The sequence below is a fragment of the Lutjanus erythropterus genome, chromosome 10, assembly GCF_056507025.1.
Source record: "Lutjanus erythropterus isolate fLutEry1 chromosome 10, fLutEry1.hap2, whole genome shotgun sequence".
NCBI classification, from domain to species: Eukaryota; Metazoa; Chordata; class Actinopteri; order Lutjaniformes; family Lutjanidae; genus Lutjanus; species Lutjanus erythropterus.
Genome location: NC_139326.1, coordinates 26,571,485 through 26,796,255, shown reverse-complemented (window position 1 = coordinate 26,796,255; position 224,771 = coordinate 26,571,485). Strand labels below are relative to the sequence as shown.

The 224,771-nt window shown below is 38.3% G+C and overlaps 10 protein-coding genes across 18 annotated transcripts; 6 read left to right on the top strand and 4 right to left on the bottom strand.

The window, feature by feature from the left end:
* The first annotated feature begins 7,387 nt into the window (after positions 1-7,387).
* Positions 7,388-12,871, top strand: LOC146320530 (beta-1,3-galactosyl-O-glycosyl-glycoprotein beta-1,6-N-acetylglucosaminyltransferase-like). Its single transcript, XM_084728821.1, has 4 exons — positions 7,388-8,058; positions 8,373-8,466; positions 8,648-9,052; positions 12,211-12,871. The coding sequence occupies exons 1-4, from the start codon at positions 7,613-7,615 to the stop codon at positions 12,694-12,696; spliced, it is 1,431 nt and encodes a 476-aa protein (XP_084584947.1). The 5' UTR covers positions 7,388-7,612; the 3' UTR covers positions 12,697-12,871.
* A 7,130-nt stretch (positions 12,872-20,001) lies between these two features.
* On the top strand, positions 20,002-25,610 carry LOC146320529 (beta-1,3-galactosyl-O-glycosyl-glycoprotein beta-1,6-N-acetylglucosaminyltransferase-like). The gene is made up of 5 exons (XM_084728817.1): positions 20,002-20,093; positions 23,033-23,729; positions 23,857-23,950; positions 24,141-24,545; positions 24,689-25,610. Exons 2-5 carry the CDS (start codon positions 23,422-23,424, stop codon positions 25,172-25,174), a joined length of 1,293 nt encoding a protein of 430 aa, XP_084584943.1. The 5' UTR covers positions 20,002-20,093; positions 23,033-23,421; the 3' UTR covers positions 25,175-25,610.
* Positions 25,611-31,488: 5,878 nt separating this feature from the next.
* Positions 31,489-82,154, bottom strand: LOC146320528 (uncharacterized). Of its 7 annotated transcripts, XM_084728816.1 has the most exons (20): positions 81,096-82,154; positions 72,348-72,449; positions 69,949-70,151; positions 69,294-69,460; positions 66,333-66,467; positions 64,803-64,891; positions 52,928-53,077; positions 51,269-51,600; positions 47,577-51,122; positions 43,638-44,168; positions 40,800-40,888; positions 39,664-39,867; positions 39,378-39,557; positions 38,810-38,909; positions 38,360-38,491; positions 36,531-36,617; positions 36,101-36,199; positions 35,461-35,502; positions 33,731-33,763; positions 31,489-31,900 (listed from the first exon to the last, which is right to left on the bottom strand). In XM_084728816.1, exons 1-20 carry the CDS (start codon positions 81,132-81,134, stop codon positions 31,870-31,872), a joined length of 6,291 nt encoding a protein of 2,096 aa, XP_084584942.1. In that variant the 5' UTR covers positions 81,135-82,154; the 3' UTR covers positions 31,489-31,869. The 7 variants fall into 7 exon arrangements, with proteins under 7 accessions (XP_084584942.1, XP_084584935.1, XP_084584936.1 ...); XM_084728809.1 differs by lacking the exon at positions 35,461-35,502; XM_084728810.1 differs by lacking the exon at positions 35,461-35,502 and having other exon boundaries at positions 39,664-39,840.
* A 7,850-nt stretch (positions 82,155-90,004) lies between these two features.
* Positions 90,005-91,917, top strand: foxb2 (forkhead box B2). Its single transcript, XM_084729575.1, has one exon. The coding sequence runs from the start codon at positions 90,417-90,419 to the stop codon at positions 91,383-91,385; it is 969 nt and encodes a 322-aa protein (XP_084585701.1). The 5' UTR covers positions 90,005-90,416; the 3' UTR covers positions 91,386-91,917.
* A 14,993-nt stretch (positions 91,918-106,910) lies between these two features.
* LOC146320526 (C2 calcium-dependent domain-containing protein 4C) lies at positions 106,911-108,442 on the top strand. Its single transcript, XM_084729574.1, has one exon. The coding sequence runs from the start codon at positions 106,932-106,934 to the stop codon at positions 108,156-108,158; it is 1,227 nt and encodes a 408-aa protein (XP_084585700.1). The 5' UTR covers positions 106,911-106,931; the 3' UTR covers positions 108,159-108,442.
* Positions 108,443-110,470: 2,028 nt separating this feature from the next.
* vps13a (vacuolar protein sorting 13 homolog A) lies at positions 110,471-152,342 on the top strand. Its single transcript, XM_084728807.1, has 76 exons — positions 110,471-110,639; positions 111,747-111,790; positions 111,877-111,919; positions 112,704-112,799; positions 113,244-113,345; positions 115,027-115,136; positions 115,266-115,325; positions 115,434-115,493; positions 115,982-116,062; positions 116,495-116,552; positions 116,974-117,101; positions 117,328-117,434; positions 117,565-117,736; positions 118,569-118,631; positions 119,423-119,555; positions 119,724-119,818; positions 119,970-120,112; positions 120,551-120,752; positions 120,852-120,966; positions 121,741-121,877; positions 122,104-122,236; positions 122,421-122,538; positions 123,188-123,332; positions 123,664-123,775; positions 123,901-124,076; positions 124,242-124,398; positions 124,577-124,656; positions 124,777-124,836; positions 125,086-125,284; positions 125,403-125,519; positions 125,819-125,922; positions 126,396-126,563; positions 126,827-127,134; positions 127,301-127,448; positions 127,637-127,808; positions 127,950-128,074; positions 128,162-128,331; positions 128,937-129,193; positions 129,386-129,564; positions 129,675-129,818; positions 130,272-130,481; positions 130,627-130,770; positions 130,944-131,045; positions 131,126-131,275; positions 131,362-131,620; positions 132,619-132,779; positions 133,173-133,276; positions 133,385-133,697; positions 134,341-134,477; positions 134,711-135,005; positions 135,344-135,448; positions 135,644-135,790; positions 136,198-136,329; positions 136,504-136,637; positions 137,421-137,489; positions 139,507-139,639; positions 140,870-140,927; positions 141,252-141,423; positions 141,621-141,774; positions 141,909-142,055; positions 142,219-142,300; positions 142,392-142,461; positions 142,705-142,819; positions 143,615-143,728; positions 143,909-144,054; positions 144,168-144,249; positions 144,414-144,527; positions 145,038-145,113; positions 145,782-145,945; positions 146,161-146,206; positions 146,438-146,561; positions 147,216-147,330; positions 150,141-150,226; positions 150,769-150,892; positions 151,024-151,098; positions 151,346-152,342. Exons 1-76 carry the CDS (start codon positions 110,540-110,542, stop codon positions 151,394-151,396), a joined length of 9,831 nt encoding a protein of 3,276 aa, XP_084584933.1. The 5' UTR covers positions 110,471-110,539; the 3' UTR covers positions 151,397-152,342.
* Positions 152,343-152,437: 95 nt separating this feature from the next.
* On the bottom strand, positions 152,438-165,580 carry LOC146320524 (guanine nucleotide-binding protein subunit alpha-14-like). The gene is made up of 7 exons (XM_084728806.1): positions 165,117-165,580; positions 158,540-158,724; positions 157,729-157,883; positions 156,319-156,447; positions 156,078-156,207; positions 155,816-155,969; positions 152,438-154,702 (listed from the first exon to the last, which is right to left on the bottom strand). The coding sequence occupies exons 1-7, from the start codon at positions 165,235-165,237 to the stop codon at positions 154,512-154,514; spliced, it is 1,065 nt and encodes a 354-aa protein (XP_084584932.1). The 5' UTR covers positions 165,238-165,580; the 3' UTR covers positions 152,438-154,511.
* A 4,910-nt stretch (positions 165,581-170,490) lies between these two features.
* LOC146320523 (guanine nucleotide-binding protein G(q) subunit alpha) lies at positions 170,491-198,282 on the bottom strand. Of its 2 annotated transcripts, none has more exons than XM_084728801.1 (7): positions 197,275-198,282; positions 180,916-181,100; positions 178,048-178,202; positions 177,727-177,855; positions 176,124-176,253; positions 174,562-174,715; positions 170,491-173,637 (listed from the first exon to the last, which is right to left on the bottom strand). In XM_084728801.1, exons 1-7 carry the CDS (start codon positions 197,408-197,410, stop codon positions 173,447-173,449), a joined length of 1,080 nt encoding a protein of 359 aa, XP_084584927.1. In that variant the 5' UTR covers positions 197,411-198,282; the 3' UTR covers positions 170,491-173,446. The 2 variants fall into 2 exon arrangements, with proteins under 2 accessions (XP_084584927.1, XP_084584928.1); XM_084728802.1 differs by lacking the exon at positions 197,275-198,282 and adding an exon at positions 183,808-183,948.
* Positions 197,983-213,732, top strand: wdr31 (WD repeat domain 31). Of its 2 annotated transcripts, none has more exons than XM_084728805.1 (10): positions 197,983-198,410; positions 204,340-204,399; positions 205,175-205,307; positions 205,638-205,712; positions 205,824-205,968; positions 209,053-209,153; positions 209,355-209,422; positions 210,511-210,652; positions 212,088-212,250; positions 212,327-213,732. In XM_084728805.1, the coding sequence occupies exons 1-10, from the start codon at positions 197,983-197,985 to the stop codon at positions 212,527-212,529; spliced, it is 1,518 nt and encodes a 505-aa protein (XP_084584931.1). In that variant the 3' UTR covers positions 212,530-213,732. The 2 variants fall into 2 exon arrangements, with proteins under 2 accessions (XP_084584931.1, XP_084584929.1); XM_084728803.1 differs by lacking the exon at positions 197,983-198,410 and adding an exon at positions 202,672-202,972 and having other exon boundaries at positions 204,329-204,399.
* A 5,004-nt stretch (positions 213,733-218,736) lies between these two features.
* Positions 218,737-222,590, bottom strand: bri3bp (bri3 binding protein). The gene is made up of 3 exons (XM_084728800.1): positions 222,268-222,590; positions 220,367-220,469; positions 218,737-220,195 (listed from the first exon to the last, which is right to left on the bottom strand). The coding sequence occupies exons 1-3, from the start codon at positions 222,442-222,444 to the stop codon at positions 219,774-219,776; spliced, it is 702 nt and encodes a 233-aa protein (XP_084584926.1). The 5' UTR covers positions 222,445-222,590; the 3' UTR covers positions 218,737-219,773.
* Between the last annotated feature and the right edge of the window lie 2,181 nt (positions 222,591-224,771).

The window sequence follows — 224,771 nt, the reverse complement described above, 5'->3', positions numbered from 1 at the left end:
TACATTAATTGTATATGTTTGCATTAATATTTTTCTTGTGCTATTTTCCATATCCTATCTTATGTCAATAAATTCACATAATTTAAGTACATTTTGCTGATAATACTTACATGCTCTTACACCTGTATATTTTTGAATGTACTGTCGTGGAGTATTTTCACAGTGTGGCATTAGTACTTTTACTTCAGAAGATGATCAAAATACAGAGGAGGAGTCTAACCAATCACTGCTGGAGAGCACTGGGAGTGTTAAAGATGACACGCTTAGGATGAATACATTTTAGTACATTTAAGGATATATAGATTCAATACACACCAAATATTTTTAGGAAGTTGAGATAACAGAAGTGAGAGTTTGGGTCCATATATATTTTTGATTATTTGCATGTTTTATTTTGGCTCTGTAATTAAGTACATTCAATCTAAAACTGAATAATGATTTCAAGTGCAACCTCTCAGCTTAAATTTGTGGGTATGTTCAGATGTATAATTAAAGTCATTCTTCAAGGTCTAATGGTGAGTTGAGCACATTGTTTTTTTTTTTAAATTTTGTTTATGAAGTTATTTAGTGTGACTTGATAAGCCCAACTAGGTGTCTTATAATTATTTTTGACTTATTGACTATTATAATTAATTCTAGCACATTGATTACATTTTAAAAAATGATAAAAACATGTCAATGTGTGTCTATCAGCTAGATTTGATCCAAATTAGCTTAATGTTACTGTCTTAAGTATAAATGCTTGTTTAATACTTATTGTTTTACCATTTTTAAAAGTTTTCAACTGTGCCTACTGCCTGTTTTCCCCACAATACATGTTTGGGTGGAATAAGCTGTAAAACTAGAAGTTGTTATTGACATTTTGGTGAAATAACCTTTTAAATCTTTAAAACTAACTACTAAGCATTTTAGACTACTGCCATTAGACAGTATTTTGGTGGAATAAACCTTTAGAAGTAAAAGAGAGTATCTGGTCATTTCATTCAAATCACTAGGTGGCGCTGTGGTTAAAAAAAAAAAAAAAGGTCCTAGAAATGCAGTCCTACACCTGCGGTCCTGAAACTGCAGTCTCCTCTACTGCAGGAACATATTACTGGGGTCATGACCCACAGGTGTGTCACAGGAGATTTTATTTGACTCACCAAATAAATAAAAGACAATGGAAGAAAATCTGAAAATGTAAGATTTACCTCTGCAGTACACCTTTTATAAAGCATTTAAAATATGTATATTGTGTTACTCATGAGTGGAATAAAACTAAACTAATTCTGGCTAATTACACTTATTTAGTTTCATTTATATATTTAGGCTAAAATGTCTTATTTTGTTTCCCTGATGAGGTGATATAAAAACAATAAAACTACCAGTTAACTTAAATAAATGCATTTAACATGTGTATGTATTCAAAAAAACACATCAAGATAATATAAAGGTAATTCAAAACTGATAGTATAATGTCCAGGAATGTTACTTTATGCACAAATGATGCCTTCACAAGATTTATTGATAAAGCCTTATATGAAATGGGCCACAATGGTCTGCCATTTTTTAAAAGTAGGTCCCCAGAAAAAAAAGACACTGATCTAGTGCAAACTCAAAAAACTGAAGTGTTGGTGAAGGGGGCGTGGGTGGGACCATGGGTGGAGGAATTCACTATTTGATGCAAGACTGGTCTGATACCTGCTATAAGAAATGTGCAAAAGGCCATTTTTTACAGTCTAAATGTAATTTTAATGATAAAATTCTTGAATGGAAAAACATGGTCTTTACATTAATGAATCACTTAAAATTAAGATTGTGAGGGTATTCTGATTGTGGGCTACCCCTGTAGCTCAGTTGGTAGAGCATGTGTCTCATGTACTGAGGCTCTCAGTCCTCTGCGCTGGCTGCCAGTTCGACTCCTGCGCTTCATTCGCTGCGTGTCACCCCTTCTCTATCTACCCCCTTTCCTGTCATACTTCAGCTGCCACTGTCAAATAACAGCAAAATGCCCCCAAAATTATTTTAAAAAGATTGCAAATTATCACTAGATGTCAAGTAAATAACCATATTCCATTCTGTACTGTGGTGTTAGTGTATTGTTTTAAAATTGGCAGACAGAGGCCTGCAAGCCTGCAGTCTAGTCCTGCAGAGGCAGGCTGCTTGTAATATTGTGGCATGTCACTCGTGTTTGTGTATTATGTGTCTTGCTAGCCTCTTGGTTAGCAAAGACACTTGTCAGGCACCTTATGTGCTTTGTAAGCTTTTCCAGCTTACAAAGTCACTCGTTGCCTGTGTCTATGCGTTCTTGTTAGCCACTCTGGCTAGCAAGGACACTTGTTGTCTTTTGTGTGTGTTTAATTTGGTGGGACTTGTGTTTGGTTTCATAGGTTAACCATTTTATTATATTTGCTTTACTTATTTTGTTTTAACCCAAAACAAACAAACTTTTTTCTTTGACAACATTCACCATTACGATCCTCAGAGACTCTTACTTATATGCAGCTGTTTCTCAGTACAGCAAATTAAAATGAATAATATTATATTAGATCCGCAGTAAATTCATGACGGAGGGCAGGGTCTTCATATATCACATTTAGATGAACGGGATAAGACATGAGGTGAGACTGAACTTCACCTTTGAACACCAAAATTTAATCAGTTCATTCTTGGATCTAACTGTTCATTTATGTCAAGTTTGAAGAAATTACCTCATTGTATTCTTAAGATATGCGCACAAGAATGGGATGACCCTAAAACATAATCATGACAAAACATAAATGAAACATAACAGTTAATACATACACACAATTTGTTAATAAAAAGAACCTTTGTTTGCACTTTTGTTTTCCCTTCTTCCTTTTTCACCTGGTTACATTTATTTATTGTTATATCCCTCATCCCCTATAGCCCAGACCGGGTCATAACACCATGCTTGCCTGGTTTGGGGGTAGGAATGAACCATTTCATGCAAATAAGTGTGTTGGATCTTTTATTTATTTATTTACTTATTTATTTATTTACAAAAAACCCCAAAACAAACAAACTATCAGATAAAAAGAAACCATTAGAATACTTTCCTTTTGTTCCATGGTCCAGCTTACCCAACAAGTGGTTTGACTGGTTTGTCCATGACACTCTTGTATAGGGAAGAAATGACAGTCAAGAGAGGGAAAAAATGCGTTTTTATCTTTGTCATGCACTGATGCAAGACACTGAGCTGAAAGGCATGTCAGTTTTCATCCCTGTACAAGATCAGCCAGACAAACCACGAAATCACTCACTGGGTAAGCTGTTTTATGAGTTTCATGTTTTTCCTGCAAAACAGCACCTTGTCCTCCTGAAAGTTTAAACCACACACACTGACAAAACCAGCTTTTTCTTCTGTTTAAATAGAATACTCTATTTATGATGATAGGTTAATAAAAAATATATAGTAAAAAATACCTAATGTTCTAGTAATTATTAGGGCCCTTAGAACTGTTGAATGATTTGGCCCAAATTCAATGAATAACAGATATTTTAACTAAGCATAGTATAATATTGACACATAGTATGTACTTGTGCTGGAGGTATTGTTTAAGGATTTTAGAAGAAATTGTTTGCTATTGCTCACAGATCAATTTAATTTTAAGACTAAGATTAAGATTCACTTCATCCACACAGATTTCCACTCTGACATACAGCAGAACAAGTTTCAAACAGGTTTGGTGCAGGTGACTTATCATTGACACGCACAGAGAACAGTAAGTTCTCATCCTCTGCTCTCTAAGTCACAGGTAAGACGCTTTTACATGTTCTGTTGTTTAGCCTAACAAAGGTTGTAAATTGTTATTTTTTCATTAGTTTTTGCCTAAATATCGTTATTTTCATTAAATGACCAGATTTGAATCACTCACTTTAAATGTTTTAGTTTTTAAATTATTTTATTAGTATTCAACTGTCTGTTCTCTTATACTGTATGTTAGTAGTGTAAATTGAACTTTTATAGTGGGAGAAAAATAGTGTTATAGCTGTGAAATAGTGATAGAAGTGCCACCCTGAACGCTGTGGTTCTGACATGGAGCAAAGGTGACTGATGGACAGACAGACAGACAGACAGACAGACAGACAGACAGACAGACAGACAGTGTGTGTGTGTGTGAGAGAGAGAAGTCCTCCTTTGTAAAACAAAATATTGAAAGCTGTGAAAGCATCTTGACACGCGTCCTTGTGGGGTTGGCTCATCATGGACTTTTGTTTTCCCTTCTTCCTTTTTCACCTGGTTACATTTATTTATTGTTATATCCCTCATCCCCTATAGCCCAGACCGGGTCATAACACCATGCTTGCCTGGTTTGGGGGTAGGAATGAACCATTTCATGCAAATAAGTGTGTTGGATATATAGTAAAAAAATATATAGTAAAAAATACCTAATGTTCTAGTAATTATTAGGGCCCTTAGAACTGTTGAATGATTTGGCCCAAAATTCAATGAATAACAGATATTTTAACTAAGCATAGTATAATATTGACACATAGTATGTACTTGTGCTGGAGGTATTGTTCATGGATTTTTAGAAGAAATTGTTTGCTATTGCTCACAGATCAATTTAATTTTAAGACTAAGATTAAGATTCATTTCCACACTGAAATACAATACAGTTTATTATTTTAAATCTATGTTCAACAAACTCTGCCAGTCTTTGCATGACAAATGTGGACATAATGTTTTCTATTTATCCATGCCCACTTTTACATACATACAGCAGAACAAGTTTCAAACAGGTTTGGTGCCGGTGACTTATCATAGGCACGCACAGAGAAGACAATTAAATGTCATCCTCTGCTCTCTAAGTCACAGGTAAGACACTTTTACATGTTCTGTTGTTTAGCCTAACAAAGGTTGTAAATTGTTATTTTTTTCATTAGTTTTTGCCTAAATATCGTTATTTTCATTAAATTACCAGATTTGAATCACTCACTTTAAATGTTTTAGTTTTTTTATTATTTTATTAGTATTCAACTGTCTGTTCTCTTAAACTGTATGTTAGTAGTGTAAATTGAACTTTTATAGTGGGAGAAAAATAATGTTATAGTTGTGAAATGGTGATAGAAGTGCCACCCTGAACGCTGTGGTTCTGACATGGAGCAAAGGTGATTGATGGACAGACAGACAGACAGACAGACAGACAGACAGTGTGTGTGTGTGTGAGAGAGAGAAGTCCTTCTTTGTAAAACAAAATATTGAAAGCTGTGAAAGCATCTTGACACGCGTCCTTGTGGGGTTGGCTCATCATGGACTTTTGTTTTCCCTTCTTCCTTTTTCACCTGGTTACATTTATTTATTGTTATATCCCTCATCCCCTATAGCCCAGACCGGGTCATAACACCATGCTTGCCTGGTTTGGGGGTAGGAATGAACCATTTCATGCAAATAAGTGTGTTGGATATATAGTAAAAAAATATATAGTAAAAAATACCTAATGTTCTAGTAATTATTAGGGCCCTTAGAACTGTTGAATGATTTGGCCCAAAATTCAATGAATAACAGATATTTTATCTGAGCATAGTATAATATTGACACATAGTATGTACTTGTGCTGGAGGTATTGTTCATGGATTTTTAGAAGAAATTGTTTGCTATTGCTCACAGATCAATTTAATTTTAAGACTAAGATTAAGATTCATTTCCACACTGAAATACAATACAGTTTATTATTTTAAATCTATGTTCAACAAACTCTGCCAGTCTTTGCATGACAAATGTGGACATAATGTTTTCTATTTATCCATGCCCACTTTTACATACATACAGCAGAACAAGTTTCAAACAGGTTTGGTGCCGGTGACTTATCATAGGCACGCACAGAGAAGACAATTAAATGTCATCCTCTGCTCTCTAAGTCACAGGTAAGACACTTTTACATGTTCTGTTGTTTAGCCTAACAAAGGTTGTAAATTGTTATTTTTTTCATTAGTTTTTGCCTAAATATCGTTATTTTCATTAAATTACCAGATTTGAATCACTCACTTTAAATGTTTTAGTTTTTAAATTATTTTATTAGTATTCAACTGTCTGTTCTCTTATACTGTATGTTAGTAGTGTAAATTGAACTTTTATAGTGGGAGAAAAATAGTGTTATAGCTGTGAAATAGTGATAGAAGTGCCACCCTGAACGCTGTGGTTCTGACATGGAGCAAAGGTGACTGATGGACAGACAGACAGACAGACAGACAGACAGACAGACAGACAGACAGTGTGTGTGTGAGAGAGAGAAGTCCTCCTTTGTAAAACAAAATATTGAAAGCTGTGAAAGCATCTTGACACGCGTCCTTGTGGGGTTGGCTGGGTGTCATGAATCATAACATTACCATACACTTCAGTTGTGCGTGATTTTGTTACTTCAAGTCCGATTTGTGTACTTTTAAATACTTAATTACTTGACAATAAATTAATCCTCCTCCTCTTCTTCCCGCGCCCCCTCTTCGCTGTGTCATCCTCTTTTGCATATTAATACTAAAGAAATTAATAGATGCATATAAATAGCGATATATATATAAATAGCAACATGGGGGGCGCCCATGTTCAGCGTGATTGTGCCTGATGTTCTACTGCCAAGTAAAGTGTTTTCCTTTGTGCTTCTTTTTCATTGTGCTTTTATACACCAATTTCATCCAACAACAACTGATTAAATACATAAAACCTTGAACTTGTACTTAAAAAGGTATGAAAGTAAGCCTTCTGACCACTTTGAATTTTGTTTTTTACATTTACTTTTTATTTGCTCCCAAGTCTCTTTTATGCTGCGCTCTGACCAACTGGTGCATTATCCTAAATGAGTCCATATGAGGAAGAGAGGGTCACACTCATGTACGTCATTTAATACATTTGATCATCTGTCTGCTGACCAGATACAGACAGATGATCAGTAAATGTATTAAATTATATATTTCTCTCAGTCAGTCTGTAGTCAGTTTAACAGCAGGTGCAGCTCAAAGAATAAGACAAACTGTCTCACACAACATTAAACAATATCTGTCAATCATTTGTATGCATGAAATCCACTTCTCCTTTCATGGTTTGTTCTGCTAGTGTGATCAGAGCTGGTGAAACAGAACTTCACAAAGACATATTTTTGCAACTACTACCACAGACATACAGTTACTGCTTTAGCATGTTTTCACTGGGCAATGCAATCAGTCTTTGGTACTTTTTGGTACACTTCATTCATGATAATCATTCGTTCATGACTAAAAATGAACTGAGGATGCAAAAATTACTTTAAGACACTTTGTCTCAGAGAAAATGAATGTGAACTGACCAATACATTGGCCACATATAATATTGTGGATGATTTCACACAGGAAAAGACATGAGAGAAAGCATTGCATAAATTAGTGATTACTTTAGGCTTATAAAATCTTGATATATGTGACACCACAGCTTGCTGTCATTTGTTTTTAGGCTTTATTTTTGTTAATATTAGAGGTATCTTAGTTATCCCTTGTTTGCAGTTGAGAGCAGTGTATTTTGTTAATGTGTTGTTGGCTTTATTGAGTGCTGTAAATTCTGTGTTGTTGAGATGCAGGTGAATTTTTAGTTGTGCTATTGTTTATATGTCCTTTCACTCCTGTTGAAATTCAGGCATGTATGAGTGCTGTTAATCCTGGTTACATTTTTACCCATAGGTCCACACCCCTCCAAGCTTCTGGGTCCTTTCCTATCCAAGAAAGTCTGCCTGCAAGTCTTCTCTGGTGGACACCTCTGGTGTACATCCTACTCTCAATAATGAGGCTACTGAGACGAGGCTGTGTACAGCACTTGTTGATGCTCACTTTTATACTGGGAACACTATGGATGGTTAGTACTATTGGTCGCCCCAAATCAGGCTGGGATCCTACCTACATTCTCCGGTACAGCTGGTTGGAGTATACAGATGGTGATGGCAGCCCAGAGGAAGTATGTGACTGTTCAGAAATCCTGCTGGGAGACAGGGATGCACTGGAGCAAGCCAAAATACTTGCCATCACGAAAGACTTCCAAAACAGTGTTCGGATCCCAGACGAGTATTATGTTAATGCAACTCAAGACTGCAGGTGTGTTGCTTTAAACTACAAGTTTAAAAGGTTTACTGTATATATGTTATTTTCCAAGCCTTTCTAGAAATGTCTACCCATGAGACCTGACTTCTGCATTATGACACTGCTACATATTAACCCTGTAGTTTGAGGGGAGGGTAAGGACAGGCATCAGTGCTATGACCTATGTCACTGATTTTTGCTAATGGCTGAATAGGAGTTTCTATTTAACCATCCTTGGAAAATGCAACACAAATCAAGATGCTCTTTAACAGAAATTTGAAGTCAGCACACATTCCCTGTTATATTTTTTCAATGTTATTTATTTACAGTCAGTTCAAGATAAGCAGAAAATACTTAACATTCCCGTTAAGCCAGGAAGAAGAGGACTTCCCTTTGGCTTACTCTATGGTTGTGCATCATAAGGTATGGAAATGATGTATGTACATAAGATAAGATAAGATAAGATAAGATAAGATAAGATAAGATAAGATAAGATAAGATAGACTTTCCAAAGGAAATTTGTCTTGGATACACACACACACACACACGCACAAATACACACACATATTGGATTGAATTCCTTTTTTTCTTTTACATATCCTAGGTGCAGAACTTTGAGCGACTGCTGAGAGCCATCTATGCACCTCAAAATATTTACTGTGTCCATGTGGACAGGAAAGCAGAGGCCTCAGTCTTGTCCGCCATCAGGGGCATTACTTCCTGTTTCCCAAATGTCTTCATGGTCAGTCAGGCTGTGAACGTGGTCTATGCTGGCTGGCCACGTGTCCAGGCAGACCTTAACTGCATGGCTGACCTCTACAATGCCAGCACAAAATGGAAATACTTCATCAATCTTTGCGGCCAGGATTTCCCTTTGAAAACCAACTTGGAGATTGTAAGGAAGCTGCGTTCACTGAAGGGCCGTAACAGCATGGAGTCAGAAAGAATGCCTGAAGAAAAGAAGTGGAGGGTGTCAAATGCTCACCAGATAGTTGATGGGCAAATCAAGGTACTTCTTTTGGAAATTTTTTGTAATGTGTGAAGTGGCTGTATTTAATATTTGCATAGAAGTTTTGCCATTGTAAAAACCTTCTGCTCAGATTGACCATGATTGTCATCATTTAACTATCTAAAGCAAGGAATTTCTATCTGTCTGTCTGTCTGTCTGTCTGTCTGTCTGTCTGTCTGTATGCTTGTCTGTCTGAAATTCATCTATTCTGAGAACCGTTCATTTCGTCCACTTAAAACTTGGCAGGTCTGTTGCTCAGTACAATGTTGAATTTGGTGTGATATGAAAACAGGACATGTTTGATATCAATACATTTTAATTTAACAGAAACACAGTGTTGTATGCAGCAGCAGGGGCAGGGATTCATTAACATAGTGATGTCACTGATTACAGCCATGACACTCTTAAAGATGGCTGTGCCTGGTCAAAGTATTGCATGCTATCTCCAGAGAACAAGCTGCAGCTAGAAAATCTCACCCATGATCATCTAAAGCAGGGGTCCCTAACGCGTCAGGACCCACACGCCGTCCTATACGGACCCAGACCTATACCCAATAAATTATTAAGAGATTTTAAATTTTGACTGGACGCTTCTATTTTAACTGGCACAACTTTTCTAGTCTTTCCGGCGCTGGTTTAGCTGATCAGGAAACGCACAGACCATTCACAGAGAAGCTGCGTGTGGAGGAGACTTAATGACGTATTACATCAGTCGAAACTAACGTGATGGTTAATGACATCGATACCAACCAGATGCACTTATAAAATTAACCAACTGTATAAGGAGGCCTATACGTAAAACAGGAGAGTCTGTGTTTATCTGTGAGAAACTTTCAGACCTTCTCACAGCAGAGTGAACAGGTGAGGGAGGAGAGGAGGGCAGACTGATCTCTAATCAATCACTGATACCGTCGTCCTCTCGGACTGATTAAAAAAAAAAAAAAAAAGCCAAAACAGGTCACAAACCAAACCTGGGTGTCCACACAAATAAAGTCTTTGTGTGAAACACTGCAGAGTGTAACATTGTGCTGTTTACAGACAGTCTGCTGTCATTAGTTTGCCAGAGACAGAGGGTCGTGTCTAGAAGGTGAAGCTAGAGTTTGATTATTATTATTATTATTATTATTATTATTTGTTTTTCGCGAGAGTTGTGCAAATAAAGAGTTACCTTCTAGACACGACCAAAAAAGGTGCGCAGCTCCAAAAATAGAAAATCATGTCATGGTGCTGATGTTTTTAATTTGTTTTTTTAAAAAAAAATCAAACGCTATTCACTGATCCACAGAGAGTCACTGAAACACTGATCACTGACCTGCTGTGATGGAAAAAATACTCAGATTCTTTACTTAGGTATTTTTACATTGTGGTATTAATGTTTTTACTGAATTACAATTTAAAAATTGTGCATGTTATTGTTTCCTTTTTTGAAAAATCAACATTTTTACTGCTTTTGTTGTACGTTAATGGTATTCTTATCGCTATTTTTTGAAACTCATAAGAGGAGAAAAAGGTGGCATGTTGGTAAACCAGTCCCCTGTCCCCTGGGGGTCTGGGAGCGTCTGTCCTGCTCCAGAAGACAAATGTTGTGATTTTTACATGTCAACAAAGCATTCTGGTGACTGTTTCAGTGAAAAGAGTTAGTTCCATCTTCTGTTTGTGGTTTCTGCAGACATTACTACCTTTACTTTTACCTTTGTACTTGAAAAAAAGTAAAAAGCAAAGTAAAAACAGTAAAAGTAAATCTACATTAAAAGTAAAGTTACTTTACTGAGTATTTTTACTTTAGCAATTTTTAGTTGTTCATTTAATAGACCTGTCTTATCTTTCCTTTTGTATATTACCATTGTTCATAAATAAAGCAAAAGTAATGTAACAGAAAAAAATGCAGAACACGCAATATTTCTTATCTGATTTCTCGATTCGGCAGAATAATTGATAGATTATGCTTTAATTTTACTGGTCTGGCCCACTTGAGATCAAATTGTGGCCCCTGAACCAAAATGAGTTTGACACCCCTGATAGACGTTGATACTACTTCAGTATATATCACTTTCATAACACAAGTTAGACATTATGATGTTCCGGACCTTTGCTTTAGGAAATTTTCTCTATCTGGACCGCTTTTAATTTTAGTTGAATACCCCTGATCTAAAGTATAGAGTATTTCAGACAGAGACAGTGTGGTACTGTGTGTGATACCCCATGATATATTAGGATTATCAACACATGGGATGTGTTTCTTTGAGTAGTAGTCACTAAATATTGATTTTCTAAACTTTTCTTGATTGACATCATGTTAAAAGTAATTTCTGCACTTTACACTGTGCATCTTCTAACATTTATTTGACTATATTATATTTTCTGTTTACTTTAACGGCCATGTATGAGTGAAGAAATAGTTTAAGATAACATTACAGACTGTTGTTGCAGTATGTTACTGTTCTACAGTCTAAAACATTTATTTTTCCACACACCACACATGCAAAAATGCATTTACCAGTGCATCCAACGGCATGACTTTAGTGATGAAATTTATCCACGTCAAAATCATTTCACATTTTAATTCAAACACTTCAGTAAAAATTCAGATTCTTCAGTTCAGGTAAAGGGTTGCTGACATACAGTGATTAAATTTGTCTTTGTCATCCTCTCTCTCTTCCCTTTCCTGTCAAAATTCTGCTGTTTTATCCAAGAAAGACACAAAAGCCCCTAAAGTGTGTTACAGCAACTCTTTTGAATTTTAGGTCCATTATTTACACAAAAGAGAAGAGAAATGGAGATAAACAAGAGGCAACCTATACCTTTCAGCTTTCTATAGATGAAATCATGTGTTTTTCTTTCTGAAACTGTATTAGTAGTCTAATAGTCGAGAAGTAGTTGGACTTTTACTGATTATAATCACATGTTTTGGTTTTTTGCTCATTGTTGCAATTTCATGTGATTTTTTTGTGACATTCCTTTTATTTGGGGTGACACTGGGAGGCATCTAGAAACTAGATAAGAGAAGTAATAAGAACACATTTGTTGTTTTGCTGCTTCCTGTTGAGCTGTAAAAGTGGCCATAAATTGGTTAGGGTTAACCATTTCTTGCTATAGTGTTGTTTATACTTAACAAAGCATCAACTAGTCATATTAATTAATTATTTTATCTGTCTCAGGGGACAGGGAAGCAAAAGGATCCACCTCCATTCAACCTGCCTATTCTGTCAGGAAATGCCTACATTGTGGTTAACCGGGGCTACATCCGCAGTGTGCTGGAGGACAAACGAATACTGGCGCTGATAGAGTGGGCAAAGGATACCTACAGTCCTGATGAGTTCCTATGGGCAACCATTCAACGAGTACCTGGTGTTCCTGGATCAGCATGGCCAAACTCCAAATATGACATGACAGACATGAATGCAATTGCACGGCTGGTGAAGTGGCAGTGGCATGAAGGGTCACAGGGTTCACTGGATGCAGTGTACCCAGAGTGTCAAGGCAACCATGTTAGAGCAATATGTGTGTATGGTGCTGGAGACCTGCAGTGGATGGTTAAGCAGCATCACCTCTTTGCTAATAAGTTTGACACAGACACAGATCCCATTGCCATGTACTGCTTGGAGAAGTATCTGAGACAAAAGGCACTGGATGAGTTATATTAGATGTGTTGGAGCTTTTTCTGAGACAGATAATTAAAATAAAACTACTGTCTTAGTAAAAGTGCCGAGCTAACAATACTGGCTGAGGTTCTTTCAGAAATATAATTAATGTTGTCAGATAAACACAGAACTATTCGTAGGGATGGGTACTGAAATCTGGTATTAAATGGGCCCCTGGGCCCGTCCTCTGTCATATACTGAATACTATAAATATTTTCGTCTAACTGTAGATGTTCATCTTACCTTTGAAGAAGAAATAAAAACCTTATCAGACTCTGCAGGCAGGGCACTGGGGGCTGTCCTTAATAAGGTTAAGTTATGCAGGGATCTTTGCTATAAAATCTATACTCAGTTGTATAATTCTTGTGTTTGTCCTATTCTAGATCATGGCGCAGGTGTCTGGGGTTATTGTAAACAAACAAAATGTGATGCAGTCTAGAACAGAGCTATGCACTGTTTTCTTGGCGTGCATAAAATAGCCCCAAAACTTGCTGTATGTGGTGACATGGGATGGGAGCCATGTGAGGTGCGGCATAAGGGTGACATGTTGCGACTATGGAGTAGATTAATTCATATGTCCAATAACAAACTCACAAAACAAGTTTTCTGTTGGGACAAGAGAGATTGAAAAAATATTTAATAAAGTAGGTCTTCAACATATCTTCAGAAATAAATTAGCTTGTAATGTCAGTCAAATTAAAACAATTATATTTGAAAATTATAAACAGAAATGGTCAGAAGAAATTCTGTGTAAACCAAAATTGAGAACGTATAGTATGATTAAATGTATTTATCGCCCTGAGCACTACGTGACCCTTAAAGGAGAAGTGTGTGATTTCCAGTGCCATCTAGCGTTCAAACCTTAGATTGCAACTAAGAGGATTTACCCCGACACCGCCCCTCTCTCACCAAGAGTACGGTGGCCGTCAGCGGACAAAATGGTGAGCGAACGCTATCTCACAACAAACTACAATTATGTGTGTAGGATGAATTACCTGTCCAGCAGAAAACAGGCAACCTCGGCATCACTGTGAAAACGTTTGTCCTCCATCAGCGATTTCCATCGTGTAAACGCTATGCCGATGTTGATTCGTTTTTTTGCCGTTTCCTGTCATGCTTGCGTTTACTTTCTTCGCGTCTCCACTTCTTGGATGACGGGGATTCACTGTCCGCTGCTTTTTGTTCTGGTACAGTGTATGTATGATCCTCCATTTTTCAAAACTGTGCCAGTCAAGGTTCACAACGCTAAATGGTCTGCCAGGAATCACCCGCGTCAATCCTCCCCGTCTACTTCTGTGTTTACACTGCGGCGTCTACGTAAGGTTGCCATGGGCTTCCCAAGACTCACTGTTAGTGCAGTTTGTCCACTCTGCGCTGCCGTAGACGGCGCAGGATGATGATCTCCGTAAGTCGACCCGACAGTATGTAACTATAAATGGCTATTTCTAAAGTAATGGGAACATATAGATTATGAGTTTACGTTGAATGATAATAATAAATAACATACTTATATATAATATATCTCATTTATGTACATAAATTCCTGTAATTATTACACACTGGTCCTTTAACCTGACTCGAGCACAGAGGTCTATTTGTGCCCAGCTGAGATGTGGTATCTTGCCTTTGGCAGTGGAAACTGGTCGATTCCATTCAGTTCCAGAAGAAAATAGAAAGTGTATTTTGTGTGATTTGGGAGAGGTTGAAAATGAAATGCATTTTTTGTTCTATTGTCCGTTATATTTTTCTTAAAATGTCTGATGATTGTTTGGATTTGTTTTCCATGTCTGATGAATATAGACTCAAATTCCTGTTTACAGACAAAGTGTTTCTCTTAGCTCAATTTGTGTTAAATGCCTATCAACAGCGCACAAAGTCACTTTTTATTTGATGTGGTAAAAGGCACAGTGATGTGCCTGATACGCTCAAGGTATGTGAAACAATTCTAACAAGCAGGTCTGAGACCTCAGTATTTGATTTGAAAATGTCATGTAGGTCCTTGTTTGTTTTGCTCTCTTCGTATCTCGGTGTTTGCTCCTGACTTGTCTTGTTTTGTTGTTTGTAGTGTCCTTATAAGCCTATAAAGGCTGGGCACCTTTTTGTTGCATGACACTTTGAAAAATAAATTACCTTACCTATAAGATGTTTTAATATGTTAGGTATGATTAGTAGTTAATCTCAGGTAATATCCAGTATATTTTTAAAGTATAAATTTAATTCACACTAACACTTGTAAGAAGTGGATTAAAAGTGTTCAGTATATTATTCTTATTTGTACATAATTCTGATATTTATCTCCTCAACCCTTTAAGTTATTCTCTTAAAACTTATTATCCTTTTCCCCCACTGCACTATGTACATTTGGTGAATAAAGTGATTCTGATTGTGATTGTGAGCACGGAGACCATAAGCAGCTGAATGTCAAAAAGAGGATAACATGTCACAAAAATGAGAGAAAAAAGAGAGATGTTTGCTTCTCAGGTTCAGAGCAAACCCTGCTGATTAAACTATATGAAGAATATAAAGGAGTCTTGCCATAATTAAGACAAAGGAAAGTCAAAGGAAATATAATCCTAATACATGTTACCTTGTTGCAATGGCTCACTAAGTAGAGCATCTGTCCCACATACTGAGGCCTCAGCAGCAGCATGGGTTTGATTCTCACCTGTGCCAACCTGCATGTTGTCTTCTCCCTCTCATTCTTTGTTTTCCTGTCTTTCTCCAACTGTAAAAATTACTTTGTAAAATATATACAAGCCTACTTAATGTTTTATTTGTATTTGTTGATAAATGTCTGCAAATTTTATACAACCTGCAGGACATGGGTCAGAAACTATTCATATTGATATTACCACTACATTATCAATTGCTCTTTAAAATGTTCTCTCTTTCACATGATGTTCATTTGATATATAAGCATCAACTGCTCATTGGCACTGAAAGTTAGAAACTGGATATGGAGCAGAGAAATCTAAAAAATTAGAAATTGAAGTTTGAGATAAAGGAGCTCCAAGTATAAATGTAAATACAGCAGAAGGTTATGGCTTGGGTTGGTTGTCTTCAGTTTGAACAAAACGAGTGAATGAATAAACAACTTTAAAACAACTTTTGCACACTTTTTTTTTCTTAAACTGTAAGTGTTAACCTTTTTAAATAAAATTGGTGCTGTTGACTTCTGAAGACAGCAAAAGCTGTGAGATATGATTTTCTTCTTGCTTGGTCACATAGAAAAGGGTCTAAACTTAGTGACTTAGAGCATAAAAGACACTTCAGGGAATTGTCTTTTGGGGTTGTGTTATCACATTGATGGAATACCCCTCTGGAGACTTACTTTCAGATTCTAGCACTCTCTTGCACCACTTGCTGCTAGCTGGTAGCTTCTTAAAATTCTTCTGAGGGGAAGCTGAAGAGAGAGTGGATGGCAGGATTTAAAGGGCTACTTTCAAAGTAAGTATTCCTGTACAGTTACTAATTACAGTCCAATCCAACTATCACAATGTTAAAGGAATGTAACTTGAGCTTTACAAACAAAATATTCTGTTCTCATATACTGTATGTTGTATGTATGTATAGTGAGAGAAAAATAGCTTTATAGTTGTGAAATAGTGGGTTACCACAGACATAATATAGAATATGTACAAAATAAGGAATAAGTCAGATATTTTGGTGTTTTCTGTTCACTGAGGAGTGGAATGCACCGTAGGTAAAAAAACCTAATCCATCCTCATGCTACTGTGCTCCAAGATGACACACATTTTTAGTATTTATTTTTCAACTTTCTGTGCCATTGTAAAGAACAGCAAAGCTCAGCTCCCTGCACTAAAACTCTTCAATCAGCATTGCATCTTTAATTTAATTAACTGAAGGACAATTCATCCTTTCTGACTGTTGTACAGGGACATGCACAGACATTTTGGGAGGTGGGTGCTCAAGCAAAATAAAAAAACACACCACTTGTACCACATCTTTTACTTATTTACGTATTTGCATGTATTTATTTCAATATACACTCATGCAGATATTTAACACTCATCACATTTCTACAAAATTATCAATTTACATTCACACAGAGCAGGCTACAACAAAGAAGAAAAGGAAAAGCCAAACTGTGCATGCTTTAGTGGACTATGAAATACATACGCATTCAAAATCAACACTTTTGCACAACACTGAACAGGGCCATTCTCTGAATAAATAAATTAATAAACCAACCAATCTAGCTTCCTTTTTTCTTTCTTTTTTTTTTCCTTTTCTTTTTTTCTAGACCACACAATGTGGTATGGAGAACAAACTAGTGCTGTCAATTGATTAAAACATTTAATCGTGATTAATCGCATGACTGTCTGTAGTTAATTGCGAGTAATCACAAATTAATCACACGTTTTTTTATTTGTTCAAAATGTACCTTAAAGGGATATTTTTCAACTGTTTAAAATGTAACTTTATTAAATAAAAAATATTAACCAAAAACAATGACAAATATTAAGAACATTGCATCTTTTCACAGTTGATATTATGTATTTCAAATAGAACAGTGTTATAAAGGAGCCATCTTGCTCCTGAAAGAAAAGATATTTTCTGCTAAAGCAAAATCAATGAAACAACATGCGGAATGAGCAGACTTAGTTTAGAGTCACCTTAAAAAGTGGGAACTCCTGTAGCTAAAGCATCAAGTTTAGCTGAAAAGTAAGCTACAGGCCTCTGTCTCTGTCTGCCTCTGTCGTCCTGGAGTAACACTGAACACTCTTTATCTACAGTCTGAGTAAAATATCGGTTTGGATCTGGTGACCCAAGGGTTGGAGTCGTCAGAGTCGTCAGAAGGACAAGTTTTAAGCCTGCATCAGCAGTCCATGTCACTTTATTGTGTGCTTCTAGGCCTCGCTCAGGAGCGCTCAGGGGTGCCTCGAGGACAGCATAATTGGGAATGAAGGGCCTTGAATAGGAACACAGAAGACATGACTTGTTTCTTTATGATTGGATTTGAAAATGTTTTGAAATGCTTTTACTCTTTTTTGGGAGAGGGATTTGCCCTCAGATATGATCACATGACCCAAAAATGTCACAAACTGCAGTTTTGACGAGCTACCTTTGTGACCTTCTTCATCCAAATGTTTCAAATGAGCTTGAGTTAAAGCACAAATCATTTAATCATCAACATACTGTAATCGTGCACTTCCTGGTGACAGATTTAATGAACTCAAACTTTCTTTTGAATTTTTACCTGATTTTTGTTTTGTTTTGTTTAACTGGGAAAATTGGTGTGCGCACAGGAGAATTTTCACCGGGAATGATTACACCTTCCCTTAATCAAGTGTTAAAGACTGGCGTAATACCGTTGATGGCCTCTCTTTTTTTTTTGTTAGGAGTAATACCCAGAAGTTGTTGGACCAACATTCACACAACTCACACACCCACGTCGTCTACACTAATATAACAGCAATGATGTGGAAATTAGATGATTGAGGCAAGTGTTTACTTATTTGGAGTAATTTGTTATATGCATTACTTGAGTAATCATAATATAATCTTTAGAATAATCGATAAATTAGGCAAGAGATTAATTGTCCTAGTGGAGGTCTGTGCTTCCCTTCCAGAAGCTTTCAGAGCTACAGTTTCTGACCAATGGGATGATGAGTATGAGACTTTCCTTCCCTCGCTGTCTCTCCTGCTGTGGGACATTGACAGGATGAGGACACACAGAGACGCTATCATCTGTTACCTGTAACCTGTTTTATTGTGGATTGATCCAAACAGGTTTTTTTTTTTAGCGCTCCACAATTTTCCCAGTCTTGCCCCTGTTCCAACTTTTTTTGGAATGTTTCTCAAGCATCAAATTCAGAATGAGTGTATATTTACAAAAAAACAACAAAGTTTATCAGTTTGAACATTAAATATCTTGTCTTTGCACTGTATTCAATACAACTCTCTCTAAAAGATTTTTAAGTCACTGCATTCTGTTGTCATCACGTTTTATACAACATCCCAGCTTTTTTGGTATTAGGGCTGTACCTAGACACCACAGTGACTGCTTTGGCTTGTTGCTGCGTTCCATCAACATTGCCACCATATCGTGTAGGGAAAAACTGACAACATGTAAACTCACCAAGGCTTTTGCTACTGACATATGTGGATCACCTCTGCAATTTGTGAAACTTCTTAATTTTCAATGTCTCTTGGACAGAGTGCGCAAAACCCAGAATAAGCTCCTGTCAGTAACCCTGTCTCCTTACCTGTTTGATTGTTCTTGTTTGACCAGACAGTGAACCTGAAGTTGAACATCCTGGAACTGAGTATCATATGTACATGTGATTTGCATATCATTTCCAAACTCACATTCACTGGGCAGCACTAAGACATTAAGAGAGAATATTGTCTACATGGTTTCTCTGTCTCTAAAACAATTACAGATAAAGGTGTAGTGAACCTTTGGGTGTGTTTGACCCTGACCCAGCTTATAGTAAATTCAAACATGTTTTTATATGTTCTTCAAGTCACAGAATGTGTTTCTCTCGTTTTTTTTCTTCACAACTTCCTGGTTTTGACACGTAGTGCTGCCATAAATTATAAAGAAAGGCAATAAAATCTGACAGGAAGCAGCATTTATTATCAGTACAGTACTATACTATGAACTGACTGTTTTTTCTTTTTAGGAGTATCTTCATCCTGGTGTTTGAAGATGTTTTTTCCCACAGAGGCTGCAGTAAAGTGGTTGTTTATTAAAAGTTAAGCTGCTGTGATGTTGTACATTTAAATTTTTTTTTTGATGACATAATATATCATCATTTAACAAATCTAATTGTAAATACTTTTTTCCGTTAATGTCATAGAAATAAAGTAAAAGTGAGAATTTGATTGATTATGGTCTCAAGAAAACCCTTCATGATGTACCAAGAAAGCATGAACACATCTGATAAGGCAACTTGGCTTTCAGAATAAAAGCCCAAATTGTAAGAATCTTAAAAAACACTAGTATTAAGAACTATTGTATGAAATCCATTAAATAACTGGTCTTGTAAGGGTAGTATAATCTTTCCAAGTGTAGTGTGTGGTGTACTTGTGCTGGAGATATTGTTCATGTAGTTTTACAGTAAATATTGCACATTATTGTCAATCACATGTAACACATGCAAGACCATAATGATTAAATTTATGCATACTAATTTGTGTGGTAAAATACACCTTATTTGTTTCCTTCATTTGATCAACAAACTCTTTGTTTAGGTTTATGATGAATGGTTTTATTTTGAAAAATGCTGACAGGAAGTCTGACTCACACAGTGCTGTACATTTACATTTATAGCAGATCAAGTGCACCCAGCAACCTTAGATATATCAGACAGTTAAGAGAAGCACATGAAGAGAGAAAATTCAAATCTGAGCTCCTGTTTGTAAAGTCACAGGTAAGTGGCTTTTATATGTTCTGTTGTTTAAGTTAAAAAGAGTTGTTAAATAGCTTTTGTTTTTGTTGATGGTTTTACTTATTACATTAAATCATTAAATTAAATAATAATAGGTTCTTCAACTATACATTTTACTCCCTTATTACATACTGTATGGTATATACTGGCACTGTAATTTGAACTTTTATATTTAGAGAGAAAATAACATTATAATTGTGAAATAGTGATAGAAGTGAATAGATAATGGCAATGGCGCCAAATAAATACCAAATACCCCAAAAGTTATCGCCGATAGAGATGTCTGCTTTCTCATGAATAATGGAACTTGTTTTGTGGTGCTCATGGCACCAAAAACAAACAAACAAAAAAACAAAAAACAAAACAACAACAACAACAAAAAAAGAACAACAGTCTCTTTAAAGGAATCATGATGGGGTTATGGGGTTACTCAAGACCTTGTTATGAACAATTTCATGTGGGACTACTTTCTTTTTATGGTAAAATAAAGTTCCCGTGTTATCTTATCTTGAGGAACTGTTCTCTTTTGCACTTTTATTTGCACTTCTACAATTAGTAGATTATGTCATTTCACCTTAAGACTGTATTGTGCTTGTCTTAAGTTAATGTAAATAGCTTGACTTTTGATTTTTTTTCACTTTAGCTACCCTTGTGTGTTTTTATCGTGTATTATTATTCTTAACCACCATTCATTTTGTAATTGGTTATAATTGTCTGTGTGTATGTGCTGTTGCAGCCCCTAAATTTGCCCTTGGACTAGTCGGGGTTAATAAAAGGGTTATCTTAAAATACAGTAACTTATCTCTGTGTTCTTATCAATGGTGATATTTAAAAGCCAAACACACAAACTCACAATACAATATGTTGCCCCTTCTCCAGTAAACACCATGCAGTATTGGTAGAGTTGTCTGGGTATTTTTTGCATTTTCATATAAGATGCACTTTTAGCCTCTCTAAAGGATTTCAGGTCAACTACTTCCTCTGTTTGCTCACACTGGTGTTCCAGTGAGTGTTCACTGGCTAAATATTAATGAAGTTTATCATCCGGTCAATTACAGCATTCTGTCTGTTATTTCTGACAAGAAAACTCAAAGTTTTTTGCTAGTTTCCTTGATTTCTTAATAACAAATCATTGCTACAGACAGTCGTGTGCAACTAGAGGAACAATAAATTTTTTAAAATAATACAAATATTTTTTACATTAACATTTTAATTTAAATTAACATTTTATGTCAAATTTGATTTGATTTGATATGATTTGCAATTGGGTCACTATTGCAAAATAAACCCCTTCAGGTTGATTCAAGTCCTGCACCATCCTATCAGGGCTTCTTTCACAGTAATGGCGCTCTCATTGTACATTATCACCTACTCAAACATCATTCAGTGACACTGCTTGGATTCATCCAACTTGCACTGCATGTTATGCACATGACGTTTTTGTGAAGGGACAGAAAAGTTGTGACATGCTTTTTTGGACTGAATATATCCCATGTGCAGCATCCACACAGACACTCTTTAAATGATCACTTACTATTATGCCCCCTTTACTTTACTTTGTTTCCTCTGGGTATGCTTGGCCATGTTTCTTCTATCACAGCTAAGTTTGAAGTGAGGACATTCCACAATATTCAGGATTAATCTTGGACTTTTAGTCTCCTGAACGGGGACAACAGAAGAACATATGGCAGTTGAACTTGAAACCATTGGAGAGGAAGATACACTTTTTGTGGAATCAAGTTTAAAATGGACAACTGTCGCATTTTTATCTGCTGAGGAGTGGATGGCAGATGTTTGAATTCACTGTGCAGAGGGAACAGCCAGTGTTGGTGCATATTATTGAGGAGGAGCAGTCAATTCAAGAAAGGGAGGGGGGAGGCTTGTTGGTAGAACCAGGGCAGAAGGCATAGCAGTTGATGCTGGTTGCAGTTAGGAACAGTGTTGGGGGTAACATGATCCAAAGTAATGTGTCAGAGTATTTACATCACTTTTGTGTTGTACTGAGCAATGCAACATGTTGGCTTTTGCAATTCAAAACCTCATCACTTAGTTACATTTTCAAATAGGCAGTCTGTTTCTGTTATAATTAGAATAGAGAAATGAAACACTAGCTCTAGTGCCTTTCACAGTTTTTGTGAGTTTTGCAGCCACTGTAGGTTTTCCTACACACACAGAAGGGAAATGTGAAGGGTTATTCATTTGGTTGCAAACCTGACTGCTAAATAGCACTTCATTCTACACGCCGTCAATGTGGTGTAGAGGATGTAAAAAAAATCTGTTCATTATTTTTAAAGTCCTGACAGTGGACCTGACTTAAGAACAGTTCTAATGATAGAAATTATATGATAGAAATAAAAATATACACACTGATTTGGTGGATTTTTACTCTTGCAAGCATGAGTCTCTCTCCAAATAAGAATTCTTCTGAATGTTTGTTACACAGACTACTGCTTTTATACGTCGGGTCAAACAAAGTTCATAAGCATATATTCCAGGAAAAAGTAATTTACAGGTCCACCTTATGTGAAGTGTTGCCACCTGTCTTATGTATTTTGCATGGATGTGGTTATTGCGTTGGGCCTATCTAATCTAGTCCATGATAATCATTAAAACCTGAAACAGGAGGTCTATTTTTGTGTTTTATGGCCACTTTTACATTTTCCAGAGGAAGGGGCAAAAGAACAAATGTGTTCTTATTACTTCTCTTATCTAGTTTCTAGGTGCCTCCCAGTTCATCTATAGAAGGCTGAAGGGTATAGGTTGCCTCTTGTTTATCTCCATTTCTTTCCTCTATTTTGTGCTCCTGTTTTCAATAATGCATTTTTGATTGCTTGTCTTTTGGTCACCTTTGAATTTTACATGTGGCAATGTTTGATGAAAGAATGGATGTATCCACATCACCTCTCTTATCTTGTTTCCAGGGGCAATAAAATATGGTGTGACTAAACTGCCTGGACCTTTAAGAGGAGCTTATCTACACAGCATTATGCAAATTACAGCTATACTATGTGGCTGATGTGCAGTAGATTGCAGCATGTGGAAATTAATCACCTATACTGTGCCAGACAACACATTTTAGATGAGATTTTAAATTTAAATAAATTTAAACTACTTATAAAACAGGTCAGCAGTGCATATACAAGGTTAATTGTAACTATTCAGACAGGAATAGGTCACATGTAATGTTTAATTGACATAAAAAAAAAAAAATCAGTGACTCTATGGAAGGAATATAAAGGCTACATGCAGCTAGACTACATACAGAACTCAGACTGTAAAGGCATCTTGGTTGAGGTCCCCTTCTCAAATAATGAGGCTACTGAGACAATGCCATCTGCAGCTGTTGCTGATGCCCATTGTTGTACTGGGATCACTATGGATGCTTGTTATACTCAGTCGTTCCAAAACAGGCCAGGATCCTACCTACATTCTCAGTTACAGCTGGTATGAGTATAAAGATGCTGATGGCATCGCAGAGAACTTGTGCAACTGTTCAGCAATCCTGCAGGGAGACAAGGAGGTACTGGAGCAGGCCAAAATACTGACGATCACTAAGGACTTCCAAAAGAGTGTTCAGATTTCCAATGAGTATTATATTAAAGCAACTAAAGACTGCGGGTACGTTCCTTTAAACTTCAGATCTCACTGATTATATAATGCCATTATTGAAATATACTGAATTTAGCCAAAATTCTTAGGCAGCATATATGCCCTGTGGTATTTGTTCAATATCATTTACTTACAGGCAATTCAAGAGAAGCAGAAAATACTTAACATTCCCGTTAAGCCAGGAAGAAGAGGACTTCCCTTTGGCTTACTCTTTGGTTGTGCATCATAAGGTATGAAAGTTCTAAAGCCTTACCATTATTTAAATCTGTCTCTTGTGAATCCCCCAACTTTATGGAAGAGCAACACTAAATTCCTAGAGTGCCTTTTCAGTTTGTTCCAAAAATAAAGCAAATGCATGTATCAATGAATGTATGAAACAGAGACGAAAAAGGACTGATTTTTTTCCCCCATATATTTCAGGTGCAGAACTTTGAGCGACTGCTGAGAGCCATCTATGCACCTCAAAATATTTACTGTGTCCATGTGGACAGGAAAGCAATGGCCTCAGTCTTGTCTGCCGTCAGGGGCATTACTTCCTGTTTCCCAAATGTCTTCATGGTCAGTCAGGCTGTGAACGTGGTCTATTCTGGCTGGCCACGTGTTCAGGCAGACCTTAACTGCATGGCTGACCTCTACAATGCCAGCACAAAATGGAAATACTTCATCAATCTTTGTGGCCAGGATTTCCCTTTGAAAACCAACTTGGAGATTGTAAGGATGCTGCGTTCACTGAAGGGCCGCAACAGCTTGGAGTCAGAAAGAATGCCTGAAGCAAAGAAGTGGAGGGTGTCAAAAGCTCACCAGATAGTTGATGGGCAAATCAAGGTACTTCTTGGATTTTTTTTTTTATGTGTGAAATAGCTGTATTTATTATTTACATATTAACTTTGCCATTGCAAAAACTTTCTGTTTAAATTGACCTATATGACTGTCACCATCATCTTAATTCACTATTTTAACTGCCTCAGAACACAGGAAAAGAAAAGGATCCACCTCCATTCAACCTGCCTATTCTGTCAGGAAATGCCTACATTGTGGTTAACCGGGGCTACATCCGCAGTGTGCTGGAGGACAAACGAATACTGGCGCTGATAGAGTGGGCAAAGGATACCTACAGTCCTGATAAGTTCCTATGGGCAACCATTCAACGAGTACCTGGTGTTCCTGGATCAACATGGCCCAACTCCAAATATGATATGACAGACATGAATGCAATTGCACGGCTGGTGAAATGGCAAGGGCATGAGGGACCACAGGGTTCATTGGATGCAGTGTACCCAGAGTGTCAAGGCACACATGTTAGAGCAATATGTGTGTATGGTGCTGGAGACCTGCAGTGGATGCTTGGGTATCATCACCTCTTTGCTAATAAGTTTGACATAGACACAGATCCCATTGCCCTGCACTGCTTGGAGAAGTATCTGAGACAAAAGGCAGTGGCTGAGTTATATTAGAAGTGTTGGAGATCTTTACGAGACAGAATGCAAGGTTTGAGTCCCAACCTGGTAGACTAGGGTTTGAGTCTAGTGTGAAACTAGATGTTAGTGTTAGGTTCAGGAAACATTCAGCTAAAAACTTGGAAGTTGTTTTTCAATCAGCACATAAAGAACCCTGTCCAATCCTGTTCTCTACAAATCAGAAATATTGCTAAAATTAAACCAATGCACCCCTTTTATATCTTGTTTTCCTTTCTCCATTCTTATTGCATTCTCTGCATATGATGTGCACTTAAATTGTTGTAATTAGTGCTGTCAATCGATTAAAATATTTAATTGTGATTATGATTGCATGAGTGTCTGCAGTTAATCATGATTAATCACAAATTAATTGCACATATTTTATTTGTTCAAATTGTGCCATATTAGCAAAAAAAAAAAAAAAAAAAAAAAATATATATATATATATATATATATATATATATATATATAGTCCAGAAACCCTCAAAGGCACTGCATTTGGCATAAAGAAATATGCTCATATCATAATATTACAAAATCCAGTCCATCTAGCACAGATGAGCATACTGACCTGTTCAATTTAACATTAAGGCCAAAATGCACTAAAAACTTCAATATAAAAGTCAATTGTAGCTTCTGTGGCGCACTGCAGGCTTCCATTTTAAAATTCAAACACCACAGAACCAACAGGATTTTAGGAAAAGGTTACTATTTATATGCATTTATGTATTTATTTAGTATTATTATTGTTAATAATATTTTATGTCTTGAATAAAATGTTGTTCTCACCTTTATTCAGCTCAGTCTATATAATGATGAAACGGTGCACAATATTCATGTTTTTGTATTGATGCAGCAGGATCATGTACATCAGTGTCTCTCTGACAGTTTACATCAGTGAGGATGTTTTAGACCACAGCAGACAGCAAACTGCACACCGACATACACAGAGGAGATGAAGAGGAGAGACAGAGTCTGGACTCTTCATCATGACTTACAATAATGCAGCGCAGTGACAAACATTTTGTGGAGGAGACGAGCGTCTGTCAGTTTGGACTTTACAGAGACAGATATTTTAATCTGCAGTGTTCAAACCACAGATCTGTACAGCAACATCAGAATTCACCATCAATAAACCATCATCAATAAAGTTTACAATAAAGTCACTCCCCCTTGTGCCTGGAAAACCTTACTAAGGAGGCGACCAGTTAGCTTCCGTACAAGATGCCAGAGCCATTTCCCCGGTATAAAGTTGTGTAATACTCAAAAAAACAACAGTTTGGAACACCCCACAGGTAAACAGGTGAATTGGTAACAGATTGGGTGTGAAATATACTTTACTTGAGTTGTCATCAACCTCCGTGGAACGTTACTCTCACTACACCCAGTTCACTGCCTGCACCATAGCCCCACATACGCAGAGGAGAGGACAGAGAAGCTAACGTCTCCATACTTTTTATTTTTTTGTTTTTGTTTTTATAATTATGCATGTTTCACATGGGTCACAAAATTTGGAATTCTGGATAGATAAAAAAAAGTCACATCCCTGATTGCGTATTTCTTACCTACATGCTGCCTTTGTACTGTCACGTTGAGGTGGCTGTTATGTTTTGTTGCATGTTAAGTCACAGCACAACATTCACTATAATAATGACGGGTTCACATATGTGGATTGAATTGAGTTCATCTGCCACAGACAACAGTGTTACAGTTGACCTGTCATCCAATGTTAAAGATACTGTAAAGCAACAATAAATGTGTGTTCTGAGAAACATGTTATGTACCACTTAGTCAAATTTGAATGATTAAAAAAAAAGCCTCTGTCTATGTGAAATTAGGTCTCAAAATCACAACTTTCAGTCTCTATGGCACCTGACAGACCTTGAGCAGCTGTTTAAGGTAGAACAGGCTGCAAGGCTTAAAGCAGTTGATACAACTCTCCATCGGTCAGTTGGTTAGTCATTTGGTCTGCAAAAATTCCTTCAGCAGCCACAGTTTTTACCATTGGAGGCTGAAATTTGGCTTGGAAGTCAGTGGGAGTGGCCTATAACAAAAGGGCACATAACTGCCAAACGGATTCCCATAACATGATCAAACTAATGAACCTTTTTGACATAGACACTTGGGAGGTTTGTTTGCACTAGCAGAATTCCTCTTTGATGAGTGAACTATGTCCCGCCCTTGACACTTTAGTCACGCTCCTTCCATTATTCATGAACTGTTTCTTGTAGACTCTTGTGGGAGGCATCATTGGACTGCTTGTTTTAGGCACATACAGGTACTTTGCCAAAACTTCATGGACACATTCCCTTTTGGGGGATAGAAAACAGAGGACAATTCATATCGTGTAACACATTTGTTACATGTCATGTAATTATTTTGGGACCTTGCCTGAACCTGGGTGTTTGTGATACCTGTATGAGTTAAGGTTGATCAGTCAGCTGTGAGTCCAGCTTCCACGCAAAGTGTGAAAACCCCCCTTTCATAACTCATAAACAGTCAGACACATGTGGAAGGCATCACTGGACCCAGCAGAGATATTTTACAATCGGTGAAGGCTAGCTACTTTAGTCATGCTCCTATTCATAAGCCATGAACAGTTTATCATAAAGCCTTGTGGCAGGCATCGTTGTTCCTTTTTCTAGCGGTGTGACTTAGTCCCACTCCTTATACTTAAGCCACAGAGGTCAAGTGGTTATGTACATGTGTGAACACTTGCACATGTGAATATATTTTCATATGAATGCCACAATAACTGGTTACAGCTATTGTGCTTGTTTTTTTTACTGAGCAGTGTAAATAAAAGATGCATTAATATACTGTTATAGAAAAACAAAGGTCAGTGTGGCCAGGGAACTTTTATTTTTAATGCAGTGTGCAACATGTGCATTGTGGCATATCTTTTGAAAAGAGGAGGGACACATATTTGACATATTTTAACAAAGAAATTCTTTGCAAGCCACAAACAAATGTGTACAAATATAAGAAAAAGCTGATAAAAGTACACACACACACACACACACACACACACACACACACACACACACACACACACACACACACACACACACACACATGCACACACACACACACACACACACACACACACAACCCAAGTGCTGCTTTTGGGAGAGTAAGCAGATTAGAACAATCTCAGACTGTTACAACTGAAAGCATGCAACACATTACTGCAGCTACTGGGAACTGCTATTCTGCTACCTTTATAATATGATGTAAGTATTTTCACAGTGATATACAGTGTTAATAGAACAGCCTACTGACAGCCTTTCAAAAACAGTATGAGATGTTGAGTTAGATGGTGACATAATGTGAAAACCCTCTGTGACAGGGGCTGCATACACCATTGTAAAATACTGAATAAAACAGCAGGACATTCTGTTACATGCCATTACAAACTGAACAGATTTGTACGGTACAATGATTCTTTTGTGTGTGGATCATATTTTTGTAAACCTTGACTACCTAGAATTACAGTCTAATGAAGTATCTCTTAACATGACATTCTACTGACAGAGATACCATACAGTAACACCCTAACTGTCCAGGAAACTCACATATTTATTTGTGTAATACAATTTGCATGTATTTGGTTATTAACTGAAAGAGTCACAAGCTTTGCTATGGCTTCAGAGAATCCACATTTAGCATCACCATAGATTACCCAGGATACAGATGGCAACTTACAGGGTAGATAAATACATAAATGTATGAGGTCAGTTAGGAATTCCTCAATGTGAATTATGTAAGAATCAGATAATTATTCAACTTAAAGATGAAGTCGGAGAAAACAAAAGCTACTGAATGGGGAACACAATCAAGTGTTGTGTAACATACAGTACGGAATAAAGCATCTTCCCTTCAGCGCAGCGTCAGTGACTGCACTGTAAGTATGTTCAGCACACTCAAGTGCCTTTATTTCCTCAATAAAAACAGGCAACAACATGAATGCAATTGCACGGCTGGTGAAATGGCATACTTTTTATTTATTTTTTTTGTTTTTATAATTATGCATGTTTCACATGGGTCACAAAATTTGGAATTCTGGATGGATAAAAAAAAGTCACATCCCTGATTGCATATTTCTTACCTACCTGCTGCCTTTGTACTGTCACGTTGAGGTGGCTGTTATGTTTTGTTGCATGTTAAGTCACAGCACAACATTCACTATAATAATGACGGGTTCACATATGTGGATCGAATTGAGTTCATCTGCCACAGACAACAGTGTTACAGTTGACCTGTCATCCAATGTTAAAGATACTGTAAAGCAACAATAAATGTGTGTTCTGAGAAACATGTTATGTACCACTTAGTCAAATTTGAATGATTAAAAAAAAAGCCTCTGTCTATGTAAAATTAGGTCTCAAAATCACAACTTTCAGTCTCTATGGCACCTGACAGACCTTGAGCAGCTGTTTAAGGTAGAACAGGCTGCAAGGCTTAAAGCAGTTGATACAACTCTCCATCGGTCAGTTGGTTAGTCATTTGGTCTGCAAAAATTCCTTCAGCAGCCACAGTTTTTACCATTGGAGGCTGAAATTTGGCTTGGAAGTCAGTGGGAGTGGCCTATAACAAAAGGGCACATAACTGCCAAACGGATTCCCATAACATGATCAAACTAATGAACCTTTTTGACATAGACACTTGGGAGGTTTGTTTGCACTAGCAGAATTCCTCTTTGATGAGTGAACTATGTCCCGCGCTTGACACTTTAGTCACGCTCCTTCCATTATTCATGAACTGTTTCTTGTAGACTCTTGTGGGAGGCATCATTGGACTGCTTGTTTTAGGCACATACAGGTACTTTGCCAAAACTTCATGGACACATTCCCTTTTGGGGGATAGAAAACAGAGGACAATTCATATCGTGTAACACATTTGTTACATGTCATGTAATTATTTTGGGACCTTGCCTGAACCTGGGTGTTTGTGATACCTGTATGAGTTAAGGTTGATCAGTCAGCTGTGAGTCCAGCTTCCATGCAAAGTGTGAAAACCCCCCTTTCATAACTCATAAACAGTCAGACACATGTGGAAGGCATCACTGGACCCAGCAGAGATATTTTACAATCGGTGAAGGCTAGCTACTTTAGTCATGCTCCTATTCATAAGCCATGAACAGTTTATCATAAAGCCTTGTGGCAGGCATCGTTGTTCCTTTTTCTAGCGGTGTGACTTAGTCCCACTCCTTATACTTAAGCCACAGAGGTCAAGTGGTTATGTACATGTGTGAACACTTGCACATGTGAGTATATTTTCATATGAATGCCACAATAACTGGTTACAGCTATTGTGCTTGTTTTTTTTACTGAGCAGTGTAAATAAAAGATGCATTAATATACTGTTATAGAAAAACAAAGGTCAGTGTGGCCAGGGAACTTTTATTTTTAATGCAGTGTGCAACATGTGCATTGTGGCATATCTTTTGAAAAGAGGAGGGACACATATTTGACATATTTTAACAAAGAAATTCTTTGCAAGCCACAAACAAATGTGTACAAATATAAGAAAAAGCTGATAAAAGTACACACACAAACACACACACACACACACACACACACACACACACACACACACACATGCACACACACACACACACACACACACACACACACACACACACACACAACCCAAGTGCTGCTTTTGGGAGAGTAAGCAGATTAGAACAATCTCAGACTGTTACAACTGAAAGCATGCAACACATTACTGCAGCTACTGGGAACTGCTATTCTGCTACCTTTATAATATGATGTAAGTATTTTCACAGTGATATACAGTGTTAATAGAACAGCCTACTGACAGCCTTTCAAAAACAGTATGAGATGTTGAGTTAGATGGTGACATAATGTGAAAACCCTCTGTGACAGGGGCTGCATATACCATTGTAAAATACTGAATAAAACAGCAGGACATTCTGTTACATGCCATTACAAACTGAACAGATTTGTACGGTACAATGATTCTTTTGTGTGTGGATCATATTTTTGTAAACCTTGACTACCTAGAATTACAGTCTAATGAAGTATCTCTTAACATGACATTCTACTGACAGAGATACCATACAGTAACACCCTAACTGTCCAGGAAACTCACATATTTATTTGTGTAATACAATTTGCATGTATTTGGTTTTAACTGAAAGAGTCACAAGCTTTGCTATGGCTTCAGAGAATCCACACTTAGCATCACCATAGATTACCCAGGATACAGATGGCAACTTACAGGGTAGATAAATACATAAATGTATGAGGTCAGTTAGGAATTCCTCAATGTGAATTATGTAAGAATCAGATAATTATTCAACTTAAAGATGAAGTCGGAGAAAACAAAAGCTACTGAATGGGGAACACAATCAAGTGTTGTGTAACATACAGTACGGAATAAAGCATCTTCCCTTCAGCGCAGCGTCAGTGACTGCACTGTAAGTATGTTCAGCACACTCAAGTGCCTTTATTTCCTCAATAAACAGGCAACTGCCTGATGTTTTGTACAACAGCATCTTCCTTTCTAACCCACTACTAGTTGTCAGTGTGACAACTATACCGTACACATTATGCTGCAGGCTGGCTTATATTAAGATATGCTGCAGATATGCAGATAAAAGATGCTGTACTATACAGTACAGCATAATGCAGGGAGAAGATAGGTAGCAGTCAGGTGTCTTGTAACTGTCAAACAACAGAGTTCCCCTTCTTGTCGGCTCTGAGTGGGAGAGAAGATGAGAGAGAAAAATGTTGTCAGATCATAAAGTAAGTGGCATTTACATGTGCAAAATCTCAAAATGGCCAGATGCAGAAGATTTTATAACTGTAACTGAAATGGGACATGAAATATGCCTATTGCCTTTCTAACTTTTTATTTATTTTCATTCAATAAGATCTCATTTACAATGTAGCCAAGTAAACTCAAACACACAAAGAAACACCAATAAGAAACTCACAAAATGTGGCAATAAAAAGTATCATAAAAGTCACATAAAGTAAAAACAATAAAAAGCCACAAGAAAACCTTAATAATAAAAAACCCCTTAAAATTCAAAGGAAATAAATCAAATAAAACTTAAACATGTGGAAATAAACTGCGATTTAAGTTGCCCTAAGTATGAAAATGAGGAAAGCTTAAAATTGTTCTGCATGTTATTGTATGTTGCAGGTGCACAATGCTCAGTAAAAACAGCCTGCACCTGCAGTGTAATTCAATCAGTTGAACAAGTTTGATAAAAGCCCACATTAAAAAACAGCACTGAAGTGACTGAAGTAGGTAAAAGACAGATAAGGGCCTCTGCAGCGACTGCCGGTTCAATTCCCACCTGCGGCACATTTGCTGTGTGTCATTGCCCCTCTCTTTCCCACTTTCAGCTTTTCAGCTGTCCTATCTAATTAAAGGCAAAAAGCCCAAAAAATAATCTTAAAAAAAAAAAAATGTAATATGGCCAAGTGCAATATCCAAATTGCAGGAGCTATAATGAAGTACTGTAGAGCAGCAGAGATGTCCTGGCCTACAAATCTTGTTCTCCAAATGTAAGAAAACATGTTTGCTTGTTTGGTACAGACCCAACAAATCACACACACACACACACACACACACACACACACACACACACACACACACACACACACACACACACACACACACACACACACACACACATGCACACACACACTGGAACTGGGCAATGTATTTATATTTTATTGATATTGTGATATCTGATATTTTGGATATCATTATATATAACATAAGTGTTGTCTTTTCCTGGTTTTAAAGGTTTTCTCATAGTGATAAAATTTTCTGAACTTACCAGGCTGTTCTAGCTGTTATATTTTTTGCCCTTCACCACTGTCATTATATTTACATTACCAATGATAATTTATCAAAAAATCACAAAAATTATATTTTGTGAACAAATATTCATCCATACAATTTTTTTAATTAATTGAGCTATTTGGTAAAAATATCATATTTGCTTTTGTCCATATCACATAGTCTAAAAATACTGGAATATCATTAATAAGCCATATTGCCTGGTCCTACGTGCAGCCTCATACAATTAAGTTTTTTGTTAACTGCAACACCAAAATCAGTATTTCTTATGCTGCCACCAGCCCTGCTCTTAAATTTCCAAGGTGGATTTTTCTCATGCAAATTATGAGTTTTCTGTGAAGCAGATTGGTTATCTCTACCATCTTTATAAATGATCTTTTATTCCTCATTCAGAAGAACAGATTCCCTCACTACAGCAGGCAAGTTTTTAAACATTGGCCACTCAGAAAAATCAGCCATCTACTTCCCATCTGATGAATCTACCTCCCAACACAGTCACAGCTAGTTATGGAAAGCATTGCCACTGCCTTTACATTTGGCACAGCGGTTAGGTTTAAACACTCCCTTTATCTCTGTGGTGTCTGCATGCTGTTTTATCGGGGTGGTAACTGTTTTTATGTGGTCAAACTTGTCCTGCTGGGAAATATTCAGCAATCATTTTCTTCTCTGTGGAGTTCACTCACTGACAGAGAACAATGGCCTACTACTTACTTCGCTGCTGTGTCTTGCAATTCTGTATCCAGTCTGGTTTAGCATTGGGTTGGAAGGCAGAGAGCAAAGGTTAGTGAAGAAGGCAAACAACAGACGGGGGACAGCCATATTGTCAGTACACATGCAAATAGCCGGGGATTAGTAACCTGTAAGCACATTGCCATAGGAGGGTATATGGAAGGAAAGGCAAACAAGCATCAGCGCTTGAAAGTGGAAGTGTTCAAAGTCAAAGGAGTAAAGCGCAAATGCACTGCAACGCATTGGGTGCAAGTCATTATTTTACCACACACACGCTTCTTGTTCATTTGTTTTGTATGGTTCTTTTTACAAGCACTGGATTGAGGTCAGTTTGTTCTTTTCAGACTTGACACATGCTTACTTGCACAAAGCATAAAGACACAAAGGTACAAGACATGCCCCATTAGATAATGAAAAAGGTTAAAGTTTGAATTAGATAGCTTGAATGTTTCCGCTTAAGAGACTTATATCTACTTTATGCATTAGCAAGTGTGTACTTGTGGGGAGACACTTTTCCCTTTTTACACCGTGTATCTGCATAGAAATGGCTACATATGAAAAATCATACACAAAATCTAATACATCACATTTTATATAATTTTGTATTACACACACACACACAGCTACTCAAATCTGATTGGTCAACAGAGAGGCAAGCCCCTTCCAGTGTGCCCCACGGGACCTACTTCAGAAAGAATATGTCACGAGTGACAAATGGTTTTTTGACCTGTTTGAACTGTGCCACAAATTACTGATATATCAGTTTGCCATAGGTTTGGCTTTATGTGAAACCGCTCAGTCAACTGCAGGATGTCTCGCGCATTATACATCATCAACACAAATATTGTTGTTCATTGTAATGCTGGATGTCCTAACGTGCTCCGTGTATCAGCAGACAGGCTGAGCGACACGTTGCTTGGTTTTTTAACAGTCATCAGCAGATAAATTCTTCCTCAGCAGTGGTGAGCTCCGTGGTCAGTGGGAGCAGCCCTGTTGGGTAATGATGTTGTTCCAATTATTCACAGGATATTTTGATTATGTACCCTCTGGCAGTTCGTTTTCTGCAACGCACAACACATTTAGTCTAAAGGCCTCTGTGCTGGCTCTCGCACAAGCATAAACAAGGTTTAACAGCGGAGTCATGAAGATGCCAGCTGAAAGTATGCGGGGGGGATTGGACTATCATGTGGCATTACTAGACAGTACAGGCCAAGGCTGGCTGGTTAGCCTGCTAACTTCAGTAGATGCAAAACAATTCACAGACGCATTTGGCATGATGTAACCTAACTGTTTCTTTTACACGTTCCGTGATGTTAGTTAATTTTTTAACATCTTAAATTTAAATTTTGGCCATATCTTACACATTGCACTTTTAAAGTACTGCACTTCATAGTCTGTCACACCGTAGGAATATTTTGCTGCCCAGCCTGTGCTGCTGATCTGTATAGTCCCCAGGCTACCGCAGGGTGTATTTATTCATTAGGTTCCCACTAAAATGTCACAGATGAAATGTGAAATGAACCAATTCACAGGGAAAGCCATATCAAAGACTGAGAGAAGTAAGAAAATCAACATCTGGCTCATTTTATGTCCAATAAAGAGACAGCCATAGGTCAGTCAAAGGTTAGTCCCAGCATAAGAAAATTCAAAGGATTTTTCAGGGAAGATTCTACAAAACCAGTTGACAAGTACAGGCAGGTAAGATGAGTTACCTCATGCATGCAAATTTGTGTATACCCCTCTCCTCGTCATACCTTGGGGCAGAGTGAGAAATGTATAAGCAGGCCTAAATTAGGCATTAAAAGTTTGCACTGTGTTGTGTTTGTGTACCTTTTCCAAGGAGAAATTCAGTGTGTATTTCTGCTTTAAAAAGGTATTTGGCTCTGTGATGTGATTACAACAAAAATCACAGTTTTTGCCGTTGACAATAGCCTTTAACACAGAGGAAAGGCTAGACAAAACTCACAAAAAAAAAAAGAAGATATTTGCTGATCCAGACATAACATCAATCGTGACTCATGCCTCCCGCTATATGACATAATGTACATACTGTATTGGTCTATGTATTTTTTGTATTTTCTGTGATTTGACAAAACTGTGGAGGAAGAGAGACAAAGTTTGATAACATGGGTCACATGCCACTCTATGGGGACTATGATAGCAGGCTGGCACCCAAAATAAATAAAAGGGCAAGGTTTCCTGATATGTATTTGGCTTTTTGGAAAGCTTACAATACAAAACAATGGCAAACAAACTGGTTTCACATATAATATGTTTCAGATTGTCTTATTTACACTTTGTGTTGCTACCAGTGCAGATTAATTTAATACATATTTATACAAGCGTACTCACTTGACAATGCTGGGTGGAATGTGAACATACTCCATTGGGATGATCTCTCCAAGCTCCTGCAGGCTATTCACATACTTGATTTTACTGCTGAACTTGGAGCTGCAGAAAACACAAATCATATAGGTGTGTCTCAGTAATGTGCTGATTGAAGTAGTGTGATGGCATAAACTAGTTCCTGGTTATTCACTGTAACGCTGTAATTGCAGTGTTTTTTTTTTGTTTTTTTTTAAATAATTAGGAACATAAAGGATAGATAAACTGGATCTATAATAGTTAGTTATTTCCAATATGTACTGGTAGCATGGATGTAATTAGAGGTAGAGTACAATGTGTACATTTTCTGAAATTAATAAGACCTGTGCCATCCTGTCCTGTATAATGTCTGTTCTGCAGTTTAGTGCCATCTAAATGTAAAGTACAATAATGAGACCTTATGAAGGGTCTGGTGATTCCCAGCAAAGTCCGTATGAACCAGGAAGGATGGACAATGATGAACATCTTAAGGTTTTTCTTCAGTCTGTGGGAAAAGAGGAGAGGCATATGTGGTGTAAAAAATAATTCACTTACTATTAAAGGTTAAGTAGGTAACTTTTATATATATAAAAAAACCCCATCACATTTGCTGAAGCTGTCACTATACTCTGACAGTAGGACATGAATTGTAGGAGTCTCTAGCCCCTTTTACACAGCCTGTTCAAATGCTTGCCATCTGTATGAAACTTGCAGAGACGGAATGGGAACAAGGCGCCGTTGAGTTACATGTTCACAGTTATTAGTGATTGTGTGATTGTGTTTTTTAATTACATACTTATTCCATAAACAGACAGATCATCACATAAGTCAACCTGTTTAACGTAACTGTTGCAGAAGTGATGCCCTGTTTATTCAGGATCCGCCAAAAAGATATGTTATGAGATTATGAGGTTATAAACTCTATGTGTGATTACGTAAGCGCAGACGAACAGGACAGTGTTGTTGTGTTCCTCCTTGCCTCTTTTTCTTCCTCAAAGCTAGCATGCTGTTATGGGACAGCTTTATAGCAGTGTCCTTTGGTTTAGTGCAAAATAAACAAAGACAGCATAGAGGCAAGCCTTCATTGTGGTGATACTGTGTGATCCCTGTTTAAAAAGGCTTTCTAACTGTGGTGGCTCGGACTGAGCTTCAAACCGAAAATATCAGTACCCGATGACCTCAGAATGAGACTCAAGAATTAACTGCTGTTCTTCAGATTAGCCTACCTTAAGTTTAAGTATTAATTATTAACAACGACTGCTTTAAATGTTAATTATTAACTATTTCTACTGGCAGGTATAAAGCACACGTTAGAACAGGAAGAGAATGACAGTGATAGGCAGAGCGTGTAGTTTTTCACAATTAAGTTTTTGGGCTTTAGAAGATAAAAACAGCATGAGTAGTCTGATGAACACAAAATAAAAATCAGATGATAACCAGATTTGAAAGGGGGATGGCAGCACAGTGAGCTCTGATCCCACAATGCATTGCGTTACATTTCATAGACTCAAAGACGATCTAGAAGAGTCAGGAAGCTCATCTTACTGCTCACTATGGAATAAACTAATGCATGTTTATCATAGGGAGTAGTTAATGATTGAATGTGGAAGTGAGCAGTAAATTATAGTTAATTATAAGTTGCAGTCGTTCAGTACAACTTAACCTGTTTGACCACTTGCTGAGCAAAAAAGGCTTTTGTTTATCACAGTGAGTTAGTTAGTAAGCACTTATGACAGTATGGCTCCTACTGGCCTATCTATGAAACTGTTGATGAGTAATGATGGAACTAACGTCCAAAGAGAAAGATTACTTTTTTATTCACATTCCCTATTTTCCCTCAGTATTTGTTTATTTTTTTTTCTTCCAAAAAAAATGTATTTGAAATTCTTCTTTTAAGTCGTCTTCTTTAGAGCTTTTAAATAATAAAATGGTGTTGCATGTAATTGAAACTTAATTTCTACAGTGTGATTCTCTTGGCACATCACAATTTGATTCAATTCCAATTCCGATTTGATTCAGAAGGCTATTGATGCAATTTTAAAACGATTATTAAGTGATAATAGATTGATGCGATAATAATATTGAGAACCGTTTTTTAAATTTCTGATTATTGACTTAACTATCGATTCATAATCTTTCAAATGAGAATCACGATGTATTTCATTTATGTGGTGTGGAAACATGAATGCTTGTGTGTATGAAACATTACAGTTCTATTATGTATCACAGTTTATGTGCACACATTACCTTCTGTCTATCATTTGGTAGCACTTTTTCATCCAGGTAAAGCCAGGCATTCTCCGGCGAGGTGTGGCACCATTGAGGTAAACAATCATGTAGTCTTCTGCCACCATTAATTCCAAGGTACTTATTACATACCTACATACACAGAGTGACATTAGAAAATACAGCAAGACAAGAATGTGTTAACACATAACTAACAAAAGGAACACAAGAGTCAAGCCTTATTCCCCAAGATCAGTGGCAGAATCATTGGTGGTCTTGTAGCCACAAGAATGTGTGCAAGTCTCACTAGTCTGGATCTAAAATCTTGATTAAAGCCTTGCCAGAAGAGTGAAGACTGTTATAGCACCCATGTTTCTAGCATGAGATGTTCAGCTAATAATATTATGCCTGTAATAATAAGCTTTCCACGTGACTTGTTTGCATGTGCAAATATTATTTATATTTACTTACAGAAAAAGGTTTTCCATTACATAATTATAATTGTCACAATTGCTGTCTGGTAGGAAGCATGCTGCAAACACGATGATGGCATTCTGTTCAGCATAATATCCTGAAAAAATATAAACAAAGAAAAGACACTCACAGTGGGTCTCACTTACAGCACATTTGTACATGCTTTAATCCTGTATGAAACTGTTTTCTCAAAAGCATTTGAATTTGCCAACAGTTCTTTTGTCTTTTTTTCAATCTTATTAATAATTGGAATTGTTGACCAGTAAGTCAACATTCTGTTAATTATATAATTTGCAGCTGGTTGACATTAACATTTATAGAGTACTTAACAGCAATGTTAAGTATTGCTTGGAATGCTCAATTAATAGAGTGTTGTATTTACAATAGGGTTCAAAGCATAAAATCATTAAGTAAATGTATGACTCTACAAAATAAGGGAAAAATAACTGAAATACAACTGAGAGCATCTAGAGTGCAAGCATCAGCTTTGATTAAATGATCAAATGCTGTAAAACATAGAGGAGAAATGGGTGGGCACAGAGTTTAAGCATTTGTGTTTGCATACCTCCGTGAGAAATGACTCTTTTGTAAGGCTCTATGCACTTCATATCAATGCGATGCTCCTGCTCTCCAATCACCACACTCCTCCACAGCCTGCTATCCCTGCTCTCCTCAGCTGCTCTGTGTCCGGCGATGGCATCACTTGACGCTGCTCCTGCATCCAGATTGGACTCATCCGAGTCCCCTGTTTGTATATGAACATTAAGTTTTACATTGCAAGTGTCCCTGTGTGTCTGTCCTGAGTGAACATTTAGGCAGGTTTGTGGTGTGTCTTCAGGTGTGTGTCTAACCATTGTCAGCCTCATCAGGTGTGTCCAGCTCATCTATGTTGACATCCAGGTCATCACCAGTGTCCAAGGCCTCGTCCTCTGTGTCCAGGGCGTCTTCTGAGAGAAGGGACCCCTCACTGTGGTCCAGTGACACATTCATTGGTGGTGCTGCCAACTTTCTCCTTTGATTGGACCCGCCTGACAGATCCACAGAGGAGGGTGGATCTGGTCAAAGACAGAAGTTGTAATTTTTCTCTTGGTTTTTTTGTTTGTTTGTTTGTTTTTTTGTTTTTTTTTTGTTTTGTTTTTTAGAGGGGTTGTAGATCTATTGTTCCCCCTCATGTGAATATGATTTAAGAGGTCTTGTTCTTGTTTTTGTTCTTACTTCTATAGATTAAGATAGTGATTCCCAACCTTTTTCCCTGAGGCACCCCTTTTTATCATTGAGTAAACTGATAACCTTGACTAAGTGACATGTTTTATGTATGATATTTCATATTATATTCACAGCATAACAACTGATGACTTATATAATTAACCCAAAACCTGTAAGAAGTTTGTGCAAAACAAGCAAATTGGATGAATGAAGTTTACATCTTAAATAATATTCTAAATGGTAAAGCTGAGACATAGGCCTACTTTATATTTTTAAATATAGGTTTAATATAGGTTCTTCCACTTCTTAAAATCAAGAAGGCCTTGCGACCCTGTGAAGCTTTGGCTGGGACCCCCAGGTTTGGAACCACTGGAATAAGATCCATTTAGGTCTTGTCCTTAAAAGAATTTATGGAACTCCCCTGACTAATCCGGTAACAAGGCCAAGTCAACATTATATAACATTTCTAAGCACATGATTTTTTTTTGCAACAGATGACAGGACTCCAAGCTGTTGAGTTTCTATATGAAAAAGACATTTGTCATTAAATATAAGTAAGCCTCCAAAATTATTCTTTTAAACTGTTAAAAAATTCCTTAAACCTCCAGAAAACATAAAACATTTGTATACTGTATTGATCTTATAATTTACTTTTAAGCCTTATACGTCTAATCTTTTTACATATAAGGTGCAACAAAAATCATCAGCACACAAATAAGTAAATACTATTTCTTAAATAACATGAGCAATATACATTTAGTTTAGCTTGCTGTTTATTTACCTTCTCTGTTATCCATCTCCTCAGCAGCTTCCTCACTGGAGGCCATTCTCATCATCATCCCTGCTGCACCTTCTCCCTGTTGGGAGTGTCTGCTCATAGGCACAGAAATACAATAATGAGCCACAACGTAAATTATCATTGCTATCATCACTGCCACCATAGGCACAGCTACGCATAGTATTGGGGCAAACAAGCCAAAGAAAATCATCTACAAAGAAAAACAATCTAACTTTTCCCATGACATTGAATGAGGAAGAGTTTAAAATCTGTTCAGTTGACTCCGGACGTAAAAGATTACAGAAGCAGACAGAGAAAAGCGACTCACTGCTTCATTCCCAGGCTGCACGTGTGGGCTGAGGAAACAATACTGAGCAGTGTTGCTACCTCCCCCCAACCCAAGCCCCTCTAGCAGACTCTGATTAACATAAGGCCTAACAATAGAGAGAAGCAGTACAGAGAAACCAGCAAACATGAACACACACGCACACACACACACACACAAAGACACACACGTACCCATCTCTGTCAGGACACCTACCTTTCCCTCACTCTGCCTTCTCCAGAACCACTCTTTCCACAATCAAGTCACATGACCACTTGATTATGGAAAGATCTGCTGTGTACGTACACAAATGCACACACACACACAGTAAAAGACAAGGGAGGGTATCCCAAAGAGGGGGCGGGTCATCTGAATTACAAAGTGGGGCAAAACAAGTACCATGATGCAACTGCTAATGAGGAACAATTAAACTGCAGTGTACACACACACCCAATCGCGTAGAGGGGTGTTTACATCTACAGTTGTATCCTGGTTTTGAGCATTATCCTAGTTTTAATCTTATTCAGGATAGTATGCTTATAAGGAGGATGTGAAATCCAGTTATTCATATATCTGTATTCTTGATTCTATCCGTATCTGAGCATGAATGTGCAGTTGTATCTTGATCTCTCACCATCTCAACCAACAACAAAAACATTTATCATCAAAGGATGTCCAGAAACCAGGATAAGGTATTTACTCGGCTTAGTATGCTTTCTACTGGAGTCCTCCTGGTAGCATGTCCAGGTTTCTCAATACCAGGATAAGACCTTTTCCAGGTTTCTGAAACCAGCATATGACATTTACGTGCATAAAACATAACCAGGATACTCACTGCATGTACACACATATACATGCACAGCACTGAAAATTGATTCCAGAACATGATTTCTGATTTGGACTTTTCTTTGAGAAAAAAATAATATCTTGGGTGACACATAATGTGAAAAATGACAGCTTTGGTACAAAGAAAAAAGCACTGTAAGTTATCTTGAGGCTTGATTACAGTTTTACATTGATCTGTGCTGCCTCTTTGTGGTAAAAGACAGTAGTGCAGCTCTTAAGCTTCGAAAAACCTTATGCACATCCACTGATCAGCTTTTAAGAAAGACCGATGAAAGAAAACATTAATCTAGCATACAGTGACTATGTTTGCATGCATATAATATTAGAATTTTGCCCTTATTCTGAAAAAGACAATTCCTACCTAGCTGTTTATATGGATAATGAAAATAAATATTCCACTAATTTTCCCATTTATATGCAGTCAAGCATATTCTGATTATGGAAAACTGGTATGGCTGCATAGTCTTGAGCCAGGTTCATTCTTTGTGCCAAATAGTACTTTGTCAAAGTTTCCCAATGGTGGCAGACTTTTTTGACCATGGGAACACAGCCCCTATCTGTTATTTACTCAACCATATTCAACCAAAAAAGTTTAATATCAGTGATATTTGTGCAATTTCAAAACTGTCAGTATCCAAGTTTTTCATAATACATAAAAGCTGGTGTGTTTTAATTTCGACCAAAAATGTGGGAATTGCTTCTCCACTGGCATCTCTACCCCTGCCTTGTAAACTGCAGTAAAAACCCCAATTGAGATACACAGGTCCAAAGAATGCTCCTAAAACATGAATAATACAGGCATATCCCACATGTCTTAATTATAAAATATTAAATTCAGAATATGGCCTAATTCAGAATATACAAACAGAATAGGCTGTTTACATGACCTGTATCAAATTCAGAATACTGTCATATTCTGAATAATAGTGGAAAATTAGTATTTATATTTATTATGTAACATAACATAGCCTTGTTTTCTTGAGGCTAGCTTGCAATGGGGATGAGTCTACCAGTACTACATATTATTAGAAACCACTAGAATTTAATCCACTAAATCCAGACATGATTTAGAGTATGTAAAAAATACTCTGTACTCTCTGTCATCTGTTATGATGAATATTTTGTTTAATGTGGTTTTCCCACATGAGAACTAAAAAAAAGAAAAGAAAAGAAAAAAAAAATCAGAATCTGCCTTTGTGTACCGCTGCTTGTGTCAGGTTGCTCAGTGAAAGACCAGTGCTTAGCAAGATGGAAAACATCAGTGTAAAGTGAAACAGAAGATTCAGTCATATATATCTGAGCCTCAGTCCTGACTCAACTGAGAGTCTGTTGTACACCAAAATTACCAGACAAATCAGAATGGAAAGTGTGTTGTTAGCTTGTTAGCTTGTAACTTACAGTGGCTGACACTGCTAACTCTCTCTGTACTGACAAGTTTGCTCAGTGCTGGAGGTTTCAGATTTCTTTGCCCTCGTAAAGCATGTCAGACAGTGAATGGCTTTCAAATTTGTTATCAAGCTTGCATGGATCTGTTTGAATCTCAGATTTTAGTGAATGCAAAGCCGTCTCCCCCTTCAGTAGAGGGATGTGATCTAGTGATAAACTTCACAGATCTTTAAGTTTTACAAAGTGCTGAACCTGGTGAATCAAAAGCAAAATTGAGAGCTCACCTTTCCAGGAGAAAGTGAATATATTCCTCTGGGACGTACCGAGCATGATCTTCCCTCTCAGGGTGGACATCTGATTGGTAGAATTGTTGTCCATCAAACTGGTAATGAGCATCATCAGACTCATACTGACTCTGGCCATCAGCTTGATACTGAGAGCACTGGAGTTCAGAATTGTCCTCTCCATACTGGCTTTCAGCTCTATATTGAAACTTGGAATCTGGATCACCCAAGCTGTACTCAGCATCAACTCCAGGCTCATAGTAACTCTCAGCCTGCTCAGATCCGTACTGTGCAGCTGTGGCATCAGTTGTAAACTCAGCATAGACATCTGTGGTGTTTTGCTGGATGTTAGGTTTGGTATCTACGCAGGCTGGGTGGATGCTCTGGTTTTCGGTTCTTTGGTCAATGTGGTGGTAGTTGTAGCCATATTGGGTTTGACCCTGAATTACATTCTGACTTCCTGTCCACTGATATGCAGCATTCTCGTTGGTTGGCTGGGAGGAAAATTGTGATGTCATATCTTGGTGTCTTCTTTTTTGGGGAATAGGGGATGGGGGATTGGTGCAGAGGAGAGAAATTCAGAGAGGACTGTAAATATAAATGTATACAGTGAACCTGGTCTAGATAGACCCTTTTCTATTTTGCACAAGTTTTGTTGCCACCATAGGTTCTCCTACACAATGGCAAAGGAATGACTTGCCATAATCTGCCTGTGATTAGTTTACTCTGACATTCTCACCCTAATCCTACCAGTCTCATTCCTCATGTCTAAATCTACCTCATAACCAAGCCAACCAATGACGGCAATGAATCAGAGGCAGAGTAGGTAGCTCATTTGTTCACTATCCTTGGTGAAAAAAAGTGAAAGGGAGAGTGAAACAAGGTGTTTGCAATTTGCAAGGTCACCAGTAGATAAATCCTACACACTGGTCCTTTTAATATCTGAGGCACACATTAAAGGGATAGTTCAAAGTAAAACCTACACTGAAACAACAGAAAAAAAACTATATGCTTCCATACAGCTCATCTGGTGTAATCCAAGTCTCCTAAAGCCCCGACATGCCATTCACTTGCACACGCACACTGTCACACCACACACACCCAGTGCAGACAGTGTGCGTGAAGATTTAGGCTAAAAACATGGCGTAAATTATGTTTTTCAAGTCATCTTGGCATGTTGGGGCATTAGGAGACTTGGATTACATCAGACAAACAGTATGGAAGAATTCTTTTTTTTTTTTTTTTTCAGTTGTTTTTTACATTTGAAAACTAGTCACAGTTCACTTAAATTGTTTGGGAGATTCTGCAAAGCTATTTTCCTGTAAAACTCCAGCAGTGTTTTGTGGACTAAAGAACTAAACCCGGCCTTCAGTCGGCATGAGGGTGAGTAGATAATGACTGAATTTACATTTTTGGGTGAACTATCCTTTAAATGTATCCTGTGAGGGTTTTGATCACCAGTGACACAGTAGAGCGATGTGTAGGTCCATGTTTCATTTCTGTCCATGCTATAATATACATTCCTGCCCTTATCCTCCTGATCAACAGGTGGTGCTAATATGCCAGAAAACACACTGCCCCAGCAGAAAAGGGCTGCTAACATGGAAAACATTGACCTAAACAATGCAGGTTTCAAATGTTTAAAAACAAATCTGTTTTGCAAATGTTTTGTGGAGAAAATTAAACATGTTTGTTAAGCCTCAAGGACTCACACACTGTGTTCTGATGAGTAACACTGAATGTTAACAGTTTGTTTACAAGGAAACTCCACCGGGTACAATGTTTTAATCCACAAAGTCATTCATAAAACCATACCTTGTAATACATGTCTGCAATAATAAAAGGTGAATAGTAAACAGCCTGCTTCATAAAAATATGCAAAAACAAACAAGCCACATAAACAGAAACATCTTATGTATTCTTCATAACATAAAGTTAAGGCTGCATGGACAAACTTTTATTGTTTGATTCACTGGGTATTACCTATGCACACACACTCACACACAGGCTTGCATGCACTCACACCCACACCTTGTAAGAGCGCTAGGGGAGCTGTTTCCATTAGCTGTGGTGGGGCTCCAGCTGTAATGAGGCAGGTAATGCATATTTAATGAGGCGTAAACAGATTTATAAACACACACACTGAGCTGCAGATCAAAGCTGGCTGCCGAGTATGTGAAATACACCCACACCCACATACACATGCACATTTAGTTTGTTTTTAAACTCATACACACATGCATATACATATAATCTGTTTCTGTCACTGTGCTAATATTCATTCTCACATCCTCTCTGTCAGTCCCAGTCTGTCAGTCACCCATATAACACACACACTCACACACCCCACACACACACACACACAGATCATCAGACTCAATTCCTCAGGAGGGCCTTCTAGCTCAATTTTGACAGTCTGCTCAGTGATGCTAATATTCCTCTGACGTACAGACTCCCAGCAGATAACTAAGGGAGAGTGAGGGGAGGGGTGGTCGGCACGTGTGTGAGTGTGTGCAGTATATGCACATGTGTGCACAGGCATATTCATTCACCGGCTGTTAGCAGCTTGAGAATAGAAAGTCTGCTGTGAAAAATAATGAATTAAATATATTACATCTCTCCCTGATAGCTTATCAGCACAAAGGAAATTCTCTTCACTTCCACTGTATTGGGGTGAAGGCAGGAATCTCAGAGACATCAAAACGTTAATAATGAATAATAATAATAATAATAACACTAATAATATCTGCATGTCTAGATATATGCAAGATATTCATAGGAAAATAGGAAAAGCTGGGAAATGTCAAACATTTAAACTGGATACAATGATTTGCAAATCCTTTTCAACTTGTGTTCAAATTAATGCAGTACAAAGACAAGATGTTTGATGTTCAAACTGATGTCCCAGAAATATGGGACAGGGGCAACAAAAGATTGGGAAAGTTGTGTAATTAATACTGTAAGAGGCAAGGCTGAAAACCAACACTGAATGCCCAAGACCTTTGACCTCACAGGCAGCAGTGTATTAAAAACCCACATAACTGTATAAAGTATACTACTACATGAGATCAGGGACTCTTCTGAAAACTGTTGTTGGTAAAACACTCTGCATATATGTCTTTGGAAGTCATGAACATTGTGTCCCCTGAACTAGAAAAGGACTATCCAGACTGTAATCAGTTCAAAGTTCAAAAGCCAGCCTCTGTGATGATATGGGGTTGGCACGGCATAAGCAACATCACATCTGTGAATTGCTGAAGGGCACATACATGTTTTAGAGCAACATATGCTGCCATCCAGACAGCGTCTTTTTTTACGGACACCCCTGCTTACTTTAGCAGCACAATACCAAGCTACATCCTGCATGTGTTACAACAGTGTCAGCTATAAGATTTGGCTTCATAGTAAAAGAGTTTTGAGTACTAGACTGGCCTGCCTGCAGTCCAAACTCCCATAACTCTCGTTGGAAATGTGGGGTGCACTATAAAGTGCAAAATACAACAACAGAGACCCTGGACTATTGAGCATCTGAAGTCGTAAATCAAGCAAAAACGGGAAAGAATTTGCTTTCAAAGCTTAGACAACTAGTGTCCTCAGTTCCCAAATGCTTACTGAGTCTTGTTGAAAGAAAAGGTGATGTAAATAAAATTCAGAATGAGTGCATATGTACAAAAAAAGCAATTAAGTTTATCATTTTGAACGATAAATATATTGTCTTTTACTGTATTCAATCGAATATAGGTCAAAAACGTATTTGGAAATCATTGCATTGTGCTTTTACACACATTTTACACACCATCCCAGCTTTTTTGGAATAAGGGTTTGTATGTTTAAATAACGGATTTGCTTGTTGCATGGCTTTTGAATAACTACATGTGAGAGATGTAGAACAGAACAGAGCTCAAGACACAAACTTAAAATGTGAGGTGCACTGCTTACCTTAAAATGGGTGAATAGCTATCCTGAGAAGTTTCATGGTCTCCAATTTGATGTTCAGTTGACCATTTATCATGATCATCAGTCTGTATAGGTTGTTCATCATAGTAATCCACTGTATTTTGTAGGAATCTGTCCCTCTTGGGCTCAAATGTTTGTAAATCTGTTTGTTGATATGAAGAACCTCCTCTCTGCTCCTCAGTGAAATTTAGTAAATCAGAAGCGCCTAACTGTTTTGTCTGTCTTTCTTCCCTCTCACTTTGTACGTCTGAAGTCCATTTTGGCAGGGTATGGTGTTCCATATCAGATTCCTCTTCATGTTCATCCTCACCATTCTCCTCTTCCATTAAATCTCCAGAAAATGGTAATCCAAGTCCTCTGTCAGTAGAAACACCTGATTCACTTAATGGAGTACCAAGCAGGGAGCTGGTATGGGAGACTGAACTATTTGTACATACGGGGGATTGTGGTTCAGATGTGTCCTGTCTTGCTAACTGACCCCTCCAGACTTGAAAGTCATCCAAAGAAGTAGGACATGGTGGTGGTGCAGATGGTGACTGCCCACCCTCATCTGAATCTTCCATTGAGATCTGTGAGTGTACATAAACTTCCTCTCTGGTTTTCAGGAAGTGATCTGATGGGTACCTTAATGATGGAGACACACTTCTGGCCACCATGCTTGAACTATCATCATAGTTTCCTTCTTCTACCCGTGTTTGAGTGCAGCCTGTTGGACTTGAATCTGACTGATGAAAAGATTCAGAGTTATTTTTTGATTGTCTGGGAGTGATCATTTCTGGCACCATGTGATGCCCAGTGTCATTATCAAGACTTTCTTGGTAATGAGTAGATAAAACAGCTTGATTTTGTGTGATGTCAGTTCTTCCAGTCATTTGATTTTGTCTACTTTCTTCTGTGTTCTCCTGATGTTCTCTACGTGCAGCTTGGACCTGGGTTTGCAGCACTGTGGCAGCATAGGAAAGCATGCTAAATGTTTCCATCGACTTTCTTGCTCCTTTCGATTGCCTGTCACTCTGCTTAGGCCTATCACGCCACTCTCTCTCAGCTTCTTTAACTGTGCCAGACACAATGATGTATTCCATTTCTAGACCCGATGATGAATCTCCATCAGAATTGGACCTGAGTTCATCTTGACTACCTGGGTGAAGACTGTCAGGACTGTACTTCAGTGTTTCTTTTTCTCCTCCGGAGCTGGAGCTCAGAGACATGGTTTCTGTTGTTTTACCCTCCATATTTCCAGCGCTTTTGGGATCACCTTGGCTTTCAGTGGCAGCCACATGTTTTTTGGAATCAAGGTTGTCCCAATTAAGAAGGCTTGGGGATAATGTTTGTTCAGTCTGCGCTCGAGTATCTTCAGTAGAGTAGTCCACCAGAACAAACGGGGAATGATCACTGGGTTGCTCTACCCAATCAGCTTCCTCTGATCCTTCTCCACTTTTGTTGTCGTACTTACTCTCAATGGAACTTCCCCCACTCATGTGACCTAACTCACCAGGTTCCTCAAATAGGAACACCTGGTTGGCTGGCTGTTCTTTGTCTGAAATTGCTGCTTTGTATTCAGTCTTTCCCAGAGGATCAGCATCCTGGTATTGATCATGCTTCTCATCTATTTGAGTAGGTTTTGTCACAGCTACAAAAGGGCTAGACTGCCCCTCTAGCTGTACCATGTCTACTATTGGGTTAGCATAGGTATCAGGGGAGGATGTGAGGCTCCAAGTACCAGCTCCCACATTGTCATATTCTGAAGTGGAGGTGACCATGCCTGGGACAGGTAGGTCCCACATGTCAGTACCATGATAGGAGGACATCCCATCCTCTGAATGATCAGGTGGCAAGTTCTGCAAGACAGACTGTTGGCTCTGAGCACTCTGTATGTCATAGTCTTCTGTTTCTTCACCCTGTGTTCCACCTTCAGCGGCCTCTATGACTATTTTCACATTAGGTTCGTTACCTCTCCACTCTGTAACTTTGTCTTCTTCTACCTGTTTGCTTCCTCGTGTCTCAGGAGAATCACTGGCATCCAATGATCCCATGTGACTGAAGTCCCTCCCATTTTCAGGTCCTTCAGGGCTTGTTACTGTGGAAGAGCTGTCCTCCTGTATCGTGGTGTTCCACATCGCCATACCACCATCAGAGAATCCTAGTGGACTTTCCACTGATGCATTAGCCGCAGCATTTTGGTTCACTCCGCAGAAAGAACCTGAGGTTTCAGACAAGTTGTCAGGAGTTGTGAGAGGTGATAGACTGTCATCTCTAATTGTCATATTCCACATATCTAGTGATTCTGGGTAAGATGTGGTGGTTCCACTATCTGATTTGAGAAATCCCTTCTGAGCGGAATACGTCCAGAAGTCTAAGAGCTCAATCTGTCTGTCTCCTTTTTTTCCGTGAGCCCCTTCGTCCTCTTCTTTAGATGTGTCTGGTGTTAAAGTGTTTAAGATTGCTTTCTTTTTTGACATGGAGGATGTTTTTTCTTTCATTACAATTATACCAGCCCCACATTTTCCAGTTATTTCCTCCTCTGGTGGCGTCAATTGCAGACAAGCCAGAGTAACAGGGTTCCACTGATCTTTAAGCATGGAATCTGGGTTCCAGTTGTCATATGATTCAGTCTGCTCAGTGATCAGACTAAGCTGTGGTTCAAGGGTCTTTCCTTTTGGGTTTGCACTCTCTGACTGTAAGATTTCCTCTCTGTTTTCTTGTCCTGTCATATCATCAACTGACTGTTTCCCCCTAACATTGTCTACAATATTCTGTGGACTCTCACGTTCCTTGATCCTATTCCAGACATTATTATCACTTGAGGACAATGCTCCTTGTGTGTCAAAGCCAAGTTCATCCCAGGTCTCCGACAGTGACGATGACACACTGTCCTTGTGCTGCAGGCCGTTGATCCTTTCAACAATGTCTTCTGGAAAGAACCTGACCCCACAACTGCTGGGAGGGCGACTACCTACCACACTGTTGACTGGGGTTGGAGGAACCACAGTGTCAATCATGTCATTCCCATGAATTTGACCATGGTGGTCAATTGAAGAATTTCTACTTTCAAGCCCACTGAATGAATTGGGAGCAGAGAAATCCAGCAAGCTCAGCTCGTCAAGTTCAGAAAAGCTGGAGCTCTCTGCTCTTTTTTCTCCTTCACCTCCTCTTACTCCAGAATTTGCCAAGCCCCCTCCTGTTGGCATAGAGTTGTCACTGCTATGTAGTGGGTCAAAACTAAACAGGTCAAGGTTTTCACTCTTATTTCTGCTAGAGCGGTTCTTCCTCCTCTCAGGTGGGACAGGAGGGGAGAGGGATAATAACCCCAGAGGAGAGGGATTTCTCAGGAAGAGTCCTCCTGGTCCTGCTGCTGAAGCTCCTCCTGCCATAATGTCACCAACTGGGCTGTCATCACTGAGGAACACTGAACTCTCCTTGGAGGAGCGGCTGCTGCGGATGGTGGTCATACCGCTGTCAGGGCTCACAAGCTCCCCACCAGCGCCAACTCCCACGCCACCTGTGTCCTCTTCACCATCTGCCATCACCCTATGTACAATGATAAAACAGCACTGTCATTGAATTGTGTCAGTGTTTGCCTCAAGGCCATCAATAAATAATGTTCTAAGATTTCATGTTTTCATGACTTTCACTGAATCTGGATGAAATAAATTCCAAGTAATGCATCTGATTACCTTGCTATTGCCACCACATCTCCACTGCCTCCCTCAGTTCTCTCTATGTCTGAACCATCCATGTCATTGATACCAGATGATCCCTGCGAGAATTCCACGCTTCCTGCCACTCCCTCTGTAGAGGAGGTCCTACTGCTGGGGTGGCAGGCTAATACAGAGCTCCGCCTGTCAACAAAGTTCTTGAGGAGACCCTGTATTTCTTCTACCAGCAGAGGTGGAGTACCAGAAGATAAGGAGGTGTTTATAGGGATGTGGTATACCTGGAAACTCTCCCTGATCTCCAGTTCACCAGAAAGAGACCAGCTGGAGGACTCTTCCAGCTCACAGCAGATCTGCAATGAAAGCCACTGTGTTGTAACATTTTAAGTTTTTCTTATCTTTTTAAAACAGTAGTTGATACTTTAGACTCATTGCTATCTTGTAGGCGTGTGAGATGAGAAAGCTGATAACACTCCTAGGAGATGTGTCCACCAAAGCACTTTTTGCAGAGGATAGAGTACATTTTTACTTGTTTGCGATGGGACCACGGCATATTTACACATTGCTACAAATGCCAGCAGTGTGATGAGGCGCTGAGCACTGCACATTTGAGTTTTTTTCCTGGTTGCTGAAAGTTTTAAAAATGTTCAACTTTGGGTAAAACACTGCGCCTAACACTGTCAATTTTTACCCAGCTCTCCAATCACAGTGGGGGAATGGTGGAACAAATACCATAAACTGTCATACAGTACTCCTTGAACCAAACTCCTTTAAATTTCAGCTCTTAAACTAAACAAAGGCACTCGTCGAGATGTTCCATGAACCCACATAAACTGGTGAGTCAGTCCTCTCTCCCCACATGCTTCAGCCTTTTCGTCATCCAGAGCAAGAGCTCAAGTAAGTACTTTTTCTTGTGCCAACACTTTTACATTAAACATCTGCTGACAACACAAAGCATCTACAAAATTGGGTACTTGCAAAACATAAATTGCCATCATTTCCATAAATATTCAATATCATAGCAACCAAAGCATCTCAGCGCCTCCACAGCACTCTGAAGTGCTCTGAGTTGGGTGTATTCAGAAGAGTGCCTGGTGTTTTCAGATGGGAAAAAATGCTTTGGTGGACACAAGCCCCGGTGTCTGTCCAGTACATGAGGCTATAGCCAGCAGGTGGTTAGCTTAGCATAGCACAAACAGCAGGAAACAGCTAGCATGTACACATATCAAATTCTTCATACCAGTACCTCTAAAACTTGACACTCAACACAACACAACGTATCTTTTTTGTTTAAGTTGAACACAAATTAAAGAGTAAAAAGATGTGATTTTATGGGAGGTTATGTAGCTTACCAGACTATTATTATAATATAATTATTCCTTTTCAATTATTATATTGATTTGGGAAGGCTGACTGACTAAGGTTACCATCCTGTAGGAAACTTTACCCAAAACTAGAAGCCCACACCTCCCAACACACCTCATGTCAAATTCCTGTTGCAATCCTTCATATTTTAGCAAAGAAAAAATCATATCTAGCGATTCAGAAAAAACAGTCATTAAAATGCCATTTTTCTAGTCACAAGAAATATTCATAGCCTGGTGTTTATCAAAGAAGCACCAATGTTTCCATCTTAACATACTGCACATGGCTGTATTGGTGGTCTTACATTTTATTTACCTGGTTTAGGATATCTGTGTTGTTTGAGTAGACAGCCATCTGCTGGCGAGGAGGATGAAGGGTATCACTGATCGACAAGAGAACTACAAGACCATCATAGCCATGGCGATCACTGAATGATTTCAGCCCGTCCACATAACCATGCCAATCCTGGAAGAGAGATTTTAAAAAATGAAGAACAAAAAATATATAAAACAAACAAAAAGGGGGATGGAATCAACATCAGAAATGTATAAGGCAAGCCTCTTGACAGATGCTCACAGTTCCAACTTTTATGAAATTATATTGTTACATGAAAAATCAATTATTACATTTTAACATAATAGTCTCATAATGATTAATAAACATTTCTTAACATTTTGGTTACAGCTGTATAGGAAACTTTGTTAGACCCCTGCCTTTTATTGCACATATGATTTGATTTTTTTTTTGTAAAACTAAAGTGGTTTCAAGTAAGCCTTCATCTGTAGCAATGAGAGACGAAGCTGTCAAAGCGCACAGAGGGGTAGAGAGACACTTTGTGATTTATTGTTTGGAAATTAACTGTTTGCTCTTAAAACAGCCACCATGCACAGATTATGGTAATTCAGTGACAGGCACAATGATTGATGGATGGAAAGTTGCATTAATTAATTGTTTTGTTTGTCAAGGGAACTTGTTTTTTCTTTCTTTCTGAAATGATTAACAACAATGTTATGGAAACCATAATTTGCAACGCAGGGTTACACATAAAGTGTGCAAAGTGATACTTTTGAAAACATATTTGCTTGATTAATCTAGATTTGTTGTATAACTGTTTGTTTTGTGAAGTTCTGAAAATTGTTGTGCTTATTTAAGTGGAACTTTTAAACAAAAGAGATACTGTAGTTTTAGTAAAGCTAACACAGAAAAAGTTTGACATTTATGTGTGTGTGTATTTCATATTTCTGATCATGTTGCCTGACTTGTCCAGATGTTTCCAGCTGACTTTTAAAGTGTTAGTATTTTGTGTCTGTGTGCTGTGTCTTACAGTGTGTGTGGTCTTTATCTCTGCTTGAGCCTGTGTGTGTATGTGTGTGCGTGTGTGTGCATTTGTATGGGTCCACTGAAATTGATTGATGAGCGCTGCAGGCGCTGTATCTGCCCAGGCTGTGTCAATATTAACCTGCGAGGATGAGGGGGCTACAATACTCCTCCCCCTGATCCTCCCTCCACCCCATCTTTCTCTCTCTCCACAATATGGCTGCTGTCAGACTCAGGACCATCAATCGTCACACACACACACAACTGTCACTTCACTGACACCGCCATTTCTCAACACTGATATCCTGATGAGTGCAATGAAGCCTCCCAAGATTCGTTAAAACACACATATTCACTCACATAAGTACAAACACACAAGTAAAGTCACATGAAACAATAACACATGCAGACACACACACATAAATTCGCTGGTAGTCATCTACTGTAATCTCAGTGTATGAACAAACATGTACCAGTATGTACACATATGAGCTCTGTAAAGCAATAAAGCCTTCATGATTTACAGTACAATGTACAAAGAAATGCTCAAATGATGCTTATACTCTAAAACTACTACCCAACTGTGTGCATGTGCACTCAAAACTGCACACACACACACACACTCACACACACAGGCAGGGAAATATAGTCAAAAAACGAGCAGAGTGCAAATCTCCGAGATAACACGCAGGGCGACAGTCTGTCTGCCATTTGGCTCTTAACAGAGTAAATTACTACTCATATTGCCAGCCCCTCCTCTTCCTCTCTCTTTCTGCCACCCCCAGATACACAGATTGCCTTTTCTTATAAATTACCAACATATTAGCTATAAAAATCCACTTGCTAACAGTCTCCAAGAACCTTAGCATCCGGTCACAGAGACCTGTTTCTCATTTGTTGAGCTTTTGGTAAGCTGAGACAGACAGACAGACAGACAGAGAGCAGACAGTCACTGGGCGCAATATTCTGGCACAGTAGATATTTTGAATATTAATTGTTTAAATCCTTTAAACTTCAGACGAAAGCATGATGTTAATAACATGGCAGTTTTGTCGTGAAACTATATATTAGCTGCAACCAATCCCCAGGTGAGGACTGTTATCACTCAGTATTGGTCAGTATACTTGTTCTCAGTTGTGAAATGGTATAGAAATGATGAGTAGTCATCAAGAGCAAGGTATGGATGGACTGATATTTGAGGGTGGTGATGTTTCACGAACATAAATGTTTGTTTTACCTGTATTTACTTCATTTAAAGATCCACTACATAAGAATTTCAGGGATTTATGGGCAGAAAATGGCAGACCTAGAATTAAATATTCATAAAAGTGTTTTTATTAGTGTATAATTACCTGAAAATAAAAATCATTGTGTTGTTGTCATTGCAGAACTAGCCATTTATATTTACAGAGAGGAGAAACCAAGTGCTGCCAAGGGAACTTTGTTGATCCTGAGGCATGGTGATATGATGTCCAGGCCACTAGCAGAACTACTATGGAAAGAAAAGCCTCTCTCTCCTCTCTCCATTTCATTAATTTAGATCAGCACCTTATATCTTCTCACAAGTCTTGTTCAAAACACAGGAATAAATAACTTCCAACGTCACAAAAACAAACAATTGCGGATTTAGCAGCTTACAAATTAATTTGCCTCAAACTCCCTTCTCAACCATTTCACTCCGCCTCTCCCTGTCTGAACCCAGTGTGTCTCCATCATTCCTTGGAGTCAGAGTCTTGTACCCCACCTCAGTAACATTATTGTACTCCTTCTTCCTGGTCTCCATCAGTATCAGAGGCTGTGCCCCAGTCTAATAGGACAACTAACTGAGCTAACTAGAAAATGCCAGCTACAACACAGATAGCGGCAGTACACTGGTGACTACAGTGTTACAAGATACAAGAGTCAGTGTAGCAAAAATGCCCCATGACCAATGGCAGTTTGAGGTGGGTTCTTTTTTTTTTCTGCGACTAAAAAGTCCATGAAAACTTGGTGGACTCTTCTGACAGACACCGACACACCAACCTCCTCTACAGTCTCAACACCAATCCTTTAGTGGACTATTAGGTGTCAGACCTAGTGCCAACAAATCCAACACTAGCTATAGATAACACCTTCACTGTCTTTTGTGGCCACCACTGGTTTATCTACATGTTTAGAAGGAGAGTGAGGTGAGTTGGTTGCAAACTGCAGGCTCACCACTAGATATCACAAAATCCTTCACACTGGTCCTGTAACTTTACGCTGATGGAAATTCCATTGTAGGACGACTTTTCGCTTAATGACAGAAAAATCTGTCAAAACTTTGTGGAATTACAGTCGCTGCCACAGAACTTTGAATACCAAATGGCCGATGGTGTGATAGGTCAACCTGCAGGTCAAACATGTCTTGAAGAGAACTTGTGTATCAAAGGGGGATGTACTCTAAAAAACTTTTTTTTTCTGATGGCATCCTTCCTTTTATGTTTCTTTTACCCAAATCTTCTTCATTTACCTAATTTTTTCTCTCTGTCACCTGTATCTGTTTTCCTGTCACACTTTGTCTTTTCATCTCATGCTCTCACACACTTTGCAGCTTCATCTTTCTCCCACACAAGGCCCCAATCCACACACAGAGATGCAGAGACACACACGCACACACAGACGCACACCCTCCCTCTCTCTTTGGTTGTCTTTGCTCCACAGGTAGCAAGTCTTTAGCGGCTGCTTGCAGTTCTCCCAACCTGCCATCATTATGCACAATAGCCTTAGGTACAAAACTCAGGCCTCATAACTCACGCCCCGCGCGCGTAAATTCCCGTGCAAACACAGTCAAAGCAAAAACACATTTCCTGCTGTCGCCAACATCTCCGGCAAAGAATTAATCAAGCGTTCATCCATTTAGGCTCTTTGCATACCCTTTCCGTCAGAACACAGAACGCTAAGAGAGTTGCGAGTTCTTCTCAGGCGATCGTTTCGCCACCCTGATGAATCCATCAAGCGAGGTTTGATTTATACATCTGTCTGTGATCACAGCGGTACAGCTACAGCAAATGGGGTGGCAAGGAGCGAGCTGACACCACCCTGCTCAAACACACACATGCAAATGCACGCACACATGTGCCACATATACCACTCACCACACACACATGTATGTGCTCACAAACCAACAGTAATGCACTCTTTTTCACACACACACACACACACACACACACACACACACACACACACACACACACACACACACACACACACACACACAGAGTCACGTACACAAGAGTATTATTGCTTATGAAGTTTTTGGAGAGACAGAGGGAAAAAGGGAGGGGGGTAAAAGTTTGCAGAGAAAGAAGCCCAAATGTCTTTCTGTCTGTCTTTCTCATATGGGCCTTCTCCGCATGCTTCATTCACTCAGCTCTAAGTGCAGGGATTTGGGGGCCAAGATGCAAGCACTGAGTCTATAAATGTTTTGTTTTGTTTATTTGTTTGCCCTCAAAGCCCAAGGAAGCCACAGGGGGAGAATGAAAATGGGGAAAGAGGAAGAATGAGTGTTTCAGAGGAGATGATGATGAGGAAGAAACATCAGTGTAAGTTGCTTAAGATACAGTATGATGACTGTCTTATGCGTCAGTTTTCTAAACTAAATAAATGCTATATTTTTGTATAGGAAGCAATTCATATAAATGTTTGTTATAGCCAAACACATTTCTGGAAAAATATTTTCACAGAGCAGATAAAAGTGATGCATCTTTGTATAAACCTTATGAGTGTCTGAGTGTATTCGTAGTTATAACAAAGACAACGCTAAACAGAATAAAGAAATGTGTATATGTACTTTAATGTTGTGATGGCATCAGGATTTGGTAACACTTCATTTTACACGTCCCAAATGTCATGGGACATTCATTATTACATATTTGTAACTTCCTTGAAATTACCCCCAAAGTACACCAATACTTATATCTTCACAGCATTTAAAGATCATTTGCAGATATTTTGCTATGAGCAGGTAATTAATAGCTGGTAACTTCTTTGATATATTTCAAGGAAAATTAACTGATAGCCATACAAATTAGTCCCACATCTGCTAATCCCTGATATAAACAGATGATAACTTATTTTAAATATTTTGGAAATAACAACCAAATTGTTCTTTTCTATTCCCCAATAAGTACTTGAAAGCAGTCAGTGTTCAACATTAATAGGTTTTTTTTGTTTGTTTGTTTTCTCTTGCCTGGTCGGGCAAGTGTACATTTGTACAACCCTGTACAAACTGTTTTATTAGTAGTTATTAAATAACAATATAACCTTAAGTTATTTGTCATGTTTAATCTAGGGTTGCAATACCTATAAAATGTCAGAAAACAGTGAAAATGTCTGTTCAAGTTTCTCAAAGTCCAAGATGACATCTTTAAATGTCTGATTTTGTCAGTCTAAAACACAAAGACATTCAGTTTAACATAAAAAAAATAAATAAGAAAAGCAGGAAATCTCCATATTTCCATATCTCAGCATTTTCTGCCCTTGTGCATAAAAAAAACCCTTTAACAATTCATCCATTATCAAAATAGTTTAATTCCTTTTTACCAGTTGCCAGATTTACTTGTTTGACATGGCATTTTATTTGTCCCAGGCAAGCAGGCAATCTTTGTAGTTGAGTCCTAACACTGTGTATGATGTTTATCGATCAGCAGAGGTGACACACAGTCTTTCTGAGAGGGGAGGAGCTTGACATTGTAAATGAATTTAAGTATCCTGATGGACTTTAACATTTAAAAGTTGTGTGAAAAAAGTGTTAACTTTCAACATTTCATCAAATCAGGCTATTTCTGACAATGAATTCTGCCAGAACGTTTTATTTATGACTGTAGATCTAGAACAGAAAGATTTCAATCTCCCAAAATCTGAAGTGGCTCCAGCAGTATGAGCTTTATAAACACCAGGGAGAACCAGGAAGTCAGAGAGGAATAAAAAGACAGGGGGATGGAGGGGCGGGGCACCCTGACTTCCTGGTCTTCAATCTTAGTCCCTGGGAGGCCCACCCTGCACCTGCTGTCTCCTAGTGCCTCTCATCAGAAAGGCATTTACCGAGTGCCGTGGCTGCGGGCCCCTTCATTAGCGAGCATAATTATTTGTGCAAGTGGCGTAGGGCAAAACTGGCCCCGCATAAACAAACAGAAGGGCCGGAGGACTGTGAACAAACAACACATTAGAGACAATCAACGTCGCCAAAATGAAACCTAAAGCGTACCTCAGATGGAGAGACGGCCACATACACACATGCACAGAAATAATAGAACAAACAAATCAACAACGTAAAAATGACAGCAATGAAAACAGAAAAACAGCAACGAACCTCCAAAATCATGTTAAGTCATATGCAATGCATTATCCTACAAGCAGATATCCAGACAAACACATCCATAAACACAAACACACACGCACACAAAACAAAAGATGATTGATTTTGTTTGGCTCGCAGAGAAAACAAACAGCATTAAAATTATTCGGATTTCTTTGAGGAATGCTGGATTAGCCTGTTTTCATATACGAGACAAACTTTTATTACTTTTCCACCTTTCCCTCCTCTACAGTCTCAAGAGTGGAATATATTTAGCTTGCAAAAGACAGAAAACAAAGAACTTTAAAACATATTGTTATACTTGGAAGTCCATATTAACGCAGGCAAAAAACACATTATTCTGCTGTGGGCTCCTGTCCTTCCCACAGTTCATCAACTCCACAGCATGACAACTCTTTATCCGACCAATGCTTCATCTGCCAGCGCTAATTACTGAGCCATGAAAACCTCTGATACACAAATACACACTCAGTCACTTGCCTGAACATGTGAATAATGTGTTTTTAGTGCGTTTGTTAATATGGGCTCTATGTATGTGTTATAGAAAAACTTTCATACAAGAAAAGCCTTCCAACATCTCAGTTACCTTAAACTAACTCAGCTACCAGCTGCCATGTCTTAATATCTACAGGTGATGCTGCACAGTGACTGTGTGCCCTTGAGCAAGGCACTTGACCCCTTTTGGTTCCTGTGGTGCCTCCTCTGCTAGCTGGCACAGTCTGCTACAAGTCCATTAGGCAATGCACTGCTCCTGTGCGCTCTGTACCTTGGGACAAATTGATGACTTTTCAAAAGAAATGTAGTCCCAGTTGGCTTGAAGTAAATACCACACTTTGTGCGGTGAATATTTTAAAATCCAGAGTCCTCTTTGTCTAAGATTGAGATGAGGCAGATCAAAAATGTGCGTCGTTTCCAAGACTAAATTAAGACCTTCGAACAGTGGACTCGAGTGTGGAACATTCTTAATTTTGTCAAATTAATTTAAATAGTGATGATAATAACATGCTGTAATAGTGATAAATGATGAATTTAAATAAATAAATAAAGATAATTAATTCAAATGAAATGATTATGTGGAACAATCATAATTATTGAGTTACTTACTGCAAAGCATGTCTATCTTTAACCACTCACTTCACTCAGAAAATAGGCCATAAAAAAGACCTTGAAGCATGCCCCAACAACAAAATGTTAGAATGCATAAGTCATAGACTGACTTATATACATATATGCTTTTTGTGTGTGTGTCATTTTATTGTTATACTTGTTACATTGATTGTATGTCTGCACCTTTTTGGTTTAAATGCCAAATAAAAAAAAAATTAGAAGAATGGAAACTATACAAAATAACTACAAATTAACAAAATTATTTACTAAATTATTATAAATGTTACTGATGATTTCTAATACAGAATTTTGCAGAGTCTTTTTATTTATTGTATTTTAGTTGCATAGAAATAAAAAATCAAGCCCTAAAAATCAAACCATATATCTAACAGGTCAGGGAGTTTGTACAATACACTGTTAACAGTGTATCTATATGAATTATATGAATGATTTAAAATGAGTATGTTTTTACCTTTAGTCTTCCCCAGAGTTCCAATTTCTACAGAACACACAAGCATAAGGACTTATAGTAGACTATGGTTCATGTTATTTATTTACTCAGTTACTAAATGTCAGCTTGAGATTGTAGGACCGTGACAAAAAGTAAAATTATTTGTGAGGCCACAATTTCAGGTCTGACCATCAACTATCAAACAACAATAAATAGATAGCCTGGGAAAATACTAATTACACAGAACCTTCAGGAAGCAGTTCTTATGTAGTGCAGTGATAAGGGAACAAGATCAGTAATGTTGTACTTCTAGCAGGAGCAAAATAAAAATAAAAAACTGAAAAATACCAAAAAACTTGAAGTATGTGCAGTTTGAGCAAACGATCTCTAGACCTGACTGACAGAAAAGTTCCATTCTTGTGACGGAAAACTGACAAACTGTATGCAACAATATTTAGAATGTGCATTAAAATAAAGCATCAAGTTGCATGGTAAATATGTATTTTATTCACAGATTCATCTCCATTGTGCCAGTGTCAGAATGTGACACCTTCAGTACAGGTGTTTGTACTGGATATGCTGAATTAAAAAAATCAAACCAAAAAACAAAAATCACATAGCTTCAAAGACAAGTTAATTTAATTGTCGCTAATTGTTCAGCATCATGGAAAACTTTTTACATGATAATTCCTGGGCTCTATTTTGTGCCATTGTAACTGAACATGGAAATAGTATGTAAGAGTAACTGATTAAACCTGATTTCAGCTTCCCAAACGTAAGTATTTTCTTTCTGTGGTATTCTTTGACATCAAACTGATTATCTTTGAGTTGTGGACAGAAAAGAGGACGTCCTCACCATTTCCAGACAAGTTATAGACCAGATAACTAATCGATTAGATGAGAATATAATAAACGATAATAATATTTGCAGCCCTGGCACTGGTTGAAAGTACTTGCTTTTACGTTAAAAATGTAGCACGCATTGATGAGCAGATACAAATGACACACAGAAACATCCACACAGACACTGAAACTCCGTTCACATCCACGTTTCTCTTCCGTAATAGAGGAGCACAGAGACTGACTAATGTGTGTTTGTACAGTATACAACAATACATTAGTCAGTCTATACGATGTGTCCATATCGTTACACCAAACACACTGAAGCTTTTTCTTCTGCTAACTAGGCAATCACAGACAGATTTTTTTTCTTACCCTAAAATCTAAGTCTGTCCTCTTTAACTGCTATCACACATACACACACACACAGACAAAAAACACACTTTGACAAACACATAACACATAAACCATTAAAGACTAATTGAATCTAATTTATTTAGTTTTCTGGAAAGAATCATTTAAGGCAGAACTTCCCTAAGCCCTCCTCAATAAATGACACTCTCATACCGTTTTACTCTCTTTTCAAACACAATTAAAAAATAATATATAAATATATACACACTGCAAATGACATGCATATAAGGAGTTCATTTTGGAGCCCGATCTCAGGTCATTAGTAACCCACCATGACGCTGTGGAGTTGGAGGGTCCGCTGGCGACACAGAGGCCCCTGGCCATTTATTCTATATTAAGTCTCTAATGGGCCCTCTCTCTCTCTCTCTGTCGCTCCTGACACACAGCGTGCAGGCACAGCGCTGGTAAAATATGCACAGAAAGTCCGGCGCACACACACAGACAAAGCCATTCAAATGAATGGTTATTTATTCGCTAAACGAGGATCTGGGTGTTTAATGTTCCTTGGACGTTAGGTAGTTTTCTGGGGGAGGCAGAGCCATACCCCTACGGCTACAGACATCATTTATTTTACACATAGCCTAATACCGCACGCTAGGCAGCCGCTGAGAAAAATGGGCTTTGGAAGTGAGAAGGAGATATAAAAGAAATAATGAATGATTTTTTTTGTGGGGGGGTGGCGGTGGTGGTGGGAGGGGGGTGAACACATTAGAAGTTGCAGCAGGGAGAAAAGCAAGGGGTAGGCTTAGAGGCTTAAAGCATCCTTTGTGTGTGTGTTTGTGTGTGTGTGGCAAGCAAGAACAAGACATCGACAGAGGTAGAAAGACAGAAAAGTCAACACAAACATTCCACAAATGTGTGTGAAAACGTACGTATGTTTCTGCGTGTGTGTTGTGTTTTAAGCTATCAGTGGGGAGGGAGGTGATACCTGGTTGTGTGTGGGGCTTTCAAGCCTCCATCTGCATCTCATCCAAATGCAGAACATCACAACATCAGAGGGGCTCCTTTACTGCATAACAACCCCCCCCCCCCCCCCCCCCAAAATGATATAGCCCAGGTGTGATGTATCTAAAACATTAAAAGTTACTTTAAAAAAAAAAAAAAGAAGTATCATTGTATTACTCTGTTTTGTTTGCAAATCATCTGTGTTCTTTTACTTCTGTCTTTTAAGACACTATACAAGTTATCATAAGCATCTTTGAAAACAGTTAACAAACGGGAGTGAACTGTACAATATCCCATTGTAATCAGCATGATATATTAAAAAGAACTATTCAGGCTAATGAGGCCATTAATTGAAGTAATAAGTGTATTAATTAGCCAATATTTCTATGTCAGAACATTTATCCTCTGATATCATGTGTAGAATTAATAGAAATATCTAATAAAAATACATACATGGAGTTTCTATTTAATTATGACGTATAATGGACACATTTAAAATGTACTTGATGAAGCTGTACATTGTGTTGTGTTATTATTGACATTAAATGGGTCTTTAAACCTGAAACTCCCTCCCAGTGCTCCATCAGCTAACCTGCAGAATAATTAACTTAAAGGGATAGTTTGGATTTTTGGAAGTGCGCAACTTATCCATAATCAGTGATCTTTTTGAATGTTTAATGTTTAGGGTAACCTGAACCCTGCTGTGCAAGTCAGAAAACCCAATGCATTTTTTGAAGCGGGACTGTATTAAGTACTTATCAATAGTTACCTACAGTAGATGGCGGTCGGCACACACTGAGTTTTGAGAAGCAGACTGTGGAAAGCTAAGCAATGTACTGCTCTGGACAGGGTCAGCAGCAGTAAAACACACACACACACACACACACACACACACACACACACACACACACACACACACACACAAAATCAATTATAGTGTAGGCTATATTTAGAATATTTTCACCACTTTATTTTGTTGTCAGACAGTCTTTTCAGATGGAAAACCGCCGTTATATAAACCAAATATCACTCTCTTCAAAGTCACCAGACTCCATTGGTGAAAACAGTCATTTTACCTTGCAGAACATGGGAGTTGCTCATTTACTGCTGCTTCAATCAGTTAGTTTGCTGTTTGTATTATTGTGTGACTTTGTTTAATCAAAACTAACCCTTTAAAACACCAAAGTAACACAATAACACAAACAAAGCAAACAAACTGAAGAAGCGGTATATGAGCAATTCCCATGTTCTGTGAGGTAAAATGATTTCTCTGATCTCTTTTGGCTTTGATGAGAGCAATACAGCAGCTTATATACTGGCAGTTGCCTGTTAGAAAGGACTTTCTGACAGAAAGGTACAGCACTGAAAATATTCCAAAATTAGCATACACTTAAATTGATATTGTTTTTTTTTTTCAGGTGGACCTTTTATTAGGTGGCTGATATACTTTGCTGATGACCCTGTACACAGCAGTACATTACTTAGCTTTTGTACCAGTGCTCCTCTCTACTGTATGTAATATGCTCACCTCATACAACCACACTTCAAAAAAATCTGAATTATTCTTTAATCTTCATTGGGTTTTCTGCCTTCCACAGCTGGGTTGTATTTACCCTAAATTAAACAAGGTCAGCATTGAACTCTCTCAAACATTCAGAAAGCTCTCTCATATTTCAAAAGGAAATTTCATTGGTATATTGGGTCATATTTATCTTTGATAAATTGATTCAACACAAAGCCCTATTCAGGCATTTATGATTTTCATGATGAAGATTTACCTCTATATCCGTGGTCACTGAAGTGAGTGCTATGGTCATCTCTCCATCAGAGAAGTCCTTCAGGTCCATAGTCAACAGCTGCTCCAAGTCTGCATCCAGTCAGCACACACAAACAGACTAACAGTTATATAAAACACACACATAAAGAATACAGAACAATTTCACAACAGAAACACAAAAACACAAGCATGAATGCCCTCTCCAGAGGTGAGAGGTAACTGCAAAAATGTTGCAATACTTGAAAATGTGCCAGTCAACAGCTGAACACAAAGGGAGCCTCCAGCTCCTGGTAAAGGAGTCTGTTTTTTGTTTAAAGCCTCTGCAGCATCTCACATATAGCCCATTCAGACTGTAGAGAACAAAGATGTAATATGACTGACATATCTGACCTGATCTTGATCCAAATGCTGTTAATAATGATGTAAACAGGAAAAAAATAAAACACCTTTCCAGAAATAACACACCTAAAATGACAAAAGACTATGCCAAGGTTAGGCCAAACAACATTGGTTAAGTAAGCGTAATCAGACATGTCCAGCTCATTCTGAACTGCATGTATACTACTAACTCTGGGGCATTTGTGGGCATTTGGCCTCCTAAATCTGTCATTTTTGGCAGTTATGTTACAGTCACTGAGCCTTGCTGCCAATTTACACCAGTCATGGTACTGCAATGAAAAAATCCACTGTGGCCCAAAGAGCATTTTGCATATAGACCACTATTATAAAAGACACATCTGTAAAAAAAAAAAAAAATTGGCAGGATACCTTGAGTGCAGTTAGAGTCAATTATCACAAATCACAATTTGCCTCAGAGGGCTATACAATCTGTACAGTGTATGGCACCCTCTGTCCTTAAGTCCTTGATTTGGATAAGAAAAAACTTCTCAAAAAGGCAAATTTTAACAGAGGAAAAAATGCAAGAAACCTCAGGAAGAGGCCCAGGGGAGAGATCATCCCTCTCCCAGGATGGATACAATAGATGCAATGTGTACAGCACTTATTTTGGCACTAATCAAAAAAACCAATGGAAAAATCCCACTGGCTTTTTGTGGAGAGAACCAGAGCATTGCTAACTTTGGGGTAAGCCTACAAAAATACATCATCCCTGCAATACTCCACTCAGGGCCCTGTAATTGTGCATGCTGGATCACTGGGACACTTAAAGGGAATGAAGCCATCATTAATTTTATTAGCTGTGTGCTTTTCCTGCGATGACAACTCATACTACAACAACAGTCTGTAAACATCTATTATAGTTGATGCTTCACCTGTTGCTGTAGTGTCTGTTATTTGCTTTATATCATAATTTTGTGCCCCCTGTATGATATTATAATATGATGGATTATTCACAATTATTGTCTTCATTATTAACTCAGATAAAGGAGCATACAGGTTATATATTAAGAAACAAACCACATAATCCAAGAGAGAGAGGTTGCATGGCTCTCATTTCTCTCTCTCCCGCTGTACATATAAACTCCACTGTGGTCAATTTTAGTCCAAATGTTCTGTATGTTCAAATATGCACCTTGTAGTTTTGCCTCATCATGTTGACCCACAGTGACGTCACTCCGTTGCTCCAAGGATTTCAAAAGCTCTTCCACTTGTGCTGACCGACAGCCATGTTTGCTCCACAAAGCTTCACTTTGCATCCGCAAGGCCTCTGTAGACACAAAAACACACAAACACATATGGGTGCATCCAGCATGTGCACTATTGTTCAGAAGTTAAGTTCAGTGGGGGGTTTAATGACACAACAAGACAGTGTATTTGATTGGATCATTGATGGGGATGAAACAATATAAAAATGTTCACAAAGTACTGAAACACACACTGAAATCATCAAGTTTCATACTGAAAACCTCAGTGACTTGAAATGGCATCATATCTTTTGCAATATCAGTGTTTTCAGTGATGCAAAACTAAAGCCATGTTGGTGTGTCTGTGTCTGGGACTGTTACTAACTTTGGTTGATACCAGATAGTATTTAATGTGGGGTTTTCAAAGTCCAGTAATCAAGCACAGTTAGCACAATAATTAACATTTGAAATGGTAACACTAACTGTTGGGAATTTTATTATCCTTTATCATGAAGCTGATTGTTGTTTTATCTCTAGTCCTTGATGAATTTCTGCAGAAAAAAAATCTAGAAGCCTGAATTTCTTACGTAAGATAAGTAAGTAGCACTATAAAACAGTCTGGTCTTCAGCCAAGAAGAGCCACACATTGAGTATCAAAATATATTATCTCTTCATTGGATATTCATAGATTTATACTAGATTTTTTTGGTGAAATGGTACCTATACTGGTATCTATATTTATGTACATTTCAGCCCACTGCTATCTGTTCCAGAGACCAATTTCAGTAATGAAGATCCCTGATTGCCAATACTAATCAATAAAAGCCATTAATTACTGAGTGCCCTTTTAACCTTTTGTAATTAGCTCAATAAATAATGTCCTTTTTTGACACACTTTTAATTAAGTTATTGAAGACCAAATTGCTGCCAAGAGCCAGGAAAGACATGGACCTCTGACCAAAACTTGTTACTTACACTGTGTGGAGGAATTCAGCTAAAGTTGGACTTTATACTGTTTGTACACAGTGCCATCACTGTCATACCACAGCAGTTAGTAAATCATTCACATTTAATTAAAGGCAACATCTGGAACTGATCTACTGGGGACAACTTCTGGTTCAAATTTTTAAGACTGTATGCTATTCATGCTCCAAAAAATATTTCCCATTGGTCTCATTTTATTCAAGACACATAAAAATGTGAGGTTTGTTGAAAATGCACAGCAAATGTTAACGCTATATATATAAATAACCGATATTTTGTTAAACCAACTATCAAAAGCTGATGGCCAGTTCAGTATATAGACCCATGACATTTCTATATGTCCTCTTATGAGGATCAGGAATGAGTCGAGCTCCTGGCCTCTTAGGGAATCAGTGAACCTGAAAAGGCACCATCCAAAGAACTCTCACAAAGAAATACGAGCACTGGCCCTCACACAGTCCATCACTGCCCTGCTTGTTCTGTCTGTGTTTCTGGATTTTACATTGCTCTTCTCCTCTCACTCCATCCAACTTAATTCACTTTCCCTCTATCAGACCATTCTCTGTCTGTCTGTGCGTGTAAATCACAGTGAGAGACTCCCCAGCCCAACCTCTACACAGCTGCTTCATATTGACAAATGGGTTCCTGTTCGGCAGACTTTTTTAAGTGACTTAACAACAAGTGCGCGCGCGCACACACACACACACACACACACACACACACTGCAAATTTACTACCTTATCTCTGTGACCCCGTTTACACCTGGTATTGAAATCTGACCCGTATCTGGACGTGTTATTCACATAAGGAAAAACGCACAATAATGCAGTGGTTCTCAAACTGTGGGACGGGCCCCACTAATGAGAGAAAGAGCCACTGCAGGTGGGGTGTGAATTCTAGGCATATATACACAGACACAGCATTGGCTTTTGGACTGTACATCAATGTCGCCGCCATACTGGACAGGGCAAGACTGATCTGAGCTCAAGACTGAGCTGCGTTTTTTCTGGATAAAAACGTTTAGTTCACAACAGATTTCAATAAGTAGTGCTACATTCAAGGGTTTATGAGCTACATGGAGTATGAAAAAAAAAAGTTTTTTTTCTAACTCAGTCCACAGGTCAGTCTTAACTTAATGTGATAAATTCGCCAAATTTACAAATAATGAGGAAAATGTCATGCAAGAAGATTTGCAACATTTATAAAATTTGTCCTAACTCAACAACTCACAAACTCCTGATGAGAACACGTTAAAAATACCAGGTGAAAAAGCAAAGGCAAGATGGGATCGTTTATCATCCAGATAATGTATCCAGATACAGATTCCACTTTAATACCATGACTAAATGGGGTGTTAGGCACCAGATCACAAGTATTCGAAAGTCATCCTTGGTAGATTTAAGTGATGTGATTTGAATTATTACAATGCAGAAAACCATTTAACATAAAATGTATGTTATTACTTAATATTATTTTACTCAGGCCAACAGATACACACATTCTGAGTGACACTAGGGAGTTTTCCAACTCATGCATACAGTACACACAGACACACAGACACAGCTTTGTTCTCCGCCCCACTCTACTTTTTAATGTTTCCTCTATTATTGGCTTTTATCCTTTCAAATATTTACTGATTTCTCTTTAGTTTTTTGAAACAACTTATCTTACTTTAGTACAGAAATATGACTACCTGAGAAAACAGAAACAACTTAAAGAGACTAAACTAACTTAAATAAAAAAAGAGTCACATTACAGGACTTCTTGTGTCTTTTTGCACTCTTCCTTACTCACACTCACCACCCCTCATCTCTCTCTTTCTCCATCTCCTGGTGGGTGTTAAGCGAGTCATGTCAGGGGATTTGTGTGTGTCCTCCTTCATCGCCCCATTACTCCCCCTGGGGGGGCGCCTGCGCCTCCCTCACCTCCGAGAGTCTCCCCCAGTGCTGCTCCGATGTGCTCTGCTGCCTCTTGAAGAATCTCCCTGGCGACTGTTGTCACCGCGGACGATGCCCCATCATCCCCTGCGTCCTGCTGCCCGTCATGATGGACCACTCGCAGGATGCTGGACTCCAGAGTGAGGTACTCAGAGCTAGGAAAGGGAGGAGATGGGGGTGAAGGAGATATGGATGGCCGCAGGGGAAGGAGCGATGATTGTGAGGCATTTGCATAAACATAACTCCCCTTTGGGTCATGAGTGATGAACACACGCAGGCCTGAAATACACACCCAAACACACTCTAAATCTCATTTTTGCATCAACAAATAGAGTCTTCTCAGCCAGAACCCACTGTGTCCGCATATGTTTGTGGTCTGCATGTGTGTGTGGGTGTGTGGGTGTGTGCCTCAGTATCACCTGTAAACACTTTAATCAGTGTTGATCCAAACATAAAACATCCTAAATTCACTCTTTCAGGTAAGGTTTTAATAACTTCCCAGGAGCCTCATCTGTAAAGCAGTTAAAGATTAGCTGAAGTTATCTACAAACTGACTTGCTCTGTGTGTGTGTGTGTGTGTGTGTGTGTGTGTGTGTGTGTGTGTGTGTGTGTTGGCAGGATTTGCATGTGTGAGTGTGTTTACCTATCTAACAGTCCGTCTCTCAGCAGTGTGAGCGAGAGTTTTCCAGTGTGATGAAGCTTCACAAGGTCTACATCGTCCCTCCACAACAGCAAGCTCTCACAAATGTTCACCCTCTGCAGATACCTCACTGTCTCCCCAGGCAACACAGTGTCACATCGCTGCCCGGACAGCACCGGAACACACACATCGCCCGGCGGCTCCTTCTGGGACATAGACACAGTAAATTAAACCTTATTTAAAAATGGAATGAAATTACCACACTTGAAATGAGATGATCCAACAATGTTAAGCAATTAGCATGTTTTATATGATTAGATTAAAGGAACAATATGTAAGACCCTAGTGTTCAAAGTGAGTACTGCAGTCCAAATAGAGTTGTAGCCATAGACTTTATATTAAGTATGTTGAGTCCCTGTCTAATATACGATCTATGGCTGAAGTGAGTTGTATCTCCCTGCTCCTTCCTCCCCAGACTCAAACCTCAGGGACATTGAACCTACACAACAACAACAACAACAATGGTGCAACACTGAAATTTGACAATAACAGGTGATAACAAATGCTGCACTGTACGGTGAGCAGGCGATCATAGCTGTCAGTGTCAATGCAAAGTTTAACCTATCATCCTGACAACAAAAGCCCACTGCTCTACAAATACACACTCTAGAGTTGGAGTTCAGTGGCCACCTGTCTTACTGCCTGACAAACGGCATTATGTTATGCTCCGGTCATCAGGGGAAGAACAGGCCAATGATATTATGATTACATATAGCTCAATTTAACAGTTATACACTAAATCTAATCCTTCTAAAAGATTATTAATGATTTCTTAGGGCTCATTAACAGACACTAACTCATTCAGCAAAGATTCTGTATTAATTTTAGCTCTGTTAATGTGAAACAGGCAATCAAAAATAGAATTTCCACACCAGAAGGGAAATTTTAAAAGAGAACATGTTGGGTGTAGCGGGGTGGTCAAAGAAGCTGGTATGTTAACTTAGCATGTTTCATTAATCTCTGACGACATATCATGGTCAATTTATGATTTATTACAGTGATTAGTATGTAATCACTGTTTTACCACTATAGTGAAAGTATCTTTACACAGTGTCACAAAAGAGAAGTGAATCAAACTTAGTGACATCTCAGTGTAAAAGACGCATCTCTGCAGTTAAAATTAAGACATTTTGGAGCATGTTTAACGTTCTTGGTCTGTTCGACTGTCTGTGAGTGATGCATGAAGATTTTACTCCCTACTGCCATGCCACTGTTTAGCATATGATATATTGGCCAAGATAGCACTTTAGCTTGTACTGACTGCCAGCTGCTTTTAAATAGTTGTTCACTGGGCAAAGAGCCAGATAAAGCCATAACAATATGCCCGGCTTTCGAATGATTGGCATTCTGAAAGATGAAGTTTTGGGAACAAGATAAGGCGATTTGCACAATAGATACCACTGTACCTGAAGTATTAACACAAATTAAACAACAATGTTTATGTATGGATTTATTTGCTAACTTGACAGCCATAAAAGTATACTCTAATCACATATTTGTACAAAAATATTTGATTTTTAATGTGTCATAAATGAACACCATTCTCTCATATTGTAATGAACAGAGGATATTGAGGAGATGCTCACAGCTGGAAAAAAATGTTGATGGTGGTTAAACAGCTCTAGAGAGATCAGAGAAAACAAAGAATTAAGAATATATTTTTAGGAAAATATTTCAGTGTTTATTTGCAAAGTGTAATTGGATATAACATTCCACAGTCACAGCTTGATTGACGTCTAATGTCACATACATTGTATTATTTCCTGTTAACATAAAAAATTCTAGAGTTAGATGAGTGGACAAACATATCTGCTATCAGCAATCATTTAAGTCCATCACCAATTGTTTCTTTTTTGATGGTGATCTTTTTTGGGTGAGTTTTGTTCTTTCATTTTGCTGATTTAAGCAGCTAGTCAGGGACAAAGACTTATTCAGCTGCACTATAAACCTAATGAACCAGAGAACAAGTGGGAGAAAAACCAGCCTGTAGAAACAGAATATTTTCACATCAAACAAGGTGAATGAAGTATTAATTTTGACTAAACCAGAGTTGGTGATTATTGGAACCGTGGAAAGATTAACTAAAACAGTTTTGGTGAGTTTTCTTTTGTTTGAATGAAATGTGATTGACAATAAATTAACAAGGCAATTAAGCTAGTCTTAGTTTGGCAAAAGTAGCTGTAGTAGGTGTAGTTGCAGTTCATGACTTTGTGTTGTTTATTTGTTGGAAAAAATACATAGTGAACTTCATGTAATGAACTCACTCAAAGTTTCTGAAAAAGTAGAACACAGAAAAAACACAGAAAGTTCATGCAGATACACAGACAGACAATTCATATTACCTGACTGAGGTGTAGTGCGAAGCACAGTGTTGCAGCCACAGTGTCAACATCTGGCTCTGGTCCACCTAAAACAGCATGGATGGGACCCTCTAATGCATCTGCCTGGAAACACACACACACACACACACACACACACACACACACACACACACACACACACACACACACACACACACACACACACACACACAAGCTTATTGTGCCTGTGGCTATGTGGCTTTTCATTTCTTAATATGCTTGGCAAGACATCATTCAGTGATACTTAATCTCTTTGTTTTCCAACATCCAACAGCGGAAATAGGCGACAGTACTGTTCATTATTGTTTGATTTGATAGCTGATAGAACTGTATCTTTCGAAACTTGAGCCAGCATGACTGTGTTAGATGACTGCAGCATTTTGTAACCAACACTATGCATTAATAATGAAATCACGGTGCTGCAAAATGTAGCTCATGCTTGAAAGAGAACATTATTCAACACGCACTACACTGGAGGCAAAATCAGTTGTAACAGTGAAGCTACAGTCTGAAATGATAAGAAACTTTTTCACTGTAAACTCAAAGTAACACACTTTGAGAGAAGTGATGAGTTTCATTAATTTCACTAAACAATGCAGACAAACACTCCTCATTTAGGTTAAGTGGACATTAATGGCAGCTCCATTACAGAGATTAAACATTCATCTCCGGGGGAAAAAGGCAGAAAATTAAGTCTATCTCTTTTTAATATGACAGATGTTTTGTGAAACATTCCTGATTTTCATAGCCTGATTGTAGCACTGGTATTTAAGTACAGGTATTTACATAGAGTTACATGGATGCACACATTTATTTTGTATTGTGGGAATGTGAAAAGAAACACTCCATCAAACGTTTTAAGGAATCAAAACATCAGAACAGAAATTAATCTTCAATGACATGCATGCATCATCATCACTGAAAGTAAAAGGAAACAGTACTATAATTTTTGGTAATTGGGAACAAAATCCCCTCAACCATCCGCAGCCTGCACTGGGTGTTCTGTGTCAATCTGTGATGTTTTATCTAAAGCAGATAAGCAGACTCCCTGCCCTGCAGCCTGCACCATTAATCAAGGAGCAAAATGTGGATACAATGAATATCACGTCTATCCTCAGCTCATCTTAATGGGCTTGAAGGATACTCTGATGGGAGAGAATGGAGCAGTGGAGGGAAATTAGCAAGTTTACATAGACATATACTTGTATGAGGCATTGACAACTCATGTTTCCTGCCTAGATTCTTGCAGGTAGCCCAAACTGGCAACCTTATGGTCACAAACTTACTTGTCTTTTAACACTATCTCTTTAACATTGGTATAATACTTTCCAAACTGCATGCTGTACTTAACACACTACTGTCCATTTCTCAAAGAAGGTGATATGTTTATTGATTGCATTCTTCCCATCACAGTGAACAATTATTCACTTTTGTGTTTTCATGAAAACACATTATTATTATGAGAAAATGCAGTTGCATTAAAGAGGTGGCAACATCTGGTATTTACACATTAACAGTAAACTCCTGCAGAAGAGTTCTGTTCATATCCAAGCAATGTTGCTGGAATATGAAACCTGGAAATCAGACTATGACATGTCATGGACCATATTTTGAGAGGAATCACAAGAACTCCAAAAATCACTGTCTGCAGGTGTTGGAGCTGTTAAAAACTGCAGCAGTGACTGAACAGCTTTCCCTTGTGGACAATCTGCAGCTGGCTAGACGTTACTGAATACCAATAGATTGTGAGTCAGTTACAAGCCAGTTCCATGAGAGGCTTTTCATCTAAAACAAAGGAGACTAGATGTTAACTGTGATGGATTGACTATTTTTAATCAGATTTCAAGTCTCTGCAGGATGATTTCATACTATACAGAAACGAACTGAAATCAATACCTGCCTTGAAAGTAGAAAATCCACCTACAAACTCAGTAATGTAAATATAAAGGTGTAGGTAATTGGTTTAAACACTCAATGGTCTTTTGATCACCACCGACTGCAATGACTTTTAAACTTTTATTTAATTTGGAAATCCTGCTTGCTCAAACATCAGTCTGGAAGCTTAGCTGACAATTAGAACATTTGTTATTGTATGTCAAACATATAATGGAGTCTGTTGATTTAAAGGAGCTTAATGCCAGCGATAGATGAATAAAGTACCAGTAATAATGCATACGGAATGAAGTTAATGTCCTATTTCTTTTCAGAGGGCCTCACCAATGAGGCCAGATGGATAAATGAAATGAGGGGAGTAGAATTGAGAGGCCAAAGCACGGTGGTGGGGGTGGGGGAGGGGGGGTGGAGGCTGTTGATTAGACTGAGAATGAGAAAAGGAAGGAGTGTGGTAAGATTGGACGAAGGAGGGTGATGAGTTCAAAGGGGCTTATGAAAAAGAGGCCTGAAATATAGGAAGGATGGACAGCAGGTTGATAAGTCAGACATGTAGAAGAGACGGCAGGAAGGAACAGGAAAAAATGGTGGATAGACAGGTGAAAAAATGTGATAGGGAGAAGACAGAGGAAGAAATAAGATGTGAGGCAAAGAAGTAGAACGGGACCAAGAGAACACTATGGAGAGGGAATCAAAGTGGAAGAGGAGAAGGTGTGTGTGAGAGAGAGAAAGAAGGAGAGGGGGAGGAGGTCTGCAGCCGGTTCCTTCATAGGAGGGAGAGCGAAGGAGAAAAAATCAATACTGGATAGAAAGGAAGTGATGCATTAGCAGGAGAAAAGGCCACTCAGTGTCTGTTATACTGCAGCCGGAGAACATTGGTGTGGGTGTGTTTGTGTGCACGAGCATGCATTGGCCATCTGATATCCTTCAATCTGAGTGCTCTCCCACTGAGCTCTATCCCCCTGTCTCACCACATTTAACCCCTCTGTTCTCCTATTCCCTCTTACGAATCTCATGTAGATGCCCAGCTGCATCTATGTATGTTTTCAGTCAGATATCACTCTTAAATGTGGAGATTTATTCGCTTACAGTAATCACTGCTTGTACAAAAGCTACAGAGATGTTAAATTCAACATTTAAATGTATTCTGGAACAGTAAATCTTTACATGTGTGGTGTTTGCAACCACTGGAGCTACTGGAGCCTGTCTAAAAACATTTGAGTGAGGTCAATCAAACACTTAAAACAAGTCACCCATCCATCACAAAAAGCCACTTCACTATCAGTGTCTATGGGAGTCTCTATTTCAAATGGACAGCACGTCTCTGGACTGTGAGACAAAATGAAGCACCAAGAGGAAACCATTTGCATTACATATAATGCCTACCATGCAGAAACATTTTCACCATTTGTATTACAAAAAACAGAGTGAAATTGAGTCTAGTCTTGGGGAAAAACAACGCTCCTGAATAAATCACAGATTTCTTTGGGTTTGGCTGTTGTTGGAAATATTTGGGATATATGAGTACACAACACAACAAAATATATAACATATTTCTAGAGGTTTCATACATTTTAATGCAGAAATGTTAAATATTACAGTTTTAACCGCTGAGTAACTTGGTAAATCAATGAGGCTTGAAACTCATTGTAACATATGACTTGTTTAAGACTTAAAACTCAAAGTCTACTACTAGGGACTTGACTTTGGTCTTATCAGTCTTGACTTGGGTGTGGAGTGCGAAGACTTTAGACTTACTTGTGACTTGCAAAACAATAAATTGGTCCCACCTCTGATTTGTGTGAAACACAGTATGTTCAGTGAAACAATTGTCATGTTTCTCAAGAAAAAAGAGGCTTCCATTAACTTATGAAAGATGGTATCAATATATTTGGTTCAATCATGGTAATAAATGCTTTTAAAAAGATTGCAGTTTCCATAGCCAACCTTCCTGTTCACATTGGGAGTGCATGGAAAGGCAGTGGAAGGCAATTTGGACCTCTTTTATCTAACAACTCATTTTATGTCTCAATCATTATGTGCTGTAGTAAACATTTATTGGGATGAAAAGTAACAAATGTTAGCACGCCCAAGACACACATAGGGTTTGAAAATTACCAATTTGTTTTAAGGCTGATCAAATTTTGGTACGAAGCACAAAACCACGGCCAGAATCAAAGTGGTCCTAAAACCCTTTTTAGGTGTGTGTGAAGGACAGACGCTGGAAGTCCACTCAGCACATTGCTTCAACTCTGTGCCAAACGATGGGAGAGTGCAGGAGGGAGAGCTGTGGAGCTCTACAGAGAAAAACTGAGCGAGAAAGAAAGATAGGTTCAGTAAGCACTCAGAGCCAGGCCAATTAGAGGTATGGATGTTCTGGACGGTGGCCATCCAGAGAGTGGAGAGAGAGTAGACAGGGAGAATGACAGAGAGTAGAGAGTGGTCAGCAAAACAGCGAATCATCAAAGTTTATATTGGAGAGCTTGGACAGACAGATAAAGTGTGCACAGGTGTGTGTGTGTGTGTGTGTGTGTATGTGTGTGTGTGTGAGAGAGAGCAATGGTTGATAATCATGACATGTGTTACACTTTATCTGAAACCTCCATGACACTCATCAGTTGCCCTCCTTATCAGCCAATTACCCTGCTGTGCTCTGATCTGCGGATTTGCTTCTTTGATCTTTTCTTCCTCTCAGCTTTCCCTATGTTTACGTGAAGAACATCCCAGATAAAAGCTCTTAAATTTCATTCCAGGCAGGCTGTTCGTAATATGCATGTTTAAACTGTGCTGACAGACACCTGTTTACATGAATAAACACAATATTCTGAATACTGTAGCCTGGCTGAAAATATAATTCATTAAGAGAATCAAGCAAATACAAACATGCACCCTGGGTAATATCAGCTACGTAGTAACAGTATACTTATGTAAATATTAACACATTTTCTCCAGTATTTCTTTAACCAAAATTTGTTTTCATGTTCATTACGTTCTACTTGTACACATGTACCTACCTACACTTGTTAATTTTTAAGAGGGGTTATGGACCAGGCTTGTTCATTTATCTGAAACTAGCTAAGTGACTCATGAACTACTTTTGTAGTTCTGTAGTCTTTAGTACCCCCATAATAATTAACAGTACATTATAGATCCAGGAACTAACAAGAGGGTGTGACTCAGAGAAATGTTGCAATTGAAAATGTCTGTGCTACTTCAGCACACATTCTAACTTGCCAAAACCTTAGTGAGAGTAAACTAACGTAATTCACTAAAAGAGTGTTCTGCCCCTTCTCTCTCTGCTAGTGTGGGATGGATTGGGGGTGGATGTCAGTTTCTCAAGGGGGATGCATTTTGGTCATTTTGTTAGCAAGGGGGACGGCACATCGCCTTCTGCCTATAATGTTTAATCACCTATGGGCAAGTGATGTACAGTACTTCCTGTGAAATATTTGTCTCAGGCCTGGGTGCTAAAACAATAGTGATATGTATTCCCAATAGACACTTAATCAATAGCAACGAGAAAATCATTCAATAGAATATTCAATAGTTTCACTTCAATGCATTGCAGGCAACAGCCAAGAAAGCACATAACAAATACACCCTGGCTCTTAAGCAGCCTATCATATCCTTTGATAATGGAGCATGCTAGCTAGAGCGACCCACACGCAGTTAATCATTTAACAGGTGTATTGTTTGGTTGCACAATCAACATGTGACACAACAACTGAAACAATGTAGAGTGAAAAAAACGAATGCAGACATGAGGAAATTGTTAAATATTTTATTGTGATATATATATAGCTATATCACTCAGCCCTAATTTGTCTGATGTTTGACATGCACACAAAATGTATGCACCTTATCTTGTGGGTGACTAACAGTATGAAGTACATACAGATTGCACATGCACTATCTCTACTACTAAATGGACTTTTGTCATCTGCCATTTGCAAGGTGCAAGAGTGAATGCTGAAGCTCAGTCATTAAAGTCATTAAAGTAATCAGACAACCTGGTCTTTTACACTTTAAAATACAGTAGTACGCAGCGCACATGACACAATCTAATTTTGTGAGTAGGTGATAGACCAGTCCATCCTATTAACCTCTGTGGAGAGCAACACCATAGTTAGATGGCCTTGGTTGTCATGGCAACAAACCAGTAAATCAGTGATTAATGTTATTAAACACTGGCAGTTTGGTTAAGTTTCAGCAACAAAACTACTACTATGACATTTAGGAAAAGTTCATAATTTGGATTCCAGTAAGTCCAATAAGTATATTACGGTATGGTACATAAGTCAAGTGAGGCAAATCAGGTGACACCAGTAACATTATGTCACTTAAATCCTTAAATAACATGATTTGTGGTTTCACATTGGACACAAACCCTGTTAAAGTCCTCCATACATGGACCTTTTCGCTCCTTCTATAATGTCTGAAATTTTATGCATAGTAATTTGATGCACCTGCTCTTCACAGACATTAATGGGAAAGACTGGCAAATCACGTGCATACAAAGTTGGACTTATATGCACTACACACTGCCTGAGAGAATAAAGTTGTGTTGTTTGCACACAGACTGGAGAGACTAGGCTTTGTGAAAAAAAGGCAATTTGAATATCTGATATTCTAGACCACTTGGCACACTCCATCTGCTGATGAAGATCATGTGAAATGATCAAAAGATTCAGAACTGCTGCTACATGGATCTTAAGGTGAGATTCTTTTGTCAACCACATGGACTATGTTTAGGATGGCATTTTCCCTGTTAACTTTGAAAAAAAGGGACAATATTGCCTGCAAAAAGTGGAGGTTGCTTGATGAGATAAACTGAAAGTAAGTAATAATTATATTACAAGAAACTGATATGAATGAAAAACATTAGTAAATCATGTGTGCATAATAATGAACATTGTCACTGACTATTACTGTTGATGAGAATGATGATCTGGTGTTGATGACGGTGGATGATGGTTGTACTGAGGATTGTGGTTATGTTTGTATCTATAACATTGATGCCATATAACCACTAACATATACTACTGCTGTGACCTAACATTGATGTTTACACTCTTTATTATGGTGCTGTGCTCCCCCCTTATTCTGTACTGCCTTGGCATGTATGACTTTTCCTATTGTCCTACCTGTTGTCTGTCTTATATGTAAGGAGGCCCTCAGTTTCCTCTTTTTTTTCTTCTTTGTATTGTATGCATCTAGATGTACACACCGCAATAATTAATCAATTAGTTGTCAACATTAATCAGCAGTTTTGAAAATTGATTAATCGTTTTGAGCCTTTTTTTTTTTTTTTAAAGAAATATACCAATACCAATATTATTGGATTCCATCTTATTAAATTTATGAATATTTCCTTGTTTCTGTACTCTCTATGAAAGTAAGACATTTGAGGACATCACCTTGGGCTCAGTGATCAACATTTTTCACCATTTTTTAAAATTTCACGGACCAAGCAACTACTCAATTAATCCAGAAACTGATCAACAGATTAATCGATGATGAAAATATCATTAGTTGCAGCCCTAGTTGGTATCTATGAGCATGCTGATGTTGGTTTTATATATAAGCACTTATATATAGGCCTAGTACTCCCATTGAAGTTTACACAATTTATTATGGTGCTGTGCTCTTCCTACATTCTGTATTGCCTTGAGATGTATGCCTTTTCCTGTTGTTCTACCTGATGTCAGTCCTGTATGTATGTATGGTGGCACCGCCTTGAGGGATTACATAATAAAATATTTTGTATGGTATATGTATGAATGTACAAACACACGTTGTGTTTTCCCACCTCTTTTTAATGTATAAAAAACAGGACCAAGTTCAATAGCTTAAACAGCAAAATGATATGTAGGAGCAAGTATGTGTTGGCTCTCCAGTGGCCATCAGGAGGAGGAGACGAAGTTATTTCTGAACAGTTCCTGACATTAACTGCCTGGGCATGTTCCCATCAGAGGAACTGAATGAAAAACACAAGCCAGTAAACTCAGCCAAAACATGAATGCAAAAATGCCTGAAGTGCAGCTGTGCCGATATCAACTGAGCACTGAGTCATCACAAATACTCTTTGGAGGTGAGAATGCATGTGTTCATCATTGCTCAGAACCTTTGAAAGAGTCATAGCCATGCACTGCAACTGATAACCTGGTCATGCCATTTAAACAAGCACATAGAAAGAGCAGTATGAGGAGCTCTATAGCCCATAGCCTCAGGGCATGTGCATCAATCCATGAAAGGCTCCCTGATGTGACCGTCTGTGCAAATGTTGCAGGGCTCTGTAAATGTATACAGGCCAGGACTGTATACAGAGAATACAACCACACATCTATAACCTGAAACAATATGCAAGTAGCTATGTGTGCCCCCACAGGCTCCACAGTCATTTAGTCTATATAAATTAGGTTGTTAAGTATTTGCATGAGTCTTTTTTTTTATGTGTGAGCAGATATCCAGTCCTGGATCAAATGCAAATTGTGAGTCAGTATCTGCAGAGGAAGGAAGGACAGCCTCTGGCTAAACTTGTTGATGTCACGCCTCCCCCTCATTAGAAACCAGCACCTCATTCAAATTCACACACTGACGCTGCTGGAAACACAACGAGCTTATTGTACGGGGCCAAACACGCCTTCCTTCCCCCTGTATAATGTCATATTGTCGATCTACAGGTGCTTGGGGGACCAAAAGGGACGTGAGAGGCTTTTTCCAGCAACAGGAACGCAGCCTGTAGCACGGCGGTATCACAGCCTTCTCGTCATGGTCTCATTCATTATTGCATTACACCCACAAGCTGCTTTTTAACGCCGCTGAAGGCTCTGAACTCACCCCGAGTCTGTTCTGGACCCTCCGCAGATACTCTTCCATGTCGGCCTGCGTCGCTACGGTGCCGCTGCAGATCTCTCCATACACCAAGTTACACCAATGAGGCTGCTGACGTGTGTGTGTGTGTGTGTGTTTTCTGTCCCCCGCTGCGCTCACACTGCAGCACTCTCTGCCGCTCGTCCTCCCCTTCTTCTCTACGGGGTGAACCCACAACACCGAGCAGAGCAGTGGGTGTGACTGACGGCAGGAAGAGGAGATCCGACCGACGGAGGCGCGCTCGGTGATTCAACCGCGCTCCCTGCGGTAGGGAGCCCCCCCGACCGCCCACGCACACACACACACACACACACACACACACCTATCCTATCCTATCCCGTACACCGTACACAGCCTCAGCGTCCACCAATGGAAACACGTAGTGAGTGTAGTGAATGATAAATAGCGGCGCACCAGCACCACGGACAGCAGCCTTTTCACACTGGCGCTGGGTTCAGTGTTGATTTCAGCGCCTGTACACACTGAAAACATATCGGCGTGCCGCAATTTGCCGCAATGTGATCAAAAACCGGAGCCAGAATCGAAGTGCACCGCAGTGCCTTGTGTGTGTGTGTGTGTGACAGGGAGCACTTTAATTAATCTGAAAGATGGCCTGTGAGTAACAACCAGACAAGACGGAGAAGACAGAAGACCCGAAGACAGAAACACATACACACACTGGAAAGCTGGCCAGCGCTGAAACTTTAATATTCAAAATGGACAAGTAATTTATCACTGGGTCATGGTGCCACGGGGGTTTATCTTTTTATATATTAGTCTCTTTATTTCTCTCTTCGAAAGCTTACTCTTTTTTTAGACTTTCAGTCAAATCAGCTTTACAGAAGTTTTGCTTTAATCTAATTTCATCTGTTTCTGGTTTGGTTTTGTAATCTGTGATTGTCTTTGTTGCAGCCTATTGTACAAAACCTAATTCCAAAAAAAGTTGGGATGTTGTGTAAAATGTAAAAAAAACATAATGCAGTGGTTTTCAAATGCTTCCCATCCCTATATTAAAATAATTGATCAAAAGGCAAGATATTTAATGTTCAAACTGTGTAACCTCATTGTTGTCATAAATATGCACTCATTCTGATTTTTTTTTAATTTTAAAGATTATTTTTTTGTGTTTTGCCTTTATTCATAGAACAGCTGAAAATATGTCAGGAAAGGGGATGACACGCAGCAAATAGGCCACAGGTGGGAATCGAACCAGTGACCGCTGCAGAGCCTCAGTACAGCCTCAGCACACAGGGCACACTCTCCACCAACTGAGCTTTAGGGTTGCCCCCATTCTGAATTTGATGCCTGCAACACATTCCAAAAGAGTTGGGACAGAGGCAGGTTTAACACTGGGTTACATCACCTTTTCTTTTAACAACGCTCAGTAGGTGTTTGGGAACTGAGGACACTAACTGTTGAAGTTTTGAAAGTGAAATTATTTCCTATTTTTGCCTGATTTATAACAGTTCTCAACAGTCCAAGGTCTCTGTTGTTGTATTTTGCACTTCATAATGCACAACACATTTTCAGTGGGAGACAGGTCTGAACTGCAAGCAGGCCAGTCTAGTACTTGAACTCTACACTAACACACCTCCATACCATCACAGATGCTGGCTTTTGAAGTTCATGCCGGTAACAGTCTGGATGGTCCTTTTCTTCTTTAACCCAGAGGACACGGTGTCCAATGAAATGTGGACTCGTCCACAGTACACTTTTCCATTTTGCAGTTTCAAGTTCGCAGCTTTTCTGGATGTTGCTGATAAATGCCCTTCACTTTGCATAGCGTCTTAACTTGCATTTTATAGATGCAGCAACAAACTGTGTTTACTGACAACAGTTTTCAGAAGTGTTCCTGGGCCCATGTAGTATCTTTTATACTGTGGGTTTTCAATGCAGTGCAGCCTGAGGGGTCAAAGGTCACAGGCATTCAGTGCTGGTTTTTGGCTCCATCTGTATATTTTTCTAGTATATCAGTATATTTACTACCAGTACTCCTGTCCTGGAGTACATGGCCCTCAATGTTGTCATGATACTGGAATTTCTAATTTCAATGTGATACTTTGAAACATATAGATATCGATGCCATTTTTGATACCCCTGGGAAAAACTGACTAAGCATTGAGGGCATAGCATTTTAAAATTTTATTTAAAGATAGATATAACAAGGCTATAATATGACAACAGCTATAGTAAATGAGACAAGAGATGAGAAGATGACAGCACATTGGGTGAGTGAGAGGACGCTGCAGTCATGTGTGTCAATTCACTGTCAAAAAGAAAAAAAATACTATTTAAAGCATTTCAAAGATTCAGTATTTTTGACATTACTGTCCCCAAGGTTTCTTTGGGTCACTGCAATAATTATATTGAACATAATTTAAAGGAAACTTTTAGTGTGGCAGTCCAGTCAGTGTTGATAGTAAATATAGTTAATTGACCCATTAAATTCATCAGTGCTATATTGACAGAGACTGACTGCTGCCATATCTGTTCTTAGCGTATTCAATGATGTCACTGTGATGTTGTTGGTGTTAAGGAAGAACTAGTCCACAGTACAAGACTGGTGTCAGGGACACAACATTTGATAGTAATGCAGGAACTGCCTTTTTGGTGAAACTGAAGCTTTTGGGGCACCTGCAGTTATGTGCTTTTCTGTGTTGGTAATCCAGCCTTGCATTGTATAAGTCTCAACCAGAGACTGCATGTGGAAAGGGACCACCTGAGAGCTCCCCAAAAGTGAAGCCAAAGCAACTTGGTCACAGTATAAGACATAAATCCTTTCTCCCCAGTTTCAATGGATAGACCATAGGCCAGTCTAAAAGACAGAAGTACACGTCAAATACATTTTTCCCAAAGATGGTGGGAGCTCCAACCCTTATCACTACTTTTCAGACTCTAGATACAAATTATGTCACTAGCAAAAGATGGCAGTGCTTGTATCTGGGATATTTTGGCTTCATTTTTGTCCAGTGGGAGGAAGTGGAGACACATTGTCCATCTTTTATTTATGTCAGTGGACTTGACTTCCAAAATGAAATTATGCAAGTTTTGGAATGACCACTAGTCTACACAGTGGCACTGAAAAGAGTAACTGAAATAAAATGATGGAGGGTTTTTTTTTTGTTTTTTTTGCTATTAACAACAACACACATCTCTATACTGAGTTAGCATTTTCAATACAGTATAGACAGTCCTCTTTACCAACATGCAGCTCAGCACAATAGTTACTGACATAACTGATCATAATTGTAAAATGCAACACAAACACATTTCAGAATCAACTCTTGTACAGACAATAACAGAAGTGCACAAAATGAAACTTAAGTAATTCCAGTAATGCAATACAAACCCATTCACTAAACATACTCGTATAGGACAGCTACAGGTAGAGAAATACAACCGTACTAATCAACCCTGTCTTTTGCATTTGGTCATAAGTTCTCATCCACATCACACTTTCTGTCCGCTCCTCTACTATAATTCACCTGGGAAAGAATCTTTTTGCATGCCTCTGCAGACATCCAGCATTCATTGCATGCAATAGGGACAACTGATCATGTGGGTGGTGGTCATAAACCTTTCCACCTCCATGAGGAGAAGAATTCCTCTATGTGGTTGAGGAAGGGAGTAAGAGAGAAGGAAAAATGCATCCTTGGATGGGCTAAACATCACTCTTTGACTAGAAGAGAACAGTGAAAAGCCACATCATCCCATCAAAGACATTCTGGATTCCACCTCACCTGTCCCCTTTTCTCACTTGACACAAGTCTTGAAAACAGGCTCATGATTTTGTATGTCTCAGTTAGGAGTTTATCTTTTTTTTTACAGATTCACAGAAGTAGCAGAATGTAGTAAATTCCAGTTTAATTTACAGTGATTTTGTTTTATGTCTGGCTTTGAATGTAAATGTAACCTTTTTTTCAAAAAAGTATGTAAAATAGGGTGTAAATACACATGTGGTGGTTGATTTTGACGAACAAACTAATTTGAAAGATGCGGTCACTGAATGCATTTTGTGTCAAAGCAATGAAAAGTGATGCACAGTTGGGTCCATATTGTTGTGCTGCTTGTATGATGAGTTTTGAATGTTACCAATTCTTAAAAAAAAATGGGAATTACAAGACTGGAATAGATGAAAACTGTTTTTATAGGAGGTCTCAGAAGGACAAAATGTGAAGTTGTAACACTGGAACACACCTGTAACAGTAACACTCAATCATGTGCATGTGTAACTGTATGTGTGCACCACATTTGTTGGAATCCACCCTAGCCTAACTCATTTTACCGCAGTAAGTAATCTCTAAAAGATGTCATGGTCTCCCACTTGTGGTGAAGGCACTGATACACTGGTCTTACAGTAATGGAGGCTGTGTTAGTGCACTATAAATGTAGGGAGCCAAAGGGTCTTTGCTCTCTCACACCACAGTCAGTTCAGACATAATCAATATGACTTCCGGTCACAATCTTCAAAATAAAGCCCTTATTGATTTTTTAAGTAATACAGAATGAGAATAAAGTGATACTACATTTATAAATATATACTGTGTATTAACAAAGGAATCATTAGTATGGTTTCTGAAACATGTCTCTGCATGTTGCACCAGAACAACTGATCCAAACTTTGGTGTACTCACTTTCCCTAAACATGGCTTTGTTACTTTTTCCTTCAACTTGTAATTTATTTCCCTAGATGTATTTCATAAAGCCCTTAAAAATGAGCTTGAACTTGCTAAATTAAAACTGTCAATATTAGGCCAAGCAGAGAAAACAATAATGACAATAAGACCTATTGTAGAATTGTAGAATTTCCATTTGAGATAAAGTGTGTCATGTTCCTGATGCAAAAAACCTGTGTGATATAATAAACATAAATTAATGAGACCCTCTGTCTCTTTCTTTTCCTGTGTGATTCTTCAGTGTTGATGTAACCTCCAATACAGGGATTCTCAAACATTTCATGTCAAAGATCCCCAAAACATATGCACATTTGTTTCTTTGTTAATACAACTTTACAAAAGTGTTAAAATATTATGTCCTTCTTTTTGACTACAATACAACAGCACCACAAACTATAGTCTATTAACATGTCTCTTGAATTAAAGCTAAAAGAAAAACAAAACTTATTTAGTCTATTGATTTGGATTCCATTATATTATCAGGTATTGCTTGTCCTCCCCTGTAACACTGTAATATGCTATGATGAGATATTACTCAGAATGATGGTGCAAATTCAAAGTATCTATTTGTATATAATGCAGACACAAGTGTGCAATGTGAAATACAGCCCAGTTGATGTGATATTATTGATCCATCACAGTTATATTGATCTGTGTTAGCAAATACAGTATGCTGTCTGCCTATATGAAACCTTTTTTTTTTAACAGAACATGATACAGATTATTTTTATGTGCTAACTTTATATATAGCATTCTGTGTACAGTTGTACTTGTTTTTTGTATGTGTATGTTTTAATTAGTCATTTACAATGATTAAAAATACCTGTTTCAGTGCCCTGATGTCATTTTGGACAATTAAGTGTATTATTAAACTGTACTATATATGTTACATTGGTATCAGCCCTAATGTGAAATTGTTCATTAAGTTTGGGCAAAAGAAATAAGCAAAAACAAAGCTCATGGATAATAACTATTGTTCTGGTGATACTTTTCTTAGTGTTGTGAAAGTTTAAGGTCAGAGAGTGTGGGAATAATAAAAGACTGAAAGCTTTAAGTTTGCCGCTGTGATGAATAATGATAGTTTTACCTGAGCTGACTGAGAAAACTCTTGCAGGCAACAGGCAGACACACTGCAGCTTTGATCCATTAATGCGCTTGCCTGCTCGCTCTTTTATGGGGAAACAGAAAGATCTGTCGTATTTCGCCTCTAAATAATTTCCCATTATACACAAGTAAGGCTTACAGCGTCTGCACAACAGTCCTGAACTGGTTTAATTTTCCATTGAAAACAATAGGCCTCGCTAATTGATTTTAATGGCTCTCTCCGCGACGATGCGCCCCTTATGACTTGGAGAGAGGTCTTTAAGATTATTATTATTAGTATAATTGCCATTACCCCCACACTTTCCCTTTGCGAATGGGAGACAGAGAAAGAATATCTTTGCCCTTAAGCTGAACAAATAATTATTAGAGACAGGAAACAAACAGACGACCGTCACTCACACACACACATACACACACACGCGCGCGCACACACACCTTAGACTAGACCCCCTCCTGGCGACCCTCATTCCCTCCGCCGCCCTCTTCGTGCAGCGTGCCGCTTGTAATTTATGCAAAATTAATTGATACATCTTTTATAATTGATGTGCTGTAAACTTAATGAGTAATTTATGTAATTAGTCAATTAAGGATAATTCCAGCATATGTTCCGTATGCCCAGAAGGTGTGCTTTACAACTAGTTATTTGTCCAGGAGTTGGGTGCAGGCGAACACTGCCGTAGACTACCTAATTAATTTTGTTATGCAGATCAGCCACGGTGTCTATTTAACGGCCCCCTTTGTGAAAACAGATTTAATATTGATCTTTCCCGGGCGTTTAAAGAGGATGCTTTTACCCGCGTTGGCCTCTGAGGGCCTCAGAGTTTCAAAACTCATTTTTCAGGCGCCAGGAAAACAATTATATGCAAAGAAAACAAAAAAACACAAGCACGACAACGACTGTCTTTATTTAGCAGCGAATATAAAATGTTCGCTCGTTTTCAAGCCAAGTGGCACTAAAAAGTGATTTCCTTGCAATTACATGATGTCTTTAAAATATGCTCTCCGTCGACACAGTTGACCTTTTGAGTGGGCTTGAAGGACTCAGACAGAACGGGAGAGATACAGCAGCTAATTAATTGACACAGTTTTGAATATTCATACCTAATACAGCGAGCTTGCCCTTAATTACATTGTTGGACTTCTCTCCTAGGAGGCTAAATCACGGAAGGCTTAATTATTGTAATGTATTCGGGGGCCCACCGGGGCACCGGGGAAGACAGGAGCCGTCAAGGACCCAGTCATGACACCTGGCTGGAGAAAAAAAATATATAAATTCATGGGAAGGGGAGCAGCTTTTGTTGTTCTCCGCTGAACAGAATTCAGAGCAGGGGATGAAGTTTGTTTACATCCTTGTAGGATTCACCGGAGAGTGTTTGAACAGACAGACAGCCGCCGGACTCCCCTCTCAGCAATTAATCAACAACAGGGCCTCTCTCTCTCTTTCTCTTTCTGTGTGTGTGTGTGTGTGTGTTTCTGTGTAATTGAGAGCAGAAGAGTAGCGCACTGATGATTGTGCGCAAAAAGAAGACATGATTTATTGTTTGCAAAGTCTGAAAGTGCAGTCGAGCACATTTAACAAAGAGGTTGTGTTCATATATATTCCATTCTTTAATAGGGGAGACCGGGGAGTGTTGTAACACCAGTTTGTTGTGACACTGTCAGTCTGACCAATTAGAAAAGTGCTCCAGTGGTGTCTTCAGTATTGTACACTCCCATGTCCTTTTTAAGATCACAGGAGAAGAAGTCTTTGTCATTATCTTTATCATATTTTGTTTGGCCTACACTGTAAAAAAAACTTTTGTTTTAACTTGTTAAACATAACCTGTAGATTGCTCACTTTTATTCAAAACTCTAATTCATTACTCTTGAATAAAGTTCTTAAATCAGCAAATTATCTCACATTAAGTCTCTCCCCAGCTGGTGTTAAGGCTCACACTAGGTTGTAACAACAGAAATCTTTGTATTTGACATAAACTTACATAATCTGTGATTGTGTAGTACATCCAGTTGAGTTTTATTTGTAGCAGGCAAAACAATGGGTATGGTGTATCGAAGTGTGAAACATCTAACACAAACAACAACTTAGAGTTACTTAGGCTCAAACAAAAACTGTTACTACCATCCCCATTCTCACTGTAAAATCATGCTATTTGTTTTCAGAAGAGGTTTAATGCATGCTGGGAAGTCTGCTGTGCTGATCATGTTTCTTTAGTTAATTTAAAGTTAATTTAATGAGTTGATTGAACTCTGTGCAGTACATTCATTCAATAATAATAATCATTTCCAAATCAAAGACTTAAAATTAGAAGAACTCATGTTTATAAGTTCTGAAATGTTCTGAAATACTAGAAATTTTACATTTTAAAGAAATACTAGACGTTTTAAGTTTAATGAACTTTGAAAAATAAAATGTGTATATTTAAATTAAGTTAATGGGAAAAGATTACTTGATTCCACTAACTTCCTGTATGATTTTTACAGTGTGCTTAGATAGCAGATCAAAACGACATTCTCTGTCCTGTGATCATTTAGTTTCAGCATCACTGAAAAACATTATTTTAAAAATATACTTTCAGAAATGTTTGTGACAGCAGACTTTATGGAGCCCTCCAACAACACAACATGTAGTGTATCCAAATGAATAGACTGGTTTTCTTGACCTAAGAGGTCAAAGGTCAGGGTCAGCTTGAGATCAACGGTCCTGGTGCTGTTTTTAGACATTAGACATTTAAGAATTGTCCCTTTAAACACATTTTAGTGGTTAAAAACAATCACTCCGTTCATTTCTGTCCTTGTGTACTTTACGCAGGACTGTTTGATTGGCAAACAGGAGATTAGAAGCAAACGCGTGTTAAACGCACCACCCACCCCTCATTTTTATTCATTTCTTTACTCCCATCTCTCGGTCTGTCTCGCTCTCTCTCTTTCACGCACACACACACACACACACACACACACACACACACACACACACACACACACAGCCCTCTGCTCTCCCCTGACGTGTCCCCTAAGTGTCTGGATAATAGATAATAGAGCCAGCGACCTGCGGGGGTCTTACAAAAACGGCGCTCTGCGAGTGGGAGCATCGCACAAGAGGAGAGGAGAGGAGCACACACACCACACACAGACACAGACAGACAGCGGAGAAAACTGGCCCCTCACATCCTTCACCTGCCGCGGAGACAAGAGGGAAACAACTGAGAGGACCTCTCAACTTTTACGCACAGAGACTGACTTTTACGCACAGCGCAAAGCGTAATTTGACTGAGAAAAGTCTTCAGAAGAAACTCTCTTGGGATGCAAGAACCTCTCACGGATCTTACCTGACAGCAGCAGGCCTTCAGGCTACAATAACCAGAATTTACCAGCTTCTACTCTGATGGCTCAGAACTTTGGAACCGATCCGTCAGATGGAGACTGAAGTCATCTCCTTAAAACATATAATTTAAAACTCCACAGGCTGTTTTATTTAACATTTCAAACTTCAGTAAAGCCGTAACCAGCCATGCCTCGACCTGGGAAGAACTCTTACAGCGACCAGAAGCCTCCATACTCCTACATATCACTGACAGCGATGGCTATCCAGAACTCCACCGAGAAGATGCTGCCTCTCAGTGACATTTACAAGTTCATCATGGACCGCTTTCCCTATTATCGAGAGAACACCCAGCGGTGGCAGAACTCCCTGCGACACAACCTCTCCTTCAACGATTGCTTCATCAAGATCCCTCGGCGGCCCGACCAGCCGGGGAAAGGCAGCTTCTGGGCTCTGCACCCGGACTGCGGGGACATGTTTGAGAACGGCAGCTTCCTGAGGAGACGGAAGCGCTTCAAGGTGTTGCGCGCCGAGCACATGGCCTGTAAGAGTTCCCCAATGATGCACTACTTTCACCATCACCATCACCACCACCCGGGCAGCAAGCTGGGCACGGCGTCCAGCCACCATGACCCCTCAGCGGGCCCGGCCAGCAGCGTGGGCCGGCTCCCACACTTTCAGGGTTACGGGGGCATCACTTGCGCACAGCCTGGCGGGTTTAAACACCCGTTCGCTATAGAGAACATCATAGGACGGGACTATAAGGGTGTGATGGCCAGCGGGCTCCCTCTCACCTCCGTCATGCACCACCTGGGTTACCCGGTGCCCCCGCAGCTCAGCAGCGTGGTCAACTCCATGTGGCCGCACGTCGGGATGCTGTCCGAGTCCATGGGTGGCGTGCCCGTGCCCGCATCGAGTACCGAGTACGCGCCCTTCAGCATGTCAGCAAAGGGCCTGTACCACAACGCCAACGGGCAGACCCTCCCTGCTGTACCCGTGCCGATCAAACCCACCCCATCCCTGGGACCCGTGCCCGGGTTGACGGGGCTACAGTCCGGCCCGACCCAACTCTGCTCCCCGGCCTCAGTGATGGAGAAAAGTGACCTGCTGGAGGGGAAAGGCAGCAACCCTCTACACCCCGCCCTGCTGCTGTCCTAACCGGGTAAATTTTTGAAAAGTAACGCAAACAAGAAGGACTTTATTATTGCATTAACAATAAGAGAGCAGGCCTGTCAGAAACATCATAGTTTAAGTTAAGTGCACATATAGGAGAGTTGTAAAAAGTAAGGTTAAGATTGTGCTGTGTAATGAATTTTTCATTAGACCCATGTTGATTGAAATCATTAATTTGCACAATTTGTGAGGGCATTTACCACATACTGTAATGTGGCACGGATAAATACAATCAGACATTTAGAGACGCTAAACCCAAAGAAAGCTTTGATTTAGGAGACAAACAATTCTTTCGAAATGCAAACCGACAACTTTGTTTCTATTTTTTGCTCTTATTCTATTTATTTTATTTGAATCTATGGCAGGCCTGTCGGCTAAAGACAAATGGGCCTTTATGTTGTTTAATTAGGCCTGTTGTTGCACTTTTTGTGTGTTACTTATAGCGGTGCATTGAAAACATTATGCTTGTATTATATCACTATTTATCTGAGGATATTTATAAAGAACTTAAAACCAATTCTTCTTTGTTGTTGTAGTCATTTAATCGTTCTAATTTCCACACGTTTTTCGGGGATCATGTTTGTACAACTGGATGAAAAAATAGGAAAATTCCTTTAGACGCCTGCTTTATTTTACATTAAATATCGTGAGAATAAGAAAACTGATGCAAAAAATTATAGCCTACTATTCAATTTGACTTTTACGGTTTAATTATACTGATTTCAGCGTGGGTAATAATTAAATCTCTACACACAATTATTAAATAGTCTAATAAGTGCTCGTATCAGCGTTTACAAGATGATAACAGTGCATTTTACTGTTGCCACCAGTTGCTCTATGAAAAGCACAATTTATACGAAGTTTATTTCTCTTATCAGACACAACAGATTCTCATTTGATTGAGAGAAAAATATATTTTAAACTTTTTAAAATTAAACTATATTTTGGCTGTAACTGTATGACACAGTAATAATAAGAGTGAAACGTGACAATACAGTAATTTTGATATTTTCACTGAGTGAAAAAACATGTCAACATGTCATTTTGAGCTTTTCAGGCTCTGATTGATCACAGGGTATGTCTATATTGATTATTAAACAGTTCAGCAAGAGAATGATGTTTATCTTTTTCATGTTCCTCATTTCAACATGGCATGCTCCTAAAAAATGAAGAGATACAAATAGAAGAAAAAATGATTCATAAAAAACTTTGAAAACCCACCTTTGCTTGAGTCAAACTTCACTCAGAGAGATGTCGATTGATCATCAGTCATTCTATCATCTCCCACAAATAATCGTTATGTGCACTAGGCATTGGTATCATATCAATATCATATTGATATTGGAATATTAAACTATATTTGGATATATTTTGGATATTGTTTTATCGTGATATGACATAAACGTTGTCTTTTCCTGGACTTAAAAGCTGTATCACAGTAAAGTGATGTCATTTTCTGATCTTAACAGACTGTTCTAGCTGTTCTATTATTAGACTTTACCCACTTAATCATATATCCACATTACTGATGGTTATTTATCAAAAATCTCATTGTGTTAACATTTAGAGAAAGCACCAATAGTCATCCTTAAAATATTGTTGCAATATCGATATTGCAGTATTTGGTCAAACATATTATGATATTTTATTTTGTCCATGTCGCCCAGCCCTATAGGGCCCACACTCAATGCAAATATGGGCATCATGGCCAGAATCACATCTGGAATGGGCACATGTGTTGATGCACGTTATGTCCAGGCGGAGATCTTCATACAGTAAGATGGATATGAGCAGACATGACACTCTGGGCTGCTGCAGCTTCACAACTTCAAAAGCAGGCAGGGTGATCAGATCAAGTTTTGCTCTTTTGTTTGCTCTCTTTAAACGTAGCTTTGAAGCTTCTCCTCTCCAGCAGCACAAAGCACCAGGTTCAGCCCACTGAAAATGACTTATATTCAACCTCCCGTGCCCTGTTTAGCATCCCAAAGGCTCCCACAGCCGACACTATTGTCACACCAGCCTCTGAACAAATAATTGAGATGCACCAGCGGAGGAGAGGCGTGGGAGTGAAGAATTAAAACCTATTTGGGTGTCATTGCTAACGAGCAGAATACATATAATAGTGATTGCCCTTACCTTCTTCTTCTTCATCATATCATCCTGTTTTCTATATCTCAATATATTTTCTTTTTTTTGAGACACAGTTTAGCTGCCTTTTTTAGTTTTTCCTCTTTTGCAAATAGATTTCCAAAGGTTATCTCTTTTTACTTTCTCTCGTCTACACGCACATTTTCACACACACTTTCACTGCAGGGTGTCTGTGATTCCTAGTTAAAGGCAACTGCAATTTCAATGGCATGATAAAAGTGTCTATGTGAGAAGTGTGTACCTCTCCCTTTAGGTGTGTGTGTATATGTGTCTGTGTGTGCGTGTCACTTTAATTCCCTGATCAGCAGGCCTCAATGTCTTTAATAGCACTCACTGCATTAGTGTATAATTAAATGTCACTAATTAAGACACAATAAGAGGAGTAATAATGCAGCCATTATTACCCTCCATGATCCTCTGTCCTCACAACACCGGAGTCAGATGCCTCTGGAATCATAATACCACATGAGGTCTCCTAATGTGCACATGTGTTTACGCACAGCCTAATAGGAGATGTATGTGTGCAGTTTATTTTTTCAAGTGGGCTGGTTGTGTCAAAGCATTTAACAGCATATGCTAAATGATTTTCAGCACAAGTCTCCGGAGTAGGTCGGAAAAAAAGAGACATTAGTCTTAGATGCTCTTATTTTTGTGAGCACGTTGGTATGTAGGTGTTAGATTTCACCCTCTATCCGGCTGTGAGTTTCTGTGGTGTTTCAATATAAACATTTTGTTGATCAGAAACATAACTTAATGTGTTTCTACAGTACACATTGAATTAAATGTATTTGTTAGGAGAAACGGCTCCATTTGGAAGTTATTTGCACCATCACCCAGATATTCACATGCTAGACAAATTTGTGAGTTTGTGTTTTAACAAAAATACCCAACGTCTTACTACTGATTGATTAATTACAACAAAAATATTTTTTCTTTACTTAGGAGAATTGCTATACAAGAATCTGGTGGAAAGCACCTTTTCTTCTAACATTTGTACGCACAATTTGAAATACTTCCCTCAGGAAGGCGTTTTAGACCGCCACCAAAAATGTCTAAAAGTAACCATTTGCCCTAAGTGCAGTTAAATTGTTAATTTATTAAATACATAGTCATTTGTACAGGACTACCCCCCTTAACTCAACCAATGCTGAATTTGTGTGTCTGCGAAATCTTAACATTTTGTACTTTTTGTCATATTGAACTACATTTAAATTATCTATGTTTGTACCAATTTACTGCTTTTTGATTGCTGTTTCATTAGTAATCCATGTTGACTATGGTGAAGTGAAAGACAATTTTCTACATGTGGACAATAAAGGTCTAACCTAACCTAACCTAACCTACCCTAAAAAACACAAACCACAAACTTCTCTCCAGACAAAGGCAACATCAGTAATGTGGATGGGCTGTGGCAGCCTTCAATTCTTCACAGATAAGAATTTGAATCAGGAGGAGGTTGTTTCAGTGTCATATCTCGCTCCAAAATAAAACCACAGAAAACAGCAAATCTTCTGTGTTAGATAACGAAATTGCAATGTTTTCTCTCTGTTATCCACAACCTCAGACGTGTCTTAAAATAATGATATGGTTTAATTTAAAATAATGTGGACTCATTAGAAAATATAGAAATATAGGCAACTCTTCTTCAAATATGTAAAACCTGTAAATACAATAGATGAAGCCAGGAGACTTTTTGAGACTTTTAATATTAACACAACAGCTTATACTGTATTTCAGCGTGCTCTTATAAGAACGCACAATACAGATATTTTCAGAGGAAACAATAACCGATATGACTAATTCTGATAAGATAACCAATAATCTTACATTTTTGAATTTCATCAAGTTCAAAGAGCTTTTAGTTTATTGTATCATAATCTGTAATTTTATGATTGAAATATTAAATAATGATATAAATATCCCTTTATCGCCCGTATATTAATTGTGCATCTGTATGTTCTAAGGCACCGCAAGGCTCCCAAAGCCAATTCAGAATTTGTTTATGTTTGGTTACTCAAGATTTTCCGATCATACCATACATAAAAATAATAAATGATTCTGATAAATGCTCAGAATTAAAATATTGATGACGCAGGACAAGGACAGTGTTCAGTAAAATTAGTTTTGGGTCTGTTTGTTAGTGGTTTTTCTGACAAGCTGACTTCTTCTCATGAATCTATTACAACAGTCCGAGGTTTGGGAGAGCTGACAGTGATATGATGATATTTCATTTCAACGACACAAATTTAATACCACACCACATGAAAAACTGTTGATGATGAGTGTGTACGGGACATTAGTACAAGAGAACTTTGTATTCATGGAAAAACAGTTCATCATGTGAAATGTGAGTTTAAAATGAATAATAGGAGTCTTATGAATGAATAAAACATTTAGGTCAGAGGTGTTTCACTGTCAGCCCTCAGAAACGAAATGTTACACTCCTGAATAGATAATGATACATTAGTGGTAATTACCCACACTTCATAGGGGCCAGGGTGACAATTTCTACATGCGTTTTTCTTAATGACCAGCAAGAGCAGGCCATCATAATGAGCAGCTTACAGTAATTCATTGATCTGATCTCAAGCACGCTGGCATACATACACATTCACACACACACACACACACACACACACACACACACACACACACACACACACACACACACACACACACACACACACACACACACACACGAACATGAACAACCTTAAATATTATTCTTTGTTCCAGATCGCAGTCTTTTATTCAATGCCGGCAACATCAGATAACAGAAATTTGTTCTAATTTCTTTAAATCTATAATTACCATAAAAGGATTCCTTGTTCAGTCACAGCTTGAGTTATAATTAAAAATATCAGTGGAACAATTTCAACAATAAATGGAGGCTTAGATCTACATTACAGGGACTATTAACTTTATTAAACAGTTTTACCAGAGAACAGAAATCTGCCCATCGTATGGTCTTCATAAAACCCTCATTATTAAAAGTTAAAATGCATCAAATTGTTTCATAATTTGTAGAATCAGAATATATTAGAAAAACTTCCACTGCTGGATACGGGATCAGGCTTCCTCAGTTGTTTCTAACAGAAACAACGAGAAATTAAAATGAAAAAAGAACTTTGTTTGTGTGGCCTGTCTTCAGTCTCAGTGTTTGAGAGGAGGTCATGTGACTCAGGACCTACCTATTGGACCCCCGTGGATCCATACTCTTCGCCTATGTTTTACAATCTATATATCCGTATTCTTGTCATCAGTTTGTATATATTGTGACTTTTTTCTTATCTATTCTGTATGCATGACATCTATTGTAAGTCTGCCGGTGAGAGATAGCCCTTCTGTTGTTCTTCCTGTTTCTTCCTTTTTTCTGCCTCTTAAAGTGTTTTCTCAGAACTGAGGGTCTACAGAAGGTGTCGTATGTTGTTAAATCCCTTGAGGCAAATTATGATTTGTGATTCTGAGCTATATAAATAAAATGGAACTGACTCGACGCATGAGGCAAGAAGAGAAAGAAAGAAAGAAAGAAAGAAAGAAAGAAAGAAAGGACACTGTGACAGCTATACAAGGTCATTAGGGTGTCATAGCCTCCTATAAAATTAATGAAAGTGTAATATTCTTAAGAGGTTTCTTCTAGCTCCAAATTTGTCACAGATTACGGGATGACTGCCGACCTCCAAATGCAATCTGATGACAGACACACCTGTAGACTGAGATTTAAGAGGCTGAACAACCCAGTTATACATAAATAAGTCATAACACAATAGTGTTGAACTGAAAGGAATTGAAAGAGACAGTGACAACAAGTACAACATGACATGATATTGAAATTCCTCTCACAGTTTTATGGAACGGCTGTCTAATTATGTTTTGATTTTGAAATTGCGACAACAAAAGCGCAGAACACGTTCTATTTATTTTCTTTTTTAATGCAGCAACTCAAATTGCATTAACACATTGTAGAGATTTTATGTAAAATATCAACAAGATGATCAGTGTTGTTTAAACACTACATTTATAATGAAGAGTGATCTATATGCACTGAAGAACTCTCATTTTAGGATATGACTTAAATTAAGTTGTGTTTTTGTTTTGTTTTGTTTTGTTTTGTTTTAATCAAATAATCCATATGTATGAAGCCAAAAAAAATCCCCCGATATTTCTCCTTCTTAGCACTGCAAACATTGCAGCAATTGTTTACAGAGGCTAAACTGTGCCAGTGCAATAATTATAGACTTTTCTACTGATTATATGTAATTGATTAGTTAATATGTAGAAATTCATAAAAATATAGTTAAGAGATGATGATAATTAGGAGATTAATCAAATTTACATTAAACTGATGCATTGAAGAAAAGGATTGGCAAAAGAGTTACATAAGGACAATTAAAGTGCTTATTATTAATAATAAAGAATAATTAATAATTCATTGTCTTTAAATTATAAATAAGTTACTAAAATTTAAAAAGTCTAAAAATATTTTTTTTTTGGACACACAAATATCAAATTCCTTGTCTCCTCTCTAATCTCAGTTAACTTCCATGTGTATTTACTGAAATCCATTCTTTAGGGCAATATGTAGGTCCAGTACTGCTATAATCAGTCAGGGGTCACAAATAAACCTAATTTCAAAGTGGGTGATTTTGCAGGTTTGTCTAAAAGAATGTATACATTTTCTTATATCCTGTATTTAATCCAAAATCCAAACCCCTGCTACTCTGTTAACAACAATTCAACCAATTAACTTAAAAGTTTATCATAAACAGGTTGCACACAAAACATTTGTGCACAGTAAATAACTTTTAAGTTTCCAACTTAATAATATAAGTTTACTGGACTTAGGCTGAATAATCACTTTAAAGTCTTATTTGAGTTTTGCAAAACCAATTGATTTAACTGAACTAGAAAAAAAAGTTGAATGAGCTGAAAATCGAGTCGAACCAACAAATTAACAAAACAAAAAGAAAAGAAACAAACAAATTAATTTGAAGAGCTACTTTGTCCCAGCACTGGCACAAAGACAATATGTAAAGCTGCTCCCAATGGATTTATTATGTTTTCATCAAACTATAAAGAAGGTGAGTCTCATGAGAGTTTTAACTCTCACACGATGGAAATCTGCTAATATGCTATGCCTGCATTTTTAAAATAAATGTTGCTCCAATTCATTTTTTTTTAATTGTGTGTACAAATAAATAATTAGTTGGCAAACATCACAGGAAATTGCTGTAGTTTTATCTTCAAAGGATAGTTCACCCAAAAAAGAAAATTCAGTCATTATGTACTCACCCTCATGCCGAGGTTGGGTTTATTTTGTTAGTCTGCAAAACATTGCTGGAGTTTCACCGGAAAACAACGTTGGAAAATCTCACAAACATTGTAAATGGACGGTGACCATTTTTCAAACATGAAAAACAACTGGGAAAAAACCCCCCATAAACTATGTATACAGCTTGTCTGGCATAATCCAAGTCTCCTACAGTCCCGACATGCTGTTTGCACACCATCACAACACACACCCCCAGTTCAGACAGTGTGCCTGTGCACAGGAACGTGGCTCCAAGCTCAGAATCTACAATGAAGATTCAGGCTAAAAACATGGTGTAAATAATGACTTATTTAATCTTCAGCAGTGTTTTTTGGACTAAAAACCTAATGTGACCTTCAATCAGCATGAGGGTGAGTAGATAATGACTCAGTTTTGGGTGAACTGTTCCTTTAAAAAAAGTAAAACATTTTTTGTGTTCGGCATAACACTGCAACTTCTTCTTAATCATCAACATCTTTTTGTTATGTTAAGTGAACACAAATTATGCCTTGTACTGATAAAGAAACTGACTACTACTTGAGCACATATTTTTACAAAAACACAAGTATGCATGGACATCCAATCCAAACTTGGAGCAGGTGCTGAGCCAAAGGTAAGTAAATAGTAAAACAAGGAGAGAAAAATGGTCCTGCAAACTGCAGGGCTCCAATTTTCATTTGCACCAAAGTAATGACGCTTTGAGCAACACTGCTCTTCATCACACACTGTCCATATTTTTTACAATCATTTTTTAGTTTAATTACAATAATATCTGTGTATAATTAACTGGTCTTAAATTAATTAGGCTATATCACCTTTATAAATTTGAGTAAAACAAAACAAAACAAAACAAACAAAACTTGTTGACTCAACGTAAAAAGCGTCTTGAACAAGTGTTTGTGTCAAGTGAACATACAGTTTCCAGCTGCATGTTTGTGTGGACTACACACTCCGTACTTAACTCTTTTGCTAATCATTCTCCAAAGTTACAAACATTCACCTGTAAGCTGCCCTGTACAACCACAGTCTGATCTTCTCACCACGGAGCAGCTGGGGGTTAACAGCCTTGCTTAAGGGCACCCCACACAACCCAACTATATTTACCCTGACAGTTTTGGGATTGGACTGAAAACCTTCCAGTCATAAGCCTGCTCCTCATATGAATGACCGTATTATACCCTATCACTTCCACTTACTGCAAGGCCTGTAGTCTGGTATGTGTAATGATAACTTACTGTAACAGTATATGTAATTCAGTGCTAGCAGGCAGCCGGCATCTGCTCTTAACTCGGTAATGGTCGCCTTGCCATATTCACGGCCACGGTCCTTAACAGTGGGACGAGGGGACAGTCATCTGGCATGTGTCGACGGGAGTCAGCATCAGCCAATGAAAAGGCCATCTGAGGGAAATTAGCATATTGGCATCAGGCCTGGAGACAGAAAGAAGCTGTCGGGGGAGAGAGTCCTAACGACAGGTCACTCTGGACCACTGCACATTACTATAACTCTTCTTCTCTGTCTTTCCTCCATAATGTAACCTATTCTCTTTCTCTGATTTGATCCTTGTCCCCTCTTTTCCCTCTCTTCATCTCATCCTCTGCTGTGTCTTAAATGCTGCTCACCTGATCCTCCCAGCCATAGAGGATGTTAATGTCATTCTCAATCTTTTCCACCACTTACTCCTGTTTCATTCTACTCTTCTCCACCTATTCTCCCAAACTGTTTCCCATCTCCCCTTCCCTTCCTTTACCCAGTCCCCCTCCCTCTCTCCCTCCCCCTGACTCTCTTTGTCCTTAATAATGATTCACTATCTGGGGTCAAATTTTATCTGCCCCCTCTGGCTGAAGTGCATTGTCTCTGCGTCGTCCTCGAAGTAAGGTCTTCTGATACAGCTCCTATCATCCTCAATCTGCCATCTATCTTTATTGGCCCAAATTATTACACCTTATTAGCCATTATTACATTTTATTATCAATTCAAAACAGGTCAACGGTTCATACATTCTGGCCTCCTTCCCACTGTTTCTCCTCTCCGACTTCTCCACTTTCTCACTTTCTCTTAGGAGTTCAGACCAAGAAGTTCTCTGGCCACAAAACTTCAGCAATTTTTTATAAGAGGTTAAGTGCTGTGTAGGAGAATAAGTGCCCATATAGGCTCATTTGACTCCTCAGTATCAGAGATTAAAGTGAAATGGAAATTAACAAAGTGTATCATCAGCTCTTCCCCCAGTTTGTACTTGGACTTTTACATCTCATCACACAATGTCAAAACATAATAACTGCCAGTGTTACAGAGGAAACCTCATAGCAAAGGTTTGATTTACTAAAACTGCCTTGGATGTGGTCCGGACCTGTTTGGTTACAGAATGAAAATGTGTGCGTAATGTAATGACACTTTTTCTCTTATAGCTCCTATTAAACTGCTCAGATCAGGAAAATAAACCACACATGAATAGAAAATAAATCAATAAACCTATGTGTAATCTAGTGATTTAAAACTTACTTTTTATTGTACCTAATTCATTTCCATTTCATCTGATACTTTCATCACCTCTATATTGTACAGTGTCAATCCTGTCTCCTAGACATTACCTTTTGTATGACTAAATATTTGAAGGGGAGTGCATGAGACTGACTGGATGAATCTTAGCTAAGCTAGGGTTAAGGTTCCCAAACAATGTCATCTTTGCATGACTAAATTAATTGAATGACAATTCAATCATAAACATTTAAGAGTCATTTATGTTCATGTAAGGTGTCATGTCATAGTTTTGACAGTGTTATTTCAGTCTGCTCCAATAATAGTTGAGCAAGCTTGGTAACCAACAGAACCTAAGACTTCTTAAGTTAACTAATGTTGGCAAAATGTTAGCTAACTTGGTAGCTAATGATTGATGTACATTAGCAAGCAAAATTGTTACCTAGCATCTTACTGACATTAGCTGACTTTAGATGTGACTATACTTGTCGCTTTTATGGGCCCCCAGCAATATCTTTTAACCATCCTCAAATCTTGTCTTTCTTTTCCACGTAGACAAATCTAGCATAAAGCATATCTAAGACCAGGAAACAGGATGAAAGAAAGTTGAGGTTCTGCTGGGTGCCAAGGTTGCTCAACTGTTAATGGAGCACACAGCAAAAAAAGGAGTGGGACTGAGGAAGGGTAATTTTTGTTAAAAAAGGGACGTTTTTTAATTTGAATTCTTTTAGTTTTGTTATATGCGCTTACTATTGTTTGTTTAGCAACTAACTCACAAAGGTTTATTGCACGGGGCGCCCCTATAGCTCAGTTGGTAGGGCGTGTGCCCCATGTACTGAGGCTGTTAGTCCTCTGCAGCAGCTGCTGGTTCAACTCCTGCCTGCGGCCCATTTGCTGCATGTTATCCCCTCTCTCTCTCTGCCCCCTTTCCTGTCATGTCTTCAGCTGTCACTATGATTAAAGGCAAAAAATAATCTTTAAAAAAAGAATTTATTCCACATATCTTTCTCTGTGCAGGCACAAGGAGCATTCCCATGATGCTACATGATAATTATTTTATTTTGCCGTTATTACTGTAGGTGGATATGGTTTCACAATGTGGGTTTAAGGGTTTGCCCATCAACCTGAAACTGATTTATCTTTTGAAACTGGAGCTGGAGATGCTTTAAAAAAAAAAACTAACTGCACAGAATCGACAAAGACTTGTTTGACTGATCTTTGATCATCTGGCACCAGAGATCCTTCCTCCTGTCCCCTTCACGACACTGAACTGAATCGCCACAGACAGTGACAGGTGATTGCTCTTACTGAGCAAGTCTGTAATGGTCATCTTCCATGAAAACAGAGTTGAAGTTTCCATTGTAGTTTCTTTGTGGTGAAGGAAGGTTAAAAGGTCACTTTTAGCTCTGGGCAGTTTGTTAGAGGGATAAAGTTACAGCCTTCTGTGGGAAGACAGATGCAATACATCAGTTATAATGTACCATAAATGCAGAAATGAAACGTGTTTTGTTTTGTTTTTTAAACAAAGTTGCTGTTTTCGTTTGGGTCCTTATTGGTTCAAATATTTTTGTCTTTTGATAGGAGCCCCTATTTCATTCCTGTAGTACCCAGTATTGGCGAGAAACAGACTTGGCCTCCTCATAGTTGCTCCAAATAAAGAGATTAAGCCTTATAAACTGCTATAGAATTAGACTGGGTTATGCAGCAGTCATTATTAAAATATGTTGAAACTTGAACACCTTAAATGGCTGGGGACTTTTAAACCAAATACTGTACTCTGAAACATATTAAAACTGTTTCTTTCCTGTGACATATAGCTGTATTTATTGTATCTTATCTATACACCCAATGTTTTGTCTGATCCAAAAACTTTCTTGGGACCATTGAGTTTCTAATGTCTAGTTTAGGTAAGTTTTTATCTTTTTTGGTTAGGGACTTGGGTTAGTCCTAAGTGTAGTTTGTAAATGATACAGTTTTGTTCAGGCACTTTTTAAAAAGCATATGAGTAAAATTTAATATTATTTGCTTTATGTTTGAACACCAGTATTTCAAGATCCAGAGAGCTTATCCGTTGTGTCCCATTTCACATGTTCTTAATATATTCTATATGATTGTATTTTAAATTGTTTTGTGAATAAACTGAAGCTGAACTTAACTTGAATAATGTTTTCAGCATCAGTGTACATGCAAGGTTTTTAAACTTATTTTGAGTAAGGCATTAACAAGTAGGAAATGGTTTGAGTTATGGTGAAATTGTTTGTTTGAAATTCACTGTAGCTCCATACGGCTCCATAAAGAAGTGTGAGGAAAAACCATGAGAAAAATAGTGTGATTATTTAGCCAATCATTTTTTCCATAATTACTGTGTGTATTATGTGTGACATTTTGCTTTAAAATAGGTAAATTTGCTTTAATTTCCTGACCATCCTATGACCTTATATTTCTTTTTTGTTTTTATTTTGTTTGTTTTTTGTTATTTATTTATTTGTTGTTTTGCTGACTCTCCTTGAGTGAGTACCTTACATAGATTCACTCTATTCTAGCTGATATTTGTCCAGTGTATAAGTGTTTTCAAAGGCTGGAAATGGAATTTTTCAATAAAAGGTAGAAGTTATTGTGAAGAAGAAATCCCTGTTTTTGTGTTTCTGAGTTTAACTCATACAAGAGTCTTCACAGTGCAAGTTAGGCTGAATAAAATACCAACGGTATATTTGACTTTCAAAGCATGTTGGGTGATTAGTTAACACAGTATTTTACACAATTACCAATATGGCACCCACAAAATAAAAAGTTATTAATTATTATTTTTTAAAATGAAGCTCTCCAGAACAAAACGGCTTTAACACTAATGCACTCAACAGTGGTGGAGCGTTTGGCAACAATGCACTGTACTCTCGTTAGCGCTAATTGCAGCAGTGACAGCGGTTAAAGGCAAGGTCCTCCTCTGACTCCCGATCATTTATCTCTCCATTACTGAGAGCACTCTGGGTTTTTATTGGTGTAATAAAGTACATCTTCACTACCACAAAAAGCCTCCTGACCCCTGGGTGCTCTGGGGGCCCCTGACTCCTCCCGAATGTATTCATCATCTTCATATTCATTCTCTGTCACACACACACACACACACACACACACACACACAGACACACACACCATATGCAAGCAGGCAGGGACACAGGCAGGGATGTTGTTTCTCACTTACTGTTTAATTAGAACAATGAGGATCATTTTAATGAAGCAACAGACAGGTGTTTTGAGTGCGAGTCTGTTTGTCTGTACAGACTTACAAAAAAAAAGACCCCTGGATTTCCATTTCTGTTGTAATCAGTTTTATAGATATTGTAATACTAGTATTGCTATATCAAATATTGCATTAATTGAATATTAACTATATACCACTGATCTGTCCACAGAGACTATCAGAGGGTTAAGGTTGCCCAACAGTAAACCATGTACGCCCTCTTGTGGCTGAAGAACTTACATTGTTCAAAGCACCTCACAGTTCTGCAACCTGGCCCCATCTGACTGCAAGATGTGCTTGATAACATGAAATAAATTTAGTTTTATCATTTCTTCACATGATGAGGTTTAGAAAAATCATACCGAAAAGTCTTAATGACAGGCACTCTTAGATATAAAATGACCCTATACACCCTATAGGGGTATACACAGTTCAACGAGAATATGATTTAGACTAAACCTCATTTAAAATGGAAACCACAGAGTGAATGTGTTGCAAATATAAAAAGAGTATTATAAGTTATTATAACCCAATTCCATTCAAAATTTGTACTTAAAAGAAGGAGAAAAAAGTCAAATCATGGCAGAGAGGGTGTGTGAACAAGTCAAATGTGTGTCAGTCTATGATTTTTCATACATGGGAGTCTAAGATGAGTTCAGTCAGTGCCAATAAAGACAGAAACTGTTTTTACTGTTTTTATAATATTTGCATTTCATATGTTATTGTCTCCTTTTCTTTTTATGGTCTTTGATTTACAAAACTTGCTTTCATTGTTACTTAGGTTTGTCTCATACTATGTTTATGTCATGCACCAATATGCCAAAGGAAATTCCTTGTATGTGAAAACCTATTTAATAAAACCCAATTCTGATTCTGATTCTGATCCTGCAGATAGGGTATACCGTCTATTATAGTAATTCATATGTTGAGTTTACTGTTACAACTGTATTATAATCAGTAAAGGCAGTCAAACTAATAGATGCTGTAAGTTATGTCAACCTTTTCAGCAGGAATAGCGTGACCACAACATCTGTCATGTCTGAAATGATTAAATAACAAGATATTTGTTGAAATACTATAAACTTGCCTCACTGATATAAGTTAGATTTCCTTTTATGGATCCTTAAAAGTTAAGTCAAAATAAATGTATGATATTTAAAAAGTGATATGTTTATCAGCATCCTTTCACATTTTGAACATTAATACCATTATTTTATTGCTTTAAAAAATAAGTCATTTGAGTTTGACCAAAGCAAAAATACATACCAACTCAAAGCTGACTAATACACATCAGGTCAGTTGTGTGTCCGGGCTGCCAGCTGTTTAAAGGTTAGCGATGGCTTTGAGGTCAGTGGGTGCTGTCTGTAGGCCTGGGGTGCTCCTGTCTTTGAATTGCCTTTCAATGAGAGGTCAGCTCTCTGAAAAACAGATTACATCATCATGACCACCACCATCACAACAGCACAAACTTCAATGTTTTGTTTTGTGTTTTAATCTGAATTTAAGTCTACTGAACTTTTTACTACAGATCATAAACTGTAAACTGGGGTGAACTGTCCCTTTAAAACTAGTGACAGTGACTTCCTTTATTTACAGTAAAATAAACAGGGACATTTTATGGTGGAGCAGAGTTGTCTCAACTAACTGAAATGCTGACATCACATCCTTTTTGCACAATTGCTTGCACATCAATGCACCTGATTCTGATTTCCACCTACCCAGTCTTCAGTGTGTATGTGTGAATGTGAACATGTATTACTCATGTTGTGGGGACATAAATCTGTTCACACACTCACATTGTGGGGAACTGCCTTCTTTAGGGGAACCAACTGCAAGTCTCTGTTGCGTAAATCATTAAATTTTAGAGTGAAGACTTGAGTTAGGGTTAAGGTAAGGTTAGACAGGAACTTGTTATGGGTAGGTTCAGGATAAATCTCCACGAAATTACTGTAAGTCAGTGTAATGTCCTCTGAAGTGATGGAAACATGACTCTGTCTGTGTGTGTGTGTGTGTGTGTGTGTGTGTGTGCGTGCAAAGCCTGCTTTCTGACGCAAGCGGGGGTGGCAAACCAGTGATGCAAAGCCACTCACCCATCATAAAATCTGTCACTGTCACATCCATCACCCTTACACAGATCTGTCTTCAGAGGTGGATGCATCAAGTCCTCAGCAGGTGAGAAGAAAATATTTGTCATTTTATCATTTGACATAAACATCGAGTTCTGAAAACTGTACTTAGTTCCATGCATTGTTTGTTTAAGTCACTCAAATTGCATTTTTGTATTCTTGTTGCCAAAGGCAAAAAAAAAAACAGGCTTTACCCTCACATTGAATTAAATCATCAGAACATAACCATGTGGGTCCTTGGGAAGATCAGGGAGAGTATGGAGAGCATCCCTCTGGAGCTGAGTCGTTACATGGGGAAGAGTGAGGAGGATGTCTGTGTCTCTCACAATCTGCACAACAACGTCCTCACCCCAGACAAGATCCCAGAGTTCTGCCTCCCCCCGCGGCTTTGCAAGAGAAGCCCACTGCTGGAAGCTGAGAGAATGGCACCTAACCTGTACAGTCAGAATCAGGTAACCAAAAGAAGCACTTCTTCAAACAATACACATGTCAAGGCGAACAATGTGAAGAATGGTGACAAATCAGTGGCTTGCAAGGCTACGAAGAAACCTTTGCCCTTCTCTGCTGAGAGCTATGGCCTGGCTGGGATATATGAGAGCCCCAACACTCGAAGGAAAGAGTCTCTGTTCCACTCAAAGCGCCCTGTTTATGTGTTTGATAGAAGTGTTCCTGCTGCAGCACCCAGGAAGGCAAAGGAGACAAACATGACCAAGAAATCTTTATATGGGTTCCTCCCTCTGCTTTTAAGCAAGAGTCTGTCAGAGACGGGAAGCACAGAAAGTGAAACACCTTCTTCACGTGACTCCTCTCCCATCAGTTCTCCATACAGTGCTAAATCCTCCCCCTACCGTCTTAAAGGAGCAGCATCCTGTCCTTCGTTAACTGACAACAGGGAGGTCAGAGGGAGGTGGAGGAGGGGGGGGTTAAGTTTAGCATCCTCTCCCAGTTGCCCCCCAAGCTTAGGGGGAAGCTCACTCACCTTAGCCCCACCTGTCCTCTTTTCACGGGACAATCTGCAGAGTCAGGAGAGACTTCAGGACGAGCACCTCCTCCCTCTGCAGGGTCGAGGTAAAGTGCGCCTCTTCGCTGAGCACACCACATTCTCCACCAACACGCTCTCCTCTCTCTCCACGGTCAGAGTCCGGGTGGTGTCAGTGGAGGGCCTATGGGATGATTCTGACCGACGCACCCTGAACTGTGCAGTGAGCCTGTGTCTGACCCCGGGAAAGCTGCAGCAACAGGAGAGTGCCACCATCAGGAACTGCCGCAGCCCTGTGTTTAACGAAGATTTCTTCTTTACAGAGCTCAGCAGAGAGGAACTGCTGGTGCTGCAGCTCAGGTTAAGAGTGGTGGAGAAACCTGCAGCTGGAGCAATGAGGAGAGGGATTGCGATTGCAGAGATCACCAGACCACTAGCTCAGTTTCTAAATCTTAAAAAACAGGCAGAAGAATAATTCTTTTTGTATTATCTTGTTTGAAGACAGCACTTGATATGAAAGGCAACAGTATGATGTCTTAACATAATTATTACAATATGTACAAAAGAAAAGGATAGAAGCAGAGGACATAGTAAATCATCAAGTGTGTAGGCTATATGACCATTTGGCAGATGCCATGTAATATTTTATGGTTTATTTTAGTAAGATGCACAAAGTAAACAATTGTGTAATTTAGTATTCCCTCTTAATGTCCTTGGACTGCATGTCTGCCCAAAAAGATTTGTGAACCACCAACCAAAATGCAGTGTGATGTGTAGCATGTTTTAATTTAGGGTATATTGCTCTCAGACAGAGCCATACGTACATAGAGCTACATAGAGAATAACCTTTACTACACTTTTTGTCTGGGGGTGGGGGGGATGGGTGAGGGGTAGTTTATTACCTGCAGTATGACTAGTTTCCTACGGCCAAAAAAGCAGTAATATGATGAAGCATTATGTTACCTTCTTTCAGTGTATAATTTCCATTAACTGTATATAACATCTGCAGAATAATCAGTCCCTAAAATTATAACAGTATAACTATATCTTTCTTGTTCATTTTTCACAACAACAATTTCTCATGAACAACTATTTTGGAATATAATTTTAAGGAACAGATCTAAATGAAGAGATGATTTTACATATGTCTACATATAGTGTAATGTGTATAGTGTTTAAGTGTTTTTCTACAACCTGCTAGATTTAAAGTCCATCAATGTTTTTATATTAACCATGAATACATTCTCAAGAAAATCAGCTTCTTCTGCTGCCCCAAGGTGGCAAAAAATCCACAAACAAACAAACAAAATTTAATGAATGCAGGTTCAAAGATAGACTTCTTTTTTAATTTGGGGAATCTAATGTTTTCTTTCTGTAATTCTGTTTTTATATTAAAAATCAAAGTATATGAAAAAATCCTGTTTTCTTTTGCACACTCTGTAACGCTTTTGTTATACTTGTAAGATTCAAACTGTCATAAAGGTTTGTCAGAGCCAGCCAACATGGTTCACTGTCATTTTAAATTCAGCACAGCCTTATTTTTAAGGCAGTGTTGAATTTGTAGCTTATTAATTTTCTTGGTTGAGATTGTGACACACAATTAATCAAATTAATTTGGCTTGCTTGATAAACATGTTAAATCCAATGTATAGAATTGAAGAAATATGTTTGATCCCATTCAAAGTTTTGTGCCCTACAATATGTGAAAAGACTTGTTTCAACTTAGTTATCAAAAGCCTGTCTGCTTATGTCTCAACAATTATAATGCCAGCTCTGCTCTTGTCTTAACTGGCCCAGAGCACTGTTGTGTTACCTTTTACATAGCAGATATGAAACACAAGGGTAAACGTGGGTGTTACCAATTATAATAATCAAGTCAAGTCAAGTCACGTTTATTTATAAAGCACATTAAAAACAACCGAGGCTGACCAAAGTGCTGTACAATGAAATAAGGAATATAAGAAATAGTAAAATGGTAAAAACAACAAGAGCAGCAGAAATGACATAAAAATGCCACCCCAGACACAAGTAGATAAATAGAGGAACAGATAAAATATGAAACACAAATAAACATAAATAATAATAATAATAATAATAATAATAATAATAATAATAATTATAAAATAAAAATGCATAAATAAAAGTAAGTAATCAAGGTCCTGATCCATTAAGTGTAGCAGAGCCAACATGCATAATAGAAGAACCCTGATTCTCTTTGATCTGAACTGAACAAAACCTTAATTAATATCATTGGTAACACATATTTACGCCACTATTTTAATTTAAAATTTAAAAATCATTTTAAAACTATTTTTTGGTAATTTTTACCTCATAATTTTCACACACCATGTTTTTTTTTTTAATTTCCTTTTTTCTGTCTTCTCTAAAACTTATTTTAAGTGGTTCTATTGATTTGAAAAGTACAGTTTACTCTCTTAAATAACTGAGGAGATCAGAGGACGGGAGTTTTACATAAAAACATGAAAAAAGGCTCATTTCACTAAATTTAACCTCTTCCATACTGGTTTGAAAATTGTGTAAATGTACTGTTTGGTTTCATTAGTGAGTCAGTTTAATAAAGATTTTGAATTTGTGGACAATTTTGCCAATGTGATCAACAAAGCAGCCACTATATCATCATCTGTGAATCTTGTAAAAACTTTCCATGCAGCTCACATCAGGACAGTTAATTTACTTACCCTAAGGTCCCCCTCTCTCTTACTGTTGCAGCAGTGGGCTTGCATTTACGACATGACGTTAAAGCCACGCCCACCGAAGGACGTCCTAATTTGACGTTGAGGCAAGCCAGTCCTGAGAATGTAAACATGGTGACAGACAGATGAAAGAATCGCCAAAATGGTCTTCGAAAGCCTTGTGGTGGATGTCCTCAACCGATTTTTAGGGGACTACGTGGTCAACCTTGACAGCTCGCAGCTAAAGCTTGGCATATGGGGAGGTAACTGAACTTGTGTTTGTCATTTTAGTAGGCTAGCTCGCGCGCAGAGCTAGCTGTAGCTAAGCTATTGCTACAGACGTTAGCCACCAGTTCGTGTGTGACAGACTCCCTCACAGCTGTCAGTGTCAGTTCATCTGTCCTAAAAATCTAGTTTCGCTGTCCATCGTGGGCAAGATAGTACAGCCGAATGGTAGATTATGCACAATTCAATCAGCATTTTTAATTTCTGACTACTACACATATGTGCTAATGCAAGGCTGTTTGCTCAATGCCTTCATGGGAGTTTCAGAGAGGCGAGCAGTTCGGGGTCACACCCTGTCACACTACCAGGTTGTGACTCGCCACTTTTTGTTTCAAATTGAGTCATTTTTACTAGGACTGACACTCGCAGCTTTGCACACCGTCCGAGCAAATGAGAAGATTAGAGGAGAGGTTTCAGTGCCACTGTCACACATGTACTAAACCTGTTACAACTAACTAAATCACACATTTTACCAAATCTCTCATGAAGGGCTTTTAAAGTGATAGTTCACTTCAGTATCAAAAATTCTTCTTACCTGTTGTGCTGTTTATCAATCAATATTGTTTTGGTGTGAATTCCTGAATTTTGGAGATATTAGCTGGAAGGACCAATATGGCACTTGGTTTGTGGTGCTCTGAAAACGATCATTTTGAAAAACTCAACAGCAATGTCTGTTTACACAATTCATGTCCTGGTTACTCAAGATTATCCATAGACCTTGTTGTGAGCGGTTTCATGCAGGAACCACTTACTCACCACAAGTTATATCTTGTTTAATTGTATTCAAAAGAAGGCAGACATCTCTCCAAAACTCAGCAACTTGCACCAAAACGATCTTTAAGGATAAATAGCCCCAACAACTAGAGGAAAATATGTATTTTTGAATCTGGGGTGAGCTGTACCTTTAATAATATGTGTGCGCCATTGTCCTGGGTGTTGAATTAAATCAATAGACAAAGGCTAAAATCCTCCTCTTAAGATTAACCTGTGTTTCTTTGAGCACTGTAACACAATACTAATCTATTTGGCTTATCAGACAGAATGTACATAGTAACAATCAGTAAATAAGTACTCCTGTCTTGCAGGTGATGCCATTCTCACAAATCTTGAAATAAAGGAAAATGCCTTGGTAAGTTGCAGATAAATTTGTCTGTCATTGCAGTCAACATTCTTGATGGATTTGTGTTACAATAATTTGCTTTTCTTTTATTGCAGAGTGAACTTGATATTCCTTTTAAAGTGAGAGCTGGTCATATAGGTGAGAGTTTTATTACTATCCCCACCTGCCACCTTTCCTTTTGTCCTTCTGTATTATTATTTTTTTTTTATTATTATTATTATTAAAAATCAACATGTATGATGAAGTCATTCTTCACTACCTTGTAGGAGTGTCACAGTGTTCTTAATCTACTGGTTGATTGGACTTTCATTTTTAAGGTCATGATTTTATTTCATCTAAACATTTTATGGCTATGCCATTGCTAAACTATTGAGTTCATACCTGCAAAAAGTTAGCAGCCCTTCTTTAGGGAAGGTGGCTTTGTGGGTAACTTGAACCATAATATGAGACATAGATTAGCAGTTTTTTTTGTCAGAAATGAGTGTCTCCCAGTGCCAGCACATTGCAGCAGTCACAGAAAAGTGCTTCATGCTATGAGGAGCAGTTAAGTCACTTAAATCAGCTGTAATGTGGTTAGATGAGCATATACTGAAACATAAAGATCTTTTGGATCAATTTTTGATTTAGAATTGAAATTTTTAGACTCCTATTACCTTGTATTGTTCTAACTGATTTAAAACTATCATAGAGGTTTATCAAAACCAATGTAATTCATGTCTATGGTACACTATGTAGTTTTAAAATTCAACATCACATCACACATAGTGTGATTAATGAATGGATGTTTGAAATTTTCTGCAACTTATTTAGGTCCCTGGTCCAGAAACTGTTGCTGTAGTTGTTGTAGTGTGTAGTTACTGTCCCCATCTACCACCTTTTGTTTGGTACAGAATATATTTTCTCACTTTGTGTTTGTTAATAGGACGCCTGGAGCTAAAGATTCCATGGAAGAACCTCTACACCCAGTCAGTAGAAGCCACACTGGATGGTGTCTATCTTCTCATAGTGCCCACAGCAAGTAAGATCACAACCTGTGTCCAGCAAAATATGTATATAAATGACAAGACTTAAGTGTTCATCAGACATTATAGTGTATACTCCTGATTCCCACTATTTCACTAGGCATATACAGTGCTTGAATGATTCTAACCTGTGGCATGTCATGATTAGGCTCTTTGATTTCATTCAGACACATTAAAACATCTTTGAATTTTAATGATTTGTATTGTAGTGAAATAAAATATCAGTAATATCAAGTTCAGTCTAATGAATAACCCTTTTGCTTAGGAGACACAACACAGTGTAGTGCAGTAGTCAGACAAAGGACGTCTTTCACTTATTCATGACCCTAAAGTACTTGTCAGAACAAACAGGAAACTGAACAGACTTGACCTTCTGTATGTTTAATTGTCTCCAGAGATGCAGCCAAATAATCATTTGTATTGTCTCCTATTCTTTCCAGGTATAAAGTATGATGCGGAAAAGGAGGAAAAGCAGCTCCAGGAGGCTCGTCAGAGGGAGCTACAGCGGATAGAAGAGACAAAGCAGAAGGCTGCTGAGCAAGGTCAGGATTCAGCTTTAAGGGCACTGTCAGTGTAAATAAGTGTGTCTAACAAACAGGGCACAAAATTACCACTGTCCATTAGCCAAATGCCGGCAAAATATGCAAGTGGCTGGTAGATTTGCTTCATTCACCAGACAAAGAAACAATGGTAAGCTTTTGAATGGCTGGTAAAATTTGAATATTAACTAGGCATTTGGACAGTTGACAAAAATGTACATTTTTACCCTGTTATTAATTATTCTGTGTGTGTAACTTCATAAAGTCAGGCATTTTTGCTTGAGTTTTCAACAGGTTTCAGAGACATTCTTAGCCAAGCTGTAAGAGAAAATGAGTGAGAGCAAGCAGTGTTACTGTTGTGTTGATCAGCCAGGAGAATAGTGACAGAGATGGAGCCACGAAAAAACAAAAAACATGCTGGTGTGCACCTAACTAATTATATTTATTTGTCAATTAATCAACTGATTATTTTCACCATTAATTAATCAATTAATTGTTTATTCTATAAAATGTTGAAAAAAGTGAAAAGTGCTCATCACAATTTGTCAGAGCTCAAATTGATATATTCAGATTGCCTCTCTTGTCTAACCAACTATCAAAAACTTTTAATTTACTTACATAATTGACAAAGAAAGGAAATAAATCCTTACATTTAATAAGTTGGAACCAGCAAATTTTTGACATTTGTTCTTGAAAAATGACTGAAACAATTAATCGACTACCAAAACAATTGGTGGTTAATCTTCTTTTGGTCAACTAACTGATTAATCGACTAATCATTGCAGTGTAGAGTAGATGCAGCCAAGTAGCAAGAACAGAGATTTGAAGACATGTGGTCGTGGTTTGTCTGAATGTAAGTTCCTGTGTTGTCTTTAGAGCAGCCAGCAGTTTTACACTACACATATTTTCTGTGGTTTTACACTGCTGAGCCACATTCACTTAAGATATAATGTGTGAGCCTGTTGCCAACATGTATATTGTACTCTTCTGCTGAAAAATGTATGAGTAGAACACCAGCTAACCAGTCATTGGTCTTCTAGTGGTAAACAGTGCTGTGTCTTTATATTTTATCAGAACAGCACATTCACTGTAGAGATTTGCAATAAGATAGAAACTATCTATGTTAATTGAGATTGAACTCAGCACAAAGACTTTATCTTCCTCCAAAGCATTCAAATTTGCAGAGAACAAATTCAAATGAGTCTGTCAGGTATTACTTAATGATATTCAGCATCAGCACTGATGTTAGGCGCAGCACTACTCACATAAGACTAAGTAAATCCAATAGTCATTTCAAGGTAAAATGTATTTAAATTATGGAAAAATGTTAATAATATCTTAAACTAAGCAAGGTTTGCATGTTTCTGTGTTTTTGGGGGAAGATATGAAGAGTGAAAACCTGAGTCAAAACATACTTCTAAAAAGAAAGACAAACAAGATGGTGTGTTGTATTTAAATGTTATGTAAAAAATATTTATAATAAAGTTAACAATGAATTCTAATAAGCCCTGAGAGCGAAGACCATCTGTTAGTACAAATTAGAACATATGCTGAATGAGAGTAGGGGTGTGTGGAAGGACAACCAGTTGTTATCAGAGAGCAAGAGGTCAAGTCCTATTCCCTAAAGCAAAGCAGCAGGACCAGATCAGGTCTCATATTCATCGTATTTGTTTGTGTTTGACAGAGAACCCTGCTATGGAAAAGCAGGACACCTTTGTGGAGAAGCTTGTCACTCAGGTCATCAAAAACCTGCAGGTCAAGATCTCTAACATCCACGTACGCTATGAAGATGATGTGAGTATTCAAGCTACCATAGTGATGTTTGTATGTGCAGAATAACTCAAATTAACTCAAATTTGTGTTTATGAAGTGCAGTAATTGATCTATTTAGCTCAAATTTTTCTCATGTTTTTTTTTCCATAGGTCACTAATCCAAACTGTCCTTTGTCATTTGGAGTGTCACTTAAAAAACTCAGCCTTCAGGTAATGTGTTGTAATGTGCAGTCACATTATATCTGATATTCTACACATTTATACATCAAACTTAAACACAGTTGTACATGTGTAAAAACGTGCTTGTTGACCTTACAGACATGTGATGAGAACTGGAATCCCAGTCTACTGGATGAGAATTCCAGGCTTTTCTTCAAGGTAAGAAATCCAATCACTTAATCTGCTGCACCTATAGTTAGTTATAGCCAACACATTTAGCTTTATTTTATAGGAAATATAAAAATTATCCTGTATGGCATTACCTGTATGTTGCCATTGCATTTAATAACTTTGTCCCTTCAAGTCAAAGGTGGGTTGTGTTGCCTATGTGTTTCTACACAGCCCTGGCTCTGTAAATGGGAATCAAAAAGTGTCTTGAACCAAGCCACACACACTATTCCAGCCAATAAGCAACAGGTTAATTAGGACGGTTAATCTTCAGAGGAAGGGAGAAGTCTATTTGTTTGGTTGTTGAGTAGCAGATCAGAGTTCAACAGTTCAACAGACTTTACAGCAGTTTGCTCCAGTTGATTTAATTCTAACCGGTTTATCAGCAGATATTCTAAGAACCTATTTATATTGGCCTTTAGAAGTCATTGTACACTGTCAGCACTACTCTGATTGCTTTGTGTTTTCCTTTTTCTCAGTTGGTTCAGCTAGACAGTTTGTTTGCCTACTGGAATGTCAACTCAGTACTCTTCTCCAATCACAGCGCAGATGAGGCTTTGGTGAGTCATCCTTATAATTACTGTGTTGCACCTTTTCTTCACCAGCCTGGATTTAGCCGTGCCCTTGTCTGTCTTATTCTTCTTTTTTGAGACACAACCTCAATATTGTGGTTGCACAGAACAACCTTTAACCAGTCAGTTTTCACTTGTGGGAAGTAGAACAGTTAAAAAGTTAGTCACAGTATAATTTTTCTCAAATTCTTTTGAAGCCTTTGTTAAAATTATCTTGGTGAATATTGGTGAAATGCTTCTGTAAATGCTGAGATCTGATATCAGTACAGGTTTTGTTAATTATTCATTCCACCCACAAGGGCTCTGTCTAGTTTTAATAGAGGCCTAATGGGTGGAATGTTTATAAATGTAGTAGTAAGAAAATATTGAGTAAAGAAAACAGTTATATTGGAAATAAAGCTCCTCTCCCTGTGTCTTTAGCGATGTCTCCAGAGCAGCATGGACATCCACAACTCTCTTTCTGTCAGCCATGACTTCAGTGAGTGTCTTACTGTCATCCATTATTCTAGTTTCCATAATGTTATTTCATATTCTCACTTTCTAGGCCACCTAATGAAACCCACCTAAAGCCAGATGTTACTTTCCATGCATGAGTCAGGATTTTGCTTATAGAATGTGAATTGGCACTTGGTATGTAATGTTTTGTACTGACCCTGCAGTGCCTGAAACAAATCTGTGAATCACAGCTTGAATCACCACAAAGACATTTTAACAGATTTAGTTTTGAGCTTCTATTGTCAGTACAAGCTCACAGATTTTTAAAAAGCTAACCTTGCTTAAGAAAAACATATTCACAATTTCCAATCATTTCAAGTCATTTTTTTGCCCATATAAATGTAAAGCCGTGCAGAGATCCAAAGTTGGCTTTTAATAATGTATTCTTTGTTGGTGGTCCACAGTTTTTCGTCCTATCTCAGCGGACGCTAAACTGCGGATGAATCCCAGGTCAGATGTGGACTTCTCCGCTCCCAAAGTTGACCTAATGGTTAATCTCTGTGAGGTGGCTATTGAACTCAACAGACCTCAGGTATGTGTGTGTGTGTGTGTTGTGTATAAGCTTGTCTGTGTAAAAGGCCTGTTTAAAACTGAGTATTTTGGGAGAGCAACAGAGAAGTTTATGACAAACAAGGTCGGAGAAAATGAATTCAGAATTTTAAAGGGCAAATATTTTAAAGATGTTGCTCAGTGATGATAAATGCACTTCTGTCTGTGCTCATTGTCAGTGAATAATTGCGGACTTCCTCTCTCTCCAGTACATTAGCATCTTGGAGCTGCTGGGTTCAGTGGATATGATGTCACGGAACCTGCCATACAGGAAGTACAGACCCATGGTCCATGTTCACAAGAATGCCCACATATGGTCAGAAAACACCTGGACTTTCATATTTGAATGCCATTCAGTGACTATATGCCATGTGCTATTTTGCCACCCTTTCATGTGTTCATGCTTAATATTGACATTGTGAAGTTGACTGCATACTTGTGTGCAGGTGGAGGTACGTGATCACAGGCATCCTGGAGGTAGATGTGAAGCCTCGTCTCCACATGTGGTCATGGCAGCACATTCGCCACCACCGGCAGATGGTGAAACGCTACAGAGAGCTTTACAAAACCAAAATCACCAGCAAGAAACCCAGCGAGGAGCTGCTCAAGGCACTAGAGGTGGGATATGATAGGCAAAATGGGTTAACATATAATTTTTGTGTATTTGTCTTTCCATGATACAAAGTTGTTGATAAATTTAAGTAACTGATTATTAGAAGAAATCTCCCCTTCTCCTACTTAATTTTCTGTATTATGATTCATTGATTTCAAATTATTTTGTTGCTTCCATATTCCAATATTATTTGGAATTCTGTTGTTAATTTATTACTTATAATTTAAAAGCATTACCTCCTATTTACTTTCAGTTTGATCAGCCATCTCTGTCCTATATATAATTGTGATTTGGTTATAAGTGTAAGTAAGGCTTTGAGTTCTGTACTGTTTTGGCTAACCTTTGCCTAACTAAATTTATTTCTGGTAGGGCATTACAGCAGGTGTAAGTTAAAGTACTGACCTGCTGTTTCTGCTTGATTTTATGCTGCTAAATAGCCACTGTAACTTGACTACAGCAGCAATAATTCATTGCTTATATAAAATGTAAATATAATACAATATGCAAGTAGTTACTTGCATATTGTATTATAGATAGAGATATTACTTCCTCAGTATCCTTTCAGTGATGCATTTGTTTTTTGCTCTAGCCGTAATTACATACATTACTGCACATTATTATATCTTTCCACTATTCAACCCCCCAAAAAGCATTGATTGAAGTGCATTTGAGATTGAGATTGAGATTTCATTCAAAGGTTGTTTCCGCTGTCTCTCCTCTGCTCTGTAAGCATAATTTTTTCCTTTTGTGATTGACTGTGGACATTTTATGCTTCCCTGCTTGGAGTAGCAAGAAGCTGCTAAAGCTCTAATCAGTTCATCCTGTATCTATTTTCAGGAGCCGGAGAAGACCTTGGATATTTTTAACATCACGTTGGCCAGACAGCAGGCTGAGGTGGAGGTAAGTTCTCTGTTTCTGCTGTATAGCGGGCATCCTCATTTTGCATACTTACTTTTTGCTGTATTTTGCTGTACATTTGAGCTTTGAATCCTTAAATCTCAAAAATTCGACTTTCTACAGATACAGAAAAAATGGGTGCAGGTTAAAGAGAAAAAATAGATATACAGTATACTTGCTTTTCGAAAGTGTACTGTTTGTCTCCACCAAAATACCACATTATGACCACGGTGATACAAGTCTAAGCAGAAAACAGACAGTGGTAACAGTTATCAGCAGTTACATCTAGTGGCTGGGGTTTTGGTTGAAGTGTCATATAGTATGAGCTGTTTCACACTTCAGTCCTTTGACTTCACAGTTGGTTACAAATTTCCTACATAATCTTAGTTTTCCTGTACAACACTTTGCCATAGACTGCAATTTTACAACACAGTATTTCTTTGGTAATACATATTGATGGCCTGCAAAATAAAATGTTTTTTTGGATTAATTTCAGGTGACACATAGTGAATATGTGCCTCTGTGATTTATGGTCTCTGCACTGACACAAGCTGAATAGTCAATATTGTTTAAGTTTAGTGTTAAGTCTCTCTTGGAAAAATGCCGAAGCACAGTACTAGATGGGTCTAGTTTTGCAAACCAACACCTACCTGTACTTGCAGAGCTTAATACAATAACTGACCTGTTACTGGCAAATAATAATAATAAAAACAAATTTCACATATAGTTAGTCCTGGTGTCAGGATGCATTTCTCATGAATTTTAAAAAGTTTGAGTCTTTTTTACTTTCCCAGGCAAGCAAGGCAGGCTTGTGTATTTACCGTCCAGGCTTAAAGATGGAGGAAGAGGAGTCTCAGGGCTGGTTCAGCTGGATGTGGAACTGGGGAGGAGAGGCTGAGACAGAAACAAAAGAGGTCAAGACTGGAGGTAAGGTATTAGAAAGCTAGACTGGTAGGTAAGTGATAATATGGATATGTGGCAAACAGGACCAAAGCAAAGTGCTCCAGTATATTTTTGCACTAACTGTGTATTATATTAGTTAATGTTTTTCTTAATTTTACTCTTCTGTTTATTCCCTTTGTCTTCGTATTTGAGGTTTTGATGAACTGTTAACCCCTGCTGAGAAATCGAAACTCTACACTGCCATTGGATACAGTGAGACCGCTGTTAATCCCAACCTGCCAAAAACTGTGAGTCGCTTCCCTCCCTGACACCCACCTGTCAAATAATACACTTCTGTTTGGCTCTCCGTCCACTTAACAATATTATTAAGATCAAAATACAAAATACTGTATTCGATACTTTGTCTGTGTGCTACTGTATGTTGTAATTTCTTTATAGTTTGAGGACATGAAGGTCAATTTCCACATGGAGAGGCTGTCTGTGTCCATCAAAGACGACAAAGACAAGAACGAGATCATCCGGCTGACTGTGGGAGAACTCAAGTCCACACTCACACAGAGACCTGGAGCACAAGCCATCAAGTTTGTCATAACTTTTTTTCTTTTGGTCCTCCATGGCCTCAATAGTACTGTATTAGTATAGTATGTGTTTAAGAGTCTGGTTTCCAGTGCAACTTTTTCAATTGGTTTCATTTAATTAAAAAAAACATTCAGCACAAGCGCTTCTGTTTAGATTAGACTATGAATAATATGGCTAGAAAGAGTAGATGCAATTTGTGATTTTATTTTTGGTCAATTAAAAACACATTCACTCTGAATCCCTGTAGGGCAATTTTGCTTTTTCGTGTCAGCCTGCAGAGTCTACTACAAAGCAGCAAACTTGCAGCTGTTCTTTTATTATTTTTTTGTTCAGCAGGGTGGATCCTGGATAACATCCCTTTTAGCTCCAAATACTTATGGTTATCTCCTCCTTAGGATTCTGTCATGGTAGGCACTGACATTTCTTTTCCTCTTTTTCAGACTGACAGCCCTGCTTAGTTTGTTTGAAGTCACCGGCTTGGCCAGTAATCGGCCTGCACCCACCCTCCTGTCATCAAGGAAGGCAGCCACAGGAGCAGGGACCCCGCTGCTTTATATCCTGTTTGAGACCAACCCGCTAGACGAGAGCGCTAACCAACGGCTTCATGTGGAATCACAGCCTTTGGAAATCATCTATGATGCTGTGAGTGGTGTCTGTCGGTCTGCATAAATGAGCCTGAAAATAAAATATGAAAGGGCTGCATATCAAATGTATTCTTTGTTTGCGGGTCCTTGTGTGTAGACAACAGTGAACAGCATGTCAAGGTTCTTCATGCCTCCCGACGATCTGCAGCTTGATGAGCTCACCAATGCGACCCTCATGAAACTGGAGCAGTTTAGAGATCGCACAGCCACTGGTCAGTTGCACAAACATGTACAAATATCTACTGTATATCAAGGGTTGCCCTCAACTCTGTGATAGGCAAATGTTTGCATTCTTCAGTCCTTGTTTTTTTCTGGGTCATTTACATTTTTCTCTGTGCTCACACACACGTCTCAGCCACTGAGTCAGTCGGATTGTGGTGTTCCTGTTTATTTTCTTGAGACTGATTGTTTCCTGAGATTGTTTACTGAAGTTTCCAGGTTTTCTTTTTACAATGGCATGATTCACGGTAGCTCATTTGGTTATATTCAACAAAGTTCTTCTTATATTGATAATACTTGGCTTTCAATTAAGTCACAATGTATCAATGTTCAGTGGACACACATCTGATATAAAATGAGCAAGTTACTTAATGACATGTTAATCTGTTATATAGCACTTATTATAGATTACCATAATCTGCAGTTATAAGAACAAGATAATTATTTTTCATGATTGTTTACTGTTAAAGTAGGAAGTAGCAAAGCTGCCCTTCGTTCTCAACTATTTTATTTTCCTGACTGACATGCAATGTGTAAGCTTATAAATTAAAAAAACAATTAATTAATTGTCACATATTTTCAAACATATTACAGACATAATGCTGACCATAGTGTTTGATTTTAAACTTGATTTGTCTTCATCATAATCAGTAATGAAATACAGTAATCCTTGTTGTGTCATGAAAGTCATCTAGATCACAAAGCTGATCTACTGCTTTTTTCTTTTCAGACAATGTCTAATAAGTTAATGACATTTTCTTTTTTAGGTCTAATGTACGTGATCGAAACACAGAAAGTGCTTGACCTGAAGGTGAACCTGATGGCCTCCTACGTCATCATTCCACAGACTGGCTTTTACAACGGCACTCAGAACATTGTACTGTTGGATCTTGGACATTTCAAGGTCAGAAAGTGCAAGCTTGACACCAGGCTGAAAAACTGACCCACACCAAACTCTGTCAAAATCTTGAGCTGGTCCTATTTTTAACCATTGGGTACAAATTAATTACTAATATGTAACAAAGACAAGAGAATGAGCCTCTTGAGTTGTTTTCCAGAGGCTTATTTTGAAGGTTTTAAGTTTGAAAAAAAAAATCACTGTTTTGTTGTTGTTGTTTGTTTCTTTTCAGATGTCCAGTCAAAGCAAGAAGCATCTGCCTCAGCTGTCAGTGGGCTCCAGCAACATTGATGAAATCATATCCAGAGCATACGACAGCTTTGACATACAGCTTAGCAGCCTACAGTTCCTTTACAGCAAACCAGGTAAATAGTCTGAGTTCTTTACCTGTAGAAATTGTGAGGTTACATGTTTGTTGAGAGTTTATTCAACCCACTGTTTTAAAGTCAGGATGCTTAAACTTTTGGATATTATTGATACGTTTCACAGTATAACATAATTTATACAGAGAAAAATGTTATTTTGTAAAACATTTCCTGCGTGTGCTAGATGGTGACTGGAAAAAGGCACGAAAGCAGAAACAGTCACCGCTCCACATACTTGAGCCAGTGGATCTGAAAGTGGTTTTCAGCAGGGCGATGGTTGTCAAAGACTCCCGCATGGCAAAGTAAGTTTGCAGGGTGTGTTTTTCCATACACCCAGTTATTTTGTTTCCCATTTTGCAAGGACTGGGCAGACTTAAAGGTCATACTTTTTGTGTGTGTGTGTGCATCTTTGTGTTCATGTGTTAAGTTTCCAGAGTGGGTTTGCTTGTGTTAGTTTTTATTGTTAAATAGAAAATTATTTTTTGTTTTGGTTATATTATTGTCAGTGTTTATATATTTATATATTTATATACATATATATATATTTATATATATATATATATATGTATAATATCAGGGTATTTGTAAGCAGTTACATTTTAGATGTGTATAGGTATTACAATACAAACAACACTTTGTGAAAGCAAAGTCATGTAGACTTCCAAGTATGAGGAAACATAAGGCACCAATCCTTGCTCATGCTTGCTTTGTTGACATATTTGACCAAATTTACAAAAGCTAAGACTAAAGACACTTCCTGCATGTTTTTGTTAAACTTTAGATAGTTTTGTAAGAACTCAAAATTGTTTTGAGTTAGTTTTTTTTTTTTCTGAAGTCTAGTTTTTATTTTCATTTTAATTAGCTAAAATCTTTTTTATACCTAGTTTCTAGTGTAGTTGAAGTTAATTATAATAACTATAAAACAACCTTGGTTTGTGTTATGTGTTCCAGGTATAAGATATCTGGAGAGCTTCCTCTTCTGTCTCTTCGTATTTCTGATGATAAACTTCGAAGCGTTCTGGAGCTGGTAGACAGTATCCCACTACCTGAGAGCAGACCTACTTCTCATGGCACAGCTCCGTCCTCCTCGACAAAAGTAAGAATAGCAGGACGGTCCCTATGTGGTACCTGTCCACCTTTTGTGCGTATCTGATAATTACCTACAGGGAATATCAAAAATTGTTTAGAATAAAATCCTGGAAGAAAAGATTGTTTATGCGATTTCTTCCACAGTTTCCTATCGTCTTCATACATCTAAGCAAATTAATTCTTGTTCTTAGAAAGTAGAGAATGGAGAAGTAAAATAACATGAATATCAGTTATAATACAGCATACTTTAATTACAACACTGTCAGATTTGTATAAATTCGGGGATTAATGCGTGTTTTGCTGTTGTGGCTCATGTTTCAGTTTTCCTTCCTTTTCAGCAAAAGCAGTCGTTCACCCCACAGCTCACTCCCAGAAGACCTCTAACCTTAGCTGACCAGCGCTCCTCCATCATGTTTGAGTCATGTGAAACCATGAGCATCACCTCATTGGGTAATAGCCATGTCCTCCTTGCCTAGCACCCCTCATACAGCCACATGTGCTAGATACCCTATATCACTGTACCTACAATATACCAGACAGGTCATTTGTGTGTTTTTGTGTTTCTTACCTCTCAGGGTCAGAAGAAGATTTGTTCTACGATGCTCCCAGCTCTCCCATTGGTGATAAACCCTTTTTCCCTGATAATCCTATGCCGCTACGCTACGCAGACTTACACAAAAGAAAAAGTCTTATCAAGGAAGACTCTCAGAAGAACATGACTGATTTTGTCATGAATTTTGAAATCAGTGAGGTACAGACCTATTGAAATAGGTGGCAAACAATGTATAACAATGTATAACAATGTATGTAAAGTCTGAGATGCCTTTTTAATTCTCACACTGTCCTGTTATTCTAATCATTTTGGTCTTTCTCCCCCTACATGTTCTTTTCCTCGATGTCCTTTTTGTTCATCTAGTTTTCTGTGCAGTTGTGTCGTCTCTCTGGGGGTCAGGAGGTCACTGTGCTCCACTTGGACATTGAGGGTCTGGGCACTGAACTGAGACTTCGTACCTTTGACATGACTTCTAACACCTACCTACGAGAGATCTGCCTCAAGTGCCCTGAATACATGGGTCAGTAGATGAATACAGGACTGTCTCTGACTGACCGTACAGGAGACATTTCATAACTCAAATGTTGGCTAACTTTTGGTGCTTACAAATATTGTAATACGCATTTGTGAATAAAAGTCAGGCGTGTCTTTGCTGCAGTTTTTATATGTCATGTTTTATTGGTTTGCTCCTTTTACAGATTCTGAAGACAAGCAGGTTCAGCTGATCACAACTCTTGACAACACAGAGGTTGACCTGCTTACCCTGGAGTACATAAAAGTATGTGTGACACCTTACATTAAAACCTATTTGTTTACAGTAGTTCCACAGATTTTCAGTATCCCGAATGATAATTTTTGTTAAATGGCTGTTTCACTGAGCATTGTGTGTCTATTCTAGGCTGATAAGAATGGCCCTGAGTTCAAGTCTCAACACAACAATACAGAACAGCTCATCAAGGTGAAGTATTGGAGCAGAAAAATGTATAGCATGTTTATGCAAGCTTCACTGTCAATTCTTCAGTGATGAAGATAATGCAACTTAAATAATTAAAATCAAAATTATAGTAAGGCAGTGTAAGAACAGATATAAATATAAGAATGTAATTATAAGAACATACAATTAAAATTGATGCAAAAAAGCAAGAATGCAATTTTATTGTTCTTCTCCAACAACATCTTAACATTTTGTCATTGCATTTCCAATCAGGTGACCTTTTCATCCCTGGATGTCCATCTTCATACAGAGGCTTTACTCAACACCATGAACTTCCTCAACAACCTCCTTCCTCCATCCAATAAGAAGGAAGGAGGGCAGGAGGAGCTCCCAACCATCCCTGAGGAGGATGAGGGAGAGGCAGAGAGAGAAGAAGAGAGGAAGGAGGAAGCTGTTGTAACCAGAAAAAAAAGTAACTGACTGACTAATAAAACCTTTTCAGAGTTGCATTAAATTTCTAAAACCACCATTCTCCTGTTGTCATCATCACTATATTATTCACCTTTTACTTCTCTTCACCTTTTTCCCAGGTACAAAGAGGTCAAAGTTTGCAGACGTGGTGAATCTTCATATTAGAGCTGATCTCCGCTGTTTGAAGGTTTTCATTCGAGGACAGAAAGCCCAGATCTCTGAGATTAGTATTGAAGGTATGGGAGTGTTGTGACAGCTTTTGCTCCATGGCTCAGAGGGTATTTTGATTGATTTTTTTGTGGATATTGATATGTTGTCACTGTTTTGTCAGTCATAAATGGTGTTGCATGTCTTCTGTGTCCCACCAGTGCCCCCAATAAACAAACCCATTGCCATCTAAAGTTATGTACTTACAATAGTTTTATGACATAACCTTCCTGATTTGTTCTTCCATGCACTGTACTTGGCAAGTATACCATTAAGTGGGGAATGCAAAGAAATGCTTTCTCATGCTCTCACTTTCTTAACAATTCAGGTCTGGTGTCTGAGGTCCTGATGAGGAAGAGGGAGATGGAGGTTCTGGCCAACCTGAAGAGCATTGTGATCCTAGACTGCGACAAAGATGCGATTTACAAGAAGGTACAAGAATGGGAAGACTCTTTGCTAATCTAGCTTGTAGCAATGCTTTAATTTTCTCTTAACATGTGTCTTTGTGTTATTATAAGAATTTTCTGTCTGTCTATTTATTAAGAATACCCAGATTGATTAGCCATGGTTCTTTATTTACTTCCTCATGCACAGTTACACAGCATTTATAGCCAAGGTTACACTCAGACCTACTGGAGATCCCAATACACTACAGAGCAATCGGACTGTCCTGTAATACTACTGCTTTAACAAATAAAAAATGTTACCTATGTTACCTACCTATGTAATTAGTATCAGCGGCAAAAAGTTGTGATTGGGGAATTCTCTGCTATTTATATTTCTCTCTCTCTTCCTGTGTTTTTAACTACTTGAGACCACGAAGTATAAGTTATTCTGGATAAGAATTGTCTCCTGACTGGCTCTGTTAATTTAAATTCTGCGGTCTTGTCTCATTCATTTCTTAGGCTGTGTCGATAGCAGATAAGGAGGTGTTTGCCTTCCACATGGTGAACTACACAGATGCGACGGAAGGAGACGCCTATCTTGACATGTCTAAGGTTGACACCTCTGTCACACTGACTGTGGGATGCATCCAGGTCATCTTCCTCAATAAATTTGTTTCTTCCATACTGGTAAGAATTTCCCAGTCACAGTTCAAGACTTTAAAAACTGTGTTCAGCTGTGAGAGATAATGACAGTAGAGCCCCATGAACATTTATATTCCAGTCTTAGGCAGTTAGCATTTCATTAATGTGTGAGTATTTACATTCATAAGGTAATCATAAAATAAGGACTCAGAAATTAAAATTGCCATGAAACACATATTTCTCTATTCCAACCCAACTCATATTCATTTCTCTCCTTCACTCTGTTTTGTGTTCTTTCTTCCTCCCAGGCATTCATCAATAACTTCCAGGAGGCTAAAGAGGCCTTGGCTGAGGTGACAGTCCAGGCAGCAGAGAAGGCAGCGTCAGGTGTAAAGGAGCTGGCAGAGCGGAGCACTCGGATCGCTCTGAACGTCCACTTCAATGCACCCGTCATCTTCCTGCCACAGTCCTCCTCTTCTTTCAATGTGATTGTAGCTGACCTTGGTCTGCTGTCTGTCAAGAATTGTTTTGCCAAGCAGCCCTTCAAAGGTGACACTAAGATCCCGCCTGTTGTGGATATAATGACTGTGAGACTGACCGACCTCAAGATGTACAGGTCAGACACTAGCCATCGTTAGGAATTATGATTAAACAGTGAACTGTGATTAAATGTTTACCTGCTGAAAGGAGATTTTTTGCAATGCAGTAAAAAAAAGTGACTGATTTAGAACGGCAATAATTATATATTGTCTTGATATCTTAAGTGTTGTTGCTTCTTCCAGGACAACATACAAAAATGAAGGTTTTCAGGGGGAGACCCAGCTGTTGAAGCCTGTCAGCCTTGACTTGGTAATCCAGAGAAATCTTTCCTCTAACTGGTACCACAGCATACCTGACATCGAGATCACTGCTCATCTTAAGCCCATGTCTGTAAGTAGTGCTGAAATGGATGACTGATTCACAGCAAATACAGTGTTTTTTTACATACTGTAGATTTTTATTTGCACTTTTTATGTCATTCTGTCTTGTTAATTGAGTCTTATTTCCTTAACGGGCCTACAAATTAGCCTTATTTATTAGATTTTATTTGTCTGAATTCCTGTGTCTGTTCCGAACAGCTGATCCTCAGCCAGGATGATATGACAGTGGTCCTGAGGACTCTGAGTGAGAACCTGTCTGAGAAGTCTGATGCTGTTCCACCTCTGGCTCCTCTGCCCTCCACTGACCCATCCTCTGACTCTGTATCAAACAAAGAGTCACAAGGCTCTGGAACCACTGGACCAACTAGCAGTAAGGAGTTATATATTATATATGATATAATGGAGCAGATAAGTGTGTTTTTGTCATGAAATCTTAAAATGTGTATTCTTCAAATAGAAATATTTTAGGCCATTGTAAGCAAAAACAAATTGTGCTGTGATCACACTGTAGGTAACACAGTAGTGACGGCTGCCGTTGTGGAGACACAGAAAAACAACAAGCTGAAGAGCACACTCAAATTAGACTTCAAGTTCGACTCAATGACGCTCATCTTGTATAGCCCTAATGAGAATATGGTAATGCATACACACACTTGTCCCTCTTCAGTTTACAAGACTTGCATCACTAGCACAGTCTAAAACTGTGTGTATGTTTTTACGTAGATACAGCTGTTAGATTCACATGATGAGCAGCTGAAGTTGGCAGAGTTTACCCTGGGCACCATCTCCACCTCCGTCCACATGTTCTCCGACAGCTCCATGAAGGCCTCGGTCAGACTGGCTACCTGTCTTCTAGATGACAAGAGACCCAGAATAAAGATGGTCACCCCAAGGTACCAAGGACACACAAAAACATGCCTCTCTCAGCTATTCAGATACTAGGGCTGCCACCTGAAAGCTGAAAATTCAAATCATTAAGTCAAGTCAAGTCATCAGTCAGAGAAGCCTCAGTTGATTGAGATTCTCCGACTTGAGCAGTTGTTTTTGTTTATTTGTTTTTTTGTCAGTCAGTGCACATTACATTAGCAGGATTTATGGCCAAATGGCCAAATCCGATTTGAAAATTCTGAATTGGGTACAATCCTAATAAATACACACCTCACTCTACACCTTTACACACACTCAGATGTACATTGTCTTCTTTTGTATATTTACCTAAAACAGGTAACGGCTGAATACTTAATTAAATAGGATGAACTTTCCCACTATGTAACACATATTATCATTATCATGTCTAAAACTATCAAGTAGGGCATATTACATTCAATGTTTTACGTCTCCATTCCCCTACAGGACACAGTATAGTAATTACTACTCATTCTTCACTCTCTCAGTCCCTCTTTTGTGTCCTTCTTTGTCTCAGACCATCTGTGACATTTATACTCTCCTCCACATCCCTCTTGTTATCTTTAACCCCATTAAACTACGTCCTCTCCAGGATGATGGCAATGCGTCCCGGGGCAGAAAAGAACATGATGGTGGAGGTGAACTACCGTCAGGGCCGTGAGGGCACCACTTTGGACACAGTAGTGCAGGATGTGTACCTGTGTGCCAGCATGGAGTTCCTGCTCACCGTTGCAGATATCTTTCTCAAGGCCACTCAGGAGGGTTTTGCTCAAGTGCCGCAACCCAAGAGCAGTTCTGGAGCAGGAGATAAAAAGAACATTAACTCGTCTGTCACATCTAAAGAGTCCGGTAAGTTTTTATTTAGTTTTTATTTTGTTTGTTGACTTTTTCTTTGTCCATGGTAACATAATGGTTCCTATATTGCATGTTACGAATGTGAGTTCAGTAACAATTGAATTAATCTGACATTATTTATACCTCATTGTCTCATGTCCTGAACTGATCTTTTCCTCTGATGGTCTCTGCTCCTGTCTGCTGCAGCTCCAGTCGTGGTGTCAAAGACAGAGATGAATGTTCTAGTGCGTAACCCAGAGATCGTGTTTGTGGCTGACCTAACGCGTGCCGATGCTCCGGCCCTGGTGATGACCACACAGTGTGAACTCGTGATGAAAAGTGGTTCAGAGGGATCACAGATGACTGCTGTTATCAAGGACCTTAAGGTTTGTATTGTCACTGTAATGTAACCCTGGAAAAACAAATTATTAATTAAAAAGTTTTACCCTGCATGCAACAATAACCAGTATAAAAAAGTTTTTTATTATTATCGCAGGTAGTGGCATGTCCCTTCTTGAGAGAGAAGAGGAAAAACAATGTGACCACAGTGCTGCAGCCTTGTCAGGTGTTCTTCCAGAGCACTCAGTCCCCAACTTCCCCTCAGAGTATGGAGGTCTCCATCAATGCTCTCACACTGAAGGTACTTAATTTATTTTTGTTACACATTTTGAGTCCAATAATTAAATAAATGATCAAATGATACAAACTTTTTCCAACTACTTTTTTCCCTACATTTTGAACTGGAGCTGCAACTATTGATTATTTTCATTAATGAAATGAATCTGCCGATTATTCTCACAGTTAATTACCAGCAGTGGCCAGTGGCATTTGGCTGCATAATATCTTAGACACAACAGTTAACTGGCACTGTACAGTAATAAAATATTAGTCATTACTTAAATTTCTGGTGCAAACTAGCAAGGATAGCAAAATTTTATTGACTCGTTGAATATTTGTGCAGATCCCTAATTGTGGAATCTCCTGAAAGCAAATGTTGAGGCAGAAAAAAGGTCACTAATTGTGTGATTAAATAGTGTAATTGAACTTTGAAGTATGAAGTTGATTTAAAACTGTTTTATGTCTCTCTGCCCAGGTATCTCCAATCATCATCAACACAGTGATCACCATCCAGTCGGCACTGACTCCCACAGCGGAGACCCCTGAGGAGCTGGACAGTCCTGTTCCTGTGGATCTGTGGGAAAAACGGGCCTGGAAGGAGCTCAAACTCTGGTTCCTAGAAGAAGACGGGGATGAAGACACAGCTTCACTGGCCCCACTGATACCACAGGGAGAGTCATTACAGGTATTTAGAATTTTTTTGCTACTTTAGTCACTTTAATATCACAAAACCTCCTATCTCTTTTGTAGTGTTTTCTTTTATGACCAGAATAAAAGAAATTCCAGTTTGTGACAGTTTGTGTCATTTCCTTGGCTATCCATCACTGCAGGTCACCATAAAATCGATCTGTCTGACTCTGGAAGCTGGAGTGGGACATCACTCTATCCCCATGCTTCTGGCTAAGTCCTCCTTCCATGGAGATGTGACAAATTGGTCCACACTCATTAACTTACACAGCGAGCTGAACCTTGAGGTAACAAACACAACAACTTATCTGTCAAGTATGAGGAATTCACATATATCAACTTAACATATACTGTACTTATTGATGGTATTTACCACATGTACCAGCTTGTTGTGGCCAGAAGTCGTGTGGCTGTGACAGTTACTGAAGTTTTCTTATTTTGTATTGTGTTTTGCCTTTAGGTTCACTATTACAATGAGGTGATGGGAGTGTGGGAACCTCTGTTGGAGCCCTTAGAAGATGAGACAAGGGATGGTTTCAGACCTTGGAGATTGGAACTGAAGGTACTCATATATACAAACACACACAAAGAATGTACATATTCTCACACATGTACTCACTATTTTTAATATCCTATAACCAGATGAAGAAGAAGCCAGTGAAGTTCAGTTTCTCAGATGAAGTGGATTGCAATGTCCCAGACTATAAGACGGTCATTGTCATCAGCAGTAAAGACCAGCTCAACATCACCCTCTCCAAATGTGGACTGGCCATGCTGAGTAACCTGGGCACAGTAAGAGAAGAGCTATAAATCATTTTAACAGGAAGTCTTAAGGATGGGGAGTTGTTTATAACCTTCACATTCTTACCTTTCTCCAGGCATTTGCAGAGGCTGCCAAACAGACAGCTGACTCTTTCCAGAAGGATGAAGCTCCATTTGTAGTGAAAAACCGCCTCGGCCTGCCAGTCTCGGTCCGCCACAGTGAGATGTTCTGTCCCATTGGCAGGCAGAGCACCAACCACACTGTGCAGCTGCAGGATGGGGAAACCCTTGGGATGGATTATTCAGTTACAACGGACTCCGACCAGTTCTCAGCCATGATCTCCTTAAGTGGAAAGGACTACTACATACAGCCTAGTAAGTTAACTTGTATACTCAATACAACAATATATGCAATTTTGATTTTATTTCACACAAACCAGTATGCTTTTTGATCAACATTGATGCAAACAGTTTTTTAATTGGGCAGTTTGGTTGTCACTATTCCAGGCCAGACAATAAAGACTTAACTGAACTGAGGTCTTGAATAAGCACTGAGACAATTTTTTATAGCTGCAGTAATGTCAATACTTTTTTTCAATCGTACAGGTCAGTCAACTTGACTTTTGTCTCATATGAGTGCAGTAAATTTCAAGATGTCTGCATTTTATTAAATCTAAAGGTCTATACTTTTGAACAGAAATGCTGCATTAGATGTTATTGTACAGCATGTTACAGTAAAATGATTACACGTTGTCCAAAAAGTCTAGATATGAAACATTTTTGCTAATACTAAACATTTTACAGGTGTCCGAGTGCCACTGGGCTTGAATTGTCAGACTTCATGTTTGAGATCATGAGTCACAATGTGACAATGTGACAGATATTCATTAAATTAGACGATTATTTCGTATTACGTGGTATCACAAAGAAATATTCTCATACTTGTTATGTCTTTATATTGCCAAATTTCTTAATTATTTGTCATCTCTTTATCCCACTAATGTGCCACAGTTTAACTGTAAAACTTTGAAAACTTCAAACTGAATTAAGTGCTTTCGAAAGCACCTGCAGATGTTGTCAGTCACGTGATATTATTTATTTGACACAAACTCCGCAACAGTGTGATTCACAGGGGTGAAACAAGGTCCAGATCTTCGGTATCATCCACCCATTCCTTCTTTACTTTGAAGTTAAAGCACAAAATATAAATAAATAAAAGAAGATTTCATTTTTAAATGAGAACTTGATTATCTTCTTTGACAAATGTCATCATCCGTCCCCTCTCTCTTCTCTATTTCTTGTTGCATTTCATCATCCATGTAAAATAAAGTCGAACACATACAAACTGCTTGTATTTTCTCTGTCCTCTCCAGCTCCGATGGGCCACACCTCAGCCTGTGTGATCCCCCTGATCAAGGTGGGCAGGGGAATGTACAGTGTGATGCACAAAGACTCAGGAGTCACTCGTTTCTTGGTCTGTCAGATTTACTCTGTGGAGGGCAGCAAGTACATCAAGATCCGCTCACCTTTCCAGGTACCTCACTGATCATCTTATACATATCCTATGTTTATCTTAACTGCAAAATAATATTGTAGGGTCTTGGAAAAAAATTAAAGTACACTCTCCCTTCAACAATCTGTACAATCCAGTAGGGGTTCTCTTAACTCCAGCTGATTTAAGCTAACTAAATGTTAATGTAAATTAACCATGCAGTTTCTATAAAAGGCTGAAATTACTGTATGTCAAGACACGAGGCTCCGTCCATATCACTCCAAAAACATTTAATTCACGTTAGAATCAGTGATAATAATCAGCTGTCCCAACAGCTAATTCTTTATGTATTAAAATAGAATAGAAATGCTAATAAAATTGAGTGAAAAGAAAAGAAATCTCTTTCTGAATTGTTTTTTCTCTCCTATCATGCAGATCATCAATCATTTTTCAATCCCATTCAAAGTGTTTGAAGGATCAACATGTCTTGGTACAGCTCTTCCTACTGAGGAGTTCTGTGTGCCTCTGGACTCATACAGGTGAGGGCAAACACATCGTCAACAGTCTGTCTTTCATCTCCTTTTCTTTCTGTCACAAGCACAGTACACACTCCTTCACCGACTTCATCTCTCTGCTGCTGCCTTCAGGTCTGAGCTGAGCCTGCAGCCAGTAACGGAGGAAGATGCTGACGATGAGGGTGAGCAGTTTGAGTGCTCAGAGGGGTTCAGTTACGAAGATGTCAGCAACCAGCAGCCTGAGACACGCCTCCAGCAGACCTGCCGTCGCCGTGGAGATGAGGGTGGTGTGTTAATGATCAACATTGTGCCAGTCAAAGATGCTGTGACTTTCAAACACACTGGAGGTGTTGGGGAGAACTTTGATGTGCCGTTTGTGCTTCACCTATGGCCTTCCATCCTGCTACGCAACCTGCTGCCTTACCCCATCTCCTACAAACTGAAGGTAGGATGTGTCTTGTAATCACTACTTCAGTGGGCAAGTGTGGATTGAAAAGGAGCATATGTGTAGGTATCTAATTGCAAAGACTATACTATACTCACGTTGTATAAGGACAGGTGTTCCATCGCTGTGGATATTTCATGAAGTAATGCATTTACAGTAGGGACCTTACTAAAGACTAACTTTGTTAGGACACTGGCATTTGAGACTTGAGCACTGGTTGTTGAACATTTTTAGTACAAGAAATAACCAAATTCATTTCACTGCATCCATGTTAGCTTATTGTTTATTCTCCTGGTTAAATTATTAAGAGCACAGCTTATGAATCTATTGCTTATCTAGAAGATATCTGTCTGGTCATGGATGTTTAAGCATCAAGGAATGCACCAAATGCATTACTGCATGGAAGAATATGCTATCCTTTTGAAAATGTTCAGTAATAATGTGTTCACACTATGAAGGTAAGACATGCAAATTTGCTGTCAGGGTCCTTGTGGACTTCTAAGTAAATATTTTAGAGAATTTTGTCAAAATTAATGCTGTACACTTTAATGACTGTTTTTTGGCAAGCCATTGATCTTGCTAAAACCTGACGCTCCAGATCCGGTTTTGTACTCAGTTTCCCTCTTTGTCTGCTGGTCAACAGGACAGTGGAGTCTCTGCCCCTGAGGCCACGCTGGACCCAGGCCACTCTGCCCAGCTGCACACTGCAGTCATCAACCAATCACGTCTTGATCTCTGCCTGCTGAACTACTTGGCTCAGGACTGGTCCTCTGAGTACAGGTTTGACTTCAATTTGATTTGTTACTGATATTTTTCTTTCACATCATTATTGTGTCCTTGTTGTCCACATATTGTGAGCATATTGGTCATAACTAACAATTGAATAAGTGGGACCGTAGTTCCATAAACCATAGATTAATCATCCTCCTTATTATATACATGGAAAATATAAAATCAGCTGCCTTCTATAATTACATTTGTCATATGAATAAACAAATGATCTTGTGATACAGTCTTCAGAGTGACCAGGAAGAAATCACCTTCATAGTGTTCGAGTCTCTACGAGAGAATGATGAAGACGATGGTGAAGGGACAGAGAGGAAGAGGGCTGAGCTGGACATAGCAGCGCATGTTAAATATGACCTGGGACAAACGGTGGTTGCTATCCACTCTCCATATTGGATGGTGAACAAGACAGGCAGGTTGCTTCAGTACAAGGCTGATGATATCCATCGTAAACACCCCCTGGACTATGACATGCCCCTGCTCTTCTCCTTCAAGCCCCGGTACTTCCTGAGAAACAATAAGGTAAGAGGGATTTAAAGCTAATTGAAAGAAAAGAAAAGAAGGGATGTTTTTCTCACATATATTAGGACAATGCAAAAATATCTCACATTTTATAGGGAGCTAAAAAACTACACTGATTTATATTATGCAGATTTAAGTGCTGATACCAGACAAACATATGGTGACTTGAGATCTGAAATTTAAAAATGTTCTCGTAGTTGATTGGATGTCTACTAAAACTATCAAAATTCAGAAATGGGAAATAATATATACAAATATCATAAATAATATATAAATATAGATTTGTTAGTAAATGAATCAGTGTACAGTAAATGAATGTGATTCTTTTCATCCCTCAGGTCCGTCTGATGATCTCAGACAGTGAACTGTCTGATGATTTCTCCCTGGACACAGTTGGTAGCCATGGAGATATCAAATGTAAAGGCCGATACAAAGATTATCTGGTAAGATTTTGCTACAGAGGCTGATATTCAGATATAAATTTACTCAGATGCAGACTTAACATAAGCTTTATTTAATGAACCAGATGTATTGGAAGGATTTTCAAATTACTTTTGTATGTAACTGAGGCAGGTTTCGTTATTGAGTAAGTACATAATTGTCACGTGTGTATTTGTGTGACATCTATCTGACCTCAGGTTGGTGTGAAGATTGACGCAAGCAGTTTCAGTCTGACACGCATCGTGAGCTTTGTGCCGTTTTACACGCTGGTCAACAGAACGAAGCACAGCGTCTTCATATGTGAAGAAGGGCAGGAGAACTGGACCGAGGCTCAGCCAGAACAGGTCAGAGCCAAACCAGTGATTGTGTGCATCTGTGTTCCCCGGCATCGTTTTAAACACTGCTGTTTTTACAGCCAGTGAATTAGCCATAAAAGCAGAATTCATTCACTGTCATGGTAGTAAAAATGAATACCATGAAGCAGATATTTACTTGGGCCTGTCATATAGTTTTGTAAAGTACAATCATAATATTTGTAATATTAATTCTGAATTTTTTTTTTTAATTCTTTTTGACTCTCAAATTAAATATGTGGATGAGGAAGATATGTTACTGACTTTAGATTTGCACTATATAGGTGATGTGCAGTATGTTCAAGATATAGCAAATTCACAGCTTTTACTATCTGAAATTATTTTGTAACAATCAGTACTTACAGTGTTGTTCAAGGTTTTATGCTTTCCACATTTAGTCAGCCATTCCCTTCTGGCCTGAGAACGATACCAAGCGGCTAAAGATCAAAGTAGATGGTTGCTTATTGCCACCTCGGACGATTGACTTCACACGACCAGAAAATTGCCTACTGCTGCATCTGGACAACTCTGTAAGTAGAAGATAAGTGTTGTCTCTTCATGTTAATTTATTACAGCTGTATACAGACCTTGTTTCCCTGTGAGATAGCTGATGTGTGGTCCTAATAACACTCCCATTGGTCTCTGAAGCATTGACGAAATAGTGTATTTGTGTATACACACTGCTGTTTGTTTCCTCTCTGCAGGTGGGTGGGATCATTGTAGACGTGAACCTGTCAGAGCACTCAGCCACGATCCGATTCTCTGAGTACCACGATGGCGCGGCCCCCTTCCTGATCATCAACCACACGAAAGACCAGATTCTGCAGTTCCATCAGAGGTGAGACAACAGTTAGAAGGAAACCATGTAGTTTTATCTCAGCACTAAGTACTTACTGGGTAGGATATATCTGTATGTAGGCTCAAACTGGAGAGGAGAAAATTTTAAACATGATGATTCATCATAGCAGCAAACATGTAACACAGAGATCTGGGTTCTTCAACGGGGGGCTTTAAAACAAACTGAATTGATTAAGATACAAGAGCAAGGAAGGGGACAGTGAGGGGATGAGGAAAGGAGTAAGTTAACGTTATTTGCTGACGATGGAATGGCATCATATACTTAATTTCAGTGAAGTAAACAAAAATATTGTGGGAAATTCTAGGAAACTTGCTATTAAAAATGTTACTTGAAAACATTTCTTGCATAATGTTTACTAATGCCTTTTTTCATAATGACATTACAGTGCTAATTTGGTTTAAATGTCTGTCTGTGAATGTTCTTTCAAAGTGCTCAAAGTTTCATTTTAATTTTGTAGTTAGGTGCAGCACTCGCCTCATCCACAAAGAGACAGTACAGAAGATCTATCAAAAATTAAATCAAGATGTGACAGTTGTGCTGTGCCTATTCATTCAGCTTCTGTATTTTATTTTAGGTTTTCTAAACAGCAACATGCAGAACATTCACATTTGCATTTCATTGATGTGTATTTTGCATATTTGTTGAATGACAATACCTTTTTTCTCTTATTGCAGCAGCCTTAAACAGTTTGGTTAATGACTAAACCAACAATGTTTGTTTTTGCTGATAGCTATTTATGTTTTTGTGTTGTGGGTCATGCAGCATCCGGCCAGAATCCACGTGGGTGGCTGACGAGCTGCTCGACCTCTCCTTCTCAGTGGAGGAGGACAGGTAGACAAATATGAAAATGGGAAAGAAGCTCTTCTGACACACTCTGAACTCAGGAAAGACAGAGAATTAAAAGCGGGAGTGGGGGAATAAGAACAAATGAGGGGAAGAAGGAATCTTAAAGTGCTTCATTAATTGTTTATTGCTGTCGTTCTTTATGTAGGCACCGAGTGATTTCAATTTATTGTGAAAACAAAGTAAGGAATTTGAGTTGCCCGATTACTCCTTCACAGGAAAATGTAGAGTGTTATAGCAGTTTACATACATAATATACATTTTACATACATGTAATCTTCTGCCTTCACTGTATGTATGTGCACAGCTCTGCAGCAAACTAAACACACCAGAGCCCTGCACAAGCCCAAAACTCCAGCCCCAGCCTAACAAAGTCAGTTTTAGCCAGCTCCCAGCCCCAGCCCAGGGCACAAAAATAACTATAAGCTCTCTTGGATGTGCCCTTGCTTAATGCATGCAATCACACACATGCTACTAAGAGATAAATAATACTAGCAGTGCCACCAACAATTACACCAACGAATATTAATACCGACTGTCCATTCCAGAGAAACATTGCATGCAGTAGAGAATATAGCCAGCCTGCTTGATCCAGTTAAAAATTTGTGCTTTGAATTGATTTTAAAAACAACAAATTCAAAGATTACATGCTGTGAAGATGACCAAAGGGGACAAAATATCTCAAGTTGAAGAAACCACCTCATTAATCCACATAGGAGCACAGTAATGAGTCCACAAGAGTAAGAGTAAAAAGATCAAAATACAAAAGTTAGACCAACAGTAAACAGTTATCTAGAATGTTACATGAGCAACACATTAGCATTAGATACTGTAGGTAATATAACAGCTAGCTAATGCAAAATGATGAAGGGAGCCATGGGTGACACCGGGTGGAAGAATGAAAACGCTTCCAAAGATCCAAAAACAATTTAACAAGGCAGACAAAAGTCCAGACACACATAAAAGACTGCACCACATAAATATGAATTGGTGTAAGATTAAAAGACTAATGTCACAGTACAGTTGAGTGCAGAGTGTGGTCAGATGAAGAGTGCAGGCAAAGATAAGTAGAAGAAGACTACTTCAGCTCTCAGTCTGGTTTGTCTGTGTAATCTGCTCCTCATCAATGAGACATAAATACTGCACAGGCCTTGTCTACAATTATATCTTATGACATTGTGTGGTAATATACTTAAAACACACTTTTATTCAAATATTTTTTTTAATATGGATGTCATGTACTACGTACTCTATATATTTCAAAACTTAAAACAATGACATCCATTTACTCACATTATTTCCTATGTTATTTCTGTGTGAAGGATCGACTGTATTACCCACCTATATTTTGTATTGATCTGCTGGAAATTTTCACTGATCTAAAGTATTTAAGGATCATTGGTGTAGAGTAAAAGGAGCAGGTTAGACATCTGAACCCATTTACTCATTTATTACTATGCTCCTTTGATCTATTATCAAGTGTTAAATCATCTTTACTTGTAGAAACATTAGTTTTGAATGCTGCTGCTGCTGACTGGATGGGATTCTGTTGGTGGAATCACACCTCCTGCTTCTTCCAGTTGTTCTGTTGCATTGTACTCTCTTGTTTTTCATCTCCATCTGTAGATGTTATTATGGCTTCTTTCATTTTCTTACGTCTGCTTTATCTCGTCCGAATCGAGATTCGGTGTAGAGTGAACATGCATATCGGGAGAAGTACTGGGGAATTTTTGGTGCTTGGTCATTGTACTGTACTGTCATGTTTCTGTCTGTTTATATGGGAATTGTTTGTGTCTTCTGTCAGACAGGTACTTTGGATTTGATGGTTGTCATGGCGGTAGATTCTTGGTGGCTGGGCTCTGTTTTACTGTCACACTGTACCGCCGTCTGTCATTATTATTTGCTTTGCTTTTCAGTGAAATCTCATTTCTTAATTTCAGTAGTTTCAAGTAATGTTTCTGATATATACAGTATGTGTGTGTCTGGGTTGGTATCATGTGTGCAGCTCTCAGAAGGAGGCGGAACAAGAGGAGCTGGAGGCTGGTAAAGCTGTGCACTACACCTGGACTGAACCCACTGGGTCCCGAGAGCTTTGCTGGAAGTGCGGTACTTACAGTGGGAAGCTGAAGAATGAAGAGGTAATGTACTATACCTGTTTATGGGTGACAAATAATACAGCATTTGTCAGTTAATTAGTTTACTCAGCAGACACCATTTCTTCTCATGTTTTGAAAAGTAAAAGTTCTGACTTTGCCTTTCCAGTGGATCGCAGGAATCAGTCTGCTTTCAGCATTTAAGCCAAGAGAAAAATGCCTTTTTAACCCTTTTAATCATAACCCTGGTTATATTATGTAGCTTTTAAACAATGTATGCCAAACAAAATCCAATTTCCTTGTATTTTTATATGTAAATCCAATCATGTTTTCCTCCTGTAAAATTAAATATGATGTGTGATTACATAGGCTTGAACCAACCACCATCCACCAATAATTTTCACCTTCAGTCTTCAACTTTTGGTGGCAAAATTCATTACTTAGCTAGTTAGCAACAGCATGGTTATGACGTTATGATGCTCCCACTTGTCAACAGTCAAATCAAATTCCTCCCAGCGTTATGCCTTGCCTTTGTATCCTGTTTTCCTTGGAAATTTGTCACAATATGGAAACTAGATACTCTCGAAATGCAGTTTAATCTGAAATTTAAATAGAAATTTGTTATTTTACATATATCTTGTTGACATCACCTTCAGTACTTTTATGATGCTCAAGTATTTAACAGATGCTGTTCATTACTCAAGGCCTTAAGTAAAAAACACAAACAAAAAAATGCCCCATGACATTATCTACCTGTATTTCTCAATGATAATCTGTTATCTGTGCCACACTGAACATTACTTTTTAAAGTTGTTTTTTATTTTTGGTGTGTTTTTTCATGTGAAAGATAAGATCCCACACTAGGGAAACTGACTTGTTTCAACAGCTTGAGAGTCAAAGGCAGAAGTAGAAAACAGTGTTTGACTGACAAATTAAAAGAAATATGCAAAAAATAAAAAGCTATATACAGATTTCATGAATGTGGATATATTTGACCATGACAGATAGTTGCACACATATTTTAATACACATATCTTGTGCAGCATTAAGAACAATATCCTGTGAAGCAGAAAATTGTACAGAGATTGAATTGCACAGGATACAAGCAGGGAATTCAGAGGATAGTTGCACAATGTAAATAAATATAATTTCACTGTATACATATGAATCATGTGTATGATAATATAATATGGATATATAATAATATAACAAGTGACCAGATGAGATACTATGATGCTTGTTAAACAGTGTGTTTGTCTGCTCTTGCATCTCTAGGACCTGCGCCAGGACATGAACAATGACAGGAAACTGTTTGTAATCTCCTTTTATGAAGGTAAACTACAAGGATCTTGAAATTCAGTGCCCACACCACATAAATACACATTTTTTTTACACAGTCTTATATTCACTTAAAATGATCTTCACATTTGCCTGTTAATTGTTAGTGCATGGATGTTAATATGTAGTGAGAAAATAATAAAACAAATAACAGATAACAAAGCTGACATCAAGCTGAAGTGAGTGAATTAAATAATGATTTTACACACACAACAGTGTAACTGATCCTGTCTTCCCTGAAGGGAGGGGGGGGTGCAGGATAACAAGAAATTTCCTCTGTGTTCAGTCAGTACATTTTGTGTTTATTGTTGATCCAAAGGTCTCCAGCGTGTTGTGCTGTTCACTGAGGAGCAACGTATCTACAAGCTGCTCTGTGAGAGTGAGAAGGCACAGCTGGCTGAGCAGGAAATCATCCTGTCGCTACAGAACGTTGGCGTGTCTCTGATCAACAACAGCACCAGCCAGGAAGTCTCCTTTATCGGGATTACAAGGTAGATATAAAGCAGCACACATGGGTACACGTATTGACTGTATTCCATATGTACTAAAATCTGACCATGACTCCCTGCCAATTCAATACATCAAAATGTGTACTGAATGATATGCTGTGGAATAACCGCAACACTCTTGCGACTAAATAACATGTCTTGGTTTTATGCTTTCTTTCCATTCTCTTTTCTTGTCATAGCTCTGATGTGGTGTGGGAATTAAAGCCTAAGAAGAAGAATCGGTGGAAGACTATGAGCACTAAAGAAGCGGAGATGCTGGAGAACAGCTTCAAAGAGTACATTGAATCTGCGCCTGTAGACAACACCATTGTGGACCTGGAAAACAGCTACCAGGTTACAGACCAAATCCTGTATATTCAGCTTCCCTGATTTGAACTATAGTTGCAGGACATTCATTGATAATAAAAAATATTAATTAGCTGCAGGGCTATTTGTTCAATTGTGTTGTGTTTTGAATTGTCTTCCAGGTGTGCTTTACTCCCAATGGCGTGGATATGAGGATGCTTCAGCCGTGCGATGCTCCTCTCAGGAGGCACTTCCTGCCTGGAGTGAAGATTGAGTACAGCGTCTCACCACGACAGAGAGCCTACCGTGTCCAAATCCACCGCATTCAGGTGAAAAGAAGTCAAATATAAATAATATCTTCTATTAGGGGTGAAATTCAATCTTTACTCCCTCTAAGATCTAATTGCAGTATTTGTTTATTATTTTATTTTTAGTCCTTTGTTCCTTTTTTTCTATTCACTTGCTTTAAGTTTACGTGCTCTTCTCTTACAGATCCAGAATCAACTGCCAGGAGCCATCTTCCCTTACGTTTTTTACCCTGTTAAACTGCCAAAATCTATCACCATGGACTCAGGTCTGTTTATGTTATGTTTAATTTAGCATTATGTGCTGTTTATTTGCAATATTTCAGAATGTGAAATGATTTTGTTTGTGTTTTTCTACAGAACCCAAACCTCTAACTGATATCAGCATTGTTACCAGAGCAGCAGGGCACTCTGATATTTCTCGGATCAAGTAATTGTGTTTCCTTTAATTCTTTTCTCTTATGATTCACTGTGCTGTATGTTTGATGTATTTCCATCTAGTAATTTATTTTTTTCATTTTTTTTGAAGTTTTGAAGCCCCCTACAGTCCTATTGAAAACCTTTCGAGTTTGAAATGCTTTCCATTTTAGCCACTTTTTGGCATGTAATTCATGGATTAGCTGTTTTCTCAGGTTTGCTCACACATAGTGATGGGAATGTCTGTCTTTCATAGGTACTTCAAGGTGCTGATTCAAGAGATGGATCTGAAGGTCGATCTGGGCTTCCTGTATGCCATCCTGGACCTGTTCACACCTGAGAATGCCAGCATCACAACCTCAGAACAGGAGGTCAGATACTCACATACTCAAACACAGTAAACAACACAGTCTGAGTTTTGTTCAGAATCTATGATACATTAAAAGGATAGTTTGGATTATTTGAAGTGGGGTGGTATGAAGCACTTATCCGTAGTCAGAGTATTTCCTACAGTAGATATCCGTCTCTCCACGCCAACGAACTCCATCAGTCATTTTACCTCACAGAACACGGGAGTTGCTGGTCTACCACTGCCTCAATCGTTTGTTTGTGTTATTGAGTGACTTTGGAGTTTTAAAAAAAAAATGTTTCAGACTCACTTACGTCACACAATAACAAAAACAAACTGAACCAATCAAGACAGTGGTAGATGAGCAACTCTCATGTTCTGCAAGTTAAAATTACTGGCTTTGCTAAAAGAGAGAGCAACAATATGCTTATATAACAGCGGTTTCCTGTCAGAAAAGGCTGTCTGTGGGCAAGGTAAAGTGGTGAAAATATTCTAAATATAGTGAGTGTACACTTCCACTATTATTAAATTTTGTTTTTAAGTGGCTAAAATAGTTTTGCTGCTGAAACTGTCAACAGCAGTACATTGCTTAGCTTGTATGCCGGTGCTCTTCTCTGCTTCTTCAAACTAGGGACATGTTGACTGCCACCTACTGTCGGTAATGTACTGACTGTGGATAAGTACCATAATCCCATTTCAAATATTCTGATTTATCCCTTTAATAAAATCTTTATTAACCTGAATAGTCATTGTGATCCATTTTGACTTCATACTGAATTCGTACTCCTGTGTATTTGTACTCTTCTTATCCCTCCAGGTGGAACTGTTTGAGAAGGATGTAGAATATATAAAGACAGAGCTGAACGATGTCTCCACTGCTGACACCAGTGCTATCAGCCTCTTCGAGTACTTCCACATTTCTCCCATCAAGGTTTGTTTGAGTCCAACACCACAAGTGATTTCACAAAAAGTAAAAGAGAACATTTACTTTTGAAACAGAAAAAGGAAAAAAATAAAGTATCACACTATTCACAAGACAGATTTCTGTTGACATTTCTGTTGACTTAAACTCCAGAAACAGCAAAGCTTAGTCATGCTTTTATTTTTGCAGCTGCACCTGAGTTTCTCTCTGAGTACGGGAGGAGAAGACGGCCTGAAGGAGAAGAGAGACACAGAGCTCATTCCTGTCCAGTCTCTCAACCTGCTGCTGAAGAGCATTGGTGCCACACTCACTGATGTGCAGGATGTCGTCTTCAAGTACGAGCGCATCAAGGGCCACATAGAAAACACAAATCACACGTAGTAGCGTTCAATGATTTTTTTTCTTGGAGAATTCCCTGCTACCTGACTAATTGTGTCATTTGTTTCAGGCTGGCCTTCTTTGAGTTGACCTTCCAGTTTTGCACCACACAGCAGCTGCAGTGGGAGGTCATCAGACATTATTCCAAGCAGGTAACACACGTGCACAATGACAAAGACATGATATATCAGAAACTGCAGTGGCTAGTGGGTATTTTCACCCCCCCAGGGCTTTAAGTATGAAAAACTGTGCAGAATAAAACCAAAACAACCAGAGGCTGGCTACAAGTTGCAGCTTCTCTTTACGTATATTTCAGGCTATTAAACAAATGTATGTGCTGGTGCTTGGCCTGGATGTACTTGGAAATCCTTTCGGACTGATCAGAGGTCTGTCAGAGGGAGTGGAAGCCTTCTTCTATGAACCGTATCAGGTAGGAAAGAAATGCTTACAGTCAAAGTCAACTTTATTTTCAATTCTGACATTTATACAGGAACATATAGAGGATTGAAATACTTTGTCTCTCAGACCCTGGTGTTGGCACATACAAGTGCTAAAACAAAACTACAACTAAGATAAAAACAAAATAATAAAAAAGAGCTGGAGGTCAGGGGGACAATATCAAGGCACAGATAAAGAGTAAAAACTGTAATAATACCAGGTTTAGCACAAATGGAAGTGCAGTAAGCCATCCTCAGAATGAGAAATTAGCAGAAATTCAGTGTTTCTTCTATGGTTCTGTACAAACGTGAACATTTACATGATGCAGTATCTTTGAATATATTTTTAGGACTCCAGAGATTGTAAACAGCTATTGAAAATAAAACTTGCTTATGTTTTAATTTAGAGCAGTGTGGCTCTTCAGAGTCCCAACAGTATTTTTTATATCTTTCTTATGTCTCTTTATCTTCTGCGTGTTTAACTGTTATCTGTGGTTTTCCAGGGAGCCATCCAGGGACCCGAGGAGTTTGTTGAAGGAATGGCTCTGGGAGTGAAGGCTTTGGTGGGAGGAGCTGTAGGTAAGCACTGAGATCATGAAAAAATGCTATCTGTAAACAGGCGAACCTAAATAAGATCTCTGCGATACATAAACATTTAATTCCCCCTTTTGTTGCATTTTAGCTTAGTTTTGTGTAGACAAACATGTTCACAACTTATTCTTATTTATATGACACCCAAGATCTTACACAACTGTCGACATTCAAAAGTAAACTGAAATTTTTTCTGTTTTCTCAGGCTGTTGATTAATTATTGTGTGTGTTGGTGGTTTGTGTCTATATGATGGTTGTGTGGTTTGTCAAGGTCTTTTGGAAGATGGATGGCACTCAGTGTTGTTTTTTTTCATATTTTATTTAATCTAATGTTGCTTGTTGCTGCACTCAAACACACATACTAATTCTTAAGTGGTTTGTATGAGTCATTTTGGAGAAATTGCCACATTCACAAATTTTCTTGTATTTTGAATTTTAAGGTAAGAATAGAAAAATGCTCTTGCATGAGGTTCATTGAGTTTACCTGTAATGAAATCTGCTATATAAATTAAACTGTCTAGTCTTGCCATGTGAACAGAAGATGAAGTGAGAATGGAATAGCAGAGAAAAGATCAAAACCGTTTCACCCACAAAAAGAACAAGAACAAATAGACATATTACTGATGTTACTGTAACAACTCATATCTGCTTATCAGGGGGTATAGCGGGTGCGGCCTCCAGGATCACAGGTGCTATGGCAAAGGGTGTTGCTGCCATAACAATGGACGAGGAATACCAGCAGAAGAGACGGGAGGCTATGAACAAACAACCCAGTGGCCTGAGAGAGGGGCTGACCAGGGGTGGAAAAGGACTTGTGTCTGTATGTACTCAAGCTTGTGTTTAACAAAAAATATATGTTTGACACACATTTTTAATGTACAGTAATGACCTAAATTAAATTGTTACAACTCCCAATCAACCGTTTAACATATTAATTACTAAGAAAAATGATTTTAACTTGTCACTGGCCTGAAAGAAGGTCTGCCTTAATGAAGGAAGTGGTGCTCCTTGGTCATATGGTTGTTTTCCTTCCAGGGATTTGTCAGTGGGATCACAGGGATTGTCACCAAACCTATTAAAGGTATGTTTAATTGGACCCTCATGCTAATACTCAGCACATACTCATATGAATGCTTTATGGCCAAAATAATGACAGAAAACCTAAACTTTGGTACTATATGTAAGTGGTATACGTATGTGTCTAACTTCTGTGGGTTCTGTCCTGTTTGTGGGATAGTGTCCCAGCTCTGTTTTTTTCCACGAGATCTATTTCCTTAAATGTGATGAAGTTTGATGATGTGTCAATGTGCAGGAGCCCAGAAGGAGGGTGCAGCTGGCTTTTTTAAAGGTGTTGGCAAAGGTCTGGTTGGTGCAGTAGCCAGACCTACAGGAGGCATTATTGACATGGCCAGCAGTACTTTCCAAGGGATCAAGAGGTATGTTCAGAACCTGTCACAATAATAATGGACTTACGGTACAATATCTGGCCATAGTGTTGGCCATTGTGTTTACATGTGTGGTTGTTTATGTAAGAATGCCACCAGTGTTTTATCCAACATGATGCCAGCAGCAGGGTTTTCTGTACTGTTATGAGACACAGTGCCTAAACCAAATGAAAAGGAAAAAAAAATATGCTGAGACACATTTTGCTGTAATTTCTGGTTGTGCTGCTCCTGTATGCTTGTCGTCTGTTCTCTTTGTCTGAATATTCTCAAGAATTAAAAGTTGATTTCTCTTTGAAAAGGTGTACTTCCAGTATTATGCTATTATCATTAAATCAATGGCATAAAATGGTCTTAAAATGATAATATTGTTCATTGCAATTATATCTGGGACAAAATATCATTCAACATTGTGATAGACGTATTTGTGACATTCAGTATTTTAATAAATCAAGTAAATAATCACATACAGTAAATGCACAAACAGAGAACATCCTTTTTATTACAGAAGCTATTCAGGTCGAGGTTTGCCATAGTCATACTGCATGTATGCATTTATATATCCATGTTTTGTGTGTACGGGAAGTAGTAAGGTACCAAGTCAGGTTTGTCATAAAATGCATTTGTGTGTCTTGTCTCCTTTTTCAGGGCAGCAGAAACTTCACAAGATATTGAATCACTGCGTCCTCCTCGCTTCATCCACGAGGATGGTGTCATACGACCATATAAGGAGAGGGAAGGCCTCGGCAGTCAGATGCTCCAGGTAGAACAAAAACCTCTGCATCATCAACTCTCCATAGGCAGACCAGGGCAAATAGAAGTTGGTTAATATTCTTCATGTAACTGAGATGAGGAAAACACAGTTTTACATTTTCTTTAATGCAATTGAATATTGTCTGCTTCTTTTTGCCATTTCTGTGTCGTTATACTGACTTAAGTGATGCATCTATTGTGCACTCTAACAGTTTGCCCTGGTTTGCAAGTGGAGTTGTTTTTTCATGCACACAGATAAAAATTTCTCTCAACCTTTTTTTTTAAACAATCCTCCCCTCAGTCTACTTTGTTTTATAAATTATCTTTAAACATTTCTGTTTATTTTATATTTAGCATTTGCTGTTTGTAGATCCTTATACAGCAACTCAGCACAATTCTTAGTTAATAATTCATCTCTGGGCCAGTTTTCTGTTGTAAGAGGGGAAAAGAACACATGCAACTTAGACGTTTGGTGTTTATGTGAATGTTTTTATTCACATGAACTCCAGATTTCATTCACTCATTCAAGTTATGAGCTTCTGTGCAGTGTAGCTGCCTCGCCTTTTTTGTTTTTGCCCCATACTACTCAAATAACATGATTGGATTGGTGCCTTGTGATGAGTTACATTGATTTTGTTTGGCAGTTTATGCCACATCTGGATGCAACTGTTGCTCTCAAGGTTTTAGCAAAAATAATCCCAGCAGCCATTTGACTAAACATATTGTAGATTAGCACAATAACCTGAATGTGTTTCAGAGCCGGCTGTGTGTCATTATCATGGGTTAGTGTAGCTTTGAAGTGTGTCAGTTCTGCTTCATTTGAGCCATGAGCTTTAAACAGTGGGTCACTTTTTTATAATGACATTATCTAGCTGTCGTGCTGGATGGAGTGGGTTGAAGTCTCTGCTTGCGAGTCTCAGGTCAGAGATACACTGTTTGGATAATTAGAAAAATGTCATGTGTAGGATGTTTCCTATAATACAGATAGGTGACAAATCAAAGTGCCTTATGGGTCATCCACACTAAGAACTATAACCACAAAAAATACAGTTCTAAAATCATTGTAACTCAAGTGGATGGAGGAGTTCACACTTACTGTGGTCCAAAATTCACCATTCACTTGAATTAGAATGATTTTATAATTATATTCACTGCTCTGTTGTAAAGATTCTACAAATCTCTAAATTCTACTGGAGGGATTGACATCCTTCATCTGAAAAATATTCCCTCATGTGGTGTTTTTGACAATGGTGGAAAAGAGCAGTGTCCAAGACGTCACTGCAAAATCTTCCAGGGAGTTCAGTTTGGTCAATGCAAAGGTGATAACAAGCACAGATGATTCACATGATTTCATTCTCATTGAACCCTCCACTGACCTCTCATACCTTGTGTAGAAGAATCTGCATTTATCATGTTTCTCCCCTCATTTGATTCAGGCTTTTCCTTTTATTTGTCACCCATCTGCGTCACCAGCTTTAGACCTAGACAAGGTTTGTGTGTATATTGATGTGTTAGTGATAGATTATTCCCCTTATGCCAAATTAGGAACATGTCAAAAATAATATGAACTACAAATCATATACACAAATCTGTTTCAGTTGTAGCTGGTTAAATAGGCTTCAGATACATTGTGACTGAATTTAATTGACTTTATACTTTACCACATTCCATTTAAAGGCATTTTTACAAAGCATAAGAGTGTCTCCAAGATCTTGTAATACTTCGGAGCCGTTTCAGATCAGATATATATCATTTTTACTTATGTCATGTAAAACAAAAGGTAGTGGTGCTTTTAGAGTTGAAGGACAGAGCTGTTGTAACTTTGAAGGAAATAAAAAAATATTCAAATAATCAAAATAATCAAGATAGCTAGCAACTATTTTTTTTTTTGATCAACTAATCGATTAATTGAATAATCGTTGCATGACTGATATAGATTGAAATGAGAAAACATTCATTTCCTTGACTAAAACTCCACACATAACAGGTCTCTCTGGGTAGAAACAGGCGTTCAGGTTCTCTGTGCTCTGACCTTTACTCTTTTCTCTTGTCATGTCCACAGAGGAGGTTGGCCTACAGTGATGAGTGGCGTAGAAGTGGCTCACAGGATGAGGGTGATGAGGAAAACAGATAGAGAATAGAAGGGGCGGCTGTAGTGTAGTGTTGGTTTTTGTCTGTAGTTTGCTGGAGTTTTTCTGCCTGTTGTCGGTCTGTTAGGAGTTCATTTAGGAAGGATTTAAACAAACCAAAGAAAGAAGTTCGTAGAATTTAACAGATTTGTTTTTCTGTATTTTATATTTTTAGTTGTTTGTTAACTAAGTTTCTTTATCCTTTGTTATTTAACTCCATCACTTCTACTTTTTACCTTATCCTGTTCTTTTCATCATTTTCTCACAAACCACAAAAGAAAACCTTCTCATTGTTTATTCATTCATTGTCAAGATAAGTCATAACCAAGGATTTTTCACGTGTTTTCATTCATTCTGTTATTCACTGCATCTGTTCACTGTCCTCTTGTTCACAATAAAGTGTTCATCTTTTAAACGTCTACCTGCCATTGTCTTTGCTTCGTCCCATGTTTCCCCACAATCCCACAACATCATCTGGTTTCATTAAAGTGACGTTCTGTGCAGATATTCATTCTTTTTTTTTTTTGCAGAGGTCCATTGTAGCACAGGCTGATTTATAGTATGCAGTCGCTGGAAAATGTTTTTGAACACTCTTGTATACAAATTGTCACAGATAGATATGGACATTCATTTTATTCTTTTGTTAGTCATGCTGTTTGGTTAAATATTAACTCTCTCCGTTGTCTTTCAGAAAATTGAGAATGGACGTTTTGCAAAGTACAGATACTTTGCTCATGCCAAGGTCAATGACTCTGACTTCCTCATGATCACCAAGAGGTGAGTGTTTGAGATGAGCATAGTAAATAATATTCCTGTGGTTTTTATTAACAGCTGCTGAGATAAAAAAAAAAAAAAAAAGATACAGCATCCAAACAGTGTTGTTTTACTGCTGTGTATTTCCTTTAGTCAAAGCATTTGTATTTCAGTCTGTCTCATTTCCTGCATGGGGTCGTGTGTGAATGGGAGCTGGCATCAATCAGAGTGATCTGTACCTCCAGTTTCACACCTCAAGACCTTGTAATATTTCAGGGGAAAGGTGTTGTGAGCGCATAATAGGTTACGTCTGTCTGACGAAGGACGCTTTGGCATCCATAGCTTACGCTCAAGACGAGCCATTTAGAGGAAAAGGGGCCGAACAGTAGTCATAGATGATGATACACATTTTAGTTGATGATTTATATATACTGTATGCGCAGGTTGCACACCCCTGATCTAGTGTGCCACTCAGACATTATATTGTACTGTATCTTTTACCTTTGGAAAGATGAGAATGTGTGTTAGTTTTTTTTAACCATTTTTCATGTGGTTTTCTTTTTCAGGGGAATATTCTTTGTGACCAAAGGCACATTCGGCCAGCTAACCTGTGAGTGGCAGTATCTGTTTGAGGAGTTCACCAAGGATCCGATGATCGTAGAGAACCGCAGACTTCGCATTGAGGCCAAGGTACAAAAACCCTTTAAATCCAAACCAAAAGCAAAATTTTTCACTTTAAGAGACTAATGTTAAATTTATTTCAAGTTTTAAGCAATTATTTAGCAGATTATTGCACTAAATGCCTTTCCTGTGTACTGCAGGAGAGAGTAAAGTCTGTCTTCCATGCCAAGGAGTTCGGGAAGATCATAAACTTCAAAACTCCTGAGATAGCCAAGGTAAATTCATGATGTGGACCATAGGATGCTCCTATGTAAATGTTACTATATAAACATTTTTTTATTGTTAATTTGTCTAAGAAATACCCGAGTGTCATCTGCTCTCTGTATAATCAAAATGAGCCCACTTGTTTCACTCACACTTGTGTGTCCTTGTGTCATCCAGACCAAGGTTGTGTCCAACCTGCAGCCACAGTAAATGCTTGTACTAAATTGTGTTCTAACTTTGATTTTTATATATTTTCAGTGGGTTCTTGCCAAATTGGAGGATGCAAGAGAAAGTTTACCCAAATATTAACTTGAGAAGAAGAGCAAGAAATTTTAAATATGTTTAAAAATAAGAAGAAAAAAAAACAGAAGAAAGAAAACAGAAGAAAACATACACACAGAGTCTGTGTGTGCCAGTGCCTTTGTTCTTTACTGCATGCTACAGTGCTTTTGTTTACCTCCATGTGTGAGTAGTGATAAAGACACACAACTGATGCTGTATGTTGACTGTTAGTGTATGTTGGGGGTGAAAGACTGAGTGAGCAGTATGTATGTATGCATGCCAGCAAAAGTGCTATAAATGGAAGGCAGACTTACATTAATGTACCACAGAAGCTCAGAATCATTCAACCAAACTTCACTCTCGTAACTCTCATTGCACTCATCATTTCTGTGCACATACACTGTATAACTGATTTTTAATGATTTCTTTTATGAAAACTAATGCTAAGTCTGGAGTTTTCAAATACATCTTATTGCTATCTGTATGTCTGAAATGCTGCTGATGACTGATTTCAGCTTCCTCAGCCTTTAATTTTCCAATACTCAATCTAACACATATTAAAGGGATAGTTTGGATTATTTGAAGTGGGGTTGCATGAGGTACTTATCGATAGTCAGTGTGTTGCCTACAGTAGATGGCGGTCGACATGCAACCAGTTTTGAGAAGCAGAAAGTAGTACCAGCCCAGAAGTTAAGCAATGTACTGCTGTGTACACTGTCAGCAGCAGAATGTATTTTAGCCACCTAAAAAAACAGTATCAGTTTAAGTGTACACTATATTTTCACTGTTTTACCTTGCTATCAGACTGAATTATCTGACAGGAAATCGCTGTTAGATAAGTCTAATATTGCTTTCTGTCTCTCAACCAGACTCTTTTTGCAAAAATAGTAATTTTACCCCATAGAACACAGGAGTTGTTTGTCTACCACTGCCTCAGTCTGTTAGTTTGTGTTATTGTGTGATTTTGGTTAATCCCAACTTTCCTATTAAAACATCAGAGTCACACAAATGATGTCAGTGATCAAGGCAGCAGCAGACGAGCAACTCCTAGGTTCTGCAAGGAAAGAAAGCATACATTTATACTGATATTATTATATATTTGTGTGTTTTTCTGCTGATCCTGTTTACAGCAGGACATTGCTCAGCTTCCTACACCGGTACTCTGCTGCCTCTCCAAACTGGGGGCATCTAATAATAATAATTTTCCTCATACAACCTTCAACTGACACAAACTCACAATCTCTTTAAGCCACTAATCCCATTCAGTTTCAGTTTTATTAAATATATTTCAAGTTGTGTTTAGCTGTAGAAGCTACACTTTTACAGTGCAACAGCAAGTAAGAGATGTGGTAGAAAACAACTTGAATAACACTGAGGCCAAATCAACCATAATTGTTGTAGCACATTTAATGTTGTACACTGTTAATTTTACTGGAGTCTATAAAAGGGAAACTAATTTAAATCTGACTATGGCTTTATAACCTGTAATGTGCTGTCTTACAAACCCTTCTGTTCTTTTACTCTTTCTCTATTTTTCCTCTTTTTTTTTATACATTTTGCAAGTTGAAGACTGTTTAGTGTGTGATTTATTAGAGACGCATGCTATTTTTATACTATACTTACACCTATCAGTCTGCTGTATATTGATCTAATCTAGTATCCTATCTGTATATATCCATCCTCACACAATAGTCTGTATTATGGCATTACAGAGTGTAATTTTGTGATTTTTATGTTTTTATACCACATACAGTATATGCAAATGCCAATGATGTTGATGAATTATGCAGAGAAAAATATATTTAAAAGAAATGAATGCTAATTATTATTATCAGCTGCTGTTTACTCTGATGTGTATTTTAAAGGTTTGCTTTTGGTTTGGGGTGAATTGCTGTTTAATACCACTAAATATTTCTGTTGCCATTAATGTCATTTATGTTTTTGGGGAGCAAAATGTTCACTGCAGTGGCTTAATGTTTGTTTGTTTTTTTCTGTCCCACTGGTTTTTCCAAAAAATAAATATGTTTCAAATTTCATTGTCCTCTTCCTTTAGTTCTTGTACCAAGAAGCACACGCATTGCACCTTTCATTAAGTTACCATAATTGTTTATTGAAAATTACCATAAATATAGTTTTCATTTTCTCCTGAGGAGAAACAGCAACAACTAGGATTATTTACATCTAAAAAAAAAAACCTCTGTAGTTGTGCTGACTGTCCTGAGTAAATAAAGCCCTTCCAGGCAAAGCAGACACATGGCTCAGTGTTAAAAAAAAAAAAATGGAGAAAAAGATCATACTCAATTTTAAATCACAAAATTGAGAATTAAAAGGTATGGAAGCCCATTTCCTCCTATATGTAATGGGAAAAAAAGATCCTGTAAGTCATTATAATGAGAATTTTTCCCAAATGAGTTAGTATCTCAAAAGTCTTTTTTTATGTTTCTCATTATTTTGAGGTACTAGCTTGGTATTTTGAAATACAAAGTCTTTTTTAAGAGACAAACTCATTACTTTGAGATACTAACTCATTATTTTGAAATATAAACTTATTATTTTGATATATTTGCTCATTATTTTGAGAATATAATGACTTACAGGATCTTTTTTCCTCAGTTTGTCAAAAATAAGTTCTTACAAACAGGTATTGCATGAGCAGAAATTAAACATCAGTAAAAGCACTCGGATCATATTTCTGATAACTGTCATTTAATAAGTAATAAAATAGCTATCCCACACAATAGTTCAATAATATTACTTTACACTAATTTTGAAATCCTCTCTTCTGCTGTATCATTTTCTTATTGTACATCTCTATAAAGGCTTAAATAAGAGCAACAAATCACACACAATAAACAAAAACTTTTTCAGACAGGAATCTACATAAAGAGTAGTCTGGCCACATGTTCATATTCTCTTTGGCTTAACTTTTACAGGCACAAAAGTTGAAAAATCAAACCAAGAATCTTTTCAGTGGTTGTGTAAACTGCGAGGAGGAGCTATGTAAAAATCTAAATTGTTCTTTGTGTAGACAAACAACCAAGAAAAAGCACATTGAAGTTTTTTTGTTTTTTTTTTATGATATTCTCCTGTCTTGGCTTTCATCATGTCTTTCCTTCTTTGTCTTCTGTCCTCCTGCTCCTTCTCACACCAGGTTGAACTCCTTCAGGTTGTGTCTGAGGATGGTGTCTTTGACAGCCACAAAGACGAAGCGGATGTTTTCTGTGTCTGTGGCGCAGGTGAAGTGAGGGTACAGCGTCTTGTCCTTGTCCGGGTTTTGGTCCTGGTACATTTTCAGGATGAATTCTTGAGCCGCTTCAGGATCCTGCTCAGGTCCTGCAGTTCAGGGTGGACAACATTTCAATATGTTTTCCATAAATAGAAATAGACATATGATGAGAGACCAAGGAATGATGGTCCAGAGAACGTTTCTCAGTGCACAAAGTGTCTTTTCAAAAACCTTTTTTCTTTTACAATGTGTCAGATTGTGCCTAATCTTTCAATACTCATACGCCACATTTTCTACGTCATGTGCCGCACGAGTTGCCAGTTTAAATAGTTAGAAATACCTAAAACTAATGCAGTCTGATACAAGAGTAAATCTTCCACGAAGGTTACAAAGTTCAGTTGCTTTTTTAAACTGTCTTAGAGAGACATTGGTTCTATTTTAAGGTCATTTTGGAGGAAATAATTTGTTGTATTGCATTATACAGAGAGGCGTTTCTGTTATTTAGCCTACCCTCACTCATATAAATTGGGTGGACAAAATAATAGAAACACAAGATACAAATCCATTTCATTATCCTTTAGATACACTCAAATCTGACACTGACAAACCCAAACCTCTAAAATAAATTTTCTTTCTGCTATCCTTTACCCTTACTTTCCCTTACTTAAACAAGAGTAACAATACCACAATAACTCAAAACTTTACTTGAACAGTACAAAAGTATTGTCATGAAAATACACACACAGTATCAAACACAGAGGCACTCATGCAGAATGGCCAATTTCAGAATCATATTATTGGATTATAATTATTGAAATATTAATATGTTCATGATTCTTTGTCATCCTCAGTGTTGCAGCTGGTAAAGTTGGGGCTGATTTTAAGTACTTTACGTGGGTAGCTTTAATACATGATAATATATGTGTTAATCTATATTTTGTATTAATAAATTTGCAAAGTAACTAGTGAATAAAGCTGACAAATAAGTAAAAAGTAGAGCATTTGCCTCTGAGATGTAGTAGAGTAGAAATGGAAATATAGTTTCAAGTAAAGTACCTCAAAGTGCTTATGTAACTGTACTTAGTTACTTTCCAGGACTGATTTCACCAGTGTGTGTGTGCACACACTTACAACAGATGAGATTCAAAATGTACAAGGGCTGATCATTTATAATTATACTGGTTCACTGACACAAATGACCTACATATGAATGAACTGACCTGTGAACTCGGGGAAGTATGTGGCTACATGCGAGTACATGATCTTCTCCTTGAGGATGTCGGTCTTGTTGAGGAAAAGAATGACAGAGGAGCGCTGGAACCAGGGGTAGGTGATGATGGTTTTGAACAGGGCCTTGCTCTCCTCCATTCGGTTCTGAAATGAAATGGCAGCACAGAAAGAGGAAACTATGAAGACATAACGGTACGGTATTTTAAAAGCTCAAAGTCTGGAACACGATCTATTGTTGAGCCGATTTCTCACCTCGTTGTCGCATTCAGCCAGGACCTGGTCGTACTCGCTGAGCGCCACCAGGAAGATAATGGATGTGACGTTCTCAAAGCAGTGGATCCACTTCCTCCTCTCTGACCTCTGACCCCCCACATCCACCATCCTGCCATAACAACAGAAAATGTATGCTATGTCAAGAGTTTCCTACTGTATGACCAGAGGCAAAGCAGCTTTCATGAGCCGTTAACTCTTGTATTGATAAGTTATATCTCACCTGAAGATGACATTCTCCATGTCAAAGGGATATTCGATGATTCCTGTGGTCGGCACTCGGACTCTGAGGATGTCCTGCAGGTCAGGTATATAAGAGGGCTGTGCAATTCGATCCAGCTCAGAGAGATAGCTGAAAAAATAAAAAGCACCTAAAAATAGAAGAATTGTAGGAATCTGGTGGCTATTAAGACTATTATTAATCATAATGGCTGTTATTATGAGAAACCTGATGTATCTAATCATAAAATGAAGTGACGTGAATATTGGCATTGAATTTGTGACTGACAGTGAGTCAGAGGAGAGAAATTAAAACCGTCAGGAAGTAGTGTATTTCTGTTTACACTGCTAAAAAAAAAAACCACAGGCTAAAAAGGTTTCAGATCTTTCCCTTTTTATCTATATCATCAGTAGCTTCACAGAAAGCAGGCTCTTATTAATACTAATTTTTGTTCCACTATAAGCAGGTACTCATCTATGTGGTTAGAAGGGACACGTCCTGCACTCATCACAGCGTCTCTTTGTGCTCACAAAACATGGCCACCAGATACAGAGTTGACAAAATTACAAAGACACCTATATACATAGCTGATGTAATGATACAGAGGTCATGAATCCGATCCCCCCCAACAATAACCCCACCTATACACCAGAGTCTCTAGTTTGTTTGGTTTTCTTTCAAATTTAGTCATCTGCTAAATTATTATTTTTAGACATTTTATTTCCCAACATTAAAGGAACAGTTTGTATTTTTTAAAGTGGGATCGTTTGAGATGTTTTAGTCAGTGTATTACCTACAGTAGCTGGCACCTAGAAAAAGGCCAAACAAACAAACAACAAAAAAAAGCATACACTATATTTAGAATATTTTCACCACTTTACCTTGCCATCAGCCGCTTCCGATAGGAAACTGTCGTTATATCAGTCTCTCAAAAGCCATGAGACTGAAAGGTTAGATGGGAATCAGACAATAACACTCCTTTTCGCAAAAAGGAATCCAGTGTGTTTGGAGGGAGTGTTATTTAGCTTATATAATGGTGATTTCCCATCAGAGAATTCTGCCTGACAGGAAGGTAAAGTGGTGAAAATATTCTAAATATAGTGTATGCTTAAAAACTGATATAGTTTTCTTTTTGCTGGGCCTTTTTTAGATGATTGAAATACATTTTGCTGCTCACACCTGTCCACAGCACTAGATCACTTAGCATTCCTGCATCGTGTGCTCCTGCTGCCTCTCCAAACATGAGGTGCACTGAACATCATCTACTGAAGGTAATACACTGACTGTGGATAAGTACCTCAAACAACCCAACTTCAAATAATCTGAACTATCCCTTCAAGGTTTAAATACTCAAAGTTTGGCATTTGGCAGTGCTGAAGAGAGAACGATCTCTGTTGTATGTCTAATGCTCACTATTTGGTGGAGTCGGACAGCTGGTATTCTCTGCGTCGGTCGTAGCACTCCTGTATTCCTGCGTCGTCCCACAGACTCCTGACAGCGGTCACGAGGTTTGGATCCAACTCCTCCACCTTGTCCACCTCTACCTCCAGGACTGAGTTTGCATGGCTCTATGGGCACACAGACAGAGAGACATGAAGACAGTTAGAATGACCAATCCAACATGTTCAACTTCTGCTACTTTGTGGAAACAGACTCTTGAGTCGGTCTACCAGTTGGTGAAAACACTGAGTATGTTTGTCCCTTTTCTGTCCTCTCTTGCTCTGTCCATCCCTGATTGCTTAATGAGTTGCACCTGGATTGGAGAGCTTTAAAACTGCAGCATCACAAGAGATGGAGACTGACTTTCCAACCCTGAAAGGTGGACAGACCTCACCATCCCCCGACCTCTAAATCCAATATGTCTGCCATTAACAGTAGTGAAAGCTTTAGTATGTGCTGTTTATTAGGACGTCTGTCTTTATTTGTGTCTCATTAAATCAGTCAACCACACAGTACAGTCCCAGCTCCATCTGTGGACATGTTGCAGTGGTGTTTATATTTTTTTAACTTTTCAGCTTGTTCACAGGAACGTCATTTCCAGCTCAGTCTTGTGTAAACATGGTGAAACAATATTTTTTACTACCTTGAGCTCTTCTACATGAATGTGTACATTTTTATAGGCACCTGTGTGATTTTGCTTGCATGTTAAATTTACAAAAAGAGTCAGAGTTACAGCTAAGTTTGTGCTGAAAAATAAAATGCATGAGAGGTAAAACCTGGTCACCTGGTTCTGTGGATCAGAGAAAGATATACTAAGCGCCTCCATGGCTCTGACCATCGCCTGCATGGACGTGTAGATGTTCTGGTAGACCAGTTTGGCGTAGCTCCTCTTGTCCTCGTCTGTGTATCCTCCTCCATGGATAATCCTCATCTGTTTGATAAAGGTACTCTTTCCGCTCTCTCCAGTACCTGTTGGATGCAGTGACAGTTAAATGTGAGTATAACTGCATGTTAACATGTTACGTATGATAAGGGGAAACTCCTGCTGGATGTGTGTGGAGACAGGAGTGGAGGGTGCTGATAAATTATGTGAAAGCCTCAATATTTCTTTTAATCCTTATATCTAGCACTTTTCATACAAACAAAATGCAACACAAAATGGTTTATACAATAAAACAATGACTCAGTTAATCTACTGATAGGTCTATGGGTCATTATGAAATAGGTCATAGGTCATAGATGTGAGAAGTAAAATAAAAATAACATGATTGGTTTAGTGTGGTCCAGAGTTGACCACACCTCTGCCTCCATCCATCAGCCTAAACTAGTCCAGGTCTGTATCGGCTGCAGACCTGGACATGGGCCATAGCTGGTCTACAAGCAGCTTTACCAATAATAAGGACCTGTTGATCAATGTTTGCATGTGTTTAATAGTTTCATGGGGCTCTGTAGAGTGTCAGCAGTGTGTGCTTGGACACAGGATACTGGCTTTCTGCCGACAGTAAGACAAACAGACAGTCTCTACCTTAACGGCCCACTAACTTTTATTTCATGATAATAAATGATAAATGCACAAACTTAAATGTCTTAGTTTAACACACACACACACACACACACACACACACACACACACACACACACACACACACACGCACACACACACACACAGACGCACAAGCAGCACAAGCTCCTAATTTTCTAATTCAGACCACATGATGCTGAATCTATTTGTTTAACAAATGTGTGTTTGTTAACAGACCTGAATATTGGAAGTTGTGTGTGTGTGTGTGTGTGAAGGCTTGCCCCATGCATGCAAGTGCGTGTCAGTAAGAGAGTGTGTGTGTGTGTGTGTGTGTGTGTGTGTGTGTGTGTGTGTATGAATAAACACCTGCATCTGTACTCCTTCCTCTTGAAGGCAGTTAAGGCTCTGTGATGAGCCTGGGTGGTGCCGGTAGTTTCCTGACTGTTTTGCATGGCATCATGAGAACTTGGGTCTTTACATCTTAACAAACAAGGCTTAGACAAATCGTCTGCTTTGAATGCACCTTGTTTACAAGTCAAGTTTCTTGGAGATGAGGAGGATTTGGCCAAGACGGGCAGGTAAGCTCTGAGGAGGAGGCAAATCAACCTCCTTGCACGTCTGCCGTGTTTTACTTGTTCAGAAACAGAGACGGCCTTAAATGAGCTCAGAGGCATCATCTCTAAGTTAGTTTATTTTTTTTATTTTCCCTTTTCTTTTGGAGCAGATTAGTCATCTTACTTATGCTATAAAAGCTTACACAAAAGTCATACATATACCTGTAAATGTGTATAATAAGAAACTGGTGTTGTGTAAAAATGTTAAACTAACACCCACTCAATTTAAAGTTATATATATTTGAACTACAAAAGCAACTCTTTGCATTTGCTAAGCTGTAAGATGCTACAGTTTTTTACTTGACAAATGACTTAAATGACTGATAATAACTGTCTGTTACTACACTAACTAACTGACTAATCACTTAAGCCCTGTTACCTAAAACACACTGACCATAAAATGTTGAATATCAGCAAGTTTCTTTTTTCTTTCTTTCTATGAAAGTCATTCCTCAGTAGACACAAGAAGCACCAAAAATGTGACAAATAAAAACAGAAAATATTTCTGAGTGACTTGCCAATTAAATAATGTTTAAAGTCAATCAATATTTTAAATGCACTCCACAGATTTCACACGTAAAGATAATTCTACTTGTCATGGGGAGCACTACTCAGCCACAGAACAAACTGTTGTGTAAAGAGGAGCTTTGGCCAAGCCTCTTGGCTGGGAGATGACACATTTATACATTTTTGATGGAAAGCCTGCATCATTTTTAAATTTGTGTTTCAATAGTGATTTACTGAGTCTGATACTGTAGTGATGCTAAAACGCATTTCAAAATGAATTAAACATTTAATACATTTTTTGTGTTGTATTTTTTTCTGGCTTGTGGAAGTCAAGAGTATCTGTAGATGAATACATGTCCATTTGACTACATTTGTGTCTCAGCACACCTGTGTGTATGTCTGTGTCTGTGTGTCTGAGTGGTGCAGTGTGGTGTTTTACAGTTTCCCTGTGGGTGAATAATGAATAATGACCACAAACATGTCCATGCGCACACCTACGTACATACACACACACTCCACAGGGGGAGCGTGGTGATGTCATATGATGCTGGCTGTATGAATGAATGTGGTGTTAATGTAAAAACTACTATGACCTGTCGCACGTCTCTTACTAACTTAGATGAGGCTTTAGGAAAATGTAAGGTTAAGATTACTTTATTGTCTCTCATTGGAGAAAAATTGATTAGAGACTAAAGATTAAAGGAACAGTGTGTAGGATTTGGTGGCATTTATGAGTTTGCCTATTAAAAACACCTCATCTCACCCTCCCCCTCTTAGTTAGCAGGAGAACCTACGGCGGCTACAAAACTCACAAAAAACACAAAAGGCTGTTTGTAGAGCCAGTGTTTGGTTTGTCTGGTTTGTGTTATTAACAGACTGTTTCAGGTAAAATGTGAAAACATAAATGCATGATAATAACACTACAATAAAGTGGCTGCAAACAAGAAATTCATTTGTTTTTGCAAAGAGCCACCATTCACAAATGTCAATCCAGATCATTCTTGTTTCTCCAGGTTTTGTCTTCCTGTGTTACTAAAATGAACCATCAACTTATTCTCTTTTCCACTTCATGGATAAGAGCGCAAGTGTTGTCTGTTTGTCTGTTTGTTTTGTGCTGCATGAATTTGTTAATATTTAATAGTGATACTACATCTATTCAAATGTGCATGCCTATGTAGCTGATGGACCATAAAATTGTTTGACTCCCACTTTCTTTCATGTTTTATATGCTTTCACAATTAATTCTTCAATTCATGTATTTCGACTGAAGTCCAGTAGTTGCTGAGAGATGCACACAAACTAAATGACCAATACTTGTATAGTCTACTGCAGTGGTTACCAAGCTTTTTATTTGAGGGACCCATTTCTATCATCGCGCAAACTGACAACCCCTGGCTATAATCTATTGATATTTCATATAATATTCAATGCATAACAATAACAGTACAGAACAGCTGATAAACTGTAAAATTAACTCAAATGATAAACACAATAACTGCGGGAAGTGAATATTGCATCAAAGATGAGTTTTCCTGATATCTTCAGAACTTTTTATATGATTCTCTGTTTTATGTGTTTCTTTTTCAGTTTAACACTCACGCTTCTTTTTTGAGAAATTCAGTGTTTTCTTCTCCCTGACACTTGGACATTGTTCTATTAGGTCTTTGGGTGTTTCAATGGTGCATTTTTCTACGCCTAAATAATAATGTAAGCTTTAAAAATAACATTAACACATTAAAAATTAACACATTTTAGTTTTCTTCGCAGAAATGCATAAAATATTGAGGTACAGGCCTACTGTATGTATTTTAGTTTACTTACACCCTGCTCACAATCCCACACAGAGCTTGTACAAACTCTAATGGGGGCCGGGACCCTCAGGTTGAGAACTAGTACTGTACTGTTATAGAGCAGTGCTGACATGTGAGCATTGTCCTACATCTTTTCGCTGGATCGAAGCAGAACATGTTCATGTTGATCATTCATTCTGCTTCACTCCCACTCATCCTCTCTGGGGACCTGACTGTGACCATCATAATGAATTCCACTGAGAGCTTTGAGTCACTCAGATCAGGTAAATAAATGTTATTGTTAAACCGCTTCCCAGATGTCAAAGATTACAGGTTAAGCACTAACTCTGCAATCACATAAGACATCTAATTCCTTATAATATTTTGAGTTCCCTGGAAAAAATACAAAGAGACAAATCACATATTGCGTAATTTAGGCATTTTGCCTTGATAAGATTGAGTCATATTTTATCTGGTGACATGTTAGACCTGTTCCTGCTCTTGAGACAGTTTAGTATCTGTTTAGTTTACTGACTTTCACTCTACATGAATTTCTCTGAACTTCCTGGCAGCTCTTACGGTAACTGTGTCATCAGGGGCAGCAGCGTGCTCTGTATCAGAATGTACGTCACACTGTTCATGTCTACCACCTCTTTCAGATCATATCTATCAATGATGATGTGTCCTGTACAATGAGCCAAGAAAGGAATTTCTAAAACAGATTAAATGGGATTTATAATGACTTCGGTTTAGTGGGCTGACAGCTGACACTTAAGAGAAAGCTGTTTCTAAGAGAGCAGTGAAGGCAAACCTGCAGCTCACATCCTGCGCAGAGCTGCATTTGCATCATGTTTGCATGAGGTGCGTCCGCAGCAGCTAGTTACAGCTTTCAAACACACCACTGACCGAGGCTTTGACAGTCATTCCTGTCCCTGATGTGCAGCCACACGGCTGCAGTGAAACGGGTTGTTTCCAGACCGCTCACAGAGTCATGGGTGCTATTTGGATGCCACATGGCAACACCCTGTTTTCACATTCACTGGATCTGACCGAAGCTACACAAGTGAACAAAGAACACAGTATCACAATGCTGAAAAGAAAAAAAAACTTGAAAAAAATAAACCAAAAGCTTCAAGTCCTGTCTATACTGGCCTCAGACCTGCTGAAGTGTCCTTCAGCAAGTCAGTGAGCTCATACCAGGAAGTAAGGTGTGTCCACCCCTCCTTCACTGTGACAGGACAGGAGGAAAAAGGTTTTCCTGCAAGGTGATGATGTGGGTTTTGTGGTCCACTGGATGGGTAAACCTGTTTTGCAAGGATATTTTTTATGAATAAAATCTGTTAATCTATATTCTAAAATACATATCTTAATAGATATAATTTATTTTTGTATATGCACACTGCACACACACACACACACACACACATACATACAATATGCAATGCCACAATGCTCAGGCACGTAGGAAGCGAAAAGACAAAGCAACAGGTTAGTTTGTGTGTCAGTAACCTGGTCTATACATTCACAGTGTATTACTTCATATATTATAGTACATTTGGTTATGATACTAATTCTGTATATGGTTTGGAAAGGTCATATGTTGAGTTCTGGTATTGGACTGGTTTTTAGCTGGTTTTAATGGTTGTTGGGTGGGTTTTTGATCTGTCATTTGTCTGGTTTCGTCAGTTTTTCAGAGCATCTGAAGCTTTATGTTATTAACATCTTCATCAAAAGCCTCAGTGGTGTTACAAGTACTAAAATTTTTTACTTAAAAACATCATAGTCTAAAAATTATTACATCTCACAATGTGTGTTTTGTTTTGTTTTTTGCTGTGTAAAATAAATGTTGTGGAATTAAAAGTACGATTATTATTCTATTGGGCACCATTGTTTTTAATTTACTCTTTATAAAGTCTTTATTCTAGATTTTATATTTCGCTTTTTTAATTCTCTATTGTTTTGTCCTGTAAGTGTAACTTTGAAGCAATACATGGAACAAATTTAATGAAGTTCTATCTTATGATTACTGACACTGTCTATCAGCTGTACTTCATATTTTTTCCTCATTATTTCTTTCTTTACTCCTTTTTCTTAATTAAACTCAGATTAGGCTGAAGTTCACCCGAATATAAAGGAAGCAAACCCAGAAATCCTCCAATGCGCAGCTTTCTGAGCGAATTTCACTGAGAAGGAAAGTGCGAGCTTCCATACACATTTTGACTGGAGCTAAAGTCAAAATATAACATTATGTTACACTGGCTGTTGTTAGTATTTCTGTTCCATTTAGGGATTAAATGAGTCCAGCAGACAAGATAATGAAGGGTGTAAACTCCATGGTGCGTAAACTTGACAGTGCAGAGCCAGAGCGCACTTCAATACATCCGGAGAGCAGCCAGAGGAGCCAGAGGGGAAATGTAGTCGACAGTTAGATATGAAATATAAACCTCCTCACACTGTTCATGACTTAGATGCACAGCCACATTTATCCAGACATATTAAAAAACAGAGCCTGGATATTCCCTATAAAGAGTCTGTTTGTCCTACAATATAAAATCTATTATTGTCTGTCCCACCTGCCATAATACCTGCATGTCCAGGTGTGGTCAGGAAACAGTGAAGTAATGGAGAATCTAAAGGTGTCCTTGCTGACTCACTGACCTATAAACAACGTCCCGAAAATAGCAAAAGGACAAGTAAGAATCACTCCCTCAGAGGGACACTGTATGTCGAAAGATAACTTTCATGGCATTTGTCAGGGAAAGGGCAGAGAAGATGAGGATGGGCGTACGTGCCAAGAGTGTCAACCCAAGACCGTATAATTTACATGAGTGTGTCGCTTTCTGTGCCATAGGGACCACTAATATGTGAAAAGTATTGAAGCCAGCCTGTGTAAGCTCGATTTTACGCTCCAGGCTCAGAGATGCTCACCTAACAGCAGCAGCTTCAGCTCTCTGCGGGAGTCCTTCTTGTCTCTCCGCAGCTGCTTTTCGATCTCCTCGTTGATCCTCTGGTTCTCCCTGTCCTCCGCAGATATACAACATCCAGCCATGGTCCTCCAGTGATCCCTCCTCTGAAGTCAATGGGTAAATGTTAAAGGCTTTTGGAAATGTCCTCTTCTCCTCTTGCTCCCTTCTCTCACTTCACAAAGTCAGAGGGAAAAGGGCGCAGAGCATCTTTAGAAGTGATGCCTTCTTCTTCTTCTTCTTCTTACGTCCGAATTTAAGTTTTAATAGTTTAATGTAAATATCGCTAAAAGAGAGTTTTTCCTCCAGAGATCTTATTTAAGGACTAAAAGGGTCTGACCCTGTGTGATAAGGTGCTGCGGTTGGTCTGAAGCAGGAGGACACTTGTTGAACTTTATCCAGCCGGCTCTGGAGGGCGTGGCAATGGCTGCAAATAGAAGAGGATAAAATGAGAGGTTTACATCCGGACAGCAGGCAGACTGTGCTGGCTTTACCACACAGAGGTGCCTGTGACATGATGCATGATGGGAACTAACAGGGGATCTGGGGATGGTTTAATAATAAAAGAAGCAGAATCAAAGGCGCCATAAGGAACCAACAGATATGTGTGCGTAAAATGGCTTTGCTATAATTCCAGCTGATAATAACTTTCTTGGCAAGTTTTTTAAACATCAGACACGTGTTAGACGAGTTTAGAACCTCCATCCATCCAGTTTGCAACAGTACAGAGAGGGAAGTACATGAAGGATCCTGCCTCAGTGCGTCCTCAGTCATTGTCCTGTCTCCTAATGACCACTAGAGGTCAGGAAGGCCAACTGTGAGTGAACGAGTCGGTATATGAAGTGTGTCCTGCAGTTTCATGAGAAACTTTGCATCTTCACAACTTGAAATCTTGCAGTGAATTCAGTTTTGGTCAGTGGTGAAAGTACTTCCATATTTTACATTTTGACATTAGAAAAGCAGCAGTACTACAGTTAAATTATATATATACATATATATATATTTATATATATACATATATATGGTGTGTGTATACATATAAATCCTGCATGCAAAATCTTACTTACATAAAAGTACAGGAGTACAAGGTATTGTGCAAAATGGTCCTCTGGATTGTTATACAGAAATTTTATATACGATTATACCATTGGACCGATTATTTTTGTCCTTCTGGTGTGTCCCTTATTTGCTGCCAGATAGCTTAATCTATAATTAAATGTAATAAATATATATAATCTGATTAATAATATTTGTATTTTCCTAAACTGCACAGTAACTATTAATTAAATATAGTGGAGTAAAAAGTACCATATAATAAGGCCACAGAGATGCAGTGGAGTAGAAGAATAAAGTAGCAGAAAATTTAAATACTCAAGTGATGTACCGAAAAATTACTAAAATTAGTTATATGCCACCATTGAGTTTCACAGATCAGTGTCCATCATTATTCTGAAACTCAAAAGAGAGGAAACAAAATAAATGGAAGATGAAATTGTGTCGAAAAAATCACAGAAAAAGCAAATACGAGATAACGAGAGATGAAAGGATGTTATACAATCTACAAAATGTTATTACAACTAAATACAACGTATGACCCTAACATGGATAACAGGCTGATTTTCCTTTAGGTTTAGAGGTGAGCTCCTCTCCTAGAGCAGTGTAATCCAGTCTAGAAAGAAGGCATCTTTAATTTAATTCAGAACTGGAAAAATGATCAAATAGTACCTGTGGACCTGTGATAACCTGCAATCACCTACTTAAATTAAAACAAACAAACAAAAACATCCATTAAAATACAGAAAACTGGCAGAACACTATTCGTTACTCTACTGACATGACATGGTGCTTTGTAAGGAATTAAAGTAATCAAACATAAACCATTAACTGAGAATGTGAATATAACCTGACTTTAACCAATCCTTGCCATTCACATTAAAATCTATAAATTGGATATTTTAGTATTGATTAAATAACCACAAGCAGTCTTTGGGCTTTTTCTGTGCAATTTACTCTCTGTTTATCCACACTTTTGTCCTCTTTTTGAACAATGTTCTCAATACATACATTTTTGAGAAGTCCAGACTACTCTGTATCATCATGATTGCTTTGCAACAAGAACATTTACAAAAACAGAAAGACTGAATGTGTTATCATCATCAGCGAGCACAGGTTAAGTACAAAGATTTTACTTTTCTAATGAGATGAGCATCTTTCAGTAGAGATTCTGGCATATGACAGTGTGTTTAGTTTGGAGAGATTGTTTAGTATATGAACATAAATTCTTCAAGGATATATAAAATGTGAATTTTATGAAACATGATGAATTGTCTTGGAGTTGTTGCCTTGATTTACAACCAAACATTAGTTTACATCCAAATAAACTTTATTAATGGGGTGTTGGGAGTTTTAAACCAGAAAGTAAACAAAGCCAGATTTCATATCCTTCACTAAAAGTATTCTGTTGTCTCTAGTTTATCTTTTGGAGGGACTTTGCATGTAAAAAACATAAGTTACCTAAGATAACAGAGAGGAAAAGAACTAAAATAACCTCTAAGAGGCACCTTCACCCAACATGTTGCTTGGCAATATGCTTGGGGCACATTCTATTGAACTTTATAGAGTAACAAGAATCACATCTGTGTTCACTTTAACTAAACTTTCAGAGCTTCACAGAGGTTTCTAATACAAATTGGTGTTCAAATACAACGGGCAGACATCTGGCAAAGCATTATGCTTTATGCCTGCCTGAACTATGTTGGGGAGTAATGTTATAGATATAAAGGCAGTGTATTAACCACACTGTAGAAATGCTAGTCTTATCAGTAAAATAAGAGAAAATAAAAATCAGAGTCAACATACTTTTGAAAAGAAACATGTTGCTTCATTCAGAAACGTATTGAAGGAGTGTGAGTTCATGGATACAGGAAACATTTTACACAGTTTTGATTGGAGATCATCATAATAGTACTATTAAGCTTCTTATATTCATGATTTGAACACAAAGAAAACCAAAAAGCTAGCTAAAGATTTGCGTTGGGGCCTTGAGTAAAAGTTTATGTAAAGTTATGTTCCCCAGTTTTCCCTCAGTATACTGAATTTAACACTGAACTGCTGTTGAACATACTGCATGACATTTGAACAGCAGCAGAAAGTGTCAGCAAGTCAATACCAGCTGGAGTCTGCGCTCTCTTAAACAGAAAATCCTGCCTGAATAAAACTCACATGTGCTCCCTAAAAGTGAACATGAACAAGTTGTTCACAGGGTTTGGAAACTGTCCTTCGTGGCTCATATTTATCTGACAAAATCCAATTACAACTGGCATCTTTGCCACTACAATATAATATTTATAAATCTAACTTCATCATTATGTAAAAAAGGTGAACCGCAACTTTAATATTAGACTTGGTTGCACCAATAAAGATGAATTTGATCAAAGATTAGTTCTAAGCAGAGTTGAGCAAAACCAGGTTTAAAATAAGTAAATCCAGATTTTAAATTGAAAAATAATCTCAGTTTAGTAAATCCAAATTTAGTGATTTAAACTAAAATTAAGTAGAAGTTAATCAATATGAAGATGCTTCAAACAAATTTAAGTTGGACATAAATACAGAAGAGGGGTGGAAACTGTTGTCCACTACCAAAGAATTAAGAATACACAACATTGTTTGACAGCTAGCTAAAAACTAAAAGAATATTAGATTTTTTTTTTTTGAAGTTTTGTAGCCCACTAAAAGTAAAAAGTTATATTGTTTTTATATCTAAAACATAAAAGAAAAACATTGTTTGCAAGCCAGCTAAAACAGCAATCTACGTTTTTTTTTTTTTTTTTAAGAACATTATATCATAGCTAGCTTTTTAAACGTTATATTGTTTGCTAGCTAGCTAAAATAAAACAAAAAAAAACAAGCTGGTTTAAAAGTTTGGTGAAATATAATTATAAGTTTAACCATTACTTTAACAGGCTTAAAATCTAATCCTTGTTGGTGCAACCCAGCCTAAGTTTCACTGTCAGTTGACCCACTCCAGCTTCTGTCACTTGTTCATTTGCTGAAGCTCACAAACATTGACAGTCTCTGCTCAGTGGGTTGAACGCAGTATGTGAATTGTTTAAAGAAGGATTTTCCCTTTAAGTACCAGGAACAGTGTAAATAGCCACTTTAACAACAGCAGGGACAGAAGTTACTGATTACAATGAGTGATCATCAACACTGACAAGCTAAAACTATAGTCCATCTTCAAAACATCTCCTCTGGTAACAAGCAGAGCCACTTAACACCATTTTAACATTCAGTAAAATGTGTGGCGAGTTGTCCCCCAGTTTTTCCAGTTATTAGGCCCTGCTGTTGCTAAGCGGTTACTGTAAGATTTTCATTTACTTCACTGTGAACTGGACTGGAAATTAACTTGGAGTGGTTGCTGCCTGCCAAAATCAACCATCCTTCCTTGTAAGCAGTTTGAGCAGCCAGCTGAAATATCTGAGAACAACAGGACCTCCAGGTGAGGGCTGGTAACCTGCCAAACCACTGCCAAATGTCGCAAAAACACTCCACAGGTGGCTGGCGGTGACTTGGAGTCCAGATTGTGACACTTTGCAATCACATCAGGCAGTTCAATGCATTGTAATGCACTGTGGCATGTGGGTTTTTAAGACATAAATCGGACGTGACAACATTATGAAATCAATAGAAAACGTGTTCTGATTACAATTCACTCATGATGTGCTTATAATGATGTCATGTTAGCTACATGAGCTACACTTCAAAGCTGTTTCCAGGTCTTCTTATAGCACAGGATAACAAAGAGAGACCAAACAATCCTCCAGCTGCACAACGGGACGTTATTGGCTGCACTAGCCTCACTTCTCATAAAAACACAGGTGCCTTTCATGGGACTTCAGAGGCACAGCTTATTCAATAAGGCAATATGTACATGTGAACTGTTGTGTATTTCCTCCTATGATGTCCTTTCATAAATTAAGTCTAAAATAATACTGTACATTCTAATGAAATGGTGGCAATGAATTTAAAAAAAAGAAAAAGAAATAAAGCACCTGGAAATCCTAATTAGGCCAAATGGTTGAGTCATTTTTTTTGCACATTTGCGCACACTGGTCAGTCTGACTCTGACAGGCTCTACAATACTGAGTTTCAATCAGGCTGGAGGTTTTTTTGAAGGGGTGTTAAGGGTGATAGCATTCGCATCTGTTAGCTCAAGCAATTCCATAATTACACAAACCCCCAACCCCAAGGTAGTAACTGCATTTCACAAACAAAAAGATAAATGCAACATGTACGTTTTTGCTCCATTTTTTAATGAATTGCAGTTTAAGATGTCAAACTTCAGTGCACACAAAAGGTTTATTTCTTTCAAATTTCATTAAAATCTGTGAGCACTTCTGCTTTGCCAAGATAATCCAGTCCCTCCACAAAATTACGATGTTGCAGCTGCAACAAATAACCCAAATTCAACTAATCCCAAAGAATTCTGCATGACCTTGCAATTTTGTCCAAAATTTGAGAAATCACCATGGGTGCACCTCTTCATTTACAAATAAAGCATATTTTGATAGAATTTTTGTAATCCTGAGCTGTTTTTGGTAAGATTACTTATTGCAAAGGTAAAAAAGGTCATGACCCGCCCTCCTCTGGCAGCTGATTGGCTGAAGCAGACAAGGGCAGGTCATATTTAACTATAGTTCAGTGCCCAATAGATGTCTTTTTTCAAGATAAATCTGAGCATTTTGGAGTGTGCTTTTATTGTGACAGATATAAGGTACACCTGTGCAGTAATCATGCTGTTCACTCAGCATCTCTATATGCCACACCTGTCAGGTGGATGGATTACTTTTGAAAAAGAGAAGCGCTCACTAACATGGGTTTTGATTAATCTATGCACAAATTCTGAGAGAAATAAACCTTTTGCATGCACAGAAGTCTTGGATCTTTTACTTCAACCTGGGAAATGGGAGCAAAAACAAAAGTTTTGCATTTATATTTTTTGTTGGGTGTACAGCTCCTCTTTAGCAAGTTTTTTATACAAAATCTGAGCCAAAGAAACTCTCTACCTGCCTGCCATCCACCTTGTTCAATCACTACTTCTTAAATAAAACATCTAAGGTGGTTGGTGGTGGTGGGAGGTGTTCAAATTCACAAGACTTAGAAATCTCAAAGTTAATCAATACTTATTGAGAAGCTGTGTAATAATGAAATCAAATATAAAAGAATAAGAATCAATGAGTGCTGTGATTACAACTATATGACAAGTGCTCTGCTCCTGACGCCAGTTAAGAACTTAACTCTTACAGTTAGCCCTGTAGGTTGGATTTAGTCTGCAGTTTTTCATATAAGTCAATTTAACAGACCAGGTATTGTAAGTACTGGCACACCAATCAATCGGTTGTTTTAGATAATAATATTCCTCTGTATGCAGTTCTGAAGCTGAACAATGTTTCTTTGCTGAGAAATAAAACTGGCATAACACAAAAAATACATTCTCCTCTTAAAAAAGGAAACAAAAACAAACATGTAAATAACATATTTTTTCTTCCAAAAAATGATTTAGCCATTAGACATACAATACAATTACATAGATACATATTTTCAATACCGCACATTCAGTCTGCCAAAAAAGTAATGATTACAAAGCCAACAAAGATGCTGCCATATATATAGAGAGATGTATGTACAATGATTATAGCATTCATAATTGCACTATGCCTCAATAAATGTAAATTACAGGCTTATGTTCTTGGGAATTGTTACTAAAAAATTACTTAAAGTAACTTGGGAATGAGCAAATCAGAGGTGCCAATCAGAAACAAGAAGGGCGTACTTTGGTACAAACTCAACAGCGACACTCTGCCCTTTGACGCAGGAATTAGCCAGATTTACCCTCCACTGCTATTTAACTACAACAGTCAAGACAGCCGGGCTGTGATTGGACGATTATACAGACACAGCTAAAATGTGACTGGATAGTCTGCAGGTCAGGGGGAGGGGTCTGTAGCCACACACAAGGTCGTGATTGGACAGTTCGAGCAGTTCAGCGCACTGGGTGGCGTCCTCCTCTCTGACAGCCTGCTAACTAACAGTTAGTCCAAGCTGAGGTGTGTGTGTGTGTGTGTGTGTGTGTGTGTGTGTGTGTGTGTGTGTGTGTGTGTGTGGAGGGGGAGAATACCATTCATGAATACTTCAAAAACTGCAGGAATCAGTTGGTCGATCAAAAAGTCAGTCAATAAATTCAGTCTCCTGCATTCATTAGCCCTGCTTTTTTCAACACTTTTCATTTAAGTAGTAAACAGCGCAAAGTGGAGTCTCGGTGCTCGAGTTGTTTTGGCATTGGCAATAAATACACATATTATTACCGTAATAAAAAGCGTTAATGTGGCACAGTCGAACATAATCATTTAACAACATTGTCTCATAAATTATTACCTCCTCAGCTCCCTTCAGTCTGTGTGAAGCGACCGCCTCCGTCATGATTTTCATGACGGAGCAGAGCAGTCCCTGTGTGCCTCCTCATCTGCTCAGAAAGCATCTTTAAAGCCAATTTCTCACACACTTCTGAACTTAAATGGTTATGTCGATGAATACACAATTCATGCTACTTCTCCGCTCTGGTCACTGGATGTTCCAAAGTCAATGTGATGTAATAATAAAGATGATTGATGTCAATCAATACCAAATCAATATGAAATAATTTAAAAATCACAGTTTATGCCTATTTATCTTGCCAATCAGTCCTAAGTCAAGCTGTCAATTAGAGGTCCGTTACATCATTTCCTGTTGGGCCAACACGTGGACACCCAGAATGAAACTTCGGATTGAACCAACAGGTAAGGAGGGAGGGTTCTTGTTTATAAAAAGGCGGGAGGGAGGGAGCACTTTGCATTCATTCTAGCTCTGACGGACACAAACAAGCCCCCAAACCTCGAGTGCACAAAGTAGTTTCTCTCTTTCTGTCAGAAAACTAAACAAAAAAACTTCACAATGCGCAAAACCTAGAAATGAGGATCGTTGCTGCACATATTCAACAGCAAATCCCTCCCCAACCCTTGCGTATATCTTGCCCCCCTCCCTATATCTCATTAAATCCTTAAATAGCAAGATAACATTGACTCTGCTCACCCCTTGTGGACCAAGAGATCAACAAATGGCAAATAAATTAGTATTATGCAACCATTACATTTTTTTCTCTGATTTTCTTTTTGTGTGTTGTGTATATGATGTATCTTTTCACAGATTGCGTCAGTCAGTGTGTGTCGAGGGCCTCCTGCAGGGCGGCCTCGCTCCACTCTACACCAGGTTGTACTCCTTTAGGTTGAGCTGCAGGATGGTGTCTTTGACGGCGGCGAAGACGAAACGGATGTTCTCTGTGTCAGTGGCACAGGTGAAGTGGGAGTAGATGATCTTATCGCTGTCTGGATTCAGGTCCACAAACATCTTGAGGATAAACTCTCGCCCTGCTTGGGCGTCCCGCTGAGGACCTGCAGAGGGGAAGATGATGCTCAGTCAATACACTGTACTCCAAAAAGATATAATGAGGTATTTTTTTCATTACATACTGTATATTATTAACACTGTGGGATTTTTAAGCTGTCTCTATTCATTCAGCCCAAAACAAAAAGACAACTTTTTTAGGGGAACCAAAAAGTTTTAAATACTTCAGATAAGATTTGATTCTCTTGCAGGCTAGTTTGCTTTCACACCTGCCCATCCTGGTCCTGACTTTTGGATTTTCCCATTTGATCCAAACTAAAATCACAGTCTGGACAAAATAGCCGGCCCTTGGTCCGACCGAAATAGGTGGTATCTGTCCACATCAAATTGAATCAGCTTGCTTCTAGTGTGAAAACATTTTTTGGGGTTGGTTTGGACCAGTTACATGAAGTTCTGGCAGGCTATGTTCAGAACCAGAAAAAGGAAAACAAAGCAACAAAGCAAAATGTACCGTAGTAGCACACAGGTAAACAGGTAAACATTTGGTCTCCTCCTCTCCCCATTTGGTCCAATGACTTTATAAAGAGTGAGCTGGAAAAAACTCATAACAATTCCATCACTTTTCATTTATTTTCCAAAGGGACTGAGAGAGAGAGAGAGGGGGGGGGAACTGAATTGAAACAACACATCAATGTCAGACACAATTGCAAGTATAGAGACGCAAAAACATGTATTTTTGATTTTGGGATGAACTATCCCTTTAAGTGTTAGGTTTGTCAACATAATACAGTATATCTGTTACTGACCAAGACAAACTAATGTATTTAAACACTATCAGTATAAGCAAATAACACCTTTATCTGTACTGGTCCAACACAAAAATCATTTTACAGCTGAAGAAGAGCAGCTGAGGAGAGCTTTGTGTTTTGTGTTCAGACGTTTAAAAAATTCAAGTTGTTGTTTTTACTCACCGTCATACTCTGGAAAGTAGTCGACCAGATGAGAGTACATGATCTTCTCCTCCAGCAGGTCCTTCTTGTTGAGGAAGAGGATGACTGAGGAGTTTTGGAACCAGGGGTATGTGATTATTGTCCTAAACAGAGCTTTACTCTCCTCCATCCGGTTCTACAGACAGAGTGTGAGCGCATGTGTGTGAGGAGAGGGGGGAAACGTAAAATGGAGGGGAGAAAGACACAGAGAGACAGAGGAGGAGACAGAGAGAGAGAGTTAATCACTTAATTAAACCACGGTCTTTCATTCTCATTAAGTACAGATTTTAATAAATGTTTTAGTGCACCAGAGGGAGAGCAGTAAAGATGAGAGAGAAGGGCGGCCACGTCACCTTCAAGAGCTTAATTTCTCCACTTGCACTTCATTTCAGTGTTTAATTGAACAAAACAACCGTTCAGAAAGCAAGCCTGAGCTATCACACTGCCAGCGCTACCGTGTATTAAGTGTCCTACACAGAATACTGAGGTGGGAATTAACAGTTACTGTACTGAAGTAAAGTTTTCAGATATCTGTACTTCACTCAAGTATTTATTTTTCTGATAACTTCCTCTTTCCTTTCTTTCTTTCCATACATTTTAACAGCAATATCTGTACTTTCTACTCCTCAACTACTACTCCTAAATGGATGGGACAATAAGATGAAGAAAAGATGATTTCTTGGTGTATCCATCAGTGCATATCACACACAACAGATGCAGCAAGACAAAAAACCAACATAAAATACGTAACAAGATGGAAACAACGTTAAAGGCGTAAGAAGATGAAAATAACATAACAAGATGGAACAAGACGTGACAAGACAAAAAAGACATAAGATGAAAATTATGTATTGGACATAACAAGAGTAAAACAATGTAAAGGATATAAGGATATACTTTTATATATTGAGACATTTAAGAACCCGTACTTTTACTTTTCACTTTTACTTGAGTAAAGATGACTTTTCCCAGAGTCTTCACTTCTACTGGAGTAAAGAGTGTGTGCACTTTTGCCCACAGACAGAATGCGTCCTGTACATTGTAAGAACTAATCTCATGATGTCAGAATATAGAGGACATGCAGCTGCTCGATTGTTTCTTTCTAAAGTTTGCAGTAACAAAGGGAGAAAAACACACATGGGAACAAAAACAAGACGACACACACATATGAACACACACCTGCTCATTAATACACTTTTAAAAACTGACACACATGCGATATCCTCCTAAGAAGGAGATGTGGCCCAAGGCGGTATTCAAAACAGCTGGCTGATCATTTACAAATGCTTTCCAAGGGAAAAGAAGGTGGAGCATAGCCAGGCAGGTGGAGAATGTGATTTCCATTGTTTTAAATAAAGAATAGCTTTTCATCTTCAGAGCTAACTCATCTTCCACATCACATAAAATAATAACAAAGCCTTTTAAGAGATGAAATCTGAAACTAAGCATCACACAGACAATATAATCACTTAAATTAACTTGCTGTTGTTTGTCACAAATAAAAATTATCTGATTTTGTGCTGGTGTCTGTGTGCATCATTCACCTCGTTGTCTGATTCCACCAAAACTTGGTCGTACTCGCTGAGTGCAACTAGGAACATGATGGATGTGACGTTCTCAAAGCAGTGGATCCACTTCCTCCTCTCTGACCTCTGACCTCCAACATCCACCATCCTGTCACAGCGGCAGCAGCGTCGAGGAAAGAGAAAACTACAGTCACTAAAAGCACCCAACATGTTTACAGATCTGTTAAAATTAAACTTTTGAAGAGTGTTGTTTGTTCTGTTGATCTTTAACATTGTGACACTAGCTATGTTTCCATCAGCGTATTGTTATGTGTATTTTGAAATATCACATCAGAGAAGGTTAATGGAAATGGCAAATTTAAAAAAAAACTTCCTCAATTCCACAGAAGGTATATAAAGTATTTAATACTGACATTGCCAATAATTAACTCACATGATTGATTAGCCGTTTCCACTCGACCTTTTCCACCAACACGGAACTGGCCCCATTATGGTTTAAGCACACTTATTTTGAATGGTTCTGAGCATTTCCACCAAAAATAATTTGGTTTGGAACCCAAAAACTTCCCAGTTCCCAGTTGGAATATAGAAAAAAAGCAGTTTTTTTCTTGGGAAACAAAGTAGGCATGTCATATTCTACATGTTGTTGTGCATCATGCAACGCCCTCTGTTGATGACACTCTTGATTGCAATGGTTTCCTTCAAAACTGTTGGACAGATACTAGACACCACCAAGGTACCAAGAGAACAGAACCAGTTCATTAAAAATAAATAGTTTGTTTACAGCTAGCAACCTCTACTTCTTCTTCTCTGTTTATAACCGAAGCCTCTACCGCTGCTGCTACACTTTGCGTAGCCTAGTTTATCTGCTCTAAGCCAGTTGACTTAAATGTGCCTAATTTGAGTTTTCTTTTTCGCAACATTTCAAAACTTCACTTCCAGTTCACTTGACAGTAATTTGGAATCACGGCTTCTGACTACTTCTTCTACCATAATTCCACCCAAATGAGACTGAAGACTGGGGGGGATTTACTGTAAAATACACTGAAGAATCAAAAGTGAAAGTGCATACTAAAAAAACACTCAAAATCCTAAATATGAGTAAATACCAGGATATAAAAATACATGATTATGTGTTAAGCAACAACACATCATATGTTATATATATTTTATTACCTTTTTTGAACTTGTTGCATATAAAATATGAATCCACATTGCAAACATAAGGTTGTTGAGTAAAACACAATATTTTACTTTGACAGATGTCTGACGAAAAGTATAAAGTCTGAAGAAATAATGTGCCAGTACTTTCTTACCCTCCATATAATGATATACACACACACTGTAGGCTGAAAAGTTTACCAATGTTAGACTTGCTGGACTTGTTAGCATGAAAGCATATTTAAAATTTATTGTTGACGATTATCATTATTCTATTATTCATGAATGGCTAACAGCTCTGAACTGAAATGTTTTCTTTTAACATTTCCTTGTACATTCTGTGCTTTCACTTACCTGCACAGATAGATGTAAAGACAAAACAGCAAAGCAGTTATAAACTGTGAGTACTTACAACAGTGCTACTTATGTTTTCTGATGGTGAAAATATTTCTTTACTCACCTGAATATGACACTCTGCAGGTCAAACGGGTATTCGATGATGCCCGTGGTGGGCACTCGAACCCTCAACACATCCTGCTGGGTAGGAAGGTACGCTGGCTCGGCGATCCGGTCCAATGCGTTCAGGTAACTACAGACACACAGAGAGGAAATGAACCAGGACGTGTATCGGTCACCATGGAGACCAATCCGAAATATACCTCTGGTACTTAGTAACTTAGAAAAAACTTCCCTGAGATTTCTTTAAAGTCTAAGTTCAAGTCATATTGGCTTTAGGAGTGTTAATATCTGCATCTCTTGTGTCGTGTTCTTCTCTACTCACTATTTTGTGGAGTCTGAGAGCTGGTATTCCCTCCTTCGATCGTAGCACTCCTGGATGCCTGGGTCGTTCCATAAGCTCTTGATTGCGTCTACATAAGGATTCTCGAACATGCTGACTTTTTCTACGTCCACCTCTCTCACGATGTTGGCATTGCCCTTGAGGGAAGAAACAAGGACAAAAACTCTCTTTACACATCCACACAAAAAGTTAATACTCAGTTCATTAAAACTTCATCAAGCTTTTTGATCATCTAAAAACACAGTAACTCTGAGAGCCAATCAACATACAGGTTATGTAGCCCTAATTATCATTGGCTTATTTTCCTCACTCACTCACATTATTCTATATCCAGACATTTCTTTACACCTCCAGGCTCAGCGTGGACCTAATATCTGAAGCTCAAATCCCACTGGGCCTATTAAGGGGAAAGTTTTGCCGTCCCAGATTCCCATTAAAACTCTCCTGTATCCCATGACAAAAGATCAACATGTGTCTGTAAGTTAAAAACTGATTTAACATCATAAAATTGACAGCTAATATGATAACTATGTATGACATGACTTTTTTAGAGTTCATCTTTCATGACGGTAATCCCAAATCTTTTATGCAACAAGTTCACTCGTTTCATTTATACATGAAAACAAAGGTTACCTACAGTGAGTAGTCATACAGCAGGATTCAACTAAAACAAATTAATTTGTCATAATTATTTACCATGCTGTAATGGATATGAAGTGACAGACTGTACAAACTAGACAAACAAACAAAAATAGCAGCAAAAAACTCTATGCAGTATAAATGATTTAAATTTGATTGAGACGTTTAGACTTGGCAATGGGTGGAAGGACTTAAATGTTTTTGTAATGAACCTCCTTGTTTCATATCAGCAACATGTTCATTTATTTTTACAAACTATGATGCAACTTTCATTATTTTTCACACTAATTTATAATTTCAGTGGTCTTCATCATAAGAATGACAAAAAATAACTAAGCAAGATGTCATAATACATACACTGTACAATGTTCACGTTTGGACTTGATTAGCCTGCAATCCTGACATTTACTATAAATGCCCAGGCAGCCAGTATAAACACGACTGTCAGGTTTCATTTTCACTTCCCTTGTGTCAGTGAACTCCTTTGTCAAAGGTAATAACAGTTCCCATTTCAGTCTTCATGTATATGAGAGCACAGGGATGTTGGCTACAAAGTCAGCCAGGCGCTCAGTTTGCACTTTTTAATTGTACACGTAACATTTTACACTTAATTTTGTTGTTTTCTGTTCTTACAATACTAGGATTCCAGTAATTTTCTACCAAGATCTGAATGTTTCAACTCTGTAAGGATCATGTTAGCAGTTTGAGTAGGCTCAGCAAACCCATATTTAGCCCCAGCATATCGGTAGCCAGTGACGATGAATATGCTGTATTCAGAGAATATTCAACTAAGAGGCACAAAGGAATCGGCATTTTTGTGGAACTGTAACATGGTGTTGTTAATGGTTTGGAATAAAACTTTGCGGCCACCTACGTGGAACATCTGGTGGCCACAGAGTACCTTCTTGTGGCCATCAGTCCATAGTAAATGCCAAACCCTTCCCCACCGGCCACAACTATTGTGATAAAACAAAGGAATCACTATATAGTGAAATGTTGGATGGGAAGTACAAACTGTAATTTATATTTGTATTTTTATAGAAAAGGATTACAGAGGCCTTACTGGGCGTTTGTTTTTTATTGTGTTAAAAGTGGATGAATCAGTGGTGAAACCTCTGGGCTGAAACAGCACATTCGGTTTCATTCTTTGTGAGTACGAGGGAAGTGAAAGCACACATAAAGAATGGTGATCAACCACAACATCACAGATGCAGAAAGTGGTCAAGTTAAATCCAAGATGTGGTGCCATTTTAAACCTCATAGTTTACACCAAGTTTTATCAAATGCACACCTGGTACACAGGTATTTGAGATTTGGGCTCTACTTTTTGATTGGTTGTTACATTCTGTGTCTTCAGCACGAAAATGTGTTATTTTACATTACATACATAGTAACATTTTATAAGGTCTCCGCATTTCAAACTCCAATGAAATAAATAGGAGCTACTTGTGTACTTTTTGAAGTGGATTTACAGATATGACAATGCTGATACAATGTGATAAAAAACACATTTCAAAATTTCTACCATTGTTGAAATGAAACTTACCTGTGGATTATAAATAAAATACAAACTAGGTCCTAACCCTAACATCCCAACATTAAGACCTGCTTTCCAGATATCAAACTAAAATCTACTTAGCAGTCCATCAACCCCAACTTGACACGTCTCTCCAAAACCTTTTAGCGAACATCGTCAGACTGGACCGTTGCCAGGCAGAGAGAAGCTCAAGCAGAGCGGTCCGCTGCCACCTCAAATGGTCTGTGATGGTGATGACTACTACGCTCCACTTCCTTTCATTTGTCACTCTCGCAGGGAATAAACTCCGAGTAAGAGGTCATTGTTACAGCTCCCAAAGCTACGACGCAAATGCAAATGAAAAAGGAGCATAAAAGAAGGACCTGCTCAAGCAGTAGTTGCAGAAAGTGTGGTAAAATGTATGTATTTGCATGTGTGTATTTGTGTGTATATTTGCACAGAAACACACACGCAAATAGAAGGGTGATATGGAGAACTGGAGTGCCTTAAGGACACAGGAAGCATCAAAAAGGACAGGAAACGATTATGGATGACTGTTCCACATAAGATAGACAGATCTCTAAAAATAAACAAGGACACCGTGGCCACTTTGTAGCGTCTTTCTCTCTTTTTCACAAACTATTAGTCACCCTTCATGACAGACCTTATTTGAGTGAAAGGATATCGTCGTTTACCTTGTTGTGCTCATATTTGTAGGGGATCTTGAGTGTCTCCATGGCTCGGATCATTGCCTGCATGGCTGTGAAGATGTTCTGATAGACCAGTTTGGTGAAGCCCCTTTTGTCCTCATCTGAGTAACCAGCACCGTGGATAATCCTCATCTGTTTGATGAATGTGCTCTTCCCACTTTCCCCTGTGCCTGAGAAAGGAGACAGGGAAAGAGGCCAAATGAACAAGTTTATTTATTTTGTGGGTTTCATTTAACCAGACAACACATTTAATCTCCTGTGTCAGCATCCACACTCCTTATAGGGACATTTAATCATTTATGACTTTCCTGGACGTCTATGTGCACAAAAAGGAACATAAATGACACAACAAAAGTTGTATTTTGACAATAAAACAATTAATTAGTTTTTAGAGTTGAGCAACTAGAGGCTAGGCATAAAATTCTTCAAACGTGATGGCATTCTGGCAAATAAGAGTGCAATCGGAGGCCCAATTCCACAGTCGTGCGTTAGGGTGGCCATGCCAGTGGGAAATTCTAACACTTACCATCAGATTCTGATTATGTGGATATGAAATAGGTTCATAATTTTTTTTCATTTGGAGGCACAATCTGAGATTCCAGTTTAGATCAGAGGTTAATTTAAAAAGAATCCTATCCTATGATGATTCCTGCAGTCAAATGTTTGTTTACATCAATAATGATGCACACAAAACTTGTAGTGTTGGCATCAAATTATTCTAAAAACGGCACTTGTGCTGGATCACATTTCATCATTACCTGTCCTGTAGTAATACAGCCAAAACAGAAACAATATCAAACAGTGTAGAGCTTGGGTCCTCAACAGGGGGTGCCTGACTCCTAGGGGGTTCTCAGAGTTACTGCAGAAGGTTGATTAATGATTTATGATAATGGTGATTAATCTGTTGATCATCTTATTGATTAAAATGGTGAAAAATGTTATTTCCCAAAGTCCAAGATGACATCCTTAAAAGTCTTGTTTTGCCCACAACTCAAAGATTTTCAGTTGGCAGAGAGGAGTAAAGACACCAGAATGAATTAACATTTATTTATATTTATTTATTTTTTCTGAAAAAAATAACTGATCAATTATTAGAATAGTTGGTCATTAATTTATTAATTGATTAACAATTGATTCCTCAATTAATCTTTGCAGCTCTATAGATAACCTACTAAATGACTGCGGCACCTATTCATAACAATAAACATATTAGCTGCGTATTACTGACACATATTAGTCAGTTAGATGCATTATTATCATAAATGTACAGATGCTCTTGTGAGCCACAAGAATCTTTTTTCGTAACTTCTCAAGCAAGAGAGTCTGACACACCCTCCACCTCAGAAACTGCTGGGGAAAGTGCAGAGGGTGATCCTAATGTCCCTAACATCAGCCATGCAACAACTGCTGCTGACTAAGCAGCTACAGGTAAGCACAACCAAGAAGACACAAAAATATTTATCATTGATATAAGTTGTAGGGTTGTCTCTGCTTTCAGACAAAGTAAAACCAGTTCAGTGAGATTCAGACTTCAAGATTCAGTGCATGCATTTACGCCATCCTAGTATTAGATGTGGTAGGTAGCTGCTGTGCAACACCTAGGGACCAACTGCAGATGTTAGCCAGTTCACTCTTCATTCATGCCAACTGTGTGGATGAATAAATGAATATCCAGCAAAATGCTTTACATGCAGCATCTGAGCAAATAGGAATTTAAACAGAGTCCCAACTTACAAGAGTCCCGTCATACAATGCCTTTGTGCAGGTGGATACTGGAAAACAGGCAGCAGAATTTGCTCTCGAATAACATCAAATGATGAAACTGATTTAAAAATTAATCAGAGGATTCACTGTGAGAGGCAGGAGCAAGTGGCCCTCGCACTCATGACGGTTATTTATTAAGGCCTCAGCAGCAAAATAGTTTTAAGAAACTGTGATGCAGCAAACAAAAAAATCTTCCAGCTCACTATTTTAACATTTTATTTGACCGCTGCTCTCTTCCTCTCTGCACTCAGCCAAATATCATGCAATACAGCTCTTTATGGAAAAGGACTGTCATGTCTGAATGAAGCCATAAGAAAAAATTACAAATCCAAATAAAAAATGCAATTATTTACAGTTAAGCTCATTATCCTGAAAACAAAAGCCAGCTGCTCTGAAAAAACACAGTTAAGTGGCTGCCTGTATCACTGCCTGTCAGACTCCATTAACATGTTGCTCAGAACTATTATAAACATCTACACTTTCTACAAAATTCTTAATGATTTCTTACAACTTATAAACATACACTTAGTTATTCGGTCAACACTCAGCATTAATTTGAACAGTTATTACTGTCGGGAAAAGAACAACGATACTGCGGCTGCAGTGTTGATGTCAGAGAAGCTAGCATTTCAATTTCGCAAGTTTCTTTGATTTCTGATGACGTATTGCGGTCATTTTATAATTTAATACAGTAAATATATTACATATTTCTCCTGTAAAGAGATAGATGCCAGAATTGCTTTGTATTCCATGTCTGTAAAGGGTTTTTAAGTTGACCAAATCAATTATCCAAAATCAGTGGAAGAGCTAAGATGAGTTTGGTAATGATTCCCTGGGTTTGTCACTATGAGCAGTTTTTTTGCACATGGCCATTTGATCAATTTAAATATACTGTAGAAACTGACCGATGCAGGTACAAAGCAAGGCAAATAAAATGTAGATTTTACTGTATTTGGGAATGAAAACCATTCTAAAAACATAAAAAGTGCACAAGGATTGAAATGTTGTTGCTCTTTGAAACCCAGTATCCTTTCTTGGAAGAGATATATTCAGGCACACTTACACACACAGATATACAGTTAATGCGCGCACACACAGAGACTATGTACTCACTCATGCACTGAGTCAGTCCCACATTTAATATTATGTGCTGGCTCCTTTCCCGTCAGCCTGTTTGCTTGGTCTGGTGACAGACCAAGAACAACATCTCTCTCCTCTCAGTGGTGACAGGGACTGTTTGGGTGTGAAGAGCTGGGGGTGTAGTTCCTCTTTGGTTCATTGAGAATCTTGGCAGACCAACACGACAGTCTAACTTTACCTCACTGCTAACTCTTGAACAACTTTGGCAGGAACGAGTGTGTGTGTGAGTGTTTTGCATGGCAGTGGCCACGAGACGTGTGCTGCATTCCAGTGTAACCTACAGACTCTGTTATAAAAGTCTGCATGTGTTACACTCCTTTGTACTGCACAATATAAACTCTATTTTAGCCAAATTAGCCCGTCTACTGTTCGCTCACAACATAGTCTGGGCACTTTCACAGAGCCAAGCTACAGACTAAACCACTTCAACTATTGCTGAAATACTATACTACTACTATAATACTATAACAGCTTTTGTATTGTAAGGCTGCTGAGTTAGAGGACTGAAATGAGAAGGGAAGGTTGTAATGAGCCCGATCATCTTTAAATTTCTCTTTAGCCATAATACTGTTTAAGCATAAGATTGCAGAATTACAAAGACTACTACATCTGTGACGATAACCACGCTACCACGATATTGCTGTCATGTAAATGTCCATGTGCGAAAGCTTAGGGATACAGTCCACAGTTAGCACTAGCTTAATGTTAGCAGTTGGGAAACAACATACAAGACTTTTCTTGGTCTTGAGAAGCTGCAGCACACACATTACATAAAGCCCTATTTCTTAAAGGAGCTATGCTATGCTTCTAATAGTGTCTTTCAATAAATTATTTGGGCAATAGGGGTAAACTGACATCCTGCAGGAATACATTGCTTTTTCACCATGGCCAGAAAAAAAAATCCATACTGTCACAGCCATTCAGACATCGCAACCAAAAGTCGCACGTGACATTATAACTTTTTAGATCTGGTCTCACACACTAGTTCTTATGGAACAAACTAACTCTCCTCTCACTTAGTTGCAACAAGCCAACAGGGCGAGACTTTTTCAAAGTTTTCACCGCTTTTAACACTTTCCCTCTGCTTCTGCAGGAACAAATCTAAGGTGACGGCCATGTTGGAGTGAGACAAGATGTATCACTGAATGGCTTCACACAAAATTTAAATGGTACTTTATTCTTTTTTACGCTTAGTTTTTAAAACTGTTTACTTTTTGTGGTGATATACCTGACAAACATCATATGTGAAGCTCAAAGGACAATTCAAACAGGACAAAAAAAACATTTGTCTCTCGCTGTTGACTGCCGTACATATTTCTTTCCAAAATAAGGTCTCCTGGAGGACACTGGAATGGGAGGGACTTCACCTTACTATTTCTATTCAATGCAACACAAACACTTGCATTATCCTTTGGTGCACCTTGAAATATTCACCTTGGAGCAGCAAAGGGTGGATGGAACTTGTCACCACCTGCTTTCCACCCACACACTCTGTCAACCTATAGTGAACTACTGCCTTAACCTCAAAAGTAATTGTTGTTGCAGACCACAAGCATTGCACAAGAGTTAATGCCTTACAGGGTCCACCCTAAAAATAGACCCATTCTATTTTTTAAACATTCAGGCAAAGTGGAACAGTGAGTAATCTCAAAAACTTAAATTAACTGTGCCAGTGGGTTGTGGATTTGTTCAGGCACAAAGGATCTGAACTGCTCTTCTTGTGTGGCACAGTTCTGATCTCCTCGTGGCTGTTCAAACACAGAAAAGAACTTCATGTCCTCACACAAGACAAAGAATGTGAGTGGTTCATAAATTCATTCACAGATAGAAACCTTTATGACTATAATTGGCTTTCGCTTCCCCACGTCTGACCTGATATATTGACGCTGAGATGCTGAAATTCAGCTTTATGTTATAAAAAATAGAATTTAATGAATTTCAAGACAAGTCTACTTTTTGAGGTTGATGTGTGGAGGAAATGTTTTCTCTGGGGATCCACCCATTCAAGAAAATGTTCCTCACAGAATACACTTAAGTTATAAGCTACTATACTATAAGACTACCGTATTTTAGACAGGTTACCATAGGTCATAGAAAAACTAGAAGGTTATACATCATTATATGACCAACAGCTGTATGCGTAACAAGAAAAATGATTCTAAAGCTTTAAAGAAGAGTACAGTTTCTCCAAAATAATTCAGGACTGTATGGCTGCATCTGGTTTCTAATGGATCTTTTCTTTCATACCAACAAGAGGCACTGGAAAAAAAAAATCAGAGACAGCAAGTATGAGTAGATATGAGTCTGCACTGGCCATTAGAGGCTGCTGAGTCACCTCTCAAACCAACGCAGTGACCCAGGATTAACCTGCTGTTTTCAGGGTGGTGTGAATGGATCGGCATTACATCTGAGGTGACCATTTCTGATCCAGCTCCATGACCAGAGGCCCAGCCCCAGGACTCAGGAACATAGTTGGATTTAAAGGGGGTAGAAAAGAAAGGCCGAAAAAAAGAATGCAGGCTGCTGTTTGTCTGTGATACACTCATTACTCGTAACTTCACGGTGAGCTACCAAATATTCTCAGCCCATGCTGTCACAAACTTAAACTGGTAAATATACATATATAAAGACAATCAAAAGGATCAGGTCAATTTGGTAGCGTTGTCCATTTATGGACCAAAAGACAAGTTTTATAGGCAGTAAGTGTTTGCGTGCTGCTAATGGGCCCTGGGTGCTTTGCGTTGCAGACACTCAGAACATCTCGTGCTTCGCGGGAGCATTCTTAACATCTTGAGGTGAACATAATTTAACTTCCAATAATTTTCACATGGTCTTTCACAGGTCTGGTGTTCCCCTCTAAACACTGTGTCAGCTGTCGCAAAACAGTACTGGCAAATATTCTGGTCCTCTGCACAACCAGGGAACCTACGTAGAGTGCAAGGTCTTAGACAGGAGTGCTCTTCATGAAGGCTTGTATTTTTTGTATCCTGTTTTTTGTTTTTTTTTTCCAAAGTTGAAGTTTGCCACTATTGTTCAAGCAGCCATGAACTACACCAAGAGCCCAGAGCCCTCCAACTGTCCATTTTTTGCAGATAACAATCTAACTAAGGAGTTAACTACTTCTAGCCAACCAAAATAAAAGGTACAGATGTGAGTTAATTTCACAGCAAAATCACAGTTAAGGTAAGGAAAGGTGATTTAGTGTTTGCCTTGCAACAATTTTAAAAAATGCACTGCACAGCTCTTTTTTGTTTAAAAAAAACCAAAAACATCTTCAACAATAATTATAGGGAAATGCATCTCATGTTTAACACTGGCTGATCGGACCCTTGGTTGGCTCTTGTATCACAACATCAGTGTTGGCTATGCACGTAAGACACATGTAGCTGACTCTTAAAACAAATAGGTTAAAGAACACAAAAACACAAATATGATGCTTGAACACAATTCTACAAACTACATGAGTGAAAAAGAGGAAACTCTTAGCAGCATGTCAAGGAGAGAGTTACAACACCGAGCAGAGGGAGGCCATACTTTCTGTAGTATCATATTCACCTCTACACATGCTTCAGTCTGAATTTCAATGGGTTTCTCTGTAGTATCTGTGCTGTAGTCAGCTCTGGAGAACACAGTATTACGTACTTTAGATTTACCCTTCAACAACATGTATTCTTGGTTCATATTCTTGCTTTTTACAACCATTCAACCAGGATCCGACAATGTATGGTTCTGATTTGAAAGGGAAAACTATAGGATTATTATATGACTTTGATGAACTGACAGTCGACAGCTCTCAGCTCTACTATATAAGTTCAGGTACATGTCTGTGGTTAAAGCAGTGGTGGGTGTGGAAATACAGTGATTAACCCATGTTTAACAGTTTATGAAAACTGTACAGATTAAATGAAACTGTACTTGATCTTTTCTTGAACAGCTGAAACTGCTGTGTGGTGTTTGTAGAAATTATCTGAGGACCTGGTTTTGTTTTTCACTTTCATAAAGAAACTCACTCCTGTGGGTGTCAAATCGATTCAGTGTTAATGGCAGGCAGCCTTAAGCCAGCACCAGCAAATCTCTAGGCAAAACACAAGGAAAGCAGAGACATGAATTCAATAAAAATACCCACATAGCTTACTAGACAGCAGAGTGAATATCTACATGGTCGCGGGAGATTTTTTTAGTTTAAGACAACTATATGTCAAAATGCAAAATTATAAATAAGAAACAGACACCACAATGCCATGCAAGACCTGAATTACACTGGACACAATGCTGATATTATGTTAAGTATTTAACTGCATTACAGTGTATACAGTAATATAAAAAAAAAAAGTTTCATGCCTAATTCTGTACTTTCTATTGCTGCACTTCTAACTTGGCTGCATTTACACAAGAATCATATGACATGTTTAATGCTTCCTCTAACAATTACAACCATGTGTTTGTGAAAGGCTTGTTAAAAGTTTGTGGTGGACTTTGTTCACTTGTAGCCTTGACAAAGTTCCCACAGCTTTCATTTGTCCGATAAAAGCAAGTGACAGTGATTGGAAAGATCAACACTTTTGCACAGATGATATGCAAAATTTGAGTGCAGACGTGCAGATTGGAGGAGCTGTAATGCTGCAATGATTTTAAAAGTTTCTGTGACTATAGAGGTAATTCCCTGATGGATGTTGTTCATAACTGTACCATTACCTTAGTTTACCTTCACCCTGTCATCCCACTAGTCTACAATTTTCTCTGTGTATGTGTGCGTATGTGTAAGTATGTAAAGGGGGGCAAGCATCATAAACTAGGTCCAATGGTCTCTTGAGGATTCGAGCTGGGCTGTGCTACTTTTGTAATTGAGCAATTTTAAATCAATTTAGCAGATGGAGACAAGCCTACGAACTGTACGGTGTACTGTGAAGCGAGATTAATAGGTTAACAAAGTATGCTGAGCCCAAAGCTAGAGTTTTAAATGTCAAAAAGTTCACTCTCTTTTGACCTGGCTAGATGGTAAGCTATGCTGCACACCTAACCAGCTCTGAAGGAGGTTACCTTCAGAGTTTCGGTTTTAAATCGCTACACTTTCACTAATTTTCCTTATGATATTCTCTTGGAGAGATATAGATTCTAAGCTGAGTGAATACGTTATATATGCAAACCTGTTGAGCTGAATGTTAACAATGCCACCAAAAGAAGATGTGCAGTTATAGTATCTTTGCACCACGTTGCCAAAGGACCCTACATGCATTCAGTAAGTGGTGAAGCATAAAAAGTATACTTGCATACATGTTTTTATGCTATCAGTAAGCCACTGTTAGGTCAATTTTTAGTAAATTAATGTAAGCTGATAAGCTACTAAAACACACTACCATCCAAAGAGACTTTACACTGTGCTTATCCCAATGAGGGAAAGCATTTCTAGTTTCAGTGAAGTTCTGTATCCATGATTCAAACTAACATTACACAAACATGGTCATCATGCAAAGGATCATCATCAGAGGACAGGAAGAATTAAACAATAAGAATTAAAATACAAGTAACTGTTCTGCAGCAAACTTTCGAGTCTTAGATGTCAGAACATCCTTTAACACTGACGAAACGTGTGCTCACATCCTGTATTACCATTCTTTTATTTTAAAAAAAAAGCAGTTCTAAATTTAGTCCTATCTATCCTGTTGCACTATGAACTCAAGAAAACAAGCTCCAGATTTTGTTGTAATATCTTAACAAAAAGCAATAGACACATTTTTATATGAACTTTATATGAAATGAAATCGTTGTTTGTCCAGTTTTTGCTAACATGTGTTAAGACATGTATTTCAAGATCGTAACTGTCATGTAACATAAAAATCCCATCCCCTTTCTTCAAGAACAGATATTTTGTATTTTTTTTCCAGACTCCAGCCACAATGTCACCATTCCTAGACTTAAATTGCTGCTTTCCTCTGCCCTCCATTCATTCTCAACTTCCCATGACTGCACAGGTTGGAATCTCAGCTAATGTAATGGAGCCACAATTTCTACCTTCATTCCCCTATCGCTTTACATTTCTCATGCTTAAAGAGGAGAAGTTATTAATCATTTTAACCATCATTTAACATATAATTCCTCTCAAACAAGATCTTTTTACCAATCAAATAAAAATGGTCTTAAGCTTAGTGCTTCCAGGTCATTTATCATTACAGTGGCAATAATCACATAAAGTTTGAAAGTTTAGGCTTTCACTCAGAATTGATTCATTTGAATCTCGTACACATTTTAGAGAGTTTGGCAAGTGAAGGAGAAGTGCGCTGCTTTATCTCAACAACTAGTCAAGTGCCCTCAAAGCTTTGCTCACTCCTCCTCCAGTGGAGCAGCTCAGTCAATGAGCCCTGACTGAAAAAAAACAGTTCATTTGTTCACTTCCAAATACACAGACTTCACCTACATGATTTTTACCAGGTTGTCAATGGAAGGGTCTCAAATTAATTCTCTGTCTCTACAGTAGCTGGAAGTCAAGGTGGTGCTACTGTGCATGTTGGCTCACTACACTAAATGCAATAAGACCTTAATTAGTATCATTGGTTACATCAGAGTTTATCCTACTATTTCATATCAATATGGCTTCTGTAAAAAAAATGTATGACTAACCTCTCCAACTCCTCCTATGTAAATTCTCCTACCCTGGCTAGCATGTGTCTTCTTAAGTTAATTAGTTAACTTAGTTTCAAGAGCAGTGTCATGCCTCAACCATGCCGACCTATACCTGGTTAACACGTCCAGCCCTGTTTGTCTCAGATCTCTCGACCCACCCCTCCCCTTCTCTTCTCATCCCTCCTGATTCAATCTAGTGTATACCCCTCCCATGTCTCATTCTAGGTACCGTCCGGGGTCCATAATCAGCTTGGGCAGAAATGCGCCAAGACGGTACCCCCACACTGAGCATGCACACCCTTCTGGACCATATGACATCCTTCTTCCGCTTTCACCCCTCCCCCTTACATTCATTCATTCATCATCAACATCATTAAACTACATATTGTTGTGGCATGATCCCTGCTAGTGAAATGTCAGTGGTTACTGGATTATTTCTGCCATACCTGGTTGTGAAAGACAAAACAATTATGTTTGTTTTGCTTTGGGAATAAATCTAATTAACCTAAATCTTGGATATTAGAGCACACAACAAGAGAAAACTCTTTTTGTGGTTCTCAAATGAATCAAGATTGGCAAACATTTTTTACAGCAAACATTTTGACTTGTCAATATCAAGAATAGCGCGGATGTAAGTAATACAGTAACAATTTTTTTGGCATGCAATGCAGCATTTAACAAAGGTGGACTTCTGTTTGACAAGTCAAGATGTCTGCTGTGACAAAGTTATGATCAACTTAATCCTTGTTCAGGCTGCCAGCCCAAAATCAGTTTTGTTTTGTTTTTTTGTTTTGCTTTCTGGAATATCCAGATTGATTTTAGACAGTCTGGACAGCAAAGAATTTTTGAAAATCCAAGCTATATTTGGATGTTGTCTGAAATGCCATTCAAATCAAACTACTACATGCATTTCAGTCCCTCTGCTATGGCAGCTAAACTTGGATTTTGAGGTGTCTTTTGCATCACTCGCCTCCCAACACACAATGATAACATCATATTTAGAGTGACAGAGGTGTGTAAGAATGGCTTAGCAGAATCCATGCAGCCACTAGCAAAGCGGTATGAAAGACAGGACAGAGGGAAACAGTCTGTGAACAGACACTGAAATATATCATCTGCTTGCACTTTGGGGGAACACTTATGTCCAGGAAAAGTTGGAAGGAACCTGCAAGAACATGCTTCAGTGCTGAAAAGCTGTGCCACTGGCATATATGGTTACTGATGCCTATGTCGTTGCCACAGCAACCCATTCATAGGTCGGCGATGTCCGGACATACAGATCTGACCTGGTCACTTGCAGTGTGTCTTAAAGATCTGATGTGAGACAAAAATCTGATTTGCCTGCAGTCTGAACAAAAGTTCTGACATGTCTTAGCAAGAAAAGCACATTTGGAACTGATAACATTAGCAATGCTTCCATTTTGTGCCATGCAGTTCAACACTTGGTATTGGTTACACCTGTGTTCGACAAGCCAAGATGTCTGCTGTGAAAAAGTTATGTTCAACTTAGCTTTACTTCACATTTCTGTTTGCATTCTGCAGTTTTGGAACCACTGACTTATGTTATTTCACAAATGTTTTGTTGGTAGTTTTAGGGAGTTGTTGATGATATAGCTGCATTTTGGCATGATACATTTTTTGGTCGGTAAAGATGAAGCTCCAAACAAAAAAGCTTCGCAAAAAAAAAAAAAAAAAGACTTATATGTGATATCTTTCCACATGAACAATGAGCAGTATGAGCTGTTCTAATGGATCATGATTTAATTTTCAGTTCATGTGTTTATGCTCATGTATTGCTGGAGGAGATCAATTTCAGTCGGTTATTGCGGAGATGCCCCACCTCACTGTTCTTCTGCTTTAGCGGACATCGATTTTTACTGGACTTTTCCTGAGTCACTGATCTTAGTGAAGGCTTTAGTATCTCTGACTCATTAGCTGGATTTAAAGTATTTGTGTGCCAGATAGCTTCTAAGTGTTACACGACCAAACCCCCCTCCTCCTCCTGCTGCTGCTGCATCAACTCCTCCACTCTGTTGCTAGTTAGGTTTTCTTGGTAATCTGTCCAGGTTAAACGAGAGTTAATTTTGGTACAACTCAATTATTAGTTTACAGCCACCTTAATGGATATCAAATACACAAGGAGGATGGATTAAATGCTTTCAGTGTTTTTTAAACATGCTCATTTGTTGTGTTATGTGGGCTTCAATGTACACAGTCCCTGTGGATATCAAGCAATTAGTGGGTTTGAAAGACAGAGTGAAGTTTAAAAGCCAGGATGATTTATGAAAAAAAAAAAAGTGATGGACATTTTGAAGAATTGAGAAACTTCTCAACTTGACTGTAGGGTTTTGTGCTACATCCCATGAGACATCAAGCAATTAGTGAGTTTGAAAACCCATAAAACACTGATAGCATTTGGAATAATGGAGCCATATAGTGCGCACACACACACACACACACACACACACAGCCTTCTCAAGGTAACTCTACTACTGGTAGCAGGAGAGGTGCCTTCACCGACTATGTTTCCAAATATGACAATATTCTGAATTTGATACAGGCCATGAAAGTAGAGTAATCAGTTTGGATAGTCATAATTTGGCATTAGCATGTTTTCCACCAGAACGTGGACTGGCAGGGGGACAAATCTGGACTCACAATGAAGTGAGAAATGCCTGCATTATTAAATTATCTAATACCAGCTGTTTCATGAGACGTTCATATATGCAGTCCTATGAAGTCTGCTGATTTGCATTCCAGATCAACACCAACATGAACAGAAACTGTCAGTGCTCCATAATGTACAATATCCACATAGAATTTGAGCCTTTTTACGAGCCAACTGCAATGATCGAACAACATTTCCTCTACATGACTTTTGTTTACAATTACTGTACTGTTTGGAGCTTTGTGAATGCAAATTGGACCGGAAAATTAAGACCATGTATGATCCTTGCATTGGTTTGATTCAGGAACAGAACCTTTACATGTAACCCCACCCTTAAAGCTAGTACAAAGAATTATTTTTTTAACAGATTATGAAAGTCTCTCAATTTATTGCTGATGCCTCTATATGACCTAAATAAGTTAATAGGACTATCCATAAGAGGACTGGCAATTTCTACACAGCTACCCTTAATACCTGCCACCAGGTCAGATTCTCCTTGAAATCAAATTAAGCCTGTGTTTACATTTTTCCAGTCAAAAATACAGTGTGTAGTACCTCAGCCAGTTAAAAAGAGGCAGGAGGATTCTTTTATTCAGTTAACTTCATTTTTGACATTATATCTTGTGGTTGTTATGGTGAAAACACTACCGCTTTTGTCCTCATAACCCTCAAAAAATCAACAAAATATGAAACTTATTTGTAGTTTTTTTTTTGTTTTTTTTAACAATTATGAATGACTTGGATATAAAGTTTTTTTTCTTGCATATAAAGGCTTTTTCTGTGTCTAAGTGTTTTTATTTTTTATTGTTTTAGTCACCTACATTGTAAATTAGGTCTCGACCTCACTGTATTTCTGAGTTAAAATAAAGGTTGAATGAATAAAATTAATGAAACAGGTTTTTGGATATACCCTGGATTTATCTGATTTAAGTCATTACTTAAATCGGAGTATGCATGGCTGCATGTAAATGGTAGCATTAGTGGAATATTCATTTTCATTAGCCATGTCAACAGCTTAGTCTTTTTGGGAATGACATGATACACATGTTGGTGTATGTATAAGCATTTCCTCTGTCCATAACAGTCTGTTATTCTGGTTTAGTCTTGACCATATTCCTATCACATTTCCCATCTATGCTCCAGTCAGCCTCTACAACACAACAACACTTCGTGGCAACACCACACAGCAGACAACTGACTACAGCTCTGTCAAAAAAAAAAAAACTGTTGTCTTAATTGCCAGACAGAGTAGTATCTCAGTACCTTCTTCATGTAAAATGTATAGCCTCTTTCTCATTATAGAACATTCCTAAATGTTACGTGTTTGTTAGAGAGAAATTACACATACAGTCTATCATTACAGGAAACTTTTTACTCTGCTACTTAATGGATCACTGTATCTTCCCTACAATTCGATACTCAAAGACATTAATTGTAAGCATCCTGTCATTAGAGGCGTGCTACTAAACCACTCAGAAATATAATAGCATGTATTGATAGGACGTACTGATAAGCAGCTACCACACAAAAAATAAATATTGAATATGAGTCATAATCATTTATTCTTTAGTTTGCGGGATCAAATGTTTCATATCACGTGAGAATAGTGACTAAGCATTGGATAAATTCCATATACCCGTCTTATGAGGAGTACACTTATGTCCTCCGCTTTTTGGTTTAGGTCACTGGCAGTTTATGTGTTTGCATAACGGGCGAATTGTTGGGTATTAAAAGAGATTAGAGTGCAACAACAACACAATTATTTGTCCACAGTTAACAAGGGAGGAGGCAGTCAGCTCCTTCAAATCCTGTTAAGGGGGATTCCTTTCATCATTTAACAACAGGAGGGCAAAGCATTCTCCTTCAACTACTCTTAAAACATCCCTCAAGAGGCAAAAGCCCTCTGTGCTTTCTGCATTAAAAAAAAAAAAGTCTGGATGATCTCAAGTTCCAGCCTGAACCTCCACCACCACCGCCTCCTCCGAGGAACTGAGAGGAGAGCAGTGGATCAGGAAGAGAGGTTTCTGGCACCACTCACCATGGTCATCACAACTAATGGGCTTTTTGTTGAAAATCTAATTAAAACGGAGATGGTGAGTAGATGACTTGTTTTGCTCAGATTTCTCCAGTATGACTAATACTTCTCGACAGGATCGCCACCCCCCAGCCTCACATTTCACAACCCAACACTGCAAAAATGCACAGGTACCATTATGGTACCATTATTTAATGATTAGGAGTTAAGCAGAGCTGCAGTGATTTGATGATTAATTGATTAATTATTCAAGCAGGAGAAAAAAATTTCCATCTTGATATCTGATTAATTATTTCAGTCATTTTCAAATTGTCATATGATTGGTAGTTCAAGGTTCAAGGTTAAATGTGAGGATTTGCTGCTTTTCTCTGTCATTTATATAATAGTAAATAAACAGTATTTGGGTTCTGGACTGTTTGTTGGACAAAAGAAGCAATTTAAAGACCTCACTCTGGGCTCTGGGAAATTGTGATGAACATATTATAGACTACATTACAGGCACAATTGATTAAAGAGCTGCAATGATTAATCCATCAACTACTAACATAATCACCAACTATTTTGACAATTGATTAGTAAGTTTGAGTAATTTCTTAAGAAGTGTCAAAATTCTCTGCTTCCAGCTTCTTAAATAAGCTTTGTTTATTCTTTACTCATCTACGACAAAACATGACATTTAAGGACATCATCTTTGACTCTGGGAAACACTACTTGGCATTTTTCACCTTTTTATGACATTTTAGACAAAACAACTAATTGAAAATAATCGTCAGATTAATCAATAAAAGAAAATAATGGTTAGTTGCAACCCTAAGTCGAATGGTTTGGTTGGATTGGTTAGAAAAAATAAGCAATTTGAAGATGTCACTTTGAGCTTTGGGAAATTGACATGAGCATTTTTAACAATGTATTTAATGATTAAAATGCATAAATGTGGCCTATATAAAGGTGTGTTGATGAGCATACCATCACACAAGCCTCTATAAACTGTATGATGGGATAGCATGTTTCCAACCCTGCTTCACAGACTTGACACCTGTGATATAATCATTGCCAAGCTTAGGTGTTGAGCTGCAATACTGTCTTGATTACTCCCAATAAAAAGCTAGACTTTGGCCCAGCCAATATTCAACATACTCTTGAGAACACCACCTGGATGGGCCCCATGTTCTGGCTACACAGGTTGCAGTCAGGACCAGTGGATGCATGGCTGTTTTAGATGTTGTATTACTTGACTTCACCCACTTATTCATTATATCCACATTACTGATAATTATTTATTAAAAATGCCATTGTGTTAATATTTTGTGAATGCACCAATAGTCATCACAATAATATTATTCCAATATCAATATAAAGGTTTCTGGTCAAAAAATATTGTGATATTTGATTTTCTCCATATTGCCAGGCCCTACTATACTACTATACTTTACCTACTATACTTTTAAGATCACTTCACTTTTAAGATCATCACTATATGAGAATTTATGGTATGTTATTTTAGAGACAATGAATGTGTCTATCAAGCTGTATATCGCCACATTGCCTATGAACATGGAGATATTATTCATAAGCCATATTGCCCAGCCCTTGTGCCATCTAGTTCTTTGATATTTGAGAGCAGACATCTCTACACCCAACATCTCCTTAACTCTGCAACCTACACAAAATCTATCTAGATGGATAAACAGAAGTACAGGAGAGGGGAAAAATGTGTACTTTTGATCTGGGAATTAACTTTCCCTTTAAGAGGTAAGAGTTAACCCTGTTGTAGTAACTCTGGAAAGCATTTGTTTCCTAACCGGTCGCAGTTATTCAAATCAGGTGGTTTATTATTTTTTTTTTTTTTACACCAGGAGCCCTGTAGGCCTGACCAGGCAGCATCCACTCCCTCTGCTGACCTGCCAATCTGTGCACTCGACTCACAACACCGAGATTATTTCAACCACGCACTCCCAAACTTCACTCAGGTGGGAAGTCCATTTAATAGACCCCCACCATGTCCAGCTACCTTCCCCACCCCTGCCCGCCCGACAAAGGTATTTGTGCTGCGAGGAATTTAGTGCTTTGCATCTCCTCTCCCTCCCCCGTGTTTCTGCCTGCACGTCGAGCTTACCGAGAAGCAACAGTTTCAGTTCCCGGCGTGCGTCCCTCTTATCCCGGCGGAGCTGCCTTTCGATCTCGTCGTTGATCCGCCTGGCTTCTTTCGCCTCCTCGCTGAGGCAACACGCCATTATGGATTCCAGGGTCATTTTGTCTGCCTTTTTTTAAAAGCACAAAACACGCACTTTTCTGCTTTTTTCCCCACCCTCCTCCTTTACTGATTCATTCAGATTGGTCGGAGTAAAAAAGAAACAAAAACAGAGGCCCGTGAATGCCAAAATAACGTCCTCATACAGGCCTGGTGGTGGTGAAATAACGCGTGGACGCCCTTTATAATGAGTCTGAACAGCGCACAGATTGTGCTGGAAAGGAAAATTAGATATTTGAGAAAATATTGACCCCCCCTCCCCCCTGTTTCGGTTCGCTTTCTGGGCCTCCCCTCCGACTGCTTTTCAAAATAGTGTCCAAAGCGGTTTGAGTTGAATATCTGTGCGATCTTAATTGGTGTAATCTGCTTTTCCTTCTCAATATGATCAACAGATCCTTTTAAGACACATCCTCCGTACTGCCGTGTGTGATCTCGTTAAGCGTTGCCATCCGTGCCCGGGTCGGCCACCTCTCTTCTTCTTCTTCAAAGTCTTCAATGTTGCTATTTTTCAATCGGCGGAAATCCCAAAATGTTCAAGTTATCGTCCGTGGGTGAGGCCAGCGGGAAAAACACATGCGTAAAGCTGTCCGTTTATTTTCCAGTGGCTCGACTCCCGGGCGTGGTAAGGCAGAATATGGCGGACTTTCACTCCAATCCGCTAGGCTGGGATACAGTACAGTTATCTCTCTCTGTCTGCTCAAAAAAACCAAGAAAGCCGCACATAACATAGCATTTCAGCCGGAGCCCTCGATGCCGCAGCGAAGATATACGTCTCACTACTGTGTTAAAAGGCGTTTACGTCCATGGCTGAGCGTAGCAGGGTGGGAAAGAAAAAGGTATAAACGCCGTGTTGTTGCCTCTTTCCCCCGGCCAATCTTCTCCTTTTCCTCAATTCTCTTCATGTATTTTTATTACAGAGGCCATCCACTCCTCCGCTGGCAGGGTGACGTCGGCCTCCCATCGACCGGGGGGGAGTGTCACGTCAAACAAACGCCACACAAGTATTTATGCCATACCCCAACCTGTGGAATAGAAAATGTGTATGAATGGAGGGGCTGAATGGGCATGTGTGTAATAGCAGGCGACTCAATTTAAATGTTAAGTATTTTTGTGCTGACTTTGTGGGGGAGAGTGGGGAAGTGTCGTCACAGCCACTAGTCAGGGTATGTCAGCTTATAAGATCTATTTTAAAGGGGAAGTTCACCCCAAAAGCAAAATGCACATTCTTTTTTTTTTTATCAGTAGTGCAGTTTATCCATTAAGATAGTTTTAGTTTAATTGCAAAGTTTTGGAGATATTTGCGATTTCTAATATAATAGATGACATTCTGCTTGTGTTGCTCAAGGTGAAAATCAAAAAAAAAAAAAACAGAATTTGAAAAACTCAACAGCCATGTCTCTTTTTACAAGCCATGACCAGGTTATTAAAGATAACCCACAGACCTTGTTGTCAGCTGTTTCATATAGGAACTATTTTCCCTCTACCGGACTACACCCACCAACCACATCACAGCACAGAAGGAAATGTGCATCAATTCATAGATGAGAGGTTCGTGCTATAGTGACAGCCATATAAATACGATAGAGCTCAATAGGGCATTGCCACAAGTTTTCTCAGAGGCAACTCATGATATTGCAGCGAAAAAAAATCCCTGCAGCCCAAAAAGCAATTTACATGGCTGCATTCCATGGAAGCAAACCTGAAAGATAAAACTTTGGGTCTGGTATCCAGTTGTTAAAGTGATAGTTCACCCAAAAATTTAAATTCAGTCATTATCTACTCACCGTCATGCTGATTTAAAGTAATGTTTAGTTTTTCAGTTCATAAAGTACTGCTGGAGTTTGACAGGAAAACTGTTGCAGAATCTCCCAAACATTTTCCATACTGCTTAACTGATGTAATCCAAGTCTCCTAACACATCCATGGTGACAGCGCAAGATATAATGGCATCCTCCTCAGCTGAGCTGTAACACTAGCATACGGTCAAGTTTCTCATGTCAAGTTTAGACGTTTCTCACTTCTTCAAAATGTCCATTCCTTGTATTTCACAAATCATCTCAGCTTTTAAATTTCACTTTTTGTCTTGTAAACCCAATACTTCCTCTATTTCAACAGGATACTTCTGTACACATTCCAGTAAATATTTCCTTTGAGAAAAACTTAATTGTATCCACCCTGTGTAATTTTTTAGGAACTAGGAAACTGGAGAGTTACACAGCTGTTATTTGTCATATTATTCATTTTAGGCCCACACGCTTACAGATTGATACAATGATAGTGGGTATATCATGTATCAATTGTTCCATTATTTTCATTTCCACTGTTCTTGCCTGTGCCAAGTTATCAGTAAATTTAGCCCTGTAGCAATGCTGGCTTTTCCACAACCTGTAAAGGTATCTCACTCATTCATCAGTCAGTTATATAAGTCAACATATTATTGTGTGAGCAGTCATGTTTTGGTTTGGTGGGTCTTGTGCCAACAATGAACTTTTCTGGGCCAATAAGAACAGTAATGAGCTTTGGTCCAAAGAAACACTCTGAATTTCTCTTTTGGATCCCAGTCAGATTATGGTCCAGAATCATGGCTATAGAATGATCACTGACTGCTGTATAGGCCAGTTTTAGTTTAAAGGCCTTTTGTGTTTAAGATCTGCCTGAAAACTTGCCAGCTTTGCTTGTTGATGGGTCACATGCTGTGCTTCACCTGTAATACTGCCTCAGTTAATGTAAAAAATCATTTGTCCGCCTTTCTTTGCTTCTTATTTTGGGAAGTAGCCACACTCTGCTAACGCAATCTAAAACCATCAAATTGAAACATAAATTTTAGTCAGATTAGCAAATGTGCATTCACAGGGCAAAGTTAAGGACTTGTTAATTAGTTCATAAAGAGCTATAGCGCTATAGTATACTTTCAGCAGTGTGTGACATAAAGCTCTGCACTACTCCTCGTGACAGTGTTAGTGAGGCAAATAAATCTTGCAACATCAAGTCACAGATAGGATTATAGTGAAGTGAGAGCATTTATTCTCATGAGCTGCTTTTCTTCTGCCTTATTACATAGGCCTATTAAAGTGAGTACACATTAGACAAGGCAAGTAAAAGAAGCAAGTCAAAGCACATTATACCAGGGGATCTCAAACATTTTGTTATAACGGACTAGGCCCTGGACTCCTGTTTATGTACCTGGGCAGGGACATGAGTTGGAAAAATTTTGAGACAAAGAAAACAGAGAAACATGTGTAATAGTCATTGGAAAGTAATGTTTGGTTTGTGATACCATTAGGTGATAAGAAACAATCTTAGTATTCAGTAAAATGCCTGACAAAACTAAGTTGAGAGTTTAACTGTAGTCATACTTACTTAAACCATTTGCTGCAAACAAAGTTAGAATTGAGGTCGCCTCACATAGGTATTGAGCAGTGTTGATTGTAACCTAACTAAGTGGCCTATTTAGACCATTTAAATGAGAACATCCCAGTGACTCAGTGCTTAATTGCATGTAATGCCTTTGCTTAAATCCAGCTCATGAAGTCAAAGCTGTTCTTATCTTTCCTGACTTTATCCACCAAACAATGCAGGCAAAAACCTGAGCTACAATGAAGCACATGAAAATGTGACATGAAAAGAAAAAAAAAATGTAAAAATCGTTCTAGCAGAATTAATGTTAGCTGTCCAGGGACCTGTCTGTCTGATGATTCGTCCCAGATTTCCAGCTTGGGGAGCCATTCAGCCTGTGTCTGTAATGAAGGTCAACCAAGCAGCTCTCTAGAGTGACACCCAGCCACAGGTCAGTAACTTTTTAACCTGTCATGTGTTGTTCAGCATAATCTTGTTTAAAGTTGAGAGCCTCCTTTAAGCAAATGAAACATGTTACTGGCTGAAAAACATATCATCCTAGTTTATTTTTCATCAACTAGGAAACCATGCAAATTTTAATTATATATTTTCAATTGAATTGAATAATTTTAATAAAATGTTCTTGACTGAACTACATGTCCCCATTCACATGTATAATGCACATACAGTTTAATCTTTACATTTCAGCCAAAGAAAAGAACATAAAACTTGGATCCTTCCATGACATTGAGCAGTGTGCAGGTTAAAGCAAGAGCATTGGGATGCTGATGATACCTGGATAGAGAAGTTTGAGCTTTTGGTTTTTGGCTCTTTACCACACAGTGTTAATGCATCATAGATTTATTAGTAGCTCAGAAATGATCTGGATAGCAGCATATGTGGATGTCTAAACAATGGCCATAGCTTCACTATGTCAGATTAGGAAAGGTCTATTCAATATACTCTATATTCAGATAATACATTCAAGAAGGGCCAACTATACAAATCAGGCAATTGCCCAGGACTTAGTTTGTGATTTTTCTTAAGGAGTTCTGGAATATGCATTAACTCAACTCAGTGTAATTCAGCTTTATATATATAGTACCATTGTTTCACGCATGCTGCCTGAAGTTCCTCACATAACAAAATGAAAACAACACAGTCAAGAATTAAAACAACAACAACAAGAAATACTAATTTTGCAAGAGTAAAAATTAAAACAATAAAACAATTAAAAATAAACCAATAAAAGTCAGTTGGGATACCAGGGATAAAAAGAATTATAGTAAAAATCAATGACTGAGGCTTAAAAACTCAGGATATAATATTACTCTGAATTAGAAATGACTACTACTGCACAATATCAAATCATAAAAATAAGGGGCTTAAGGTGAGTCCTGTTTTTTAGGCTCTGTTGTAAAAAAGGTCCCTCTGTGAAAATTAGTTCTTAAGGCCTTAATTATTTTTTTAAACTGATATTGTACTCACATAGTAGTGGATATTTGTGAATTTGTGTTTAATCACCATAAGACTGAAGACAGTGCACAGAGAGAATGAAGAGCTTAGCAGCTACGTTTCCCTCTGAAAAATAGTTAGAATTACCTCATTAAATATAAGATTTCTCTATTGACTGATTTAATAGAAAAAAAGGTTTGAATATGTACATTAATAACCAGAATAAGGTTTATTGCCAAGATGTTTTAGTGTATAACAATAAACATGGTAAGAAGAAAAAAAGAAAGATAAAAGCAAAGATAAAAGTAATGTCTTCACTGTGGAGCCTTTACTGTGCACAAGAACTGAAACATACATAGCCAGAGATGCGACAATAAAACTTAAGTACTAGTTACATCAGACTTTTATTTTGTAAGAGAAAAGGCTTTCGATTACTTCCTGTCCCTTATCACGTGACCCCGCCCTCGCCTGGATACGAGAAAGCGTCGCTCCATGGTCGCTACGGAGAGAGGGATGGGTCCGTGTAGTTAAAAGACACTTTCTGGGCACTTTCCTGCGCAGTTAGGACAACTTTCTGTAATGGCAGTGTGCGGGAAACTCTTCTCAATCGTTTCGACAACGACTCCGACATGTTTTAACGGTTGTACATCCACGTTTTGGTGCTACTAGGGCTTTGATCTGTGTTGGCATGACAGATACAGATTAGTTAGCATGGTAGCGGGCTAGCCACACTGCCTCAGCATCACACAGCGACCACACCTGCCGGTGACAGGTAAGAAATCTCGCTTCACTTGTCTCCACGACTGTTTATCACAACCCATACACCATTTTTCACCATTAGTAACTTCGGTTAAAATCCATTGGTATTGTTGCGTAACTTAATGACTGGCAGCACAGTTCATAGCAGGTGTTTTCGAGTGACTAACGTAATTCCTTGTGACAGTAATGATGCGGCTCTAATAGGATTTTAGCCCTCTCCTTCCTGCCGATTGTTTGAGGAGTAGCTACGCCAGGATAACGAGGGAGGAGCTTAGCTGTACGTGTGCATGTGTGAGAAAGTAGTGTTGGTTTAATCTCAGTTTGTAGACTTATGCAAGATATTGTGCAGTAAGGAAGATGGGGTAAATTTAATTTTATAGTACATATCATACCCAAAATCAACCCAAACTGCACTGCAGAATACACAGGCACAAACACACACACAAAAAAACACATACAAAAAGTAAAAGCAAGCGAGCAGAAGCACGTCATAGAATAAAAACAATAAAAGCAAAATCACAGAATAAAAGGCTGAAATCATTTACCATCTATTTTATTAAATATTCATACATCACTTTGGTCTGGTCTTATATTCATATTTGGTTATTGCTGAAAATGGAAAACATGCCTCCATTTACTAATAATGATATTATTTATTTTATGGGCAACTTGGATGCTGACATTTCTGACATTGTCACTGTTGTGGTTATTCTGTGTACATCGTATCAAATTCATACTTATAAGTGAAATGGAAGTTCTCCCTCGTTCACAGTGTTCATTTATAATTTTAACAATTACTTTAAAGGGATAGTTAACCTAAAATGGAAAATTGTCTACTCACCCTCATGCTGATTGAAGGTCAGGTTTAGTTTTTTAGTTCACAAAACACTGCTGGAGTTTCATAGGAAAATAGTGTTGCAGAAAACGAGCTAAAATATGTTTGATGTGAAAGATAATTTAATCAAAAGCAACAGTGAACAGATAGATCTTTAACTTGGATTTTAAAGTGGTCAACATGGAGCCTAAAGCAGCTTCATCATGTTTAGTTTTGACTCAGCGAAAAAACCACGAGCCTGCAAGCTTCATAGTGTGTCAGGAGATCTGATCAGAATAAGATCTACTTAAGTTGAGAAGTGTGACATTGATAATGTTGATATCCTGAGTATATTTAATGGCAGTGATATACTTTAGAACATCCAGTGTGCTGTCGATTTCTGCTTAATGTCATTATTGTCTATTATGATATTGAATTTCTTTTGCTGAGCTTTTGAACTGACCTGAACTCTTGGTTTGATCCATTGCCTCTTGTCATCACCACTCACTAAATGATTTTTGCCCAAATTTGATAGCGTGTCTCTCTGTGTGTCAGTGTGGCTGCAGGTTCCTAGCAGACATGGGCAAACTACAGAGCAAGTTTCGCAAGAGGTCTGAGCTCTACAGGTGAGATAAGTGCACCACTGAAACAGTTTCTGTGTCCTCATTTGCACTGCATGCTATTTATATCCAGGATTTCAGTGTAAAGTCTGTGCACACTAGAGAAGAATAAAAACAAAGTGCTATAAAAGGATGCCACTTTACAATAGGAGTACTTTTATAATTGACTTATACATGGTTTATAATTAGGTTGTAAACAGGTTGTAAAATCATTAATAATTTGTTACAACACATTAGATAAAAGGGGAAACATGGACCTGCTGCTTGCCAAATAGTGAACCCACATTTATGTGTACTGTTAAGCCTGCTTATGCCTCATCTTCTTCATCAACAGTAGATGTACCTGTCAACTTCATTAGACATTTGGTAATAGATTACTGGCATTTAGCCACCATCCGCATATCTAATTAACATATTCATACACTAAGGCTTTGGCACTGTTTACCTTGACATTTTCACCATGCACTGTTTTATGCTTCATAATAAGACTCCCTTTACCAATTAGAAATGTTAGTAACTCATCAGTAAGATTAGTTGTAAGCAGTAACTGGATCTTGCAGACGCATGAAAACATTAAAACTTGCTTATAATAGTTTATTAATGATTCATAAAGTGTTTACAAACTAATTAATAACATAATTATAAACCATTTCTAAATAATTTATACACTTGCTAAATATCAGTCATCCCCACAAGCATTATCACTAATTAATATAGCCATTAATATCAATGTAAATAGTGGCTGAATATGTTAAATTTGTACTTTTGTGTGTGTGTCCAGGGCATCTCAGGGGGAGAAGGCAGATAATACCTTTGACAGTCAGGTGGTGCAGTATGAACCTGCTCATCAAGGGTCCATCAACACTGTCACCAGTCTCAGCCCAGATCTATGTGTATCTGGTGGGAGTGATCAGGTAAATGAATCTATGCACTAGTAGTTGATTACTTTAAAATATTTTTCTAAAATAATTTTAATCACAGTATTAATTTCACTATGTTTTTTGCTCTGGCTTTTAGAGAAGTGCAAGTGATAAAAGAACCAGCGTAATAGTTTTACAGTCATTTATTAGAAAGCCTAACGCAAGAAAATGCAATTCACTTTGTGTCATTGAAGCACTATAAATTGTCTACATGTTTTCACATGTGTGGGAAATGTGAAAACTGTGAAAAATAGGGATTATCATCTGCGTATATGCCTGTTTGTGTGCGTGTATGTGCATGTGTGTTTGTGTCTGACCCTGTAGGCTGTGGTGGTGTATGACTGGAAACAAGGCCGGATGTGTCAGTCCTTCCAGGGTCACAACCGGGAGGTTACCAAGGTAACGTCAATACAGTGTGTGCTCAAACTGATAAAGGTGTGACGCTGTACAGAGCTGTTACACATTTCACATTTATGTCTCCTCATAGTTCTTCCTCTGTTTCTCTGCCAGGCGGTGTGTTATCCAGGCAGTACATGGATCTTTAGTGCTTCACGGGACAAGACTGTTTTGATGTGGGACCTAAACCAGGGGGACGAACCAATTCAGGAATTTTGTGGACATGAGCTGGTGGTCAATGGAGTAGCTATCAGCCCTGGTACACACACACGCACACACACACACACACACACACACACACACACACACACACACACACACACACAATGAGTCTTCTCACTCATGAGCAAATATTGAACTGTAACTTTGTTTTTATTGCTTAAAGGCATACTATGAAGGATTTTCCCAAAAAACAATGTATAGATTCATATAAAACCAGAAGCGGTCTCTCAGCAGAGTGCAGATTCTGGCCAGCTAACAGATTGTGAACTGCGTGCTGCAGTGCCACCACAACTGCCACATACAACCAGCAAAGATTTGCAAAGTTCCACTAAAATTAATGTGACTGCCACATATGTTGTTCCAAACTGAAACATGATTTCAGACTGAAGCAGTCAATGATCACTTGTGGCCCCTAGTGGCTGGTAGAGTGAGAAGTCAGCTTTCAATGGTCGTATAAAACAGAGCAGTCAAAAAATAGAACTACTGCTTAGCAGCTATATGTCTCCACCGGCAAGTCAAGTTGCAGTTTACATCCATGTCTGTCCAGACTCACATAATATCATACGGTATGAAGTGAAGACTTTGAAGGAATTTAATATGGAATTTAACACTATACAGACCTTCATGAGAACATGATGGACATGAGCTCACAGTTATCTTGGACTTCTGACTACCAAAATCTAATCAGTCCATCTTTGAGTCCAACTGGTCATTCATGCAATGTTGGAAGAAATTCCCTCAAGGCATAACCCACTAAAAGTGTGTGGTCATGTCTAGGAATTAATATTTTTCCCAATAGTGTTTTGGGAAAAAAAGGGCTTCTTTTCCTGGAAATCCTGGGAAATTAACTTGTTTTTAAGATATAATTTTGGCTACTGTCGAAACAACCATCATATTTCAGGCAACACCATATGTAACAAAGAGAAATGTGGGTTCCTAACCTGACTGCTTCAGTGTGTCATCTGGTGGTATTAATAATTATTGAGGCAGAACGTCATTTCAACATTAAGCACCATTATATTGAACATACTATAAATTGCACATGCTGCATGCAGCTTGACCTTCGTTGCAGCTGCGAGGATGACAAAATTTGTTAAAACAAGTAATTTGGTGTTTTCAAAATCATTCTATTAAGCTGCGTTCAGAGGCCACTGTGTGAGTCCAGCAGAAGGCTGTCACAGTGCATCACTTGGCCTAATAAAGTCAGTAATCACTCTCACTCAAAGTTCATTCAGAACTCTCAAAAAGCTCACTTAGTGTGACATTATGGATGGATTATTCATGAGATTTTGGTCGTCTTTCTTCATTGGGAGCCACATTTCACCACAACCAACTGTTAAAGGTAAATCCATCACATGCTGCTATCTCTCAGTATTTGGATAAAGTATGAAACCAGTGTTCTTGAGGTTTTGGGCTTCATTTGGAGTTTTATCTGAGATTTTAAATGTTGCGGTGAACTGCCTGTTCAACCTCAGTACAGTGCATTTGATCCCTCGTTCAGACAGAGGAGTGCACACTTTGCATCCTCATAATTTAATTTTTTGAAGTACTTCCACACAAAGCTGCTGTCAGAAATTGTGTTGTGTTCGTCTGATTTAGATGGTAGAGCCACAAGTTACTGTACTAACTGTATTAATGGAGTATGTGTGACTCTTCATCAGTTAGTTAAAGTGCTCCTTGTGCTCCACCGGTGCGCGCACACACACACACACATCACACAGTTGTTTCATCTGCGCCGTTGACTATGTTATAATAAAGAATAATATACTATAAACAGTATATTCCCGTATCTTCTGAATTTTTTGTCAAGTTTTTGCCCAGTTTCTCATTTTATGTTTATCAGGAAATGGGGAATGGTTTGGAGGTCAAGTCCCGGGAATCCCGATTAAACCCCAGTGGTATCTGTATCTGCAGAGATCCAGCCCTCTGCCTGTATTTCCTCATTTTCTCTTATTTTGCTGTGTTTGGGACATTTCTGGGTGTCAACCTTTGGTCAGTGGTGTGTAGCCCCCAGCCAATAACAACATGCAGGCAACTAAGTTACATCACTGTTTCCATCTCTCTCCTCTGCTCTGCGAGTGCTGGTCTGCGTGTCTCGTTGAACGAGGGTGGTGCTGAGCTACACACGCATACAAACACAGGCAGAGCACAGTCAACAGGATTAAGGTTCACTTCGGCTGCATTCACACAAAATCCAGCATTGTGTGGAGGCGTGGGCGTGTTTATGTATGCTTTAGGACGTAACAGCTGTGATCAGAACTATCAGAAAATAAGGTTAAGTGTCTGTGATTCAGTGCTTTGCTCTCACTAACGCCAGTCCCTCCCCTAATTCACTTATTTCTGGATGTCACTGCTGTAGCGCCTCTCATTCATTGAACCAGGGAGGAGGGGCCAACTTTGAATGGCGCGTTTACAAACAACACCTGACAAATCCTGCATAGTATACCTTTAAGATAAAGTTGCCAATCTGCAATTTGTAGTATATCACACTGCATGATAAAACTCAAGGTTATCTTACCAAATATAATCAGGTTTATTTCTGAGTAGACAGCATCATATTTCTCCCCAAAACAGGTTACTGTCAAAAACAGTTTCTAGTCATACACTTTCTCAGTTCCTTGTATTGAAACTGACATGGGAACATAACTCTCTGAGGACAGTTAACAAATATTAAACAAAAAGCAGAACAACACATCTATCAAGAGCACATCTCCTCCTTTTCAACAACTTGATGAAATATCTCTGTTTCTTTTGGCCACCAGTTATTGCAGCACCAAATATACAAAAGTGCTGTGAAAACAAAACTCCTGGCATAGCTGTGTCAAACATACTTAAATAATGTTTGTATGAATGTTCACCATCAAGCCTCCTGAGTATAGATCTAATTTGAGATGTGGTGGAAACTTCTCAACCAGCAGGGTGGTGTTGACGGCTGAGGGAATATCTCTGAACTGATCCCACGTCCTGTTCAGTCACAATGTTTTTATACATTTTAAGTGAAATCTTAACTACTCCCAGGGCTTTAGAAGCTTTTGCCCTTCAGTGTAACTGTAATTTTATGCAAACTGTCAGTTATTGATCTGCTCTGAACATTTGGAACTGTTTTCATTGTGGTTTGTAGATGGAAGAAAGCTGTGCACTGGTTCTCGTGACAACTGGATGTGCCTGTGGGATATTGAATCTGCAAAATGTGAACAGAGACACAACATTTCTCGAAACCTGGTGAGAATTACAGTTAATGCTTTTTTTTTTTGTGCACACAACCCCGTACGAAAAATTGTTCCAAGCTTGCTGGATCGCCTCAGGTGTGTACCTGACCATGTAAGAAAAAAAAATCAAATCAATAAGCCATTCAGTCTTTACTTCCCCAGTTCATGTCCTGCAGGCTTTAAACTTTTGCACTTTCCTCTCTTCTCTGTCCAGGTTACTCATGTGTGCTGGGTGCCAGGCAGCTCCTCTGTAGTCCAGACCTCTGAGGATAAGACCATCAGGTACAGAGAGATTGGCTACTGCAACTATGTTACCGGAGCATAGCAAGAAAATTGAAATTCATTTGTTTGCAGTTGGTGAAATATATGTTTCTACTTCATAGGAAAATATATAGCAAAAAATGTGTTGTGTTTGCTGCTGCTACACTACAGTTACATGATAATGACTTGTCTGTGTCTGTTTGGGGGTCAAAACATTACATGAACAAGTCACAAAAAACATTTTTTAATGCTAAAATCAAGTGCACACAAACTCGCAGTAAACGATTAATTTATTGAACACATGGTGACGTCTCTAAAATGAACAGTGCTGTTGTTGTTGACAGTCAAAGAGTACTTTCACTCAACACTGTGGTGCAACATTTTCTCATGAAACAAAAAAGAAAAGAAAACATCATGGCCTGAATGTTTGACTGATTACCATAGATTTTCATCTGCCTTTATTACATTAATCTAAAATTTTGTACTCTAACTTTTGCTCATTGCCCAGTGAATACTTCTTTCATATTTATTGTCATTGTACCATGACTTATACAATTCAGCAGGTCACAAAAAAACATTAACCTATGCAACCGTTTACAGTTACGTCAGTTATTTACTGCTGAATAATTGACCGCTTGCTGCTGTTATCCCAACAACATAAGTCAATATGTTGCCGTACGTGTGTTTAAGGCTTGGGATTGTACCTGTACTCTTTCATAAAACAGCGCAGCATTCTCTTTCTCACAGGTGGTAGGAGAAAGAGAACAAAGAAAGTCTCTTAAACTGAATCATAAGTACTTATAGATGTATGTAATATGTTGTACACGACCTTGGCTAATAAACCAGTAGGTTGATATAGTTGTGTTTGATGGCGGCTACCCGTGCATTAGCATCTGTTAGTCAGGGAGAATGTAGTGATTACACATCTGTATACTCTTGACCTTTAACATTACCTCACGCAGCCAGCTGTTTGTTTGAAATAAATCATGCTGAACATGTTTATTCCATGTACACGTCAAGTTATATCTTTGATGTGAATGTGCACATACTACACTCTTTGTCCATACATTAATGTATTTCTACAGTAATGATTCTGTGCATGTGTGCAGGGTGTGGGACAGCCGAGCATGGCAGGTGACGAATACTTTTCCAGCCAAGCAGTACATCCAGACCCACTGTGACGTTTCTCCAAATGGAAACTACTTGGTGTCCAGCAGCAATGGTTTTGGAGGCCAGGGCTGTGAAGCCACGGTGAGACTACTGGAGGTGTTTGTGTGGTTGTTGGCTGTATAGCTGTAGATGTACAGATGGTGGATGGGTTGAGGCTGTTAGCGTGGTGGGGTTAATTACAATACTTCCAGCTAATTAAAAATATTTTTAGTTGTCATTGTTTTATTATCAAAGTACCCATGTTCACAACTGGCATTACAGCCCATCTCCATGTGTCTTGAGTGATCTCTTGTGATCAGATCTCACTTCTCTGCTCTGTATGCAAACACAACATAGATCATTCCTTTTGAAAGACCAAATGTGTTGTTGTTAGACATAACTTTAGACAGAGAGCAACCACCTGTACAGTGATGCCGCAACAAACTGACACAATGTTTTTACAAAAAAGAAACTTAGTTTATTTAACTGAATACCGAATTTACAGGAAGGCACAGATGATAAAGGATTTGAATCAAGGACTGGTTCCAGTTGAGAACTGGTTCCAAATTATCCAATTCATCATGTGCCTCCAAGCTTATCAATTTTTTTCTGCTGTTTCTCCACTGTGTTCAGACAGTTTTTTTTCCCCACAGAGAAAATTCAGTAATCAACAAAAGAATCGATCAAAACTTGAATTTGAATTGAGAACCAGAATCGATAATAGAATTTCCAACATTTTTTTAATCTATTCCCATCCCTAATTAAGAATTTACTGTTTATTGTCTGTTTTATTTGTCTCTTTTATTCTGTTTTTATTCCATTTTTGCTCCATCTGGTTTTAACTGCCTGATTTTACTTGTCCCACTCTGGAAATGTTTTAATCTTGGGTCCATTGGTCCATCTTTACCATGTAAAGCATTTTGTAACTTTGTTTTAAAAAGTGCTGTTAAGTTTATTACCATTATTACTGTAGTCATTTCAATTCCCTGCTCTGCATTCAAATAAAAACGTATTTCATTTCAATGTTCAAAGACCAAATGCAGCTGCATAACAGTAGTAGCCAGCATTTATCTGTCTACTAATCTATCCTGGTAGGTAAGAGAGCCTAAACTCGCAATTTGCATTCCAGTGAACCAAATGGAAATCAGACAGCATGTTTTGTGTGTACTTCATTGTGGCCCCGGACACATTGCATGCATTCTGCTGAAAGAACGTGGTCACATTCAGTCAGATCCACTCTATATGTCTGAGTGATTGGATCTCAATGTGTCATCCATGCATTTTGGGCGCGCTCACACCTGTACTTAGAGCTGTCCACTTGTGATAGGATCACCCAGTACGCATGTTAATGTCAGGTGTAAACAGACACTTTGTGTAAAATCGAAAATCCCTTGTCTGGCTACTACACAATTCTGTTACTGATGTTTTCTACAAATTAGATTTTAAATCTGTAATGATCTCTAAGGGTGGTGTGGATCGTTTTGAAACGTTTGACTCCATCATTTGTTCTCAGTGGCGTTGTGTCTGTGTTTATTAGCTCTGGGACCTGCGTCAGCCTGGCTGTAAAGTTGTGGAGTACAGAGGCCACCTCCAGACCACAGCCTGCTGTATGTTCCTGCCTGTGCCTCCTGGTGGCACCGCTCGGGTAGCAACATCCTCTCATGACAGCTCTGTCAAAATCTGGGATCAGAACACAGCAGGTAACACCCGCTCGAGTACAAACACTGTTTGGGTGCTGAGTCTGTTTTCACTAACTCCCTTCCACCCTCTGTCCAGTCTGTTTAGCGACACTGACTCTGGATGGCGCTGGTCCTCTGGTCTCTCTGTCTCCCAGTGACTCCACCAACCTGCTGTGTGCCAGCTTCAACTCCGGCCTCCACCATATCCAGGTGGGCCAGGGATCAAACCAAGCTCAGGGTTCAGGGGCAGGCTCAGGTGGTGCAGGTGGCCTGGACATAAAAGTTGTGGCACGTTTCTAACCGCCTGGTGTGACTTGCAACCTCGACCTGCAAACAGACAGTGACTCAGCGAGCAGTGTCGCTGGATATGGACATTTATTTTGTATGATTTTACATATTTCTATAGACAATTTTGCTTTACTAGAATGCCATACAGTGAAGAATGACAGGAGATAAGTGAGAAAAGTGAAGGCTGATAGTGACTTGAAAGGAGGATGCACCTTTTGTCCATCAGAGCCACACGGACACCCATCATAGCTGCTCTTCTGGAACACTGGTCTGTAAGTCACATCACACAATAAATAATAAGACCAAAAACACCCAAATGATCCTGCTTGGATTGCTGCCTTCTTGGACCAGGACAGAGTGACTGGGGATTTCTCTCAGTTTATACACTACTTTAGCTGCGTGGAGCAGTACACACACACACACACACACACGTTTTATTGGTTTTATTGGTGGTGCTGAATACACGTTTGGAGGACATCTCAATGTGGCAGAAGGTGTTGAACATTTGCAAGTTATTTGGATGTAGCAGGAAAATATTTGGTGAGATGTTAATTCTGAGTCTGACAGACAGTTAGAAGCCATAGAATTTCATACTAAGATTGTGTCATTTTTGGGCGGGCAATAACATTTAGTGGCTGGAGTCAGACTTGCAGTCTTATTTCTGGAAAAATGCTGTTTTTATGAGGAACACGTGTATGTTCATAATAATATGTAACCACTGATTAGTTTATACTGTAGCATTAACCTGCCAAGTGTTAGACCAACTGCCTACAACACAAGACTGTATAAACATGCTTTTTTTTTTTTAGATAACGTTTAGTTGATAAAAGTTTTTAAAGATACAGATTCTGATATTTTTGAACTGAAACTGCCGAGAGACAGATGATTGTCACCAATATCCAGTATATTTAAAATGTAAAATTACTATGCATAATACCTGAGGAATACCCTTTTTAAAAAAATGTTGTTGGAACAATCAAATGGTAATGAAAAATATTGCAAATGCGAAAAAGCTGCTCTGCATCTTGTCAAATCGACACCTGCTACCTGTCAGTTACTGAAGATATTGTTTGATCAACATTGATTGAGTTTTCAGGGTTTTTTTTGTTTTTTTTTTTACTGTTGTGGCTACTGTGCTATTAACAACAAATATTGAACTAGTTTGCTGAATTGTCAGGATATGAATTAAAACACTCTTGTATATGAAGTGTAAGTTTGATATTCAGGTGACCATCTCTCACAGTGGTTGCTAGATCATCTTATTCCATTATAGAGAATTATCTGCAACAGTGGACCAGCAGATAAAAGTAAGCTGACTAGCGGTATTGGATTCTCAGGTGATTCCAAATGCACTTCATATGAACATCATTCTGAGGATGTAAGGTGGTTTAGTACCTACTAAAGACTAAATGGTAAAAACTTGTGATAAGAAAGCTGAACTGTGATGTGTGGCTTTGTCACACGGTGCGAAGGAGTCCATGTTGAATAATTCATTATTTTTCTAAAATTTAGCGAAGACTACGGGCAATAGGGAAACCAAGGTGATCAGATAAGAGGAAATACTGTTTGGCATTTGTCAGTCTACATCAGTGGATTCAATTTTATTTTTGTGTACTTAATACATTGTGATTTAGCAATAAACAAGACACTTTATAATCTCTGAGAAGAAAAACTGTTTGTGTCAGCTGAGATTTTTAACATGGTCACAGACTTACGGTGTGTTTAATACGCCACTTACATACTTGTCATCACTTATCATCAAATGTGAATGCTTTCTTGATTTCATCCGGTAGAATACTGCAAGTAAATTAAATTATTAATGGTATCCCAGCTCTGTCTGAGGGATATATCCCAATACAAATCACTCATATGAACATTGTGCCTACTGTGAGAATAGATCTAGTAAAAATGACAAAAAAATGCCCTCTTTACCAGTAAGATTACTTCACCTGAAAGTTGCTGTGTACAAACTTAAATGTTCTGTTACCTGCCACTAGTCTACTTTAACTAGATCTGATTGGGGTTCAATGTTTTGCACCGTGAGTCGGTTTGGGTTTTCTGTTTCTAATCTTTAATAACAAGAATATTCTTACCTGCTAACATAACAACTATGGATTGTTGCGTTTTGAGCACACTACATTACCACCTCTGTTATTAAGAGTATGTATTTCTGTACATACCTTTTCAAGGTATTATCAAATTTGTGTCCAATTTTCTCTTTGTCAAGTACCTTATTAAATAAGCATCCACTCCAAAACCACTAGACTTTTGGGAAATACCAAAGATTTATCAGCACCATCTAGTGCCAGAAATGTCCTTGGCAGAGAGCAAAATTAAAAAATTAACTTTTTTGTCCATCAGCCAGGTGGCTCGTAAATGTTCACATTTTACCAGCCTCTCAATAAATTTTAATATTGTGTTTTTTGTTTGGTGAGTAAAGAAAATCAACCACCATCTACTATTTACATATTTTATTAGCATTTTGCTGGTGGCTGGTGCTAATTATGTGTCCTGAAAGTTATCAGAAGCTGTATGTAGAACAAAATAAGACTGTATTTAAAGTAATTCATCCAATAAAAGGATAGATTAAAACCTAATGAACATTTTATTTCATATCAGACTTTTAATGATGAATCCTTCTGACTTGTACGACTAGTGACACATTTAACTGGCTTCATCAGCTATGTTCTTAAAATCCTGGAATAACACACATTCACGCACAGCTTATAACACATCTGCATGAAATTATAATGAATCATTAAGTAGAAGACTTTGTCATACTGTGGTGTTTAATTTATTCAAATCTGGACCTCATTTTCACTTTAGACACAAAAAAAGACCATTTAGCCATCGGCAGGTTTTGATTAAGACACACATGAAGTAGACAACAGCAGTTTGGTGCGTGCCACATCACTGAAGTACAGAAATATTCTGATAAAAAAAGGTCTAAAAATATTAACTAATGAAACAAAAGCAAAAAATCAACATCTACATAAAATTCAACAGATACAAATAATTGCCTTAAATTAAAGAAAATATACATAATTGGCACGGTATGTTATAAAAAGCAGGCTACATGGAATAAGAGGAAAAAGCAGGATACAGTACATGAAATGAATGGAATTACTCACCAATCAACAAGCAGTTTACAGACGGAAAATGAATGTATTCTGAATGTAGTATTCAATCTAGTACTAAAAGATGCACACACAAAGTCTCTCTGGTACACTGGTACCTTCAACATCCAAGTGGTAATGTAAAGTGGTACATGACCTCCAGCTAGTGGCAACTTTAAGATACAGTGTCTCTTCCAAGACATTTGAAAGGAAGGTTTAATTATCCCTCTTGTTATTCAGCTGCTTTTTGTCTCAGAAACTGAGATTTTTGTGATGCTAGAAATAATAATAAATCAGTGACAGAACTTATGTGCCATTTGCAATGCAGTTTCAGTGTCTAAAATACAAGACCTGATAAACACCTCTCAAAATCCTAAGTCTTTTGAAGTGCTGAAGCAACTTAAGGATGGTATCACGTCTGTATTTGAATTCCATACAATAATTAATGAGAAGATCACTTGACTCCAACCATAGTACCATAATCCATTCATAAAATGGGTAAAACTTTCTAATTTAACTAACACCTTCATAAATCACATACGCCGTCTTTAGTAAAACATACACAACTCAGCGGCTACAGACTGTAACCACACACTAAAAACACCATCATCAACCCCCCTTCAAGTCAGCTTAATAGTAATTAAAAAAGTAATAAAAAAAACATCTATATTTTAAAATTTGCTAACATATCAGAGATCACATCATGAGACAGACAGGCTGTGATGATGGAATAAGAGAAAAATTCAGAGAGTTTGCGTCCACTTAAGTCTTAAGTGAGAGAATTTGGTCTACACATTACAGTCATGGGTGCAAATGTTGACTGTCATGGTACATAAAAACAAAACTCATTATAATACAAATCCCCAACATAATTATCACATCAAACATCACATTTCAGAAGGGATCTCTCTACCTAGGCGGTCAACAACATGTATATAATTTAACATAACATTATAGGCATAAAGCATGGCATGCAAGAAAATCTAAGACTTCACTGGCTATATGGGCTACCTGGGGGTGGGAGGTTTACTGCAGTGACGAGCCGGGAGTGTTTGTTTGATTTTTAAAAGATTGACTCATTTTTCTCAAACAATTTAAACACATTGAGGCATCCTATATTCAAACACTAAACTATCTTTGTTGCATTCTGCTGGCACAGAACCTTCATTCCAAGATAAAGATGAAAGGCAAGGTAATGAGCAATTGTACTGAATACATGAAAAACAACATGTAATGGTTATTATCTGAGTCCGTGTGTCTGTAGCTGGTGTTACTGTGATGTAATACTTCCTTCACAAAGAAGACTGTTAACACTGCACCCTCTCTACACTGAGAAACATACAAACAGTTGTTGAGGAGTTTCTTAAATCTAAGTGTCAAGGGTATAAATACTGGTTGGTTCTTTGGCCTCAGTAATGCCATCAACTCATCATCCTGTAATGTTACTGACTTGTTTTAATCTTTCTCATGAGACATTTAAAGCAACACTTCCCCACTAAGTTGCACAGCATTAGGGTCCTTTTGTACAAAAACGTGTGTTTACAGAGTCCAGATTCTACAAATTGAAAAAAACAAAACAAAACAAACAAACAAACAAAAAAAAAAACTGTGTGCAAAGGGGAACAGAACAGATGACAATATACAGTATAAACACAGAGGAGCATGGCAAGGAAAGTCTGTTTTGACAGTACATGATGAGAAATAAAGGCAGAAATAAAGATATAAAAAGCCCTATCAAACTACAGTTGGCTACAGTGATGCACACAAAGCATGCGTCCAAAGCACAGTTTTAATATAATGTTGTAATATTTGTATTAATCAGGCTGGCTGTAAATCTCACTTTAAAGCACCAGTGTAGGATTTAGTGGCATCTAGCGCTGAGCTTAGCTTACACTTTCAAAAGTGTGGAGAACCTACAGTGGCCACAAAACATTAGCAAAGCGTAAAAGGCTCCGTCTAGAGCCAGTGATTGGTTTGTCCATTCTGGGCTACTGTAGAAACATAGTGATGCAACATGGCAGCCTACATGGAAGAGGACCTACGCCCTCTGTAGATATAAACAGCTCATTCTAAGGTAACAAAAACACAGCAACTCTTGATTTCAGGTGATTACACACAAATTAAAACTTACTTTAGAATATTATATTCAAATCCTGTCCTATTTTGCCAATAAATAACCACAAATCTTACACACTGGGCCTTTAAGTTACTAGTAAAAGTTCTGTACATCATCCTTGAGTCTGTCTTTTCCAGTGCAGGTGCACGGTCAGATGGGATTGTACAGAACGTGTTTGTATTTTTGCCACAGGATCAAAGGCACATAACCTAATTTAATATGTGACCAAGTTGAGAAACTGAGCCCATTTACTTCACCAAAAATCTTCATCCTTACAGATGCGTTAAGACATAACCTTATTTAAGCTAATGTGATGTGACTCAAAATGACATGGCAATTTTTCTACACACTTTAGTGGACAGAGTGGCACCAATTAGTTAATCATTTTAGTTATTTTTCAAGCAAAAATGTAAAATATTTGCTGGTTCCAGTTTCTTAAATTCAACGATTTGCTGCTTTTCTTTGTCATTTATAACAGTGAATTAAGTCTTTGGATTTTGGACTGTTGGTCTCTCTGGGAAATTATGACGAGAATTCATCACAATTTGACATTTTATAGACCAAATGATATATAAAAAAAAAAAAAAAAGATCAGCAGATTAATCAATGATGAAAATGATCATTAGTTGCAGCCCTAATCAGTATTCAAGTTGAGAAACTGATTGTATTTGCTCCCTTAAAATCCTCATCCTAAGAAATGTATTAAGACATATTTCAAGCCAGTGTGATGTGACTAAAAAACAACCCAAGTCATTTTTTCTTAACCACTGTCGTTGATAATTGACTTGTGCGTTTAAACATTTAAAACCACTAGCTGGAGCTGAAATCCCACAATAATTCCATGCTAGTATCAATAAATGAGCTGCATTTTGGTGTTAGACATTCATCCAACTTCAATTTCACCACGATCCAAAAACAGAATGTGCACCCATTTATCCATAAGTATTGTACGTTAGTTACCAAGTGAGATTTCAAACCATATCTGAAAAACTGTGAAGTGACTCAAAGAGACCAAGACATGATTTTAAAAGACTTGATGTCTCTTTTCCAATTCTATGTGTGTTGGCTGAGTCCCTGAGATATTGCTGCCTGTCTGCATTTTCTTCCAGTCTGATGGTGACTTTTTGATACAGTGCTTTTTTTCCAGTTCACAAGCTTGAAACACACACACACACACACACACACACACACACACACACACACACACACACACACACAGACACACACACACACACACACACATTTGCTCATGCTTTCATACACAAAAACACACAATGAAAAAGAGGTCCTGATGTCAAACTATTGCCACTATGGAACGGTGTCTTCATGAAACAAACTAGATCTACATGATTTCAACATTTTTGGATGGAAAATGGAATAAATAAATCTTACTATGAACAACTATCTAACATCTTGAGGATTTTTTTTTTTTACATGTAAGAAATACAATGTGTGTATCGGTCCCCTGCATCAGACACCCAAACCCTTTTCCTACTTCAAGATCTTCAAAAGGGGGAAAATGTTTGTGGACAAACCTGTGTAAGAATCGTGATCCCCAGGTTGATCACAACGATAGAAAGAAACAAAGATACATCAAATATGCTTATTCAAAGCAGTGACAATGCTTATCCAAACACCAAAAATTCAAGCCCCAACTTGGGAGTTTCTCAAAAGTAGCTGAGGTGTAGAATTAGGCCAGCATTTAGAAAATCATGGACATCTCTCTGATAACTTCCTCACAGATGTAGCAAAAACATTTCAAAGCCTTGAGACAAAAATAAAAGAAAAACTGTTGTTTGGTTGATTTGCTCCGCGTCATCTGTCCACACCTCTGAGGATCTTTCTGTAACTAAAAATCAACTCAAGCAGTTAAAATACTGTTTTCAAATCTAGTTTTGTCCCCCATCTGACAATAGAGTTGTAAATACCCAGTAGTTGTGTTGCTGCAGATGTGACATCAGCTGCAGCTGGTTCTACACCATCCCCTCCCTCCCCCTCATCCTCATCTTCAGCCTCGCTGCCACCTACTGCTCGCCACTACGCTCCAGACTGTCTATGACGCGGCTCAGCCTGATGTTAAGCAGCCTGATCTGAGTGTCCAGGTGGTCAATTTTCTCTTCCAGTGAACCTGCACCGCCTCCCCGACGCCAGTACGCTCCCACGGGCCCCGTCATGAAGTATACCGCCATGATGAAGCACAGCGGCAGCACAGCGCGCTCAGGGTCGCCCTCAAACTTCTGCAGGATGTAGAGGCAGGACAGGGCAAAGAGTGTGACACGTGCCAGCCAGAAGAAGCGGCCAAACACGGCGTGCAGCAGGTAGAAGAAACCCCCCAGGAACATGGAGAGGAACCAGTAGGCCAAGAGTACGGCGGCAACCAGGAGAAGTGCGCGTGCCGGAGAGTTGGTGAGAGAAGTGGGGCTGAAGTAGTGGCTGAGGTTTGAGGCTATGGCGGGAAGAAAGACAGAGAAAACAAGCAGATAAAAAACATACAAAAATGTACATAATGTAATGACACAGGACATTCAAAAATATGTATTCTCATCTCTTAATATATCTCCCCCTCTTTGTGCCTATCCTTCTTTGTTAGGAATGTCATGGTAGTTTTAAAACTTACAGTCGATGCCCATCACATCCAGCAAATCCGACCAGATCTTCCAGATAGTGTCGAGAAAAGAGTCCACTCCATGGACAAATCGCTCTGTCGTTTTGGAGAAAAACTACAGAGCCAAAAAAATGCAGACAAAAATGTCAGACTGTTTAATCATCACATTAAACTTTTAGACCTACTCTGTATACAGAAGAATCATTCAGGACATGGTGATGGGACTAACCTTCATAAATAAAAGGAAAGAAAATGTACATGGCTGTGTATCCTGCCTGATGAGTGTATGCCATTTAAAGACCCATATATAATTAATATTTAGCTTTAAATGGATTTCAAAGGCATAGAAACAGTTGAAAACAAGACTATAACTGTGGATGCAAAGATGTGGATATATCAAACAGGAGCTTACAAACTGTCCAATCAAACAACTTCATTATCAAAATAGTTAGCAAGTAATTATTGCTGCTCTGTCCACAAAAGTGGCATAGAGTACTGATGCTCCATAATATTAAGTCGTGCCAGTGAGCCAGAGCACAATATTATGACTGTCCCTCTGGGACACCCACATTGAATGCAACCTTCATTACTGAGATTAGTTGCACCTGTAAAGTCACAATTTCCATCACCAGAAAAAGGTTCACCACAGAGCTGCAACAATTACTAAATTAACCAGTTCACTGTCAACTATCAAATTAAATGCCAACTACTTTGATAAAGAATCAATGTAAGTAATTTTTAAAAGAGTAAGTGTCTTTATTCTATGATTTCAGCTTCTAAACTGTGGATATTATCTGGTTTTCTTAGTCCTCTATGACAGTAAAACTGAATATCTTTGGGTTGTGGGCAAAACAAGACATTTGAAGACGTTACCTTGGGCTTTAGGAAACAGTGATCAACAATTTTCAGCATTTTATGACATTTTATGGGCCAAACAACTAATTGATTAACTGATGATGAAAATAATCATTAGTTGCAGCCCTGGCTCTGATCATCTCAGCCTCAACTTTGCAAAGGAGTCACAAATAGTGTGGTGTATATTATGCAACTGATCACCACTGTTTCTCTGTCCACAACTTTAATCATTCTCAGTTTGAATGTTGTCAGTCTGTAAAACCAAGAGACTTTGCTATCTGCATCAACACTTTACAGAAGCACTGCACTGACTAGTAGGTTACTGTGTTTTCTAGCACCTCACCTTACTTTTTATTGTTGTTCTGTTATTCTAATGGATTATGCAATGTTTTATAGGGTAGGGCAAAGGGTTTTGTTCGCATGTCTGGAGACTGCTGTCAGTCATTGTTGTTCTGTCATGAACACGGAGGCAAATTCTTAATAACTAAGTCAGTCAGAGTATAAACACGTGTGCAGTCTAACATGTGTCACTCTGGTTGGATTTGGCGGCTACAAGCAGGAAATTACATTAGATTCAAAATGCAGGAAGTGCAGCTGCACCAATGAGAGCATACCGTAAAGGCTACTCTGTTTCCTCATTAACGAAAGCAGCTTTCTAATAACTTGTAGATGAGGAAGTCTGCATGAGGAAGCAGCTGTTCTGGCCTGAACTGGTGGGGCTACATCATGTCATCTGTGCGATGACATTTGATGCGCTCCGTGAAGGACTCGGTACAATGAATGACACTGTTTACACAGTAAATCAGAGAATTTAAGTAATGCACCGCGAAAACATATCTCATTTTAATGGTAAATGCAACGCCACACCACCTGACGTCTCCCACAGATGGATAAAAGATGGGATAAAGGCTAATTTTTCAAAATGGCATCCGCGAAACTGTTGGCCAGGCCCGAGCGCGCTTGTTTCCTGGTCGCCATTCTCACCACAAAACCGCCTCAACGGCCGGTTTTTACCATCTTACGGCCGAAACGAGCAGTAATCTTGATAATAAACTCACCTTGTATAACCCTCTGATGTTGTCCTCTCCGAAGACGCTGCTCAGAGTCTGGTAGATGCCGTTAGCTGCCCGTCGGAAGCTGTTCTGGTTGCTGGTCCTGCTCCTAGCCGCCTCGGTTGTGCACAGCAGAGACGCGGAAAGCACCAAGAAAACCACGAAAAACCTGATTCCCTTCATGGCAACAAATGCCCCGAGATGTCCAGCAGAAACGTGTATCAAAATGGTTCAATAAAACGCAAGGTAGACCAGATATGTAGCTGCCTAAGGTGACACCTTGCTGGGATATGACAGACTGGCTGTGATGGTGGTGATGATAACACGTGTTACCTTCAAGACGCCTCATACATTCCAGCTTCTCCGCCCTGAAGTGGCCTCACCACTTTTTGTGCGGATGTCCAATCAGTTTTGATCAGCTGAAGCAATAAATTAAATGTTTTACTGATCCAATTTCATTTTACATTACATTTTACAAGTAAATAGGTATTTCATCCTATATGTATGAGTGTGTGTGTGTGTATATGTATGTATACAAATGTATATACAGATATATGACACACACAAAAAATAAATAAATAAAATAGAATACAAATTGACACACTGACAGCTAACACATGCATTTTTTGTTTGTTTGTTTGTTTTGTTTTTGATGACCCCCCTCCATGACAGATGCTTCATGTATTGTCGTCTATTGTCTACTGGTCTACCCTGAACAATGCAAATATTTGATGAAAATTTTTTTTAAAGTCCTTTCAAATAATCTGTGTCAAGTTTAAGTCAAGTTTCATGTCATGAACACCAAGTCAAGTCAAGTTGAAACTTTTATCAGTTCCTGTTAAGCAAGTCTCAGATCCTCAAATTTTTGACTTAAGTCCGATTTAAGTCAAGTCATGTGACTAAAGTCCCCTACTTCTGCATATTTATGACATCTATTTTCCTTCCCATTTGCCTTTTGAAACATTTGTATTGGTGTCAATCCCAAATGATTATCACATTTACGACGACATTTAAAGGTATCACTTGTCTTCATGTGACTCTAAGGCAGGACAGACTCATCTGAAGCTCGCTGCTCCCCTCCAGTGGTGAAGTTGGTTGTGTTGGTTTAAACTGTAAATACTGCTGTTCAAAATACCTGCTGTCTGTGTGTTTAACATGAGGAAAGAAAAGTGAGTGAGAGATGGCCCAGCCCATGATTTGATACAGAAATGTTGCCTTGTTTTCAAGCATTGTTAGCAGATGACACAACAAACTGATCAGAAAATGCTTTCTTAAGATTGCTTGCCACCAGATCCCTTGGAAAAGACAAGAATATGTACTTTTGTACAGTAATGTGGTCAACCACTTCACTTCAGATATATTAATATAAATAACTATTTTCACTCATGCAGATTTCAGTTAACGTCGTTTTTTTAATTTTTAATTTATTTATTTTCTAAATATTTTGGGGGCTTTTATGCTTAGTGCACCAGTGACAAGTTGCCCATTACAGTCACAGTAATCGTGTCATAATAAGAATGCAGTCTTTGTCTCCACTGTACATACTGGACAAGATTTTTGTTCTTGCATTGTTATTGGATGCTCTGACTAAGTGTTTCTCCTGGGGATTATTAACATTTGTCAAATCAAATACCAGTAAGCAGACCAAAACTTCTGCTTATGAGACGTGACACTTAATTCAAATAAGGATGCAGTTCACTGCTCTTCCAGAACACTTGTTACTTATCTGGCACTCCCCTGAGTTCTCATTATCCAAATCTTGAGTAAATTGTGGGGCAGCCTAATGATGCAGGAGGAAGTAGGTCAAGGCTGCAAATAATGATAACAGGAGCGGTGACAAGAGTGGTGCAACACCGCCAAATGCAGGAACAGTTGTTTTTACGACAGAAATGAGCAAAATATGTTGCTGAAATTTGTGTAATCACAGGAACATGAGCATTCAGAAGTAGTTTTTCTTTTTCAATGAGCACTAACTGGCCCAATTTAGAGGAAGATTAATGGTTAAATGGTTGGAGTCACCCACTAGATTGGACTATGGTTGCACCATGGCAACACTTAACATTAAATATACATGATATTAATGCATAATAGCATAATGGCATGAGACATTTTGCAGTAGGTGAAAATTCATTCTATTATGATTTCACAAATATAAGAGCAAAATGAATAAAGGTAAGCTAATAATGGCAACACAATTTATTAGTTACATAAATGCTCAAGTTTAGTTTAATTTATTTTGCAACACATAATAGCCAATGCTGCAACACAAACTATTTATAATACACATTCCATGACCGAAAAGGGAGGAAGAAGCAATCTTATAATAACCTTATATTACCTGCACTTTTATAATGACAACATAACATAAATACAAATTGCCTTTTTCTTTTCACAGATTACATAAAAAATTAACAGCACTGCATACAGTCAATGATAGTCATCTTAATATACATGTTAAATTAATAGTACTCCTTTATTTGTTATTGTTAAATAAATTTAAGCAAATTTTT

Coding starts and splice junctions, on each gene's coding strand:
- LOC146320530 (XM_084728821.1), top strand. CDS start 7,613: ATGAGTGCTGTTAATCCTGGTTACATTTTTACCCATAGGTCCACACCC. Junction 8,059..8,372: donor AATGCAACTCAAGACTGCAG/GTGTGTTGCTTT, acceptor ATTTATTTACAG/TCAGTTCAAGATAAGCAGAA. Junction 8,467..8,647: donor CTATGGTTGTGCATCATAAG/GTATGGAAATGA, acceptor TACATATCCTAG/GTGCAGAACTTTGAGCGACT.
- LOC146320529 (XM_084728817.1), top strand. CDS start 23,422: ATGAGGCTACTGAGACAATGCCATCTGCAGCTGTTGCTGATGCCCATT. Junction 23,730..23,856: donor AAAGCAACTAAAGACTGCGG/GTACGTTCCTTT, acceptor ATTTACTTACAG/GCAATTCAAGAGAAGCAGAA. Junction 23,951..24,140: donor CTTTGGTTGTGCATCATAAG/GTATGAAAGTTC, acceptor CATATATTTCAG/GTGCAGAACTTTGAGCGACT.
- LOC146320528 (XM_084728816.1), bottom strand. CDS start 81,134: ATGGAAGAGTATCTGCGGAGGGTCCAGAACAGACTCGGG. Junction 70,152..72,347: donor TCGCACTACACCTCAGTCAG/GTAATATGAATT, acceptor TCTATGTCCCAG/AAGGAGCCGCCGGGCGATGT. Junction 39,868..40,799: donor GGAGATGGATAACAGAGAAG/GTAAATAAACAG, acceptor GTCTTTGACCAG/ATCCACCCTCCTCTGTGGAT.
- foxb2 (XM_084729575.1), top strand. CDS start 90,417: ATGCCTCGACCTGGGAAGAACTCTTACAGCGACCAGAAGCCTCCATAC.
- LOC146320526 (XM_084729574.1), top strand. CDS start 106,932: ATGTGGGTCCTTGGGAAGATCAGGGAGAGTATGGAGAGCATCCCTCTG.
- vps13a (XM_084728807.1), top strand. CDS start 110,540: ATGGTCTTCGAAAGCCTTGTGGTGGATGTCCTCAACCGATTTTTAGGG. Junction 112,800..113,243: donor TCTCATAGTGCCCACAGCAA/GTAAGATCACAA, acceptor TATTCTTTCCAG/GTATAAAGTATGATGCGGAA. Junction 120,753..120,851: donor TGGAAATCATCTATGATGCT/GTGAGTGGTGTC, acceptor CCTTGTGTGTAG/ACAACAGTGAACAGCATGTC.
- LOC146320524 (XM_084728806.1), bottom strand. CDS start 165,237: ATGGCTGGATGTTGTATATCTGCGGAGGACAGGGAGAACCAGAGGATC. Junction 158,725..165,116: donor GCTGAAGCTGCTGCTGTTAG/GTGAGCATCTCT, acceptor TGCATCCAACAG/GTACTGGAGAGAGCGGAAAG. Junction 154,703..155,815: donor ATACTTCCCCGAGTTCACAG/GTCAGTTCATTC, acceptor CCTGAACTGCAG/GACCTGAGCAGGATCCTGAA.
- LOC146320523 (XM_084728801.1), bottom strand. CDS start 197,410: ATGACCCTGGAATCCATAATGGCGTGTTGCCTCAGCGAGGAGGCGAAA. Junction 178,203..180,915: donor ACAAATATGAGCACAACAAG/GTAAACGACGAT, acceptor TCTTCCCTCAAG/GGCAATGCCAACATCGTGAG. Junction 176,254..177,726: donor CTGCAGAGTGTCATATTCAG/GTGAGTAAAGAA, acceptor CCGCTGTGACAG/GATGGTGGATGTTGGAGGTC.
- wdr31 (XM_084728805.1), top strand. CDS start 197,983: ATGCGTAAAGCTGTCCGTTTATTTTCCAGTGGCTCGACTCCCGGGCGT. Junction 204,400..205,174: donor AAGAGGTCTGAGCTCTACAG/GTGAGATAAGTG, acceptor GTGTGTGTCCAG/GGCATCTCAGGGGGAGAAGG. Junction 212,251..212,326: donor CTGGGATCAGAACACAGCAG/GTAACACCCGCT, acceptor CCCTCTGTCCAG/TCTGTTTAGCGACACTGACT.
- bri3bp (XM_084728800.1), bottom strand. CDS start 222,444: ATGAAGGGAATCAGGTTTTTCGTGGTTTTCTTGGTGCTTTCCGCGTCT. Junction 220,470..222,267: donor ACATCAGAGGGTTATACAAG/GTGAGTTTATTA, acceptor TTGGCTCTGTAG/TTTTTCTCCAAAACGACAGA. Junction 220,196..220,366: donor GGATGTGATGGGCATCGACT/GTAAGTTTTAAA, acceptor TTCCCGCCATAG/CCTCAAACCTCAGCCACTAC.